The sequence below is a fragment of the Eptesicus fuscus genome, chromosome 14 (assembly GCF_027574615.1).
Source record: "Eptesicus fuscus isolate TK198812 chromosome 14, DD_ASM_mEF_20220401, whole genome shotgun sequence".
Classification (NCBI taxonomy): Eukaryota; Metazoa; Chordata; class Mammalia; order Chiroptera; family Vespertilionidae; genus Eptesicus; species Eptesicus fuscus.
The window spans coordinates 17,767,072-18,011,271 of NC_072486.1; the positions used below are offsets into that span (position 1 = coordinate 17,767,072).

The 244,200-nt window shown below is 39.7% G+C and overlaps 5 protein-coding genes and 1 long non-coding RNA gene across 13 annotated transcripts; 3 read left to right on the plus strand and 3 right to left on the minus strand.

Moving 5' to 3' along the window:
* Positions 1–19,606: 19,606 nt before the first annotated feature.
* AGR2 (anterior gradient 2, protein disulphide isomerase family member) lies at positions 19,607–31,261 on the plus strand. Its single transcript, XM_008148441.3, has 8 exons — positions 19,607–19,631; positions 22,587–22,741; positions 22,969–23,032; positions 23,150–23,202; positions 24,523–24,596; positions 27,018–27,081; positions 29,736–29,819; positions 30,992–31,261. The coding sequence occupies exons 2-8, from the start codon at positions 22,594–22,596 to the stop codon at positions 31,039–31,041; spliced, it is 537 nt and encodes a 178-aa protein (XP_008146663.2). The 5' UTR covers positions 19,607–19,631; positions 22,587–22,593; the 3' UTR covers positions 31,042–31,261.
* A 5,424-nt stretch (positions 31,262–36,685) lies between these two features.
* Positions 36,686–65,341, minus strand: TSPAN13 (tetraspanin 13). Its single transcript, XM_008148449.3, has 6 exons — positions 65,062–65,341; positions 44,971–45,138; positions 44,239–44,319; positions 43,005–43,118; positions 41,567–41,680; positions 36,686–37,809 (listed from the first exon to the last, which is right to left on the minus strand). Exons 1-6 carry the CDS (start codon positions 65,122–65,124, stop codon positions 37,735–37,737), a joined length of 615 nt encoding a protein of 204 aa, XP_008146671.2. The 5' UTR covers positions 65,125–65,341; the 3' UTR covers positions 36,686–37,734.
* A 26,329-nt stretch (positions 65,342–91,670) lies between these two features.
* BZW2 (basic leucine zipper and W2 domains 2) lies at positions 91,671–141,054 on the minus strand. Of its 3 annotated transcripts, none has more exons than XM_008148455.3 (12): positions 140,938–141,054; positions 125,505–125,569; positions 120,752–120,928; positions 116,679–116,782; positions 113,331–113,396; positions 109,534–109,669; positions 105,362–105,471; positions 101,759–101,929; positions 100,897–101,043; positions 99,478–99,616; positions 92,831–92,953; positions 91,671–92,132 (listed from the first exon to the last, which is right to left on the minus strand). In XM_008148455.3, exons 2-12 carry the CDS (start codon positions 125,560–125,562, stop codon positions 92,104–92,106), a joined length of 1,260 nt encoding a protein of 419 aa, XP_008146677.1. In that variant the 5' UTR covers positions 125,563–125,569; positions 140,938–141,054; the 3' UTR covers positions 91,671–92,103. The 3 variants fall into 3 exon arrangements, 1 of the variants encoding a protein (XP_008146677.1); XR_008558176.1 differs by lacking the exon at positions 91,671–92,132 and adding an exon at positions 93,082–93,392 and having other exon boundaries at positions 92,889–92,953; positions 140,938–141,013; XR_003620340.2 differs by lacking the exon at positions 91,671–92,132 and adding an exon at positions 93,093–93,392 and having other exon boundaries at positions 92,892–92,953; positions 140,938–141,013.
* Positions 141,055–141,484: 430 nt separating this feature from the next.
* ANKMY2 (ankyrin repeat and MYND domain containing 2) lies at positions 141,485–175,522 on the plus strand. 6 transcript variants are annotated; one of them, XM_054726627.1, is made up of 11 exons: positions 141,653–141,707; positions 148,314–148,391; positions 149,647–149,711; positions 153,070–153,208; positions 155,359–155,457; positions 160,269–160,429; positions 166,221–166,435; positions 167,213–167,348; positions 170,676–170,804; positions 172,528–172,657; positions 174,034–175,522. In XM_054726627.1, the coding sequence occupies exons 4-11, from the start codon at positions 153,076–153,078 to the stop codon at positions 174,219–174,221; spliced, it is 1,191 nt and encodes a 396-aa protein (XP_054582602.1). In that variant the 5' UTR covers positions 141,653–141,707; positions 148,314–148,391; positions 149,647–149,711; positions 153,070–153,075; the 3' UTR covers positions 174,222–175,522. The 6 variants fall into 6 exon arrangements, with proteins under 6 accessions (XP_028011971.1, XP_008146697.1, XP_054582602.1 ...); XM_054726630.1 differs by lacking the exon at positions 141,653–141,707 and adding an exon at positions 141,869–142,063 and having other exon boundaries at positions 148,314–148,402; XM_054726628.1 differs by lacking the exon at positions 141,653–141,707 and adding an exon at positions 141,869–142,063.
* A 4,361-nt stretch (positions 175,523–179,883) lies between these two features.
* On the minus strand, positions 179,884–210,021 carry LRRC72 (leucine rich repeat containing 72). The gene is made up of 9 exons (XM_028156206.2): positions 209,866–210,021; positions 205,057–205,130; positions 200,628–200,697; positions 193,662–193,743; positions 192,295–192,405; positions 185,398–185,487; positions 184,199–184,351; positions 180,990–181,017; positions 179,884–180,113 (listed from the first exon to the last, which is right to left on the minus strand). Exons 1-9 carry the CDS (start codon positions 209,956–209,958, stop codon positions 179,948–179,950), a joined length of 867 nt encoding a protein of 288 aa, XP_028012007.1. The 5' UTR covers positions 209,959–210,021; the 3' UTR covers positions 179,884–179,947.
* LOC129151473 (uncharacterized) lies at positions 208,753–227,458 on the plus strand. Its single transcript, XR_008558162.1, has 2 exons — positions 208,753–208,825; positions 227,199–227,458. It is a non-coding gene; the product is annotated as an uncharacterized LOC129151473 (long non-coding RNA).
* Positions 227,459–244,200: the final 16,742 nt, after the last annotated feature.

Genomic DNA, 244,200 nt, shown 5'->3' on the forward strand with positions numbered 1-244,200 from the left:
TCCTCTCTGAAATAATTTTTTTTTTTAATTTTTAAGGAAAAGTGAGACAGTTTGGGATTTTGTCCAGTGAGTGTGTGTTAGGCCCCTTAACTCCTCTGAGCCTATTTCGCCATTTCTAAAATAAGGAATCTGGAGGAATTTATCTCTAAAATTATTCTCAAAAGTAAAATCCCGTGATCCTATTGAAAATATTTTAGAGACCTATAGTCTTGATTGTTTGAAGAATGTGACATTTACAATTCCTGTTGGCTTTTGGGTTAGTACATAATGTCCAGTAATTTTTGTGACAGTTAACACAACTTCACAATGACCAATCTTGATAATGCTTTTAGTGTGTTAGCATTGTTTAGTTATTTTAACTATCTCGAACATACAGTAACACTACTGTTTTCTAAAGAAAATGTATTTTTCTACTTTTGGTTCCAAGGCCATAAACTTCTCTTTCCACAGCAGCCAGATGTTATAGAAGGTAACTTGCACCACAAAAGATGAGAAATCAATCAAATCCGCCACCACGATGAAAAATACAACTCAAAGTACAAGTATCCCCAATAGTGACTCGACAGTGACTGCATCAGTGCGCTCCGGATGTCTGAGGAGCGAGACACCACCCTTTTGAGCCACACTTTTCCTTGTGTCAGTGGGATAAGGAGAGCTTCCTACCTTCCCAAACAGTGGTTTTAAGGCAGATGACATGCTGCACACAAAAGCATATTGACGTGGAAGTGTATAAACAGCTCTATCTTTCTAGGATAGGTTGCACATTATCATAAGGATTTAGGCAGTGGTCTAATATGAAACATTTATTTTGATGAAAACATTTTTTACATTAATTCAAGATTTCCGGAAGTGTGTCCCATGGACTGTTCATAGATATTATGCAAATAACAACAATAAAACCACTTCCAATTTTTTTCTTATCAAATAGTCTGAAAAAAAATGCTTGGTGAGGTGAAGTTACACAGACTTCTTCGCTTCGGAACTTATTAAAGCCTTTAATATGCTAATGGGCAATGCTCCATGGGCACTGTGTAACACAGTGAGTTCTAAGCTTATTTGACTATAGAGCTGTTTTCCTAGGAGCATCTCTTGGTAATAATGCCCAGCGAGTATCATTAGGAAACAGAGTGCTAATAAAATGTTTTTCTCGTAGAACTTGCGTAATGAAGCAGAACCCATTCCGCTTATACCTCAGAGCCTGAAATCCAGACAGACCCATAGAGAGATGGCACAGTAGCTAACACTGACTCCAGCTGGGTTAATCACTCTTCTCGTAACATTAAAATAAATAGGGCTTCTGGGCAGCAGATATTTTAGAAACGACACATTTTGCTCCCCAAGTTTGAAAGTGAAACCACAAGTAAGCAGATGTCATCAGGCGCCAATTCACCCACCCATATCACCAGCAATGTTCTTTGTTCTCACCCCCCCCCACTCATATTGTAATATCCTATGTTCTATTTCCTTCTCTTCTCTATTTAAAACTTAAGACCCTAAACTTTCTGAAACATAATAGGAGGTCCATAATAACTAAGAAGTTGCTTGGCAGCCAGACTGCCTGATTCAAGTCCAAGGTACAGCATCTACAATTTTTAAAATATTTTTATTGATTTCAGAGAGGAAGGGAGAGGGAGAGGGAGATAGCAACATCAATGATGAGAGAATCATTGATCGGCTGTCTTCTGCACATCCCACTCTGGGGATTGAGCCCACAACCCGGACATGTGCCCTGACCAGGAATCAAACAGTGACCTCCTAGTTCATAGGTCGACGCTCAACCACTGAGCCACACCATCCATGCCAGCATCCACAATTTACCAGCTGGATGGCCGTGGCAAGTTACTTCACTTTCCTCCAGGGTTGAGTAAATATAACAACATAGGTATCCCCACTACTTAAATTTAAGAACTGAATAAATTGGAATAGGTCACTTACTATACAAACTCCCACTACTTACTGTCTGAAAGTCAGGCACCAAAGTGATGTGGACAGTATGATAGTCCTTGTTATCAAACTTTGAAACCCAAACTCAATAACTAAGTAGACCTGATAGTAAGCAATACTGGTGGTACCTATATCACAGAGTTGTGAGGAGTAAATTATTTAATATATATTAAGCACTTATGAGAGTGTCTAGCACCTAATATTTGCTATTTCTATTATTCCAGCTAATATGACATGATATTCCATAAGGAGTATTAATGATAGACCTCTTCTAGGCAATTTATTTTTATTTCACAGAGGCTCTAGTACTTTAATTTAAAATTATATTAAAGGTCTGACACTCATATGTTATTTATGTAATCATTATTTGTTCTTATCAGAGGATCTTTTTAGGAAGGAAAAAGAATATGGGGAGCCCTAGCCAGTTTTGCTCAGTGGATAGAGCGTCGGCCTGCAAACTGAAAGGTCCCGGGTTCGATTCCAGTCAAGGGCACATGCCTGGGTTGTGGGCTCAATCCCCAGTGGAGGACTTGCAGGAGGCAGCAGATCAATGATTCTCTCTCATCATTGATGTTTCTATCTCTCTCCCTCTTCCTTCCTCTCTGAAATCAATAAAAATGTGTGTTTTTTTAAAAAAGAATATGGGGCTATGAACCTCATTTCTAGTCCCAAATCTGCAAAGTACTAATCGTAACACATTAGGCAGGGACATAACCTCTGAAGTTTCCATTTCTTCTTTGGAAAAGTGGAACAAATACTACCCTTCTTACCTGGTGGGGTCGACAGAGAAAATGAATATGAAAGTGTTCTGCAAACAGTAACAAGTATCACTCAGGAAAGCAACTGCTCGTCATTCCATTAGACCACTGCGTATGTTATTTGTGGGCTATCACCTCAGAATTGCAGTCCTAATCCTAAAACGCAGAGTCACAAACACATATTTTGCTGCAGAGGAAATTAGAACACATTCCACACTAATCAGCAGACCGGGTGTTATATACAGTAAGGACATTTTCGAACAAAATTCACTCAAGCACCAAACATTTATTGAGCACCTACTAGGTGCCAGGAGCTCTTCTTGGTGCAACCCTGGCTGAATCGTGGAGTACGTGACTCATTACCCACACAAGCAGATGTTAATGCAAATTTTCCCTTGCACCTGCCATATTGCTGATCCTTATCAAGTCACCAAGCCTTTTCTCAAGCTTCCTTCTATGTAGAAAAAGACTTTCTGCTTCCTGAGACTAGGGCTATTCATAAGATCATGGTACTAAACTGTTTGCATTTCCTCAAAAGGGAAGTATAACTGAAAAACCAGTCTACTTATCAGCAAAGTGTGAGGGGACTGATTTCCAAATGCCATGCCTGCTTTGTTGTTCATTCATTTTCTTCCCTTGGAAGTCTAATAAACTTTATCTAAAAGGTCATGAGTCCTTCCTGAATAACAGTACCAAGGATATTTGTATAGCATTTAATGTTTAGCCAACTCTTTACCATCTCACTGTTTATTTTCCTCCTAGCAATTCAATGTAATTCATTGCTACCATACTCTTTTTAGAAACGGAGAAACTGGGGAACCAGTGCGTACACCATCTATCAAGTTAGTGACCACCCATATTATCCGTACTCTCCTGGTCAACGGAGAAGTCACCAAGTTGAGTAACATTTTTAGCTTCTTTTTTATTTTGTACCCAAGCATAATTTAAAAGATGTATTCCCGCCGAAACCGGTTTGGCTCAGTGGATAGAGCGTCGGCCTGCGGACTCAAGGGTCCCGGGTTCGATTCCGGTCAAGGCATGTACCTTGGTTGCGGGCACATCCCCAGTAGGGGGTGTGCAAGAGGCAGCTGATCGATGTTTCTCTCTCATCGATGTTTCGGGCTCTCTATCCCTCTCTGTAAAAAATCAATAAAATAAAAAAAATAAAATAAAATTAAAAGATGTATTCCCAGCAAGAAAAAAAAAAAGGCCCAGATAGAACACGAATCCAGTGACAAACAATAAAAATATTACTGTTATCTAATATGAAAGAAATTCTTCTTTCTCTTCAATATTCTTTCCCCTTATCCCAATTATTTGCTAAAATTACCCATAAAATATGCCATCACCTTATCTCATATGAATATAAAACTGTAAAAACAAAACAAAAGATAACTAAAAATCTTAGGTTAAAACCAAAGTGTCACTAAGAATGAATTGCAACTCCACAGCCTCTACCGTGTGAGTTCTTTGAATCAAAAGCAATTTGTTTTTCTGTGGGAAAAAACATCATGAACCCCAGCTATCTGAGGACCCTTCCAAGACATGCTCTCTGACCTCAGCTGGGCCCTTACTGTCTCATCTTTTCACAATTACTACTTTATTTTCTAATATATTGTTATTGATTTCAGAGAGGAAGGGAGAGGGAGAGAGAGAGAGAAACATCAATGATGAGAGAGAATCACTGATTGGCTGCTTCCTGCAGGACCCCCTGGGCATGTGCCCTGACTAGGAATTGAACCCTGATCTCCTGGTTCATAGGTGGACACTCAACCACTGAGCCAGGCAGGTCAGGTTACAAGTGCTGCTTTAAATCATCTCCTTTTCCACTTCCCAACTTCACACACACACAAAAATCTCCTTTTTGCAGAGCAGACAGAAACCAACCACACCGCTCTCCATCAGCTTCCCCCGCTTCAGATGTCTGCCTGCTGCTCAAGAAAAGATATTCCACTTCCTTGTCAAGCAAAACCCTCCACCAAAATCCCTCCACTGTTTCACCGTGCCTCCTTGTCTCCCCTCAATTCCTCCAGCCCTTTGGGATCCCTTTCCCATTATCTCTAACAAACTCAGTTATCTTGGAGTCTTAAAGGAACTTTCTCCTCGAGTATCCTGGAGAGGCAAAGTAGGTGACAACCTGAAACCAGTGCAGCCAGGACAGGGTCAGGGACAAGTTTATCAGGTGACTGGAGGCATCACTACAGAGCGCAGGATCCGGAGGCAATGCTACAGGGACGCGGAAGGGGCAGGAGGGATGGAGGTAGGAGGTGAGTCAGCCTTCAGAGTGAAGCTCCAAGGGCTTGGCCATTCCTAGGCTGCCCCGCCCACAATCCTGCTCTGCCCTTCAATCCACAGAACCAGTTCACTGACCATCACAGCACTTTCGCTCAGTGTTGCAGTTCCATGGACAATGGATGTCTGCATTCTGCTGCACCATGAAATGAACGTGGCCTCTTGCAGTCTCTGTGACTCCATCTCCTACCCCTCCCTCTCCATCACTGACTCCAGCCTCCTCCCCCTGGGGAGCCCTGCCGCTCCCCGGTTGCCACCTTTACCTCCATCTCTCCATCTCTGTGAGGCCTTCCCTCAGCAGCCTATTTAGAATTACAGACACCCACCATCAACACGCCATGTCCCCCTCACTTGCTTTATTTTCTTCAGTCCTACCTACCTCCATCTAATACACTATGTGTTTCATTAACGTATTTTGTTTATTGTGTGCCTTTCTGTACTAAAATGTCAATTCCATGAGGCCAGGAATTTTGCTTGCTTTTAGTCACTACTGAATCTCCTGTACCTGGAAATGGCAGCACGTGACAATTATTTCTTAATTGAATGAAGTCTCCTTCACCTTTAATAATGATCCATGACCACCAAAGACACTTAAGCAACTGGTATGTGCATAGGCATAGGTATAAATGAGATACAGATACAGACCCAGATGCAGACAGACATAGATAGATTTACACGTACCCATATACACTGAGTGGCCAGATTATTATGATCTCTGAACGCATAATAATCTGGCCACTCAGTGTATATCCTATATAATAAAAGGCTAATATGCAAATTGTCCCCTCGACCAGGAGTTCAACCAAGCAGGCAGGCCGGCCAACCGCCCATGTCCCCTACCCCTGGCCAGGCTGGCTGGACCCCACCCATGCACGAATTCATGCACCGGGCCTCTAATATATATATCCTACATAATAAAAGGGTAATATGTAAATTACCATCACTCCACTACACCCACGATTGGGCCAGCGGGAGGCGCAAGGGGCGGGACTCGGGGTGGCCGGGGTGGCCGATTGGGCGGGCGGGACGCTGAGCTCACGTCTGCGCCATGGCTGTGCTGCGGCACAGAAGGGGCCTCTGGGGCAGCGAGCCCAGGTCCTGCTGTGGACCATCAAAAGCGGGGAGTGAACGCGGGGGAGCTGGCTGTCTGTTCACTCCGGCACCAGCGGACAGCCAGCCAGCTCCCCCGCGATTGGGAGCTGTGTGTCCACTCCAGCACCAGTGGACCCCCTGCCATCAAAAGCGGGGAGCAGGCTGCTAGCAGTGTCCGCGGAGTGTGCTAGGCTTTGCGGGGCAGTGGATATGGCCTGGATGGCAGGTTAGACCTAGGGGACCCTACACGTGCATGATTTAATCATGCACTGGGCCTCTAGTGTGTGTGTGTGTGTGTGTGTGTGTGTGTGTGTGTGTGTGTGTGTGTATTTTTTGTTTTTCACACTGAGTGGCCAGATTATTATGCATTCAGAGATCATCATAATCTGGCCACTCAGTGTATTTATGCATATATATGTATACACATATACCCCCTGAATAGTATATTAGATTAAGAACATGGTTAATATTAAACACAGATTGTTCTTGTGCAGCCTGTGAAATTTCCTAATTCACCCTCTATTCAATCAGCTTACTTTCTTAAGATGTTTACACCAGGGCACACATATCCTGAATGTTATCACTTCTCATTGTGAGGATAAATGTATAAAAGCGGGAACTATCCATGATCCTTCTTCTACCTCTCCAGAGCTAGGTGGTATTGTCATTCTCCCCACCCCGCATCAGGCCTCTGTCTGGGCACCCATCTGCTGCCTCGTACACTTTAATCACCTCCTGACTCGCCCAGGCTTGCTGCCAAGCTCCCACCTCACCTACATCCCTTCCTTCGTCTCCTTCTCACCAATCGATATGCGTCAAGCCCAGGGATGGCTCCACCAGGACCTTAGACAGAGTCACTCCCACGTCACCATGGCAATAATCACTCCGTAATAATCATTCCTGAGACAAGTCTTGATGCTATCCCGCTGGACCCTCTTTTCCAGGGAGCAACTATGAGTGAAAAGTAATCATAGAGCGTGCATGAACACAAATCGATTCAGACCTGGATACTGCAGGAGCCTGGGCTGCTTTTATAACCCCCCTCTCACTCCCTCCTCCCCCAGCCCCCATATTCAAGGACAGTTCCAGGACCATTCAGATGTGCCAAATGGAAAAGGGATTTTGCTGCAAGGCAGAGAGCTAAAACTGAGAACTCTGCTGAAACTAGGGCCCTGGGGAAAGGGGCTAGAAAATTCCCCCCATGGCCAAGAAACAAGGGAAAGCAACTTGGGTTTTTTAGGTTTTGTTTTTGTTTTGCAAAGACCTGAGAGAAAAAATTAAAATAAAATAAGCATGATCTTGTGAAAAGGGAACTCTATGCCAGTCCTATGTGTGAGCATCGAGAGGAAGTTTACAGTATCCTCATTGTGCTGGAAATCTTCCAGAGGACATGGCCCTGAACCAGAGATCCCACTCAGGACCTGCCGGACACAAATTCAGAAATCCTCCATAGAAAGCTGTCTATCACCCAGCACACTGGGCTCCTGCAGAAAAATCCGCCCAAGGGATGATGAGTTCACAAATGAAAAGGATAGACCTTTGCAAAAATAAATTCCCCCAAGCAACAGTCAACAAGCAAAATAAATTGCTTTGCTTAGCACTGCCAATCCAAATAGTATGTTTAAAATTATTAAATAAACTAGCGTTCCCGTTGCAGGAAAAATCCTGCAATAGGATTTCCTGCTGCATTCTACCCCGCCTCCGCTCCGCCCTTGCCGCCCGCCCTGCCTTCTCCACCAGCCCGCCTGCTTTCCCCTTCGCCCCAGCCCTGACTTCGCTCCTCCCTTCTCCTCCCCCCAGCTTGCTTGCTTCTTCGAAGCTTTACTCCCTTCTGCAGCTCTTGGCTTCTTTTGACGCTGTCTTCATATGCAAATTAGCCGCCATCTTTGTCAGGGTAATTTGCATACTCGTCCTGATTGGCTGGTGGGCGTGGCTTGGCTGGTGGGCGTGGCTTAGGTGTATCGAAGGTGCGGTCAATTTGCACATTTGTCTATTAGATTAGATGTTTAACCTTTTGCACTCAGATGTCGAGATTAAAATTACTCTTTGAATGTATCAATAATTTGAAATATTAAAAAATCCAAATAAATAAGTTTGTATGAAAAGAAACTCCAGTTTTTTATTCTACTGCCACGCTTTGTAAAATCTGGGGCATTTAAAAATTAAATCCCCAGTAGAATAAAGGAATCAAGAAAAAAGCAAGCGAGTGCAAAGGGTTAAAAGGAAAAAAGAAAGGTCGGATGCTATCAAAATAAACAGGTGGATTAAGAAAGGCCACAATGAAACTTCTAAAAATAGCCCTAGCCGGTTTGGATCAGTGGATAGAGCATCGGCCTGGGGACTGAAGGGTCCCTAGGTTCGATTCTGGGTCAAGGTCTCACACCGGTTGTGGGGCACATGAGGGCGGCAACCAATCTATGTCTCTCTCTCACACACACTGATGTTTCTCTCTTTCTCTCCCTCCTTCCCACTCTCTCTCTAAAAATGGATCAATGGAACAATATCCTCGGGTGAGCATTAACAAAAATAAAAAAAAACTTCCAAAAATAAAAAGATAAACTATGTTTAAATGACCAGAGCATACCAGGCTCATGAACTGGAGCGGCCAAAGCGCAGCCATCACCCAGGTGTCCTTGGCAGGACTTCCCGTGGTTCCATTTGCACTCGATCAAAGGAAAACTTTCGCGGGACGTCAGGACGGCACTCTGCTCCAATTCTGGCGACGAGAAGGCAAGCTCCTTCCTTCAGCGCCCAGGGGCATCGTGCTAACAGAGGAAGGAAGGGCCCAGGCATCCTATCTCGGCGCTGGTTTATTCCACTTGACGTCAACATACACAGGCATCCTTGCAAGAGGGGCTTTGAGGAGGGCGGGCCTAGCTGTCGACCCCGATGCTGCGGCTATAAAGAGGGACAAGGAACCCTGGCTGGCTTGGCTCAGTGGATAGAGCGTCGCCCTGCTGACTGAAGGGTCCCAGGTTCGATTCCAGGCAAGAGCACATGCCCAGGTTGTGGGCTTGATCCCCAGTAGGGGGCGTGCAGGAGGCAGCCGGTCAATGATTCTCTCTTATCATTGATGCTTCTCTCTCTCTCTCTTCCTCTCTGAAATCAATAAAAATATATTTTAAAAAAAAAAAAAAAGAGGGACAAGGGGTCTTCAGGGACTCGTCAGATGAAGGAAGCACCGCCTTATTACTTCTTCTCGTGCCTTAAGCACTGAGTGCAGGTGTGACCCTGGGACCACTTGTTTCCTGGGCTTCAGATAACAAGACAGTGCGTATTGGTGGCCTATCTTTGATGCCGACCTGCGGTTAGAAATGAGATATAAAACTCTTTGAGCTTACCCAGTGTGTGGGAATCCTGGCAGGGAGCTAGCATAACTGGCCCCTGGGCACAACTTTTGCCTTGCAAGCTTCCTTTTTCCGAGCTTAGTAAACCTTTGTTGCGTTACTGCCTAACCTGGGTCCTGCAGAGCAGCTCAGCATGGTGGGCAAAGCTCCCTGGGAAAGCTGTCATTTTTTTAAATTGCGAGTGACTTCGATCTTGCGTTGCAATGAAGCCTGCAGTGCCTGTGAGTAACAAGATGTCCAGGGAAGTACTATTGTTTCTGGTATCATATGCTTTGGGGATCAGCGTGTGTGTTTTTTTAAGTTTAATCTTTCTTGGATCACATGTGCCAGAATAAATATTATTATACTTCGTACAGAGTCTCTGCTTCACTCCAGCTCAAACTATGTAGTTAGTCAACAGCGGGAGGCAGTTTTGCCAAAATTCATAAATGTTTACTGTTGGAAACAGTTACAAAAGTAACCCCCCCCCCAAAAAAAAAAAACAGAAATAAAAATTTTATTTTTACTTATGAAAGTAATTCTGTAGGGGGGAAAATCTTCATTAAAATTCATGTGTTAGTTTAGTAATTCCAAAGAAATTATTTTAGGTCCTTTTATTCAATTTTCCATAGTCCAGTTAGTACTAAACTAGCTAAATGACTCTAACAGGCAAAATTATGCAGAAAAGCTTGAGATAAATGTCAACAAATGGAGCTGCAGGGAAAGTGGCGTTACTATGGCAACCAATTCACTACAAAGAATAAGAATATGGAACATAAGATGAGGGGCCAATTATCTTTTGAGAATATCGTGCTTAATAAATTAGCACTGTAATAAAATTTCAAAAATCATAGCTATAACTAGTAATAGCAATTTAAGACATCCACCAAAATGGAGTCTTTTAGAAATTTTAATAACTTTATGGCTTTTTTGCTTACTTTCTTTTCCATCTTAAGGAAACCCATTAATCCCAGTTTTCTAAAATAATCTGAGCTGCAAATGATGCACACTTTTGGGGCATGTCACATAGAAGTCTTTTGAGAGCCCTTTGAGGAAATGAAGGTTTTCATTTAAGAGCAGTATAAAATGATCCTGAGTCGGGCTAGTGAAATGAATCCGATAAGATTAATCTTTAAGTCACAAATAAGATGTCCATGTAGTTATCTGAAATTTTAAAAAATTTCCCATCCATAGTTTGGTGCTTAAAAGAATAAAAAGCATCCTAGTCCCAATTCTAGTATTTTAAACAAAGTGATCTAATTGATTGCATATGGAAATCTCCTTATAAAATACCTATTTTTCATGCCCTGGAAAAAACTGAACATTCCTCACACCATCTTTACAGCCTCAGAAAATTCACCAAATGGCTTAATGTTTATAGTAATTAGTTGGTAGAATTTCTTGTACTGAGAGAGTTTTATTTGGCAACCCAATGTAAAATAGGAATAATAGAAAACAGGTTTAACTAATTAAGATGCACGTCTAAAATTACATCCTAAATAGTCTCTGAATTAGAACCCATTCATCCCTATCATGCAGTCTAAAAGCCTATAAATAATGAACAACGTGATATTTTCTTTTAGGCACAGATTGGGAAAAAATGCAATGTGGTGGATACAGCAAAGCTTAGTCTTGAAAGGATGACGAGGTCTTAAAGAAATCAGGAAGAAAGTAAATGGGGCAAGTTTATTTTCTGTTTGCTTTCAGGGCTGACCTATTGCTGAGGACTATGAGAATAAGGTTATTACAGAATGAGTCAGATGGAAAACACAGGCAAACAGAAGAATACTGAGAATGTAAGTACGTGTTATTCTTTCACTGGTAATTAACTTCAAGGATAAAATATAAAAATTGGATGGGGCAAAGTATCCCCAAAAGATAATTTTTGAAAGCAATAAGGTACTGTGAATAGCCATAGGACTTTCTCTGAAAGTCCTATGAATAGCCATAGGACTTTCTCTGAAAACACCCCAATTACCCAAACTCTGATTTTTAAAACTAATTTTTTCACTTGGAGAAATAATTTCACAGAATCAATTAGCATTAAAGACACATAGGAGAACACTCAAGGCATATTTGAAATCATAGATCAGACAGATTATCTTGATCTTCCAAGAAATATGTTCAATTGTATGCACACAAAAGTTGGAGTCTTAGAAAGTTACTTATTACTATTTGACAGAAGAAAATATTGTAAGCATAATAATATATGCTTTTGGGCCCATTTGCTTAATTTGTTTTCTGCTGTGGATCCAAACTATTAAAATGTATGTGGTTTTGCCTGTTACAAAAAACTTTACAAACTCTGAAATACTCTATTACATGAAATAGTACACCATTTGTTATGTTTACCAAGATAATATTGATGTGTAATGTATTTGTTATTTACATATTACGTTTGTACTGCTTTAATACTGTCTCTTATAAAACACCTGCCATTTCAGTATACAGACGGCAATAAGCAATACGCAATTGTCATGACCAGAGGACAATCGGCTTACATTGGATAATAAAATCATAATAGAATAGTTTTTCAAGAGTAAATGTGTAAAGAATTATTAGAAAAAAATGTCATAGGACTTAAGTCAAAGCAAAGCTATCTCCGAAGACGGGATTATGCTTCATAAAAACTCACTTGCATGCTTACTGAGGCTGACAGCTTCCGACAGCATCCTTGCTTGTTCAGGGCTCCACCCTAAGGAGTGTATTTGTCATGTAACAATATTGACTCTAGGGTCAGACTCCAACTCCTAAGGACACGTCTCCTTAATGTATAAGAAACCCTTCTTTCACATGCAGCTAAAGGAGTCACTCGATCCAGATGTATTTTTTTCAGTGACACCTATTTCCAGCCTATTCAGACTCCTTAATAGCATGTCATTTCAATGGGAAGTTCTAAGTACTAGTAGTTATGAGATTATTCACTTCAAATTCCAAAAGGATGTTAATGTGCCCTTTATAAATACCTATCTTCAAAAAGAAGAGAGTTCACAGAGAAATTACTTAACCAATCTGCATGCTGACACAGTTTAAATTACTTTTTATTTCTCCTTCCCTGTAAGGCCTACCTCCACCATGATTTAAAATGATTTCCAGTCCTGGCCAGTTTGGCTCAGTAGATAGAGCATCAGCCTGAGGACTGAAGGGTCCTGGATTCAATTCAGGTCAAGGGCACACACCTCAGTTGCAGGCTTGATCCCCAGCCCTGGTTGGGGCACATGTGGGAAGCAAGCAATGGAATGTGTCTCTCTCACATTGATGTTTTCTCTCTCTCTCTCTCCCCCTCTCTCTTTTTCTCTCTCTCTCTCTCTCTCTCTCTCTCCCCTCTCTCTTTTTCTCTCTGTCTGTCTCCAACACCCTCACCCCCCGCTTTGCCCCTCCCTTCCACTCCCTCTAAAAATCAATGGGAAGATATCCTTGGGTGAGATTTTAAAAAATAAAATGATTTCTAAATGTGGGCCTTTATTCAGGTAAAACAAGAGATTTGAATGGCTATGAGACTAGTATTCCTTCCAGATTAGTACAAGGTATAACATTTCTGATGGGCAGGAAGAAATATTAGAATGAGATATAAAACATGTACGGAGAGCTAAATGCCAAATTCTAAAGCTGGGGCTCCTCGAGATGAAGACCTGAACACTCAAGCAAGAGGTTTTTTAACCTGGGTCTACGGATGCCTCAAAGGGCTCCTTGGATTTAATTCAGTATATAAATGAGCCCTGTAAAATAATTGTAAAATGGTGTGTGTGTGTGCATTTTCCTGGAGAAAAGCATCGATACATAGGTCTCATCATCTAGACCATATAATTTATTGTTCAAATTATAATACTTTTAAAAGTGAAATGGAATGTTCTCAATTATGGCACTCAGCAACAGGCTTAAAATGAGACTTTTATGGGCAAAATGGGAAGTATAATCACTTTATCAATAACCCTACTGTACCAGAGAATTTAGCTCATTCATTATTTTAACTCAAGAGCCACTCATGTATTTTCACTTATGGCAGCTGACTTTGACACAATCAGATACACTCTGCAAGTGTCTGGAAACATATCAGACAGCTTTTGGAAACCATCCCAACGCTTTTAAGCCTATAGGTTCTCCTCTCCAATCTGACTCTCTCACCTGCACTTGACTCTGGTTGTTACTGTGTGCTTTACCCTTCCTACTACCAGTGAACTTGGATTCGGGACATGGCACTGGCCTGGATGTTCTCATACTTTGCCTCTGATTCTTTTTCTGCTTTACAAGTGCTTCTTTTCTTCATCCTTCTTAATGAATGTGCATTACCATGGTTGGGGCTGAGCCTTCTGCTCTACACTTTCCCTTGAGAAACAGATCTAATTATACAACTTTCAATAGCATATACCGGTGACTGATTCACAGCCGATGGTTCACGTCAGAGTCCCAAACTAGACCCAGGAACCTTCCTCCACCTGGGAATAAGCTGATGAAGTTACTCAAACTCATAGTATTGAGACTTCTATGTGAAGTTGAGGGGGAAAGTTTTTAAAATATTGGAATAACCTGTATGTGTTTGCAAGATAGAAGCTTAAATTTCAGAGAATCTGAATATTAGCCTGTGGCTCTAATAAAATAATGTAACTGGAATTAGGATTTTCACTTGAAAAGTATGTTATATTTCATGGTTGGTTTGTGAGCAATATTTACATGACTAATACAACTCAAATTACTTTTGTACAAAAAAGCCCCCTCAGACATTAAGATAAACTCCAATGGCAATCAACTCTTCCTAAACATCCAACACTAATACTATCAGTCTCTTTCTCCAAGCTAGAGCTTGAGGTGAGCTTATTTAACCAGCAACTTGGTTTGCAGTCAGATAAACAGTGAGGATCCCTTGGTATCTGCACGGTATTGGTTCCAGGACCCCCATGGACCCCAAAATCTGAGGATGTTCGAGTCCCTTACATAAAATGGCACAGTATTTGCATATAACCTATGTATACCCTCTCTTGTACTTGAATCATCTCTAGATTACATATAATACCTACTACAGTGTAAATGCTATGCAAATAGTTGTACTGTACAAGGCAAAAAGGTCTGTACATGGTTAGTACAGACACAACTATCATAGGTCTGACTACAAAGTACGTATCAGCAACAATGTAATATTATTTTTCAAATATTTTCCATCTGTGATTGGTTGAATTCATGGATGTAGAACCCGCAGATATCAAGGGCTGACTATATGTTTTTTAAAAGGTTCTTTCAGGGGGGCAAAGTCCTTGAGTACTTAGAAGCTATTCTCATTTTCCTCTTCATATGGCTAATCGATTATTCAGTTTTGTGAGGTTAACATTTACTTATAGGTTTATGTCCTTACTTCTTTTTTTATATTTTTTATTGATTTCAGAGAGGAAGGGAGAGAAAGAGAAATAGAAACATCAATGATGAGAGGGAATCATTGATTGGCTGCCTCCTGCACACCCGCTACTGGGGATAGAGCCTGCAACCCAGGCATGTGCCCTTGACCAGAATCGCACTGGCTGAAGCTCTATCCACTGAGCCAAACCATCTAGGGCCGTCCTTACTTCTTGACATCAGAGGGCAGCATGGTAGAATTGAATGAATATTGAATTATCAGAAATTATGGGGGATTTCAGGTCCTTTCTCTACTCTTTTTAAAAAAATATATTTTATTGATTTTTTACAGAGAGGAAGGGAGAGGGATAGGGAGTTAGAAACATCGATGAGAGAGAAGCATTGATCAGCTGCCTCCTGCACACCACCTACTGGGGATGTGCCTGCAACCAAGGTACATGCCCTTGACTGGAATCGAACCTGGGACCCTTCAGTCCCCAGGCCGACGCTCTATCCAGTGAGCCAAACCGGCTAGGGCCCTTTCTCTACTCTTAACAGTTTTGTGTCTCTGATCCAATTATGTTCACCCATTTGAGTTTATTTCCTTATTTTTAAAAGAAAATAATGATGTTGTTTGAGGTTGTTAAGATGACAAATCAATTTTTTTCAAGAATATGTAATGATAGTGTAAGCCTTATAATATACTCTACAAAGAGAAATCAATAATTCTGGGGTCATGGAGTTTACAGATTTAATATTAGTTAATAAATATACTGAGATCTAAATTATGATAATATTGAGAAGCAAATGAGACATTCTGTAATAATAATATTTTTGAGTGCTTATAATGTGCTATATACCATTCTAAGCACTTCACCTCTAATATTTTATGTAATCTTCCACAGATCCTATAAAATAAGTCTTTCTATCCCCACTTCATAGAGGGTAGTTAGCATAGGTTAGGAGAGTACGGAATAGTCATAAAGCTACATGTAAACTCAAACCAATCTGAATGTATACCTTGCCCTCTTAAACACCAGACAACACTTCTTGGAGAGTGAAGATTAAACTCCTTAGAATGGCATTAAAGACTCCAGGCATAAAGCCCCCAAAATGCCTTTCTGATCATATTTAAAAATTACCCAGATGGCTCTCACTGCAGCTAAGCTAATCCCATTTTTTCAAAATTCTGAATCACTGCCTCCATCTGGGAACCTTTCCTTCTCTTACCAATTTGAACATTCTAATGGACAGCTATTTCTATCTCCTCTGAAAAATAATAACAGCTGATATCCATACTACTTACCTGACTCTAATGGCATGTTCTCATTGGTTTGCAGTTAGATATATAGAAAGTCTCCCTTGGTATCTGCAGGGTATCGGTTCCAGGACCCCTGTGGACACCCAAATCTGAGGATGTTCAAGTCCCTTATATAAAATGGCATAGTATCTGCATATAACCTATGTATACCCTCTCTTGTACTTTAAATCATCTCTAGATTACATGTAATACCTAATACAATGTAAATGCTATGCAAATAGTTGTATTGTGTAGCGAATGGGTAATTTTGGGTGTGGTTCTATCTTAATTCTTCTGTCAGATTGCAAGTGCCCTCAGGCAGGAACAGTGTCTTCCATGCCACCCTGAATTTCAATTATCTCTGTGTGAATCTGGCTACCTCCGTAACTGACTGTGTCTTTTTCTTCTTTATATCTTTAATGCCCGGTGTAATATTTGCTACATAAATAGGTTCAATGGATATTTGATGAGGGGGATTGCAGGCTGGGTGAAAAAGGAAAAGGGATTCAGGAAACACACAGACACACACACACACACACTCAGACACAGACAACAGTATGGTGATTACCAGAGGGAAGAAGGGTTTGGGGGTGTTACAAGAGGGTGTGGGGGGATAAATGGTGATGGAAGAAGACTTGACTTGGGGTGGTGAATACACAATACAATATACAGATGATGTATTATAGAATTGTACATCTGAAACCTAGAGAATTTTATTTACCAATGTCACCCCAATAAATTCAATAAAAATTTTAAAACCTAAATTAAAATGATACTATTTAGTAATATTTGCTAGATATTATAACTATAAGTCTCCAAATTTTATTCAAAAATAAAAAATAACCTACTTTAAAATCTGCTTGAATAAAAGCCTCTAAAATTACAGTGACACAAATATAGAAAACACAAAGGTATAGCATCCATGTAATTAGGTTATTGTTAGGATCATTAGTACTAAGCTTAATTTCACTACCAAATATTATTTTATATATCAGATTTTCAAATGCTACTCAGCGAAAAAAAAAATTAATCAAAAATAGCAACCAGCTGGCATGGCTCAGGGGTTGAATATTGACCTATGAACCAGGAGGTCATGGTTTGATTCCTGGTCAGGGCATGTGCCGGATTTCAGGCTTGGTCCACAATGTGGGGTGTGATGGAGGCAGCAGATCAATGATTCTCTCTCATTACTGATGTTTCTATTTCTCTTTCCCTCTCCCTTCCTCTCTAGAAATCAATTAAAAAAAAAATAGTAACAACACATTTTTACAATAGCAGGCAAATCACAAAGACATCATATGACCTCAGTTAAAATGATGTTTAATAAAATATAAGAAAAACTTGTACCATCTACAAAACCCTAGTTGCTTCAAACCAAGACAGTTGTGGGTGCCAAGGATGCCAGTCACCATGGTGCATGTAGACTATATTCTAATAATTGCTATACCTTAGCCACTAAGACAAAATCCTGGGCTTTTACTGACATGAGAGTAGGCACAGGAATACAGTAGAAAATTATAACACCATCATAATTAATTATAATAAGCCGGAGAGATTTGTAATTATCAAGTGTTATAAGTTGAGTTGTGTCTCTCTAGAATTCACCTGTTGAAGTCCTAACCTTCAGTGTCACAGAATATGACTATACTGGGAGATAGTGTCTCTAAAGAGGTAAGTTAAAATAAATCATCAGGTTGGGCCCTAATCCAAGATCACAGGTATCCTTATAAGAAGAGGACATTAGGACTCAGAAGGAAGACCACATGAAGACAGAGGGAGGAGACAGCATCTAGAAGCGAAGGAGAGAGGCCTCAGAAGAAGTCAAACTTGCAGATACCTTCACCTCAAACTTCTAGCTTCCAGAATGGTGAGAAAATAAATACCTGCTGTCTGAGCTACCCAGTCTGTGGTACTTTGTCACAGCAGCCCTAGCACAGTAAGACACCAAGTACCTTCTCACTTCTTGATTCATTAAATCTAATTTATACTCAAAACATTCATGGATGGTAATATTTTCACATTTTTGTAGACAGGGAAACCGACATTCCAGAGATGTTAAATGACGTCTCTGAGATCATCCTGTGGTTGAGCACCAGGAGGCAGGACTAGACTAGAGTCTCTGTCCCCAGTCCTGCTGGCCTTCCACTCTCAGCAGGTGACGGATGACAGGACACCTGGGCTGTGGTCCCAGCAGTGCCCTAAACTCGTTGTGAGACCTTCAGTGTCATTAATTTCTTAACTTCTTTGTTTCTTTCATCTGCAAAATGAGGGGGTTGAATTAAATATTCTAAGATCTATATAAATGCCTTCCCCGGTTTAAGCATGTAGCTCAAGTCATTGTTTCCAAACTCCTAAAGAAATTGGCTCTGTAAACTCACTTAGAATCAAAAGAAGAGTCAATATTTTGGGAACTTACTATTTTGCCCACAGAAATTATCTCTCTCTCAAAAAAAAAAAATAGACACCTACAAATGTTCTGAAATATTATGAACTTAACTCATCTTTAAAAAGTAATTTTTAAAGGGCTTGCATCCCATTAGTTAATTTCTGTTTTTAAAGACTTCTGCAATCTGAGCTTTTAACCTTTTGCACTCAGATGTCGAGTGTGACTCGACATGGTTAGCATCGGTAGCAGCTCAAGAAAAAAGCAAGCGAGTGCAAAGGGTTAAGAATTGCACATAGCTTCACGAACAAAACGCTAGACTGAGGTGTGTTGTTTTTTTTTACAGAAAATCTGAATTCAGGCTTAAGATCTTTAGTGAACAATTGCATAATCTTGAGTGGGGGTTGGGGGAAGTAGTTGCAGACCTCAGTTTCTAAATCTGAGAAATGGTGTAAAGAGCTTCGGCATGCCTGGAGGGAAAGTTTGCCATTAAGTGAGTGAGAATATCTGAGAAATACCTTTGTACTCTGGAGGGAAGTTGCTGCAAGGTAATTCATAAAAACTCACAGTGTTAGGGCTTCTTTTTTTTTCAATAATCTCCTCAGTTTTGAAATATTGTGTGAGTGCCTGATCATACCTATGGTGAATGCATATTTTGTTTGCCAGGAAGAGGGGAGTATGCCATGGAAAGTAATGTGTACCATAATGGAGCATAGCAGGTTATCTGACTGTAGGGGTTAGAATTGTGAATCATCTCTTGTGTGCTTTTTTAACTAAGTAAAGGCAGTTTGCCCAAAGGGGAGGGGAAAACATCTACAAACCACACACTCCACATCCAATCACCGAGAGACAAATCAGCCTTCAGGCGAATCAAATGTCTTCATGTAAAGCTTACCTGGACTTGGCACTCTGCCCATCTTCTCCAAATCTCTTAACAACATGCTTTTTCACAGTTGAAAACATGCATACTGAAACAGTATACCATTTGCAACATGGTTTTTTAAGAAAAGGAACTCTTTGGCCTAGGAAAGGCATTTGCTTGGGAAAAGGAAAGTTCCTTTCTGGGTTTGCAACATGTAAATCAGAGGTCAGTGGGTGGGACTGAGGAGTGCTCGGTGCATAAATAAAGGCTGAGCTGAGCTGGCACACTAGGAAGCTTGGACGCATCAAGGCCACCTGGCTCGCACAGACAGGTGGGTGGGGAAAGCCAGGTAAGGCTCCTGACCACAGCGCGTGTTGGAAGGGCACTCGGTTCTGGCCTCTGGTCACTGTGTGAAAGAGAGTTTCAAGGGCAATGAAACGGGGTTTGGAGAGGGGATAAATGGACTTTTCACCAAAGGTTTACTGGGGCCTTTCTTGGGCCTGAGCTGGCAGCGTGCTCCCTTCCTGAGCCAGTTCAAGGTAATGCTTTCTCCCTTGGGAAGCAGGAGGTTGGAGTGGGTGAACTCTAGGTGATTCCAAGCATGGGACAGGGCCCTGGGTCCTCTGTCACTGTGCCCTGGTCACCATCTATGCTCTGCTTGCCTCCTGCTGCCTAAAGCAAAGGCCCGCAGCCCTGGGAAACCTCCGCTCAGATTGCCCGCAGGCGATTGCAATTTAGAATATGACTGAAAAGCAGAAAAAGAGTGCTCTTCCTCTGTCTGGTGTAGAGATTCTTGTTGCATCTTCAATCTTTAAATGCATGGGATAAACTATAAGAGAAATTGGGGTGCTTTCTTAAAGCATTTATGAATAGGGACACCGGAACCTCCTGCAAGTTTATTCCTTGCTAAAGATAAGAGGTCAGAGATAGAGTGACCAGTAAAAAGCGTTGGGGAGAGAGAGAGGAAGAGAGAGAGAGAGAGAGAGAGAGAGAGAGAGAGAGAGAGAGAGAGAGAGAGAGAGAGAGAGAGAGAGACCAAATGGTCAATGTGTCTCACAGTTAGCATTCTGTTTTGAGGTGGTTTATGCAGGAAGTTTGCAGGGCTGAGTCTATTCATATTAGGAAAAGTCGATAGAGTGAATCTCAGCAGGATGTTTGAACAGCAGGAGTTACATTCGACGAAATTCTGTCATCCTGCCATAAAACACGGGTAAGATAGCAGTAGTTCCAACCTGTAAGCGGTGGAGCTATTCCAAGGGTTCCTCATAGCCACTTGTACAACAAGAGTTGTCAATGGACTGAATAGGCAAAATGCTTCACCACCAGTTTATGATTTTTCAAATATACACAGATGCTGTTGCTCTAAATAAAATAGGAAATCTAATGAATGTTGACAAAACTCAAAGTAGCTATTTGCCATGATGTGTCTAAATTAATTAATATTCAAAAAGTACAAGTATTCTCACAGAAAAGTTCCTGGATTTTTTTAAACCCTAAACAAGTCTTTGTACTAAGAGGGCTGGGAAGTATTGACTTATAGTACACTTGAGTTGTTTCTGCAGACGAGTAGGATGCAAAATTTGTTACTGGCTTTTCCAGCGTAGAAAGTAAAGAAAATCTTCATCAGTGTAGAAAGCAAAGAAAATGCACCCTTGCTTTTTATGTCTTTTTGACTAAGACTTTTTGTGGCTACAAACTACTATTTGCATAAAATGGGCCAGTTTAATATAAGGTAGCCTCTGGATTTGATGATTGAGCAACACTTTTTTTTTTTTTCAGTCAGCAAAGGTTCCCACTCAAGCTATCAGAACATGAAAAACTTTCCCCTTAAAAAGACTAAGCATTGAAAGTCCATCCTGCTTCCTTTGCAGTTTATTTAATTTCAAACCTCCACCAATATTAGAGTTAGATTTTTCTTTTCAAGCAATTTGGCTTTGGCTTTACTAACACCCCAGGTCTCCTGCTTTGCGTGTTATATGTAGTCCCTGGATAACCATAGTCATTTGCTGGTGCAGTTCACTTTGCTAGCTTGCTTTCTCTCACTCACTTCGGGATCCTCTCTTGTCATTCACTCTCCTCTATTCATGGGAATCTCCTTCACAGCCTTGTGACCTTCCCTAAGAATTAACTGCAAAATACTAGAAAAGACAAAAAAAAAACCCACAAAACTAACAAAAAGACACCCATCAGGTTGCTTTCTCTGTGTCGTGAGTCCCATAGAATACTTCTGTGCACAAGTGTGTGCCCACAACATCAGCTACACCAGGCCCACTGCAAGAGGCAGAGTTGTTTCAGTAGAAGGAACTTGCATTGACATATTTCAGTCAATTCAGAACTAATATATAGAGTTTGAATAAATATTACTCGGGGGAGAGAGTTATGTGGGTGCAAGTTGTCAGTTAGATGGCAAAGTTGCCATGCGTTAAATTAAATAAGGAATCACTTTACTCAGATCTTATCCTTCGAGGGCAATGTTCCCATTTTAACAGAAGGCTAAAGAAGTATCTGTGTTCAGGGTAATTGTTTCAGGGTGGGAAAATGGGAGCCAGCGCTGCAAAAGGGCAAGATTCAGGAGCCTTGGTTCGCACCCATCTCATAAATCTTCATCTCTCTGAATGTCATATTCTTCATCTATAAATGAGGCATTGGGGAGGTGGGAAAAGAGGAGGTAATCAATAAGGTATCTTCCAGTACTAAATGCTTTAAATATAAAATCTAAGTGTCAGTTCCTTTAGCTATAAGAGTATATACATTTACTTATTTTCTTAAAATATATCTATATCTATATTGTAGATACCTATGGAGATCTACATCAGTATATTTATACTAGAGGCCCAGTGCATGAATTCGTGCATGGGTGGGGTCCCTCTGCCTGGCCAGCGATCAGGGCCTATTGGGGCCATCTCACTAGTCCTGGTCAGGGCCCTGGGGGCTGGCCGGCCGAGAAAGGACCACAGGGGAGGGGGGGAGGGGCTCCAGGGCATGTCCAACCTTCTTGCCCAGTCCCCATTGGCTGGACCTGAGCAGCAAGCTAACCTACCAGTCAGAGTATCTGCCCCCTGGTGGTCAATGCACATCATAGCGACTGGTCGAGCGGTCGACCAATCGGTCAGACATTTTGCATATTACACTTTTATTATATAGGATCTGTATGGAGACAGAAAGATAGATGATAGATAGATAGATGATAGATAGATAGATAGATAGATAGATAGATAGATAGATAGATAGATGCAGTCTGAAGATTTTGAAGACTGCTAATTCCCTTTTGTCTTACTGACTTTCTGCTTGTTTCCATTATCAGGTTTGCCATGGAGAAGATTTCAGTGTCAACATTCTTGCTCCTTGTGGCCCTCTCCTACACCCTGGCCAAAGACACCACAGTCAAACCGGGAGCTAAGAAGGACACCAAGGACACAAAGGTCTCTCAACCCAAACTGCCCCAGACCCTCTCCAGAGGTAGGAGTCAGTGTCTCGTCAGCTTTCAATGCTGCCTAATTGGGAAGCTGAGATTTGTGTGCTGAACATATTGTTTTGTATGTGTTCCTTCTAGATTTATCAAGTTTTAAAATTATTTCTACTTTCTCTAGAGGTTTTTCTTCTTTTGTATCAAATATCATTGCTTTTCAACAGCTTTGGGTCTGAAATTATAATAGCTTTAAATATGCTGGTTCACTTTGTCCTAGGCTGGGGTGATCAGCTCATCTGGACTCAGACATACGAGGAAGCTTTGTACAAATCCAAGACAAGGTAAAGATGAGGGTGACGCAGCTCTCTCAAAGCTCTCAAGAGCACCATCTAGTGATATTTAGCTGCACATGAAATCCTACTCAGTAAAAATGATCCAATCTCGCTTTTCTTTTCAAGCAACAAACCCTTGATGATTATTCATCACCTGGATGAATGCCCACACAGTCAAGGTAATTTATTCTTCTACATATAATTTCCTTTATAGGCTTTTAGCTCTGGGGCCAAGGTCTGATCACTCGTCTCGGTATCCTTAGCATCTAGCACACTTGAATACTAAATGATATTTCATGTAGTAAAAAAAGATATTTAAGGTAACTTCAAATATTCCCACGTTTTATGTTAACCATTGCTGCATATTTTGAAAAACAAGCTCTAAGACCCATCCTTGACATCTTTTTCTTCTATCCCATGTCCAACACATCAGCTAATACCATTGGCTGTGCCTCCAAAATATACCTCAAAGCCAGTGCGGGCTCCATGGGCATGCAACCTGTGCAGCCACATAGGGCCCAGTGCTTAAAAGTTCCCATGCTTGGTTTAACATTCTGTAGTCATTGTCTGAAAATTCTTAATAACTTTTGAACAAGGGGATCATGCTTTTATTTTGCATTGGGCGCCATATATTATATAGGTCCTGCCCAACTCCAACCACTTCCTGTTGTCTCACTGTTACTGTCATGATCCAAACCAAGAGCTAGATTCTATAACAGCCACCTACCTGGCTACCCTATAATCAGTTCTCCATACAAATTCCAAAGTAAATCTGTTAAACGTAAGTCAGATCCTATCAGTCATGTGTTCAAGTGGCTTCTACTCACATGTAAAATTAAACCCAGATTCCTGACCCTGGGCTACAAGGCGAGACACGATCCAGCCTCTGGCTCCTTCCTTTCTTACCGCGCTCCTCTTGTTTTCTCTCCACTCCATCTAGCCTGGCCTTTGTGCTTTGCCTCAAACATCTGAGTTCATTTTCACCTCAGGACTATTGCTCTTAGAGTCCCCTCCACTTAGTATGACATACCTCCAAAATCTTAGAATGGGTCACTCTCTCACCTCAATGTCAGTCCCTCAGGGAGATCTATCCTGGCCACTCTATAGCTCTTAAACCTCTTGCTTTGCTTCATTTTTCCTCAAAGTACATATCTCCACCTGAAATTATTAGATATTTGTTTGCTTATTTATGATGTCTCCTACACAGGCATTTGAGCCCCATGAAGAAAGCACATTACTTTTTTTTTTTTTCACTGCTCTATTTCCAGGGCATAAAATAGTGCCTACCATAGAGTAGCCACTCAATACATATAGGCTGAAAAAAATGGATGGATGGATGGCAAGAAGTAGAGGTAGTGAATAGCCTAAATATTACTACACTAATTACTTGCTGAAATGGCAAAGTTAAACACTGCACTAAAAATTACAGTTCAACTTAAAATATAACAGAGAACAATGGTGCTGAGATGGATGCTTAACGATTTTTCTTTATATTATAGCTTTAAAGAAAGTGTTTGCTGAAAATAAAGAAATCCAGAAATTGGCAGAGCAGTTCATCCTCCTCAATCTAGTTGTAAGTTTCCTTTTCATCATCACTGACATTTCTCATTATTCAAAATGGATGATTCATTTCTCCTGTACATCGTAATCATGTTTGGGATGAACTAGGATATGTCCCAAATACTCATCTGAGACTAGAGAGCAAAATGATACTTTATTTTATTAATAATCCACCTTTCATGTTAATGTTTTTATTTAGTAATTAATAACTTTAGGTTGTCTGAAAAGTACTCTCCTGTGATTAGGATTTTCTCTGTTGCTGTAATAATTGGAAGGTTTTTGTATTTTCAGATTACCTCCTGTGTCCCTTCCTGCAGTTCTGGCTGCTCCACACCATTCTTAACCCTTTGCACTCGCTTGCTTTTTTCTCGATTCCTTTATTCTAATGCTAACTGTGTCGAGTCACACTCAACATCCGAGTGCAAAAGGTTAATCCTTGTCTCCTCTCATCCTGGAAGAGAGAGCTCTCTGGTTGTCCAAATTTAGCCTCCTGCATTCTCACTGACTTCACCTTCACCACCCTTCCTGGTGTCCAAGCTTTCCTGCCTTACTCTATCATAACCCTCAACTGGAGTCAGAGCCTCTCTCTCTCTCTCTCTCATCCTCTTCACATACTGACAGGTTGGCTTCTTCAAAGAGCATCCACATCAGTAGTTCTTCCTCAACTCCCTCCCACAGGCTCCTCTTCCTCCCCCTAAATATTAAGTGATTTGGTGAATCTCTATTTGATCTACTCTTATTTTCATATTTTATATTCTCTATGGATAACATTATCTATATGTGTCTTTAATCAATGTTCACACACTGATGATGCCCACAAACATGCCACAACTTCCAACTGGTATATACAACTATGTTTCAGGCATCCCATAATTAGCTTAAACGCAATATGTTCCCCCCTGCATTTCTCAGCTTGGTCCAGGCTTCCAAATTGCTCTTCTTTCTCTAGTTCCTATTTCATCAGAAGTGTTATTCTAGACTGAACTCTCCTACTCACCTGTGGCAGTCAAGACTGTGGTTCATTCATATATATTCAATTGCTTACAGGAAATTTCTCCCTGGATGTTCAATGAGTATCTCATATTAAATATTTCCCACAGTGAACTCTTTTTAAAAAAATAAAATATATTTTTATTGATTTCAGAGAGGAAGGGAGAGGGCAAGAGAGATAGCAACATCAATGATGAGAGAGAATTATTGATCGGCTGCCTCCTGCAAGTCCCACACTGGGGATCGACCCCACAACCTGGTCATGTGCCCTGACCAGGAATCAAACCCATGACCTTCTGGTTCACAGGTTGACGCTCAACCACTGAGCCACATTGGCTGGGCAAGACCTGTGGTTCTAACTTTTAAATATTTTTGTTATTGGTCACTTCCCTAGAAACTAAGGACCACCATTCTAGTGTAAGAACTGTTCACTTTGCTTAGCTTACTGCGGCATTATTAAATGGCTCCCTGTTTATAAGATAAATCCCACCTAATCCCACATGCCATTAGGGTGATCCCTTTGAAGACCAAATTGGGATCACAGTACCTCTTCATAAATAGCTAAGAAGTCGTGGAACTTCTTAGCTATTTATGAACAAATGTAAACTCAGTGGCATGGTGTGCAAGAAACTACATGAGCTGGCCCCTGAAGCAGCTCTCCATCTTCTCTCACCACCACCCGCTGCATCCCCGCTAGTTTAGTCCCTTCCCAACACTTGGTCGTGTCAGAAAGTGCTACGCATTTCCTCCTCCCTGCACAATCTCTCCCCTCTGCCTGAATGACCTCCTTTTCCATGGAACTGACTTGTTTTCATTTTTAAAGATTCCTCCTTACCCACTTCATAAAGTCCGAATAGAACTTGCATCCTGGGTTAAATGTCCTGCCCGGGGCACCCCTGGCATCTGTCTTCCTCCGTCGTTAACATGTCAGACACTGGGTCCCCAGAATTCATTTTCCTACCTGCATCTCCCAAAAGAGTGTGCATCTATGAGAGATAAGTAATGTATATTGCTACATAAAAACTTCTAAATAAAAATTTGATAAATGGGTAGCTGAATGCTCAGATAATCCTGTTTTTTTTCTGTAATTTCTCCAAGAAATGACTTCTGGTTTTTTGTTTTTTGTTTTCATTAATCTACTTCCTCCTGCCTCATGAAAGATGTCTTCACCAAACACTGTAACTTCTTCCTAATTCTCCCTTCATTTTTGCTCTCTATCACATCCATTCAGCTCTTTACCTCCTGTTCTGTATCATTCTCCACTAACTTGTTTGCATGCATGTAAGTTATCTCTGCATCTGTTTTATTACTCCTTGTGGGAGAGATGTGCCTTCAGTGTCTTAAGATGCCTAGCCCCGTAACAGACACATTTTTGTATTCAATAGTTTGAAAACAACTAAAGAGTAAACAATCTAAAAAGCTGCTTTTTTTTTTTTAATCTTAGTATGAAACAACTGACAAGCACCTTTCTCCTGATGGCCAGTACGTCCCCAGGATCATGTTTATTGGTAAGAGACAATGACATGAAACACACTCGGACAATGACCCAAGTGCTTCCATATCTCCCCTTTGCCCTCCCCCACCCTCAGGTGCCACTCCACCATGGCCCCAGTGAGGTACAGGGGTGGGCAAAAGTAAGTTAGTAATAATAGTAATAAATAATACAATAGTTAATAATAATTCAAGAATAAACTATTTCATAGCCTCTCGGCTGTAAACCTACTTTTGCCCACCTCTGTACCTCAGGCCTGTAAATACATATTACTAATCAGGCAAACTTCCAATTTGTGTCTTGGATAGTTCTTTCTGATACTGTTGATCATTATTTCAGGAAAGTTAAGAATGTGAAGTTTTCTCCTAAAAATCAAAGTTACCATGCTCCTTCCTGCCACTGGGACATCTTATATGCTGCTCCGTCTGCCGGAAGCTTGCCTTGCCTCCCCCTCTGCCGCTACCTGTCACCTGTTACCTCCCCAGCCTCGCTGTCTTTCACTGACCTGCCAAAGCCCACGAACACATGCTCTTGTGGCTCCATGTTTCTTTCGACGGTCACACTGTCCTCAGTTATAATTTTATAATTATTGGTATTTGTTAAATAAATATTTCCCTCATGGGACTATGAACTCCATGTAGCAGGGACCATAGCTGCTTCTGCTCACCATTACTTTTTCAGCATGTCCCTGCGGTGGGCTCACAAAAAATATTCCTTAGATGACTGAACAAATTAATTGAGTTTGGGTCTGATCAGAATCATACTGATTTAAAGACAGTCCAAGACAACTGTATGGTGATTGCCAGAGGGAAAGGGGGTGGGGGAGGGTAAAGGGGGGATAAATGGTGATGGAAGGAGACTTGACTTGGGGTGGTGAACACACAATACCGTATACGGTTGATGTATTATAGAATTATACATCTGAAACCTAGAGAATTTTATTAACCATTGTCACCCCAGCACGTTCAATAAAAAAGAAAAATAAAGACAGTCCATGATTAAATCCAGCACATAAAAAAGAGCTCACTCTAATCAAGTGGCTCACCTATGTAATCCCCCCAAGTTCACACTAAATGTACAAAACGGGAGGGAAAAAGCGAAGGAAGAAAGGAGGGAGGCTGAACTAGTTTCATAGATTCAATTTTGTTAGGATTTAGAACATTTGGAATCCTTGAAATTGAGACTTTATAGGTCATCTGTCTTACCTTGTGCGCAAATCCTGTTCACAGCAGTCCCATCTCAGAGAGTTTTAACTCACGTTAGGTCCCTTGAGTCATGAGAACCAACTCCAACGCCGAGGCAGCTTTGCTCTCAGCCGCTTCCCCACGTGCCTGCCCGTGAGCATCACCTGGGCAATCTTTAAAAACAAGCTTCCAGGCCACACCTCAAACCAATTAAACAGAACGCCTGGGTGCCCGACAAAGGCATCGGGATGTTTTTAAAGCTCTCCAGGTGATCCCATGGTGCAGCCAGAGTTGTGAGCCAATAGCTGGGTATTTAGAAGCCTTTATGTTAATTTATTACCACGATCAGGTGTTTGCATCCTCTGCCCCAAGCAGTAGCAGGTTTTAGTCTTTGTTGAACAAAAGAACGTCTGCTTTTTGTAAATTACGTTGGTCCTAGTCCAGTATTCTGAAAGGACAGAGACTGTCCATCCAATATCAGTGACAGACATTGCAAACCCGCAGGTGCTCTCGCGTGGCCTCTTCACCCAGATTTCAGGGCATATAACTTAGGCTCCTCCGTCACCTCTAAGGGCGTAAGGTTTCTAGGCCTCTATACATCCATAACACCTCCCTTTTGGATGTGCCTTGTTTTATTTATTTTTTAAATACATTTTTATTGATTTCAGAGAGGGAGAGGGAGAGATAGAAACATCAATGATGAGAGAGAATCATTAATTGACCTCTGGCAAACCCCATAGAGGGGATCAAGCCCGCAACCTGGGCACGTGCCCTGACTGGGAATCGAACCATCACCTCCTGGTTCATAGGTTGACGCTCAGCCGGGCTGGATGTGTGCCTTATTCTAAAAATACCTTTCTGATCTCATTAATAACTTCAAGTTAATATAAAACATGAAAAAATAATTTATCATGTTTTATATTAACAACACATAAGGGATGACTCCTAAATCTGTACTTTTTTAAATAAGTAAAAAAAATAGAGAGGGGTACTACATGCTTATTTGACCTTTGATGCTCTTAGGACTCATCTTCTCTTATTCATTAAAAAATATATGTTGGTTTTGAACACCAGCATTAGATGTGGGTTTCTAATGATCCAGGTTGCTCTTGGTGACAACACATTTAAATGACAACATAATCATTTCAAAAGCTTTTAAAACAATTCCTTGGTAGCGAATGCTATTGTTCTCACCCAAAATGAAAACACCAGCCCAACAATATGTATCATCCTGTTTTCAGGTTGCTATAGATAGCACAGCCGGGTTCATAACCTTTCCCACGAATAGCCACACACAGCTGTTGGTGGCTCTCAGCCCGGCTTGGGGTCCCGCCTGCCCAAGGCTGCAGCAGGGCGGATGAGGTAGATCTGCCGGGACACACGCTGTACTCCTTTCATGGAATGTGGACAAATCCATGTGCTTCCTCCCGCAGCGGTGCAAACACAGCACTGCAGCCCATCACCCCCCTTTGCTTTTCCTTTGTAGACCCATCCCTGACAGTGAGAGCCGACATCACTGGAAGATACTCAAATCGTCTCTACGCTTATGAACCTTCGGACGCAGCTCTGCGTAAGTGTCGCCTCCCTTGACCATCTCAGTGTGGTCCTGCGGGAGGAGAGGCCACAGGACTATGACAAAGGCAGGGAAAGCTGCTCAGGGACCACGGGGAATCAGTTTGACCAACTAGTCCCATCACTTTAATCTCATTTTTTTTTTTAATTGTAATTGAAGATGAATAATTTAAATTAGGTATTGTTTTTCTCCAGGAGGATTCTAGGACATGTTACCTGCGTATCAGGTTTTTCTCTTGGGCACACTAACGTATCACAGAATTGAGTGCAGTAGTTGCAGTAACCTGCATGCTTTGTTAAATATAGCTTTTCCAAATAATGCAAGTGAAATGATGTAGTCTTTGTTAACACTAAATTCAAGTTCAACTCTAAAGATCAGTAGGAAAGATGGCTCCAAATAGTTGCCAAGAGACTCACTTCTGAGAGAGACTCTCAAGGAAGATGAGGTACCTCAGTAAGGGACTGTACCTACTTGTGACATCTAATTAGTCCTTCTGGGGGGAAAATTGGGTTTCGCCCTAGAAGCCAATGCTGCTCCATGACTAGTGGCTGCCTAGAACTGCACTGCCCAACACGTTAGCCTTTCACCACAGATAGCTGTTTAATAGCAAACTTAAATTACTCACAATGTAAGACTCAGTTCCTCTGTCACACTGATCACACTTCAAGTACTGAATGCAAAGGCACTGAATAGTTTTCATTATCACAGAAATTCTCATTGGGCGGCACATAAAGATTCTCATTATTTTGGAAAGGATTTTGAGGCTGTGTCTGGGCAGCCGGAAAATTATCGTGGTCCGTTAGCAACGCCTTCAGTGGGTATAAGAAGAACCAGGGAACGCACATTCAAAGTATTAGCCATTCTCAAAGTGATAGCAAATATCTTAATGAGACTTCGGATTCCTTAAAGGCAGGTATCCTGCACAGGTAATATCATAGCACCTTATAGAAAAGGCATTCAATAAATATTGGAAGAGAACTGAATTGCAATAAGAGCCATTTTACATAATTTTAGAAAAAAAATCACAGTAAGATTTCCAACATTTTACCCTATGATACAATAGCACCCCATTAAACAATCAATAAAATACCCAGGTTTGGGGGTTTGCTATATATATTAATATAATTTTTGGTCATGTCTTGACTTTCGTACCATTTTTTGCCCATTAGTTGTTGACAACATGAAGAAAGCACTCAAGTTGCTGAAGACTGAATTGTAGAGCAAAAACAAAATTCGCAAGCTCGTCCCTCTGTGTCTGGCCATGACCTGGAACCAGAGGGGATTTCAGAAGACCCTGCGGAAGGCAGGCGCGCGGTGGACATGCTCATCAGATTACGGTTTAATGTTACAACAGCTATTTTTTTAAAATTGGGTTTCAAGTATACATGTATGAAAACAATATTGTGTACTACCATAGCAAGCCATACTTTTTAAAAAAATAAATCCTTCGGGGGTGTGAAACTGTTCTTTATTTCCCCAACTTGGTCTTTCACAGAAAAGCTATTGGGTTCATTTACCAAATAGGACTTTTGGACACACATAATGTTTGAGGTGGGGGGGTGCAGAGACAAGAAAAAAAAAAGTTCAAGCAATGAAGACCAAAGACAGTTGAAGTTCTCACCTCAGCTCACTCGTTTTTCACTGGGTGACTAATGTACACATTAGCTTAATCAACAGCAGTATCAAACAGAACATGCATTCGTGTGAAAGAACATGTAGAAAGGCATCCCCAAGAAAATCAGGTACCTAAATAGAAGACACGCCCCCCCCCAACTGTAGCCAGAAACTTCTATGTACACACTTTAATTTAATAACTGAATTTTAGTTAGATTTTGCCCAACTCAAGGCTCTCCGAGAGAGCCTCTGGCAGGTGGCTTTCTCCTTCAGAAGATTGATTTTGTGAGACGGTCATTCAAAGAACACCTGTACCCATGAACACACGCTAACGAAATCCTGAGAATTGGCCTTATGAAACATTGGGTCTCTCAAGGCCTTCGAGTCCTGGCCTGGAACAAACTCAGTTGAATTGCTCCCATCTTGGTCACCAAAATGCGACTGCCGAGGAGAAGAGCAAAGGGAAGTGACATCCTGTCTGTGGGGGACACATCAGAGGTCACTATTTCTCTCTGGAGAAATAGCTGTTTTAACTCTGTCCTGCCAGACAAAGATTAGAACTGTGTTAATGTCTTCACTACCTATTGAATACTCTCACATTTATTATTATATGGAGTTCTCTTATTACCCAGTCCCCCCAGACTTCCTCAGCCCCTCAATGCCTGTGGTGGTCTGTGCAATGCTTTGCATATTGATTACCTATTGCTTGTCTTGAATAACTTTTTTTAGATAGGTCCTTTTCTGAATAGATTCTTTGGCATTATTAACTCTTCCAGGGCAGATAATATGTTTTAAATACTTTTCTCATTCACAGTACTCTGACAAAGCTATTCACTAATGAGTTCTGAGCATATATTGTTGATTTAATGGCATACAAATCCTCAGCAAATATGTCAACAGAGGGATTGGGCTCCCTTCACATAAGCAGGTAACCTACATGTGCATACAGAGGTAAAATATTCCATTTAGAAAGTTCTCTGAGGGTTAATGAGAAGAAAAAAAAGAGTTTTCACCATATAAACAAATATTTGAATGACAACTTCTGAGTTATTCAGGCTTTATTTGTAGTATAGCAAAATAATGTTTACTATTTTATTGGGCTGATGCTAAATAAGAGTAAGTCCTCAAAATTTATTGAATGACAAAATGCTATTTTAACAACACACATAATTTAAAAAATATAAGTCTTTGGGAAGTCAAATGTCAAGGTTGCAAGAAAAAATGAATATCCCTTAGAAAAGTATTAAACACAGAGCAATAGTCATTGGGGGAAAAAAACAAAACTAACTTTAACCCCATCTCCTCAACTTCTGAGAATTTGTCCTAAGAAAATAAATCATTCAAGAGAAATAGAGTTGTGAAGACGCTTATTGCAACACTATTTAAACATACCCTCCCCAAAAGGCAAATATAATGATTACATATTTACTAACACATAGTACAGTGTGTTGTCATCTATGAAAGTAATAAACATATGGAGAAACAAAAGGATAAGTGAGAAAGAATTTTAAGAGTTTTTATGGTTTATGGAACTATAGGAAATGTGTATATACACAAGTTAGAAAGAGAAGTGAAGATGCAAACATCAAAACTGTTGTCTTAAGCTCATGGAAATATTAGCAAGGTCTAGTCTAGCAAACCCTTTATAGGCATCTCACAATCTTTCCTTTGTGTTTAAATACATTTAAATGAAAGCATGTCTTGACTACTTCTCTGACTACAAAGAACGCTATAAGAGGAGAGAATATTATTTCAAACAGCTGACTAAAAATGTTGGCACCACAGTGAGAATGTAAAATGGGGTTGCCAATATAGCAAAAAATATGACTGTCCCTCAAAGCTTGCATACAGAATAACCATACATTTCAGTAATTCCACTTCTGAGAATGTACCCGAAGCAACTGAACGCAAGGAAAAGGTATGTGTATCCTCACAGCCAGCAGCATTATTCACAGTAGCCAGGAGGTGGAAGCACGCCACATAGCCATCGACAGGTGAATGGATAAATAAAATGTGCTACACACATACCGTGGAGTGTTACTTAGACTTTATAGGGAAGGAAATCCTGACATATGTTACAACATGGATGAACTTTGAGGACATTATGGTAAGTAAACCGGTCATAAAGGGACAAATACTATATGATTCCACTTATATGAGGTACCTACTATAGCCAAATTCATAGACTGATATTGCCGGGTCTGAAGGGAGTTGCTGTTGAACAGGTGCAGATTTTGAAAATGAAAAAGAAAAAGTCTGGAATTGGACGGTGGTGGTGGCTGTGGAACAGTGGGAATGTACTTAATGACACTGAGTTATACACTTAAAAATGGTTACAATGATAGGTTTTGTTATGTATGCTTTACCACATTAAACATTTTTTTTTACCAGATTTATCTGAGGCCCCACAACTTATAGAAAAGTTGGTTTAACATAAATCATCTGTAAAAGTCATTTACATGGATGATCAACATGTTTGGTTAAACCATTTTTACCTGTTTTAGAGCCATAGTCAACTTCAAAAGATTGTTTATGATCGTCTAGCTCTGCTTTGTTTGTGTGTGTGTGTGTGGTTGTTTGTTTTATGCATTCAGTAATCCTAAATAGCTCCTGGGGTCCTTATATTTAGCAACCACTGGTGAGAATGGGAGCTGGGGGAAGAACAGAAAAAGCTCAAAGGCAAAAACACATCTTTCTTCAGTGCCTTACCAATGAGGTGGACTTCAAACTCCAAGTCAAGGCAGCCTAACTTATTAAAAAGCCACTTGTCACGTTGTGACCTCAACTACCTGTGAAAAGCAAGATCTGAAAGTTAGTGAAAGTGTTTTCGCCCTCCAAGTGATATCAAAGTCCATTCTTTGACACAAATTTTTAATTCAAAGGCAACTCCCTCAGGCCCTCATTTGAAAATAAATTTCAAAAGCTGGTTTTCCTGAGGTGAGTAGTTGAGAGGCAGCCAGGCATAGGGTCTGATTTTCCCTTTTCCGCTGTCTCAAGAGGTGTTTCAATGAGAACAATTGCCAGGTTATGACCTGACATTCCAGAAACACTTCAATATGAAGAGCTTTGCCTCTCTCTGCCTCTCCCTCTCACTCCCACACTCTCCTCTCTCTCTCTCTCTCTCTCTCTCTCTCCCGATGCAGTTATTTGTTTGGAAAACATTCACCAACAACACATCATGTCATTGCACTTGGCATCGAGACCCAGGAGTAAAAATTAACTGCCCCAAACATACCAAGTGCAGAACAACTTTACACAAATCCCCTCCTTACCCAGAAACCGAGGAAGCTTGACCTCTAACCTTACTGTCATCTCTAATAAAACAATGGGCATGCGGGTGATCTTATTTGTACCATCGCAATACCTGAAAGTGTTTTTCTCCTGTGAAATATTATGTAAAAATGTGATTCTAACTTTTCCGTACCAGCTAAAACGTAAAGTAGTTTCATATATTTACTCAGTGCATTTTCAAAAGGGTGAATAAACTTTCATGGGGTTCAACAAATATTTATGAAAATGGTAGAAGGCGGTTTTTGGCCTGAGGACGTGAAAAGCTAAGCCACACTGGTTTCTTTTCTCTCTCTGAAGGGCTCCATTCAGCAGCATATTACTGAGGTTGACCACGCAGAACTGGCTTTCATACCAAACTCGCGGCTGCTTAGAAAACAGAGTATCTGGGATGAATTTATGTCACATGAGCTCAGGTTTTAGAAATTATAGCTTAACATTTTTCCTTCATATTAGCATTATACTATCTAATTAAAATCGCACCTGTAACTTCAAGGCTGACTGGGCACATGTTCTGAGAAACAGTCCTCTAAATGGAATATGTGAATGAGGCATAAAGAGAAATGTATAAGAGCATTATAGTTTCTTTTTTAAAATAATTCTATAGTTTACAGCCCTAAAGATGTATGCTTCCCAGACTCTGGTTTGTAGATAGGTTGACCCAAATAAAGGCCATAGAAATTAGAGCACAAACCAAGGCTATAGGTTTTTGTTTTTGTTTTTTTCTCTCTGAAATAGCCCTTTCCACATATAGTCATGTGTACCAAGAAAATTAATATGTGAGAAGATTCCAGAAACTCACGTGAGGTTCAAAATGTCACAAGGCAAACAGGGAAACACAGCAAAGATGTGGTTCCAAAGTTCCACTTAACTTCGTGCGTCACTTACAATCCCATCGGATGGTGTAAGAGGGAACGTGGTTAGGTGGCCAGTGCTTGACATGACATTGAAGGATAACAGAATAGGCTACCCCCCCCCCCCATATGCCTCTTAGGCATCAAGATCATTTTGAGCTGATTATGTCTGAGAAAGAGCAGACACAGGAGAAGCTCTGAAAACTGAGGAGTTTATCCTTCCGTGGGGGACATTGACATTTACAGTGGAAATCTCCTTTTGTAGGGTGTCCCGTCTCTGTACCAGGAAGGATGACTCTAAATTACAAGAAGCTCTTATCAATGTAGAAGTGGCTGACGTAGTTCTGCGTAACAAACGCCACCTGTCCTTTGTTTACTGTGCTGCTCCTGGCAGCCCCCATAACTGGCCTACACACACACACACACACACACACACACACACGCACGCACGCACACGCACACGCACACACCTTTCTTTTGCCTTTAACTAAAGATGGTATTTAAGATGGTGGCCTGAGCCATCTCAGGGAGTTACAGTCTTTCTGGGTATCCCTTATGTATGCAAGAGGTATACAATGTGAATACACTTCTGCTTTCCTCTTGTTAATCTGTCTTTTATTACATGGGTTCTCAGATAAGAGCTCAGAAAAGTACAGGGAAGTTATTTTCCTCCCCTACATTATGGGAACTGCATGACTCGGTTTTCTTGAAAGGTGAGCCAGTCTTCCGTCCTGGAAGTGATACACACACACTGTACTCTAAAATTCTATACATCAACCATTTACCCTCTTTCTTGGTCTAAAACCCATCAAGACAATTACCAATAAAACACCATAGATAGAATGCAAGAAATGAGTAATTTTCAGTAACAGGAGAGAACTTACATATTTTCCCATATAAATATGAATGACTTCCCTTTTAAACAAAACAATTCTCACCATGGAGAAGATATTAAACACTGAAACATTTTAAGAAAGGACTTGGAGATGACTACGGTAAATATTAGCGCTAGAATTTCATTTCCATGGCTGGATAATGCACTAAAATGGCAATACTCCAAATCGAAGAGAACCCAACGTAAAAAGGCAAAAAACCCATTTCACTTAATTCACGTGTTCAATTCTTCCATTACTTTATTTTAATTCAAGCACTCATACACGAAGAAAGGTTACCTTCCTTTAATTTTTTAACATAATATACAGAACCCACAATACTATTTCAATTTCAAATTATGGGAGGTCACATTGAAATATGCTTGGATTTGACAAGCTGATGTTACAATACTGAAAAATTTCATGAAAAATTTATTTAACAATTTGTAGATAATCAAATATCTTTTTGCTACGTGGGCCGAAGCATTAACAGTAACTTGTTTAAAAATGCAGTCTTTTGGACTTCAAATTACTATAAAAGAATATCAAGATTACACAGATATACTTTCTGAATTTCTCAAACGCATTCCATTTTGGAGGCTGAAGGCAAATGTTACACATTAGAGCATTCATGAGACCATTTCTCCTTCGCACTTACCTGTAAAACTCAAAAACTAAACCAAACTTTCCTAAAGACATAGCTACCTCTAGAATACATTAGTGTAATCATAAAAGACCACTAGAACTACATTATCACTTTTATGTTAATTTTCACCACAAAACATACTTTCTAAAAACACAAAAAAATTGGGAATTTGATTTCCCGTTCTGAACTTAACATAACAGAATCTCATACTTACTGGCTTTAATAAACTTGAACTCTTTTTTTTTCCAATAGGAACTATCTACACAGCACAGTGCTACATACAATGAGTTATTCCAGTCAGATGTGTATTTAGAATCACAATATGATTAACACAGTAGTGCCATACAAAGTGTTTCTGCAGATAAAAAAAGCCAAGAAAGGCCACAGTGGACAGTGCCGGACACTGTGAATACAGTAGGTTACAGGTACCACTGAGGTTCAGAGAGACCACAAGTTTCTTTTTGTTTTTCAGCAATGGAAAAAGAAAAACATTCAGAGTGACATAAGAGTAAAAATATACAAATCCACTGTCAATAATGAAATTTTTCAGATACTGTTTCCTTAAACAGGCAAATTAACGTAACTTAAAGTTAGCTGGGAACAAGATCAGAATGTGAGACGTTTTCCTGGCTTTCTCATCAAAGGAATGCACTAGGGTTAGCACGAGGATCTTTCTGGTTCCTGTATCTGTAGGTCAGCCAAACACCCAGAATCTGGAATAGAAGGGGAAAAAAAGGAGAAAGAGAAAGTAACAGTTGTGTATATTTATTTAAATATCTCTAAAGCACTTAGTATTATTTGTTCAAAATAGAAGAACCCCCCCCCCAAAAAAAAAAAAGAAATGTAGTCAGTAATCCAAAAGGGAGGCCCTAAGAAAGAGTAATATAAACACTGTGGTAGGATGGATATGGCCCTCCAAGGATGTCAAGATCATAATCCCCAGAACCTGCAAATGTCACCTTAGGTAGTAACATGGACTCTACAGAAGTGACGGAGTTCACGATCTTGAGATTGGGAGATTATCTGGGTGGGCTCAGTGATATAATCACAAGGCCCCTTTATTAGAGAGAGACAGGAAGGATAAAATCAGAGATATAGAGAAAAGGCGATGTGATGACATCTCGGAAGCAGCTGTACGCAGAGTCAGGGAGAGAAGATGCCACCCTGCTGGCTCTGAAGATGGAGAAAGGGGCCAGGAGCCAAGGAGTGTAGGCCACCCTTAGAAGCTGGAAAAGGCAAAGGAACAGGATCGCCCCTAGAGCCTCCAGAAGGAGTCTCTATTGTAAGCTTTCAACCTCCAGAAGTGTAAGGTAATAAATGTGTGCTGCTTTAAGCTACTACCTCTGTATTTATCAGTTAGAGCAGCAATAAAAAGCTAATACAAACACTAACTTGTCTGAATAGCTAAAATATCAAAGATTTGGATAATTCAGAAACAAACTGGGCTCAGCAACAATTAAACAATAACAAAAAACTATATAATATATAAATTTTCCTACACAGATCATAACTGACAAATCTCAGAGAGAATGGGGGGGGGGAGGGGGAATAGAAAGAGATTAACCAATGAACTTACATGCATATATGAATAACCCAGGGACATAAATGATAGTGCTGTGAAGGTGGGGGGGGGGGGGGGATGCGAGGTGGAGGTAGTCAATGGGGGGGGAGGGGCGGGAGGGAGACATCTGTAATACTTTCAACAATAAAGATAAATTTTTTTAATATGTTATAATTTCTACCTCTCCAAGGGGTGATGGGGGTGAAGGGAAGGGAAGGCTATAATTTTAGAAAATAAATTGTTATTGTGCCATGTCCCACACCAGTCTCACTAAAGACTTAACCAATATAACTTCATTTTTTAAATTAAGATATGTGTTAGTTCTGTTTCTGTTACCTTGAAGTTGATTTATTTAAAGTAATACAAATTTTTTGGAAAAAAACAACAAAATTTTAAGGCAACAAAATGAATTTCAAGTTATATTTCCCACTTTTGATCTGTGCCAACTTTTAATCTAAATCTTGTTTATTTGATTTCATAACTACTCACTAGTTCCTTAAACTACTTCTGGAGAATTATGTTAAGTCCCCAATTTTCTCCTTTTTCCATAATGATAATTGCTGAGTTGCTGTATAATTCACGACTGGCAATGTGTACAGCTACACCACGTGGGGGCTTATGGAACTATGCTTTATGAATTGAATCAAGAAAAAATAAGCCTAATTTAAGGAAGTGGAATGTCCGGTGTGACGTCTGCATGACTGGGGAATTTACTTAAACACAGAGAGTACTTTGTAACAGGCTCTGTTCTACACGCCTTACAAATTCATACCATCCTCCCCAACACCCCGACAAGGTAGGCACTATCATTCTCCTCATTTTACCAGTGGGGAACTGAGGCACAGAGAGGTTAACTAGTGGGTAAGAGTCACACAGGTCCTAAGTGGTAGAACCGGGTTCCAATCTGGAGTCCATGCTCTTAATCGAGTTTGTGGTTTTCTGTGAGAATCTGATGTGTTTACTGGCTGTTCTCCTGGTGACATTTCACCTACATTTCAGCTCTGCTGGTTGTTATAATACTGACAATACTTACACCCCCTGTTGTCAAACAGCTACTTCTCTGACACTCCCCAACCTGCCCCAGCATCACTTCCCTGACCCTGCCTGGGAACACTGGCACCCAGGGACCTTCCGGTTAGAATTTTGAGATTATTAAATATTCTTATTATCATCCCTGGACATATGCCGATTGTGTAAGCTCTGGTCCTTCGGGAAAACAAAGCCATTGAGTAAAAATACTCATAACCTGGAGTCATATTACTCCAATTCAGCTTTAAGTGAGGAAACAGGCCAATCCCTTCCTTTGCCCCAGGGCTGAACCAGTAGCTCCTCCCACAATCCCCAAGCAGAGAGCCTGGAAGGTAGGCTACACCCAAAATGCAAAAAGATCTACGTTAGAATCAACAGGGTTTTGAGCTTACAAACATGCTCATGACTAGTCCTGATGGTGAACTCGGTTGGCTCTGGAACCTACACCCCGTAACCGTGAGTTGCCAAAGGGCTGTTGATAACATAGAAATGTAGAGTATGCAGGAATAAGCCTATACTCATTTTACTAAGTATAAATATAGAAAGGCAGAAAGGAAATATGCCAAAATAGAAATATTCACTATTTTCTGAGTAGGTCATTTTAGTTAGTGGATATATTTAATCTTTCATCTTCATAATTTTCTGTATTTTCTAAAGTTTCTACAAAGAACATGTACTAATTGTCATACCTTTTTTTCAGATTCTTAATCAATGCTACTTTGGTAGGTTAAATTTATTTTCAGGTATTAATAGTTCAAATCAAATCATCGTTTCACCTATGATAGGAAATCATCAGTTATTTACTTAAATCTGTGATTCTGTGAAATACTGAATAAAATTTTTTAAACAAGTTTAAAGTGACAGAGCCTATAAAATATTCATTATCCAGAAGATATCAGGTTACATAAATTATTATTAAAATCTCTAGCTGGGTTTCAAAAGGACATGGTATATAAAATATTGAACAGGATTCCCTGAAAGAACACTTCAGAAATCTAAGACTCATGAGTTTATATTCTTAACAAATTTTAATTTTTAAAAACAGCAGGAGGAGAGACGCATAGGCAGAGCACAGAGGGTTTTTAGGGCAGTGGAAACTATAGCATGATACTATAATGATGGAAATGGGCCAGACATTTGTTCAAACCCACAGAAGGTATATCCAGAGTGAACCCCAATATAAACTATGGACTTTGGGTGATTATGACGTGTCACTGTAGGTTCATTCGCTGTAACAAATGTATCACTAATGGTGAGTCATAGTGATAATGGAGGAGGCTATGCATATATAGGGCAAGGGGTATGTGGGAAACCTCTGTACCTTTCTCTCAATTTTGCTATGACCCTAAAACTGTTCTTTAAAAAAAACCAGCCCAGTTTAAAGAAAATAGGCATAACTGAAGGTCGTGTGATCTGGTGAGAAGAAACGGAGCTGCTCAAAAGAAAAAAAATTCTCAAAATAATTTCCAGATATAAAGAAAAATACCATGCGGCAGCATTCTGATAACTTGAATCGAGCTAGTGGCGTACGTGGAGAGTGCTCATTCCAGTTTTTCTCTATCTGTATTAAGTTCTCATGACTAAAGTTTGTGTTTTCTTGTTTGTTTTTATTTTTTTTTAAATATGTTTTTATGGATTTTAAAGAGAAGGGAAAGGAGGAGAGAGAAACATGGATTGGCTGGCTCCTACTGGGGGTCAAGCCCACAACCCTGGGCATGTGCCCTGACCAGGAATCAAACCAGGGACCTTTGGATACATGGGACTATGTTCAACCAACTGCGCCACACTGGCCAGGTTAAGTGATGGGTTAAGGTAAAATGCCACATACAACAAGAAACCCTATGACGAAGAAGGGAAGCCATTGAGTTATTTGCACGTACCTCTGTAAAACTGAAGAACAGGCCAATGCCCCCGACAAATCTCAAAACCTCTCCCGCATATTTTCCGATTATCGGAGCACACGTGGAGCAGGGGTGGCCGCTTTTCATACAGCTCTGAATCAAGTAAAGAGAAGAACTTTTGTTTCAACGTCCATTTATACAGAGCGGATAAAAACCGCACCCCCCAAAACAAATTAACGCCTGGAGAATTCTATCCCATTTGGGCCCTTGGTTCTTCAGGAGCATCCAAAATTCAAAGACGGCTCTTAAGATGCCCCCTCCCAGTGCCCACGCCCTGAAGAATTGCCCTCTTGAGTGTGGATGGGATTTTTGAATACTATGGATAGTCAGGTTCGTGTTTATGTTGCATTACATAAGTAACTGTCTTCACAGAACGGAGAGATCGCCATGCCGACGCTGATGCCACCACATTATGAGATGGCGGCATAGTCAGACCTAAGAGTAGCCCCTGGGCGCGGAGAGACACCCAGCAAGAAAACAAGACTTCAGTCCTACGATCACCAGGAGCTGACTTCTGCCCACAACTCCTGAGCTTGGCAGAGGACCTCCCCCCCTCCCAACCCCCCCACCCGCCCCCCACCCCCCGCCTCAGATGAGACCGCAGCCCCAGCCAACACCTGCATTTCATCCTGGTGGGATACCGAGCAGAGGACCCAGCGACGTCATACCCAGATTCCTGACCGAGGGAAACTTGGGTAATAAATGGGTGTTGTTTCAAGCCACTACATTTGTGACAACATATTACCAGCAATAAGAAACTAATAATCCCCAAAAAAGAAACCTCATTGAGGGCATATCAAGCTCAGGGTTCAGAGGGGTGGTCATAGGAGTTTCCCCCCAAATATGAACACATGTGAATGTCCTAAGAGAGCCAAGCTCCAAGTCCATCCTCAGACAGGAGCAGTTGGCACCGGGGCTGGCCTGGACAAAAGGATGGCTCTCATTGGTCCATCACCAGCTCAGCTCCCAAAAAGAAAAAATCAGGAAGTTGTGCTGGGGAAGAAGGGAGGGAAAAAAAGTTACTTCCATGTGCCTTCCACCAGAGGATGTTTAGTAGTTAAAAAGTCCAATTTAGCATAGACCACCTACCACCCCGATATTTTTTCCAAACAAAGATATTTAGATGCCGCCTCTGACCTCTAAGGCGGGTCTGCTGTTATTTCTCTTTCACACCCTGTTCTAGGAAGAGGTGAATAAGAAGGAATTAGGGGCAAAGACCTAAAAGCATCTGTGTTTAGCAGGCCCCTGGAATATTCAGTAATCACAGAAGTAGATATTTGAGGACAAATGATACATGGCATATAATTTAGGCAAAGCATTTTTAAAATACAATTCAGCACGAGAAAGTTCATTTCTTCTATGTTCATCATTATTCACATGTATGTAGTATGTCTCCAAAAAAATGTTTTATACTTACAGCCAGACAGGTATCATTTGCGTTAAAACTTCGGAACCCACAGCAGTTCAAATTTCTCTGGATGTCATCACGAGCACTTGCTGTATTGTTCCAACCAACTTCCAGAAGCTGACCCTAGAACAGCCATTGAACATACACATTAAAATGTGTCATCCCGGAAAAAAATGTATAAATCTACAGCCTGCAATTTTTAATACCGCATGTGCCTAAAACAGGGGTTGGGAACCTCTGGCCTGTAGGCTGTATAAGGCCCATGAAATCATTTGGTCCGGCCCTGCCAAGGCATTAGGGGTGAGTTAATTAAATGTTTGACCACATAGAGCAGGCTAATTTTTAAGTTGATAATTTTGTACGGCCCACGAATGATGCTATAAATATCCAAATGGCCTTGGGCAGAAAAAGGTTCCCCACCCTTGACTTAAAATAAATATTCTTTTGAAGACCATTAAAATTTTTTGAAGGGTTATACTTCCATCTGCAACAAAAATTAAGGCCCTGTTTCTATCCCAAGAATAAAAACTCTTAAATTTTACATGCAATTTAAAAGAACCGGTTGGTTGAAAGGCATAATCCTCGGAGTATAACAAGAAAAATTTTCCATTGCCCCAAGACTGAGACCCATATGCTTCTACAAATTACTCTGAAAAGATTAATTGTAGAAAGGAACCATAAACATTCTGGAGTAAATGTTTCATTGCATAATGGTGAGGAAAGAATGGGTGAACATCTGTTAGCATTATTGCTTTTTTACCCAGTGGGGCAAACCTTTTCAAAGATGCAAAAATACAGCAACAGTTCTAGGATTCCAATCAGCCCCACTAATGCAGTGATTCTCAACTGGCATGTCGCAAGAATTTTCAAAACATGCAATACCTGACTAGTCAGCAACCATGACCTCTTTTCCCTTAAATTGTCAAATAAAAAAATAACAACAGCCAACACAACAATATCTATCTGGTGTGAGTGAATCAAAACTATACCTATTTTTTGTCTGATAGGCAAAAATTGTATTTTTCAGTGTGCCGCAGAATTTTAGTAATTAGTTTATGTGTGCCCTGAGATGAAAATGGTTGAAAAATCAATGGACTGATGCAATCAGGAACAAAATATTTTAGCTATATCGAGTGCAATGGCATTCTGTGCAAGAAGAGATTATTTTTCAATTATGCCTTCCCCTTTTTTCCTACACATACTATGCGGCAGAATAAAGTAGATGGGAAAAGTCTCTGCTTACCTGTTGCTCCTCGTTCAGGGCTAAACAAGCACACGATACAGAAAATTGAACAATAAATACAAGTAAGAGAATGATCATGTACTGAGAATTAAAGTTAAGGTTATTTCTCAACACTGTTAAAACAACATAAAACAGAGGTACTGACAGCTTTAGAATGTACCAGAAGGAATTCAGCCAGAAAGCAGAACAAATGGCACTTAGAGAAAGTTTAAATAGAATTCACATTATTATTATTTTGATAATACACTGTAGTTACAAGTTCACATAGAAAAATATTGACAGCAATGGTAATGATTTAACTAAAAGCCGACCGATAAGAATTTCACCGAGATTAAAATAAAATTCTTACATATATAAAATAGGAAATAGGAATAGGTAAACATATATATCACTGTAAAATTCTCAACCAAATATTCATATGTTGGAAAAGGCTAAGAAGTTACTGAATTAGTTCAGTATAACTGAACTTGCAATACATAAACAGAACTATAATGAACTTGCAAAATATATTCTTCATGATGTGCACAGCAGAGACTGGAAATATGCAAATACACAATAATTTCACCTTAAGAAATGCTCCTAATGTTGGCTGAACAAATGCATATTAGGCTTGCAAGGAGTTTCTGACAATTTCCTAGTGATAATTTTAAGTAGTCATAGTGATGAAAGACTAATCGATAAAAGTAAGAACAAACCCAGTTGGGGTAACAATCCCCCTTTAAGAAAGGATACAAAGAAGAGCAACACCTGGTGGTGTTTCACAGCGCCGATCAGCCCCACCAAGGCAATCAGGAACAAGAAGATGCCCACGGCAATGACCACGCCGACCACCCGGAGACTGGAAATCAGCCCGAAGCCAATGCCCCAGGCAGCAATTCCGATGAGCAGCAGACTCACCAACTGCAAGAGCAAACAAACAGGGAGGCAAGAGAGAGAGGGGACAGCATCAATTTGATATAATAATATCAAGAACATTTTTCAGGCACCTGCTTAGTATCTTATAAATGACTGTTAATACTCAACACTGGAATGCACACAAGATCTCAGTAGATAGCCTTGCGTTAGCCAATTACACCAACCCCCAGTCATGCTTTAAAAAAAAACTAACAATAACCTACAAAAATTATTATGGAGCCCCTCAGAGGTCCTCTGGTTTATACTAAGTCTAACTGATTTCTACTTAAGTTTTTGAAATAATAGCACATATAAAGCTCCTAGACTCCAATACATTTCATTCCAACATGCTGATTTCTTCACATTGAAATCATGTATCTTTCTGGTTGGACCGCACCCTTCTCTGTGATGCCTTCCTACTCCCCAACAAACTAAATTAATCTCACCCTTCTCTGGGCAACCTGAGAATAAGCTCCCCTCCCCACCATCTTTCCACCTTTTCATTTATCTCCCCAGAACCTATCACAGAACCTGGTCATGGGGGACAATCAAAAGTTTCTCACAGAGTTGTTGCTGAAAGAAAGTGCTTTAGGTGCCATTATCTATTCTACTAGAATTCATATACATTGATCCTTGAGCAACACAGGTTTGAACTGTGTGGGTCCACTTACACGCAGACTCTTCTCAACAAATATCTACAGCACTGTAAATGCATTCTCTTCCTTACTATTTTCTTGTTAACGTTTTTCTTTCCTCTAGCTTATTTTGTTGTAAGAATACAATATATAATACATATAACCTATTCAAAATATGTGTTAATCAACTGTTTATGTTATCAGTAAGGCTTCTGGTCAACAGCAGGCTGTCAGTGGTTTAGTTCTAGGGGAGTCAAAAGTTATACATATATTTTTAACTGTTTGGGGGTCAGTGCCCCAACCCCTGCATTACTCAAGGGCCCACTGTATGGAGAGAAACCGTTAGAACTTTCCGGATGAAAGGAATATTATGTATTCAGAGTAAAAATGGCATTCTGAGTATAAATTATTTTATATTCCAACTAGTGGCCCAGTGCATGAAATTCGTGCACATAAAAAGGGAATTAGAGGAAATATTTTAATATTGCGAGTATCCGGCTCCCTCCTCCCTTCTGTTATGAGTCTGGGCCGGTGTCTGCGGGGACGCAGGGTCAAGTCCCACTGGCACCACAAGACCCAGAGTCAAGTCCCCGCCCACCTGTGTGGGCCTCAAAATCGCGCGAGACCCAGACCCACCGGCGCCCATGGGGACACAGCATCAAGTCCCCACCCACCTGCGCACGCCTCGCTGCGCATGCAGCCTCCTGGTGAACAGTCGTTCGGCGTGAGGGCATCATGACCACAGGCATTTTATATATATATATAAAATTTTATTTATAAAAAAGTGGGCAAAAGTAGATTTGTAGTTGCATTGTGATATTCTTCTGAACTAATAAAGCTATTGTAGTCTTCATAACCTGCATGTTTTTTTCCATATGAATAACTGTAAGCCTACTTTTGCCCACTTTTGTATATTATAAAACTAAACCAAGTGAAGAGAGAGAACACATGCCTCAAAAATCTGTCATTACCTAAAAAACTCAAAGTTACAATTACTTCTTTAAAATAACATGTAAATCAATAGCGTGCATATGAAGATTATAATTAGCTGGTGAAAAATATAGCTTAGATCTGTGGGAAAAGTGGGGATGAGGGAACAGGAATGAGATAGGATCTTCAATTCAGTGGAAAGTCCACCATTTCCTGGAACAACTTGATAGACTAAAAACCAGTTGGGAGAAATCAAAATGAATAAAAATATAATATTTTTAGCACTATTTCAAGGCCTAATAAAAACTTTCAAAGTAAAAAATAAATCACCACTCATTCCAATGAGTCTTTTTATACTCAAATGTATAATTTTTGATACATGTGATCATAGTTTACTAGACACAAATTTCAAATGACTTGGCATATATAACTTCGCACACAGGTAGAGATACCAGTCAAACGCCTAAATATCGACAAACAGTACATATATTTGTATCTGTATCCATTTATTACAAAGAAGCAAAACTTGAGAATGAAAGTAACTCCCAGAAGCAGGACAGACACAGTGATGGGGGCACAGGGCTTCTCCTCCAGTGCAGTTAGTTCACACTGAAAGCTTTTCTTTTTAGAAGGAGAGGGGGAGGGAAAATATTCTCACAAATACTGCTACCCAGAAATGTGCATAGTCCCTCTCGTTTTCTCAACGGCTTCTTAGCAGCAGGTCCATTGGCTTCTGTCTCATTTTTATCATTTCACTCGCCATCTTCTCAGCACTTCGAACCACCTTGGGTGAGAAAAAGTCCTCTCTGCCCCATCACAAGTGAGCTTATTTCTGACTCGGTGGCATCCAAATATAGCACGTTTCCTTTCACAAGGTGCAAAAGGCAGAACCTGAAGGAGGTGTGAAGCAAGAAGGGCGAGACGATGCAGGGACAGGCCTCACCTCAGGGAGGAGAGAGGGCTATGCTTAGCATCTTGACTGCATCATCGAACCAAATAGAAGATGGTCCACGCATCCAAGTGCCTGGCGGTATCAGTCAGGGTCTCCAGAGCACCAGAACTAATAGGATATTTATTTAGAGAGAGATTTACTTTAAGGACTTGGTTCATGCAATTGTGGGGACTTGTAAGTCTGAAGTTTATAGGGCAGGGTGGCAGGTTGGAAATGCAGGTAGGATCTCTATGATAGTCTTTAGACAGGATTCCTTCTTCCTTAGGAAACCTGAGTCTTTGTTCTTAATGCTTTCATTTTTTTTTATATTGTAAATGAGGCCCACAATACGGAGGATAATTTGCTTTACTTGAAATCAATTGAATGTGAATGTTAATCACATCTAAAAAAATACCATCTCAGCAACATTTAGACTAGCGCTTACACAAACATCTGAGCCTCACAGCCTCGCCAAGTTGACATGTAAAATTAACCAGCACACATGCCAACTTCAAGTCCTGGATATGATCTCTAGGTCTTAATTCAATTAAATTCAGGGGCAGCACTATCACTCTATCTTTCTTTATTTGAGTCTTAGAGCCAAAAAGTTCTGAAGCATGAATAATATGATAGCTAAAAGTCTTCTCACCCCACAGTTTTAAAGAATCCTTTGGGACTCATACCAAATCCTTACTATATTAATGAAGTTCTGACCACAAGTTAAATATTCATGCACCAATGGTGGATGTCCACTGTGCCCTAAAGCCAGAGGTAAGACATCCCGACGAGAACCAAGGTCGGAAACTTTCTCTGTCAAGGGCCAGAGATTTACCATCTGGCTTTGTGGATCACTGTTCAGCTGTAACAGGAAAGCAGCAATAGAAAATGCCCACATAAATGAGCAGGGCAGGGTCCAATAACACTTCATTTAAAGACGTGAAATGTAAATTCATGTAATTTTCATGTGTAACGAAAATATTCTTCCTTTGATTTTTTTTCAACCATTTAAAACTGTAAAACCATTCTCAGCTGGCAGGCTAATTCCATCATAGGCAATGGAATGGATGTGGCCCGTGGGCTGTTCATTTGTGGACTCTTGTTCTAGAAATCAGTGTAGGAGGAAATGAAAACTTACAAGTCCCTACAAAGAATCGAGAAGTCAGAGATTATCTAAAGATGGGTCAGAGTTCAGAGAGTAATCCAAAACATTCAGATGACTAGAACAGGCCAAAGATACAGTAAAGGAGCAGGTAGTAGGCTGAAAAATGCCCATCCACGCTGTGACTATTACCTTACACAGCAACAGAACAGAGAGTATCGTATATGACAAAAGATGTGACCTAATTAGGATCTTATCCTGGATTATCAGGTGGGCCCCAAATTGTCATCACAGAATCCTTCCTGCTACAGATACTTTAAGATATTGAGAAAGACTGTAACATTTAATTTAAACACATAGCTGAGCACAGAGAAACCGTGAGAAACTCACACAGGCCAGAAAGGGAGAACTGAAAGTCAGAACTAGAAGCAAACAAGTGGGGCTGTGGGGGGGCCCAGGAGAGGGTGGGAAGGACTTCCAGTCCCTTAAAGGGGAAGGATTTGAGTTTTAAACCAGGCAGAACCAGGAAGTGAAACCAAGACCCTTACCCAGGAAGGACCTCCAGAAATCTGTATTTCCAGTGGAAGGGGTTGTAGAAAAACCACACCACTACACCCAGGAAGAGAGTCAAGATTTTCAGTCTCTGCAAAACACCTTCTGCAAGAGAGAAACACCAAGCCTACCATGCCCATGTCTAGAGTCTAAATGTACACGCCCCAGGCATGCAACAACCTTCAAGCCACGCAATTTAGATAAAAGGTGATCACAGACTGTAATGCAATTAGGAGAGAAAAACTCACAGAAACAAATCCAAAATGACTCAGGAGGGGCGCTTCTGAATCCCAGTCCTGATACCATTCCCAAAGAAAAAATAAAATAAAAACTTGGTCGATCAAAAAATCACAAAACACAAAGAAAAAAAATCTAACAGAGATGCAAAAGAAGAATTAGCATTCCCAAGACCTTGAGGTAATAGAACCAAATAAATGACACTAAAATTAAACTCACTAAAAAAGATAAAAGGAATAAAAACAACACGGGGGAAAAGCAGAACTATATTTAAAAATGCAGACCTGAAAAAGAGCCAAACAGAGCAAGTCCAATAAAAACAGAAAGAAGGGAAACATTTAACAGGAAAGATAAATAAAGCTTCATTAAAAAAGAAAGAAATTGATAAGCTTTCAGCAAAATCATTTTTCAAGAAAAAGAGGAGTAGACACATATCAGGATTTCCGCAGCCTTATTTGTAATAGTAATAAATTGAAAACCTCAACACCATGACAAGGGAATTCATAAACTGGTGTGATCACATAGTAGAATACAAATGATTTTGATCCATTTCTATTAAGTTGATAAATTTCAAACATAAAAGATCTGAAAAAATTGTATAAATATTGATAAAGCATGTATATATGTATAAATTTTCAAACACAAACAATACCATATCTATTCTTGGTGGTTGATTAACAGGTCAAATTGTCATAAACATATAAATATGTGTGGAAATGACAGATGTTGATTTCAGGATGGGAACTTCTTTTGAGAGGAGAAAAAATGGGAAATGGGATGGAGAGCGCATATTATTTTCCGTGCATATGAAATATTTCCTGATTAAAACTAGCTTCGAAAATTTAACAGAACCAATTTTACATTCTTCTGCTTTGCTTTCCTCTGAAAATTGGTCCAGCTTTCCTTATCCAGTTTGTCCTCACTATTTCCCAAACACAGCTACTTACATCACGATCACATCTGTCTCTCAGATATTTCTCATTAATTCCTATCTGTGCATCTCCAAGTACTATCCACATTCTCTCCTACAATTTGCTCCATTTAGGGAAAAGAAAGGCTTTTGAAAAGGTGGTATACATCTGAAGTCAGTAGGCAATACTTCATTGCATCTCCACTTGTTTATGACAGAAAGCAAAGCTGAGGGTCATACTTGGGTGCTCTTATGTATGGAACAAGATACCACCCTATCACCCCCTTCTCATATCCAGTTCCCAAGCACACGCACCCGCCTGCACACGTTACACACACACACACACACACACACACACACACACACACAAATACACATTCTCACTTGTAAGCTGGGAGAGAAGGTAGCTTTAACTGTTCAATGCACAACAAATTTTAAATTTATTACTACAATTATGAAACTGTCCAAACATAAACTTATTTGAGCTAATCATTTTCTGATAAACCTGCAAAGTATGTCAGTTTTTTTTTACTTAAAAAATTTGAAAACAACATAAATGTTTTCTTGTATGTGACCGGTATTTTCAACACATTATAACAAAAATCCCCCAAGTAGTCATAATTCACTTTTTAAATTAGAAGTAAAACCTGATGATTTATGATAGGCAACTAAATAGATTTGATTATTAGCCTCTTTAACTGTTACTATAAAGGAACTCTTTAAAGATAATAATTAAACTATTTCTGAGTAGTGGTAATTACGTTATGGTCGGTTTGTAATTTTTTAGAGAATGGGATTATAATGAAGTCTCCCAAACTAGCGATCTAACCATTGTTAACTTCCAATAAAATTAATTCTAACTGTATCATTTAGAAGCCTCTGTTTGTCACTGGAACTTGGTAGACACAGAAACTGCAGGAATCTTTTGTTCAACAACAACAGTTTCCTTAGGAGACCATTGTAATAGAAAGTAAATTTAGACCCATGACAAATAGTTTCCTTCCCTTGAGACAGATGCTGATAAAAACAGATTATGGACCTGTTAGCTCGTTGATAGCAATGCTTTTATGAGCAGGAAGCGCCAACCTTTCCTGTTTTCCCTTTAAAACAAAGGAAAGTGAATCGCTTTTCAAGGAGAGATTACAAGAACTATAATGATGCCGAAGCAAGATTATAAGTGTGTCTACAAGTGGCATTGCTTCCCCAAGCAAACCCTAAGAGGTGGAGGCAAAACCATTGTACGCGCACACGGATAGATGGTGACTGGGAAGAAACAGCGGGCACTAGTGGAAAGGGCACAGCAATTCTCAGTCAAGGCTCACGAGACGGCCCAGAACACCGAGGCACAAAGCTACGGCCCGTGATCTGAGTCAGTCCCTTCATGTTAGAGGTGATAAATCAAAGTAGTAGAAGGACTGCCCAGTGACACAGAGGCACGACGGTGGGAAAGTTTTTGCTCGGCGCATTTTTTCTCCCTGTAGGATTACGTATATCATAGTGCCCAACAATACAGCTAAGTAATTTTTAACATTGAGGTGTAATGCTAAAGACAATATTATATTACCTAAGAAACTGTAGTTGTTTGGTTTTTTTTCTTTTTTCTTTGCAGCCAGATTGAGATGCATTTGAATAGCATCTCTTGAACTTACTCCCTATTAGACCTGGCTGTATGGTCAGGGATAAAAGAACAATGAGGTCCTCTAACTCAAACCACCTTCCTATGAGTCAACTACCAGGTTCATTTTGTGCTTTTTCTTTTTCTTTTGCCTGACCTAGAAATGTTGGCACATGCACTACATTCACACAAGTACACGGTGCATTGCCTGGAGTAGGGGAGCCAGAAGTTCTATTCTGGATTAAAAGCCTTTATCTTTTCACTCACTCCAGCAAATAAAATTGTTTAAAACTAATAAACATGTATTTTTGCACCTTCTGGGTTGATATATGCAATGACACTGTAGAATAAAGAAAAAAGTATATGTGCATAATGTTCTCCATAATTCAGTTTCAGTGGGTGCTGCAGTATTAAACCACCACACTAACCCTTTCAAATAATGAAGGAGTTAGCCAAATGTTTTAGAATTAGGAATAGAAGAACCAGACAAATTGCTGCCCGGAGAAGTGAGCTCTGTAGTGGACATCTGTTGCTTTTACAACCCAGATCATACGTTTCTTGTAAAACTCTTAATCATAGTGTCTCACCGGCCCCCTCCTACCACCACCAACAGCAGAGACACAAGATTCCGGCCCATCAATCATAGTTGCTCATCCTCCTATCCATAGTGATTGATCCATTGAATGGGTCCATAAACTAATAGGGTCCATCAGGATGTCCCATCTATCTATATACACTGAGTGGCCAGATTGTTATGACCACCCCATCAGTACTTCGTTGGGCCACCTTTTGCCTTCAATACTGCGGCGATTCTTCTTGGCATTGACTCCACGAGATATTGAAAGGTGATGCGAGGAATCTGACACCATGCCTGATGACTAGCACTGTCCAGTTCTGTGAGATTTGATGGCTGTGGAACCAGCTGCCTGATGGCTCTTTTAACTTCGTCCCACAAATTCTCAATTGGATTGAGATCTGGTGATTGTGGGGGCCACCTAAGCAAGGTAAAATCTCCCTCATGTTCTTGAAACCACTGCTGCACAATACGAGCACCGTGGCATGGTGCATTGTCTTGTTGGAAGAAGCCATCTCCATTGGGATACGCCATCAACATGATAGGATGAACTTGATCAGCAACAATACTTAGGTATGTTGTGCTATTCAGACGTTGTTCCACACGAATTAAAGGGCCCAAGTCATGCCAGGAAAACATGCCCCAAACCATAACACTGCCCCCACCAGCTTGAAGGGTTGTACTCATGCATGTGGGGTGCATGCTTTCATGCTGTTTCCGCGAAATTCTCGGAATAGGAGGATGAACAACTATGATTGATGGGCCGGAATCTTGTGTCTCTACTGTTGGTAGTGGTAGGAGGGGGCCCGTGAGACACTATGATTAAGAGTTTTACAAGAAATGTATGAGCTGGGTTGTAAAAGCAATAGATGTCCACTACAGAGCTCACTTCTCCGGGCTCCCCTACTCCAGGCAATGCACCGTGTACTTGTGTGAATGTACTGTATGTGCCAACATTTCTAGGTCAGGCAAAAGAAAAAGAAAAAGCACAAAATGAACCTGGTAGTTGACTCATAGGAAGGTCGTTGGAGTTAGAGGACCTCATTGTTCTTTTATCCCTGACCATACAGCCAGGTCTAATAGGGAGTAAGTTAAAGAGATGCTATTCAAATGCATCTAAATGCAACTGAAAACATGATTCATCGGACCACATGACTTTTTTCCAATGCTTGACTGTCCAATCCTTGTGTGCCTGTGCGAATTGGAGATGTTTTATCTTGGTAACTGCAGACAGCAAAGGTGTTCAAACAGGCCTTTGGCTTCCATACCCCATACAATGCAGTGTACAGCTAATTTGCCTACAAATATCAGGTGGTCATAATAATCTGGCCACTTAGTGTATATAAAAGCCTAAGTGATCAAAAGACCAAACGACCAGTCAACTGGTCGCTATGACGTGTACTACTACCAGGGTACAGATGCTCAATGCACAGGATCAGGGTCCCACGGTGCTCGTATTGTGCAGGAGTGGATTGGGCCTGTGGGGATCGGGCTCCCTCCTGTCTGGATCGGGCCTATGGGGATTGGGCTGAAACCGGCCACCCAACATCCCCCGAGGGTTTCCCGGATTGCGAGAGGGTGCAGGCCAAGCTGAGGGACCCCTCCAGTGCACAAATCCATGCACCGGGCCTCTAGTATATATAAAAGCCTAAGTGGTCGGCTGACCGGCCAGTAGCTATGACATGCACTGACCACCAGGGGGCAGGTGCTCAATGCAGGAGCTGCTGAGCAACAGCAACTTTGCAGAGTGCCCGGACCCCTCGGGATGTTGGACTGCCGGTTTCAGCTCTATCCCCGCAGGCCAGGCTGAGGGACCCCACCGGTGCACGAATCCATGCACTGGGCCTCTAGTATGATAATAAAGGGATATAAAAAGATTTTTGAAAATGGGCTCCTCTGGCATAGCAAGCTATAAGGACAATTAAAATGGATTCTGCCATCTTGCACATGTAAAGATCTAGCCTCAAAAATAATCTAAGCAGAGACAAGGTGAGCTGAGAAACGATAGAAGGAGCAAGAGAATTCTGGCCTTTTCTGAGCTTCTTGATCCAGTCACACTTGATGATACAACTACTGGATGTCCAATTATATTTATTTTAAGAGTTTATGCTACCTTGCCAACACATTCTTTTAAGCTCATCTATAACCCATGAAGAATTCTGGTTAATATAGGCTCCATTTTGCAAGCACGTACCATAAATTTTTTTAATGCCTGCAAATTTGCTTTGACTCTGTCTACCTTCACCACTGTGACCACCTTCCCAAACAACAAGGAAATCAATGAGCCAGAGAAATGTCCTAGGCCCGTGGTCGGCAAACTGCGGCTCACAAGCCACATGCGGCTCTTTGGCCCCTTGAGTGTGGCTCTTCCACAAAATACCACTGCCTGGGTGAGTCTATTTTGAAGAAGTGGCATTAGAAGAAGTTTAAGTTTAAAAAATTTGGCTCTCAAAAGAAATTTCAATCGTTGTACTGTTGACATTTGGCTCTGTTGACTAATGAGTTTGCCGACCGCTCTCCTCGGCCATCTTCTGCAAACACCCTTCCTACACTGACCAAATTTAACTCCAGCCTAAATTTTACTGCTGAGCAGGTCAGTGGTTGCCTGCAGACTGGGAACAGGGGGAGGGATTACAAAGGAGGATAAGCCAACTTTGGGGGGCGATGGAAATCTTCAACGTCTTGAATGTGATGATGGGTTCACAGGTGTGTGTGTCAAAATTCATTACATTTATATCTTAATGGGCAGTTTATCATATGTCAATCATACCGCAATTAAACTGTCCCCCCACTGCTATTCCCCCAAAAATGACTCAACTTTACCAGGCAAGAGCATTTTACAGCATCATCCTTCTGGCATGGAACAAACCATGATGGCTAGCGTTACAGATGCAATTTGGTGCCAAGGAAGAAAGTCACATCCAAGGATGATGGAGCAGGAAAACAGATGAAGACTAGGACTAGACAACATGCTTGAATTGTGCACCTGCTTTGGACATGTTGCTTCATGAAAATCATAAAGCTTAGTATTGAGTAGCAATGACTGGGTTTCTATTACTTACATTTGAACTCTGTTCCTAATACGGTGTTATCTAATGGTCTTTTCCTTAAAGCCAGCCTAAGATCAGGCCATATCCACACTGGCTATCTTTTGTTTCTAATTTTAGCATAAAGTCCAAATCCCAGCTTGACAAGTCCAAGAATGCAAAGGGTCTGGATTACCTCTGAGGTGATTCATGAGTCACTTTCCCACCTCCAGCCATACCTTGAATTCTTCTACACTTTAAGTGCCATACATTCAAGGCTCATGTAGACTTGATGGTCTTAGCATATGACTAAGTGCCTGGCACGAAAAAGGTACTCAAAATATACTGCTGGAGAAAAGAACTCGTAACATCACTCATCATGTGGTAAGGACCAGCAAAAGCTTACCCCCTAACCTATACAACATTTGCAGAGAAGAAATCCAGCCTCCTGATGTTCCAGATTATTCTTTCTCTATGAAACCTATAAAAAGATTTTCCTTCTTTCATTGAATATCTACATTTCAAAAACACAATGCAAAGAAAGACTGGAATTCTTTCTACAACAGCTAGTATTTTTTTCTTCTGAGCACCCAAATTCTACCAGGGCACGTGAGTGACTCTGAGGATAAAAGGGGACGTGGAACATTTGAAAAACCCGGATTTGATGCTGTTGTTAAATGATTCAGAAATGCTTTGTCAGCACAAAAGCAAGAGAGACGTGGTGGTGGTAGTGGAGGGTAAGAAATATAAAACAGTAATAACATTTAGAAGGATTACACCACCAAAATGTAACAGCATCCACACATGTATAAGAAAACAAAGGCCCCAGCCCTGACTGGAAGGTCGTCCTGTGCAATGGAAGGTCATGGGCTTGATTCCCGGTCAGGGCACATACCAGGGTTGCGGGTTCAATCTCTCTCTCTCTCTCTCTCTCTCTTTCATTCTCCCTCCCCACTTTCCCTTTCTAAAAATCAATAGAAGACCTTAAAAAAAAAAAAGAAAACAAAGGCCTCAGACGATCTGCCTCTCTAAGGTTCAACATTCCCAATGAGGAATTATACTTGAATACTGACCTAACCCTCTGAACTTCTGCTTAATGTGGAAACTAAAGAAAAAGTCAGCAGTGATGAAGCACGTGTTTCTACAATGCCAAACATCTGGGTGGAAATTTGAAAATTCTATAAATAAATCTAGATATTGCTAAATATCCAGACATTTAGTGTTGATGCCAAGACCTCAGTTCTTCATTTAGTAATTTTCCTTCTTCAAATGACACCAGAAGTCTACGAGGCCTCTGTCACATATTTTTCTTCATCGTGCCAAGCAGATTATTGTATGCTTTTAGGCACAAAATATATAGTAAGGAATAACTGCTGAGAGGAAATTATACAAAGGGAATCAAAAGTAAGGGACCTTGACTTGTCATTTTCCAAGGATAACTAGTTTGAGATGGCACCCACAGCTGCCAACGAACTTCCAACACCATCCCTTACTTCTCTGCAGCAGTCTGGGCAACAGGAAGTGGAGTTGTGGGCAGAAGAGCCCTGCAGTGATGCCTTCGTTCAATTAACTAAATGCCAATCATATGCAAGCCATGTGCTGGGCACTCAGGAAAGCAGATCTTTATTGTGGAGGGGTATATATATATATAGTCTATAATCTGAAAAATAAAAGGACAATTGCCCTTTTTAATGACTACCTCATTGGTCAATTCAAGTATCATGTTTTCGTCCTCATCTAAATACTTAGCGGCATTTGACACAGATGTTCAGTTCTACCTCCTTAAAACAATTTGCACTTGGCTTCTAGAACATCAAACTCGACCAGGTTTTCCTCCTGCCTGACCGGCCATTCCTGCTCAGAGTCCTTTGCTGGCTCCTCCTTGTCTCCCAAAGCTTTCATTGTAAGAGCATCCTTGGTTCAATCCATGGACCACGGCCCTTCTCCATCTATCCTAACTTGTTAATTTCAGCTAGTCTCAACTCTTCTGTCATTCTTAATGCTAATGGCTTCATGAATTTAAACCTCCGGCTATTCCTCTCCCCTGAACTCCATTGTTGTTAGTCTAACTGCTACTTGAGGTCTCCACTTGGGTATCTGATTGGCATCCCATCTAATAGTGACCCCCTAATTTTCCTCCCAAAACCTGCTCCACCCTCAGTCTTGCCCATTCCCATTAACAGCAGATCTATCCTGCCAGTTGCTTAGGCCATAAATCATGGGTAATCTGTGACTTGTCTCTTTCTCTCATACCCCATTCCAATCCATCAGGAAATTATGTTGACGCCCGCCACCCCTTCAAAATATACCCCAAATCTGACTATTTCTCTTACTTCCATTGCTATCATACTGGTCCAAGCCACCGTAGTTGCCGCAATAGCCTTACATGTGATCTCACTGCTTCCATTTTTGCCATCTATAAGCTATTCTCAATTCACTAGTCAGACAATCTGTTAAATGAAAATCAGGTCCAAACGCACCAGTTTCACTTGTTGTAAAAGCACAAAGTCCTTATAGTGCTCGGAAGACGCTTCATACTCTCGGTCCCAGAACTTCTGACTCATTTCCTATGACTCTTCCCCCTGCTCACTCTGTCCCAGTTACACTCCTTTCTGCCCCTAGCATAAACCACGAATACTCCTCCAGGCTCCTTCCAAAGGCCAGACCCTCGACCTTAAATACTTGTCCATTTGTCCTTCCATTTCCTTCAAGTCTTTGATTCAAGCAGGCTAATCCTGACCACAATACATAAAACTATGTACTTATCCTCCCCTACTCACCCTACCACTCTTCATTCTTTTGACTCCATTTTAATTCATAGCAAGTTTTTACCTTCCACTATGATATATAATGTATTTACTCATTTGGTTATCATCCATCTCTCCCCATAAATATAAGATTCATGAAGGCAGGATGTTTGATTTTGGTTTTGTTCACTGATGATGGTGCCCAATCACTATTTATTATGAGAATGAATAAAAGAAAATTATTTGAATTCACCTGATAATACATTTATATTAGACTAATAATAAGACAATAAACTAATAATATTAAAAACCCTAGCCAACTATAATTATAGTACAATTTTATAGGAGGTTGGAAAAAGTTTCAGGAAAACCTCAGAAATATATAGAAGGTTGGCCAACAATAAAAGAAAAAAAAAAAAAGAGTAGTTCAAGAAACATATTAGATTCTATAAGTAGATAGATAAAGGTAATTCCTACATTTTACTATTTTCAACCCAATGATAACTTTCATGTTTTAAAATATTTGGCTGTCTTCCACATTTAATTTTGATCAAATTATCATTTTTTATACACCATTAGGTATGCTTGATCTCTGGTGAAAGGGGCAGCCAATTCTGCAAATTCAATTCAGGAAATAGAGAGTATAGGTTCTGTGTTTAAAAAAGCAAACATGTGCCCTGGCCAGTGTGGCTCAGCTGGTGAGTGTCCTCCCATGCATCGAAAGGTCACTGGTTCAATTCCCGGTCAGGGCACATGCCCAGGTTGCTGGCTCATCCACAATAGGGGAGCGTTCGAGAGAGAGCCAATCGATGTTTCTCTCTCACATTGATGTCTGTCTCTCTCTCTCTCTTTCCCTCTTCCTTCCTCTCTCTTCCTAAAAATCAGTAAGAACATATTTGTTAAAAAATGCTGCTCACTGAAAGATGCAACAAACAGGAAGCTATAATGTCCACCAACAAAAGGTTAGTGGTCTAGTTGGGAAAAAGCAAGCACACAGCTATCTACAATATGGAGCATTGGTAGGGTCAATGGCAAAGCCAAAGTAAGACAAAGTCTTACAATATGGGCTCTCTGCCTTCACTGAATGTATATAGCTAGAAAGATATATATAGAGAGGGAAAGACAGCTAGATAACTTCTTAAAAATCACATGCTCTTCCCCTCTGCCTGAATCCTGATTGAACTAGTTAGGGTGGCATTCAAGTATTAAGACTCTCAAGTGAAAATTTAACGAAACAATTCATCTGACTACAGAAAGAAAAGGCTCTATTTGAGTAACTTCACAAAGACAGAGCAAGGCATTACAGGTTGTCAGCAGAAGATCAGCAGAGACAGAAAGTCAAGAAAGGGCAAAATATTGGGGGACTTCTCTGTGGGTGAAATCTATAAAAGGATGCAGATGGGAGGAGCAGATGGTGACAGATCGTGCATGGCATGTTAAAGAATCTGGGGTTATTTTCCAAGGGTTTCATCCATTATTACAAGTAGGGTTGGGTTACTCATTTTAGTATGGTAAGACAGTCTGGAGGATGAATTCAGGTAATATGTGATTAAAAAAAAAAGTAAAAGAAACTCAACTTAGTCTATTCTTACCAATAATTCAAATGTATTTGAAGTGATGATGGCCCACTTTTAAACCACCTAAAACTGTATGTAAAATTAAGCCACTGAAATATTCAAATCTCACTTTTCAAAAATAGGCTGAAATACATTTTTTCCCAAAATTAACTGTTTCTTTGTAAATGCCTCTCAATTATGTAGTTAAATTTTGTGAAAGTCGATAATCTCATCTCAAGTGAGAAATGACATAAGTGGCACATTTTTGTTACTGTGTTTTAAAATCAAAAGCTGGGAAACTTGACAAACACAAATGGCACAAAGGCAGACTATAAATATCAGCACAACAGCATCATGTGAAAATTCCAGGTTCTGTAAATAATGAATCATTTTTAAATTCGAAATGCAAGTAAATATTCCGCAACCACTTAAGTATTTTTAATTCATCCAGTCGTTTGAACAAGGGCAGAGAGAAAAATAATATAAACCTAACCACACACTAAAATATCCAACAAGATTATTACTATTTTGAGCTATAAACTCTTGCTTGCTTAGTGCCTGCATCAGTTAACACCCCTAGTCTGTTAGTTTGAAAATTTCTTCATGATATATATGCAAGTTTATAATTCAGAAATTTAAGGTAATTCAATTTTTCCACTTATAACAATTTAATTTTTCTTTTCTGTAGTACATCCACATCTCTCATTTTATCCTCACTATAACCCCATAAGGAAGAGTAAAAAATATCACCCGTTCATAAATGAACAAAAAAACCTGAAGCTCAAGTAAACTGTTTGCCCAAGGTTACATTCCAAGCAAGTTGTAGAGTCAGTGTTCAAACTTGAGTTTTCTTCCTGAATCCAGTGCTTTTTCTTCCCATAAATTGCATAGATAGATATGTTTTTATCTGATAAAGATGGTATGTTGACCCATTTTACAATGGGTATCTTGGAAGAAAGAGAAATCAGTATAATTTTTGGTGCTGCATAGAAATGTTATTTTATTTGGGGGGGGAGGGGGAATTTTTATTAAAGCACTCGAAGTCATAGGGGAAAAATCGCAACAAAAAAATCAATAGAGCCGAAACCGGTTTGGCTCAGTGGATAGAGCGTCGGTCTGTGGACTGGAAGGTCCCAGGTTCGATTCCGGTCAAGGGCATATACATTGGTTGCGGGCACATCCCCCAGTGGGGGGTGTGCAGGAGGCAGCTGGTCGATGTCTCTCTCTCATCGATGTTTCTAGCTCTCTATCCCTCTCCCTTTCTCTCTGTGAAAAATCAATAAAATATATTTTTAAAAAAATCAATAGAAATAAACTTGGAAAATTTTTAGAAGAAAGAATGATTATGGAAAAAGACACAAAACTGAAACTTCTGAAGTTGCCTTTTCCGTGTTAAGACCACATTTTAACTTATTTTCTGTTGCTTACATTCTCAGTTAAAACTACATATATAATCTACATATAATCTCAACTATATATAATCTCAACAGTGCGATTTGTAAAAGTCTTTGCTTAAGAAGCACAAAGAGATATATTTTAAATCTTCAAAATGTTATACATATTGTAATACATCATTTATTTCATATTTCCTAAAATTCCCAAGTCACTAGTATAACTTTTTAAAAGTTATTTTTCACCATTTGCCAAAATACCTACAATCAAAATTATTTTTTAGACTATTAAAGATAAAATAAACCATTTTCCCAAAGTAATTTTAACTTGTATTTCTATCCAAAGCTCTGTAAAAAAGACGCATGCAATTTCTACATTTCCCCAATTCAATCATACCTTCACTCCCCTAATTTCTCTAACCCTCAAGATCTCCCCTGAATGTTACTTCACCTGAAGGCAGTTCTTCCCATCTACAGCATTTAATTTTCCCACTCCATGAATCTCAACTAGATCTGTCTTCACAGAATGGGTACGTATTTGCCTATGTATGTGTTTATCATTTCCCACAGTTTTCAGCACCCAGTAGGCAAATGTTTACTGACTGAATAAAACTCTTGAAATCATACGTAGGAAATATAGCAAATAAAAAAAAAGAGACTTAATAAAATCGTATTGCTTTTAAAGCCCAGTTGGGATCACTGTTGTGTTCCCAGACTGAGAACAGTGCTTAGCACATAGTAGGTACCCAAGAAGAAACTTTCAGTTTCTTTATTTTTTAAAAAAACTATTTTTTTAAAACTATTTTTATTGATTTCAGAGAGGAAGGGAGAAGGGGAGAGAGAGAGATAGAAACATCAATGATGAGAGAGAATCCTACATGCCCCCTACTGAGGATCGAGCCCATAACCCATGCATGGGCCCTTGACTGGAATCAAACCCAGGACCCTTCAGTCCATAGGTGGACACTCTATCCACTGAGCAAAACCGGCCAGGGCTCAGTTTCTTTAAATGTGAACATTCTGAAGCAAGTCCTTCTCTTTCTCATGAAGGAGCACAATGAGACTAGCTTCTTCCTTTCTTCCCGTACTTAAGAAGTGTTTATATTACTACATCTACAGTCGTTCAGTACTAAGGATCCTATTAATTAAAACAACCAAACCATAACAACAAGGACAACATGCTCCTTTGTCTAGTGATCAAATGTCCATGACAAGTTTGGGGAACGTCCCCTCGAACCTATTTTAGTGACATGCTTTCTGAACTGATCAAAATTTCTGCTCTAATCTCAGGCTTATTAGCAGGCCATCTGAGTACAGACAGTTTGGCTGGTAGAGTTCTAAGTTCCTCAAGAAAATCTTCAACACAAAAGAGATGACACAGCAAGCCGTGGCCTTTACCCCTGCCACTCCTTATGCAATTCTGATTTTATTAAACACTTTTAGAAATGACTTCAGGCCCAATCCTGCATTTTTGAGCATATGTTAGAGATGGTGACTCAGGTGGGATCGGAATCTACCTAAGGGTCCTCCTATTCTTGCCTATAAAAAAAAAAAAAGCATGTCTCTCAAGTCTTCATAAAACGTTGAGGGAGATACCAGGGAAAATCCAGAATACAAATAATAGCCCTGGTACACTTTCAGCATCTATTGAAGACCTGGTCCAACTTTTACTTTTCGTTCATCTCCAACGTAAACTGCTGAAGTTATTGTAGCTTGTTCACGGTGTATAAGAAATCGACACTAATTCATTTAAAGAAAGATCCTTTCGTCTACAAAGCCTAGGATTTAAAAGGGCTAACCGTTTTTACAGTCCTGTGAATTCCCAATTAATTGAGTTTTACTGCATAGCTATTAAAATCAACAGAATACACGTTAATGGTCAATAATTTAGAGTAGGCATAAAAGTCTTAATATGTTCCTTTAGAATTACCTTTCTCCCTGCTTTCCTGATACACAGTAAATACAAGTAGAAATGATATCATTTGAAAACAATAGGATTAGATTTAAAAATGTACATATTACACATTATATACAGACATCGCAGTCAAGTTATAGGCAAAGTAGACCTTCTTGCTATACACAGACACTATAAGGTTAAGTGTCTGGTGAACAGGTGACTAAATCATTGGGGGGGGGGGGGGGCGGCAGAGGTCAGGGCACAAAACGATGAACCTGAAGTTCTAAGCAGACCATTCATGCGAATGAAAGGAAATACCTGGAGTATTGGTCAGCATTTACTCAATAAATAATCAACGTGATAAGCATGCTTCAGGTAAGACAAAGGTGGATTTTAATCTGAAACCTGCCATGGCTCTCCAATTACACGGAGCTGTACCACGTGAGGTGCTGTAGAACTGTTTTCCCCAAGTCGACCATAAGGGACCATGTTGATCAGATTCCTAACTAACCAGAAAACAGCATATTTTATTCCAGCTTCTGTCCTGCCTCCAAAACTGTGCAGTCCTGTTCACATACACAGGGCCCGTAATGGTCAACGGACCCAGCCTCCCGCTCCCATTGGTGACCACGAGGCAGCCTCTTCATTCCCAAGACGTAACCTAAGCCTGCCCAGATGGCCCAGCTCACTGCCGCTGCAGGGGAGCTGGGTTTGTTTTCAGGGTGGGGGCCGCCACAGGCCAGGTGCGTTTATAGAAGGAAGCAAGCCTACGTGATGGAGGGATGGTGACAGCAGAGGAAGTATCTCCCCGCTGGTAGAGAAGCCTGGGGGACGATCCGGATTCCAAGGCCCGGGTTCTAGCTCCTGACTCGCCAGCATCCAGCCATGTAAACGCAGGAAGACCCTTTTGGTCTGTTACCTGATGGATTTAAACAATGCCCCTTGCCTGGCCTGGATGTCAGTACGGTGAACAAAAACCTCCTATGTCAAGCCTGGGACGTGGTGCGCAGTCCATAAGCGGAAACCTGCTCTCCCATCCTCCGGCTCACCCAGAACTGAGCTCCAAAACCACAAAGGGAGAGGCTGCAGCGTGAAAAACGAAAAGGCCCAAGCTGGTTGGCAGGGAGAGGGACGACTTGGGTGGAGGCTCACGTATTTTCCTGAAAGATGTCGTTTAAAATGGAGCTCGGATATTGATAAGAGGGGAGACATATGGAAAAAGCATCCAGTGGGAGCAAAACCCCCCAAAAAAGACATCCCTTTATGTAAACACAAAACAAACTTCGGAAGCTGCGGATATCCTGCGAACCTCCTCTGTGGCCTCGATGGAAACCACAGGAGCGCGTAGAGCTAACCCAGATGCGCAGGGTGCACAGGCCACCTTGTCAGTGGCAGATCACGCTGTTTTGCAAAAACGGTCCTCAAACCCGAGCCCACTCTCCGGCCTCCTCACCCGCCCCAAGAGGGCTTTGGGAAGCCGGAGGGAGTCTCCGAAGGGTCGGCGCGAGGGAAGGTCTGGTCAAATAACTGGAAGGCAAGGAGGTGGGTGAGGGGGGCGGGGTGGAGCAATGGGGCAGGGACCGGGCTGGCGAGCCACAAAGACCGCGGCTGCACCATCCGGGGAAAGAAGAGACTGCGACCAGCGTCGGCTCCCGGCCGCCTTCGGGGGGTGCAGGCGAGGCCCGGTGCGCGCAAAGCGTGGGAAGACGGGAAGGGGGCGTGGGATGCCGCGAGAGAGAGCCGCGGGCCAGGCAGGGAAGAGCTCGGGAGCACCGGGCCCAGCAGGTGCCAAGCCCCCAGGCCGGCGGGAAGGGGCCCGGGAGACTCACGGTGTAGAGCAGGTTGAGCGCGCAGAGGCAGTTCTTGGAACACGCGAAGCCTCCGCAAACCATCTTGGAGCCTGTGGTTCCCGGCAACTGCAGGTAAACGGGGCCCCCGCTCGCGCACAAGCCTCTTTGTCTGTGCCCTCGGGGCCTGGCCGAGCCGGGAGAGCCGCGCGGACACTGGTGGGAGGACCCGGCGCCGGGGGAGCTGTGCGCGGCGCGCCCAGGGCGGCTGCGACCCGCTCGGGAACCTGCGGCCGCAGCAGCTGGAGCCCGAACCCCGCCCAGCGCCCCCGCCTCGCCCCGCGCGCTGATTGGCCGCCAGCGGGGAACAAAGGTAGGGATATGCAAATGAGGGCGCTCAGCCAGTCGGGATCCGGGAGGGGCGGGGCGGCCCTGGGCGCCGGGGAGGAAGCCGCAGCTGGAGCCGGAGACTCGGCCTCGCTGTGGTTTCCTGGGGAGCAGGTGAGGCGGGGAGGGCGGGGCTGGATGGGGATCCGCGCTGGCCCGGAGGAACCCGACAGCTCCTCGCAGGTCTAGGCCCCGGCGGGTGACGTGGCACCATTTTGAATGAGGTCAGATTTATCCTAGAGATTGGCAAAAGATTAATAAACTTGTGAATACGTGCATGCAAAAGGAGATCAGGAGAGATTTTTCTTTTATGGTTTACCAATTCTGAATGTTAATAAGATTTTTTTTTCACAAATAACTGAAAAAAATGTTAATGACATTCTTCACCTGGGTCAATTAATTATCACTTTATTGTCTGCGGTAGAAATGCATCTAGTATCCTCAGATTCCTGACCTATACATTGGGATATGAACACTATGTCAAGCTTTTTGCAGTGTCTGGCACAGGGTAAGTGCTCAATAAGTAACATTTATATTAGTAAATCTAAAAGTTTTTAATACCTACAGTGTTAATAAACCAAAAAAAAAAAAAAAAGATTTGGTTATTTCATAGTACCTCCTACCAAAAAACGTTCTTATAAAGACATTTTCAGATACATACATGGAATCTAAGAATTCATGTTGAGTAAACTATATAATAGTAAATGCTCAGGATATGTTAAAATATATCAGCTGATTAAAATAATTTGTCTCCTTGGCATTCTCTGCTCCCCTTTCTACCCTTTCCTTACCTCTCCAAACCCCACCACATTAAGAAGGCCCCATTGATTCTTCAGCTTTTGTATTCCACGTTAACCTTCTGTATGCACCAAGAAAGATGCCAAAAATCCATCTGGAAAATGACTCTCTATCTCCAACAATACTTTGATGCTTTGACTTTCATTTTAAAAGCCAGGGGCGTACTAAAGAAGTATTAGCAGGGAGAATCTAGTCTTCCTCTTCCCATTTCTGGGTGTCACCAACACAACGTAGTCAACCAACTATGGCAACTCTCTCTGTTTTCTTCAATATACTTTCAACCCTCTCCCTCTGGGTTTAATCTCTTTATTTTTCTCAGAGAAATGCCACCTATCAGTCAGGGATCCAGCAGGAAGGAGATGGTTCATTCAAATAGCATCATTGAAAAGAGTTTTTAATAAAGCCACTCTTTTCAAAAGTGTGGGCAAGGTTAAAGGAAGCCAACAACGAATGGTGAAGCAGCTCTTGCCTAGCAAAAGCAAGAACTTGTGATTTCCCTTAAGTCTGAGGGGCAATTAAGGGAGCAGTTGCAGAAGCCAGGCAAGAGCTGTAGTTGATGGGAGTTGTGGCCTTTAAACGAGAAAACAGAGAAACTACTGCAAATTGGGAAAGGAAACCAATGATTTCTCCTTAGGATTGGGATGCAGAAGTTTACCAAAGACCATTTCGTCCATGTTAACAAGGAGCTAAATAAACTACAAAAGCATAGCTTAAAAAAAAAAAATCCTATCAGAGAACTGAGGCCCCAGAGATATCGAACTAAAGTAGGGGTGAGGAATGGCCTGCCCTTGGGGCATATACTAGTAAGGCCCTCAAAACCATTTGGTCTGGCACTAGGGGTGAGTTAGTTAAAGGTTTGACCAAAGGCCAGCTGGCGTGGCTCAGTGGTTGAGTGTCGACCTATGAGCCGGGAGGTCATGGTGATCAGGGCACATGTCCTGGTTGCAGGCTCGATCCCCAGTGTGGGGCATGCAGGAGGCAGCCAATCAATAATTCTCTCTCATCATTGATGTTTCTATCTCTCTCTCCCTCTCCCTTCATCTCTAAAACCAATAAAAAAACATATTTTAAAAAAGAAAGCAACTAATTGATCTTTTAATGCCCAAATGTGGACTAGTGTGACAGTTTCTAATCCAGTGTTACCAGCCCAATGCTTCGAAAGGACAAAACTCAAAATGTCAAGAGTTTGGAGTAAGGAAAGTTTTATTGATCAAGAAGAAGGCCCCAACTGAGAAGATGGGCACCCTAGTGAAACTCCAAATCTATCTAAAGAAAGTAAAGATTTCAGGCTTATTTTATGTCAAAGGAAGGGGAAAGGGGAGGGAAGAGAGGTGATTGACCATCGCAGACATGTGGGGACCAGCAAGGGTCCAAGGAAGATTGTGCTAGTTGGTGTGAGTCTGGCCTGAAGGTTCTTGCAAATCTTTGATAAACAATACATATTTCCCTTATCTCCTCAAGCTGCAAGCAAAATTCCTCTAATGATAAGCAACTCTATATGGAAGACTAAAAAGAAGCTATTAGTCTGAAGGCCATGAGAACAAAGCAAGCTTGAACAAGATGGAGTCAGGAGACCAAGAATTTTGTTACACAAGGAGCCCCAGCCATAATGTGAGTCTACGATTACTTACCAGCTCTCACTCATGGGTGTTCACTTAGTGCAAGGGTTATAACGCCCCAAAGGCTGTGGTCAGACAAGAGTGCTCCCTCCCCAACTATATCAAGGCATACAGGCCTTCTCCAAGTATATGACAGTAACTAAAAGCTGGAGTCAGGACAGGAAAGATGAGAAAACTCCCTACAAAGAAATCTGTGTCTTTATCTAATTGTGTCTTCACCTAAGGTAGTGGCTGCCACAGGCTAAGGAAGTAGCAAAAAGCGAAGAGCCCTTCAAGGCTGTGGTAAAACAGCAGAAGGAAGGGATCTCATAGGATGTGACTAGAGCCAAGGACATAACTAGAGATCAAAGAACGTCCCACAGCAAACAAAAAGGTAACAACCGGGTTGTAAAGCACAGAAATCTTCCAGGGCTCAGAGAGTTCCATGAAGACTAAGCTAAGAGACGGTGTATCTTATTAAGTGGAAGAGGACGTTTTATGTTTATTAGAAATTTGCCCATAAAATCAATAGAATAAATAATTGAATTTTTTTGAAGTGGGTCTTTAAGCAAACTGGTTTTTAAATAGTTTTAAGGTAGTTTTAAGACAAAGACAAACTAAATCTAATCAGTTTTACCTATGTTTCTTACATTTAATTTACATAGCACAATTTAGGAGATTGTTACACTAATTTCTCCTTCTTTTCCTTTGTTTTATATATATTTTTTGAGCCAAGACAAATAGAATTTTTGTGCATTAGTCCAGATGCTCTGAGAAGCAACAAGACTGATCAGATGTGCAAGAGATTTATTGGGAGAAACGTCTGTGAGGGAAACTAGGAAAGGAGCTGCAGGGAGGCTGGGAGAGCTAAAAGAACACAATTCGGGTCTGACCTCTGGGAAGGAAGAAAGGAGAGAGGGAGGAAGACAGGGAGTGAGGGATGGTAAACGCTCTTAGACTGCAGTGCAGTTTTAAGAAAATATGGCAAGGCCAGCAGGGAGTCTGAGCCAAAGTCTGATATCAGAGACATCCAACACACCTCCCTGTAATGAGCCTGCTTTAGTAACCCATCCACGTTCAGTCATTGGCTTTCAAATACAAAAAAATAATGCACTTGCCCTCCTCCATATGGTGCCAATGGGACTAAAACATATGCATATATATATATATATATGGACATTGTCACATTATTAAGTAAAGTAAATGCCAATTTAAAAAGTGTTTGTCAGTACTTTTAACTAAAATTGATCCAGTTAAATTATTTCTAATGATAAATGGATTTTTTTTTTATTACAGATTTTTCTTGTCCATTATTCCTCATGATTTGCAATCTTTTGGATTCAGTGAATCGTGAGAAGGGAGTTTCTTAGCCAAGAATAAAACAAAGAAGCTGATCAATAGCCACCTCTCTCCTTCCATGTCTATTTTCTCTATTATTCTTTCTGACGTTTTGCCAAACGTTAGCAATTAAATGCAACACATTCTTCCCTCCTACAATAATAGTCAGTCTCCCTTTTGCTATGCAGGATGTTTCACTATTCATGCCAAAAGACTTCAAATCATCATTCAATTTCAGAAAATGCTTTTCTTTCCATCACAAATGAAACTGGAAGTTTTTTTCTCTTGCTTTTACCAAGGTTTTTGCCCTCCTCCATGTGATGCCAATGGGACTAAAACATATCCATATATATGGACCTTGTTGTATAATATGAGACTAAAATCTCAATTCTGAATCTGTGTCTATTTTTAGTGGCCTAGTCATCTCTTACAGCATTTTATACAACTAGAGGCCTGATGCACGAAATTCGTGCAAGAGTAGGCTTTCCTTCCCCTGGCTGCCAGCACCAGCTTCCCTCTGGCACCCGAGACCCAGGCTTCATCCAGAAGGTCATCCTGAAGGACATCCGGTCTAATTAGCATATTACACTTTTATTATTATAGATTCCAAGGCCTAACGGGCAAATCCAGCTTCATGGCCATATAAATCCAACTTGACCACTGATCAGCTGACTCTAATGAGGGAGATGATAGCTTTAATGATGTGATCATCCACTTACTCTTTGCCTCTTTTTTCCCCCACATCCTCTCTTCCTGTTTTTCCTTATTCATTATGTACGAATGAGATTACAATTTAAAGAGAATTGACCATAGTTTTAATGTTACATTATACCTAAAAACATTTTCTGGAAACCTACCCTATTTTGATTCTGAGTCCCAAATCTCTTCTTTTTGAGTATTGTGGACCAATATGAGTTGTAGTTATTTAATCCAATAACTTCAGTAAGTACATTATTTCTTATATCTGGAAGCTAATAATACTGTCTTAATTAATCCAAATATATCAGAATAAACAGGAAGAGGAGCAATTAGGGTGGCCAACTAAGTTTATTTAAATAAACTTTCATTATGTTTGAGGAAATGGAAGAAAACCTGACGTTTATCTGGATGACTAAGTATTCTTAAATTTTATAAAACTGCTCGAGTTCTAAAAGTGAGATTGATGTAGCCTAATGCAGGTCCCAGTGCACTGGAAATCACCCAAGCTGGAAACACCCCAGACATCCATCAGTACTGAAATGGATAACTAAATCATGGTGCATTTCACATAATGGAAACCTACCCAAGACCAAAAATGAACAAAATACAGTACCTCCATAAGAATGTGTCTCACAAACATAGAACCGAGTAAAAGAAACCAGAAATACAAGGATGTGTTTTGCATGATTCCATTTACATAAAACTCAAAAACGTAAGTTTTTGTTTTTTGTTTTTTTAAAAACATATTTTATTGATTTTTTACAGAGAGGAAGGGAGAGGAATAGAGAGTCAGAAACATCGATCAGCTGCCTCCTGCACACCCCCTACTGGGGATGTGCCCGCAACCAAGGCACATGCCCTTGACAGGAATCGAACCTGGGACCCCTCAGTCCGCAGGCCGACGCTCTATCCACTAAGCCAAACCGGTTTCGGCAAAAACATAAGTTTTAATGACAGTATTTAGGCTGAATGCTAAAGAGTAAAAATATAAATGAAAGTGAGGGATTGATAACATAAAGGTCCAGTAGTCATGCATTTGGGGGTGTGTGTGGACAGGCTGAGAGAAGGACTCTTGGGTGTTGAATGTTCCTGGATGATCACTTTCTGATTAAACTGTAGAGTTGGGTGGAGGTAGATACTTACACCCTAATCTGTGGTTTTATATTATTAAACAATGTTATTATAGAAAAAATAATAAAACCATCTACGAATTTTTCAATTTATTTTTGCACATGTTTTTCTTTAGAACAGTAACTGTTTATGAAGAAACGTGGCTGATAAGGTGATCTTTGTCATTTCATTTTAGAGGACGTTTGTATATTGGCTGGTACTGCCATAAAGTGCCAATTGTGTCTTCATGATTTTTTTTGGCAAAGTCTACCAGGTACAATTTAGGGCAAAAAGACAGTTTTGGAAAGAAAAGTGTGTCAGAGCTAAAGCATATCCTGTTTACACAAGTTCAAATATACTAGAACACACTGTTTAGCATTTTCCTGAAATAAGGGGCATGGTAAATATTTTGACTTTATACATTGGTCAGAAAATATTCTTATGTTTCTGCCTCATTTTATTGCGGGTCTCCCACTGAACTGAATTCTAGGTTGGAACTGATCTTTCCCTCGAAGTTTGAAGGACTTTATTAAATTTTTATCTTGCAGTGCTGTTAAAAAGCCCAAAGCCATTCTGATTCCAGATATTTTCTTTATGAAAATTTGTACTTTCTTCATTTTGAAAGCTTGTATAATCTTCCATTTGATCTGAGCAGTGGCCTTTTTTCTGGCTCTGCTGAAGAGGGGATGGGACTTCCCATGGGAAATGGACAGAGAAGGGACCTTGGAGGAGAATCCCCTTAATTTCACATCATCAGTAAAGCTTTCCACAAAACCCCATCTTCCCGTGGGGGCCTCAGGAAATTATGTTCCCCGAGGCACCCCAAGAACTCCATTTCCACCGGTAACATCACCCGTCTAGCTACTTCCATCTGCCACCTTCTAGGAACCCCGTCGTCATCATCTTTACCACACCTTTGCCCAGGTCTATTCACGTATCTCTCTATTCTCTGTGAGAGGAAGAACTATGTTAGTATAGTTTAAAATTTTTTTCCTTCCCGGTACCCAGCAAATTCTAGGCATCCAATGAATGTTTATTAAGTGAATGAATAAACGCACAAACATTGAAGCTTATCAAAAGTTGATTACAAGGCTTCTAACCCCAACATGAACTCCTTCCCTTGTTTTTATTATTTGCCAATAAGATCATCATGCTTCTTTAAGTTATTAACTCTATTTTAAAGATCATGAGGTGTAGGGAATTTGCTACTGGTGCAAGGGATTTGTTACTGGTCATACTGAAGCATCCATCTTATATAAAAACTGCTGTTTGAAATTTTAACCCTGCTATTTTGGCTTCTGTAAATGCTTGCTTGCTTAAATAATAAGGAAAATAAGACTACTCCCATTCCAGAAAGGCCATGGACAGAGTTGTCAGTGCTGACACCAGGCCAGGCCTTGAGATATGGTCTCATGGCCCTTTCCCAGCACCTAGGCCTTCTTTCCCAGAAGGCCCGGAAGTCTCATTCCAAGTTTGGGAGACAAAAGAGCTAGGAAAAGTATAAATAGAAAAGGTTTCCTCCATGTGGGGGGGCCCAGAATTTGAAAGGCACATTTTTCTCTGGCCCTGCCCTTAATAAAATGTAGCTCCCTTTCTCTAAGCATGGCTTGGTTTTTTTCCGGTCTTCTGTAACAATACAGCTACGTTGCTTTCTTTTAATTCCAGGTCCCATTATATACTAGGCACAGAAAGGCTCCCTCAGCAGGTTTGAGTTTCTCAAACCCTGCGCATTCCACAGAAAGGCCAGTCTTCAGAGCTGTTCTTGTCCAGTTCCTGGGAAATGACCTGAGCCACTGGGATATTTTACCTGGTAAGTGTTTTGGTATGATGAGGCCTTGGGCCATGCTGTGAGTCTCTAGTGAATGCTTGTTTTGCTCTGGCACAGGCTGGAGGAGGGGCAGTGGGGAAATGGAGTCTGGGTTGTGGTCACTCACCCTGCGTTCCATGCCTGCACGACTGACCCCCAGTACAAACCCTGGGTATCAAGGCTAAGGTGAGCTTCCATGGTTGGCAACGATTTGCACGTATTGTCACACATCATTGCTGGGAGAATGAGGCGTGTCCCTGTGCAACCCCACGGGGAAGGAACACCTGGACACTGGCACTTGATCCCTCCTGGGACTCTCCCCATGCACCTTTTCTCTTTGCTTATTTTTAATCTATATCCTTGCATTGTAATGAACAGTTACTGTGCATTCTAATGATTCATGGAGCCTGAGAGTGGACCAGGTGACTCCCAGGATATCTCACCATGCTACCCGGCCTAGCTAAGTTCTAGAATATGTTGTAAACTTAGGCTTTAACTTGGGAAATAAATGCTTTTTATCATTGACTTCTTTACAATAAAACATACCTGTGCTGTTTCCAGAGACACCTCGTTTTAGATTTGGAGGTTGCTTAAAAAAACAACAAATTCAATAGCACAAATAAGGGAGTTTTAAAACCATCTTTTGTGTTTCTTAGAAATCATAAATATCCTGCTCTAACCAATTATCTTAAGGCACAATGCTATACGTTAGTTTATGCTATTAAAAGTAAGGCTGATTATTGTCTCATCTTTTTTAGGAAGTCACGGGAAAATACGATTAATGTAAGTATTCACAGAAGTGGTTTTGACATGTTGCATGATGCAAATACCACTGATCTGGGAGTCAGTAAATTTTGTCATAGCCATGGGTTAGGCTTTAGGTACACCTGATCCTCAGTTTACGCATCTAGGACCTGCAATGATAATCCCTCTTTCGATACCTCCTTAAATCAGGGTGAGGAGGAAAAGAGATCAAGCATATGAAAAACATCTGGAAGCACTGAAGCAGTATGTGAATGCAAGACATTATGTATTCTCAACTTAGTGGCAACAAAGTTATATTTTCAGGGTAGCTCGTTTATGCTCTTACGAAGCTCTGCGGTTAAGCGTACCCTTTCATGGTAGGTCCTTGAACTTACCCAGGAGATTTGTACTTAAAATCTTAACTTGTTGCCGAAACCGGTTTGGCTCAGTGGATAGAGGGTTGGCCTGCGGACTGAAGGGTCCCAGGTTCGATTCAGGTCAAGGGCATGTGCCTTGGTTGCGGGCACATCCCCAGTGGGGGGTGTGCAGGAGGCGGCTGATCGATGTTTCTCTCTCATCGATGTTTCTGGCTCTCTGTCCCTCTCTCTTCCTCTCTGTAAAAAATCAATAAAATATATTTAAAAAAAAAAAAAAAAGCTTAACTTGTAAACGAAGAGGTCTGATGAAGGGGAGCCTCCGGAGTCTTGCCTGAAGTATTGGGGCAAAAGTTTCCCCCTTGTAGTAGGTAGATGCAAAACAGGGAACATAGGGTGTAAGGGAGAGCAGCCTGAGGGTAAGGGGCACACGGAGAAGGCACAGACCATGGAATACAAGAGAAATGGGGTCTGAGCCACTGGGTTTGGCTATGCATGAAGCTTTTGCTGTTGACTGTAGAATATATCCTTCTTATCATTTCTTCTTTCAAATTCATCAAATACTGCTCCTCACAGCAGTCTCTGTCGTATGCAGCAATATGTAAGGAGTACACATATTGCTTTACAAGCGACACCTGCCAACTGCCCACACTTTATGCTTTGTGCAGAGTTACTAATTTAACATGAACTGAAACTTATCATTAACAAACAAAAATCATACTAGGAAGGAGTTTAAAGTTGGCTGAGCATTCCACCTTATAGCCAGTGAATGGAGTTTAAAGAAGTAGAAAGAAAAAGTATACATACTGAAGGAAAGAGAAAATATATACATATGAGGAGAGGGGGAAAAAATCCCAGTTGTTTTATTTTTGGTTAAATATCTAGATTTTAGCACATAGCCTGATACAAAGTAAAAGCTCAGTAAATATTTGGGTAATGAGAGGAACAGGAGGAAGGACAGCTGGACAAGCACAGAAAATAAACACACACACACACACACACTTAAGGAATATCCCCCAAGGGAAAAGGAAGAAACAGCATATTCCTCAAACTGGAGGAGAGAGATAGAGACGGAGATAGAGAGAAGGAGAGAGAGAGAGAGAGAGAGAGAGCTGCAGTGAGCACACAAACCACAGAACAGACTGAAAGAGGAAGACAGGAAAGAGAGAGGCCAGGAGACTTTGAACCTCAGTCTGGTGACAGCTCAGTAAAGCTGGGAGATGTCAGAGGTCTCTTTATTATCTTTGATATTTGAAATGCTAATTCAGTGATTAAAGGCTTCCCACCACTTGTTATTGAAACTTAAATTTTCAGGCCACCACTGCCCGCCAGGTGGGAAAGGGTTCTTTTGGCTGCCCTGACAGTGAGGAGGAGCCAGGGTGATGGGGTGAAGTCCTGCCAAGATCTGAGGCTGCCGGCCCTTTTTTAGAAGAAGGAGAAGATGCCCCAGCATCTGATGTTTGCATTTTAAAAGATACAGTTTTGCAATAACATCGTCGTTTCCCACATGACTCTTTTTGTTTGGTAATGCCATCCGCGGGCATTCATTCTCTAAGGAGACCTCTGAATATTACATCACTCCGAGGATCCCTTAGCCTTTAAAATGTTCCTTTGAAGTTGTCTCTTTTGATTGACCCAAGCCAGTGGTCGGCAAACTCATTAGTCAACAGAGCCAAATGTCAACAGGACAACGATTGAAATTTCTTTTGAGAGCCAAATTTTTTAAACTTAAACTTCTTCTAACGCCACTTCTTCAAAATAGACTCGCCCAGGCCATGGTATTTTGTGGAAAAGCCACACTCAAGGGGCCAAAGAGCCGCATGTGGCTCTCGAGCCGCAGTTTGCCGACCACGGATCTAGGCAATAGTGAAGAGCAGGTATAAGGATGATACAGTCAAAAACGAATGATCTGTCAGTTAAATAATGTTAAGATTCATAAGAACAAGAGAAAATTTGAAGATTGGGTAAAAAGCAACAATTTAATTTTAGCTTATTTCTCATCGTAACCAGTGGTTCTTTTATAACATTTTTAAAATATATATATACACATATTTTTATTGATTTCATAAAGAGGCAGAGAGAGGGAGAGATAGAAGTATCAATGAAAAGAATCATCAATCCCTGCCTCCTGGTTCATGGGTCGATGCTCAGACTCTGAGCCACACCAGCCGGGCAGTAATTCTTTTTTAAATTATTTGTTTTCAGTTACAGTTCACATTCAATATTATTCTGTATTAGTTTCAGATGTACAGATTAGTGGTTAAAGTCATTTCAGATGTACAGCACAGTGGTTAGAAAATCGTGTACTTTGCAGAGTGGTTCCCCTGTTGTTTTAAGTACCCACCTGGCCCCAGACATAGTTATTACAATATTATTGACTCTATTCCTATGCTGTACTTTACATCCCCATGACTATTCTGTAACAACCAACTTGTACTTCTTAATCCCTTCACTATTTTCACCCAGCCCCCAGCCCCTCTGTAACTATGAGTCTGTTTTTGTTGCTTGTTTTATTCTTTAGATTCTGCATAAAAGTGAAATGTAAACCGGACACAAAATGGGTCCAGGTTGCCTGGCACTTCTTGAGCCAAATTAAGCAGAGACAAGGTTGAATCATATATGAGCATCTACTCCCATTCTGCCGGCAGTATGGAGAGAGCAGCAGGTCATCCTATAAATCTCTCCTAACCTGCCCTACTGGCCCGCTGATTACATATGGATAAGGAAGAAAGGCTACGTGCAAGGGGGAAGGGCGAGCAGGATAATGGCTGCAGGGTCCGTGGTCCGTGTGTCCTCAAGGATCTTGAAGTCCGATAATAAGGTAGTTAATTTTCAATGGTGTTAAAACCCAGCTCCTCCAGTTCCTGGACCTGAGAATGGTCAGCATTCCTGAGGCAAATTCCCAGAGTGGGTCAGGATCCAGGCACAGCAACCAAATCAGAGCATGTCTTGTCCTTTGTTCTCAAAATGAATTTTCTTTTCTGAGCAATGGGCCCATCAGCCCCAAGGCATCTCTTATCTTTTTACAGCCCTGTTTTTCTTTCTTTTTTTTAAAAAAAAATATATTTTTTTAATGATTTCACAGAGGAAGGGAGAAGGAGATAGAAAATCAAAGATGAGAGAGAATCATTGATTGGCTGGCTGCCTTCTGCACACCCCACACTGGGGATGGAGCCTGCAACCCAGGCATATGCCCTAACCTGGAATCAAACCATGACCTCCTAGTTCATAGATCGATGCTCAACCACTGAGCCACACCGGCTGGGCTTCCAGCCCTGTTTTCTTCTTGCAACGCATCCTCCAGTTTCCCAGGGTCTGGAAGGAAACCTCTTATCTGAGGTTAGTAAGGTGAATCATCATTAAACCACTGTGGCCCTGTTCTTGTTGCGTGTCCTTCCCCCTATCGAAATCACACGGCATTTGTCTTTCTCTGTCTGACTTGTTTCACTAGCATAATTACCTGCTAGGTCCATCCATGCTGTCGCAAAAGGTTAGGCAGTAATTCTTATTCTTGGTGGCTCATTGGAATCACTGAGAAAGTGTTTTAAAAATACTGATTTCTTGGCCTCAACTTCCACACATTTTGATTCAATTGCTTCAGAGCGGGGTCCCGGACATCCATATTAAACACACACAAACCTCTTTCCAGGTGATTTTAATGAAAATCCAGAATTGAGTGCCTCTGCTCAAGGTGATGTGCTAGTCTCCTGTTGCATGAAATACCATATGCACAACCACAGTGCTTTTCTGATTTACACACTGACAACTTCCTATGTTATTTTCTTTCAACGTAACCCTTGATTTGCACACCCACCTCCCCCAAATCCAACTTCGTTCTTCAGAGTTCTCCTCCCACCAAAGTCCTCCATCACTGCGAATAAAACACCATCAGGACTGACTATGGGGAAAACCTGACCCCTCAGGTACCCACACCACCCTCACATTCCGCCCTCCCCTCCTGCTGAGTTTACTGTTAGGGGATCCGTCCACTTCTCCGGATCCCCACTCCCTTCACATCCTCCCTCGTAGTACATCTGAGTTACCAGAAATGGTCTCTGACCCAGTTTCCTTCTTCCACTCTCCTTCTCCTGCAGTTCATGCTCCATATACAAGTGTTGGCGCCATTTTGCTGAAGAGCATTCAAGATCTTGCTTAGAGTGCTGTTCCCAGGGGCTGGGTGGGGAAATGGCGACATATTGGTCCAAGGGCACAAACTTCCAGTTGTAAGAGTAACACATTCCTGTGGATTAAACGGACAGCATGGTGATTAGAGCTAATAATACTGCATTATGTCCTGGGAGGTTGTTAAGAGAATAGATCTTAAATGTTCTCACCACAAGAACAACATGGGAATTATGTGACGGGATGGAGGTGTTAGCTCATGCTGTGGGGATAATCCTCTTGCAATATATAAAGGTATCAGATCAACATGCTGCACAACTTAAACTTACATAATGTTATATCCCAGTTATAGCTCCATGAAGCTGAAGAGAAAAAAAGATCTTTCTTTCGCTCTAAGGGTAAAATCCAAATTGTTTAATTTGATCTACTACAGTCTTATTTCCCACTCCCCTCCCCTCACACACCTTTGTTCTTTTTTTGTTTCTAGGTCACCTCGAATCTCTTCTCCCAGGGGGCCTCACGCAGCATCATTGTTCTTTCTAACTGAACTGTCCATCTTCACAGCTTTCTGAACCCCACCCCAGATCCCCACACCATTCCCTGCCATTTTGGCCTGACTAAATTCTATTCACTCTTTAATTCTCAAGCTACATATTTTCCTTATTCTAAATCAGGTCCACTTACTGAATGCTCCAAATACACTGTATTGTTCCATCAAAGCATTTCCAATAATTCCAATGAAACATTTATTTGTCTACTTATGTATTTTTCCTTCCCAGTAGCATGCACGTTCCACAAAGTCATGGACCAGGTCTGTCTTGTTAGTGCAAAATGCACACAACGTATCACAATGTCCCTCAAACACTGAATATTTAATGACCAAATGATTAACATGGGAACGTCCTCTTTCCACGCATTTTTCTTACCTCTGGGAGATGGATGAGCACGCATGAGTCCCAGTGTGGTTCTCACAGAGAGGAGCTGAGGGTGAGACGCTCGGGATTATAAGAAACTTTCTATTGGATCCTATTGGAGTAGCATTTGGGTTTCCTAATAATCCGTGCCCTCTTACCCTGTCTGTGTTTGATATATTGTCTTCCTCGATGAAAGCAGGCTCTTGTTTGCCCAATGGGTCCTGGTGGATTGCTGTTGGAGTGTTTGTTGTTTTTTCTTAAATATGTTTTTATGATTGTTTTTTGAGAGAGAGAGAGAGGAAGAGGGAGAGAAACATCAATTGGCCACCTCCTGCATGCCTCCTGTCGGGGATCAAACCTGCCACCCGGGCATGTGTCCTGACTGGGAACCGAACCAGAGACCTTTTGATGCACAGGAGGACGCTCAAGCACCTCAGCCACACCAGACAGGGCTGCTGCAGAGTTATTTTAAAGCAGTGTTAGTCTGGCCTGCAGGACGTGATGTAGATCGTGGGACACGAGCAGTGGGGGGCACAGGACAGCCCCGAATACCACCTGGGTCTCCCACTGACACCTGTTGAACCAGAGATTTCCAATCGTAACACACCTCAGTTATTTCATCCCTTGGTCCAGCAACTGAATCATTTCTGTTCCTAAGGCTACTCACAGAAATATGAAATGCTTCTCCACTCTTGTTCTGGCCCAAGTATATGTGTGGGATTTACTATAGATGATATTAAGGTAATCAAAAAGCGATCTAGCCCTGGCCAGTTTGGCTCAGGGGATAGAGAGTTGGCCTGTGGACTGAAGGGTCCCAGGTTCAATTCCAGTGAAGGGCACATGCCTGGGTTGTGGGCTTGATCCTCAGTAGGGGGGCGTGCAGGAGGCAGCCAATCAATGATTCTCTCTCATCATTGATGTTTCTATCTCTCTCTCTCCCTTCCTCTCTAAAAATAGAGAGATAGAAACATCAATGATGAGAGAGAATCATTGATTTGCTGCCTCCTGCACGCCTCCTACTGAGGATCAAGCCCAGTATATATATATATAAAGCAATCTACTCTCTTTTTAAAAAACAAAAACCATCTACTTTTTTATGGCAATTGGTCAAAAACAAAGTGTGACCATAGTACTTAGAACTATGCAGGAAGATAGCACCACGTAATTTCCTATAGCTAATTACTTCTCAAAGTCCTATATCCAAGTACCATCACATTGGGGTAGGGGCTTCCACATATGAATCTGGGGGGATGCAAACATTCCATCCCTAATATTTGGCTAGAGCTACCACGGCAAAGCACCACACACTGGGTGGCTTCAGTAAGAGACATGGATTGTCTCAGTTATGGAGGCTGGGTGTCAGTGGGGTGGGTTCCTGCTGAGAGCTGTGCAGGAGAATCTGTTCCGGGTCACTCAGTCTCAGCATCTGGCAGTTTGCTGGTGACCACTGGTGTTCCCCAGCTTCTGCTGCATCCCCCTGACCTCGGCCCTCATCGTCACGTTTCCTGTCTCTCTGTGTCTGCGTGTCCGAGTTTCCCCTTTTAATAGGGGCAGCGGTCGCATTGAAGTTGAGCCCATCCTACTCCAGAATGACCCTGTCTTCACTGATTACATCTGCATTGATCCTATTTCCAAATAAGGTCACATTCTAAGGTATTGGGGTTTAGGACATCAGTTATAGAGATTTGGGGTGGGGGATGCAATGCAGTACATAATGCCCTTAATGTCTATAAAGCTTAGATAAGGATATGAAACATTACTTAGCTCCCAAGTTTTCAGAAGCTACATTATTTTTTCACATTAATATAAAACATTATTTAATATATGGTGTGTATGTGTTTTCTCACTTGATATATTCTCTTCTGTGAAAAGTATTGGCAAATATTGAAATACAATTCCAAGCTTTGTGAACAAAAAGGAACATTCATTTACAAAAAAAAAAAAAAAAAAAAAAAAAAGCCAAAAATAAATAAAAACAAACAAATGAAAAAACAAATCCTAAGTATCATCTGAGAACACTTTGCCAAATCAAATTAGACACTTACTCAGTTTCTTGGTACGGTACTTGTAGTGTTTAAAAGTGGTTTCTAAATTAGCTATTAAAAAGCATTTAATTTTGCATAAAGCAGCTTTCACTACAGAGCCTTATTTAAAAGTCACTATTCAATTATTTATGTCCCACACAGTGTATTCAAATGATTTAGAAAGAACTAGCAAGTAACATTCTACAGGTTTGGGCCTATTGGTACACAACTCTTAGGGTAAATTCAAAATACTAATTTGACTTTACTTTTTTGTATCTATTGGTCTTTAGAAAAAGCTGGCAGCTTATCAGGTCACTGATGAGATAAAAACGCCGAGAAGATACTGGAAGCATTCTGAATATTCACTTAAAACTTGAGAGGCTAGGCCCGGCTGGCACGGCTCAGTGGTTGAACGTCAACCCAGGAACCAAGAGGTCACCGGTTTGATTCCCAGTCAGGGCACATGCCTGGGTTGCAGGCTTGATCCCAGTATGGGGAGTGTGGAAGGCAGCAGATCAGTGATTCTCTCTCATCACTGATGTTTCTATCTCTCTCTCCCTCTCCCTTCCTCTCTGAAATCAATAAAAATATATAATAGTAAAAAAAAAAAAAAAAGTCGAGAGGCTAGTATCACCCTAAACATTCCAACCAAGTTTTAAAACTTAGATCTTTAGCACCATGTGTTTTACTTTTAGCATTTCTTCTTCAGTGTTTATAAAGCAAATGTGGAAAACAAATTCTTTCAAAGCGGACACTAATATGTGCAGCGTTGGTAGCAGAGTACTGGGCGTAGCTGCCTCCAAAACAGATACTAACAGACCATTCATTTCTGAGCCTGCTGTTGTGTGTTCAAGTTAGTACCCGAGGTTTAAAAAAACAGAATGTACAGCGAGTTATCTAAACTGATCCATATTTCCTGGAAAATAGGCTATTACTTAAAAAAAAAACACAAAAAAAACACAAAACACTACCATGTAGTGTTCAGAGACCAACTCCTAAGAGAGATGAACAAGAAGTAAGTGGGTCATTGGAGCAGGCACTTCATTAAATCAGCCCCAATTCTTCCTTTTCCTGTCCCTTCAATTCTCCATACCCTGACTTCCCTTTCCTCTTCATTTTTCCATTGTGAGAATATGCTGAGGAAGGAAGAATGGCCCCCAGGACAAAAATGAGATGTTAGTCGGGGACTCTGATAATGATAATGGCATAGTCATCTCACATGGGAGTTGGGCTGTAGGACTGTAACTACCCGACCTGAGTTACCTTCACACAATGATTTGTCAAGTCCTTCTCATCTGGCTGCTATTTTTTTTTAAGAAGCAGAATATTCTTTCATGAGTTCTATGTCATTTTCCTGAAAGCACACATTTCTAATCTATTTTGCAGTGTAATCTTCAGAGGCATCCACTGTATTCATATAGTTCCTTGCAAATTTCTCACTATTAGAATCACTATTTTGAGTATGCTCTTAAGAACAAAAATATTTCCACCACATCTGAATGCACAAATCATAAAAAACTCTGGGGAGTTTAATTGCTTGCTGGAAACGTGGTTGGTCATTGTATATAGAAATAACTTTTTATATATATATACACAGGGGAAAAATAAACAAACCTTTGGACTCCATCTGAGCAAAATGACTTTAGAAATTAACATTTGACTTAAATGATTATCTTTAACCACAGGATGGTGAAGAAACTTAGCAGTGACCTTTATGAATTTTCTTGAGCATTAACAAACTGTGATTTTATTAGCAAATCTTTAAATCTTTCTATGATAAGCAAAATTTTTAGGGCTTTCTGAGAGGATATGAATAGGGCCATAGAGGTCAGAGGGCAGTTTTGGAGCATCCCAAAGTCTTAGGTCCTATGTATAGAATTATGGAATCATCCGATGCTTACAAGGTGATGTGCTCTTTCAGGGCATCCTGTCTAACCCTGTGATTTTGCAAGAGAAGAAACCCAAGTCAAGAGAAGATAAGAATGAAGAATAGAGAGACTATGGTCTATCCTATATAATAAAAGCCTTATAGGTTAAGTGTCTGGTCGTCTGTTCATCCATTCAACCAATCAAAGCATAATATGCTAATGATATGCTAAGGCCACTCAACTGCTCACTATGACGTGCACTGACCACCAGGAGGCAGACGCTCTGACCAGTAGGTTAGCTTCCTGCTGGGGTCTGGCCAATCGGGACTGAGCGAGATGGGCTGGACATGCCCTGGAGCCCTCCCATGATCCCTCTCTGGCTGGCCAACCTCCCGTGTCCCTCCCCAGCCTCGATCATGTACCAGTGGGGTCCCTCGGCCTGGCCTACACCCTCTCACAATCCAGGACCCCTCGGGGGATGTCAGAGAGCCAGTTTCAGCCCAATCCCGCAGGCCAGACCGAGGGACCCCACTGGTGCACAAATTCATGCACTGGGTCTCTAGTCTTTTATAAAATTAAAAAAAAAAAAATAGGAGACTTTGGTCTCTTGAATCCTAATCTGATGCACTTGTCCCCAAAACTGTTACTTCAGATGTTAAACACAAATAAATGCAGTTCACCAAAAATTAGTAAAAGAATGAAAATATGCACTTTAGAGATTTTCCTTGACAGTTTGAGGGGTATTATTTCGTTCCGAAGAGAAATTGAATCGATAGTTACAGCACTTTAAAATGAGATTAAATAATACACTTTTTTATTTTATGTAGCTCCCATACGAAAGTGTATATCTGTGTGTGTTTGTGTGTGAGTGTGCATGTCTATATATCTTACTGGTTCTTTGCTTGAACTCTGACCAATTCAGATTTACCTTATATCTGAGGTCATCTTCCATATATATAAAAGGCTAATATGCAAAGTGTCCCCTTGGGAGTTCAACTGGGAGATTGGGAGTTCAATCGCTCGCTATGATGTGCGCTGACCATCAGGGGGTGGCGCAGAATGAAGGAAGGCCCTGGCCAGCAGCCCCAGCCAGCAGCTGGAAAGCCCTGATCGGCCCTGATTGCTGGCCAGGCCTAGGGACCCTACCTGTGCACAAATTTCGTGCACCAGGCCTCTAGTACTATAATAAAAAACACTGAATAAGTTATGGAATATAATGAAGCCCACAATCTACTTCTAAAGTGGTTTATCAACATTATCTTTTAAGTGCTTGAACAAGCTGCCAGTAGAGGTGATACTAAAACTACCATGAATATGCCAATATTTGTATTTGTGTTTTTCTGATCAACTAAAACATAACAAGGCATGCCAGGTTTTAAAGGTGCCTATAAATACAAAGCAATCAGAGGCTCATTTTTTCCCCTTTTTTGTTCCTTGAATATGTATTTGCTTACTTTCTGGTTCTTAGTATATTTTTAAATAAAAAGTAACTAATTACTGGCTAGTTTAGCTATAACTTTAATTTGCACATTATTTTTTCACATTAAATGTGTAAATAAGATGCTTATTTAAAAGAAAATGATAACCATTATTTTATACTAGAAGCCCGGTGCACGAAAATTCGTGTACTCCAGGGGGTCCCTCAGCCCAGCCTGCGCCCTCTCACAGTCCAGGACACCTTGGGAGATGTCCACCTGCCAGCTTAGGCCCGCTCCCTGGGGGATCAGGCCTAAGCTGGCAGTCAGACATCCCTCTGGCAGCCTGGGAGCCCTTGGGGGATGTCCTACTGCAGATTAGGCCCGCTTCCCCGGAGTCAGACATTCTTAGTGCTGTCGAGGAGGTGGGAGAGGCTCCCACCACCGTCGCTGCACTCGCAGCTGTCAGCTGGCTTGTGGCTGAGCAGAGCTCCCCCTGTGGTAGTGCACTGACCACCAAGGGACAGCTCCTGCATTGAGCATCTGCCCCCTGGTGGTCAGTGTACGTCATAGTGACCGGTCATTCCAGGTTGTTCAGCCATTAGGGTCAATTTGCATATTAAGCTTTTATTATATAGGATTCATGCTTCTCTGATCTCTTCCAATTCTTAGCAATGTGTAAACAAAGATTTTATATACAGAATTGTAATCAAAGTGTATACAATCCATACTTGTTTTTTTTATATGTACAGATGATTTACCAACAACTAAAATTTTCATGTTCATCACTTTTACTGATTGGATGAAATAACATAGAATTAATATGCCATAAATAATTTAATAATCATTTCCCTATTACTAAATATGTATGTTGTTTTGGGGGTTTCTACAGTGTTTCGGTTGTGCAACAAAATACCTTTCTACTTACACTTTTTTGGTTTTGTTTCCTTCCTTTTATGTTTTTCTTCTTTGGTATTAATTTTTTTCTTTTTTGGTATTAATTTCCATGAAGCAGATTATTTTATCAAAAAAGATCAATAGTTATGTGGCCCTCCACATGTGTTGATAGTTTGATTTTATAATTAGCATGAGTATTCCTATCTTTTTCCAAAGCATCAACAATGTTGCCTTCAGTACTTTGATCTATACATTTTCATTTTCTTATTGATTATACTTAGCTCTTTAACTGAAATATATTAGATAAAAAATGAGTTTTCTCAATGTTGATATCCAAGCTTCCAAGAAGCAGTCATTTAATAATAACAATAATGACATTTCCCCACTGTTTTTATGCCTATAGATAAGAATTATATTTTGAAATCTCATCTGATATATTTTTTCTTCTTGATATTTTTTTTTAATTTTGCATCCATTCCACCATTAAAACTGGATAGAGAGGATAATGTTTATTGCATAATTTAAGGGAGGACAGAATCATCTTTTGGCTTCTTAGTTCCTGAGTAGATTTTTTTTTTGAAAAATTTTTTTCAATTGCAGTTTACATTGAATATAATTTTGTATTAGTTTCCAGAGTACAGCATAGTGGTTAGAAAATGATATGCTTTCCTAAGTAGATTTTTGAGATATGATTATTCTTGAAGGCCACGTTTTCAAGAGCCCTGACTAGGAATAGAATCGTGACCTCTTGAGTCATAGGTCAATGCTCAACCACTGAGCCACGATGTCTGGGCTTTTATGAACTTTTGAAAAGCTGTTTACTTTTGTCATATGTCCTCTACTCTTTTGTTCACGTCAAAACATGTTTTTCAGCTTTCCAATTTATTTTCTTTGTGGTCAGAGAACATACACAGCATGATTTCAAAGCTTTTAAGTTTATTGAGACTTGTTTTATAGCCTAACAGATGGTCTATCTTGGTGAATGTACCATGCGCACTTGAAAATAGAATGAATGTATTCTGCATTTGTTGAGTGGAGTGTCCTATAAATATCGATGAGGTCATGGTGGATAGCAGTCACAATGTCAGAACAATTCAAGTATCTGGAAATTAAAAATTGTACTTATCCATGGGTTACTGTCATTGTTCATAATAGTATTTCAGAAACCATTTAGCATAAGCCTGGGTTGATCCCCGGTGTGGGGCATGCAGGAGGCAACCGATCAATGATTCTCTCTCATCATTGATATTTTTCTCTCTCTCTCCCTCTCCCTCCTCTCTAAAATTAAAAACATTAAATAATAAATAAAAAAATATATGAAATTCATGGAAAAGCTTTTAGGTTTGACCCCAAAGGATAAATGATCAGATATTTCACCTGCTGTTGTATCCCCAGCATTCATGCTGTGTCAGAATTTAAAATCTTTGTTACAAGCTAGTTAGCCTAAAGGGAAACCCTCCTACCTAGACTCCTACATGCATGGACACATAAAACTCATTTTCACTACTCTGTTGCCTCTATGCTTCTATTATCCAGAAGGCTATTCCGAGATATGCTGAGAACACTCACATTCCAGATTCCATTGTATTTAGAAAAGCTGCTGCTCATTACCACAAGACCTGCTGTTGTGCTTGTTAATGAGCATACTGGAAAGAAGAAATAAAAACCCCAGTACATTTTCCTTTCACTACTCCATGAGAATGAAAAAAAACCCTGAGAAAAACCAGCTTTCAGAACCTTTCAGAAGGCGTTCCCACGCACTTGGGAAAAAGTTCATATAATCTGCCAGCTGCCTCCATAGCTTGAGCTGAGTCATATAGCTAACGGGCGTTGACATCTATTCCCTTATGTTAGGTAAAAACCATGGCAGGCTGCCACATTATCGTGCCCCAGAGATACTGTCTTCTCTGATCAGCCTTCAACAAAACTGAAATCTACCATCTCACTCACCCCACAGCCAGTCCCCCCTCTATTCTAATTATCCTCCCACCTTGCCATTTCATGGATGTGGTTCTAAGATGGTCTGACAGCTGAAGTTTAGGTTAGGCCAGTGCCGTGGTCGGCAAACTGCGGCTCGCGAGCCACATGCGGCTCTTTGGCCCCTTGAGTGTGGCTCTTCCACAATATACCACGTGCGGGCGCGCTGTTGAAACTTCGTGGCCCATGCGCAGAAGTCGGTTTTTGGCTCTCAAAAGAAATTTCGATCGTTGTACTGTTGATATTTGGCTCTGTTGACTAATGAGTTTGCCGACCACTGCTTTAGGGTTTCAGAGGAAACAGGAGTTTGAGAGCTGGTGAAGAAAGTCAGCCATTTTCCTTTTCTATTTTTTAGGTACCCCATTCCTAACAAATGCATCCATAGCCTTCAAGCTAGTCTAAATCAAGGTGCCGTCCTATGAGCTGGGTTGCTTCAATGTACCTGTTCTTAAGGGATTAGGAGCCATCTATCCCAGAGGCTCTCAGTGTGGAGTTACTAGACCAGCAGCAGCGCATGCCCTGGGAACTTGTTAGAAATGCAAATCCTCCTGTCCCATACCAGACAGGCTGTCAGGAACTCTGGTCAGCAATTTGTAATAAGCCCTCCAGGGGATTCCAATCACACTCCAGTTTGAGAACCAGTAAACTAGCCCAAAGCTATTTTACCTTTTTTAGAGACCTGATCAGAGTTGCTCACCATTCTGTGGTCAACACCCACAATTTGCTGTTACAGAGCCTGGCTAGGCAATCTTCATAAAATACTTTTATGAGAAAAGTATTTTTGCTTCTTTTTACAAACAAACAAGGACCATTTTGTAAAGTGTGGGCCCACCTTCTATTGGCTGTTTCAGAGAAGGACACAATCAATTATGATGCATTTCTACTTGGTGCATTAATCCAAATTCTTACTAAGTAGCAGTCAGGCTGTGATCCCAATGCTGAACTTTTAAAGAAGGCATAGGCATATGTGAGATGAATTTATAATCAACCCTTTAAAAGGAATTCTTAATGCATAATCCGTCCCATTTACTGAACACCATTTCTTGCCAAGCTATGCATTGTGAGGAATGGCAATCAAAGATAGATATGAGAAAAATAAAACCCACCTCCTTTATTGAAGACATAATGGCCCGGAAACTAGTCCTCAGTCCTTGCCCCACACCTACTGAGTCAGAAACTCAGTGGGGAGGTCTGGCCAGCAATCAATTTTAAGTCCTTTGGGTGATCCTGATGCATGCTGGGATTTGAGAACCTGCAATTTAGCCTAATTATTTTACCTTTCTTAGGTCACAAGCAACTCCGAGAATCTGATGAAAATAGTCGTGCATTTGTTGAACTTTGGGTGATGTTAACTGTGAAGTCCCAGTTTACCGACTGATCTTGTCCAGGCCCTTATTTTACAATTCAGCATAGTAAATACTGAGTTAAGTGACAGGCTGATTCGTGAAGGGGCTGGTTAATGACAGAATGGTGCCTCCAAGCTCAGGCCAAACAAGTACATCTCTCCACTCCGCTGCTTGCACAGCAGATAAAGCAAAACATGTTAGTTGTACAAACAATTGAAGCCACAGTAACTATTTTTATTTTTGTTAATCCTCACCTGAGGATATATATTTTTCTTTTTTTAGTTAATCGTCACCTGAGGATATTTTCCCATTGATTTTTAGTGAAAGGGAGGGGGAGAGACAGAGCAGAAACATCAGTGTGAGAGATACACATTGATTGTTTGGGAACCAAGCCTGCAGCTGAGGCGTGTGCCCTTGACTGGAACTGAACCTGGGACCCTTCAGTCCACAGCCCAACGCTCTATCCACTGAGCCAAAATGGCTAGGGCTCCCAGTAACTTATGATCTAATAATAATAAAAAAAACACCCCCCCAAAAAAAACAAAAACACAAACAAAAAAAAAACTGTGTTGTCCATACAAAAGAGAAGGCAGGGAATGATTTTCTTTTTTGTAATGAATGCCATGAGGAAATGCTTGTGTTCCAGAACCATCTCTGAAAAAGAGATGTGCCTAGTAATCATTCTCTCTTCCAAAAGAGAACAGTGCAACATTTCGGCTAATTAAAAAATAACATTCTTAGGTCTCTTATGTTCTTGCTGAAAGAGCTGGTTATTACTGTTGGCAGATTGACTGTATCTACTTAATCTCTTACCAGAAAGGAACGAAACACAAAGAACAACAAAAGGAGGTGAAGCAAAGTTGAGTAAAAGGCATGAACACTTTATGCTGCATCCATTTTAAGCACAGGCAAGTGAATTGACGCTGTCAGAACTCAGGATAATGCTTTACTGGAAGGGGGCTTCTGAGACTGCTAATGTTCACGGCCATTTGTTGCTGGTTAGACAAGTGTGTTGTTTCTATTCAATATGTAAGCACAGACTAGGTATTTTCCTCTGCTTCATATCAAGTTCACACACACACACACACACACACACACACACACACACACACACACACACACGAAGGCAAGGTATAGAGATTTAAATATGCAAAGTCTAGCCTAAAAAGGTCCCACCTATTCCCCAAGTGGAGGGCCATGGCAGTTTAGGGGCATCTCTCAGGGTGGACCTTAAAATCTACCATTTTCTAAAGTACAGAAAGCGGAGAGAGGTAACTGCCATTAGCTCGGAGCTGAGGTCAGAGATGCTGAATCAGCGGAGCCAGGACCACATTGGCTCACCCCAGGTGATTCTAAAGCCGTGCAGGACCCGACCTGTTTCCAGACTGCTGGTTTTCTTGGCTTGAAAATCCCCTACAGTTTTACAATGGGATCTGCTGAATTCCAGAAGTTTTACTCTCACATTTTTAGAGGTTAGCAGATACATTTTTGATTTATCGAAATAATATTGCCTTGGACTATGCCCCAAATAGGTATAAAATGCATTCAAAGGTATACATGCACATTCAGTAAATAAAATATTGTGTCTAAAATAGTCAAATCCTTTGACCCACATTACATTTCTTTTTTTTTTCTAAATAATTACAGGTGAACTAAGATTTAGGTAGTATTTTAAGTGGTTATTTTTAAAAGGAAAAATTATAAAATACCTTCTATTGAACAATAAAGTAATAAAGATTATGCCTCATCCATACCAAGAACAAAATGTACTTTAAAAACATGCTTTTGAAGAATATTGATATAGTAAAATGTTAAAAAGAATATTATTTAATAAAGAGCAGGATATAAAACATATAGAATGGACTTAATTTTTAAAGAATTAAGCAAATTATATTTGTAAAAATTTATCAAGATATTTCTGACATTGTCTTTTACTGCTTTCATTGTTTTAACATTAGGTGAAGATTTAAAAACTCTCCAGGAACTATTTTAGTATGTACTACACTCTGGTAGCCAGCCTCTGAAATGGCTAGCAGTATGATCGATTATCCCACCTCCTGGTATTCATACCTCCTGGAGTCCCTATCTGTGTTGTACCAGGGTTGATCAATGAGGAATAGAATATGGCAGAGATGTTCTATCATTTCCAATATAAGGTTACTAATGATGGCTTCCTTTCCTCAGACCATTCGCTGGGGGGAAGCCACCTGCTAAGACATGAAGACACCCAGGCAGCCTAAGTAGAGGACCCTGTGTTAGAGACTGAACCCTCAGGCTAGAAGTTAGCAAGGAAGGAAGGCCCATGAATCACCACTGTCAGCCCGGAGGCAGCTCCTAGAGCCTCCAGATGACAGCAGTCCCAGCCCATAGCTTGACTGCAACCAAGGGGGAGGCCCTGAGCTACAAATTACCCAGCTAAGCCACTCCTGGATTCCTGGCCCACAGAAACTATGACATAGTAAGTTTGTTGTTAAGCTGCTAAATTTGGGGATAATTTGTTACACAGCAATAGATAACTAATGTAACTACTTTTATAGCAGAAACAGTTTCTTTAAAAAAAAAAAAAGAAAACAGAGACACTGGTCTTTCAGAGAAAAGAAAGCGCTTTGGGTTTGAGGATTTACTAAGTCCTTGCTGTTTGAGTAATCGTCCCCCTCTTGGCTGCTTTCTTAAGGTCACTATCTCAAGGTCCGTTTGGAAAAATACTCTGTGCTAGAAAATGTTAAATATTTAGTATTCTATAATTGCTAAGTTTATAGATTAGAAGTAGATTTTCCAGATGTTTATTCAACAGCAGTGCCGGTTTTAAAAACTTTTGCTTAAACTGTAGAAATTTATATTGTCATCAAAAATAATTTGACAACAGAATATAGGAAAAAAAGTAGATATGGACGCTAAAGATGGGAAATTTAGTTCCGTCTCAGTCACCAACTCTATGACCTTGGTCACTTTAGAAATTATGGGGCAAAGTCAAATATCTTCCAATGCAGTAGCCTTCTTACTTTTTACTCATAACCTCCTAAAATAAAGGAAAACCCTCGTTGGCATATAAAGTTAAATATAAATACTAAAAAATATAAAACATAAAAGTTGACATACAATTGTTATAATAAATTGAATGTAATTTTCAACATTTTATCTTTAAATATATTTTTGTCAAAATATTAGCTGAAATGTCATCTGTGTAGGAGGTTATGTTAGGTAAAGAAATAAAATTTCTGAGAATATAGGCCCAGATTTTTATAAAGCCATTTATTTAAAAAAAACTGGTTTGTCAAATCACATACACAAGCAGATACACAACTACCAAAGTGGCCCTGTAATAGACACCAGTGGGGCGTTCACCACACAGTACCTGAAAAATACAGCTAAAAAAGAGGAGTCTGCTGAGTAATTCAGATTCCTACTGGACTCCTGGTTGAATGGCTTTAAGTTAGCATATAGTGAGTGAGAGGTAGAGTCCCAAGTATAATAGCTGATGCCTCAGGGCTCCATTTAAAAACAAAACAAAAACAAAAACCATTTGCCCCCTCTGCACAAGGGAAACCTATCCTATTTTTTTTTTTTTCCTTTGTGAAAACAAGCCACGTTTCTCTTCTCCAATGGTTCAGCATTCCCAATCCAAGTGTTGTGTGATGACCTAGGCATTTGTGCTTCTCCGGCCATCTAATTGTCCTCACCTTCCGATTCAGATTCTAGGAGAGAAGAAAGGAAAGTCACGATTGTTGTTGATTTCTTTCTTTTAAATAAGGCCAGGAGAGTCTCTACTTCACTTCTCTCCCCTCCCCGCTCCTCACTCCCAAGACATTGTTGTCCCCGTATCCATTTTCTAAGTAAGATAGTTAGATATTGAGGGCAGGTAGCAAACTTTTGTTCCCTTTGCTTTGAAATGAACTTGGCCTTTCTAAAAATGCAATATCCTTCCTTATCAATACTTTTAGAGAATATAACTACTTTTATTTTTTAAAAATCACCTAAAATAAACTTTTCATTCTTCGTTGCATTTAATCTCATACATTATCCTTACAATTTGTGTTCCCATTTCAAATATCAGTCAACTGGTAAAGGTGCTTATAAAAGTCTATATAATCCCATAATGTGTGATTAAAACAAATGTATAGTTTTCCCTTTCTGATCTAATTATTTCTTCCTCTTTGTTCTCCATTAGAGTGGATAATTTAAGAGGGCCGTTTCGTTTTTTGCCGTGTAGAAATTTTCATTGCCTTGATTCAGAAACAAAGGCTAAGATGTAGGCTGAGTGTTTGATATGGAAGACACTTCAAGAACTTTAGTTTTAGGAAAGCAAGAACAATCTGTGGAAGACCAGCTGTCTTGAATTATAAGGAGAAAGCATTTGCTAAATGGCCACCGAAGTTGTTAAATGGAATCATACCTTCTTCTGCGTTTTGCAACCACTCAACAAATTTCTTCATCTGGTCAAGAAAAACACTTTTGCCTTTGGCCACGTGTGCTTCTTTGTACCATTTCAATATCGCTTCTTCACTCAGCACATCAGCTGCGATTTCAAATCAAAGATTTCAGTTACTACACAAATGTCATGTTTTAAAGCAACTTCCTGTCATATACTTTAATAGAAAGCAATCACTTTAACATTGAACGCTCTGTTATAAAAAAAATCCATACCTGAAACTTACTAGAAGACTGGAACCAAGCTCATTTCCATATAGAACATATTTTGGCATTTTAGCTTAGTAAGTAGTGATGATGATGATACCTCTCATCAGTCATGATTAATGCAGGCCTATATGCAAGTCACACTGGGACTTGGAAACCTCTTAAAGTCCAAATTTGCTGGTAGGAAACAGTGTAGATATTTTGTGATTTTGCAAATGACTCAGCAATGTCAGCATCTCAGAACACTCTGTGTCCTGCCAACTTCAAACAGATCTTGATTAAGCAGCAACCTCAATGACTGGACTTTTAAGGGGGATTTACTATTTTAGGAGAAAAGAAGGGCAAATAAAAAAATGTAGACAGGATGCAATAATGATATTAATAATTAGATATAAAGATGAGCTTCCTAGGTGTATCATGGGACCAATACACACATAACCCAAAGTTCTACACTCACCCTATCGCTAAATTACTAATTGATTTTCCTACAGCATCATATTCTACACTGCAATAGTAATGTTTTCCTTGTACTCTATTAAGAGAAAAACAGAGACATATTAGACCAACTTTCTACAGGTTTCTAACAAAAAGTATCATCTATTACCTATCAATTACCTAAAACTCTAAATTACACAAATATGCCTTGATACCATCAAGTTATGGTTAATTTAGAAAAATGTAATGTTAAGAATGGGAAGGGGAATATCAAAATAATAGCATATATACATTACCAATGATCTAATGAGATGGTTTTGGGGATTTGAGTGGGAAATGAGATGTAAAGCCAATAAATAGGATTTATTATTGTCCCCGATACCTATCCAATCCATTACAATACTGATAAATCACTCTAATAATGTATTTGCAGTCAAAATATGATTTTAGCTTATGAAAACAAGAGAAATGATTTGATAATTTTTATTTAAAATATCACTGACCTTTTTATAACATAACCTTATTTTTCTAAATTAATAATTGGCTTTTGTATTTAACTGAGGAAATCAAATTGGCTAAAAATGCACACAATTGGTCTTAAGACAATATAAGGTTTTTATTTATTTTAATAATTAAATATACTACATTTTGGGAAGGAAAGAGGAAGTCTGGATATAAAAACTGGATATAAAAGATTGAATCAGGAATCCTGTAGAATTACTCTTAGCTTCTACTCTTTTAGCTTCTTCTGTTCCCAGCTCCACATCCTCCACTCACAATGATGAGAAAACTTCCCCACCCACTTTCCATCAAAACCTAGTTTTTCTAGAGGCAAGGAAAAGGTAGTTTACAGCCTGTGGAAGTGACTTGTTACTGTGCAAGAATGCTTTACAGAGATTTTCCAACTACTTAGCTTAAACATGGATTTAAAGTCTCTTATATAATCTATCTCTCTGACATCTTTAAGATGCTGGATTTAGAACAGCCATCTCCCAATTGTTTGGATCATGCTCCCCTATGAGACAGTTTTGAGCATGTACACCCAACATACGTATATTTTTCAGTTTGTAAACTGTATGTATGTCCTATAGAACTATTATTAATGTCATAAAACAAAAAATAGAATAAAAAATGTGGCAAACATGTAAAGGGACATTCTATTTTTTCTCCTCACTTTAACGCATCTGATACAATGTATATGTTGGAAAGCTGGTTAAGACTGTAGTTTAGTGATAGTATTTGGGGATTTCCTTCTGAAGTTCAGAGCTCATTCCTGTGTTTTACTGCCCCCCAGAGGCTGAAAGAGGCCATGCATCTACTAAAACTTGTCAAGGACAATTGTGAAAAGGACACTCAATGGTAAGTAAAACTTACCAGATGTATTTATTGTCCATTAAAAATCAGACAGACTGTGTGAAGTTGAGTTTGTAGAAGAACCTAAGTTAGTAATAAATACTTGCTGCTAGACTAAATTTCTAGTATCTGGGAATAAATAATAAACACGGGACAGAAGCAATCACACAGGGCAACTTATGAGGCAAAGCATGAACTTCATTTAAGAAGAAATTCAACTTTTGTTTAGTGAAAAGTCTAATCAAAAAGGAAGGAAACTCCTTGAGAATGAAAAAAAAAATGCAGATTTTTTTTTCCCTCTAAGGAAGAGTGGAGAAGATTCAATTAAAATTGGAGACTAGAGGATTATGCTAAGTGAAATAAGCCAGTTAGAGAAAGACAAGTATCACATTATCTCACTCATATGTGGAATCTAATGAACAAAATAAACTGATGGACAAAATAGATCCAGAAACACAGAAGCATGGAACAGACTGATGAATCTCAGAGGGAGAGGGAAGGCAGGGGTAGTGGGAAGAGATCAACCAAAGAACTTCTATACATATATGTGTAACCCAGGGACACAGACAATAGGGTGGTGGAGGCCTGGGGTGGGGGCAGGCTAAAGGGGCCAATGGGGAAAAAGGGGGGCATATGTAATACCTTCAACAATAAAGATTTAAAAAATAAAATAAAATTGGGATACTATAAAGTCTTTATTAGGATCTCCCAGAAATGCCTACTAAGAATATGTATCAATAGAAGTACTAAGAAAGACATTATCCAACTGCAGAGTTCCCTGAGATTAAAATACATTTCTCTCCTATCCAGACAGCTTCTTCATCATCTGTGGGAATATAGCTAACCGTCCCCCTCACCCCCCTGCCCTCTCCCAGCCCTTTCCTTTCCCTCCAAATTAGCTTCACCTGTGAGCTGGGTGCCCTTTTCGAGGGCATCCCACCACTCCTCAGCATCCTTATTTCAGCAACTGACATGCTGACTCTAGATCCTGGCTTTCTTCTACACTGAAATTCAGGAAGTCAGGGACTATTTAATTTCCAGCATTTGACATAACAACTGTCAAACTGTCATCTAGGATTACATTCAATCCATGTGTAATGGACAAATTCATTCACTTCAGAAAAACTAAGTAATTCTCAATCTACAGTTATAATTTAAATTTTAGGTTTTCATTAGGATCAAAGAGACAACATTGTAAAAGTGGTTTGAGATTTGCAAAGCTTTAGGCAACATTAGTTATTTAGATATTAAAGTTGAATACTACATCATTTAGAACTCAGGAAATACAGGAATTTTATTAGAGATGCCACACTGGGACAAAGTAAAAAATAATTTATTTTAAGAATGCTGGAAATATATGCTGAGAAGGCCACTCACCTTTCTTTAGAACAAGAACAAGAAACATTTTAGGAAAATTTGCTTGAAGGACAGAATTTAACCTAAGAAATTTCTGCACATAATAAAACCCACAATAGAAATAACAGTCCTTGGGAAGTTGGTATTCTACTTTTCAGACCTCCATGCTGAGACTAGGGTACTTAGCTTCAAAAAGGAAGAGAAATTATTATTTAAAGTGAATAATGTGATGTTTGAAAATTAATGATAAATTTACTATTTTTCCTTAGTGTCTCAGAAATATAAAAATCCAGGTTTTAATACAGAAAGTGAATTTTTCACTAAATGGCCAATTACCATTTTTTTCTTTCATTGCTGAAAAGCATTATTGTAGTTTTTTACACTTTTATTACACTGTTATTTATATAAAATATTTAAAAATATTTCAATAATGACATTCATTAAAATAACTAGGTTTGTCAAAGGGGACATGAGTAACCACATCCTCAACTATCTGTTGTCCTCTTGCTCTGGATTTATGGGGAAGGTGAGAGAGAGGGGGCGGGGTTTGGAGTGTGTATTTATGCGTACATTAGACTGCATGCATAAATCTGAAAATTATGCAATTAGCTAAAAAAATAGAAAAGAAGAAAGAATTTTCATAATTTTAAAACTTGCATTGAAGCAAAGATGTTCCTTATAATAAATAAAAGGAATCCATATCACTAGAGCAAACAGACACAGTTTGGTAATTGTAAAGTGTACATGTGTGCATGGAATTAGTGGTAAGTATGATCTTAAATGTGTTACCATTAGTTCATGGGAATTTATTCCTTTGGCATCAAACACCTTTTAGGTGGTGGTCCAAGACCAATGTGACAGTACCACCAGGCAATCGAGTAAAATGCGAATTCTCAAACCTAACCCAGGACTTAGGGGATCAGAACTCCTGAAGGTCTGGGCTTTTAGCAAGCTCCCCATGTGATTCATTTGCAAATCAGAGCTGGGAAAGGAGTGTTTAATGCATCATCAAGCATTTCTAGACTTACAAAACACATACAAAAAGCATCCAAATCCTTATAAAAGCAAATAGAAATATATGTCTCTTGGTGCCTAAGTGTTCGTGGGATGAAATAAGGTCAGAGTAAAAACCGCCACTCAAATAAGGTAAGAAGGTAAACACAGTAGCTTTCTTAGCAGTGGTATGGAACAATCACTCCTGGGGCTCCTGCTCTCAGGAGAAAACGTGTAAACATTTCATGCAGACAGCAGACTGCATAAATCTCAAAATTATGCAATTACCTAAAAAAAATGACATTCAGTTTAAACACCTCAGTGAGATACTTAAGTTTCCTGATTTCATTTCCAAAAGTAACTAGGCAAAAATAAAATGATGTTAACACTTACCTTCCTGTGTTCCCTTGGGCCTGCTCATACTTGTCACAGACCTTACTAACTTTAGATTACTTAAAAGGAGTACAATGGGGAAGGATGTTGGCATTAACGGTTAAAATGAGAAATCTGAAGACGAACTGTAGAAGCTCATATGGGTGGAGGATAGACTATTCCATGAGGCCACTGTCTGTCCTGTGAGATGGACCCAGGCCAGAACTGAGACTGCTTACGACAACCCCCCCACCTTAGAGACGGTTGGATCATACTCAATGTTCATTCTGCCAACAACTCAGTCCCCTCCACCACTTCCTGCAATGTGCTGGTCCCTGGAACGGGCCCATGCCCAATTCCCTGACCTGGTCAAGCAGGTAATTACCTGTACCTGGTAGCACTCAGTACTAGTACCCAAGACCATCCTCCCCTTTCCCTATATGATTCTTTGGTAGCATTCACGTATTAATACTATTCCCCGCCCCCCCGGAATCCTATATAATTCCTTGATGCCTGCCAAGTGGCAGGGAGGAAACCCACTTCACTTGCAGCTGCCCAGGACTCACCTCCTAGGGAAGTTTCCCCTAATAAACTCTGTTAATTACCAGCCTGGAGTGGCCTGCCTCTTTCTCCAGTCTTCCCCTGCCCTCTGCTTATGAAGGGAGATTCTCAGTCTTGGGGCTTTTTCCCTGGGTCTGTGTGTACTAACAATATGCAACCTAGAGGTCTTACTGATAAAAAGTAGTTTGTTTATTCTGTTGTAAATTAAATACAACAATAAAATTAGGTGTTTCTATAGATGAGGCTCAACAACTATGTCTAAGTTTAAAAAATTTTGGTTAGAGAAACTGGTTGGTGGGGTTAGCAATTAAACAGCAAGAAAGAAAAATGTGTGCTTAGGCTACTAGTTTATAAACAGTTTGATTTTTTTCTATAGCGGGAAATACTGACCATCCATAAAGCCAACGTAGAACCCATCTCTACCAGTTTGGAAAAGGAGCCAGCAGTGACAGTGGGGACAGAATGCCCACTGGGTGGGGGGGCCCTGCTTCTCTTTCTTGGCTGCGGGTACCATAGGTGGGCTGGTAACATGAGCTGCAGGTTTGGTTCTCATGGGTCACCCTGGGTAACATTTAAGCCTTCATTTCAAGACATTGTTATCTCATGACAACATCCCAGAGGACCTAATTCAGATCTGGCCAGAGAAAAACATCAACTCCTGAACTTCAAATGGGACTTGCCAGTTATCACATTCTTCTCCTGATAAAACTACATAAACACAGACCAAAGGATAGTCCAGGATCATTTTTATATGCTGTTGGTAACTGAAATTGGTTAAAACCCTAGTATAATAGCATTCATTTATTAAAGGCAGTGCCAGTTGTCATGGCAACCTAATCCTTAAAAATACAATGAAAAGAACAGTAAATGTGAATATCTAAAAATAGCCATTTCCTTGGAAAATAGGAGAATAGCTGGGACAAATAAGTAAAATAGAAAGTAAAAGGGCTAATTATTTCAGTAATTTTAAAGTCAGCTTTATGGTATCTGAAATGGTCTGAATATAACTTAACATTTTGATAATCACTGTTATTAGAGTTAATCCTTGTAATTAAAAAACAGACCTAATTACTTTATGTAATTAATTCCCCCTGCCCCCATAATAACCAGTTCATCGCCAGTTCCACCAATGAGAATAGGGCCTGACTGGGCTGGTTCCTAAGGGCAGCATATATAGCATTTGCATCTTCTCTCTACACACAATGTGGCTGCCTCACTAAAACTTGCCAAGATTAGTGTAATCCCCATGCTGCCCTCTGCCTGACCCCCTGCTCCACAGCGCAAAGAACTGCAACAGAACTGGGCACACAGCGGTGGACCCACGTGGACGGATACCTTTATAAAAGAGAACCACGATCTTCTGAAACGCCTTCATGAAGTGGATGTTGTCGTAACAGTACTCCTGGACCTTCTGCAGGAGGATCAGCTCGGACTGGCCTTGGGAGCTGAACACGGCCAGCAGGGGAGCGTATTGCTGCAGGAGGAGTGGGAGTGAAGACATTAACTTTCCTGGGAGGTACAGGCTGGACACACTTGAATCACAACAGTAACCTGGAGAGTTGCTTAGAAAACATTCAGTTTTTGGATTATCTTCTTATTACATTGTGTCGGATCAAAATGAATTTTTTATCCCGGCATCTTATCAGCTTTCTCTCAGTGTACCTACCAAAGGGAGACAAATGTGAACTTCTGATGATAAATGCTGTGCTACTATGTCTGTCTATTGAATATTGTGAAAATGAGACAAGGAATGAGGCTCTCCTTCCCGACGTTCAGACCCCCTCCCAGGTCATCTTTATGGTTTTGTTCATATTGCTCCCTCTGCCTCAGCTTCCTTGGCTTGAGTCGCTGACGGACAGCCATTGTGTCCTCTAAGACCCACTCAGTTCAACAGTCACCTCCTCCCAGGAGCCGTCCCCGGTCAATGGAACCTGCAGTTTCCTCACTGCTCTGCTCTCACACACTGGGAGCTATCTCTAATTTCTATCCCAACCTAGATACTCGGTAGTCTTTCACTTCCCAACTCAAGTATCAACTCTGAAGGCAGATCTAAGTCTCCCACTTTTCTTAACCTTTTGCACTTGGATGTTGAGTGTGACTCGACACGGTTAGCATCGGTAGCAGCTCTTTTTATACTCTTTGACTGTATCAATAATTTGAAATATAAAAAAATCTAAATAAATAAGTTTGTATGAAAAGAAACTCCAGTTTTTTATTCTACTGCTGCGCTTTGTAAAATCTGGGGTATTTAAAAAATTAAATCCCGAGAATAAAGGAATCGAGAAAAAAGCAAGCGAGTGCAAAGGGTTAATAGTTTTATAGTGAGAAGACAATTCACAGAAGTAAAAACATAGGTATCCATGCACAAAAGATATATACTAGTAATTTACAGAGTCAGCTGATTTCTTCCACCAGATACTTTTCAAATTCTAACGTTAATTTGTAGTTTACTTAAATAAAAAGATTCACTAAGAATTTCCCTTGTGTAGAACAGAAAGAAAACCAATAGACAGTATTCCTCTTTAACTTGAAATACTGAATGACTATTCTGTGGATTTTCGAACATTGTTTCTAGTAAAAACTTACCCTTAGGTATTTCATAGGCTCATACCTGAAACATTTTAGGTAGTGGAGAATTTGAGAAGAAAAAAATTAGGAGCTGTATGTTTGGCCTGAGTCTGGGTGAATGAGGCTGGAACCTCACACGCTACACTTGGCCCAGAGCAGAGACTGCCCCTTATGCAGACCCCGTACCTTCAGGTGCTTGAGGGCCTGCTCCGCAACGAGTTCTTCCTTCTTGTTCCACTCCACAGCATTCATGATGCAGGTCCACAGCAGGCCTATCACGGCTGTTTCCGGGAGGTCATTCCTCTTCATTTCTTCTTTCACATAGAGCACCACCTACACGTCACAGAAAAGGGAGGCGTCAGAATAACAGGCAGATGGGGAGTTCCCGCTCACCGTCCTGGTGAGGGAAAGTTTGGGCAAACATTCTACTCAGTCCCTCCCTTCCTGGTACTTATTGTCAGATTATAACAGGGACAGAAAACACGATGTTTTGTTTTCAGAGCAGATTTATTTTTAGTCCAAAAATTAATAGGCCTGGCTCTGGCCAGGAGCTGCTGGACAGCGGAGAACAAGAGAGCATCTCTGCTTCCAGGAGGGACGCTTTTCCATGCAGGGGTCTCCAGGGGCCCAGCAGAGCAGGGCTCACCTGAGCCAGTCTGACTTCCTGGAGATTTGACCCTCACCTTTAAACTCTTAACGGATAATATCTTGGGTTTAAATAAGGCTGTTGTCCACAATTATTCTTTAGTTATTACTTTTGATGATCTCATGCCCCATCTCAGTGAAATGTTAATTTGTAAATAAGTTATACAGCGCAAAGGCTATTTTTATACGATACGTATCAATGCAGCACCACTCGGCACATTATTTTCCCCTAAGAATTAAGTTTAAATTGTGTACATTTATCCTCAAGTCCCACAGTATGAAATATGGGTCTGCCTAACTTAATTGCATAAAGGTCCCGTTAAGGAAGGTGAAGCTTGTGCCACGCGGTCTGCGTTACCCCTCGGCTCAGGGTGTTAGGAGTGACGGCGGCCGGGTTTCTCACCTCCTTGATCGGGCATTCCTGAGACAGGCGCTCCTGCAGCTCCTTCTGCAGCTCCTTCCTGGTGCCCAGGGACTGCTGCACTCGCAGGAAGTCGGAGAGCTCCTTCAGTCCCGCGTCGGTGAAGTACTTAGCAAAGTGATCCACACTCTGTCTGTTAACGGGAAAGAGTTCCTGAAGGAGAAGAGAGGCTGTTATGCAACAAGCTATTCAAATTTCAGCAAACACAGAGGACAACATTCTAATATGAAAACAGCACTTATCTCCTATTTTGGAGGAAAGGACAAAGACTGATTTTAAAAAGAATAAATGTCAGGTATATTTTTCTTCAGTACTTGCTAAGCACGTTCTAAAATTAGGTAGTTTTTCAAAGAAAGAGAAAAATAGCTAAGCAACTTAGATAAACTAGCTTCACTCATTTTGACCATTATTTATTTTTCTTTTACTTTAATCAAAGTATAGCATTTGTAAATACAGAACTAAACTTGCTAACTAAAATGAACATCAGAAAACTTTGAATATTTGGATTGTTTTAAAGTAACAAGAAAAAGATTGAAATCATTAGGTAGCCAGCCACAAGGTGTCCTTAACTATGGATAGACAGGTCAGTTTTAATAATGCTGAGATGATTTGAGATAACATTAGAAAATGACATTGACTATTGCCATCTCAAGGACCTCTATTCACATTCTGAGAAAATGCTATTGTTCTAAAACTAGAGGCCCGATGCATGAAATTCATGCAAGGGCGTTGGCCCTGGCCCCCGCCCGCCGCCACTGTGGCCAGAGGCCTCGGCCTCGGCCCCCGCCTGCTGCAACTTTGTCTGGAAGGAAGGACATCCAGAAGGACATTCGGTCTAATTAGCATATTATACTTTTATTATTATATCTACTAGCTTGGGGACTAAAGAGAATTTTGTTAAATCTGTTAATGACAGTGGCTCTCATATTCATGGCAAATCTAATCTAAACCCACTCTAGCAACTTTTCAGTTCATTACATAATTTTGTTGGAAATTTTAAAAAGAGCAATGATACCATTGCCACTCTTATTTTTACCTCATTTCCATTTTACCTTACACAGCTTGGCAGTCTCAGTAACACTTAGTCATGTTCTAATCCTGTGTGACTTTAACACCCAACTAAGAAATTCAGGCAATTTTCAAAGTTCTCACATTTTTCAGACTGATGCAGTCTAAAAATTAGATCTAAACCTTTATGTTGGTTTGATTTGCATATATATGGTCAATGGCTATATGGCTCCAATAAACATCTCAGTAGAAAGATCTGGACTGTCTCCATGTATAGGGACACAAACAGATGGCTTCTAAGTTATGGCTCAAGTTTCAATATTTTAATATCATCATTCCATAGTTTCCCTTGTTGAGTCATGAGTTTCAAAATGTTAGGACAGAGTTGGTGGGAACAATTATCAAGCACGCATTCATGTTAAAGCAAACATTTCATACCAGACTGAAATTTTGTCACTGACATCTGTGCTAACATTAAAAAAGTCTTCCAAATTTGGGGGCAGGGGACTAATTTGTTTTGAATTTCTGCTATGAATCAAGATGGGGTGGGTCTGTTGCTCATAACTGTGTAAAGTTGAAATTTTTATAGATGACAAATTGAGCCAACAAGATTAAGCAGTTTGACTCAGATTATGCAGCCAGAAATATTTAAGGACAGAGCTGTGTGACCTTAAAAATCAATACTTATTCCATTATTCTGCGCTGGAACTTAATATTGCATTTAGAAAGAATGCAACTGAGAAATCTGATCTAAAATTATGTTCAGAACAATATGTCACCAAACATATTACTCATGGTTTATATATGAACTATACCCAAAGTCCTCATGAATGTTACATAATACATTGAAAATTATCATTCAGATTAAACTGAGGCAAAATCTGTCTAAATCGTATCATGACATTTACTGTAGCCTGGTCTACTGTAGCCTTGCTCTTGAGTCTATTCTCAGTGCAACAGTCAGAATCACCCTGTTAGTACCCTAAATTGGTGGTCGCCAACCTTTCGGACCTCACGGACCACCAGCGGTCCATGGACCATCGGTTGGCGACCGCTGCCCTACATCACACCATGCACAAATCTACAGAGAATTCTTCAAAGGATTCCTATTTTTTCAGAATAAAAGCCAAAGTCCCTGGATGACATGGGCTCTGATACTCCTCTGAGCTGATCTCCTATGCTCTAGCCCTTACCAAATGCTCTTGCAGTCTCCAGCATGCCATGCCTCAAAGACTCCTATTTACAGAGATTTACCCCAAGTCTCTCAAGTAGGTCCCACGAGGGCAAGGAACTTTCTATCCTGTTCTCTGCTGGCTGCATTGGCCCAGAGCAGGCACTCATGCTGAATAAAATCTGTCAGTGGCAGAAATTAACTGGAAATTAACTAGAAACTTAAATGTTCTTTTCTATCATATTTTAAAGACACAAGTAGGGCTATTTTAAGGCAGATTTCAAGAGACAAGGGAATTTTTTAGTCATTAGAAATGCAATGAGACAGTTTTAGAATTATTCCATGAATTGGTACCTTTGCATGCTAGAATACATTGGAAGAGAAAACCAGCTAAGAGACTAGGTAAGGAGAAGATGGCTGGGGTGTCTTTTAATTTTAGACTTTGTCCTAAAATTGTAAAAGCAATTTCACTTGTAGAAATCTGTCATTTGCACAGCTGTTGCTTCTAGCAGAAAGATTATAAATAATAGGGAGCAGATAGAAATTAGGAGGACAAAATATTGTTCTTGACTTTTTTTGGAGGAAAAATATAAAGACAGAGAAATCTATAATAAAAAAAGCATAATATGCTAATTAGACCAGACATCCTTCTGGATAACCTTCCAGACGAAGCCAGGGCTGCGAGGGCCAAGGCAAGCCGCCATGGCTGCAACGGGCTGCGACTGATGGGTGGCTGTGGCGGGTGGGCGGGGCCTCCCTCTTCGAGGGAAGCCTGGGTCCAGCCTGCCTGAGGCTCGAGGGAAGCCAGTGCCAGCAGCTGGGGAAGGAAGGCCTACTCTTGCACGAATTTTGTGCATCAGGCCTCTAGTGAAAGTATAATCAACTAATTATGATAATGGGAGCTTTGAATGAACTACAGTGAACTTGTTTGCTTGCTTAAACAGCTTAGTATTTCCAACGGCTCTTGGTATAAACAAGGACCGTTGTTTAAATTTTTATTTTGTCAACACAACGACATCCATTTCAGATAGGTGTTATTCAACTCTAACCCAACATATCACAAATGTGTACATAGGTGGGCTCAATGGGACTGTACTATAGGAAAAATTCAAATTTCTATAGTTACTAGTTAAAAAAGAAAGTGTTAGTTCTGATAAATGTTAACACTATGTCAACACAATTCCAAATTTGAAAGTTTGTTTTCTTTGAGTCTTTAATTTAATCATTTCCTTCATAAAAGAAAGATTAAATTGGAATTAGTTTCCATCTACCATAACACAGAAATGAGAGGAACCATGCTCCCACTCAGCACAGACCAGGCCTCTCGGTCATGCACTATACTGCAGATGCTGCCAGGCCGTGCTGGGGGAGGAAGCAGGCAACACCTTTGTCCAGATAAGACTTACAAGCAGCCTCTTGTCTAAGTTGGCTTTTCTCAAAGAAGAGGTAACAGAGTTGGCATCTTTTTCTGCCATCCAGGCTTTAAAAAGCTTGACAGCAAATGAGGCCGCAATGCCTGTTTAAAAAAAGAGAGAGTTTAGTTGCTTTTATAAGTAAAACCCCTTGTGATGATGGTCAAGGCAACATTTCTCATCAGGATTCTGGAAATGAATAAATAACTCCAAGACTTGACTTGGTACAAAGGAAACATGGATACATTTCTAGGCACAGTGCCATTCAGTGCTAAAAAGGGAACTTTTTCATTTTTGAATACTTTAAAAAAGTTACAATATTTTTCGAAGTTGGACTTCCTAATTCCAATCTAGTATAACTATAAATTATTTATTTTTGGTCAAAACCAGACTTAAAACCAAGTACTTCCTAAGTGTTTTTGTCTGTATATATCACCCTGTGGTTCACCAATATTTCATGTTTATAACAGTGATCCTGAGGTACAACAAATAAATCATGAGACATAAAATTAAAATGTCAACATATCAACTAATCTGCTGATGACACCAGTAAAAGAGAATTAGCAGCAGCAGATACAAATAGAGCTATAAACATGCATCATTTACAATTGTACTTTTTGTAAAAAGCATTTAAAAATATTCATGAATTTTCACAGCCAGTGTTGCTCAGTGGTGAGTGTTGCCCCATGAACCAAGAGGTCCCGGTTAATTTCCAGTCAGGGAACATGCCTAGGTTTTGGGCTCAGTCCCCAGTGAGGGTGTGCAGGAAGCAGCAGATCAATGTCTCTTTCACTGATGTTTCTATCTTTCTATCCCTCTCCCTTCTCTCTCTAAAATCAATTTAAAAATATTCATGAATTAAGCTATAAAAATATTAATGCTGTTATAAGTTGAATTCTCAATATTTTAAGATATTTCTAAAATAGCTATGTTAATCAGGAAACCAAATCTATATCCATATTTAAATTGGGATTTATTTCCTAATATAAACTATCAGAGATAATTAGGAGATAGCTCTTCTGTGAAAACTTCAAATTTCTAAATCAATGTTCCTTTTTTATAATGAAGAAATAAGGTGCAGTTGAAATATTAAGCTGATTTTTCTGAATTGCAGTCTTTATTATTGCTGTTGGCCTAAGCAGCCTCAATGCCCATTTGCTTAAGAGAATTCCCATTTGCTCAGGCCAGGTGACTTCTACTAATCTAAGTCCTGGCACCACCTCCTTCTGCAATGATTAGCGTAGTGACCTCAGCTTAAGCTCATCTGCCCAAGGCATCCTCCTGGCAACTACTACTGGGCTGAAACTGATCATGTGGCCAATTTCAGCCAATCAGCTGAAGGCAAGGTAACTTATTTTTTTATCCTATATCCACTGAACCTCACTGGGAAGCATGTGCCACACGTAACTGCACCAGCAGACTTCTTTTAATGACCAGGAAACCTTCCTTGGGGTGAAACTGATGCTACGGAGAGTAATGAGGAAAAATGAAGGAAAATACCCCAGTCCTAAGTGATACTGCTGTTCACCCTGAAGTCTGCTATACTTTTTTGTTGTTGTCAATCCTCATCTGAGGATATCTTTTCCATTAATTTTTTTAGAAAGAGTGGAAGGGAGGTAGGGTGGGGAGAGAAACCTTGACATGAGAGAGACGCATTGATAGGTTACCTCCCCCATGTGCCCCAACTGTGGGATCCAACCCAAAACTCTGGTATGCGGCAGACACTCTAACTACTGAGCAGCACCAGCCAGGCAAAGTCTGCCATATGTTTATGCTGATTGTTACATAAGAATTATATACTTATATACAAATTCGGGTCCTGTCTTCCAGTTACTTGCAGGTAAATACATTCAATTGCTCTATCATTTATGCAGACACTAACTTTACCAGATTTTCTTCATTTGAATAGCAGAGCAATGGAGCACCCTCCCACCCCATCCCAATTATGGCTATGACTATAATACATATCTTATAAATGGAGAATTTTATGTTCTAAACTTGTTGACATGGATTTTCAATACTTTGATTAGTTCATCAAGTCAATATAAAATTTAATATAAATGTATGCAATTAAATTGTTTAAAATGGCAGATGATGTAATCTGTGTTCTCAGTAAGAAAATAAAGTATGCTTGAAACCAGGAGTCCAACATCTAGGCTTGAACCTACAGTATAACACTGCATTAAAAGTGGCTCTTGGAAGGAAAGTTGGAGAATTATCTTTGTATTAGAGACGCTCTTGGGTGGGATGACCTGATCCCCCTTAGCCATTTGTTGGGTGAGAGACTGGCAAAAAGGTATGATTTCTTAATCCTTTCCTATTTAGTAAGCGAGTTTAATCCTTTAATTTCTAAAGATGGTGGAGTATAAAGAAAAACCATATCACTTCCATAGCAAAAGTATTTTTCTTCTCCTTCCCTACCCCCCTAACATTTTAATATAAAAAATTTCAAATATACAGAAAAGCTGAACAAATTCAACAATAAAACTCATACTCACCATCTAGATTCTAAGCTGTTAACATTTTGCCAATTTTGGTTTATCCCAGTGGTTCTCAACCTTTCTAATGCCTCAACCCTTTAATACAGTTCCTCATGTTGTGGTGACCCCCAACCATAAAATTATTTTCATTGCTACTTCATAACTGTAATTTTGCTATTGTTAATGAATTGTAATGTAAATATCTGTGTTTTCCAACGGTCTTAGGCTCTACAGCAGACCCACAGGTTGAGAACCGCTAGCAGGGTCACCTAAGACCGTCGGAAAACACAGATATTTACATTATGATTCATAACAGTAGCAAAATTACAGTTATGAAGTAGCAACAAAAATAATTTTATGGTTGGGGGTCACCACAACATGAGGAACTGTATTAAAAGGTCGCGGCATTAGAAAGGTTGAGAACCACTGGTTTATCCCATGTCTGTCCATCTATCCATGTAATAATTTACTTTTTTGATATGTTTCAAAAGAAGTTAGGTTTTTAATACAACCAGAAAGGCAATCATTTTCTGCTATAAGGGCTAAAATAATCTGATTTAATTATATTTACTGTTTACATTTTGTAGTGTTTTTCTAGTAAATTCTCTCCAGGGAACTACTTTAAAATGTTATACTATCAACAATAAAATAATCTGATTTAATTATATTTACTGTTTACATTTTGTAGTGTTTTTCTAGTAAATTCTCTCCAGGGAACTACTTTAAAATGTTATACTATCAACAATACAATTAGAGTCTGAACTGTTATAAATCTGAACTGCTTTAAGCTGAAAAATACAGAGAATCTATTCTTTCCTTGGAAACTATAAACCTTTTCACTGCAGGCATGAATGAGGCTGGATTTCACATTTATAAGAGAAAAACTTTAAGCTCTAAGAAGAAACAGATGTTTTCATAGAAACTCTTTTATTTTTAAATAACCCTTTGTTTTGTGTTCTATTATAACTTGAAAATCATTATCCTCCTACAAAAAAAAAAAAAAGAGCCCACTTTTGTTTTATTCTATAACCAAGTAATTGTATGTCTGTCTGTCAAACTCTTAATGCCTTAACAGGAAAGCTAAGTTCTGATGCAGCCATCTGGACTTTCAAAACAAACACAATCAACGTCTTAAAAATGTGCTCAAAGTGAACATCTCAGCACAAGCTCTTGAGGTAACGGCTGAGAAGCAAGGTCCTCACCAGGGAGAGGGCAGCCTGGGGGCATTTGGGAAAGTGAAGGGGCATTTTTGGTTGTTATAATAAAGGAGGCGGGTGCTACAGGCTGGCATTTTGTGCCTGAGGGCAAAAAGGTTAAATGTCCAAGAAAGCACAAATGAGTCCTGCACAATGAAGCATTGTCCCAACAAAATATGCCAGTAGCGTGTAAGTTGAGAAAAGTGGTTTGGACCAAATTAATTTCAGGGTATTTGACGAAGACATTGAGTGTTACACCAAAAATCCTGGTTTATTACTAGTCTTTATTTGTCTTTGTTTAGATGTGCACATTTTTCATCTAATTTTCTACAATAAACATGTACAATTCTCTTATTTTTTTAAGACACGGAACATGCACATTCTCTTACACGGGGGAGGGGAGGACACTAAGAAGAGGTACTGATATTTTTCTAAATATCTGTGGCTTTCCTTCTTCATCTGACAGGTAAGAAAACATGAGGGTACTTACCTTCTTTGACTAAGTTGTCAGTGAAGAGACTGGTGAGGATGGTGGGAGGAAGGGTGCCGTTGCCTAGCAGGATCCCCGACAGCATTGCCAACTTTGTCTGCTCTGTTTCAGTAAAGGCTTTAAGGAAGAGGAGAAGCTGTGGGTCAAACAAAAGAAACCATGTCTATAAAGCAAAGGACTAATAGGCAAAGAGCACACAGAATGCACATCCACGGTACACAACTAGCAGGTCCTGTGTAAGGCATAGTCCTCACGCATTGGAAACACATGGGTATGTTTGGTTACTAATTGGATACTATGAAGAGTGACTTTATCAGGCATAGTTCCTTTCTTGCAAGTTCACTTACATATAACTATAGATAACATTCACGGGAAGGAAGAGAGACATTTGGAGAACAGTGTGAATAGTTACATAAGTAATTCACATATGACTTTTTTTTGTATGTTACATAATGAGAGTAATGTTTTCTGAAATACATTGCTGTCTTTCACATTTTCCCCCCACTTCTTTGGGTATCCCCCCCCCGCCCCCATCTACCTACTTTCTTTGGGTTCGTTAAAGCAAAACAAATAAATAAAAACTAGGAAAGAGCTTTGAAATCCAGCATATACTTTTTCTGAGTTCACAGCATACATACTCTTCAATAGAAGACTGTTGAGTGATAAGGTTCTTGCTGCTCTATTAAAAAATAACAAGATTCAAACTTGGTATTTCTTGGATCCTGCAGGTATACCACCAGCCCTGGTGATGAGCTAATGGAGGACATGCAGTCAAGAAAAGTTCCTGACAGCTAAAGAGGCTTCTGATGTGAGGTGGAAAGAGTAATTTTGGAGAGGTAATTGAAAAAGTTAACAATCCCAGAAAGGCTGCAGGGAAGCCAAGGCCCTCCTCATTCTGAACTGCAAGAATACTGAGTCTCTGGACCGCTCTCCCCTTGCTCCTGACCCCCCTCCACCTAGAGCTTTGACTGTATCCCCGGGCTATTTCCTCCGTTTCATCAGTCCTTAGGCATGCGACTCAGCTCCCCAGGGCTCAATATCACTATCCAGCCCTGCTGACTTGTTCATTACTTGGCTCCAATGAAAAGTTACTGGCACCAATATAGGCTTAAGTGCCAATGAAGTTCCATTAGTTCTGTGTGGTGGGTATGGCAATATTAATTTACTATCCCTAACAGTTAAAGGATTATTACATTACAGAGAGGTTATGTGACTCTCCAAATATTTATACCAGTATTGTGAGTAAGTGGCAGAAATGGAATCAAACCAGTCCATTTCACCTCAATTTATGCCTGTTCAAGTGTTGATGAATTAAAATGAAGTCAGCTTCTAAGTTCATAAAAAACAGGAGTGAGGGACGAGAGCATGAATGGTTAAAGCTCCAGGGAGCACCAGAAATGGGCAAGGTAAACACTGACAAAATCACAGACACTTTAGATCAATCTTGAGTAGGATTCAAGTGAATAATGTGAAATGGCTTCCAAAATAAAAATGTTAACATTACTTGTTTAAAGACATTAATATACCTACACTCATTAAAAATATTCCATTACAACAAAATGGTGCAAAAGTTAGATCATTCTTTTAAAATTAATATTCACATTGCTCAATTCTATTAATCAACATTAAATTTATATGCTGCATGTATTGCAGTAGCATTTTTATTAAAAAATAGAATACTGTGAAATATAAATCATTCTTGAAAGCATATTCATTACATGAATGAAATAATTAAGGAAGTTTTCACAGCTGAAATGAGCTAAGATAAGTAAAAACATGAGTGATGTTATTAGACAAAGCAGTAAGACGTTTAATTTATCTGAATGCTTTACATCATTTTTTCATCATATTCATTTCTCTACTTAAGCACTCATTTTTCTAAGCATCTAGCAATATAATGGATCACATGCCTTTCCATTTAAATTTTTCATATTAAAACAGTAATACTGCCAGAATAAAATCTAATAAAGAATAACATAAAAATGTAAAAAACCTCCTCTCTATTCATACTCCTTTAGAATTCACATTAACTTTGATGCATGTCCTTCCGATTTTTAAATGTATTGATATGTGTCTGCATATTACAAATAACTATATGTATAATACAAGTTGCTTTTACTGAGCTGTACATTGATAATAACTAAAACTAGTAGAGTGGACCAGATATTTTTCTGAACAGTTTATGTGTATTAATATCTACAACAGCCTTGATCTTTACAGAAAGGGAAACCGAGGCACAAAAAAAATTAAAGAGATTTGCCAAGGTTAAACCAGTACCAAATGGTTGCTCTGCACCTTGCTATTTCATTTAACAATCTATCATGGACATTTTCTCCAATCAATTCATGTGGCTAAGCCTCATTCTTTTTTTTTTTTTTTTTAAATATATTTTTATTGAGTTTTTACAGAGAGGAAGGGAGAGGGATAGAGAGTTAGAAACATTGATGAGAGAGAAACATCAATTCAGCTGCCTCCTGCACACTCCCTCCTGGGGATGTGCCTACAACCAAGGTACATGTCCTTTACTGGAATCGAACCTGGGACCCTTCAGTCCACAGGCCGAGGCTCTATCCACTGAGCCAAATCAGTTAGGGCTCATTCTTTAGAATACTGCATAGTATGCCTCTGTATAGAGTTACCATAATTTAATTAATGAGATGCCCACCAATGCACATTTAGGTAATTTCTCAATACTGTGATGAACACCTTTAAGCTTATAGTTTTAAGTATCCTTGCTTAAGACACATTAATAGAAAGTTTGGTCACTGAGAATATTAATTAAAAAAAAATGATTTTACTGCCAAAATGTTTTTCATGATATATAGAACCACTTTGAACAGGAGGAAGCAGTTAATAGCAAAATAGATGTTATGGTTCCTTTATAATTTAGGCAGATGTCTAAAACTGGAAACAATGACAAAGAAACATACAAATTTATAACAAGTTAATATAGTGACTGCTACATATAAACACAGAGGAACTACAAATTGGAAGAGGAACATGTTGCAATAACTGAAAAAGAGGTCTTTTTAATAAGGTACTACTATTTATTTCACTACTTACTGGAGGCCAGTCACTATGCTAAGCTCTTTATATGTTACTAGAGGCCTGGTGCACGGATTCATGCAGCAGTGGGGTCCCTCGGCCTGGCCTGCGGGGATCGGGCCAAAGCCGGCAGTCTGACATCCCCCGAGGGGTCCCGGAGTGTGAGAGGGTGCTCTGCAAAGTTGCTGTTGCTCGGCAGCTCTTGCGTTGAGTGTCTGCCCCGTGGTGGCCAGTGCATGTCATAGCTACCTGGTCGCTTAGGCTTTTATATATATAGATATCATTTTTTCCCACAATTACCATAAGGTTTGCAATCTTGTTACAGCTATTTTGCAGATGAGAAAAATCACTGAGATTTACACCTACATTATCTCCAAAGATGTGTTTTATCCCTTTTGCTAAACTGTATTTTTTAAATTTAAGAAATTTACTGAGTATTAGCTGCTGTGCAGTGCTATTTCACATACTTCAACTAATTATATCACCTTATCTTGATTCTTCCCTGGATATATTTCTTTTTCTTGCATATTTCTGTTTTTTATTTTAAGCTCTGTAAGGTCAGAGATCATATTCTATAAAACTGTTCCTATTGAACAACGCATGCTGTTTTATATTAAATATGCATGAAAATCTAGGTTAATCATGTATTTCTTCCTAAGGTATTAGCTAATGATTTGTTATACTCATTCATTCATTCAACAAACATTTAATAAAAAAAGTCAACAAATAAGACATTACATTTGAATTTTTACCTTTTTCATTGCGTCCTCAAAAGCCTTTTCCAAATACTTATATCTCCTGATGAGTTTATTGAAGACCTAAACATAAAAGAGAACCATTCAATATTTTGTAAACAATTTTAAAAGGCAATAGAAGGAGGTATAGAAACTCACTCAAACCACAACATAGATCTACAATAAAAAAATGTGTATTTAAACATTCTCATGCTGTGATATGAGAACTATAAGCATTTCAAAGGAGTTATTCTGGCCTAGGGGGAAAAACAACATCAAAATGCACATGTTGAATAAAATAAATTCATTGAAGAATATAACAGGTGAGCAACCGAAAATAACTTTGATGAAAAAGAAAATAATTTAAAAACTGTGAGGTGCAGAGATTGAAATAACTGAAATGTGCAGTCCATGTGGGATTAACATGTGATCACCTGCCATCTCTTTAGTACAAATTAAGCTATAAAAACAAATAAAAGTATTTCCCTGAAATTCTGTAAGTCATAGACAATAAGGTACAATCTCAAGAATGTGTTTAAAAATATCCTGTAGGAATTTGTTATGAAATCCAGTATTTGAACAAATTGGGAAATATAAATACAACTATTTTTAAGTAAAATATCAACCCTGAATGAAGGGGGTTACATATATAATCACACAGATGGTAGATATGCTGGCAAGGAGATCAGAGTTCAGGGAGCTTCTACTCTATGTAGTCACAAGCATGTTTTTAGCAGATGAGCAAAAATTGTTTTTACTTAATGGCAAAAAAGGATTACTGAACACCACAATCCAGTTAGAACTCTTTGGCAGGGTATGCAACTGTGTCAGTGGAATTCTGGACTGTTTTTTAAGTGGAGTGATGTTTGTTATGGACTGAATGTTTGTGTTCTCCTCAAACTCATATGTTGAAGCTCTAACTCTTAGTTGTGACTGCATTTGGACATAGGGACTTTAGGAGGTGGTTAAATGAAGTCCTAAGGGCTTGACCCTAATCTGATAGGACTTATAAGAGCCAGGAAGAGCACCCCACTAGAAAGCTAATCAGCTAGCACCTTGAACATGGACTTCCCAGCCTTCCAAACTGAGCAGTAAAATTCTGTTCTTTAAGCCACCCAATCTTATTTTGCTATAACAGCTCAATAAGACTATACAATGCTCTTATTTAAGTAGGGATTTTATAAATACTACTAGAGGCCCAGTGCACAAATTCGTGCATGGGTGGGGTCCAGCCGGCTTGTCCTGGGCCGGCCGGGGGAAGGGGCTGTGGGAGGTTGAGGGCCAGCCAGGAGGAGGGGCTGCAGGTGGTTGGCCAGCGGCCCTGCCCCTGATTGAACTTCCAGTCATGGGGACAATTTGCATATTAGCCTTTTATTATATAGGATTTTGATAACTGTGATAATGATTCCTGCATCTAATTCCTTTCTCTTACATCCACATGATATATTCTCATCTAAAACTTCGTGTTTATTCCATAATACAGCCAAGACGGAGTCCAAGAGTAAATATTACAGTGCTGCCCTTTATGGGGAAAGAATAATGGCCCAGGCACGGGATTGAGGAGTATGGTTTTTCTCCAGGCCTTATCTTTCTTTCCCAGTGGAACTCAACTAGCAAGTAATACACCTTGTGACTTGTGTGAATTTAATTCTAACAAAAGTTCTGTGAGGAAGATAAGGTGGGCATTAATGTGGTATTTGGCAGATCCAGGAACTGCTATTAAGTATGAGAGCAGGAACAGAATTCAGAAATCCTGGTCCTTAGTGAACTGTACTTATTTGATATACCAAAGGCTGAGCGGGAAATATAAAAGTCCAGCTTTTGAAATGAATACATTTGCTGCAGTACAAACCTGCTCAAGGCTCTGTGGGCCATTTACATACAGAGGAGAAGCAAAGATTTCCTTTTTATCCTCACTCAAGGACATTTTACTTTTTCCATTGCTTTTTTTTAGAAAGAGTGGAAGGAAGGGAGGAAGGGGGCAGGGGGTACAGAGAGATAAACATTGATGCAAGAGAGACACTTCAATTGGTTGCTTCCCGTTGGCATCCAGACCTGGACTGGGGATCGAGTCTGCAACCCAGTTATATGCCATTGATAAGGAATCAAATCCAAAACCCTTTGGTCCAAGGGCTGATGCGCTAACCACTTAACCAAACTGGCCAGGGCCCACTCAATCCTTAGAAACTATTTTTAAGTTTTTATCTGTTACATGTTTCTTATAGATAAAAAGGAAAGAAATACCTTTACTAAAATGCCATGTAATTGGAATAATCTTTTGAAGTTAAAATTCTTAATGGCCACATATCTCATATTAGTCGGCTTAGCATGCCTTTCACATTTTAATAACCAAAGTAAAGACAGTTTCTAGCATCTGAAATCCAGTCACTTAGTTGTTAGTAAGTCCTATGGCCTTTTTCATGAATATATTGAAAGTGTATAACAAGACTTGGTGATCTTGGACTCAACCACAAAGTTTAGTTGGGAATAAGAACTGACTTTTAAGAAGGGTCCAAGATAGAATCAGAATAGGAACACACCAATTCTAAGTGGCTAGTCATGCTGCCTTCAGCTTTAGAAGATAATGCTGTTCCTTACATTCCTGCCACTCCCTGACCCTCACTAGGGCCTAAAGACTTAACTTTTTCACCAATCTAATGAATGCAAAAGGATATTTCATGATTTCAATTGAAATTTCAATGAGTTTGAATATGTCCTCATCTGCTTTTTTGGGGAATTGTATTTCCTCTTCTTTGAAAGGCCTACGTGTCTTTTCTTAATAGTTTGCTTGTCTTTTTCTTACTGACTTGCAGTTCCTTATTTAATCTGGATATGAATCCTTAATAGGTTTTATGTATCACAAATATCTTCTTACTTTTCCTTTTTAAACAGCTACATGATAGTGTCTTAATATGAATTACCAAACTTTACTTTATTATACTCTATTGGTCCACTATTACACTGTTTTTAATCCCTTGAGATTGTTATAAGCAACACTATGATAATTAACACTGTATGCATACTAGAAGTGGAATTCCTGGGTCAAGAAAATATATAGTTTTAGTTTTGAAAAATACTACCAAATTGCTCTCCTTAAATATTGATCCAATTTATACACTCACCAGAAAATATATGAGTATTCAATTCCCCACTTCCCTTACGGGTGAGAGGTAAACATTTTGATCTTCATAATGTTTTGATGCCCATTGTCTTATTATGAATGTAACTGAGTATCTCTCAATGTTATGAGCTATAAACTATTGCTATTCAAAAAGTGGTCCGTAGAATCCCTGAACCTAATATTTCCCTGAATCCTGTTCAAATGTTTCCCTTCTAACAAAACAACTTCTCCATGATAGGCTCTACCTGAGCATGGTTTCGGATGGTTTCATGATCTTCTTTTGCTGAAAACACACAGTGGTTGGTCATCTTGGTCTTGTCACCATCATCTATGCGTGTCCCTCCAGGGGCTAAAAAAGAGAAAGGTAATGATGGGGAAAACAGATCAACCCTGCACCACAAGGGAAACAATAAAAGTAGATGTCAAATCTAAGAGTAACATAACATTTCAATCTATTTGTTTATGTTTCTCTAATACAATGCAAATTGATTGCTCCATTTTAAACTCCCACCACTGTATATGAGATTACTGTTCTACATTCTTGCCTTCACTAGATCCTATCACTATAAGTCTGGTCTTTCCCAACTATATCCTTAACTATGACAGCTAAGCAATAACATTTATTCACTGAACTTAGTTGTTCTCAATGCAATTCCTGATGTTTCCCATATCAGGACACGGTTCACTTTTGTCTTGATAATATTTTGTCGGATTCCAGTTCACCAACACTGGCATTGACCAAACCTGGCTTTTATAGTATAGGTCTTGTTGGTCTGGAGGAGGTAATAAAACTGCTCCCTCCTCCAATCCAGTTTTCCATGCAGGGTTGGGCAGTGCATACTCTGACTGCTTGCCATTTGTGTTTGGTCACTCTGTAGCTGCATTGGCTAGGAAAGAGTGTGCTATATTTTCTCTCATCTTCTTTTTCCCATGGCTGATATAGTATCATAAAATAAATGGACTAGAACAGAAGAATGCCATTTTTCTACGACTCAACTTTCCACAGTCCAAGTCTCCTCCTGTAAGTTTTAATGGTGGCCATTAAAACATGGGTTGATTAGAAGAACAGAAGGGGAACAGCAGGTATTTCTGTTTCCTGATTCTACTTCACTTTAATTAGAGTAGAATGTTTGAGTAAGCCAAGTTAGATTTCTATCTTTTATACACGCAACAAATATTTATAGGTTATGTACTTGTACTGCCACTTTGTTTAAGTGTATAAATGCCTTGATTTAATTTGTGATTTTAAATCTTTGGATGAAAAGGTCTACACATAGCCAAAGCCAACTTTTTCTTGACCTCAGCATATAGTTTTATAAGTAAATTAGTTTTTAGAAAAGTCAGCTCCTTCAAGCGTCTATTTTCATTCAAATAATTATGCATAAGATTTAATTAGCTCTCTGTAATGAATTCAACCACCTGGACCAACATTTTATTAAGATGATAATCTCCTAACAATCCTGCACTAATAATTTCAACCTGGTGGAAGTTACATAACTGAAATGCCTGATTTTGAAACTACAATCTTTTTTTTTTAAGTGGCAATTTTTTAAAATTGCATTCTTTTACAAAGCATTTGTTACACATTAATATTGCAACATTAAATTTTTTCCCCCTGATATTGGGACCAAGTATTAATTGCTATTTCTAAAAATTTTGGTAAGCTTGCTGTTTTTCTCAAAGTAGAAGTAAAACCAGTGAACTATTTCCTGTATCTATTATTCAAAGGGTAGAATTGAAATACCAAGGAAATGTTGCTTCAAGAACAATGGGAGAAGGTAAATATTTTTGTGGGTGGGAAAAAAATTCTCACATAGTTGATAGTAAACATCATATATAAAAAGAATGCACCTGACTGGCTTCAGTCATTACATCATAGGTCTGGCCTCAGTAGACATCCAGCCATGTATGGCCTGTGCTCACATTGTACCAAACATTGTGCTCTACCCTCTTCTTGGATGTATGGATGAGGCATGAAGGAGTGAACCCTGGCCTGCAGATGTAAATGTGCTGATTATCAGTATACAGATGGTAAATGCAGCATTGAGATAATCAATGCAAAGCACACAGATAATTTAATACATATGTGGGGAGAGTAAGTATAGAAACCCAGGAGTCATGTAAGAAGTGACATCCAGATGTTGGAGAAAGTCTAAATGGTTCATGTAAGGGAAAAACATAAGACATTTCAAGCACAACAGAAGGGTCACCGGTGCTGCCAGGAGGCACAGAGACTGGAAAAGGGTCCACATCATTGACTAATGAAGTCACTTTGGCAAGAACCAAATTTTGCTGAAGACTATTTTTGCATGGTATTTACCAGTGTGTCAATAAAAGTATATCACAATGAATGAAACACACACAAAAAAATAATCACATCAGAAAATATTCAGCTTCATAATTAATTTAAAAGTTTTAAATAAAAATATGTATCACTTACCTGACAAAAATCTAAGACCCTGACAAAATTGAGAGTACCTAACATTGCTAAAGGTGTAGGTAAATATGAACACAGGATTTTTTTATTTATTGATTTGTTGTTCCACCTATTTATGCATTCATTGGTTGATTCTTGTAGGTGCCCTGACGGGGGATTGAAACTGCAACCTTGGCACATCAAGACGATGCTCCAACCAACTGAGCTACCTGGCCAGGGCCAGGAACATATGATTTTTGATAAAATGTTGACATTCCTTTTTTGGGCTGATTTTCTCTCTCTCAGAGAGATTGATAAGACATAGACATAGATATTTCCATCCGTCAATTCATTAATCCCTTGCTAAATACATAAAGATATAACCAAATAAAAGCACAAATATGTGTATACAGATACTGATTACATTGTTGTTTATAATAATGAAAATTGGAAAAGAGTTGAATATTCTTAAAAATCAGTATGGTTTTAATTCTCTTTAGAATCATCCAAGGTAACACTCATGGACATAAAAGGCAATAACATATTGCAGAGTAAATACAAAATAACATACAGTGTATCATATTTGTATACTAACCCATTCTCAAAAGTATGTGTATTTAGGTAGAGAAGGGAATTTACCAAAATATTAAAAATTGTCACCTCTGGGTTTGAACACACTACCTATAGCAGCTTTTATGTGTGGACTTGAATTACTTACAGTGATGATATGAGATAATTTATAAATAATAAAAACAAAATTAATTTGTTATGTAGTGAAAACCATCAGTACAGATAAAAAAAGGGGCCTGTAGCAAGTGGGGCCAAATACTGTAATAAATACAAGAGCTCTTAGGGAGAAATTGAAGGGTAAGTCTACTTCAGAATGGAGAAACACACATACCTGTCGTACAGTAGGCCGGCTTAAGCAGTGTTTCTCAATGAAAGGCACTACAGTGGGCTGGGCAGGGCAATTTCTCATTGTATTGACTGTCCTTCATATGGTAAAGCAGGTAGCATAGATGACCTCCACTCCTATGTCTACATAGCAACCAAATCACTTCCAAACATCTGCAAATGTTCCCATGGCAGTTGAAAATCGCTGGCCTAGGGAATTTGACCACTCTAGTGATTTATGGCTACTACAGAAACCAATGATCAAAACTAAGTTCTTACTAAGAATAACTATGAAAGAAACAATGGGTGGTTATGATACCTAGTAAACATTTAGATCAAGATACTATGTCACTAAAATAGTATTCTGCAGCCTTCTTCCCTGATGCCTCTGCTCTATTAGACAAGTTTTTATTTTCCTTTTCTACCTATCTTTAATAATTTTGAGATATCTCTTTAATCCTTTTAGCTATAAATTCAGTTACAAAGATGTTTTAAAAACTAGTTTTAAACTATATTTCTTAGATTATTTTACTTATGGATGAAATGGCATTTAGAGAAACACTAGCAATTATTTTTTAAATTTGTTGACAGTTATATTTTACAGCACCAAAAAAAAAAAAGTGAGCTCAAAGGAAAAGTTGGCATGGTAATGGGGGTTAAATAAACATACTGGAATGATCCAGATGACATATACAAAGTTATATTATACTGCAGAAATTATTCTTTCTGTGTTAAATGCTCCAGAAACTTTTAAGGATTAGGAACACATGGGAAAGTTGGCTTCTAGCTAAAGCTATTTTTCATGTCAACAATAAAACCTCAATTCCATGTCTTTTTTTAATTAGTAATCATTTCATAGCCACATTAATACTATTCCAAATTGTAATCTAGATAAAAATTGGTGAGACTCCCACAAATGTAAACTTATAAAAATTCTATCTTGTAAGGAACTATTTCAATAGAATAAAAGTAGATACACTACAAGAAGATGCTGTAATGCAGGCTTACCAAGCATACTGCCAGCTACCAGGATATCGAAGAGTGTGTCTGCATAGCGACGATAATCTAGTCTTGAGCCTGTAGAGTCCAGAAACTTGGCTACAGCTTCAAGGTCATCACCAGCTTCATTAAGCCCCTGGACAAGTGTATCCCTGAAGACTGTGGGTTCGAATTTCTCTTTTTCATCTAAAATAAAATAAAAATTGTAAAATTATTCCTTTTTTTACACATTACATCCCCAAATGCAACCATACTATGCTTGACATTGTAATTATTTAAGAGTTGAAGTGCAATTAAGTTTTTCTACTAGATTTCTACATTCTAAAACCCCTTGTTCAAACATTTATTCAAGAAATTTATTTCTGTTTAAAGAGGGCACAAAAATTTGTTAACTCTAATACATAAAAAAATGATGATTGATCATTTGTGTCATTCATAGAATGGGCCAATGTAATTCACTAACCCTAACTATCTGAGAAAAAATAGAGTATAACATTCAACACTTAAAATTTTGTTTCATCTGAGACAGAAAAAAAAAAAAAAAAATCCAGGGAAAAGCACCTAAAAATAAAAAAGACTATATATAAAAACAAAATAAAGAATTCTGGGAGAGCGTTTTTCAGTATCATAATGTAAAATGCCTTCAATATAATAATGTTAGAATTTCTAGTGTTTGTATTAAGAGATTTACTGGTTTCAAAAGGGGTTAACACCACAGCCTCAGAACCAGAGAAGAATGGCATTCCCAGTACCAGTCAGCTTCAAGCAGCATATCATAAAGTCAGATGTAAATGAACTTGAATAATATCCGTCATGAACAAGAGATAGAGGTCCTTTTGATGCTATAAGCAAAACATTATGCAAATACTGACTACAGAAAAAAATGTAATTTTTTAGATGGGAAGGAAGAGAATGGGAACTCTAGAGGCAGATTATGAGAAGCTGGAGTAGTGGGTGGATAACTGACTGACTTTGAGCAGGAGGAATTCACGGGCAGGGAAAGGAAACTGCATCCCCTACTCAGGGTCCAGCTAAAGGGTAATTTTCCTCTCCCCAGGGAGAAAAGGTCCCTTTTCCTGGAATATGAGAACATGAGCAGTAAAGACCACAAGAAATAAAGAAGCCCAAAGACCATGGGCTGTTGATTAAGTCTTATGACTAGCCTCCAAAATCAACTGAGGCCATCCCTACAGTGACACACTACCTGCTGGGATGTTGACTCTGGTGGCAGAATAGGCTTTGATGATCAAAAATTAGAAATTGAAGGCATTGGAAAATATAAGTTGGTTAATAAGGTAAAACCCAGACAATGCTACAAATTCATGCTGAGGACTTTGTTTTAAATCTGAGAGACAACTGAAAAGCTTTTTGTAAGAAGCTTTCATCCTCCAGTTATATTTTCCAAAAGATTTGCTAAGGAAGCAGAAAAGCAAAAGGAGGAAGACAGCATATCATGGCCAGAGATTCTCAACAGCAAGCAATCAGGTCAAAATGATCACTTACAGCTTGGGAATCTTGAAAAGTTATGAGGCATGATGGGATTAATAATTCCTTTGGCAGACTGGAAAACAAATTCCCACCTGCTAAGGTAAGTGTCCATGTAGAGGAATATAAACTTCTTGTACAGGAGCATGGCAAGAACATGGATAGAAGTTTGAGGAAACAAGACATTTTACCAAAAGGTTCTTATTCATCTGAGATAATAGTATATGTAATTTCATATTTAATTTGAGGACAGGCTAACAAATCCTAACAAAAATATGCCATTGCTTCCTTGAGTTTCCACTTGGCAGGTCAAATCTCCCTCCAACTGGGCACATATAATTAGGGCCTCCATTTATACTATGTTGGTGAATCACAAGTGAGACACGGAGGAGTTAGCCAGAATAACACTTAAGGTGACATGGAGAAACGAGCCTATTTCTGACACTCAAATATGCCTGTAAGTTATCTAGATGCATTGCTTTCTCTGGGAATTATAGTAACTGGTTAATATAGCATTTTTCCAACCTGTTGATAATTAAGTGATAAACAACATAACCTACATTCCTCCCTAAAAGTCACTGAGGTATATAGTAAGCAAGTAACTGTCATGAATTTCTAACCACACACACACATATATATTTGCACATTTAAAGCTTTACTTGATTAGTTGCTCCCACTACTTATTGTAAAGCTGAGTAATTTAAAACCACTAGCACAGGTGTAAAGTCTCAGGGAGAAACCCAAGACTTGTGGTCACTCTGGATGCCTGCAACTGGGTCATTTATTTCCTCTCCTATTTTCATTAATTTTAATCCAATTTCTCTACAAAATTTTCAGGAAGGTCAATTCAGTTATTAAATATTTCATTTAGCTAAGCATAGCCGTGGTTCAGGGGAGAAACTTTCATCTTTTTAGATTCCCACAAACCACAATGGAAAATATAACTCCTTTGAAGAAAATATAATAAATAAGTTATGCATATTTCATAAAGGAAAAGACAGTCTGAAAGGAGTTCTATATGATGCGTCCTGCCATAATATTGAATTTCGATGTTCAGTAAAAAGAAATACATTTTTTTTTGTATCAACTTGTACACGGAAGAGGATTAGCTTTGCCAGGAAATAATTTCAAATGGAAGACAGATTTTCAGAAGACAGCCTATCAAAATGACCTTGAAACAGCCTCAGTAGATTTTTCCTCAGCTTAACAAAACTGCCAACCATTTATCTGAAGTCGGCCCCGTCATAATAGCAAAAGAAAAGCCAGAGCACTATAAATCGTCAGGAGGCAATTCAATATTACAAAGAATATAAAATGAGGTTGACTCTATTTTTCTCCTGTCAGCAGTCTGGCACGAAATAGCTCAAGTGCTGCTTAAATCTCCGACAGACCTGAGCCTATAAATCCAGATCAACTGAGCAACGCTATGCAATAGACTGCGGGCTCTGAGTGCTCCCGCAGCAATAAGACTCAGGCACGATCTCGCCCACCGGATGAGTCAGAGGCAAACCAGATCAGAATGAGAGGACCTTTCCGGTTTAAAAGACTGCAAGACCAGCTTGCTTGTGGAATCATGTCTGCTGTTGTGCAACACATTCTTGGGCCGGCTCTTGGCTTTGGGGCTGTTGCCGTGTGTGAATCAGCGTCACTAGTAAAGCTGCTAGAGCTGGAGATCCAGTCTGAGATTAACACAGTTCCTCAGCGGGCAGGACATGGCAAACCTTTCTGCACCTCACAGTTGGGCATATATTAAATATTATCACATTACCAGGCCCAACAACACCTTAACTGTAATTAGGTTTCTGGACTATATTGTTCCTTAATTATGAAGCCCTTTGGAAATCAACTATGATGATTTTTTATAGTCTTCCCCCACCCAAGACTGCTTTAGACAATAAAACAACAAAGGCATGTTGGTTGTAGTGCCTTGTATTGGTACCAGTTTCCAGATTTTAATGGGGAAATCACTTTGTTAGAGGACTAAGTAGAGGGCAGTGGCTTAGGCCATGCTTTTACTTAGACAGCTTATGGGGATGAGCCAGGGACTAGAAAAATGGCAACAAAACACATCGGAAGGAGAGTGCAAACAGAAATACTGTACAAAATAAGCATTTGGTTATTTTAACATTATTTAGTGGGAGCGTGAAGCTTCCCAGTGGGCAGCATGTACAGTTCAATTCCGCCTCAGAGCTACCTAGTGACTCTCGGGAACACTTCTCATCCGATTGACCAAGTGTACTGAGACTTCTTTTCTTTCTAAATGACTAGATTTATACTACGTAACCCAGACACAGCACTGCAAGGGAACATCGGCAGCAGGTGCTGCGGCAACCCCTCCATTGAACACGCCAAAGGCACACACTGTGGGTAATCAATTCAACAGTGTAGCACCTGACAAGCACTCAATGGCATGATGCTTCATAATCAGCGATGAGGCCTTCAGGAAGATTTCAGCCATCATTTATCTTTGTACAGGATACTTCCTTAAATATTGTCAGTCACTTTCCTCAGGGTTAGTCCACACAATAATTTCATTTGTTTTGTATTTTAAAAAGTCTCCCTATCAAGTATTGGCTCAATTATTCTTAAACCCAAGAGGATCTCTACATAACAATGCAAAACTGATTAAATATAAACATTTAAAATAATCTTTACACAGAAAGGATGTTAAGATGAACATAACATAAAAAGGAGCAGTGACGCATGTAAGTAAAAATTTCACCAGTCATCCTTAATACTCTTCCCACAAGAAAAGTCCCTTGAAAATATCCTGAGTTTTAAAGATATTTAGGGCAGGAAGTTTAATTTGACTCCCTAAATTCTGAAAAGGTAAAAACTCTTTCCCTAACTTACTTTTCTTTTAGTTGTAGCATCCTTGCTATTTATACTTTTAAAAAAACAACAAAGCAAGCAAAAAAACAAATACAACTGCTGATGTCAAAACACTAGTTAATCATCTTCATTTGAGAGTGAGGCAACCTGATCGGATATAATTATCCTCATTTTGTAGATAACGACACAAAGCTCAGACAAGTTAGATGACTTGTCCAAAATCAAACACCTAAGTGACTGGCAATTTTGAGGCTGGATCTCAGACCTTCAGATTCTCCATCCAGAGTTCACAAGACTGGAATTAGTGAGGTTAGCTGGAGACAAGGATATAACTCTAAATCTTCTCCACTTTTATATTTTGATTGGAACTTTAAGCACACCTACACATAGACATGCTCCCCCCCACCCCCCCCCCACCCACACACAAACCCACAACACAACCTACCCCTTTTCCGAGTTTTGAACCGCTGGCCTGTTAGCACTGGCTTCTGATGCTTATTCATAAAATTTCTGAAAACAAAGGAAATAAAGATTATGTAATTCAATTAAGCAGTTCATTATAAAAATGTATAATAAGCATAATCTCACCCATACTGAATATACTTTAAAAAAATGAGCTAATTTTAACTACTGAACTAGCAAGTTTTAAAGTTTAATAAGATCTAGTGTTGACAAAAGACGTAAGGGAAACAACCTCAGGCATAAACTTTGGCATAAGGGAGAAACTCCATGCAATACTACTGGGAAACATTGGTTGAATACCTATAAATATTTCCATGTGCACAACCTGTGTTCCAGCAATTTCTCTACTAGGAATGTATACCCACACAAATATGTAAATATATTCTGTGAGCGTGTGTGTAGAAAGAATTCAGTTCAGCATTGTTAGATGCATAAAAAAAATGGAAACTTAAATGCTCATAAACATGAGGCTGGTTAAACTAGTTATAATAAGCCATCAAATGGAATTTCATGAAGCTTTACAAATGAAGGAATTAGCCCTGGTACCTCACCGATTATGTTTCCTACATCTACCTCTCTTCCCGTCACTCACTGCGCTCCAACCACACTGCCCTTTCTTCTGCCAATGTGCCAGAGTAGTCACCCCTCTTCCGGGAAGGATGCTATCCCGGTCAGTCCCCTGGTTTTCTCTCTACACCCAATCAAATGCCTCCTTTGCAGAGAGGCCTTCTTCTCTCCATGGCGCTACGCAGTCCCTGCCATTTGATCATGTCTGTTTGCCTCTGGTCTATTTCTCCCTTGAGGGTGTAACCTCCATGCAGGTAGGGACTGCATAGGTTTTACTCTATAGTGTGTCTTTAGCACCTAAAATAATGCTGAGTAAAGAGTAAGCATTTAATAAATAAAGCTCAAATAAGCTGTGACACTGACATTGTCAAATGAGCTGTGCCAAGGCATTGCTAATGAAAAAAAACACAACAAGTGGAATAAGAGTGTAAACCATATCTTTTTGGTTAAAATGGTGATACACACACACACACACACACACACACGCCATATTTTCCTGTGTATAAGACGACTTTTTAACCCAGGAAAATCTTCTATACGCCCAGTCGTCTTATACGCCGGAAAATACGGTGTGTGTGTGTGTGTGTGTATTCCACTTTTCTATGCAAGCAAAACTTCAGAAAGATATAAAGTCTTATATTTGTTTACCTCACAGGGCAGAGATTTGGGTATTCTATATTCTCCTATTTGATTTAATAGACAACTAAAAAATATAATAAATTAGCTTTGAAAAATTAAAAAGAAAAGACATTTTATAAATTAAGAATAAGTTTGCTGCCATAAATATTACAATCTGAAAACATGTCTAGATCACCTAAATTATGAGAACTAAACAATTCAGATGTCAAGCAAATTAATTATCTTTCAAAGTGTTTAAAAATTGTGACTTGAAAATGTCCAGATTTTCTCCAATACTTACACCTTTAAACAATCAAGAAAATTTGTAGTATTCAAGTAAATTATTTATGTCTCAAAGTTTTAAAAAAATTCTTAAGCATGCAAAAATTATTATTCAATGTATTACGAAAACTTTCTTCACACCCACTAAAGAGGAGAAACTTTTATTTTCACATAGAAAGCAATCTGTTTATCATTAAAAACTTTAATCATAACTTAAAAAATAAAACTAATTAGAAGTAAGGTGACAAACGAAACAGTAATATGGCTTAAATAAAGACGATTTTTATCAATCCTATAAAGTGAACTTAATCCATCATGCTTTGCAAAATAAAGGTGACTGAGGCAGATTCCATGCCCTCAAAAAAGCACAGAGCCTCCTCTGGAGATAAAATCTCAACATTTACAATGCAATGAGATAGGTGGGAAAATAGTAGTACAGTCCCAGAACAAGGGCCAAAAAAGTGACTGATTGCTGTATGTGTATGCGGCAGCAACTACGCTTTAAATAGTCATAAATGTAACTGATGAAATCTCATTTTATTTGATAGATGTTGGAAATAGAGCTTCTAATGCATTATTTATACTCACTGCAAAACTCTTTCATTCAGAAATTTCCCTCTTACATTTTCCATGGATTTACTCTGAATCAGCAAACACCTCATCGAGGAAGGAACAAGTAATGCATATAAACACATGTGTGTACACAGACATGTGTGTGTGCATGTATTCTTGTATCCACATCTCCCTTCAAACAACACATTTTTATATAAAATGTCTTCTTGTGTTAGTAAAGAAAAATATCTGTTCAGAGCTAGGGTCTCACACCAGAGATGCAAAAACAAAAATAGAAAAAATAAAGAACAACTAGCCTGAAACTCCTCAAGTAGGTAAACATGCAAGGAAGACGTTACACTTTGCCAAGGATGTTTATATTTTGGAATAAAAAATATTCTAAAAGTGTGAGCCCTCTCTAAAAGTTGTATTTTAGGATTCAAAATATAAACAGTTGGGATCCCCCAATTAACTCTACCTTTGTACTTTGTTTCTAGTTTGCTGACAATGGAGAATTACCCCTACACACAGCCTACCTATGAGGAAATTACTCCATTTTAAAAATTGTTAGCTCCGTTTATACTGTCTTTAATTCTAAACACAAACCTTTGTTTCTTCGTAGCCTAATTATATGGCATTGTTTCACACCCTCAATATATTCTATGTGCAAAATAACACAGTAACTTGTAAACATAAAACAGATGGAAAGATTTTGATGTACACACCAAAAATGGAAACAACACAGAGACTCACCTACTGGTATTGAAAGACTAAATGAAGATATTCTGTTCACCACAAGTCTCTATCGTTGAGCTGTTACTATTTGGAGCAGAGGCTTGCTTTCCCTCTAAATTTAGCTCTCCCTGCCACATTATAATCTGCTCTAGTGAAGGTCAGCCTTTATAAGGCACTCACCGAAGAGAAGCCCTGGCCACAGAGGCAAGGGCACTTTGACTGAGAAACTGCTAGCTTTAACCTGGGAAAGCAACAAAGAAAGAGTCGCAAAGCCAGTTCTATCAGGCCAATGTCAAAAGCTTACTTTCATTAGATTGCATTATAATTTACAACTTAAAATCAACTAACTAAAAATACATTTAAAAAAATCAGCATTTAACAGAATCTTCAAAGACAAATTTGTCTGGGGTACAATTTATACATCATGATTTGGCATCCATTAAAAAAAAACTATCAGCCCAAGACACAGACAAAATAAGCTCATGTCCCATCAAAATGGAAAAACTCCATGGTATAAAACATTATTTAAAAAAGTTATGTGTAAAATGTTAAAAACAAAACAAATTTAAGTATTTTACTTGTTATCTAAGAGACTAAATTTCTTAGATATTCCACAAGATAAAAGACCATAAAAATACTAAATGAGCCAATCAATCAAAAATTAGAAAGTTACTCTATTAATGAAATAAACATTTTTTAATAAATTCCTATGTAAGTCCAAACTGAAAGCCTTAATTGAAAGGTTTTTAGGTCTAACAGATAAACGTCCTCCTATTTCACTCTGAGTTTTCTGACTGTCCTCATTCCTTTGTCGATTCCATCGCATACTCCCAGCCAGACTGTGGCCCAGGAGTGCCAATGGGCCAGCAGCACAGATGGGCCTCGTGGCAACTGTGGACTAATTCTGCCCGTTGTCCAGCCCACCCTGAGTAGATTGACTGTTTGCGTGTCGTCTTGCCTGATAGTCTTCCATTCTCTCATTTTTGGAAAGAATCTGCTCTCCCAGAGAGGGACATGCATTCTAGTTGCCCTTACAAAGGTACAACTGTTCTCTGCTAGTAATCCAGAGGTTTGGCCTGATAACTATTCTCGATGTTCTTCTGACCCCGCTCATCTTTGAATGTTGATAACCTGCCTCATATAACCTGTTACACTACTAACATATGCTCACACGTAACAACTATGCTATCCAAACAACCTCAACTTTATGAACAGGTATACTCTAAAGTGCGGTCACAATCTTTCTCTACAAAGGGCTGGAAAGAAAAGATTTTAGGCTCTGTGAGTCATATGGACTCTATGGAAACTACTCAATTCTGCTGTTACAGCCTGAAAACAACCATAGACAACATGGAGACATTTGGCTGTATTTCAAGAAAATTTTATTTACAAAACAAGTGTGTGTGTGTGTGTGTGGGGGGTTTAGAGTGAGTCCTAGGTCATGGTTTGCCAACCCCGTTCTAGAGCCACTGTAAGCAGCAGAACTGCCTGTGAGGGTGGAAATGTCCTGACTACACTGTCTCCTTGTAGCTACTAGACACGTGGCTATGGAGCTCTTGAAATGTGACTAGGGTGACTGAAAAACTAAATGTTTTATTACATTTAATTTTTGTTCCGTAAAATTAAAATGGAAATTGCCAATGTGGCTAGTGGCTATCATGTTAGGCAACCCAATTCTGAAGTAATCCTTATTGCCCAAAACTCATAACTTTGATTTTAAAAAAAGATAAAAATACATCCAAAACCAGGAATTTTTAATTAATATATTTTTTAAATAAAGTAGCCCTGAGGAGCATTTTGCCCCAATTTCAAAACCACATGGCTACAGCAGCAAAAGAAAAGAAGGACCAAACTTCAAAGGGAAACTCTCCGTGTGGAGTCAGTATTACTTAACACAATGCGCAGGGCAGCCCCGACAACAAAGGGTTATCTACTCCAAAACTTCCATAGTCCCAAGGCTGGAAAACCCTGCACTAAAGAGGAAACAATGCTGAGCAAAGCCAAACATGGTGCTTGCTCTCAAGAGTTAAAAACTGCATGCACTGGTCTGAACATACCAGAGTAGTAAGCAGGCAGATATTTCCTTGACTGACTTTTTTCTGTTTGCCAAACACTGACGTCAATGTTAAAGAACACAAATTTATCACTGAGTAGCTTGTCACAGCTAAAATCAAAAGTATATTTAGAATACAAAAAAAGTACTTCCCACAGTCTTTGATACTGATTTATGTACTTCCATGTGATTTTAGATACTCTGATATTTAGATGGAGGGTGGAAGAGGCAACAATCTGGGATTTAAAGAGGGAGGTAGAAAAAAAGGAAACTGAACACCAGTATGTTTATTTTAAAAGTCCTATGTTCCAATGCATCACTTTAGGAAAACAAGAAACCTTTTTTGGAGAGGGAAATGTCCTTGAAATTTATTAATCATATTAGTCTTAAGCTTATAAAAAACAAAATGGTCTCTCTGTATTATTTTAATTTGCTCATGTAAACTATAAGTACTAATAGGCTGTTGGCAAAAAACAAACAAACCAATAACACAAACAAACAACAAAAAAACTAACATAGTGTTCCTAATCTCATGTTCATGGAGTGAGTCCTACTCCATGGAAGTAATAATATGTTTAACCCTTTAACACTGTCTTATGTTTCCTTTAAGAACATGGTTATGCATAAATGACAATAAGAATGTGTGTATATGTACAGAAAACAAGTTGAATACTTATATCAGCCACCCACTATGTACCAACCACATGCTATCAAGCAGTCCATAAATCCATCAACTGTAACAACTGTACCACTCTAGTAGGGGGTGTTGATAATGGGGGAAGTTATGTTTGCATGGGCCAGAGGAAATACGGGAAGTCTCTGTATCTTCCTCTTAATTTTGCTGTGAATCTAAAACAGTCCTAAAAAAACAGTCTTTAAGCAGGTCAATTTATTAAGGCTAATTTTGTGTCAGACACAAAACTGATGGGGGTGTCCATGACTACTCGTTCAAATGGGAAGTTAGGAGATAAGTTATTATGTTAAGGATGATGGAAGTGCGTTCCTCTCTTCTTAGCATTTTAGTCAAGCAGGAGAGGAAAACAGAATCTTTGGGGGGGGGGGGGGGCAAGGGGAATAACACCCTAGACTGGTAACTGGTGAGATAATTTGCTTTGGAGCAACTATAAAACATGGCAATGGACCTTCGGGATGCTCAAAGGTGGTGGTAGGCAGGCGTCCAAACATTTCCTCACTTGTGAGTCCTCTGAACCAAGCCTCTCTTCCCATCTTCCCAGGAGGGGACCTGCTGAAGCCTGTCTAAGTTTTATTTGAGGGTTGTACACACCAAAAAGTTACTTACACAAGACTCTTCACAAGTTCATAAGGAGGAGAACGTGAACTGGACAGAAATACGACACCCCAGCCTAGGACTCAATGGCACACAGCACACTGCTAGTATGGAGCTGTACTCCCTGACACAATTTTATAGGAATGGACAGCACAAACTTCAATTAAAAGAGAAAAAACAAACAAACAAAACAAACAAAAAACCCCAAACAGCAAAGCACTACAAACTCTCTCATGTATACTTTTGGAAATAAGTTCAAACATATAGAGAATTAGTCATTTGTATTCGTTTACCAAGCCTACATCTGGTACTAGTCAACAGGGATGCAGCAGGGACCAATGAGACAAGGTGCATGGTGCTCACTTTCTAGCAGGTGGAGGTTTGATCCAAGTACTGCACGGAAAATCTGGCAGCGTGAGTTAACAAGAATCAGTAGTCTCCAGTATGTTCAAGTACATCACATGGTGTCTTGAGGTGCAGTTGTTTATGTTTTCCATGACTGGAAACCATGGACCCTAAACCCTGACCCTCATCCCACACTCCAGTAAGGCTCTGAGATGTCGCACCACTAGCTTGAAGCCATGCATTGCATTCCAACATTGGTGACACAGCAGAGATCAAAGCCAAGAAAGCCGCCCTCCTCCTCAGGGGCTCAGGTACCTGGGAGAGTCAGGGCCAGACTCTGATCACCCCAGCCTCCACTCAGCGCACTTCCCCCAAAAGCCACCCAATGTTGTTGCAGTGTCTTAGGTAATTATTTATATGATTCTTCAAGGCAGCTTTTTCATTAGCCCCTAGATTTTATGGTTTAGAGTTAGAGTAAAGCACAAATATTAATTTTAAAGTCTACCCAGCACCTGGATAAACTGGGTCAGCTTGTATTACTTCCCAAATGCCAAGTAGTTCTACATGACTGTTAAGAAAAAGGAAAAAAAAAGTCTTTAATGAAGTATTGAACAAAAGTCCTGCCCCTTAGGGACATGTAAATAGTAGGAAACCTGTGGCACCACGGCTTCTAGTACTACAGGAGCCAGTTATCACACTGCTTCCTCCGGCAGCCCAGCTTGAACAAAAACACAATCTTCACACTCCTGGGCACCAGTGCTGCATCCCTTTCCTTCAGCCAGCAGCTTCCTCTGCACCATCACCTTGGGGTTCTCCTTCCTGTTTATAATAACCTCATTCTATTACCATGCATACTGAGAAAAACATATGTCAGGTTTCTTTCCCCCCTTAGAAATAATCACAAATCCAGGAAGCCATCGAGGTTAGTTTGGAAAGTATTAAAGTCCTTTGTGTGAATATACAAAGAGAAGAGGATGAGAGAATATCGTAAAATGGCACAGCCCATAGTGGCTCATGATACAGTCTCTATAGAGCAGAGAGTTAGTATTCCTCACTGGTATCACCTCTGCCCAGTGGTTTTCTTGAGATTTAGTAAGAAGTCCTCCAAAATAACAGTGCACCTAACAATTGTTGTTAAAATAAGTTGACATATAAAAAGACATAATTTTACATCTTTCACAGACTTAAGTAATTATTGTTTTCCTACTGAAATATTGTTTCCATAAAAGAATTAAAGATAGCCAAAGGATTAGTCATTAATATTAGTATGAGTGTATTATTCTTCCTTATATGGAACCATTACATGTTTCCTTTCTTTTTTGACACAAATTAAAAAAGAAGATACACCTGATATTAAAAATCAAGAAAGAATAATGGGAGCACTGTCTCCTTGGCATTTGCCAAAAGAATGGTTCATTCAGTGAGTTACCTAAACCTTCATTTTCAAAGTTAGATACTTAACAAATATGACTATCAGAACATTTTTTGGCGTTCTTCACTTAACACATGCCAAACTTAGAACAGGCAAAATCACCCCACTTGGCATTTCACTGCCCAAAAGATACTTGTTAAAGAGACCCTTGGCCCTCAATATAGACATTGGAGTGAGCTAACAATGAAACTATTGTTGTGTAGACTCTGCTAATCTTGGTAGATTTCATATTTTAAAAAGTTAGAAATTCTTCGAAATCATCATGTGTTTTTTCCCCTAGTAGGTACAAAGAAAAAAATGCTGTGGAAACTCCTAATGACAACCACAATTCTGCGTCAAAAAGATTCACGTTAATCCAATTATTGAATCCCTGAGTTATATCTCTCAGGTTTAACTGCTTCAGCAATGACTTTATTACACTTACCACAAAAGTAAAAGAGGGGGCAGGGGGAAGGAAGTCCAATTGGATAAAAATCAAATTAAGAGAATAATGAGTCCAGAAATTCCTTTAAGATGTAGTAGATCAGGTTCCACGTCTGAATATTTACTCAGACATTTCACTTGCAAAATAAACATCACAAAGAATTTCCTCCTCATTTTCTTTTCTAGCTGTTTTGGCTATTTATATAGCAGCTATTTTTGGATAATTTCAAATCATTTTGTACAAAATATTCTAGTAAGTATATGTTTTTCTCTTCCATTGTTTCTTTTTATGTCCATTACCAACTTTCCTACTTCCACCAATTCTGAAGGTACCGGTTTATAATATCCAATTTAGCCTTAAGCTTGTAATGTCACATTTTATACATTACTTGAGAACAAGAACATACTATCACAGTGTTCTTTAAAATATACTCTATCACATTTATGATTTTTAAAGTTGACATATTAAGGAAAGCATACCTTTGAATGAAATCATTTCTAGTTCCAGTGTGGTTCGCCATAAAATTATCGCCAATATTTACTTTTAAAATTTATATTATTTGATAGTTTTCTTGGCGGGGGGGGGGGGTGTTCTCCCTTTATTTTATTATTATTAGAATTTTTAAAAAATTCTTTATTGTTTAAAGTATTACTGTTCTCCCTTTAATGCTCTCCATTTTCTGGCTTGCCTGTCCTAATTAACCAATCCTTCCAGATTCCCTTCAAAATTTCACTTTCTCCAGGAATCAGCCCTTCTACTGAGCTCTCCATCCTGGTTTCTGCAGTGCTTTGGTTGGGGACTGGAGAAGGCTCTGTGGAGGAGGGGCCATTTGAGCTGAGAAGGATTTGAGTAAAATTTGATATGCAGAAATGGGTGGAGGAGGGCATTCCAGGAGCAAGAAGCAGGGTGGGTGGGTAGAAGAGTAGCAACATTGTTGAAATTAGAGCTGAAAGATAGGCAGGAGCCAGACAGCCACTTAAACATGCCAAGGTAAGTCCTGAAAGGTGCCTAAGCTCTGGGCTGACCTAACAGGGCAGAGCTGTAGGATGATTACCTTAGTCCCTATGGTTTCAGGGGCTGGCCTGTCTCCCGGAGGATAGTCTAAGCCTCTCTAGAGGACAAAGACCAGTGAAATCCTTTGTGACTCACTGAATATAACAGAGGCATAAGTTTCTTACTAATGTAAAAAATGTCAATCCTGAGACATAATTACTAGAATTACCATATGTGCTCATGAGAGTCTCTCTTTACTTTTGAAGATAAATTTTATCTTCCAAAATGTAGCAAGACAGTCTTATGGCAAATACTAATGTCTATTCAATTTTACTCTGAATTGATTTATCAGCTAGGCCCATAATTATGTTATTCATATATTTTCCAACTGCAAAAATAGAATTGGCCCTAAAAATAACAATTCCTTTTTATATAACACTAGAGACCTGGTGCACGAAATTTGTGCACGGGTAGGGCCCCTAGGCCTGACTGGCGATCAGGGCTGATTGGGGCATTCTGGCTGCCAGCTGGGGCCTCCCTTCGTTCCGCGCCACTCCCTGGTGGTCAGTGCACGTCATAGCAAGCGATTGAACTCCTGGTCTCCCGGTCGAACTCCAAGGGAACACTTTGCATGTTAGTCTTTTATATATATAGATTTATAGTCCACAGGTATCCTCAAGGATTCTCAAAGTCACCCTGTAAATTTGGTTAACACAGTTTTATATATGAAGAAACTGAAAGCAAGAGAGATTGCCTTGGAAAATAAATCTCACCCTGGAGGTTGGAGCCTTGATCCTCCCAATTCCCTGGTGTGCTTGACTGCCTCCCAGGGACCAGCCATAACCATTTCCCACTTGGTCAGAAGAGGCTACTTAATGGGACTGCTTTACTCTACCAATCAACACACCAGGGAGAGATTTTACTCAGAGGCTGATGAATGTAGGTTTTAGGGCTGCTTTGTCTGCAGACTCTAACATAATCCCACCATAGATAACCAACTGACAAGAGCCATAAACTCCAGTTTTCTAGGGTAAATGTATTCATTGGGAAGTGAATGCTACCTTTTCCCTTCTGTTGCAGACATAGCTTTCTATTTTTAATTATTAGAACAGTTTTATTATACTCAGAGACAAGAGGCACCCGCCTAGAGTTTTAAATTCCACGGTGACATAGCTAATATAAACATGAGTCTAAACTGGATTCATACTAATGTACGCTTCAACCTCACCTGGCAGTGTGGCTGGATTGGCTACATTGCCCTTAGACATCATGAAGACTTGACTTGGAAGCTTAATTAAATAGTCTTTAAAAACCCTTGAAACAAAGCCTAGGAAGGCACGTTATAAACGATACACGAATTTTACATGTTGGCATTTGGAAACATTGACATTCTGTAAGTCTGAAACCTAATAAAAGAAACTTAAATATCATGAAGTGTATGCTATGAAGCTGTAAAAATCCAGAAAGTGGGTGACAAAGTAAGCATTTAGTCAAGCAAGCCCCGAGTAAGAATCTAAGGGGCACACTCTGCTGTGAATCTGGCCCTGATGTTCCTATATTCATACACGAGTACTTATCCTAAGAATGCTGATATTGCTCACAACCGTTGTGGTGCACCCTTGGTTTTTTTGGAAATGCCTTCTGACTTGGCTTATGAAACACAGAAGAAAATCAGTATCTCCACTTCATTCACATCTTGATTTTTCTCAGTTCAACGAAATATAGTTGCAACCCTTGTTCAAACTTGTCTGAAAATTACTTTGTCAGTTTCCAAAAAAGATTAGCTGCCAGTAAGATATTTATCAGCCAGTCACCAAGCAATGAGTAATGCCACCGACTTTTGTTTTGTGGAGAAGTTAAAATGTAATGTGAACAGTTTATAGAAATGCATTGTTCACAAGACAGTAGTCTCTGGTAGATTTAGGTGTAACTGTTTTCACATTTAAATGAATAATTGCATAAGCTAAACTCCAAGTATAGAGAAAGAGCATTTGCATTCAAATTACTTTCTTATGCTTTGTTAAAAAACCACAACAACAATTTTTCAGAGGCTGTAATACTTCCAAATTTTACTTTAAAAACTTCATTATGGAAAATTTCAGCCATATCCGAAAGTAGAGAGAGCAATAGAATGAATTCAATGTATTAATTGCCCAGCTTCCATCACAGTCAATGGTGTCTCATTTATACCCTTACTCAGTCCCTGTCCCCCATTGTCACAGAATTATATTGAAGCAAATCTCAGATGTCATATCCTTCCCTCCTTAAGTAATCCAGTACATATTTTAAGAGATAGGGAATCTTTTAAAAATGTAACCATGATATTATTTTCACACCTAAAAGAAAGTAAAATTCTTTAATATCACCAAATATCCAATCTACCCAAATCTAAGGAAGTCAAATGTCAAGGAAAAACTTTACTTCAAAAGATATAACACTCAAAAATGAGCGAGCTATTCCCATTCAAGAAAAAGGAAACAGCATCCTCTTCTAGCAGAGAGCTGGAGGTCAGGGGCTGTAGGGGGAAATCCAATAATGGTATATACGATTTGTGACATATGCATATGAAAATTTTTTTCCTTGGTTGATAGCATTCATCAGAATGTCAAACAGCTTGAGACTGAAAACATTTAAAGAACTTCTGCCCTTGGTTATGATGGTGTGATTGTGCCAAGCACTTCACTGTGCCTGTAAGAATGAGTCAAGCAGGGAAACAAATCCATCTAAAATAACTTCGAGATCAAACTGAATTCAACTCAGCATTTACTGAGCATACAGTAGATGCAAGACAATGGGTTACATTCTTGATAAACAAAGGTAAGTGAGTTCTAGTGAATTTATAGTCTAGAAGGAGAGGGGATCCAACAGATGAATGTAGCCACAATAGAATGTCATGGAGAAGGTGCCTGCTCTAGGTATATTCGTGGGGATCCAAACGAAAAAGCAATGATGTTACTTGGAGGAGAGGGGAGGGGCACCAGGGATCATAAGATAAAGAGAGTTGTAGAAGATGTCAAGAACTGTACCATCAACTCCTGTCTGAAGATCTTCCTTATGCCCCTAGCTGAGAGACATGAATAAATGTGTTCGGTACCCCCCTCACTGGGTAGGGTGGGAGAGGTGATTATGAAAATGGGGAGAAGAGGTTAAATGTAAGTAGTATTTAGAAATTGAACAATTCTTTAGATCTGGAGAGGAGAGGCTCTGTGAAGAGGGAAGGGAAGTCATTCCAGGAAGAGAAAAGCAGGAACAAATGAGTGGAAATTACTGGCATGTTAGGGAACCAGCAGTGTGGTGACCTTCCAGCAGAGTGTGTGGGTGGGGCTGGCTGACTGGAAATGCCTGGTGGGACCAGAAGTTGGAGTCTTCCAGGCCAGAACTGAGCCTATATTCTGTGCCCAGAGAAAAGCCATTAACATGTTTTAACTGAACTAGTTCTATCTTTACAGAGTATGTCTCACTCTTAGGCGGATGGGTGCCCAAAGTTAATTGCACTGGTGGTGCCTTGAATTAGCTGGATGGGGAGAGGTGAGAGAGAAGCAGGCTATTCAGGAATCAATTGCAATAAGCCAGGAGAGGTCCAAAGTGACAGTTGGAGAAAAGAGATGAGGGGACATTTCAGAAATTTTAGAAACCATTATTTTTTAAAAGTGAAAACAGAAACAGAAGCAAGACCAATGCATCATAAAAATTTTATTCCATAGTGTAGAACAGTGTTAGTATGGTCCCATTTCTGGAAAGAAAAAAAAAAAAGCTATAAACACAAACTATCACAGGAAGTATATGAAAGAAATAGATACCACTGGTTGTAGGGCATGGAAAAAGGATTGGGGAGAGGTGGGAGAGAGATTTTTGTCTCTTTGGCAGGCTGAACCACATGATTATCTATTGGCTAGTTAAAAGAATATATAATTTCTTCCTTACTGTCAACCACATATAGGCAGAAAACTGGAAAAAGAGAAAAGGTTTTAGAGACAAGATAGAGGTTCCATTCTAGCTCTGACTCTTCCTAACTGTGGGGCGTGTGGACAAACGAATTTTAGTTTCTGTCCTCTTATTTGCAGAAATAGAGATAATACTGGCTAATTCCTGGGTCACTGTAACAATAATTAAAAAAATCCTACACAAAGCATCTGGTACAATACCTGGCATAGACTAAATACTCAATAAGTAGTAGCTATTTTATTATCAATAAAATTTCCTTGATATGAGTATGTTCTTAGTATAATAAAAGTTCCTCGATCTAGTTTAAGGTGTGCTCATTAGCTAATCTCATTCCTACATTAAAAATTTACATTGTACAAAACGACTAATGTAATCCATCTGATGAGCACTATCCATTACATATCTGTTTCTAGAAATTTAAACTTAACATTATTTATCTGCATTCCTACGTAGAGGTTCGTTTTTGTCTTTAAACGCTATTGACTCTATATTTACTGAAGTCATGTATGCACAGAGGACTACTAAATACAAACTAGACGCCACAAGGCACCAAGAAAGAATAGTAAGTCGCTACCCTCTAAGAACTGACAACCTCAGTGAGGCAAACAGGTGTGACCTTCAAGTAACCATGTCCCAGATCTGGCAGAAGAGATGGAAATACTGGCAATGAAGCACCCAATTCTGGCCATGCATTTGCTGTAAGATGTCAAGTCACATGTTAGGAGTTCACTCTGCAAACATTTTTCTAGGTGGGTTTCTTCTGTATGATTCTATGGTTAAAATCAATTGAGACTGTGGCAGTAACAGCATCCTAAGTGTTGCAAAATAGTGGTCACTCTCAAGCATCTTACTACACATTGTTTGAACAGTCACATCATTATTAAAGTATCATCAAACAAAAGTTTCTTTGTTATATATTGAGATGAATAATTGCAAACCATTTTCACGTGAGATGTTCTGGCTCCGATTTGCCCCAGCCTGTAAAATGAAGAAGCCTTTGAAAAGAAAATAGCTGGGGTTTAAGAAATATTTTTGTTAAAGGCAGGAAATAATGATAAACATCTTCCGGGATTTCGGACGTGTTGGTGAATGCTTCAAAAAATAAAATAAAATAAAGGCGTAAGGCCAGAGGAAAATGCATTTCACTTCATACACAGCACTGTGGGGAGAAAGAATGGTGGGATGTATAACAAAAGCCATTCAGATAATTATTCAAATATTTCTCTTCGAAGCAGATGGGTCTTGAGAGAAACATCAACACGAGGCTGTAGGGGAAACAACGGCCTAACATACACTCTCATTTCTAAAGCTTTTACTGATGCTGTAAATGTCATGGATGTGCGCCTTGGAAGGATGACTGACTCCACACGAGCGAGCAGGTCTTGCTTCTGAGCCACCAGACGGTCCACACTGGTATTTACCCCCTGGCTACCCTATGCTCGAAGCTCCAGGCTACACATGACAGTAGAAGGCTGGATTAGGAGACTAATCTGAAGCTATACCTAGGCAGCAACGCCAATTTCACATCCGTCCTCTTCCTTTCCCCTCCCTAATTCCATGAATCTCAAGATCAGAGTTACAAAGAGACCGACTGGGAACTCTAGCAGAGCGGTGAGGCCCGTCCTCCCCCTCCCACTCGGCCCTCTCTCCTCAACGAAGCATTAGTGCCGGTGCAAACTGCTCCCAAACATCCCTAGCAGGCACCGCTGGGCGAACCAGAGCCGGTTTTCTCCTGCAGCTCCCTCCGAGGCCAGGGGAGATGACAAGCGGCGTGCGTGTGCACGGTGGTGGTGAGGGGGAGGCTCGCCCAAAGAGAACCACCTCCTCCCTCCCCAGCCCACCCCTGGCTCCCAGCCTCAGCCCCGGCCTCCGGAATCCGGAATCCGCATCTGGCGGCGCCACGCACCAGGCGATGCGCACCCGCCACTTCCACCGCGTGGCGGGCCCCCACCCATTCGCGGTGCCAGGGTCTCCCCGGGCGGCGGGTCTTGACTCCGAGGCACGAATACACGGGAAGCGAGGTTAATGGGGGCGAGGGGATGCTTCCCCGCACCGAGCAGCAGGAAGCCGCCCCAGCAGGCACATGCTTCCTCCCCGGCCCGAGGGGAAGCCCCCGGGGGGCGACGACCGCGGTTCCCGCAGCCTCTCCCGCTCCCCCCGCCCCACCTGGGGTGCTGCTCACCTGTCCAAGAAGGTAGCGGCGACGCGCGAGGCTGGGAGCTGCGGCGATTCCGGCAGCGGCAGTGGCAGCAGCAGCACTGGCGGCGGCAGACAATGGAGGAGTGAAGGACGGACACATTGACATCGACACACAGAGCCCGGCGCAGCCCCGCCTCCCGCCCCGCCCCGCCACGCCTCCCAGCCCGCCCCTGGCTGGGGCCGCACCACTTCTCAGGTAATGGAGGGAGGGTAGCGAGAGCCAGACACCTCTAAACGGCCCATGCAGCCACTGCCGGACACAGAACTTACAGATGGATAATTTAAATATTTCGTGTTCCTAAAGATATGAAGCAGACCGGTTGGAGGGTGGGAAACGTGTGAGAAGAATGTAACTCCCCCCTCTGGTTTTTGCCATTTGGTTTTGCCTCCCCAGGCTCCTCCAATGGGAGTCTTTGGCTGCCGCCTCCGGCAGCTCCTCCCACTGGCTGGGCCAATAACGCGCGCGGGAGGGCGGTGCCTGCGCTGGGCCTGCGGAACCGCCCCCCCCCCCCTCCTCCGGCTCGCCAGAGCTCGCCGGCTGCTCGCCTGCCCGCGGGAGAGGGGGGAGAATTCGAACGCTCCCCGGTGTCCCGGTCTCGCGCTGCCCCTCTGCGGCTGGCGCCCCTCACGCAGACACCGCGTTTCACTTGCAGAGAAACCGAATAGCCTCCAAGCTGGCGGGAGCCATGGTTCACATAAAGAAAGGCGAGCTGACCCAGGAGGAAAAGGCGCTGCTGGAAGTCATCGGAAAAGGTACGGGTGCTGGGCTGCGACGGAGGCGCTGCCTGCCCGGGCCCGCAGGCGTGGCGGAGCCCGGGCCCCGCTGACCCCGGGCTGCGGTTTCTGCGAGGACCGGGAGACAGCGTCCCTCCCTTGGAAGTGTGGCGGGTTGTGGGCGCGGAGAGGCGGGGCGGGACCAGTCCAGCTGGGACGGTAGCGGAGGTGGCGGAGGTTCGTCCCCTCCCTCAGCTTTGGGAAAGGTGCACATGTCGTCCAGGCCCCAGCCCGGAGGACAACGGGCCGCCCCGGGGAGGGGGGCCCCGGGGTGCTCACTCTCCAACTCGCCGAAAGCGGTTGTGACCGCGGTCCATCGTGGCGACCGCGGCCTGGTAAGTCGCAGGTTCTCCGGCTGGAGCCCAGAGGGCCGTTTCGACTTCCGGAGGCCGAAAGATCTGGATTCCCGGGCCGTCCCCGCCCCCGCCCCCGCCGGCGGGTGGAGGGCGCTCCTGAGGGGAAGGGTTCTGGATTCGGGGCGCCAAACTAGTTTTGCAAGTGGCCCCCTTGGAGGCGTCGGCGCGCAGGGCCGCCCCGGCTCCCTTCTGGAAGCCCCCGCCGCTGCGGGAGCCCCTAGGGAAGCGGGGCGGGGCGGGGCCGGGCCTCCCCACCTCTGAGCGCACTCGGCGCGGCCGCGGCCTTCCAGGCGCTCTGCCGCGCCTTCCCTTCCCTTCCCCTCTCGCGACCTGTGTCCCGCTTCCGCCGCCCGGCGCCGCGGGGAGGGAGACGCAGGCCCCGGAACGAGCGAGAAGCCGTGTCTTCCCCCCTCGTTCCCCAGGGGATGTCCCGGAGGAGTTCCCTGCTAAGTCCCGTTACCGGGCAGGTGACATCGGCGTGACTGCGTGGCTTCTGCACGGCCACCGCGCGGGGATGGGGGTGCGGGAGGCTGCGGGCACAGTGCCTGTGGTTTTCAGCTCCTGGAGGAGCCAGCCGCCCGTGTCCCCTGGCAGGGAGACCAGGCATTGAAGCATGAAGGCTTCCCAGGTTCCATTCTTCTGTCTTTCTAAGTGGCCAGGTTCAAATCTGGTTCCCCAGAGAGTAGGGCAGATTATTCTTCCTACTGACAAAAAAACGCTTAAAGAGAGAGAGAGAGAGGAGAGAGAGAGAGAGGGATTTGAACTTAGCAGGTGCTGGTGAGATGAGCCCACCCCATTCAATCTCATGTTTAAGTCGGTCACCGCTGTGTTTATAGTAAGTGCTCTTTGCCTGGGGTTGTGGGACGTGGAGCTGGTGTTTGTGGTTGGGGTTCTGCACGGTTCTCACTGACCTACCTGGCATGGCGGCCTTTCTGTTCCGCCTGTCCCTGGGTACTGTCTCCTCGCCTTTGGTGCTCTGGGACTCAGTTCAGCCAACATGTGAGTGCCAGCTGTGTGCCAGGCCCAGTGCTGGGCAGGAAGGAGATCAAGGATCCACTCACGATCCACCAGGGATGCCAATTACGTTTTCAAACAACCCAGAGCTATCCCTTCTCGTAGAAGTCTAAACAACTGAGCAGTTTTATAAAGTGGGTCTCTGAAAGGGGCGGGTGGTGGTGGTGGGGATCCTTGGATATATTCTTAGGTGTCTACCAGTTTTTATTTTATTTTAAAGATCCTCCTATCTAATAATAGACAAATATGCAAATTGACCATACCTCTGACACACCCACAAGCCACGCCCACCATCCAATCAGAGCGAGCATGCAAATTAACCCAAACCAAGATTGCTACAGCCACAGAGAGCAAGGTTTCCTAGGTAACAGAGGAAGCCAAGCTTTCCGCCTGCCCTTGCCAGGCCTAAGCCTCCACTCAAGCTACAAAGTTTCAATTATAGAAGGTAAACAAATTCAAACAGATGGCGGCAGAATGGAGCTTGAGAGAGCAGGCCAGGGTTGCCGCCGGCAACAGGGGAAGCAAAGCTTTCCACACACCCTGGCCGGGCCCACCCGCTTAAGACAACAGAGTTTCAATTATAACCCCAACACAAAGGGAGCCCCAGGCTTGGCTCCGCTCCAGGCTACAAAGTTTCAATTGTAGAAGGAAAATAAATTCCAGATACCAGGGCCTCCGCTTGGGTTGCCAGGGGGCGTGGCCAGCCTGCAAACCACCACAGGCCCCTCGCTCAGGCCACCCCACGCCCCAAGGGAACCCCCACCTGATCCGGGATGCCCTTCAGGGCAAACCAGCTGGCCCCCACTCCTGTACCAGGCCTCTATCTTATCTAATAAAAGAGTAATATACAGATTGATCATCAGTGCAACACACAATATAACTGCCCCCATGTGGTCAAAGATCCTGCCCCCATGTGGACACAAGATGGCCACCACAAGATGGCCAGCAGGAGAGGGCAGTTGGGAGGCACCTGGCCTGCAAGGGAGGGCAGTTGGAGGTGATCAACCCTGCAGGAGAGGGCAGTTAGGGGTGACCAGGCCGGGAGAGGAGGGAAGTTGGGGGCAAACAGGCTGGCAGCAGAGTGGTTAGGGGGTGATCAGGCTGGCAGGCAGAAGCGGTTAGGGGCAATCAGGAAGGCAGGCAGGCAAGCAATTGGGAGCCAGCAGTCCTGGATTGTGAGAGGGATGTCCGACTGCCTGTTTAGGGATCCGACTGCCCACCGGGATCGGGCCTAAACGGGCAGTCGGATATCCCTCGAGGGGTCCCATATTGGAGAGGGTACAGGCTGGGCTGAGGGACAACCCCCCTCCGTGCACGAATTTCGTGCACCGGGCCTCTAGTTAAATAAAAGAGAATAAATGTGACTGTAATGGGGTGAGCACTGTGCTATTTTCACACGCGCCTCCAGTTGCACCCGTGCACAGACGCTACGTTTCACTGATTCCATTGGCCCCAGCCGCTGAGAAAAGAACGGAGATGGATTTAGTATGTGATGCATTCTTCATGGGGACGATAAGAAAATAACAACGATTGAATGTTAGTATGAGTCAGGCATAATTATTAACACTTTACACGTATTAATGCTTTCAGTCATCATGAGCTAGGAATTATTTCAAAACTACAAAATTATAAGAGGCAGCATGGGAAGGTGGTTAACTATGAATCTTATCTCAATCCTTGGCTGGTCATGTGGCCTCGGGCAAGTTACTGATTTTGAGCTTCAGGTTCTCCAACCTGTGAAAAATGGTACTCAAAGATGAAATGAGTTAGTATATGTAAAGCAGTTAAAATACTATTTGTGTTGGGAGTTATTATGGTAATATGATAATCTGCACTTTCTAGACAAGGAAACCAGGAACTGAGAAATTAGATAGCTTGCCCCATGTCACATAGGTAATAAGTGGCCAAACAGAAATATCATATGGCCCTTAGTCCTAGAAATATGTTGGACTTGAAAACAAACTAAATAGAAAATGAAACCAGCACCATAGCAAACCATGCTACATTCATTTTGAGAGACAATTTAATTTAAGCAAAATATAATCTGTCAAGTTAATTTTAAATGATACTGATTTTATAGTTTTAAGTGCATTTAATTTATAAAATTAATTTTTTGGTTTACAGTTGAATAAAGGTCATAAGTAAAATTTATATTTGTACACATTAAAAACATTTTTAAAGGAGGTGTTTTTAATTTTTTCCCCCTTCACTACATTTCTCAACTTTGAGAAGCACTAGATTAGTCAGTACTAGCACTTGGAACTAACAATACATTTTTAGCCAAGTGTGACCTATCATCTTGGTCATTGTGAAATAAACTCCGAAAATTTTTGAGTGTCTTCCTTCTGTCAATCACTGCCTGCAGAAGTTAAGCAGACTGTATGTGGGACTTACAGTTGGAGAATACCATGCAGTGCCTCTGGACACTTTTAGAACAACTTCTTCTGAGTGAATTCACATGCAAGGTTTTCTGCAGACTGTTAAAATGCCTGGAAGTTCCAGTGAAATGAGAAGCTGTTTCCTACGCACCCATTTAAATCATAGTTAGTGACAGCATCCATTTTGCAACATTTAAGAAGAGAAAATTAAAATCACCGAAGAGCCCTGAACTGGCTTATAACTTGTAGATTGACCCATTCTTCTAACTTCTGATAGTCTTTTCCTTAAGCACTGAGGAAGCACTGTTTTTTCATTACTTGTGTAAAAGTAGCTATGAAACAAGTTTGGATAATAAGGTTTATTATACCAATTTTATTGAGGTATGATAAATGCTGCACATTTAAAGTGTACACATTTTAAAATCAGTTTTTGACTTAAGTATACATCCATGAAACCATCATTACAGTCCAGATAATGAACAGTTCTATCACCCCACAAGGTTCTTTAAGCCTTTTTATAATCTCGCTTCCTCTACCACTGTCTCCATGCTAACACTGATAGGTTTCTATCTCTACTGATTAAACTTTTCTATTCTAGAATTTTATATACATGGAACCATACAGTAAATTATTCCCTTTTTTTTTTCATGACTTCTTTCACTTAACATCATGATTTTGAGGTTCATCTATGCTGTACCAATAGTCTCTTTCTTATTTTCTTCTTTTATTTTCATTGTATGGATATACCGCTACTTGCTTATCCGTTCACTTTGGTGGACATTTCAGTTCCCAGCTTTGGACTATTAAAGGAAGATCCTGCTCTAAGTTCCTGTGTAGTGAATAATATTATTTCTAGTATCTTTATGGTTTAGAAAGATTCAGGTCTTCTAATAATTATAGTATAGAGTTCAAAGAAAACATTAACAAATATATAGTTACCATTAACTCAATGACTGAACAGGTTATGAAACCTCTGTGGGCTTTATTGTCTTCAATTACAAAACAACAGCTCTTTAGATATTTTGATTTTAGGCAATGATTCATAATCCCAATTTAAGGCCATTTTGTTACAAAGTCTAAAAATAGATACTAGTATGAAAAGTTTTAGAAAAGGCACACTTAAATAAATTTACTATTTCAAAAGTATGTTATAATTAGAAGTCTACTTTTTAAATACATTTATAGCTATATATCTATAATTAAATCTAAATACATGTATTATTTTTAAAATTTAGACACTTTAAATATTTTATACATGATTTTACTTATATAAACACATTATAGCAACTAGCAAGACAAATAGTATTTTAAATACTTAACTTGAATCGTAGATTCCTTAAAACATCCCTTTTGGGGATTCCACTAAATGACTGAAAACCATACATACCCAAATCTCATGGTTATCTGATGGATTGCTGGCAACAGAAATGTCCAAAGTTTGTCTTTGTTTCTCCTTTTTTTTTTTTTTTTTTTTACTACATATGCTTACCTTCAGTAAGAGATGAATTTTTCCAATCTAGCTATTAGAAATGTTGCAATGAATTATATTGTGCTGCTCTGCATATAAAATAACAAGAGCATCTAGATCAAGCATGTCAAACTCAAAGGCTAACATGGGCCAAATAAATGAGGCATGCGACCCGTGGGCGGCGATTTTGACAGGCTTGATCTAGATGTTATGCACTGAGAATGTATCTGGGCCAGGCATTAGGACAAGACCTTAATCCTCCTCTGAACCCTTTGGGATGCTACTATCTACTTCACAGAGGAAGAAACTGAGGGCTTCACAAGACTTGTTCAATTTCACTGTAGTCCTGTGATGTGGTAGAAAAGAGGGCAATAACAGCGAAAACATCTCTATTAGCTCCATCTCTTCTCTGCTAAAATACTGGTCTATCTAGATAAGTTGATCAGTCTCGCCCTAATGAGGCAGGTTGGGTTGTGTTTTCTTCTTTGGTTGAGCAACTTGGAAAATTTCTCAAAAGGAAAACAAATCATTAAATATTACTTTCATCAATTATAAGTCTGTTAATTTTTGTCTCCATTGAAGATAATTGTTGGCTCATTTCATATCTCCCTTTTAGTAATGTATCTCCCCATCTTAAAAGTTTGTTAAATCAGATTTAATATATTTCTTTCCCAGAGTAAAGCAATTAATCTTTTAAACTTAATTGCAAAATACTGTTTGAGAATCTACTGTGGAATGAAAAAAGTAAAAATCATTCTGCCTGAGCCCTGTGTTTCACATTTCTGTGCTATTCTAGACTATCACTAGTTTCCTACTAATGCCATTAAATTAGGAACACCAAATTAGAAATCATCACGTTTTTCCTCTTTGAATATTTTGCACATCTATTTTCCAAGATATGTTTTTATTCTCTATACTAGAGGCTGGATGCACGAAATTCGTGCATGGGGCTCGGCCCTTGCCGCTGCCTCTTCCTCAGCCCCCGCCCACTGCCTCGGCCCCTGCCGCCTCATCTTTGTCCCGAAGGCCGTCCGGTCTAATTAGCATATTACGCTTTCATTATTATAGAAAAGCCAAAACCATTTCAGAAAAAAAATTCTCATCCTGGTCCCTGCATTTCAGAAGGCTCACTGGTATGCAGTGGTGTGTGTGTGTGCATGCCTCACCTTTTATTGATTTATTTTTAATTGCTCCCTAAACAGGACAGATTTAACTTAGATTGTTGGCCATTGGGCTAAACAGTTTATGAAACCATTGGTCTGTTCTTTAATGTGAGCCAAATGTTTACAACTGTAATCTTTATCCTCCCCTAAAACGAGGCAGGCCTTGACATGCTCACAGTCCCAATAGTCTTCTTCATTTACTGCAGAATCATCTCCTGATCAGATGGAAAATAGCCTGTTATTCCTTGGAGGCCAGTAGGATTCAGCTGGAGCATCTTCCTCAAGTAACATTGGGGTGTGGGAGTTTTTGTTGTTTTAATTCCACTCTATAGATATTTGTGAGAAAGTCTCTGATAGGAAGTCACATGGATGGGTAAGGTTCCATGTGCTTATATGCTGGAAGGTTTCCCCTCTCATTTTGTAGCACTGCAGATGGGGTATGGCGTCAGACAATGTACTATTGACAAAATAGCTACTGTCACAATCCAGGGACTTGGGGATGATTCACTTGACATTTCGCCAGCAGATCTGTTTCTCTTGTCAGCCCAGGAGACAGTTCTCCATCTATTCCAAGTTGGTGAACAGCAACCAGATGACTTGCCGTAGAAACAGGCCAGGGAGAGAGAAGCATGCTTGTCTTTATTCTGCAGTCCATCTTTAACTAGAAGACTAGCATAATTTAGCACATTCTTGAACTGTAATTCTAAAGTTAAAGAGAAAAAATAACTCCTAGTGGGTGCTGTTCCTATTTTATGTCCTTTTGGAAGAGAGGCTTATCTCATCCTTCCTCCCTGAGAACATTCAGTTTCATTGTTCTCTTCCCAGTCAAACCAGAATTGTTTTGGCAGAATATGTGGCTGACTCTCATTTATGATGATGATAATAGCAACATTCTCTCCTGCAGCTACTTGCTTCTATCAGTATGCCTCACAGAAGACTGGAAAAACCTGACAGTTGTGGCCCAATTACAGCTGCTTTTCAAATGTATAGAGGACTGACCTTCAGGATTACATCAGAGGACTTTCAGTATGAGGGCACTTTTATATAGTACCAGGCTTTAAAGATATGTTTACCTAAGCCTTTCCAAACCAAGAGTTCTATTAAAAGCATGCCATCAGTTCGCAGGGCCTATGGTGACAAAGTACATAAATAGTGGTTATATGTTGAACTCCAATTATTACATTGACTGGTATTTAAGTGATGGGTTGGACTAGATGCCCTTTAAGATTTGTTTCAGTATGAAGAATCTTATGCTTTGTGGTTATTGTATTACTGCCAAAAAGAAAATATGGCCGATTTAATGTACTCTAAGATCAGTGGAAATAAAAACAAGATGGGGCTATTTTAGTTTCTATAAATCTTTTATTCTGGATAATGACTTTGTGGAATAAATAGTATGTGATAGATACTTTATTTCCTAACAACCTAACCTGACTAATCTTAGTTTTACAGATAAGCCTTTATTTCCTCGATGTTAGATTTTTTCTATTCTAGTGATAAATAACCTTTCGTTTATTTATTTATTTATTTATTTTATAGGTACTGTTCAAGAAGCTGGAACATTATTAGCCAGTAAGAATGTTCATGTCAACTGTTTGGATGAGGTAAAATTTTTTAAAAGTTGAATAAAGTGTTTTACTACCTGTGAGAATGGACAATATATAAAATCTAATAAGAGTTGTTTTTCTAGAATTTATTCTCAAGTTATGCTTATATCTAAACCAAATGTAAGCAGACAATCCACAGAAGACAAAGAAGCATGTAAAAACATGTTTATTTGTATTAGTAATCAAATAAGTGCAAATTAAACCAAAATTATATCATTTCTAGTGAAATGTGGAAACTGGACTTTTATATGCTAATGAATCCTATATAATACAAGCTTAATATGCAAATCGACTGAATAGTGGAACGACTGGTTGGTGGGGGGCAGGACCGGCGAGTGGGCGGCACCAGGCCAGCCAAGGTGGGTGCCAGCGGGCAGAGGGAGGGGACGGTGATCAGGGGGCAGCAGTGGAGGGGCAATCGTGGGGGGCACTGCCCGCTCACTGGCTGGCACTGTCCCCCCATCACCCCGCCATTCACCTCCGGCAGAGGGAGGCCACCAGCGGTGGCAGGGTGATTGGGGGTGGAGCCAGCCTCTCGCTCGCCGGCGCAGTCCCTTATCACCCGCGGGTTGCCTCCCTTAGAGGGAGGCCAGACTGCGGCTTAGGGGAGCGGGCCTAAGCCATCAGTCGGACATCCCCCAAGGGCTCCTGGTCTGCGAGAGGGTGCAGGCCGGGCTGAAAGACCCTCCTGAGTGCACAAATTTTCATGCACTGGGCCTCTAGTTAGATATAAATTGGCATCACATTCTGGAGAAAATTGTAGAATTTGTGTAATTTTTAAATGTACGTACCTTTGAATCAGCAACGCTACTTCTAGGGAAAGGTAACTAAACCTACACTGAGCTTTCTAGAACACTTGCTGTCCAAAACAACTCTGAGATGATGGTAAGGTCTATTCTGAGCTGTCCAATCTCTGCCATTATCTGTGTGTGGTTATTCTGTTACACAGCACAGTTCTAGTGCGAGAAAGTTAACTCAGCGGTTTCTCATGCAGAAGGGAAGGGGTTTTGCTAACCCTTTACCCACACATGTCTAGCAAACTTAATATCAGACAAAATAAAGTTTAAAGCAAAAAAATACTTAATAGGTCAAAAATCTTTCTTATATATTAAATTAATAATCCACCAAGAACATATCAGTCTTCAGCCTTCACTTATGAACTTTAAAGCTTTTATATTCATAAAAAAATAAAATTGAAAGGAGAAATTTATAAGACCACAATAGCACCTTTCAGAAACCAACAGATTAAGTAGAAAAAAGGTAATTCAGAGACAGAAAATGTGGATAACCTAAATGTCTGCTATGTATAAGATAGAAAAAAATAGTAATTTTCTTTTTACATGGAACATTGCTAATTAGTCTATGTATTATACTATTTTTAAAGGAAATTTTAGCTAATTTCGGACAAATTCACCAAATGCAATAGAATACATTGAAAATGAACAAAAATATGATCCAGATAATAAAACATATAACCTGAAATTAAAAAAAAAAATTTCGAAGTAATTCTTGTGTAATAGAAGAAATAGATGTAAAAATTGCCTACTATTTAGAACTGAAAACACTACATCCATCAAAAATTTGATATGGGAAAAAATACATTGTGTTATGACACAAACAGGTTCAGAGACTGCATAGCAAATGGCATGACTGGAATAGCTCACTGCCTCTTTGGAAAGATGTTCTCTCATTGGTTGACTCTGAAAAACAATCATTGCTAAGAAGACAGCTGGTAAACAAGTAACACCAAAGAGAAAAGCAAATGATAGAACAAAACATTTTTGTTTTTTTAATGAGAAGAAGTGGAGTATCTGGAAGCAGGGAGACAAACAGATGAATGGGCTGATGTGGTTAACAGAGATGACAGTTTAAAACACAAGCATACATAAAAAAATGAGGTCAGTTTGTAATATAAGATTCAAAAGCTTTGCACATCTCTTTTGCTCGTAAGCATATTATCACATTGTGTTGAAAGCTAATTTTTAAAAAAAATTTTTTTTAAATTATAGGGCAGTTCTGTAGTCTTGGGGTCATTCACTCAGCCTGAGAACCTGTCATTGTAGGTTGGATTGCTGAGTGACTGAATGTCCATCTGTACTGTGTCCTTTCTTCCTCCCCAGGCTATATACCAGCTTCTTATTTAGAGGTTATATCATCCATTAGGGGTTACCACCCTAATGCTCTGAATACATTTTTGCCTCCTCCAAAAGGTAATGAGTATATAGTCCATTCCCACTCCCTTAAAGGTGCCTCTGTACATTGAGATTCTGATTACCCACACCCACCCAAACCAGTCCCAACATTTAAATACCACATCCTTATAGACACACCCAACTAGGGGACTCTTAAAGTTAGAATCTTATCATTTTTCCATTACTACTGTCAAGAAACTTAGACTACTCCCATTAAGTTGCCTCTTGTACAGCCACCTGAAAGGTCCCACCTTCCCTATAATTCTCACATCAACTGCCCTCTGAGAATATTGATGGCTGTGTTCAAAATAATAATCTGCAATCACCAGGAACAATTCAAATTATGTTAGCATTCTAAGATTTACAAAAGTAAGAGATTATATGTTTTAGAGCGGTTTTCATCCAAAACAACTTTGAAATTCCAGCACTTGTAGAATTTACAGAGTTTTCTTGGTTACTGAGAAAATTAACTTACAGGAAACAGCTTGCTCATTTATCTACCAAATAGTACTAGGTACCCAGAACCCAGGACCCAGTTTGGCTGTTTTATTGAATATGCAAAAACATGTGGAGACTAACAGGGTAGTCTAGTGTAAATACTACCAACCATTTCTCCATATTCATACATATGAACAAATCATGTATATGATCAAAATATAAATGTAGTTTGAGAGAGCATTGTTTTAAAAATGATACCACTGTAATGTACATTTCCTGCATCTTGTTTTTCTCATACTTTATTCAATTTTCCCTTGGTAGGCATTCTATTTATTTTGAGTTTTTTTTCTTCTTATTATTTTTAATGCATTTGTATCTGCTTGTTCATTTTGTTTCCCCAGGAACTAAGAATGTGTGGTAGAGGTGAGAGCCCTGGGTTCTGGTTCCTGCCCTGGCCATTTGAGTAGTTATGTGAGGATGAGCAAATCTTCTCTGAGTCTACTTGCTAATCTGTAAAAAAATAAAAATAATCAAGTAATAACACCATCTTTATTTCCTCAGCAGTTCATGGAAGATCCAAGTGTGGAAGTGAATGTACAAATACTTTATAGATTGTAAAGATGATTTATTAATTTATGTTTGTTTTTAATTTAATTACAGGAATTGCGCATAGGTAACTTAAGACAAATAAGTAAAATTAATACATTTTCTCCTTTCTATTACAGAATGGAATGACTCCTTTAATGCATGCTGCATATAAAGGAAAACTTGATATGTGCAAATTACTTTTGCGACATGGAGCTGATGTAAATTGTCATCAACATGAACACGGATACACAGCCCTCATGTTTGCTGCACTTTCTGGTGAAGTTTTAGTATTTATTCTAATACTAGAGGCCTGGCGCACAAAATTCAGGCATGGGTACAGTCCCTAGGCCTGGTCTGTGATCAGGGCCATCTTACCCAGCTGCTGGCTGCCGGCCCCGCCCCCTGCTGCCACCCACCCCCGGTTCCCCGTTCACCATCGGGTGGTCAGTGCCTGCTGGCCAGGGGAGGGACCGAGAGGTTAGCCATTTCCACCTGCTCGCCGGCCCTGTCCCCACCGTGGGTCGCCGTCTGTGTGTGGGGTGACTGACGGGGCGGGGGCCTTGGCCTGGTGCCACCCGCATCCCCTGCCACCCACCCCCAGCTCCCTGTTTTCCATCGCGTGATGGGAGCCCGCTAGCCCGGGAAAGGGACTGAGAGGTGGTCAGTATGCCTCATAATGACTGGTCAAGAGTTGTCCTGGTCATTCTGCCGTTAGGGTCAATTTGCATAGTACCCTTTTATTATATAGGATATTATTAGTTACCTACACAAATTTATTGTAAGTACATATATACTTTCAAATGAAATGCATTTTTATTATAGTAATTTTAAGGTCAATTCTAATGGAAAATAATGGTGGGAATTGGTTTTTGAAAAATTATATCTGAAATGTTTATAGTTACTTTGGTGATTTCTTTTTAATTTAAATCAATTGATTCTTTGTATCGATAACATAGATAACATACCGTGTGGGACAAGAGAAGATTTGCAGTTGTGAATACACAAAATAGAGTTTATTCTTGTATTGTTATTTGTTAGTTATTGTGCTATTTTCCATATGAACAACTGTAAACCTACTCTTGCCCACCCCGTATAACCCGTATTTTGTGTAGAGTTGAGAAGGTGGATCAGTTATTTCTTTCAAGTTGGTTCTTTTGATGTTGTCTGTCTTGTTCTCTTGAGAAAAGAGCTGCCCTGCTGGAGCTGTATGTTTGTTTCACTGGCATTTATATACTAAATAGGACGATCTATTTAGAAATTGACTCATGTTGCCTATGATTTGCTAAAGAAAGACAGTTGGTAAATACTACCTAAAATTAAGTGGAGTTATGTGAAATTGTTGCCATTTTTTAAGGAACTGAAGATGGACTATAATATTGTATTTTAAAAGCAGTAATCTGTATCTTATAATTCTAGAATTGAAAAGCATTTCTAAGCATGGCATAAAATATAGAATTCAAAAGGACAACCATTTGATTACATATAATTTTAAAATTTCTAGTTATATATAGTTAAAATATAAATGAAAAACTAAGGAAAATACTACACATCTTAAAGGGTCACATTATTATATATGAAAAGTTCTTATAAATCCATTAGAAATGGCAAATACTGCAGTAGAAAATGAAACAGAAAATTGAAAAGAATAAAGAAGTACAACTGGCTAACAAACATAGATTATTTCTCACTTACCACATTGGCAGAGGTTAAGGAAGAGTGACAATGCCCAGCATTGGCATAGGAACTTCTTTGCACTGTTTTCGGGCATGCACATCAGCCCAGCCTTGCTGGAAGGCAGCCTGAAAAAATGCATTTAAAATATGTGTAACCTTTGCTCCCACAGTATTTTTCCAGGAACTGTTCCTAAGGAAATTGTAGTTCAAACTGCAAAAATTAATGGAAAATGCTGTTCACTGAGTACAGTTTATAATAGCTAAATATCTGTAATGATTCCATGAGTGATAGAATGAAAATAGAATAAATGGAAATGATGGTTATCGAGAAAAAATTATAGAAAAGTAGACCCCCAACTGTTAATAGTTGTCCCAGGGCCTGAAGGTGTGAAGGATGGGATGGGTTAGTAGATATTAAGTAAAGACTTCTATTCATTTATGTTTGACTTTGTACTAAACATTATCATTAGGAAAAATAAATATATTTTGTTCGGTTAAAAAAAAGTTACATTTCTACTCAGTTTTTGTATTGCCTGATGTTTTTTCTAGAAAAAAAGTTTAATTTCTAATGGGTTCTTCTAGCATTTTACTCTTTACTGTAGTTATGATTTATATTTTAGAAAAAGGTGAAAATATCCAAATAAATGAAAATCTAAAAGTTTGTGGCGCAAAAGGTTACAGATAATTTGATAGGGAGTATTTGAATTGCATATTCCTTAATATTAACAAATATGTTCCCTTTAAAAACCCTAGGTAATAAAGACATCACGTGGGCAATGTTGGAAGCTGGTGCCGAGACAGATGTTGTCAACTCGGTGGGAAGGACAGCAGCTCAGATGGCAGCCTTTGTGGGTGAGTTATTTTATGGCAGTTTTACATAAGGTTATACCCCAAATTTTCTCCATGGAAAGAATACTACTTTACTTCTCAGAGAACAAATACTGTCATGTTTATTTTAAAAAAATGTTTTTAGCCCACTAGGTTTTGTCTAACTTAATGAAATACCCATGATACTTTGGAGAAAATGAACCAGCTCTGTTGAATGTCCACTTTGTAAGATACAAAGAATGGTGTAGCTATTTTAGTTGTAGTCAAATGCTTTGAATATTTTATTTCTCTAAAGGAAGTAGTTCAGTGTATAAGATCATGAACTGTGAAGCCAACAGTCTTCCGTTTAAACTAGAGGCCCAGCGCGCATGAAATCGTGTGCGGTTAGGGTCCCTAGGCCATCTTCTGCCCACTTGCCAGTCCCTGCTGCCACCCCCTGGTTCGCCGTGGTTCCCCGATCGCAGCATGGCTCCAGTTCCCCAGAGCTTGTGGGCCAGGGGGAGGGACCAAGAGATTGTCATTCCGCCTGCTCATCAGTCCCGCCCCACTGCTCCATTTCCATGGTTCCCCATTCGCCATGCTGCAATGGGAGACTGGGCCGGAGGGGAGGGACCAAGAGGTGCTCAATGCACCTCATGGTGACCAGTTGTTTGGTCGTCCTGGTCGTCATGGACACTGACTTTTTATATGTATAGATTCTGGCTGTGTCACTCAAGAGCATGTTACTTAATGATTGTGACCTTCAGTTTCCTCATTGTAACATGTTTACCTTAGTACATGGTTACAGAAAGAATCAAATGAGATAATAGAGCTTTACAAGTAAGTAAATAAATGCCATAGTTACTGTTGTTAATAATAATTATAACAATGTAATTCTTTTGTAGGAAGAAGCATTAATAATATAATATATAGCTGCTTCATTATCATTATCAACAACAAATATTTATTGTGTGTGGCCAATATTTCTTGATGTGTTAATCCTGTTACTGGACATAATGTAGACGGTTTACTAGTAGAAGAGAGTGGGAGTAAATATTGGATCATTGGTAGTTTGGCCACACTAAATTGGCAGTTAGGAGAGTCCATTAATAGAAAAGCTATAAATATCTGATATATAGGGAGTGCAGTAAATGGCTTTGTGAGGACTAATAATTCATTAAACAAATACGTAATGTTCACAATCTATATACCAAGCATCACTCTAGGTGCTTTGGTCACATTGGTGAACAAGATAGAGGCTGTTCATATGTTCATGGCACTTGAGGCCAATAGTGGTAATGGGCATTGTGAAATAGCTTACACTAAGGGACTACTTAAGAGTTCCATAGAAACACATCAAAAAGAGGGATCTACTATCCTTATTTTAAGGGGGTTTTGAGAGAAATAACATTTAAGATAGAATGGAAAGTAGTCAGATGTGGGGTATCATAACTGTATATTTTGTTAAATTTTACTGTCAATTTATAAAACTACTAGTAGTAGCTACCATTGATCAAGTTGGACAGTCATGGAGTCACTTTATGATAGCTCCGTGAGAACAAGTATTATTTTAATTCAATTTCAGGAAGATTGGAGAAAGGTATGGCCTTGTTGTGCAAGTTTCAGAGAAATACTTATCTCCCATAGCTATTGATTTTTTTTTCTTGTAATTTTTATAAGTCTCCTGGGTTTTATAGCTATTCAGTTTTGTTTTAGTTTATATTTGAATTAGCTTCCGGCTTCAAAGTAACAAGAAATAATAATAGTGATAATTGGCATGTATTGTTTTTTTAATGGAAATATTTTCAGCTTTTCACTTTTTATGATTTGCTTTTGGTTTTATCATTACATAATGCCACTCTGTCTTAAATTTTAGTTCTAATTTTTCTGATAATATAGCCATTTTCGATTTCTTTTTTGTTTTTAATATATTGTCAATATCTCTTTTCCCATCTTTTTTTCAATCTTCATTATTTCATAACTAGTATTACACCTATATTATTTATAAACATACTAGAGGCCCAGTGCACGGATTCGTGCAACCGGTGGGGTCCCTCGGCCTGGCCTGCGGGGATCAGGCAAAAACCAACTCTCCAACATCCTCTGAGGGGTACTGGATTGTGAGAGGGCACAGGCCAGGCTGAGGGACCCCACCAGTACACGAATCATGCACGAGCCTCTAGTATGCATATAAGATCTTTGATTAATCTCTTTCTACCCTCCCCCCTCCCCCCTTCCCTTTAAGATTCATCAGTCTGTTCCATGTTTCCATGCCTGTGGTTTCTGCTCCTGCATTGAGTATCTGCCCCCTGGTGGTCAGTGCACGTCATAGCTACCAGTCGGATGGTCTAACGGTCAGCCAGTCACTTAGGCTTTTATATATAGAGATAGGTGGATTCTGTTTTATAACCCAAAAGATATTTTCTCTCTTTTAAAAGGTATTCATTCAGCTTATGCATATTTCACATAATTACTGATAAACTTAATTGCCTCCTCTCTTATACTCTTTTACTTCAGTTTTTTACTCTGCATTTTACTTGGTAGTTTTGTGTGTGTTTGTGTGTGTGTATTTCTCAATGTGATTGTCTGTACATTTTATTTCTTCTTTTATTGACTTGAATGATCAGAGTGGAGGAAGAACTTATATGCATATATGCATAATCCATTGACACTGACAATAGTTCAGTTAAGGCCTGGGGTGTGGCAGGGTGAGGAGATCAGTGGGGAAAAAGAATGGGAAATCTTAATACTTTCAACAATAAAGATACATTTTTTTAAAAGAATATTTCCCATCCCACTAGTGCTTACTTTCCTATTCACAACACTCCTGATTAAACCCATAGTTCTCAGTTATCTAAAAATAACTGAGAACAAAACAAAACTATGCTCTGTGCCCCACCCAAAGGCCTGTATTTACCCATTTAGCCGCCCCAACAAGAGGAAAACCTTAAAACTAAATTATTTCTTCACATCCTCTGTTTTGGTTTTATAGGCAACAGGACTTTTCTTTTCTCTGCCATCACCACCACTAGGTATGGACTTTGCTGAGAGTCTAACATTTTTAGTACCAACATGTTAGTAGAGTGTACCTCCTAGTGTATTACTTCTTTCAGTAATTCCCATGGTCAGCAGTATATACTAACTAGTAGCCCTGCACACGAATCCGTGCGCCAGTAAATCGCTGCCGCCCTCCTGTAGCTCTCTGCCTGCTGCCCTGCTCTCTTGTAGCCCGCCCCCGCCACCCCTCTTAGCTTGCTGCCCTGCACCCTCCTGTATCTCTCCCCGCCTGCTTGTAGTTTACTGCCCCACCATCCTGCAGATCCATGATCCGGTGGTTATGAGGTTGGTCGTTATGCCTCAAAGCGTAACAGATAATTAGCATATTCCTCTCTTATTATATAGGATTCCTCAGTTATACTCTCCACCCATTCCGATGATCGCTGCTGCCAAGGCTGTTGTTCTCCACTGTTTCCTCTTTCTTCTTGCTCCACTTAGGTTTTAGTGACAGACCTTCTCAGATGGTATGTAGGTTGTATTTTGTTTGAAACTCATCATAACCAAAACTTTCTTTCTCTCTGGAGAATGTGAGTCATATCTTGTCTAGTTTCATGATTGATGTACTGTCGTTCTTTTCTCGCAATCACATGTAGAAGTTACTCCACAGTTTTCCTGATCCTGATTTTGCAAATGGGAATTTGATTTATTTTCCTTTATAAATTGTTCATTTTGCAATGTGGAAGCTTCCCCCATCTCCCAGCATTTGTTTTGTATATTAATATTACTGCTTCATTAGTATGCATTCAAAACTCATAAATTAAAAACCAGTAAAACTAATACTTTTGACTATAAAAATGTAAATATAATTTAAGTGAAAATTTATATTTATAATGATAAACTTTAAATATATATCATTCTAATATAAATTATTAGCAGATTAAACTTAAATGTCAAAATAATCTCAACACTACCTGAAATGAAAGAGATTAATCTTTTAAAAAGTAACATAATATTTGTTCCTTCTACCAAAGATGTAATCTTAAGAAGCCCCCAGTCCTGTGACAGTGTGATTATTATATAGCCAGTATTTTTATATTTTCAACTGCCAACAGGGCTGTTTCTGACTATCCTATTGGGGGACTGATGGGAAGATATAGTTACATGCTAATTCTTCATTTTCTTCTCACCCCTATATCTTCAAATCTTCTTATGTCTATTTTTATATATTTTAGGAGCTGTTTCACAACATTTTTTCTTTTAGAACTATTTTTACCACTAGGCATGGCTTAGAGAAGTAGCTCAGGGATCTGTGAGAACCATGTGAGGATTCCAGGCTGATGGAAGCAAAAGCTTTTTCTCTAGTTTATTTCACAAAGGCCAGCTTTTCTCCAATTCCAGGGGAGGGGAGATTAGGTTACTAATATGAATACTAATTATGATAAGAAAAGCTCTATCAATTTAAATTTCTGTATAATGAACGCCAGATGTGATTAGGGAATAATGACCATCATTTGTGTAGGGGTGGAAGAAGAGACATTTAAATTATAAGCAATCTTTGTAAACTATTTAGGGTAAAAAATTTTAAGTTGAACACTGCCTTTTTTGTAATCCTCATAATCTTTATACATAGTAGGGATTCTGTGTCTTTAAAAGGAAATTTTTTCTTGACTTCACAAAGCATGCTTTAAATGTTCCCCCAACCTTTTACCTCTCCTCCTCTTCTCTCCTTTCCTGAAAATTAAAGATGTATGTGCATTTTACCACACAAGAAAACAGAGTAGCATTCATTAATTTAAAAATTGGAAAATGTCTTACTGTGAATAATAAAGTAACAAAATTTCCTATTTTTCTGTTAAAAGGTCAACATGATTGTGTAACTGTAATCAACAATTTCTTTCCTCGAGAGAGACTGGATTATTACACTAAACCCCAGGGACTGGATAAAGAGCCGAAACTGCCCCCAAAGTTGGCAGGCCCACTGCACAAAGTTATCACTACAACAAATCTTCATCCTGTCAAGGTAGTGTAGTGTTTATTGTATTTGCTTTTTATTTAAATACTAGAGGCCCAATGCATGGATTCCTGCTCTGGTTGTGGTCCCTCAGCCTGGACTACGCCCTCTTGCAATCCAGGACCCCTCGGGGGATGTTGGACTGCCTGTTTTGGCCTGATCCCCGCCTGGCCCGAGGGATGTAGCAGTGTGGGAAGCAGCAGGCAGCCAGGGAGGAGCCCGAGCCGGGCTCAGCGCTTGGCGCTCAGTGCTAACTGCTTGCCGCTCACTCCTAATTGCTTGCTGCTCACTTCTTACTGCTCACTCCTTAGCTCCTTAGCACTGCCATGGAGGCTGGAAAGGCTCCCGCCACCGCTCCTGCGCTTGCCAGCTGTGAGCCCAGCTTCTAGCTGAGTGGTGCTCCTGCTGTGGGAGTGCACTGACCACCAGGGGGCAGCTCCTGGTTAAGCGTCTGTCCCCTGGTGGTCACTGTGCATCATAATGACTGGTTGTGCCATTGTAACAGTCACTTAGGCTTTTATATATATAGACTAGAGGCCCAGTGCATGAAAATTCATGCACTGGAGGGGGGCCCTTCAGCCCGGCCTGCCCCCTCTCACAGTCCAGGAGCCCTCAGGGGCAGGAAGTGACCCGGTGGTCAGGGGAAGGTGATGCCCCATCACACCTCTGCTGCTGCCACTGCTGGCAGCGCAAGCCTCGGCCAGCCCTGGTTACCTGAGCCTCAGGCGGTCCTGGGTGGCTGGGCAGCCACCATCTGAGGCTTGCCTGCACCTCGGCCCAGCCCTGGGGGGCTGAGGGGACTGGGCGCCGCCATCTTGTGGCTGTGGGTGCCGCCATTTTAGAGGGCGTGGCAGTCAATTAGCATATTCCCTCCTTCTTGGCTATGGGCACCACCATCTTTGTGAGGACATGATGGCCAATTAGCATATCCCCTCTTTATTAGATAGGATTGCTTCTAAGCTGCTCTTATATCTATCTATATAAAACCCTAATATGCAAATCGACTGAACAGTGGAACTACTGGTTGTCGGGTGGTGGGGCCAGCCAAGGCAGGTGCCAGCGGGCAGAGGGAGGTGACCTGCGATGGCAGTGGCAGGATGATTGGGGGGTGGGGCTGGTGAGTGGGTGGCTCCAGGCCACCAGCCAAGGCAGGTTCCAGTGTGGGTCCCCTGATTGATCTGCTGGTTGCCCCACAGATCGGCCCTGATTGCTGGCCAGGCCTAGGGACCCTACCCTATATATTGGGGACAATCTCTTAGATTTAAAAATTAAAACCTGGCAAGGCTACTCTAACACTGAAAAAACAGGATGATGCAGTGATGACATGCATGGACTCTGGCTTGCACATTTTGTGGTTAGCCCTGATTCTGACACATAACTGTGTGACAAAGCCACTTACTTAATTTCTCTCTGCTTCAGTTTTTCCACCCATAAGATGGGGAAAATGGTACTACTGCCTCAGAAGGATCATGTTATGTACTACTTTTTATAACCAGGGCAAAAAAAACCGTAGCTGCCCATACAACAGCAAGATGCCTTTCACCTGTATGAAAATATGGTCACTGGTGCATGCAGTGTCACGGATGTGAGAGGGATGTCTGATTGCTGGTTAAGGCCTGTAAGCCAGCAGTCAGACATCCCCTGAGGGGTCCCGGATTGCGAGAGGACGCAGGCAAGGACTAGGGATCCCCTCCTCCCTCTGTGCATGAATTTCGTGCACCGGGCCTCTAGTAGGATCATATTGTCTTGGGTTGGGTTTTGTAGATGTAGAGCTTGCAATGGGCTCTTGTTCAGTTGATACAGTGAAGGAGTGCTCTCATTTGAAACCTGGAGCAGAGTGAAGACAAGAGGAAGAAAAGCTAGGCAAAGAGGTGGATTCAGCTGAAGCCTAGCCTCCGCTTCATCTCACAGGGAGCTCTGCACTGTTAATGGCTCCGGAGAGGCAGGGAGCCAGGCTTTCTCATCAGTCATTGGCTGAGGCCTGTGCCCGGAGGGAAAGGAAGGCCTCCCAGATAGTGCCAAGTCAGGTGGCTCCCTTTGGATGAAGGTCCCTGGGGAAGGAGGCAGCTCTGAGCCCAAAGCAGCCAATACTCCCAGCAGCAGGGACCTGGTGCACAGGCCTGGTAGACAGGATCTGGGTGGGGCACCAGCAGCATCCACTATAACTGGCCTTCTATGAAATGTTCTGACATGTAATCATGAGCACATTTTTTAATGCAAGTACCTATTTGATGACTTTATGTAATACAGTTCTTAGGTTAAATCACACAGATTTTTAAACTTTGTCGACCAACCCAGAAGTTCAAATGGCTTAGCTGGGGAAACTTCAAGAGCTGTTCTGAACTATTTTCACTGCTGTTTTCTTCATATTCTATATACAGCCTTTCTGTTTGTTTAGAAAATAATGTTTAATCAAGCCAAATGAGTATCATTTCTTTAACGAGTCATTACAGAAAACTCCATGTGTGCTACAGTAAGGCTGTCCTTTATCAAATTTCAGTGTCTGTTGTAGTTTTCATTCATAATGTATAGATTTGATAGTAATTCAGAGCTGTTTGGTGAGCAGGACAGTACGTTGGGTCAAAAATTGAGGTTTTCCCTTAATACAAGGTGTTGCTATACTGTAGTGAAATAGATTTCCTTAGAAGCCTATTACAAAAGAGGAATCTGTGGAGTAAACGGAACACCATTAATATAAGTGAACAATTCTCATAAGCCTTTTTGATGGTGCACACTCATTTGAAGATATAAGTTCCAAATTGTATATAATCTTATTACTTTAGTGATGCATCCCTTTACTTATAGACTTTGAAGCTCAAGAAACAAATGAATGAACAAAATATACCTGTTATTTGGCCCTTCACCCCAATTAATTTTCTGGGCCATCAGTAGAGATGATAAACTAGCAGATCTTTCCTATAAGACTGACAAGTAGAGTCTATGCTCTTTTTATTTTCCAAAACTTAAATGTTTTCTGTAACATTCTGAAAAAAATACTAGAGGCAAACTTGTGATCCTATGTAGGCAAAAAAGAAATTCAGCTGTGAATCACATGTTTGCATTTCTACTGGAGAGTATGTGGGCCTTAGAATTTAATCTTTAACAAATATTTAGCCTCTTCTGATTCAGTAGTTCTTGTCCACCCAGCACACAGGTGGCAGCAACTACACCACCATGGCATTCTTTCTTTTGGCGGGGAGGGGGCAGGCTGGGATGAGAAGTGGGGTTTTTCCTAGGGATACAGTATTTCTCAATGTAGAGAATGTGTTGTTTTACAGAGCCTGTTGTCTCCCCTCTAGCCTGAGCATTATTGGACATTCTGGTTTAGATTGATTTGAAGAAGTTCCTGCATTTTTATGTTTGTTTCCACCCTCTTGAGACTGCAGTAATTTCAGTTGTACAATAATGGAATCTGTGGAATAATTTTTGATGTTTACATGGAAACTAGTCTCTCAGAATTAAATGTCCTAAGAATTATGGCACCTCCAATTATTTTGAGTAAATCAGATTAAGAGCATATTTATACAGGTAATAAATTATAAAAGTATATAAACTGAAATAGCCTTCATTATATTTTTTAGAGCATTTGGTTTTATAAGAGCTACTATTCTATGATTATAGTACCTTCCTTCAGAGCAGACCTAGCTTTTTATATGGATAAATGCTCTATTCACTTGAAAACCTTTCTTTTATCCACACTTCGGATAATAGCTACCCAGTTGCTTTTGTGGTGGCCCATTTTCATTGCTTTACCCCTTTTCAAACTGGCATTGGTCTTCAAAGGGAGTCTTATAAAAATGTAATTAACAGCCACTCTATAAAGCTAAAGACATTTGAAAATACACACAGAAATCCTCAATACACAATTCATCCTTTTGCTACAGTACACCCGACACAGCTACACAGCATTGAGGTTAAGTGCCTGCTACAGTAATAAGGATGTTTGTTTTCAACAGGGACTTGGGGAATTGTGCTGCTGCCCAGAATACAGAGGTTAGGAAGGAGAAAATCAGGTTCACAGGAAAAATGACAAGAGTTGAACAGGGCCTCTCAGTGGTTAGAAGGCAGATATGCACAAGTGAGCCCATTTTTTATTGTTAAATGATTTTTAAGCCCAGAATTGTTCAAAATGAAAAAAAAAAAAATTTCAAAATGCTGCTATCTAAACATATTCTAAGGTAGCCATTCTCTGGGAGATGAGCTATATCTGGTTTTTATACCTGTAAGAATATATTTATTTCTTCATAATAATTAATAATAAGGATTTTCTTTATAATATATTAATTTATAACATCACAGAGATTAAAGGGAGCAAACTAGTTCCAGTATTATCATTTTGTGTGCAGCTATGTAAATGTTTCTGTAAGCTCATGGTAGAGCTGTGGTGATGTAACATTTTTTGTATATATTGCTGTATATTACGAAATAAATGAAGCCTAATACCTTAACAAAAAAATTCTGTTTGAGGTTTTTTTGAAGATCTTGGTTTAAGATCCTATGCTTTCATTATAAATGCTATATACAAAAGTATTGAATAAACATCTCCAAATGATTGTCGTTGACTGCAGAAATATAAATAACTAATTCATGCGTCTTCACTACCACAGTTAAATTTTGATATGTGTTATGGTAGGGGAAGTTGTCAGCAAATTTACCAATGGGGATTCTGATTATACTTGTTTCATGAACTCTAATAATTGATTATTGAGTGCTATATTTTAAGTAAAATACAAGATTATATATTAATGTAGTAGTGTAAAAATAGTTTTAATTTTACAAGAACACTTAATCTACGTATATAAAACTTCCAAGTAGGAGGCTAGGCCCATGTTTTACTTAAGTTAACAAATTATCTTTCTTCATGTCTGCCTGTATTTTACTTAAGTTAACAAATTATCTTTCTTCATGTCTAAAGAAAAAGATCTAATTCATGAAATCTACTGCCTGTTCTTCCCTAACATTTACATTATCTGGGATAGGTATTTAGCTGTAACATGTTGGTTAACAAATACTGACTTTCTGCTCAGTGTATGCAATTGTGCCCATGTTACATACATGTTTACATTACTGTTATGACAGTGGATTTTTACAGCTGTTTTCTGCAGAACTACAGCATGTTATCTACCCTATAACAAAGACGGTAAAAAAAATACTCCTCACTACACTAAGTTTAAGCTTAATTTGGGCATATATGGGAAGTTTGGGACTCATAAAGCATCAGATTTAATTACTCTAATATTCCTCCTTTTAAAGCTATTTTTGCTTTCCTTTATTTTCATTATTGTGGATGCTAGAAGATATAGGGAAAATCTCCACAGAGAAATGTAGTTAATCAGAAAATAATACATCTTTCATTTGTAGGCTAATTTCTATAAAAATGTCATTTCCTTAAAATTAGTAAGAATTAATGAGAGTTGTAATTCTTTTAGCCATGATATTCTAAAGCCCTCAGTGATGTTAACTAAAAGAAGTGGTCACCTATATATAAAGGGTGTGCAAATATACCATTTTTATCTTTAGTAAAAGTACTTTTAACAGATACTGAAACCATGACTCTGAGTAGCCAGCTAACACTGTAGATGGCAGCTCACGTAACTTTGACATAAAGAGTTCAAAAGGTTCCAAAACATCAGAGTCCTTCTGTATTAGTTTTGTAACTTTGATCAAGGCCACTTGCATTCTAATTTGAATTAATGTAGTAAGTCTGTAGCTGTAAAAAAGACTTTCCTTGGTAATCTTTGGAAATCAACTAAAAGTGACTAATTTTTATACAGAAAAGTCTCACTAGAATTTCTTCTAGATCGTGATGCTTATAAATGAGAACCCTCTGCTGGCAGAAGAAGCAGCTCTGAACAAGTGCTACAAGGTGATGGATTTGATTTGTGAGAAATGTATGAAGCAAAGTGACATGAATGAAGTACTGGCTATGAAAATGCATTACATCAGCTGCATCTTTCAAAAATGTATTAACTTCTTAAAAGATGGAGAGAATAAATTGGATACTCTGATCAAAAGGTACTGTTTTTACAATGCCAGGTATAAAATACACTCACATAGAATGTTTTATTATATGAAGTCTCGTTATAGATTTAAAGTTTAAGTATTTTAGTAGCAGTTTGTTACTTTTGGGATCACCTTCAGTCTGCAAGAAACAGGGACAATTTTATACTTAGACTGTAGAATGATTATTCTGCTCTGTGCTCTCTATAGTGCTTTGTTATCCCCCATTAAAGTGAGGAATCTGAGGTGTGGAGAGGTGAAATAGCATGCATAAGGTCAGACAGCTACAAAGCAGCCCCAGTGCAAATGTGAGGACAGGTGTGCTGTGCATAGGTGGTACTCTGGATTCGTCACGCACGGCACTCCGTGTGTCTCCATTACTGTACCTGGGACAGCTGTATGTTACCTTTGTTCTCTAACCACCAGGGATCAAGTTCTCCTAGTTTTCCCGAGAAAAAGTGAACTCAGTCAGAAGGGTGTGACTTGCTGAGAGTTTTCATTCTTTGTACAAATAACTGACATGGTAATAAGTAACTAGCGAGTCTGATAGCGGTGTTCCCTGTGCTTTATGGCAGGGGTCACTTGCATAAATACCTCTCCAGGCACCTATTGCTGACAAGGCCTCTCCTGACTGGGAGGCAGAACAGCAGTTTGAATCAAGCCTAACCATGATTTAAAGAGACGATGACAAACTTAAATAGCCAAGAAGAAGCTATTAAAAGTTCATGGGTTAAACTGGGAGGAAATGCTGAGTGATCCAACTCCAATTACTGTTTGAAAACTATCTTTCAGCTTATTAAAAGGCCGACCTTCGGATGGCTTTCCGATATATCAAGAAAAGATCATTAGAGAAAGTATCAGAAAATTTCCTTACTGTGAAGCCACACTCCTCCAGCAGCTGGTGCGAAGCATCGCTCCCGTTGAAATTGTAAGGCTCTTATCACTAAGTTCGCTCCAGCAGGAAGACCTAATCAGCATATTTTGTACAATGAGAGGCAGGTTCTCTTTAGCATTAATTAAATATTTAGTAAGAGGAATTGTTATTTTAGAAAAATTTCAAGAACAAATGTGGAGATAGGTTTTCCGGTTAACCCTGTTTGTTTATCCATTTCCCTCCTCTGATCCTTTTCTTCCATTTATATCTTGTGGTTTAATAAATAGTAATTCCCTATGTCAGAGTCTAGGTGGTTATAGTGATCTTCATTTTAAATACCTCTGTGAACCTGGAAAGGTGGATACACATCTGCTACATCATACAGAAACACAGATGTTCACGGTAGTTTGTGAAAAACTAGGACAAGGTCCTGCACTAGATGAAAGTAGGAATTGATTGTCCAGGTTGATGGTTTTGGATGGAATGGTGAAGGGATGAGGCCTGGCTCATTGTATGTCCTGATAAACTATCTTACAGTATGTTCCAGCTTCTTATAGTCTACCTTACTGCCTCTGACTTTATAAATTTTCCATTCTAAAAAAAGAAATCTATTTATACTTTGCAGCTATGGGAAGTAAATTTTAACTTTATCTGCTCTTTAAAGTACTTATTGCCCTTTTGTCCTATATTTATTTAAGCAGTATTTCATAGGACACTTCCTGCCTTCACTGTTTTGAATAGGTTTCTGTTCACCTTTTCTATACAAGTCATGCTTTTATACATTTCAGTCAAATCCTTTATCAGCCTTAGTCTATTAGGTAAGAAATTGATCCTGACACTCGTCCCATCCATGGCTTCCTCCCTTCCAGTGGCAATGTCGCTTCTTCTCTGCATCCGTAGGGTGTTGTATCGTTTTCAGTGAGAAACATCAGGACTAGAAATGGGTTCCAGGTGCTCCTTTTACATTAAGACTTCACCTATTCTGAATCACGAAATAAGAGAGACCTGCACAGACAAGATGATTTCATGAACCTCATGCGCTGATTAATGCATGAGAGCTTGCCGTGATTTCCCATAGAGATGCTTTATCCTGTTTTATATACTTGACTATTTAATGCTTAAGCTTTTGGGAGATTAAAGTTAGCTAGTTATAAGGGTGGTTTATTAATCATGAATGTGTTCGGCTGTGCATATCAAAACTCGAGCTAACCATAATTAAATAAATAAGGACTTATTTATTTATTTACTTAGAAGCCCCAAAGTAGGCAGACCAGATCTGGCCCAGTGGCTCAAAAATAAATAGATTGGGGACCCAAACATTTTCCCATGCAATATTCTTTTGTGTAGATTTTCATACTCATGCTTATGGCCTCATGGTTGCAAGGCATCTGATGCTCTTTACCCAAGCTCACATTCCTATCCCAGGCAGGCAAGAAAGGAACGGGGCCTATAGCTGGGAAGCCGGCTGTCCCAGAACCCCGCTGCCTGTGCTGCATGACCACTCTTGGCTGCACAGGAGTCTGGGAAAGAAGTACTTTTGGCTGGTCTAAATACTGCTGCTGCAAACAAAATTATGCTTCCATTAGTAAGGAAGTTGGGAAGATGATTAGCAGATAAACAACTAGCAATGGCTGCTATGGGGTATTTCCAGCACTAACAAGTGGTAGTTGACATTCTGCCTTCAAGGAGGAAAACAGAAAAACTAAAAATAGCCATCCAGAGTACTTTAAAACAAAGTCAAAGCAGGTCAGTGTAGGGGTCAACAATTCATCTTAGCCCTGTATCATAGAATATCGTAGTTAGAGTTGATGGAGTATACTGATTGTTTATCCTAGTGATCTGAGTCATTGAGAGGAGGTTTATTAATAAAGTAGGATTTAGTGCATTTTAGAAAATTTTCTCTTCAAATTTTTTTGTTCTTTAAGTTATATATTCTGCTCTCTGGAAAACTACTTATCTGGAATGCCTGTGGTTGTGAGTGTCCCAGATAGCCACTGTTCACTTCCTGATGGGTTTTGTGATATTGCAAGTTTATAAGCATTGAAGCAATGCTAACCTTTGTTCATAACATGGTGGTTCTTTGGCTGGCTCCCATGGGGGTCACCTCTGGCCCCTCTGACAGTGCTCATGCCAGGGCCCTGCTGCAGAGGTTTTGATTCCCTCTGCCTAGTGTGGAGTTCTGGCTCTGTCACAAAGTTCAGCAGGAAGTGTGACGCGTGGATACACTTGAGAAATGTTGCTCCAGCCTTGTAACAGATTATACTGTTAAAGCTATTTGCTTTATCAATTCATAGCGTATGTCTTAACTTCTGGAAGGCTAGCCAAGGTCTCTGATTTTATAGGGTACTCTGGATACAGTATCCTGTTTGTTTTTAGTCTGACTGTCTTCCATGGGTGGAGCTTTGGAACCTAAACAGATTCTTATTTAACAAGTAGATGACTAGATTTTATATAGCAAGCAAGAGTTCTTGTCATCCAGTAATGACAAGAAAGATTCCATGTGGTTACTCAGCTGTGTCATCAATTTTTTTCTGAAGCAATAGTTCAGATTAACAGCTACTTTTGAGGCAAAAAAATCACATGGACTAATAAGTATTTAGTATAACATTAAGTACCAGTAATTCTCAAACTTTTAGAGTATTTCAGAATTATCTGTAATAAAGCAGGTACATGGACCACCATATCTTTAGAGATTGTAATTTAGAAGGTATGGAATGGCGGAGTGATCTGAATTTTAAGCAAGTTCTCTGATGCACACCATCATTTGAGCATAACTTCCATAGACCTTTATTCCTGGTAAAATATATTAACTTAAATATCTAGTATCTGAGGTTTCATTTCACCTATTTTTTCTCGCCATTTACACTCTTTATTCCAAAAGAGAATTCTTAGCACTTTAATATAAAAGAGAACCCAGTCATTATTATTTGTTTTCTGAAGGACCACAACAATTTCAAAATGAGTGCTACTTTAAAATACTTCTTAAATCTTTTGAATATTTCATTTGACTACCTTGAGTATACAGAACAGTGTAAAACAATGTTCTAAGAAAATCCCACTGAGTTCATTGTCCTATATCTGAAATCTTTGTGGGCTTATTGGATAATCATAATTGAAAAAACTTTTATTCTAGAAGAGGGCCAACTTTTTCTCTGTGAATATTTGGAGCCATGACTTACCTCCCATATACTTTATATAGAAAATGGTATAATCAAAAGGGCATTTATCATTTTGCCACGATGAAGTCGATGTAGTCGCTAACCTTAATGACTTTGTCTCTTGTGTGTCTGCTTCTAGATAACGTTGTTCATGAAGTGTCATTTCAGTAATCTATCCATGGTCATTTTAGAGAGTTTTTTCTCTTCTTTATACCCATTCTAGGGTTCTGATCCCACTGCGTTCTCTGTACTTACTCAAGCCATCACTGGTCAGGTGGGTTTTGTGGATGTTGAATTTTGTACCACCTGTGGAGAAAAGGGAGCGAGTAAAAGATGCTCAGTATGCAAAATGGTAAGAATGAAGTTTTTTGAAGTTCATTGACATCTGATTTAGATTTCATCCAAGTTGATAATTGATTTTTAGTATTCTGTAAATATAATGATTGATATTAATTTTCTAATAAATTCTAATACATTAGATATAAAATATTTCATCTAATACTGAAAAGTAATTTGGAAGAGAGCTAAGGATAAGTGTAGTTCTGTGCCCTATCTTCTGCCAAATGCCCAGACTGCCCCGACTTCTGGGCTGACCACCCCAAAGAAGAAAAGGATGTGAATAAATGAATGGATATGAGCAAATAAGAGAAAAGTCATACAGAGCGGACCGAGGCTGTGCAGAGAGTCTAGAATAAGACAATTCATAAGTGAACAATCTTAAATATTCTGATATTGACTTGAACTATAATCTCTTTATCAGCTCTTCCTTATAAAACTATGACTTCCTTTTGACTGTTACCAATCTTTAAGCTTTCTGGACTATACTACCTACTTCTGCCAAAATTATCTTTGTAAAGATAATTCTTTACAGTAATATCTGCTTGATGTGTTTTTCTTCCATTCAGATATTACACACATGCATGTGTCTGTACATTCACTTTACCCTGTAGATAATGTTAATTTCTTGTTGTTTTAAGGTTGACATTCTTCTGTACCCCATTATATTCTGTTGTAACCTACTTCTCCTGCCTCATCTCCTTTAATTTCTTACTTCTCTGAGTCTCAGTTTCCTTATGTGTGAAATGGGCTAGAGTTGTGAAAATTAAATGAGACCATCTATATAGGCTAACTATTGTTGCATATAAAAACACTCCAAAATTCCGTATTTAAAATAACAATCATTATTTCTCCCATGTTTGTGGTTGGCTGAGCTCAGCCAGGAACATTCTGTTTCATGTAGCTCATCCTCCTTGGACTAGCAGGCCTGGCCGAGCATGTTCTCGTGGTGATGGCAGAAGTATAAGTCCGCAAATAGAAACACATATGAGGCTCTTGAGGTCTAGCCTTGAAACTGCCATGCTATCTCATTCCTTGGGCCCAAACAAGTCACATGGCCAAATTTTAAGTCTGTTTTCCTCTCCTTCAGTAAAAAGAGCTTTGCAGTCACATGGGAAAGCGTATGGATGCAGAACTAGGGCCAGTAATACAACCTACAACGCCATTTATGTTTAAGGGGCTACTGAAATGCTTGGCATATTATCTTGCCAAAGTCTAAGCTTCATTTACTCAAAACTCTTGTTGTCCTTGAACATGTCATTTACTTCCCCTTTCCTGCATTTTTGTACAAGATAGCCCCTACACTTGGAATGCTTTTCCCATTTCTTTGTCTACTGACTCCTCCAGCTAGAGTGAGTCATTGCTTCCTCTGTGTTCCCCTTGCTGTTACATCCTGTACTAGGCCGAGTTTCTGACTCCCTACATGCAGCCTCATCCTGCTCTTTTTTGACTGTAGCTTCCTCTTGGACAACAATTGCACTGTACCAATTCAGGCACATAGTAGGTTCTCAGATAAATCATTTGTTAAAGAGTCTTTCATAGACCATTTGTTATATATCCATTATTATAAAGTGTAAGCTAAAAATTACAAATATCAATACACATGCACACATCATGGTTTCAAAACAAAGTGTAGAAAACTTAATATTTTCACAGCGAGGTTCTTGGTTTAATGTCATAATGGAAAAATCCTGTAGTCATAGCTCTTAAATGCAAATAAACCTACAATTGCTTTTCAGGTAATATACTGTGACCAAACCTGCCAGAAAACACACTGGTTTGCACATAAGAAAATCTGTAAGAATCTCAAGGACATTTATGAGAAACAGCAATTGGAGGCTGCCAAAGAAAAGAGTGACGAGGAGAACAGTGCGTATATAAAAGCCGACCTGGCACTGCTGCTTAGTGGGGAGGGAGTGATGGATGATATGAACAGGGCCCCCAGGAACTGAGTTTTCTCTAGGGCCTAATGAAGCTTGGGTGACCAGTATAAGGATCAAACTTCTGTGTGGTCTCAAATGTGTTCCTGTTTTGAATCCCTGCTTTTGGGCAATAATTTATAGGATATAGTCAGCCTAGGTGTCACTGGAAAACAAAGGACATGAAATTCTGATTTTATTCCACATTCTGCTTTCTGACTGCCCTAGCACTCTTAATGAGTATTTACTTACATTCTGCTCACAAAGCATTTTAAGGTCTTTGAATAAGGGAATAATTAAATCTCCCCTAATGGCTAACCAAGTATTTCAAGATTAGAAGCCTTTAAATTTCTTAATTTAAAAACTGCAGATGAAATTAGAGCAGATTTATGAATTCCAATGGAATTGCAGATCTAATAATGCACAGGTTATATTTCTCTAAGTGTCAGAACAGTGAGTTCCATAGTATTTTTCCTCTCCCTCCCTCAAAAATGTATGACTTACCTTGGACAGAAACAGTGAATTGTTTCAGCAACATAGGGGAGAACTGCCCCCACTCCTGTGCCAAACCCCAGAGTATATATCATGCATTTTACGGAGTGCTTGTAGTTTTAAAAGGTTGCCCAAGTGACTTTGATACTAAACACTTACTCCTTTCACCCCTCAAGGGACCATGTCCCCTTGACCACTTAGTTGAGAAACACTATTAGTGGGATTGCATAATCTGTAAAAAATTAAATCTAATTTGTATAAGTAAACTGTAAAGAAAATAGTCAGGCTTTCTGATGGCCATGCTTTTGCCTGTTTTCTGATGAAACCTGGATCCTATGTGGCGAGGACAGCGACTAACAACTGGTCATGTTCTATACAAGTTGTGAGAGACAGATTGTCGCCAATGTGGGAACTCCCAGTTGCTAAACATCAGCACAGCCACACACGATTCTAAGTGTTACAAACACCATTATTTGCCACAAATGTGGGATAGGTTTTACTATCCCTGACTTTGTAGGTAAGGAAACAACTTTGTACAGACAGTAACCCACAGACATCAAGTTAATTCATGGCAAAGCTCTATTCCAAAGCAGACTTTGTCAGATCCCAAACAACAGTCCTGATTTCAAGGCCTGGCTTTGGAGCCAGAGTCCTGAGTTCAAATGCCAGTTTTGTTGCTTTTCTAGCTGTGGAACTTTGAGCAAGTTAGCGAACCCTCTCTTCTCAGTTTCCCCACCTGTAAAATAATGATAATAGAGATAATGTCCCTCATGTGGTTGTAATGAAGATGAAATAATACACGGAAAGTGAAAGGAAAATGACTTTTCTTTTTAGCAGATGGCAAACTCGATGTCGATTCGAATGGTGTTAACGAAGAGCAGCCAGAGGCGGGACCGGCAGTGCCCCAGGAGGACAGCGATGCTAAGGGTTCTGAGGAAGGGGAGAAGGCCTCTCTGCAGTGTGATGCTGGCTTGGAGTGCTCCCAGGAGGCTACTGCAGGTCCACTGGCATCTGAGGAGTAAAAGCCAGAGCACGTGCCAGCACGGACGGCCCTCACCCTGCAGGGGCAGGAGAACTCGTGGGATTGTCCCCATTGCCTGTGACAGCGCAAGGCACCGTGGCAGGATTTCCTAGAATAGATGCTTGCCAGCAAAGCTGTGTTTACCATGCCCTAATTCCCCCTGATTTCTGTTCTATAATTTGACAGATATTCCTATGGGAAAAAAATAATTTTCAAAATACAGGAGAAACATTTCTACTTCCTTTTGGAGCTCAGCTTTCCAGCAGTTGTTCTCAAAGGGGAGAAAGTCCCCTTAAAGAAGAAATAGAGGCTCCAGGAAACAAAGGGTGAAGTCAGACAGGTGTAGGAGAGAGGAGATTTTTGAGAAAGAAAAAGTTATAGCAACAAAGATGGGTAGTTAAAAAAATAACTTTTGTGTGAATAAAATGCATATAAATAGCATTTACAATAGTGAAGTTCTATGTAGTAGGATATAAGGAATAAAGAAAGGCTGTGTGTTTAAAGATCTCTGCCAGAGTCCAGCTAATTATAGTTTTCTATAGAATTATCCTGAGCAGTCTGAACTGTATGTACTTCCTGCAGTGGCGTCTTATGTACATACAGTGTCTGTACCTTCAGAAATACCAGGTTCCCAGGAGGCACTAAGGCATCGCCAGAGCTATCTCAGCTTATGTAGTAAAAGGTATTTTTTACTAAATAATGACTAAACATAGTTTCCACAATTGTAAAACTAATTCATGTGCCATATTCCACTTGAAAGGTTGACTTTTATCTTCCTGCTTTTCATGTGGCCCTTCCTGTCCAGAAACTGATTTATAATTGTCCTTTATAAAATGTTCCGGCATCAGTTTTTAGAGTGCAGTATTTAAACATAGTTAAGAGTGTGATGGCTAAAGACAGCGCCGTGTTACATAGTTTCTTGTGTTAATTGTAAAATAAATTGTGCCTATTAATATAACCAACTCACATCTTGTTTCATAGTTTATTGTTCAGGTGGCACATATTAGAAAACAGCAAATATTAGAAAACTTAGCAAATATTGGAGACCAAAGTAGTAATTGCTTTTTGTTTGTTTGTTTTTAACTTATTGATTTGAGAGAAGAAAAAAAACAAACACATCGATTTGCTGTTCCACTTGTTTATGCATTCATTGGTTGATTCTTTTATGTGCCTTGACCAGGAATCAAACCAGCCACCTTGGCATATCAGGATGTTGCTCTCACCAACTGAGCTACCTGGCCAGGGCCAATAATTGTTTTAATATGTACAATTGCAAATAAAACAACTAGAATTCTCACTTCACTTCACTGATCAAATTATTCTATCTTGCTGGTTCTCTCTTTCCTTAAAACACATACATCTTTGGAGCATCCTATACCATGCTGCATGTGAGTAAACTTGTTAAGTGGTTAGGGATGCAGCAGGCAGAGTTTGTCTGAACTTGTCAGTCATGACAAGCCTCCCTTCATCAAGGTCCCTCATCTGCACACGGGAAACCTTGGATAGTAAAATGTCCTCCCAGGCTGCCCTGGCCCACAAATGTGTTTCTTACCCGAGGTCCCCGATTTTTAATTGTTGTTTTGGATTTGTGTTGACATCATTCTGTATTACTATCATGGCCCCTGTCTTTGGATACCATGGAGAGTTACTAAAAAAAGCAGAAGGAAATAGGAAAATCCAGAAATGTGGCAATGCAGAGATAAATTTCTTCTTCATTGAAATGAAGGTTGATATAAATTGGAAATCTAACACAGCTATAACTGACATAAATAGGAACTTGGACAAAGAGGACCTCACATATAAACTGTATCAGTATCAAAATTTTTCATGAATGTATTTCAGGAAAGGGGTGGTCAGAAAATGGGGTTTAAGAGAAAATGAGATTGGTTCTGGTTATAATCCTTTGTCACAAATAACCAAAAATAGATGTTTCCATTATAATACCATCAAAACAGGTGGTTAGTCCAGTAATTTTTTTAACCATGTATATTATTTTCAATACTAGAGGCCCGATGCACCAAATTTGTGCACTGGTGGGGAGGGGTCCCTCAGCCCGGCCTGCGCCCTCTTGCAGTCCTGGACCCCTCGCTCCTTACTGCCTGCCTGCTAGCTGCTCCTTAGCGCTACCGCTGCTGCTGTGCTTCCCAGCAGTGAGCCCGGCTTCTGGCTGAGTGGCACTCCCCCTGTGCATTGACCACCAGGGGACAGCTCCTGCATTGAGCATCTGCCCCCTGGTGGTCAGTGCACATCATAGTGACCAGTCGTTCTGGTCATTCTTCCGTAACGGTCACTTAGGCTTTTATTATATAGATGCTATTAAGAAACATCTCAAAAATAGAACCTGTAGGATTAAGCATAGTCTTATTATTCTAATATATCTTAATTAAAAGCACCCTCTCAGTTGCATCTTCCATTTTGTAGAGTTTTAGGTTATATAACTAAGGATCATGTCTTTTCTATTTTGTGATTCTCCCCAAATACTGTGTTTTTCAATTTCAGACACTTAGTAGCCCTTCATTATTGAATAAAATGTTCAGTATTGAGTGTATTTTAAAGCAAGTCTTTTCATTCAAATGAAATATTTAAAAGGAGATTAAGTAAAAATTCCTAACCATATTTTTGTAATTGAAATACATTTTTCATCCTTTTCAGTGATTATAAACTTAAAAATACCACACTACACATTCTTTGATTACTATTTTAGTGGTTAATCTGGAAATTACAATATCCCATCCTTAAGCTTATTACAAATCTAATTAAAAATTAATACTTATGCAACTCATGGACCAGCTTAAACCTGATCCTGTTTAAATATGCATTTCCATCATGAAATGGATTGTTGCTATACCCAGCCAATGTTACTGCTTGGTGAGTCTGATACACTCAGCTCCCAAGGAGTAGCTTTGATCAAACTGTTACTTGATGGCTAATGGCCTGGCTCTCAGTTCTAGAAGGGATGCAGTAGCATGTCAAGAACTAACTCAACAGTGACTAGTTCTCTGCCGCTGATAAGGGACCTTATTCAGGAACCCTTGAAGACTGGACTGTGACTCTCAGAGCTTGCCAGACACCTCACAAGGCATCCTTACCTCCAGTAATATTTCTAGCACCATGGATTATGCGGGGTTATTACTGTATTGCTTATCTATTACTGTGTAACCGGTTACCCCAAAAACTTATTAATTTGAAGCCTCAATAAGCATTATCTTACACAGTTTCAGCCAGCCAGAAATACAGGAGCCACTTAACTGGGAGGTTCTGGCTTGGGGTTTCTCAGGAGGGTGCAGAGCAGCTTCCGGCCAGGGCTGCAGCCATCTGAGGCTTTAACTGGGTCGGGAGGGTGACTTGCAGCTCACGTGGCTGTTGGTGGAAGGCCTTAGGTGCTCCCTGGCTTTGGGAAGGAGGCCTCAGGCAGTTCCTCAGAGGACTGCCTTAGTGTCGGCACACATGGCCGCTGGCTTCCTGCAGTTACATTATCTAGGAGAGAGAACAAGAGAACATTTTGATTCTTTCTATGACCTAATTTGGAAGCCACACCATCATGTGTGCCTTGATATCAGCCACACACCCACATCAATGCCAAACACCGTTTCTCTCAGCTGTCACCTTCTGCCAGGGAGCACATCGGAATTGCAGACTTTGGCTGTGCACAGGCTCTGAGGGGCCTGCAGGTAAAAGTTGGTTACAGGTTCTCATGGACAGCTCACTGCTCCCGCCAGGGCTCTTGTCTCCTGCCCAGGCTGATTTCAGCCCCCTTCTACAGTCAGGGTGAGGCACAAGTAGGTTTTCAGCTGTGAGTATGCAAAAACAGTTTAATCTTGTATTACTACTTACTAAGTATTGTATTGTTTTCCATATGAACAACTGTAAACCGAATGTTGCCGCACCCTCTAAATCTATGTAACAGAATGTGATGGTTCTAAGCACCAGCAAAGGGGGAGATGTTACCCTGCTTTTTATAAGCTTTTGATCATTGCTCTTTGTCTTAGCTAGAGACAACCAGTGATGTGTGTGAGTTACCTTAACCATCGGTTTTGTGTGTCAGTCCCACGCAACTGCTGAAAGCTTTTCTAGTTTCTCCTTCCACTGGTAGCATTCTTGTGGCTAGGCTAAGCTCAGACGATTAGCCCACATACAAATGACCAATGCCTCCAAAACAGCACACTGGATTAGTGAATTGTGGTACAATCACACCATGCAATACTGTACAGCAATGAGAACAATAGAGTTACTGCTATTAGCAACAACATGGGTGAATTTTATAATGCTGAGTAAAAGAAGCCAGACAAAAAATAATGCCACTTCTGTGATCTCATTTATATGCCTTTCAAAAACAGACACAATTCATGTACACTTTAGAAATCAGGACAGGAATTACTTTTGAAGTACGGGTAGTAATGAGTAATAGTGCTGGTGACAAGAACAAGGAGGCTTTTAGAGTGCTAGTAATGTTCTAGTTCTTGGTCCAGTTACATGGACGTGTTCATTGTTTGAAAATTTGCTGAGTCGAGCTCTTATAATTTGTATACATTTCTATATACACACTTCAATAAAAACATGACATCAAATGTGGGAATTTTTCATTATTAGCATTTATGTTTATATTTAAACTAGAGGCCCAGTGCACGAAATTCGTGCACCCTCTCCAATCTGGGACCCCTCGAGGAATGTTCGACTGCCCGTTACAGGGATGGGGCCATGGGGGTATGGCCAGCCTGGGTGAGGGGCTGAGGGCTGTTTTCAGGCTAGCCACACCCCCTTCAGGGTGGGGATCCCTGCTGGGGATCCTGGCCAGCTTGGGTGAGGAGCTGAGGGCTGTTTTCAGGCTGGCCATCCCCCCCACCCCCCCCCCCCCCCGGTGATCCAGGCTCCCAGCCCCTCTTTTTTTTTTTTTTTTTTTTCAGCACCTCCTTGAGCGGAGGCCAGGGCCAGCTGGAAGCAGGTATCTGGGATTTATTTATCTTCTATAATTGAAACTTTGTAGCCTTGAGTGGAGGCCAGGGCCAGCCAGGGCGGGCGGGAAGCTTGGCTTCCTCCATCACCAGGGGCAACCCAAGCCTCCTGCTCGCTCCAGCTCCATGGCTGCCACCATCTTTGTTGGGTTAATTTGCATACTTGCTCCTGATTGGCTGGTGGGTGTAGCGGAGTGATGGTCAATTTGCACGTTTCTCTTTTATTAGTGTAGACTAGAGGCATGAAAATTCATGCACTGGAGGGGCGGTCCCTTAGCCCAGCCTGCCCCCTCTCACAGTCTGGAAGCCCTCAGGGGTGGGAGGCGACCCAGCGATCAGGGGAAGGCAACGCCCCATCACACCTCTGCTGCTGCCACTGCCAGCAGCGCAAGCCTCGGCCTACCCTGGTTACCTGAGCCTCGGGTGGCCCTGGACGGCTGGGCAGCTGCCATCCGAGGTTTGCCTGCACCTCAGGCCGGCCCTGGGTGGCTGGGGGGCTGAGGGGACTGGGGTACTCCGGAGGCAGGCACGCAGAGCATCCAGGTCTGCCTGGGGGCGGGCCTGGCCTTGCTGCACGCCTGCTGCCCCAGCGGGGCTGAGGGGACTGGGCACTGCCATCTTGTGACTGTGGGTGCCGCCATCTTTGCGACGGTCAATTAGCATATTCTCTCTTTATTAGATAGGATGTTTCAAATAACGTCATACTAATAATGCTAATCACAGAGAAGTTTAATACACAACTGAAAACCACCAGGATTCCGAGAAATAACAGGGGTTATCTCAGTGTAATTGTGAGCATTTGAGCAGGTTTTGTGCCTTTGTCTTCAAGGTATTTTTCCTCCCGTTTGGGAACTGTGTTCCAGTTCAGAGAGGTAAAAGTCATCACTGATCTCTTCAAGGACCTGACAAAAACAGCATCTTCTGGATCATCAAATACAATTCTGAAAAAATGGCAATTATGTTAGAAAATGTCAATTAGATCAAAATGAATTTTTAGTTTAAACATATCAATGCCACATTTTCTATGGTGCCACTAACAAATACATTTTGGGCTCTACTGACAAATGACTTTCAGGAGAAGTAATGCTATTTTTAATATGTATATTGTTTATTTTAATAATAGAGGTTGTTTTTTTTTTTTTACCATATTTGGAATTAGCTATTACAGTTTAAGTCTCAAAAATGTATACATTCATGTTTTAAACAAGTGTTAAATGAAATGATTAAAATATTTCTAGATCTTGTATGTATATTAGTACTTTATATACATTTTATTGGAATATTTCCTGTATTATGCTATATTTTATAAATGTGCTTGGGGATAATATTTTTCAACACTGAATCAAAACAAAATTCCCAAGTTAAAATTAAAAGAGTAATGGTTTTTAAATTCATCAATATTCATGAATTTGAAATATTTTTCATAGTTTAATGAAGTATTTGCTTTTGAAAATGTAAATTCCAGTGAATATAAAATATTAGTAATTGCTGTCATTGGGAATATTTAGGGGAACAGTAAACAAGAAAGATAAAGGCTCTCATCTGTAATAGCTAATAATTATTAAGTTTTATTTTTTACAAATCCAATCACATTTTCATTTATTTTAGGTTATAAAAATAATATTAAAGTGTAAATATGTCAAATATGAATACATAGGTTGAACTCATCACAGAAAGATAGCATTTTTTTTCTATTGAAGAGATAGTCATTTTTATTAACGCATTAAAATCTATTTTGGGAAGTGGGAGTAATTTAGGGGGTAACAGAATTATGAAATAAATAATCCAATAATGAAGTTAAAGTTAAAATCACTTACTTGTCTACATTATTCCCAAGTACAAAACCTAAAAAAATAATTTCTAAATTAGTATCTTTCAAATGTTTACTTAGCATTTTAAAACAATTGAGCAATGCTGTAAAGAAAAAGTCAAGAGCTTAGGTCTCTAGTTTTCAAGCAAGCATTTCAATGAATAATCCAATCCATCAAAAAAACCTTCATACCAAACCCTACAATGAAACTTTCTCTTAGATATAGTGCCTTAGGTTTGTCTTAGGTTTTGAGGCAGATTTTTAAATGCAATATACATCTCAAAACTCTGAGGACAGAATGCTTAATCAATTTAATTAACAATAAGAATCCAAGTGGGAATTTTTATAATTGAGATACTGAGTCTTATGTACAGAAACTGATCCTTTTTTTTCTTTTTTTAGATAGTCACATGCATTTACAAGTGGAATAATAGACCAAATGAGGAGAAATATTTAGGGCAGTTTAAACCATTTGGATTCTTGGCATTAACTTCAAAGAAATGGAATAAACAAATCCTAGATCACAAGACTCTCCATCTTCCCTAGCTCTGGCGCTCAAAGGCTAGTCCTCAAAGCTTGGCCTTCTTCTGGTATCTTGCAGAGACTGTCATTGCGTTGTTTATTCCTCTTCAGAAGACCTAGCGCCAGGCTAGAGATGGAATGTAGCAGCACCTGTTAGGCCACCAAAGCCCACAGTGCGAGCTCTTGCCAGTCCATAAGCAGCAGGGAGTACGCCGCCTCGGCCTTCAGAGCGGAGCTGATGGCATCCTTCCCTTCACAAGTGCTGACTCAAGTCTCCCACAGATCAGAAAGCTGAAGCAAATTATTGTCCAAAATACAGCTTTGACTAGCAGCGATGGTGCTCGAACCTAGGCGAATCTGACCTCAAAACTCGTGCTCTTGCCTCTACACTTGTTGTTCTCTAACTGGAGAATGCACAGATCACGTGAAAGGCTAAAGCACAGCTTCCTGGGTCCCACCCTTGAGTAATTTCTAATGTAGTAGCTCTCATTTGGGGCAAGAATTAGCATTTGTAACCAATAGTTGTTAAGTGCGGCCGCTGCTGCTGGTGGTGGTGGTGGTGGTGGTTTGGGGACCACACTTGGAGAACCACTGCTCTACACTATATTCTTCTGCATCCAGAACATATCCTCCAGGCATTCCTTCTATTCTATGGGACATGCAGGGATGAAGCAACAAGTTAAATGAAACTTGGGGGAAACAATCATGCAAATTCTACATTGTTATAACTGGCCCGGTCTCTTAGAAAAGTCGTGGAAACAATTTTGGAATCAATTCTAAATTAAAAGAGATTAAAGGGCCATAACAGCCAACTGTAATGATGAATCTTGACTGAATTCTGGTTTGAAAAAGCAGCTATGGAAGCCATCTTGGAACTAGGAAGATTTGAATATGGATTACATATTCAATAATATAAATGTCACTTTTCTTAGGTGTGATAATGGCATTGTGGCACTATAGGAGAATGTTATTTTAAAATTTATAGGCCAAATTAGGAGTGAAATGTCATAATGTCTGCGACTGAAGTATTTAAATGATTCAACGATACTTTTATTTTTCCAGTTTACATAAGGCAAAGTATAAATGGAGGGTGGTGAATATGGCAGAATATTACTATTGAATATACATGGGCATATACAGGTGTTTAACATTCTTTCAATTTTGTCTATATTAGAAAAATATCACAATAGTTAAGGGAAAAGTCCCAATTTTGCCCTTATTTTTCTTCTTATTTTCTTGCTCTGTTTTAAATAATAATTTAGCTGGTTGTAAAATTCTTGGCTGACTATTACTTTTTCTTAGCATTTTAAAGGTATTAGATCACTATTTTCTGACTTCCATAATTGCAGTTGGGAAGCTTGTTGTGAATCTACAAATTATTCTTTTGTAGGTAAATTTACATTTCCTCTCTATTTTAAGATAATTTTGCCTTTGATGTGGATTTTTGTTATTAGTCGTTTATGTCTTTGGAATAATTTTGTCTGATGAATCTAAGGATTTATAGCATTTATCAAATTTGGAAAATTCTCAGCCATTATTACTTCAAACATTATCTTCTGCCCAATTTCTCTATTTTTTTGTCCCTTCAGGATTATTAAACTTATATTGAACCTTATCTTTCTAATATTTGCTTATCTCAACAGCTAATTTTCTATATCTTTCTCTCAGCTGCGTTCTGGGTAATTTCTTCAAAACTCTTTTCCAATTTCATATTTTCCCCTTTGTTTTTAGAAACTCTGTTCTAGAATGTATTTTCATTTTCAAATGTATGCTTGCAAAGTGTCATGAGGAAAAGGCTTTTGTCTTTGTATCTTTTTAAATCCCTCTTATGGTGCAGCAGCCACCTTATAACCATAAAGCACACTACACTTTTTTTTTTTTTTTTTTAATATATTTTATTGATTTTTTTACAGAGAGGAAGGGAGAGGGATAGAGAGCTAGAAACGTGATGATAGAGAAACATCGACCAGCTGCCTCCTGCACAACCCCCACCGGGGATGTGCCCGCAACCGATGTACATGCCCTTGACCGGAATCAACCTGGGACCTTTCAGTCCGCAGGCGACGCTCTATCCACTGAGCCAAACCGGTTTCGGCGATAGTTACATTCTTGAACACTAATGACGTCAATGAACTTTACACTAACCTAGAACCCTACCTTTGTACTTCTTTACTATGTGAGAAACATAAACCTCTATTTGTGTAAATCACTGTAGTTGAATTTCTGTTACATACAAGAAATTAATTCCAATTAATAAAACATCAGAATATATTCAACTTATACTTGCATATAATAACCAAAATATTAACTGCTTATTTCTGGATGGAGAAATTATGGATGATCTTTATTTCTCCTGAATATATTTTCTATATTATCAAAAACTTATAGCCTTAATTGGTGAAACTGTCTAGTGATAGTGGTATAACAACCGTAGTTTACTAACTGATCCCTTTATACTGTGCTAGATACTGGGGTAAGGAATTCAGTGTAATATCTCATTATTATTATATCATCTCATTTAATATAATATATATAAATGAAGATAAGAATTGCATATCCCTTTAATTTGACTAAATTAAAAATATTTGTTTCACTGTGTTGGTACTTAACTTATTATAAATTACAGTTATTATTATTATCAAATTACCCAAAAGTTGGAGAAATTATAATTTCTTTTTTTTTTTTGCAAAATACCTTTAGGTACCGTGTTGGCTTGTTTTCGCTTAAAAGGTGACCTAGGATTCCATGAGGCATCTGCTTTTCCTCTGAATGCGATTGATTGAACAATATGAGCCTTTTTATGGTTAAAAATGGTAATCATTGATCTTCTTTCTTTTTCTGTAACTTCTGATAAATGCAAAAGGTAATGTTATTGCATAGCATTAAAAATAGTTATGCAGAGTAATTCAAAACATATTTGAACACCTTAAAAAAGATAGGGTGTCTCCCAAAAATCGTATACACACATTTTGAATAATTATAAAGGCAGTGTTTATTAAAACACATTTCATTTTCAAAATTGAGCTAACAACTGTTAAAGTATACATTTTTTGGGGGACACCCTGTGTTTTTATCTGAATTATTATAAGTGAACATCCTGTCAAAACTAATTTGTGAAGGGCTATCAGTCATCGCCATAATCTTACAAGTGCCCAATATATGCCCCTCAGGTCACAGGCATGACCAACCCTAATGTCTCCCAGGCCCTTTCTAACACATCACCATGGATGACTGACATCACAACTCTGATACATCCCTCCTTTCCTCCGGGCTGTGGGAAGAGAAGGCATAAACATAAGGTTTTGATAAATCCTCATTAAGAAGGTGCTCAGTAATGAAGAATGTTCAAACCTAGAGACAGAAAGGTGAGTACACAGATTGATAAAGCAGGCCTCTAAGAATGTATAACTTAATGCACTGACCATTTTTGTAGCTTATATGAATCAGACATACTGGTTTATCTCCAATGCCTAAAGCTATATTCATAAAGAAGTTATCATTGATAATATGCATTTTAATATATATGTTTACAGAATTTCAAAGTACATGATTTTCAGAACTTAAATAGACCTTAAGAGATTTAGTCCAGTTCTCTCATTTTTGAAATAAGAAATTAAGGTACCAGTGGGTAAGTGATTTGGCATTCAACACACTAGTGTCCAACGCAGAATTCAGACACCTGTCCTCACACTCAATGAGATGACCTTTCCAAGACAGTGGTCAAGAGGCATACATTCCTGAAGTAGGGCAGGTTTCATAGAGCAAACCTTTCAATAAAAATCTTAAAACTTTCATTCACACAGAAATTTATTTTCAAACATATTCAACATTTTTAAACCACTGAATTATGACTGCCTCTCAAATATTTCTCTGCAAGAAAAAGGCGTCCTTACGATTTCGGTCAAGCAACTCTACTCCTGGAAGGTGGTAGATGATATATAAACGATACAGGTTATATTGGCAAAAAGGGTTCTGGTAGAGACCTGCAAAGATGTCAGATTTCAAAATTAGTTTCATTCATCACTTGATGAAATATGGACAGTCACAGGATGCATAGAAAACATAAGGATATGTTGAGCTCTGCTTCAGAGACCAAACCAACATCCTCAGCAAAACCTTCCTTATTCAGAGGAGCACTTACTTTTCCTACCTGTTCAATTCATTCATTCAACAAATATTTTGAGTGCTTACTGTCTGTGAGAAACTGTGCTAAATGCAGGGGACATATCGTTGACCGAAATCTACCACACGTGAGAACACTTTTAACACATCCTTAAGCTAATTAGTCAGGAAGAACTGGCTATCAGGGGTCTTAATGCTGCTCTTTATCCAAGTATTTGTTCACTTGATTCTCTTCTTCCAGCCTCAAAAGTCACAGGGATGCCTGTGTAGAGATGGGCAGAGATGCTGGGCACTGTTCTAACAGTTTCTAACAGTTTCATAACCATTGCACATAGTTCAGAATATGAAATGCCAGTAGCAGCTTCAGATCTCAGCAGGAGCAGAGATGAGCAGGTGTGGGTGTTGCATCGTGTCTACCCCTGGCCAGGTGCGGGGGGCTCAGATGCCCTGTGCACAGATGCTGGGACACCTCATGCGCCATGCCGGCTAGTATAGTGGCAGGGCGTGGGAGGCATGTGGGTGTAGAAGAGTTCCTGGCACTTCGGACGTCACATTCCTTAGGCATCAGCATTTGGAACATTTAAAAAAAAACTTCAACTAGGAAGTTGTGAAGGTTTTATTTTCATGGGAAAGGTAAAGTATTTTCCCTATTCTTATTTAGATAGTATTAAACAGGGTTTTCAATACAATGTAAAATAAAACTTTTATGACTTCCAGTTGGATATCTAGAGCTATTGGATTCTGCCTACAAGCAATTTCAAAAAAATAAAATAAAATACTGTACTTCTGGAAAATACATCTAGGGAGGACCACTAGATGGCAGCAGCAGAAAGAGCTCCAGTTAGTGTACAACTATACTCCCAACAATGAGGCTCTTTCAATGTACATATTAAATTAAGCAGTACTGCTGTAGCATTTGACTATCTATAAAATACAAGCAGGCTTGATAAAAATCATGAAAATATTAAGCATTAGAAATCCACAAAAACTGACTAACACTTATAAAGAACATTTTGCAACCTAAAGATGGGAGGGCATGCTTAAAACACAATAAACTATTTAGATAAAAACGGAAAAAGTAAATCATCTGGACATTGTCTCGGTAGTTAATCAAATGTTCTAATATTTGTTGTACAAATACAAACTTTTATGGCTAATAAAATCATTACATTTAGCTATTCCCTGGGGAAAACATGAGTTTTAGAAGGATTTAAAGTGGGCAATGAAAGACACCTGGTGCATCATAAACAAAGGTTTTAAGTCTGAGGAAAGGCATAAAAGACAATGTAGAATGACAAAAACATTTCAAAGAAAGGAAATATGTATGTATTGGGAGTTAATGAGAGGAAAAAATGAAATGGATATTTTTCAAGATTTCTTAAGTGAGGGCAAAACTGGCTTGAATTTTAACCTTAAAAGAGAAGGAATTTAAAGTAGTAACAAATAATTATAACTACAGGACAGAGAATAGAATGTGTGTATATTACACAAGTAATAAGGACAGATTTAAAAAGATCCCCTGGGATCATGTATTGTACTTTGAGCCAGAAAGAGAATAGAAAAGGACACCCTTTAAAGATATAAAAGCAAAACACAATTGTTTTTAATGAGGGTTTAGGAGGGAGAAAAAGTCACATATTTTTTAGTGCAAAAGTCTGCTCTGGTTCCTATCTTGGAGAATCACATCTGACACCTTGTAACCCTCTCATTCATTATAGCAGCTGAGAGCAGAATTGGCCTTTGCATATGATGTTAATGGAAGATGTACCAACATCTTCCAGTGACATTACTTCCGTATACCTTGCATATATTCTTTTCCCTCTGAGCACATTACTCTATCATCTTTTTTATTTTATTTTAAAAATATATTTTGTTATTGATTTCAGAGAAGAAGGGAGAAGGAGAGAGAGAAACATCAATGATGACAGAGATTCATTGATCAGCTGACTCCTGCATGCCCCCTACTGGGGATCCAGGTGGCAACCTGGGCATGTTCTCCAACCATTGAGCCACAGTGGCTTGACTACCATTTCATTTCTTTTCTTGGCTTTGTCTCCTAGTGCTTAGTTAAGTAACATCTTTATGTAAACATGAAGAAAAAAACCCCCACTTCTGGCTTCAGATTTGGATTTACTGCCATTACATTAGTTTAAGAAAATGTCTTCAATACTCAAAATTCGATGTGCTTATTGTGGTTCAACATTCATCTCATCATAAAATAAAAGCTAAGTGACAGTAAGTCTGAAAACTCTGCTACTAAGCCCAAGCTCTGCTTGAATTAACTTTAAAAAATAAATAAAATTAAATAATTTGAAAGGCATTTCATCTTTATTCTTCTTCACTTTTTCCCTAGCTCTTCAATTTTAGAAGGAAGCAATCTTATTTTTAAGTCTTTTTTTTTTCTCCTTCTACACTTTTAAGCATTTCACATTTTGGATTTATGAGTTTTGGATTGATGTTACTAAAATTACCATAGATTAAGTTTCTAAGATATGAAACTGGTTTCCTGTGTCTGAAAGTTCCGAAAGCCTTCCGTGATGTATGGGGTACATTCTTTTAGAAAGTATGAAGCAAAATTGCTTACACTTTCACTTTCAATAGGTTAATACTAGTTAATCCGCCTTCCCTCTAGGCTACGTATAGAGTACACCTCAGTGGCGCCAGCACTGTCTTGCTTATCTTAATTTGGGATTCTGAGTCTAAGCAATTTACATTCACACAATATATCAAAATGTCTCTACTACCTTACTGCACACACTTGAGTTACTTGAGTCACATGTGTGAATCTACTTATTATTGAAACAGAAGAGAAAAAAAAATAGTTGTCTAATTAATTGGCTTCAGTTAATGTGTTTAAACTTTTAAAGCAAAATTTAAAATCATAATTTAAATGAACCCAAATGTTTTTAAGACCACCTTTGAAGGAAGTTGATGTAATTAATAATGTACCAACATATCCGTTTTGACACATGGGGAGAATGATAGAGAGAAGCTTAAAGCAGTTGTATTGTGTGCCTGTACAGAACAGCCGTGGAGTAAGTTCAGATGCCAGTGATCAGACACCAAGATTTTAAGGTTCTGGCTCAAGGTTACTTAGCCAGAACCTTAAAGGTCATCAGCTCCATGATTATCACCATCGTATTTTAACTCAACGCTGTGGCCACTGAATACCGCTAAAGCAGGATCTGAACAGAGTGGAGGGGTCAGGATATTCTCTTCTTCAGGACATACAGCAGTGGAAAACCCAGCTGGCTCTTATTGTTGGGGGACTGTCCTGTTTGGTTATTGGAGGGGTGGGCCTACCTTGAAGGACATTTCAGGTAAAGAGGTCTAAATGAAGAGACCTCTGAGATCGCAGTCCCACCCTGATCTCTGAGTACCCCTCCTCATGCCCTGGGTGTATGCCATCACCAGTGGACCGGGGCCCAATGAGGGGAGGTAGAAAACGTTCAAGAACAGAACCTGTGGAAAATGAAGACCCTCCGTTGAAAAGGGCACTCTCTGTTTTCAATGGTGAATCCTTAGAGCTCTGCTAAGAAGCAAGTCTTAAATATTATGCAATGTTGGCTTCTAAGTGTCCTCTCCAGTAGTGAAGCTAATGAAACAGAGACATTGGAGAGAAATGCGGAGACTGAAAGTTTAAGAGCACAAAAGTGTAAGGACTTTGTTGCTGTTGGTGTTTTGTTCCGTCTGTGCTGGGAGGAAGGCAGGGGCCTGAAAGTTAGTGAGTGTCATCGGCCAGGAAGTGTGTCCTTGACACAGGCAGAGCCTGCTGGAGAAGGAGCGTGGAGGTGGGGAGGGAAGAGGAAAATGGAGCTGGGGAAGGAGGGCGGGGAAAGGTAGACCGCCTGGAGAGAAGAGGTGGGGCCCTCCTGACTTAGCTAGGAAGTCAGGAATCCAGTTTCCAGGACCTCACACTCTGCTGCTGGTTTCAGGCCTCCCTGAAGCTCCCAGGCGCGGGTCTCCTGGGCCATCTCTTGGCAATTCTCCTCAGAAATGCCAGTGGAGGGTGCATGCTGAAATGGATTAGAGGTTTACCTCCAGGCAATCTTCTCACCCTCTGAGGAACTTGCACTTGAAGTGGAATAATAACAACACTTTAGCATTTTATATGGTTTTACAACTTGAAAAGACAAAAATTTTAAACATTTCAAAATACATGAACTTCTCATAGTTAATGAGCTGAATCTAATCTGTGATCGCAAATGAGGTTCATAGAAACTTAATCTGAGGACATTACTGCACAAATATAATTAGCAGTTTAGTAAATGCAAACATTTTTTCCCCATATAATTTCTTGAATGAAAATGGGGCAAATGTTCAAAATGTGCATACTTGTTACCAAGAGTTTTTAAAAAATGCTTTTTATTTGTTAATTGGGCACAGCATTTTCTCCATTTTAAAATATGATTCCACTATAAAATTCTCAGTTGGAATGATTATAGCTCTAGAACTTGAATTCCATCGCTATGATTTTGAGTAGAGGTCTCTTAAACTGTTGTGATAGGTAATGATATGGACGTTATATTACCAGGTTGAGAAAAAGCCCTCCTTCACCACACTCAGGGCCGACACAGTTCAGTGTTCAAACAGACAAGCGGGCCCGGGGCTGGTGGAGGCCCCTCATTCCTGGGGCCGGCACACCATCCTGTTGACTATGACCAGGGAAACCTTGATTGCTAACCTCCAAATTTTGTATTGTAAAATAAATTTGCTTAAACTGAGTTCTTACCTTGAGCAAATTATCCAATTAGTTTTGAATCAAGCCCTTTCAACTCCAAGAAATACTTAGCCTGAGAGTTATAAAACTGCAAGTTCCATAAAGGTCCAGACAAGGTCTTTCCTGTTCACTTTTGTGTCCCCATCTAGCAGAGTGCCACATTGTGATACATGATAAATATTTGTTGAATTATCACTTAACAAATGAATAAGTGATAAATATTTATTGAATGAATGAATGAATGAATAATAATGGGGAAAAACGAGGCATAATTATAAGTTGCAGCATTTCTTGGTAGTTTGTTTAAAGCTACTAAAGTGGTAAAAATACAAGGCTCAGAGCTTTAAACAAACTACTAAGGATTTCTGTGAAGATTTCAATCAGAATATTCTAAGAAAGCATTTTCTCAACAGGAAAGACTTTCAATATGTTATTATAATTATTATTATTTAAAATGTCAGTTATATTTTTAATTTATTTACTATTCAGCAGAATTTCTAGATTGGGCATCTTAACTCATTATCTAATTAACAAATCCACAATAAAGCAATTTTTGTTTTTGTTGCTACTTCAAAATAACATTAATGTCAAAAAAATGCTTTTAAAAAAAGTAGCTTTTACAGAAATAGCTGAGTAGTTGAAGCAATCCTGAGAAGTAGCTATTAGCCCATTTTACAGAAAAGTGAAGGTAAGTGAGAATTCAGGGTCTAGCATAACCAGTCTTTTAAATACAAAAGCATTTGTTCAGCACCGAAGGGCCAGATAATTCAAACATGCAAGCAAATTCTGAGTCTTTCCCAGACCTTCTCACATCACAAAAGCAAGCATGAAATTGCCATGAACTTGGTGTAATATTAACATTTGGGTTTAAAGAATTCACTTATAAGCACATGAATCATTTCTCCTAAATACAGTACATGTAACTGATTAACACTGAAAATATATGAAAACTTGAATCACTATTAATGTATTGATCTGATTAGAACCTCTACCATCAATATCAGTTTATACGTATTCAAAATACTATCTCAGACAATTTTGAGACATGAATACAAAATAAATAGGAGAAAAACAACATTCATTTCATGGCATTATTTTCAAAAGTTTCCAAACTCTAAAGTTTGAAAACTCATTAATTGTTCTGAGCGTCTTTTTCCTTAGTACATCTAGAACCATTTGGCCTGTATTGTGATTGTGTATGGGTTTATTTACCGTCCAATACTATAAGCTTATTGAGAGTAGGAACCGTGCATTATTTATTTTTCTAATCTATTTCAATACTTATGCTTCCTTCCAATACTGAGGCCATTTTCTTGCTGGGTGTGATTCAGTTTTCATGAATGAAGTTTGCTGTTCACCCAGTTAAAGCTTAAATAAAAATTTACTTTCGGGGTGTGTGTGCCAGCTTTATGAATATAATTCATCCACTTTAAGTATACATAATTTATGTTTTTTAGTATACTCACAGAGGTAGGCAACCATTACCACAGTCAACTTTAGAACATGTTCATCATCACAAAAAGAAACCCCACACCCCTAGTTCTTTAGCTGTCACTCCCCAGTCCCCTCATCCCCCTGCCCTGGAAAAACACTGATCTATTTTAAAATAGTTCCCTGTCAGTATTGCTTTCTTGATAGATGGGCATGTCATATGAATGGGATCATATAATATGTGCTGAAACTTACTTCTGAGCTAAAACCCAAACCACTGATTTAAATGTGTAAATCATCTTTTGTCACTTTCATTTGGCATGCCATATAACTCCACAAAAATTTTTTTTCTATCTATTGTTCTTTCCAAAACACACTTTTAAAAGGAAGAGATCTAGTCTTGTTTTCAGGAATATCTAAGTATTTTAGTTATTGATCTAATTTAAATAAGAAAATTAAAAAATGTCCTGTGGCTTACTATTTTAACTTATAGCCATATAAAAGTGCAAATTAATACTTAGGGTCTTCAGATTTAGCATTCCCTTTAATTCCTTCACTGTTGCATCGATGTTTGTTAACTCATTGTGGTGCAGCAGGAGTATATGCAACGAAGGCAAATAGTGCAGGCCTAAAAATAATTTTTACAAGATTTTAAATACTTTTAATGCCAATTAAACACAATAAAAGAATACATTACAGCTGGTAAAAGAAATAATTATTATCAATAATATTGTGAATTACCATTAAGAATAGAACAAAGAATTAGAATTCAATTAATTGAGTGTAATGTGGGAATGTAGAATCCATTTATTTTCAGTGTTATTGTTTTATAGCTTTTTTTTCTATAGTAATGATTTTTTTTTTGTTTTATTTTAGAAGGGTTATTTTTTTTAATTTACTTTTTTGTTTTGTTCTTTTTTGCCAATGTTACTTAGATTTATAATGCCAATCAAGGGAATACTCATTCAATTCAATATCTCTCCCCAAAGGTAAAGGGATTAGTCAAAGAACATATATGCATAACCCATGGACACAGACAACCTTGTGGTGATGGTCAGAGGGAAGCGGGGGAGTTGGGGCTGGATGGAGGGGGAACATGGGGGGAATGGGAACATCTATAATAGAGCCAACAACAAAAATAGAAAATTTGCATAACCCCCCCCCAAATATTTTCTTTACACCATACAGAACCAAATATTCATATCATTTTTGTTGATTCTAAATTTTAAAAATTTCCCACATTTTAACATAAGTAAAAGTGGGTTGTATCTTTGTGATAACCACGTCATACCTTAATTGGCAGACTTTTCTTTCTTCATGGGACATGGTAGATATTAAAATTTGACATTTTGATTCTATTATATATAATATTAAAGAAAAATGTTTTGTGTTGTACCTCTTCATATTTCATGAACATAGTACATCATTTACTCTTATACCTGGTTTGAAATTGTCAGTTTAGAGATTGTTGCACATATAAAGTTAATTCATAATGAAAGAATTTGACTGGTGAAAATTATAGCCAATAAAAACATTAAGACTATTTATAAAGTTGTTATATTTATAAATGCCCCCAAATATTGTTAAAATGTGTTTTCATGGTATCTAGTTTGTGTCTAACTGTGCAATAGAATGGCATAATTTCTGTTAAAAATATTCATTTACCTTTTGAATATCAAGACACAAGACAAGATTGCATTAAAACTGTAGTTAAAAGAACATTTCTTAAAATGAAATGTACATAATGTTAAAAAATAATAGATTCCATCATATATTTTCAACAGAATGTTAAAACAGATTTTTGCATGCCATTAGCAATGGCAAAGTTAAAAGTTATTACTTAATTGAAAATTCATTCAATCAATAGAGAAAATTTAGACATACCTTCAATTTCAATAATTGCATTGTTGTTTAGATACAATTCTGTCAGACAATAGTTTCTAGTTAGAAATGTTATTTCATGGAGCTGAAAATGAGAGTTAGAGAACAATTTACTTTCTACAATAATTTTATATACATATACATATAAAATTATAGTAAGACTAAAGGCCCAGTGCCTGGCTAGTGATCAGGGCCGATCGGAGCCTTCTGGCTGCCTTCCTTCATTCCACGCCGCCCCCTGGTGGTCAGCACATGTCATAGTGAGCAAATGAACTCCCATGAGGACACTTTGCATATTAGGCTTTTACCTATATAGATCATAGAAATTAGATGTTTGCTGTTATTTTTAATTATTTGTGACCTTTGGTCTGGGCTATGAATTTACATCTGGATTGTCTTTGAGGACAGTGTGGTAAAAAGGATGTTTTTAGAGAACTTAATATAAACCCCTCTTACCATATCTCAACCAAACTCCCTTGCATGGTTTCCAAAGCTTCTGTAAAAGGGCCTACCTAGACATTTTGCTCTAAAAACATTTTGCACACTTTCTGCCCCATACAGACTCCTTGGATCTGGAAAGTATAGATATTTGGAGTGCTGGTATTAAGGTAGTGCTATATTTTAAATGGGTTGGTAAGAGGAGACCTCAAAGAGGAAGTAATATTTGAACAAACTCTTTTTTAAAATATGTTTTTATTGATTTCAGAGAGAGGAGGGGAGAGGGAGAGAGGGATAGAAACATCAATGAGAGAGAATCATTGATTGGCTGCCTCCTGCTGGGATGGAGTCTGCTACCAGGCATATGCCCTGACTAGGAATTGAACCGTGACCTCAGTGCTCAACCACTGAGCCACACTGGCCGGGCTTGAACAAATTCTTGATGAAGGGGCATGTAAGAGGAGCACCTGGGGTCTAGCCAGTGCATAGGCCAGGGTGCCTGGTGTGGCTGGATCAGAGTGAGCCAGGAAGTGAAGTGAGGAATGAGGTCAGATGTCATCAGGGGTCTACTTGTGTGGGGCCTTGAGGGTTAGTGTAAGCAGTTGGCTGAAACTAACAGGAAATCATTGGAGGTTTGGAGCAGAGGAATGACATGTTTTGACTTAGGTTTCTATAGATCACTTTGTCTACTGAATTGGCTGATTCTCAGGGGCGGGCAATCTCTCCCTGAGGGGTATTTGTCAATGTCTAGAAATATTTAAAGTTGTCACTTCTGGGGGGAAGCCTTCTCGCATGTAGCAGGTAGAGGCCAGTGATGCTACTAAATATTAAAAAATGCACAGAACAGCCCCCACAATCAAGAATCATCCAGTTCAAAAAGTCAGTGGCACCAAGGTTAAAACCTAGGAGCAAAGAACTATAGATCAGTGATTAAACAACATGATAAAATTCTGAAAAATTCTATAATCATGTGGTATTTAAAAGGGTCTATTACTGTATATTTGAAAAATGAAATTACATTATTTCCTAAATTTACATAAAACTAACTATTAGTCGGGGAGAACTTTAACAATATACACAATTACATAGGAGGGAAAAAAATTGCAATACATTTCCAAGATTCCTAAAATTATTTTCATGGTTTTCCTATCCAGTTAATTAAAAAAAGTTCATGTGTAGCTTGGTTTTAAGTATGTACAATACTTAAAAATACAATCTATACTTTAAAAATATATTACAACTATTTAATTCAGTATAAACAGACTTTTATTCTCATGTTTTCCCCTCTTTATTCCATGTTACTAAAATTTTTGTATAAGCTCTTTTCCAAAAATAGGTTACATTCCTGATAAATCATTTTTAAGAATAACCAAATATATAGTGCACATATCTATGAATTTCACAACCGTGCATTGAGATCTTATTTAGGTTATTTACCTTGACTTACTTTTTTTGAGGAGGTTTTAAATATTTGGCAAAATATGATTCTTTTAACAAAGTTGACATGAGGGATATAATTAATGTTGCCCCGAGGTAACAGAAACACACAAGAACCCAAATTATATGGAATGCACGCTACTTTGTTTTATTTTTTTACAGGTCTTACACTCTACCATGGGATTCGTTGCTGCTCTAAATTGTTTTTTTGAAAAGGGAGGGTATGTACAAATAAATAATTAAAATATGTATACCCAAACCTGATTAAAGGAACCAACTAAAATTCACGATACAAAGCTCAGAAAGCTATCTGAAAATGAGTACTGCTATTGAAAGAATTCTTTGAAAATATTTAAAACAGCACATTAAAAATTAGTATTTCAATTTTAAAATTGTGGTTTACTAGTATTGAACACCAATAATCCTTCCTAAAACACATAAATTTCTTCTCACTAGCAAATTTTCAATATGTACTAAATGTCTGGGAGATGAGAAATGGCATATCATAAGCTCAGGATCTTTTTTAAGGCAATTTTGTTTACTTCAGTCTAGTCATTCTCTAGTCAGCTTGCGTGAAAAATGTTATTATAAATAAGTGTTTCAATTATTTTTCAGATAATGAAGTTTATAAACAATGAATTTGCTAGAAGACTCATCTTCATTTAAATTTAGTTTGTAAACTTTGTCAACTGGTTTTTGCTACCGGGAAGAAACTCAGATTCCATTTTGGACAGCTGCATGGTAAGGCATCATGCAGGTTTTTTTGTTTGCTTGCTTTTTTAATCAAAAGCTTATTCTAATCTGAGCCAAATGAAACTACCAAAGTACTGCTGGTTCTTCCAGAAATAGAAAAATACTAGCATTGTGCTAGCAATATTACAGGATTATTATTAAATAGCTGAAAAAATTTTTGAGGTAATGAGCCAGAACACAACTTAATTGCAGTATAAAAGACAAATAAATCACTTAGATCAATTGTCTGAGCAGACTCATATTCTTATAAAAAGTTGGAAGGGATAAACTGTGGACCGAAAATTGCCTCACTCAGGCCCGCTCGAAGATGGGCCATGGAAGGGCGTCTTGAGAAGGCCTGAGTGCAGCTGTCTCCCACTTATCAAACCAGGCGAGGTTAGAAAAATGTGACCCTTAAAGGGAGGAGGAGCAGAACTAGTGAATACCTGTGCGGTGTGAGGGGAAAACCAGCCCTCAGAGAGCATAATGAAGGAACCAGAGTTGCCTGAGCAAACCTAGGAAAGCTGGGGCATTGGAGGTCCTTAGGAACAACCTGTACCTATTTAGTTTGCTAGTCCAGGGTCAGACCTGAAGTGTTTATCATCCACTAGATACTAGGGGAGAAGTATTCACCCTTCTAGTATGCAGGGCTCCAAACAGAGCAGGCTACAGTCATTGCCTCCCAAGACACTGCTTTCTCTCATTCCACTCCACGCAGTTTGCGAATGCAGTGTCCTCACCAGCCACTCCCTCTGCACTTCCTGTTTTTATCACTAAAGCAGGTACCATCACATTTATTGTTATACTAGACCCGTGGTCGGCAAACTGCGGCTCGCGAGCCACATGCGGCTCTTTGGCCCCTTGAGTGTGGCTCTTCCACAAAATACCACGGCCTGGGCGAGTCTATTTTGAAGAAGTGGCGTTAGAAGAAGTTCAAGTTTAAAAAATTTGGCTCTCAAAAGAAATTTCAATCAATTGTACTGTTGATATTTGGCTCTGTTGACTAATGAGTTTGCCGACCACTGTACTAGAGGACCGGTGCATGAAATCGTGCACAGTATGGTCCCTAGGCCTAGCCTTTGATCAGGACCATCTTCCCCAGCTGCCAGCAGCCAGCCTCACCCCCCGCCACCACCCACCCAGGTTCCCAGTTTGCCATTGGGTGATGGGAGCCTGACAGCCAGGGGGAGGGACCAAGAGGTCGGCTGGTCCCACCTGCTCATGGCCCCACTCCTGCCGCAGGTCGGCCTCTGTGTGTGGGCTGACCAGCGGTGTGGGGGCCTTGGCCTGGCACCTCCCACATCCCCCGCCACCCACCCTGGATCCCCATTCACCATCCGGCGATTGGAGCCTGCTGGCTGGGGTGGGGGTGTGGTAGGGGGGGAGGGACCAAGAGGTGGTCAGTGCACCTCATAGTGACTGGTTGAGCGGTCGTTCTGGTTGTTCTGCCGTTATGGTCGCTGGGCTTTTATTATGTAGGATTCTATCAATGGCCTAATGCAAGTACAGAATAAGCTGTACCAGATAGGATGCTACTGGCTCCAAGTAACTCCTAAACACAACTCATAATGGTATGTAAATTAGAACATATATTTATGTCACACACCAAGAAGTCTAGAGCTTGTGAGAGCCTCAGTCTTAGTCTCTCAATGATTCTCTGGGCTCTGCTTTTGTCTCAATGTTGGATCCATTCTCAAGTTAGTAGGATGATTCCTGGCTTCATATCCAGGCAAGAAAATATCCAGAGGAAACAAAGGCCCTCTGAGGAAGTACTATCATAGCTAATATGCCCATTAGAGTTTTGGATCTTGAAAAAAATTTTAATTTTTCATGAAGTGTGGTAACTTAGCAACCAGTAAGTTATTGATCAATAAAACTCACAACAGCTTATTCACTTACCCACAACCAATTAAAACTTATTTTGCGTATTCTCTCCTTTCAAAGTGTTATGTGGGCTAAATAAGTATTTTTAAAAAAACATTTTCAATTGATTTTAGAGAGAGAGGAAGGGAGAGGGAGAGAGAGGTAGAAACATCAATGAGAGAGAAACATCAATCAGTTGCCTCCTGCACGCCCCCTGCTGGGGATGGAGTCTGTAACCTAGGCATGTCCCCTGACTGGGAGTTGAACCTGTGACCTCCTGGTGCACGAGTTAACTGATGGCAATTTTGGAAATAATATAGCTAGTTTGTTGAACATAAAAAATCAAGTACAAGAAATGAATACTGCCTATTGTTACATCCCTTCCCTGCAAATCCCCCTTTAAAAAACCAAAGAAAGTAAATTAGTTGACAGTATACACAGTCCCTTCCTATGTACATAACGTATCTGCCAGTCAACTGTCTGAACATTCAATGACTGGTTGGAAGTGGGATGGTGTCCACTATCAGAACGCAAAAAATAATATTACAAAACCCCTAATCACCTCTCTCTTTAGACCTATTGCCAACATCTGTACATGTTCTTTCCTTTAAAACTGAACACCACAAGGAGCACACATGAGAAACAAAGATTAGTCACTTTTGCCATGCCTTGTGATTTCCATCTTTTTCTCATCAGAGGTCGCCCACTGTGACCCAGGATAGTTTTTGGCAGAGTGCTATAAAGCGTTTTGAACTTGTATGTCCTTAAGTGCAAGTACTTTCCATTTCAGTCGTTAGCTGGCTGGGTCTCAAAGCTATTTGTGTTTGTTCTTCTAGAAATCATTTCAAGCTTATGAGACTTGTGCTTACACTTAATACTAGAAGCTCTTTCATTTTCCATTTAGTTGATTTTTAAAAAAGACTGGAAATGCAATGTGATATTGAAATACTTTCATAAACATGGCTGCTTCAAGCTTCAATGTGAGTCTGGACTACTGCTTGACAAGCACACTATTGCTGAAAACTTAAGAAACCTTTTTTTCTTCAGCTGGCATTTGAAAGTCTACATTCAAAATGCTAAGATGGTATAATGGATTTACAATGAGTAAAATAAAAGCTGCTGGGAACTCAAATTTTTGAAAGTTGAGAATAACCAACTTACTGACCAGGTAACTGTAATGATTGGGTCTGCATTTTGGTTCAGTTTTGCTTTTTGGCTTGGAAATGGCTTACAGCCCCCCAGGCTCCCACTGTGGGGAAGGTGGTGGCCTCCTAAATGCTAGCCTCTAAGAGAAGATATAGGGGCCACACCCAGTGACCTTGAAGGGTGTCCCTGCAGTTGGGGACACGATAGCTTAGTGCTTAGCACTTACTGAGGAGGCTAGATCAGCATGGGTAGCAACCGGGAGGTAACCCACCCCTTAGCCTCTGATAGCAGGACAAAGGTGTGTGAGCCCTGGGGATGGCATGGGAGAGGGTGGTAGGAATATTGATCTGGGGCACTTTACAAGAGATCCTGCCCAAGAGGGTGCTTTGTCGAGGCCAGGAAACATTCAGTTGTAAGTACCACTGGGATAGAGGCGAGGGGCGGTCAGAAGTGGCCGCAGAGAGGAATTACAGTTGGAGTAACCTAGTAGGGAAGCTCCTGAATAACCCATCAAGAGAAAAAGCTCACTTTTTTTTTTTTTTTTTTTAGTACCAGAGGGTGCAAATCAAATAACTTTCTCCCTTGCCTTTCCTCTACCTCCACATCTCCCCATTCCTAGAGATTCCATACCCAGCCTAGAGAAGATCGGGGTGAAGGTGAGAAGGAATGAAAACCCACCACACCTCCTTAGCTGATAAAGAAGGCCGGTGGCACTCTGCAATCAGGCTTAGCTGGATATGGGAGGGAAGGTGAGGGGATATCTCATTTATGAGTGAAGATCAAAAGTTGATTAATATATTCTCCTAGACATTCTTATTTCCAAACTGTGACTATAATTCAAATGAACTGTAAGATTTCTGCCCTAGCTGGTTTGGCTCAGTGGATAGAGCATCGGCCTGAGTATTGAAGGGTCCTAGGTTCGATTCTGGTCAAGGGCACATGCCTGGGTTGTGGGCTTGATCCCCATTGGGGGACGTGCGGGAGGCAGCCAATCGATGGTCTTCTCTCATCATTGATGTTTCTGTCTCTCTTTCCCTCTCCCTTCCTCTCTGAAATCAATAGAAATATATTTTAAAAAAAAGATTTCTGATGACATAGGAGAGGTGAGACAAGCCCTGGGACTGGAAGGAAGAGCCTCCTCTGAGCAGCTTTGACAGGACATGGAGACACAAGGAGTTGTGGTGTAAGATCAACTCGCAAACTGTGCTATTCATTATGCATACCTACATGCATATAAACTGTCTCACCTAAGTTTAAGTTAGGTATAGAAAATAATACTTTTAAAAATTAGCTCTATGAAAACATGATAGCAACTTAATTATAGAGACATTTAAAGATAAAATATAATGTTACCTTGTTATGATGTAGCCATAAATATTTTAATTTTCTAAACCTAGAAAGATCAATAACATCTGTCAGCTCCCTGAAAAAGAAAATAAAAGGTAAATATTAGCAATGATTAGTTCAGTTGTAGGTAAGGCAGGATATATAGTATGACTTTGGAGTAACTGAATAAACTTCTTTCTTTGTCCTTTCAAAATTGTTGGCACTTTGATGTTAATGTCCAAACTTTCATTTTTAATACTTCGTTCATTTGGATTAAGATTTTGTTAGTCAGTTAAAACAAATACTTAAAGGGGAGCATTTTATCACATTAGTAGAAATTTATACCTCATTACAATTTAACTTATTTGAATCTCAATTTAAAAAAAAAAAGATTTTACTGGGGAGAAGGGAGAGGGATAAGAGGGCAGAAGACACTGAACTCACAGGTAAATGTGGGAAATGCCATTAGCTCCTGCTTCAACAGTGTCTGCAGGCTTCTTGCTTTCGGTTTGTCCAGATCTTGGCCAGACTGGGTTTAAGATATGGAGATGGCAGTGCACCAAGAGACTGAGGCGGAGTAAAGCATTTTATTCTCCCTTTGTTGTTTATTGAATACTAGAGGCCCGATGCACGAAATGCGTGCAAGGGGCTCGGCACTTGCAGCCCCAGCTGCCTTGGTTGGCCCTCGCAGTCCCGGCTTTGTCTGGAAGGTTGTCCAGAAGGATGTCCGGAAGGTCGTTTGGCTGTTCAGTCTAATTAGCATATTAGCTCTTTATAATATAGGATGAGGTCATTGCCCATCCTTCTTGAACTGGGCCTTGTTGCTGGTGCAGCTCACTCAGCTAAGGGACAGCCATGGGTGTGGATGGGGAGCTGTCAGCAAAGAGGGCAAAGCCTCTGAGTGATGGCTGTGGGCTGGGGTATTCGGATGTCTTCTGTTTCTCAGGGCAGAAATTGTGGGCCCAGGCTGAGTATGCATACACACATGTCTCTATTTATCACACATGTATGGAGCACACCCTGTGTGCCAGGCACTTTTCTAAGCAATTTAAAAATATTAACGTTAACTAATATTACCTACATTAACTCATGTGGCAACATACTTTCACATTTATATTTTTTTAACCTTGTGACACTGAGCGACTAATTATTTTCCTAATTTTTTAAGCAAATATATTTCTTAAATCATGCAAACATTTCTAAACAAGAGAAGCCCCTCTCATCAAATTTTTATATTGAAAACTTTCAAATATAAGAAAAGGGGAAGGAATAACATAATGAATGCTTTTATAGCACTTACAGTTTTTAATGTTTTGCCACTCATTCTCTCTTTCCTATATAATATATCTACTTATTGGTTGATTATTTTCTGGGGGAATCACTTGAAAATAAATTGCAGACTTATTATTGCAGGGCTCTCACTCCTAAATTCTTCATGCACATCCCTTAAATAGGGACATTCTCCTGTATAACCACAACACCATTATCACACCTAAGAAAATGAAATTGAATTCATTAATATCATCTAATATACTGTTCATATTCAAACTGTCCCTGTTGCCTCCTATATTTTATAGTTTGTTTAAATCCATAATCCTATCAACAGTCATGCATGACTTTTTCAGTTGGTATAATCCCTTAGCCTTAAATTTAGAACAGCCACTTTCCTTTTTTTCCCCTTGACATTGACTTTTTGAAGAGTCCAGAACAGCTGTATGATAGAATGTCTCACATTATTGATTTGCCTGATTACTTCCTCATGATTAAATCTAAGGTAGACCATTTTTCAGTAACAAAGGTGGTAATTACTGCATCACACTGGGAGACAAATGCTGCTGCTGGTCCCACTGTTGGTGAAGCTAAAAGGTCGGTCGCTGGGTTAAGCCTGTATCTGCCAGGTCTCTCCACTGTAAAAAGTACACATTTTATCATTGAAAAGTAATATGTGGGGCAAAACTCAGAGACTATGTGTATGTCTCATTACTTAATAACTATTTATTCAATGGGTTTAGCTTCTCTGGGTAACTTTTGCCTGAATCAGTAGATTTGGTATTATAAAATGCTGCCTTGTCATGCTCTCCTTTTTATATTTAGTAGCTGGTATTCTCTAAAGAACATCTGCCATAATATGTGTTCTCAGTGATTACTCCAGGAGTCATTGGTAAGATGCTTTCCAAGCGCAACAGAGACAGGCAAATAACCCAGTTTACTGGCGTCTGGACTGTGCAAGATTTTATTTTATTTTTGTACCCAGATGGGTTAAGTGGCAACCTAGTATTCTTAGGATAAAAAATGTGTTGTCCTTTAATTGAGAAGACCACTAATTACCCACTGTCAGAAGATAAATATTTCTAATTTTTTTCCTAATGCTTTAAATCTTTTCTTTTTGTTATCTACTTACCCGTTAGGTCAATAGTGTACAGTTGTTAAAATCATGAAAGGTCGAGGTGCCATCATTTGATCACATAAAATATTGATTGCTGTTGTGAAAGTAGCTAATCTATATAGAAAGGTTCAAAGCATGACCCTAAGTGTGTCAGAATTATCTACCATAACTGTCCCATAATAAAATATATATATTTAAAAATCTTAAATTGGCCAGTTATTTATTCCCTTGCTTCCAAGAGATTCAGGGCCACAGCAAAGATAAATATGTTTTCTCTGCACTAATAAATTAAAAATTATTTATATATAACAAAAGAAACATGTTTATTAATAAAGGATTTCCTTCTATTACCAGAGACAAAGTAATTAACTTCATTGATAAAGTAGAACATTTAAAAACAATTCTCACCCAAGGATATGTTTTTATTGATTTTAGAGAGAGAAGAAGGGAGAGAAAGAAAGAGAGAGAGGGGGGAGAGAGAAACATCGATTGATTGCCTCCTCTCTGTGCCCTGACCAGAAATTTAACCCACAACCTTTTTGGTGCACTGAACAATGCTCCAACCAACTGAGCCCCCCAGCCAGGGCAAAGTAGAACATTTTCTTTAAAGAGTAACTGAGTTCTACAAATTACATGTGAGTAGAAATATATTAAGCTTATTTTTTAAAAATACATACAAAGATTAAACAGCTTGAAGGGAAGAATAGGGACATCGTTATTAAAATGCAAACTGTGACTGCATAGGTGTCACTTGGCTAGTACACACTGTACTGTCAGAGTCCAATCCAATCCAGAACTTCTCCTTCCCCCTCCTCCTGGCTTCTATCTCAGGCATGGTGACTGCTCTGCAGAGCACAGTGACTTTTGCCATGTGCCACCTTGGGGAGTTGGAGTGGAATCAAAGAAGGTTATTATAAAAAGGAGAGGTTTTCCCACTTACCAATAAATTAGTATAGGGATTGTTAGGTAGGGGTTATTTTTATAGTATAGGGGTATAATGAGTTGTTGTTCTCTAGTAGTAGTAATAATATTAACTGTACTAATGCTCATTGAATGCTTACTAAGGCCCTCCCCACCTACTCATCCACCTAATCCTCACAACAACCCTGTGAAGCAGGTAGTATTGTTATAAGTATGCAGGTGATCAGGTAAAATATAGGATACCCAGTTTGTGAATTTCAGAGTAACAGCAAGTGCAGTTTGGGACATACTTATCCTAAAAATATATATTTATCTGTTTCTCTGAAATCTATATATATAAAAGCCTAAGTGACCGAACGACCAAACGACCGGTCTACTGGTCATTATGATGCACACTGACCACCAGGGGGCAGACGCTCAACACAGGAGTCAGTGCGCTCCCATAGCAGGAGCACTGCTCAGCTGACCCACCGGTCCCTGCGGCCCATCAGCCAGGTGGTAGCCACTCATTCCCTCAGTCGTCCTGCAGGTCCAATCTCCAGAGAATGTGCCAGGCATTGACGGAGCAGTGCTGCCACCCTGACACAGACAGCTCCGCTGGCCTCCTAGAAGTCGGCCTTGGGCACTGCTTCTCCTCCCTAGATGCTCTGCAAGGAAGAACTAATATAACGGCGGCCACCAGGTGGCTCCTGACAACCGGCACAAATGTCAGGGAATGTCAGCGGGATGGATCCCGGGCCGGCAAGGGTGTCCCACCATTTGCCCAGAGGGCTGATTGCATCTCGGACCTCCCCCTCCCTGGACCCCACCCGAGCATGAATTTGTGCACCGGGCCTCTAGTTCATATATAATTGTATATTCCATAGTTTTATTTGCTAAACCTGACAAAGATCACCCAGATGGAAGAGGCAGAACTGGGGTTTAAACTTAGTTTGGCTCCATAATCTTTGTTCTCAACCATTCCAATGTGCTGCCTCTCCAATAGATATTGTGACTCCAATAAGTGGTGAAGTAATTAGAGTGTGGTACTTTCCCAACCAGTCTTTGGCATGGGGGTGAGTTGGGGTGAGGGAGGACTGGAAAAGAACATTTGAATCTGTGAAACATTATAATCGATGCTTTTCTATTTTTTACCTAAAGTACACTTACTTTTGAGAAAGGAACAGCTCAAAGACATCAACATCCCTCTTGTGGCCACATATCTTTAGTTGATCTTCAATTGCCTGATAACATATAATTACTCTGTCAAGGCACATTCCACTGAGCAAAAATACGGAGACATTTGAAGTCAATAACAATAAGGTCTATAAGAAGATCAAAGGAAAGGTGAATATGGAGGCAACCACTCTAAACTGATAAATTCCAACGCTACAATTATATATTATTTAATCATTTTTGTGGTTGAATTTCATTATCCTTAATCCTGGGCACAGATGTGTTAAATAATTTTTAATCAAAGAGAAAAAATGTGTATGTGTACATATACTCCAAAAACAAGTTTTCATTTCTCTATGAGATAGAGTGATTTAGTCTTTAAATATTCTTAAATGTTCCTTCAAACACAAAGAATTTATATTTGGTAGATTTTCCATATTTACAGAAGACACTCAATATCAAGGTTGGAGGTGAAGGGAGTAGACTATAATGTACATTATCATACGGGTGCTTGGCACTCTGTAAATGCTCAATAAGTGTCACACAAATGAATGAACGAGTGAATAAATGTCATTGCCCTTTCTTTGCAAAGAAATCATGTCTTTAATTTTCATGAATTACTAACATCTTGCACCGTGGGAATTTTTGGTGAAGAAGAAGCAATTTTTATTCCCATAGACTTTGTTTTGAAAATACAAATCCAACAACAACTAGTTAGGTACTTTGCTTTTTCTTTTGTGGTCCTTTGCTAAATTATAAAATAACATTTATAGGCCACATGGCCTAAGATGATATGGAAAAATTAAAGCCTGTCTATAATTTTCCATGAAGGAATAAACCGAACAAGACACAACAAGAGTGGAAAGTATAGTCATTGCACTTCTGGACTCTGACAAACATTGTAATTATCAGAGTCAAAACAATCACCAAATTTCAGCTGGGATTTGTTGTGGGTGGTGAGGTTGTAATGTCAGTAAGTGATTTATGAGGTTTTGACAATGGTTTTGTTATTTAGTAGAGGACTTTAAGAGGAGTTAGATTTAATGGGATGAGCACATATCCAGAGAAGTGATGAAGGTAGATATCCTAGGGATGGGGGACAGCTGCTAATTTATCAGCCCAAACTTTCTTAGTTCCCCTGTTATGCGAGCTGGATCTTGAGGCTTAGAGAATGCATTGGCTCAGGTATAGGCATTTCCATCAAGGTATTTTGTTACTCTAACAAGCAAGCTGAATCTGGGGATTGGAAAAACCGAATGCATCAGGCTTGCACATCTTCATCTGGGTACTTTAACTGAAATATCTAAACCTTCAGGTTATATATGGTCAATTGCAACTGTGCCAAAGTATTTGGGATGTTAAAGGCCAGCCAAGGTAGAATTAAAATTTAGCAGCTACCTATTAAAATTATAAATGTGCTTTTAACTTCATCCCGTCATTCCACGTGTAGCACTCAGAAACACAGTGGTACACAAACACACACACACACAAAATTAAATATCATTGCTCACCTCAGCATATATTATCAGAGTTATGATAATCTGCCCCATTAATTGGAATATAGTTTAAATTAAGATGGAGCTTCACAATAGAATACTGCACAGTAGCTTAAAAATATAAAGAGATGGATATCTGATCATATAATAATATCAGAAACATAATTTTTAAGTAACAATGCCATTGACAGGATATGTGAAAGAGTAACAATATTTTCATTATTAATGACATTTATATGCACATAAAATACACACACTCCCAAATTGTAAACAATAGATCACTTGAGATCATGGGGAACTTTCACTTTCTAAACAATATATGTTTTAATAATGTTTGAATATTTTATAATAAGCACATATTAATTTAGTAATCAGAGATTAATACACATTTTGAAAAGTTTAGCCATAGAATGATTATTTAAGGATTTAAATTAAGTTTTGAAAATCAAGAGATGAAAAGGGAAATTGAAACTATCAGCATAATTCAGAAACCACTGGCGTAATCAATTATTTATTTACACAGATTTTGATCATGATATGTTTCTTTCCAACCAAAAATTTCCTATGAGTCTGGAATCCTGTATTAATGCCAAAGTGCCAAAGAACACAAAGATGGGCCAAGAGGTTTCAAGTTTCAGTGACTCCGAGGTGGAACAGCTCCAATTCCCAATCAACACACAACTTCATTAGCAGGATATTCCTTTCATCTAAAGAAGCACAACAAGCATTCTTCCCCTGAGATAGGGTTTTTTTTTTTTTTATTGTGGTAAAATATACATAATATAGAACTTACTATTTTAACCCTACAGTTCAGCACATTCACATTGCTGTGCAACCATCTCCACCATCCATTTCCATTCATCTTCTCAAATGAAACTCTGCACCCAATAAACACTAACTCCGCATTTCTACCCTCCCCATCGCCTGGCAACCACCCTCTACTTTCCATGCCTATGAATTTGACTACGCTGGGTACCCCATGTCAGTGGAACCACAAGTTTTTCTCCTTTTGTGACTGGCTTATTTCACTTAGCACAATGTCTTCAAGAATCATCTATGTTGTAGTGTGTGTCAGACTTCCTTCCTTTTTAAGGCTGAATGATATTCCATTGCATGCATGAACTACACCTTATCTGCCCGTTTATCCATCAAATGCTGCAAAGGAAGGTTGTCAGTGTGAAGGGCTCTGACAAAAAGAAAATATGCTCTGGTGAATTTAGCCTGGGAGCGCTGAGATTTCAGTTGGGGTGGGCTTGAAGGGGTGAGGAGAAATGAGAACTAGAATATTGATGGGCGGATGTTTTAGTCAGAGGGAAGTAATTACACAAAAGAGAAGATGTGGGGAAGAGAATTTGAAGAGTGCAGGGCTGTGCAGCCTTTGGCTACAATGAAAGGCACATGGAAGACAACTGTGAGAAATAAATTAAGAAAGATGATTTGGGGTCATATTATTTGTGCTAACTTTGAAATTTAAGCTCAAAGAGTATACTTAGCGTGCAAGCAAAACTTTATAGGCCTAAGAACTCTAACTTACAATCACATAGTTGATGTAATTTATCATTTAAAATTAATTTCATTTTATGATATACGTATACATACATATATATGCACATATATATGAAATATTTATACTAATTGCATGGTTAAATCAGTGTAAGTCCAACAAGATTCTGATTTTTACCAAGACAACTACATCAATGCTTTTAACAATATCCATTATCAAGTTATTTTAAAATCACTGGACTCAATTCTGGGGTTATAGGGAAACAGACGGGATTTTTAAACTTGAGAAAAGATGTGAAAAGGAAAAAAAACCAACTAGGCCCCAGGAAGATGATTTGCAGTGACATGTATGATGGCCTCGGGTGCAGAGAAGTGCAGACAGGAAGCAAGGCCGCCTCTGGAAAATCAAAGCAAGAGCGATGAGCCTGCCCTAGGACAGTGGCAAGTGGGAATCGCTGTGAACAGCTCTGGCGTGGGGTGTACAGAGGGAGCGGAGGAGAACTGCAAGTAGCTGGAGGTGGAGAATAAGGCCAGGGGAGTCGCAGGTGATGATGGTAATGTGATAACATGACGATGATAAAGGTGACTATTTGTTAGAGAGGACAAATTCAGCCTGGAAATGCTGGGACCGAGGCGCTGGTGGAACAAACAGGCTAAGGTGTCCAGCAGAGAGCTGCAAGTGGGCAAGGGGATCTCACCAGAGATCTCACGAGTGGGTACAGCCTGGCGAGTCAGGTCAGCCCCGAGGAGAGAGTGGGGCCCAGGTAAGATTATTGTCAAGTATCTGCCTTTAGAAAGAGGAGGGAGGTAGGTTTGGTAAGGGGACAGAAGAGGGACGCTTGTAGAGTTAGTAGGAGAAACAAAAAGGCAGTAGGAGCTGAGACAGTGAATTTCAAGAAGGCAGAATTTGAACCTGTAGTCGCACAGGGTGTAGGAGGATATTACCCAGAAAAGGTATTGCATTTGTGAAGCAATTTCAGTAACCTGATGAGGGGGGAAAGTCAGATTTCAAATTAACTGGTTAATAGGCCAGTGAAAAAACAACAACAAACCAACACAGAATTGGGGTGTGGGCAGTTCTAGAACAGGGAGGATGGCAGCAGCTTCCTCCACTGCCTGACACCTTAGGATCGAGAAAACAGAAAAAAGTTTGAAAATTGTGGGCTTTTTAATCTGTGGGTATTTCAGCCCATAGAAGGAACTGTCCTCCCTTTGACGATTTATGTACTGCAATAATAGATAAAGTCCTATACCTTCATGCACCACAGGATAGCTAGGGCTTAGCCTTCAGCTCATTACAGAACTCTGGGCTTCGTACTCATCGGAGTCCCCAGCCCTTGCAGACAAGTCCCAGAACTCTAGAACGCTTTGCTAGCTCCCATGTTGCATATTTTTGACATTTTTCCTCACTCGAGTTTATTCTTTAAGACATTATCTTAACCACCTTCAACTCTTGTTGTATGATTCCTCAGAGAACCTTCCCTCCTCAGTTTACACTTTAGGGGACAACATTTTAGGGGGGAAGATATATATATATAATTTTGGTGAGTCAAGGCCCAAATTTATGGCTCTGTTACCTAGTTTCTAAACTGCCATAATTATATATGCAGCAGGTGTAAGTAGGGAGAGGCCAGTATAAGTCTGTTAGTGTGTATCAGGGGCAGCCTCCAATCCTTAGTGGAAGTGTGGGGTCCCCAATGCTCCACCCCCTCCGCCACAGACCCCTGGGGCAGCCTCAGGCTGGCTGGGGCCTTCGGGCAAGGACCCGAGGGGCTCTTGGTCTGGGGAAAGGGCTGCCCCTTACCCTGTGGCTCATCTCCAGGGCACGTCCTGGAGCCCTTGCTAGGCTCGAGGAGAGTGGGGAGGAGCGGGCCCGATGGTTCGGGTCCCAGGTCATCAGGACGCCCGGGCGGCCAGCGGCACCTGTGGTTGACCCAGTCTGGCCCGCGGCTCATTGTTCCCACTGTTACCAACAGTTACCACCATCTCGCGGACTAAAAGCCAATCCAAACAAGGGAAGATTTGAAGCCAAATCCTGACCTCTGTGACGTTTGCACGTGGGGTCCTTTGCAGCCCCCACCACGCGGTAGTTTCCCCTGCGCGGGGTGCTTCTGTGGGTGCCGCAGAGCGAGTGATCAGCTGTGCCAGAGTGGGTCAGAGGACCCCAAAGGCAGCCCCCCAATACTAACAGTTTTATGGATTTGAGAGCAGAATATCAGAAAATTTAGGTTCTTAACGTTAGATGGGCCTGGTGACCACTAGTCACGTGCGGAGGGTAGGGGTGGTGGAATCCTGTTGGAACTTGAGACAAAAGGGGAAAAAAAAAAAAACAGTTGTTGATCCTGTCTTTACTTAAAGTTTTTAAGTTCTTTCACCATGGATGTTTTTCAAAAATATTGCATTAAGATTTATTTTCCTAATTTTTGTGTGGGCTACCTTACATTTTTGTAAGGCCAGTGCCTCACCCTACACCCAGGCCTGGGATGGAGATAGGGGTGGCAGTATCCAGGCACCCCTAGGCTCCAGGTGCCCAGGAGAAAAAGAACACTTTGCTGACTTGATTGACCAACAGTAGCACATGTTGGTTCAGTAGCTGAGGAGTCCTTCCTCTGGCAGGAAATGGGTTCGGTTCTATTGGTACCTCTAGCACAAGCTATCTTATGATCTTATTTATATGAACTTGGTTCCCCTCTCGCTTGGGAAACTTTGGAGGCAGGATTCTGTCTGTGCCATTGCTATCTTCTGTCAGGGACTAACACACTGCATTCCATAAATGTTGATTCAATGGAACCAGTTGGTTTCTTGGTTCCCAATTTGAACTTGAAACCTAAGAATTAAATACAGCTTTTTAAAATAAATCAGGCTACCTGCATATAAAAATTCTGATGTTAGAATAGAGCATCAAAAATATGTCACTGGAGAAATCAAACACACACTATTTTAGTACTTCCAAAAATATTTCGGCATGGTGGGGCTGGGAGGGTAAAAGTCCAACATGTCACTGTGGAGAGAGTAATAATCTGAGAACTACTATTTAATTGGTTTTTATCTCATAAATAAAAATCGAATGCGAGGAATGGTCCACTAAGAAAAATGTATAAGATAGTTTACTGGTCTTTTATCTCCCATTTTTGCTGTTAATATATGTTACAACATTTCAGATATCATTCATAAATATGCTACATGGAAACATGGAAATGTATAGTACTTGATCAATTTCATTCATACACAAATGTGAGTTTTAGAATCATATGCAAAAATACTTTTAGAGAGCCTTTACAGAAGTAAACTACTAACCAGCTGATTTCTACTAAAATCATATTAAAATTTTTAGCCTTGACTTTTTGTTTAAATCTTTAAAATTTACACTGATTAAGAAGAGAAAAAAAAAAACAAATAAATAAACAAATCCAGCTCTGTTTTTAAGAAAATAACTCATTTCTTATAAGGTCTTAATGTGTCCCATCTCCCCCCAAAATTACAATTTAACTGATCATGAGGACTAAAATAATGCAAATTTAATTATGGGATGTGAAAAATGGAGTTAGGGAAGGTACTTTTTGGATGAAAGATCCTTCCTAGACATCCTCACAGTGATGGTACACAATTTTTACAAAAGAAGCTTCCTAGGTAGAGTGAGCAGAGAGAACGTTTACCTCCATGCGGTGGGATTACGGCCTGAGGAATCCAGCCTGAAATTTTAAAAATTCATGTAAAAGGTACATTCTCCTTTACAATCAATCTTGTTTTAATATAAAAATAAAGTGGCCCCCTCCCCTAACTCCCCTCCAAACTTTGAGCAATATTTACACTGAAGCAAGACACCCTGTGTTTATCCTGTGGCTTTGCCGCTCTGGCACGCCGCCACTGCCTGCAGGGGTATGCATACCCCAGTTTGAAAGCTCTAGCGTATCATGGATGTGGATTTGGAAAAGAAGAAAGAGCTTGTGCTCCAAGTCAGGGCATGTGGGGTTTAGTCTCAGCTATGACATTAACTAGTTGTTGGCCACCTTTGAGTCACTTATTGTCTCTGGTCCTCAGTTTCTTCAGTAGTAAAATTGAGAAGTTGGAAGTTTAGCTAAAAAAAAAAAATCTATTATTTAATTATAGTTTCCTAGAAAGGTGGTATGTATTGTTCACAGAATAGAAGATTCTTGCTGAGATGTTGACATGCAATTGTTTTTAAAAATAATTTCCCAGTGAAAAATGTATGAGGAAAAAAATGTGCATATGATAGCTATCATTAAAACTACATATATTTTTTAAAACTCTCTTTCTAATTTTGTTAACAATTCCAGTCATCAGTCTGGATGTTATTTTTCTAAGTGATTAAAAAATATTTATTAGATAAAGTAATAATTATCAGCCATTGTCTACCATGTAAGAAGGAGCATAGAATGAGCAATATCTCAGCCACCATAAAATCTTCTTACATGCAAAGAAAGGTATATCTTTTTATGTCATTTGATGACCACAGCACCAAAATTTTCATTGTTTTAAGTTTAAACAAAATATTTTAATTACAGCTATTGTTTCTTGTCTGTTTACACAAAATGAAAATGACAATGGAATGTTGGGAATTCATGGAATTCTCTACGAGTCTTTCATGTTACTGCACATTTTAGGAGCAGAGGCAGTGACTGCCTTTTTCAGGACTATATTTTAGGATATTTGTGTAGTGAACATTCTTGGAAGGTAGAGACGGTATCTTGTAAGGGCGGATACTTTTTGTGCTTTGTTTTTGATTGTGCAGCATAATAAAGATAATGTCTCTCTCCTTTATCATAAAGATAAGGTGAGGCAGGCTTACTGACAGCTTAGGATAAACTTCTATCAATAACTCACCAAGCCTAAACTAAGCAAAGTGCGAGAAAGGTTAGTAATTTCAATGACATCATGCAATGAAATCTTACAATAAAAATAATTTTTATGACTTATATGACTTTCCCACCCAGTACCATCTCTAATTTCAGGTAATGGACCTTCTTTCTTGGGCTCCATGATTTAGAGAGTCCTGTTAAGGTCGTCCTTTGGACTCAACCCCCATCACTACCACCATCCCTTGAACAAGCGGATGGACCCACCTGGAGTTCTTGCCCTCCTCATCTTTTTCACACTCTATAACTAGGGGAGCACGGCTGGGCATGTGCTCCCCTCAGCCCAAGGGATAGTCAAAGAGTGGCTGTTTGGGGTGATAGACAGAGCTTAGACATGGGGGCTCATTGTACTTGAGAGAAAATGTAAAATCACAGTAAAGGACACACAGATTTGGAATTCAAAATTATATTATTTGGTTAAGCTGGGGTTCTGTCTTGAGATTTCTAGCTATTCCAGACAGTAAAAGAATGTTTCCAAACATGAAGCACTTCCTGTTCCAATACAGGTAGGAGTTTGGAGGATGGTGTGTGAATTTTGAGAGAAAACAAGGTATGCAAGGAGGAAGTGGAAATGGCTGCTTTCCTGAGAGAGTTTAAGAAATACTACATGTGGACAGTATTCCTTAGAACCCTGATAATGAAGGGTACCATGGGGTTGTGGAGAGACTAACGCTTCCCCTATTACCTCCGAATGCACCACCGTGCCAATAACTCAAAAAAAGGCACGACTTAGAGCATTGGGTGATCGCGTCTTGGGCCTGAACCTGAGAGATCCATGAAAGGGTACTTTGGCGATAGAGAAATGAAGTTTATTTTAACAGTGTGAAGGGCAACAGGCATTAGCCAGGGAGAGGAGAGCAAAGGAAGACAGCTTTGCAAGATTCTATAAAAAGTCTTGTTATGCTAGCAGGAATGCTTCATTTATCACACATCGGATATAACAACCAGGTATTTGAAGCATAAATTATTTCTCTCTATAAATGTGTGGGTTTATTTAGGTGTGTGCATGTATGTGTATATTCACATGTATATACACACATGTACACACACATTAGGCTAATTCTACAAGGACCCAGTAATCCCTCCCTCCTGGTTTTCTCATACTTGTGTAACTAATCCCCTCTCCTTGCATGTGGGCTGGATTTATGAACTCATTTCTAATGAATACAATATGGCAGAAGGATGGGATATCACTTCTGAGAGTAGGTTACAGAAAACACTGTGGCTTCTGTCTTAGACACCTTTTCTCTTGTTCTCTGGTCCACTCTGAGCTAAACCAGTTACCATGTTGAGGGAGGCCCATATCCAAGGTGTTGATGTGTCTGGCCCACAGCCAGAGAGGACCTGGAGCTTGACAGTAGCCAGGTGAGTCAGTTTGGAAGCAGATCCTCCCAAGTGGAGCCTTGAGAAGACAATAGGCCTGGCCTGGATTGCAGCCTCTGGCAGACTCTGAGCCAGAGGCACTCAGCTGAGCCGAACCTGGATTCCAGAAATGGACAAAATAGAGTTTGTTGTCTTAAGCTGCTAAATTTTGAGGTAATTTGCCATGCAGCAATAGATATCTAATTATACATATATGTATATTATTATGTATTATATAATAGACATGAGGTGTGTGTGTGTGTGTGTGTGTGTGTATACACACACACATATATATTTAAATTAAAAATATATAGAAAACCAAAAAGGTGGTCCTCTGTAGTCAAGTCCCATCCTTCTCAAAAGAATTCCTGTCCTTTTCACCATACATAGTAAAAATTTGACAAAATTCCCATCCTGGAAATTTTCAGATTAATATTTAAATATGAAAAGACAAATTTATTCTTGGAATGTTATCTACATGCAACCATAAGTTTATATGTAACATTTTTATATGTTTATATGTAAAAATAAATTAAACTCTTTTATCATAATAGATAATATTTTAGTTAGAGGATAATTTAAAAGAGATTTTTATAAGCTACAACTTAATCTAAGCTGAGAATTTATTAAAAAAAATCATTTGCCAGAATGAATACTATTACCAAGTCAATTTATATTTTTCTCATCTGCTTATGAAATCTTTTCAAATGTGCTATGTATTTTTTAAAATGGGACAGTATGAAGCACTATTATTTTGTGAAATTTGAGGTGTTATCTTGTGGTCCGGCTTCACCTCTATCATTATATGGGTTCCTCTGAGACTCTAACCCAAGGATCTGAAACTGCTGAGATTTTCTTCTTCCATTCTTATGATTTTTTAGGTAAATTTTAGATGATGACTAAGTTTGGAAGTAATTTTTCTTTTGAGCCTCGATTAGTTTTGCAGACAATCACTGTTGGAGGTGGCATCCAGGATTCTTGGGGACAGAGTCCTTTTGGCTCTTATCTGCATAGTACAGTGGCAGGGAGGGAGAGACTCCCAAACACGCTCCAGGAAGCCTGGGTTCAATGTGTGGCCGCCTTGGGCCATCAGGCCATTAAAGTGCTCTTCTCAATGCATGATGAAGCTACTTTAGATGACTTCTTCATTTATTCATTCATTCAGGCAGGCAGGCACTGAAATTCACTGAGTCCCTACTATAAACCACACACTAGGCCAGGGCCTGGGGGATATGAACAAGACATCCTGCAAGGAAAGAGAACTAGGAAGCAAATAGTACAGGTGCCCATTGCTTTAAGCATACTTTAATTTTATTTAGTTCTGCTTGATATTGGCTGTCATTCAAATGGTTCATTGAGGATGTTACTATTATTTTCTTAGAACTTGAACTGTTTCCATTACCTCAGCACATAATTCCAAGCTATCTTATTGACCATGTTAACTGTGTGCTCTTTACGGCCTTTATTCAGCTAGTAGGTTTTTATTATTGATGTTTTCATTACCACCTTTTCACACAAAGCGAATAGGAGAGAAAGGTTCAGTAATCATTTCAATTAGAGGTGCTACATGTTGAAAAAGTAATTCAGAAGAAATTGTTCTCAGGAAAAGTACAAAGGCATTGAGAGGTTTTTGCATTGCAAGTTTAATACTTCTAAAGTTTTAAAAAACAATTTTTGTTTTATAAATCTACTTTAGATTATAACAAAGAAAGAAATTTTGTTTTCACAGTTAGAGTACACTTTCTAATAAGCTTGGAAATTTTCCATAAACTTGGGGAGAAAAGATAGGCCAATGGCTAATTTGGGCTCTGCCCAATTCTTTACCCTTTACCCTTGATCTGGGTAATAATGCAGGTAAGAAGCAGAAATCAAGTTGAAGACCACTAGATCCTACCACTTGAGTAAGTGATGGCTGTGGGTGGCGTTTGCAGGCATGGACTGTTTAAAAACGGGTGGGGGATAAGGGAGAGTGAGGGAGAATAGAAGAAAAGTAGAAGGAGAAAGAGACAGGGGAACAAAAAGAGAAGGGTGGAGAGAAGAGGAGAGGAGACAGAGGTTATAGAGAAGAAAATAGAGAAATGTAGAGAAACAGGTGAGAGAGAAAGGAGGAGAAAAGCAAAGGAAAGGAACACATTGAGTAGAAATTATGATGCCTTTTGATCACAGCCATCTTGTGAAAACAGATGTGATTCTTTGGGGACGTTGCTTTATTCCCAATCCTGTGGCTCAGTGACACTAATAATCACTGATAATCACTCTCTAAACTCCTGGCATTAAGGGTAGGCATATGATCCATGCCAGAGTAAGGGGAATAAGCTCTCCTGGATGTTTCAAAGCTGAACTAAGGGGAAAGGAAGAGTCTATTCCTTGTGGTGAAGCTGTGTGGTTTGAGGCCTTAAATTCTGGTTATGTGCTGCCTTATTATCTGAAAGTGGGAGGGCCTCACACAATCTAACTGCAAGCTCCCTTCCTACTGCTCCCACAGAGTCCCCTAGACAAGCATCCCTCTTATCAAACAGACCAAATGTAATTGATGCTTATCCCTGAGTAGCAGGTTTAAGTTCCTTGCCAGCCAGCAGAATTATTTAAGCAACCCAATCACATCCTTGTGTGGGAACTACGGCACCCCACCCTCTGATTACCACAAAGCCTGCCTCCCACAGCTGCTGACTGTTCCCTCCAAAGCCGCTGGTTGTTCACTTTGCTTGAGAGTGCAACTCCTGTGTGGTCCTGCATGGTAGGTACCCAGCGTCCTCCTTGCCTGGGCTGTGACTACAGGTGACGGATACACTGCTACCAATCTCATCTCCCCAGCGTCAGGTGCCGTGCATTTGGTCATCCCCACAAGCCTATGGTGGGAATTCCTCCCTAACCAAAGAGGTGAAGAGGGGGTAATTAGAACAAACTGTGATATATCCTGAGTGCTGCCAGGCATGTTCCCAGCCTTGTAAAGGAGCTGGGCTGAGGGTACGAAGCCAGGACACGGAGTCACAGAATTAGGAGCTGAAGACAGAGGGAGGCCTGAGCACTTGGAGTTCCTGGCTCCCATCACCACTGAGGCCTGCCTTTCCTTCAGATTTCACTCAGATTGCCCTTTTTCCTTCTACTAGTTTAATTAGAGTTTCCACCACTAACTATCACCTCTGTATTATTTAGTGAAGCCAATGATATTTGCTTGTTTTTATTTGAATTTAAAATAATAGCCTTTTTTTTTTTTTTTAGTAAGTATACAATTATGTGACTTACATATTCCTTTCAGGATGAGAGAGGCTAGGACAGGTAGAGAAGTCTAGTGATAGTCCAATATCATGAACAAGAAAAAAACCTGAGGCTCTCCCTCTTGGGGAGAGTGCTTTTCTCTTCCCCACTTCTTACCCCCAAGGCCTTTCCCTCTCCTAAGCTCCAAGGGCCCTTCTTTAGCTTCTGTAACTTGTTTCCTGAGCCTACACAGCCCAGCTGGCTCATTTCGACTACCTCCGTAACTTTCTAAATAAGCTTTGTCTTATAATTTGAAAAAAAAAAAAAATTCCAGATACAAAAGGCACATCTGTAGTGGGATAAGAAGACATCACCGTCCTAAGAATCACCCCTATGAAGAAAATCAAGTATTAAGAAATTAGAATATTACCTTAAATTCTAATTTAAGCTAATAATTCTAAATTACCTCAAGTAGTATTTATATTTTAAAGCACTAAAATTCTTTTTGAAGACCTACAGTTTTTCTGTCTAGAAAATGAGAGGGGCTTAAAGATTATATGCTGATGATCTTAAAATTTTTTTTTTATTGAGGTGAAATTCACAAAACATAGAAATGAACCATTTTTAGTTGCACAATTCAGTGGCATTTAGTGCACTGTCGATGTTGTGCAACCATTGTATGAACATTTTGTTTATCCAATCACCCATTGATGAACACTTTGGTTCTTTCTACCTTTTGGCTATTGAGAATAGTGCCGCTACATTCATTTATTTACAAATCCTGGTTTGAACACATGCTTTCAATACTTTTAGGTATGTGCCTAAGAGTTGAATTACTGTCATATGGTTATTCTTTGTTTAACTTGTTGAAGAGCCACCAAACTGTTTACTACAGTGGCCACACCATTTTACTTGCGCTAGTAATGTATGAGGGTTTGAAATTCTCTACTCCTTGCCCACACATTATGATTTCAGTTTTCATTTACTTAATGACTAATGATTGTGTATCTTTTTCATGTGTTTGTTGGCTATTTGTATATGTTCTTTGGAGAAATACCTATTTCAGACCTTTGCCCATTTAAAAATTATTTTGTTTAATTTTTGGTAGTTGAGTTTTAAGACTTTTCTATATCTGAATACCAGCTGGTTGTCAGATACATGGTTTGCAAATATTTTCTCCCATTTTATAGGTTGTCTTTATAACCTGATGATTTTCTACAGATTGTTTTTATCCCTTCTCTAGTTAATGCTAATTATTATTTATCCTACAGGTATTATTATTTCAGTATTCTTTTCTACCTTATCCATATAATGAGAGCTTTGGTTAAAGAGGCAGTGATTTAGAATAGGGTGTGCATGACCCACCTTCCTGGCCATAGTTTTTGGTCTAAAGGTGGGTATCTAAACCTAAGTAGACCTCACAACCCTAGCCACAACTATTGGTCAATCACACAAGCCAGGCCAATCGGAATATTTCCCTAGAACCTTTTCATTATCTTATCAATAAGCTGTTAGTGTGTGATCTTGGAAGCTGCCATCAGCCGTGTTTCTATCTATATAGAAAGCGGATCTAACAATAGAAGATAAAACTAACACACAAAGCAAGAGACCAATTCTAATGGTGTTTGAGTCTTGGTTCTAGCTCCCCGCTCCCCTTGCCTTCACTGCAGTTTGACTATGCAAGTCAATGTACTACCTTTTGTTATAAGCTGGTTTACATTAGGTTCCTCTACTTTAAATCAAGTCTGACCAAGTCAGTGAATATGGGAATATTTCCTTAAGGGTGTACCTCATAATATCATGGCATTTTCGAATACACATATAATTTCTTTGGTCTACATTTTGCCCACAATGGCCCTAGTTTTTACTGTAACACTTATCTAGGGTTTGTGTCTATTGATTTCCCTGCCTGATCCCCAACTCCCAAACTAAGAACTAATAGGAAAAATTTGAAATTATTTCTGGTAGAATTGGTTTCTATTTTCTTTTCTCTCTAAAAATTTGCATTAAAATGATTGGACAGCTGCCAAGAACTTAAAAAATTAACTTAAAAATTAATTTAAACATCGTAACCCCGTTTGCATTTTCTATCTGTAACTGGAATGAAATGTTTAAAAAGCACATTTACTGCCCTAGCCAGTTTGGCTCAGTGGATAGAGCATCGGCCTGCAGGCTGAAGGGTACAAGGTTCAATTCCAGTCAAGGGCACATGCCCCGGTTGCAGGCTTGATCCCCAGTGGGGGGCGTGCAAGAGGCAGCCAATTGATGATTTTCTCTCATCATTGATGTTTCTATCTCTCTATCCCTCTCCCTTCCTCTCTGAAATCAATAATAAAAAAAAAGAGCATTTACTTAAAGGAATGTTTTGTGTAATTTAATGTGTGATAAATGTAGGTGGTCTAAAGCTATTTTTACTGCATTCCTACTTTTGCTCATAAACTTTTAAAATACTTTCACTAAAGTGAGAGTATCATTTGACAAAAGGAAGTCAACTAAGCCCTTTATATGACATTACTTTAAATAATCTTTTCAATATTTTCTAAGTCGGTTTGTATAGTTAGTTAATCCATTCACCTATTGTAATATTAGGTGATGAAAAATGTCATGCATCCTGTCTTTGGTGAAATTACATACATTCCTTTTCAATTTTCTTTTGTTGACTTTTAATATATTTTGTATCATAGCTTTAGTAACTAGGATGTCTTTTGGTGAAGAAAATCCCTATTTCCGATCATTGTCCTTTACAAATTAATGACTCAAGGTATTACATGTGCAGTCCCGTAGTTGTTTATCTTGGTGTGGCCCAAGCTGAAAATGATTTCTACTATCAAAATGATTCTGTTCTTTGAGATGATCTCTTGGTATTTTTTTGGTTCCGGTTTCTCTAAAAGTTCAGGAATTGCCTGTCGGAAATTCCTTGACAAGAAAATTTACCAAGAACAGTCTTAGACTGGTACACTTGACAGTTTCTTTACTAAGAAATGATGGCTTCCATAGCCTAACTTCTTCTTACCTAATAGCTATTTTTCCTCTCACCTCATTCCCCCCGCCCCATATACTATTCTGCTTTGAATAAACTATTTTTTATTAACTTCATTTTGTTACTTAGATATGGATCACACCTAAACTGTATAGCTATGGTAACATAACAAGTTCATATTTTATATTAATTAAGAACATTTAAGAAACTTCATTTAACTGGTGGAATGACCCTGAGGCTCTTGACTGAAGTTTTGCATGAGAGAGACCCACTGGGAAATCACAAAGTCTGTTTCTTCCCAGGGCAGCTTCTAAGCCCTGCATCATATATTGTTTATCTGTAAATGGTTCCAGTTGTTGCTTCCAATAACTCAGAACATAAGTCCCTCTGATTCATCAGGCACAGAACCACCAGCAGACTGACTCATTGGCAATGATAGGTGCTAACTTTGGAGTAAAATTACTTTGATCAATTAGGGTGTCTTTCATTATAATATCAGGACACTAAGATCTACTTATTTGAATAGTTAAAGAAATGTCTTGCCTCCATTAATACATCCAAAGAGAAAGCAGTTCTAGGCTCCATGTGGTCAGGGCTAGAGCTCCAGATCTCCGCTGGTTTGAATCCCACACTCCTCTAAGTTGGCTTTCTTTTCAGGCTGCCTTCCCTCATCACAAGGCCGCGGTGGCAGTTCCAGGTTCATGCTCTGACATGTCACTGTTGAGAGGAAGAAGGGGGCCTGTTTTCCACGGTCACCTTCCTACTAGAGGGGAAGCCATTCTTGAGACTTTTCCCTGAATGCTTCTCTTCATGTATGCTAGGCCCCAACAAAGTCACATGCCCATGTACTGGCGAGGGAGTGGAATTCCTGAGGTTGGTAGATAATCAAGATCCACTCTGAAGGGCTACACCAGGTTGCCCTGTCGGGTGGATGCTTTCTCACTCAGCTAGGAGGCTGCCAGTCCACACCCGTCTGTCTGCCTTACTCCCATGTGGGTGCCGTCCTGCCCCTGCTAAAGCTCCTTCACCACCCCCTGGGCTGCTCTTCTTCCACCTTCCACAAATCTGACACTGCACCCAGGTGTCCTCCCACCCCAACCCCCTTGGAATGCTCTGGCAATGTGCTGGGCCCACCCATGGACGCCTTCTTTACCAACCTGGGTCCTGCTACCCATGCCTTCTTTTAGCCACTGAGCCTGACACTTACCTAGCAACAGTCTGTTCCATCAAGAGTTAAAACCTTGCTCAGATGCAACATGTATAGCAGTCTATATAAAGAAGCTGATATGCAAATAGCTATGTACAAAAATTTTTTAAACGAGTTATGAGATTTTTCCCCCCATTCACATAAAAAACGGAGTTGTCTGAATAGAAAGCTGTGACTATACATGCACACTGTTGCTATGGTACATACAACTAGTAAGTGTGGTTTTCATAAATTAAAAAATTCTATATGTAACTATTTCCCCAGCCTATCAGCAGTATCTTGAGTTACAGATAAAGAAAATAGCATCCGATTTTCACTCCCACATTCTCTTTTTGCTCATTTCCCCCTTGTTTTCTTCAGATCACCTGCCTGCCACAACCATGGCCACTTCCACCATCAGATCAGCACTGGGCAGTTCTGGTCTTCGCCCCTGCTCATTTATCATCAATACCACCCTTTCTTACCATTTGTGTCTGTTCTCTGATCTTGAATTCTTACCTCTGTCAGGAGGCTTTCCCTAAACTGTGTGACCTCATTTCTCTGTTGCCTCCACCAGACCCCCTGCGAAGCCAGCAGCTGCTGCCAAATCTCTCCAGGACTCCTCACAGTAACTTACCCAGCGAAGCTTTGTTTAGGGTTCCCAAGAAATGAGTCAGTTGAGCTCTCTGTTTAGGGAAAACTTCTACTTGCCTAAGGAGACTAACAGAGTGGCTGAACGCTCCCCGAATCAAAGTTTGTAAACCCCAACTGAGAGTTTCATTGTTTCCTCTCCTTGATCCTCTTGCTTTGGATCCAATAGACCATCTCCTTGTTCTATCTGTTCCAGCTGAAGGCAGACTCTGCCAGAAATCTGTCTGGGCACAATTCCCTTGATGCTGTGTTTCCATTATCTGGTAGGGGGGAAATGGCAAGGTTTTGGGTAGTGGCTCCCATGTTTATTCTGTTTCTTACTCTTTGATGCCCTGGGACCTCTTGCTTCTCTGCCCTCTGTCTGATATTTTCTTTCCCCTCCCACCCCCCTATGGAATGGAGACTCTCAAGTTAATGCTGGGGATGGGGTGGGAGGGAGTAAAGAATATCTCAGCATCTCTGGAGGTGGGAAATAGTTTAAAAACCCCTTTTCACTATTATAAGAGCGTTGTATATTTTTAAGGTTAACAACTAAAATTTTGCTCTTTTTAAAAGTTATGTTCAAATGACTTCATATTGGTTAACTGCAAAATTATTTAAAGATAACTGTTTTTTCTCAAAACAAGGCTGTTTATGCTATTGTTCAGTGTAAAATTTCTTATAAGATTTACATTGATTGCAAAATAGATTATTAAATCCTTAATGTACTATTAAATGGCACCCCAATATGACTTCAACATAATTTAAACATATTTCTATATACTGACTTAATTTTTTAAGTGTCACATATTTTAAAGCTAATGAACTGTTGCTTACTCGTTTCTTCCTCTCTGTGTGCTTTCCTTTATTGTCATCACTTCCAACAACATATTCTTTTCTCTTCTTTCTTTGATTTCTTTTAATAAAAAATTCAAATATATATGTATGTGTGTATATATATATATATATATATATATATATAGAGAGAGAGAGAGAGAGAGAGAGAGAGAGAGAATATCTTGCTAATCTTATTTTATCTATTTCTCCATTAAAAAAAATATTTGTATTGATTTCAGAGAAGGTAGAGGGAGAGAGAGACATCAATGATGATAGAGACTCATTGATTGGCTGCCTCCTGCACTCTCCCTACTGGGGACCGAGCCAGCAACCTGGGTATGTGCCCTGACAGGGAATCTAACCGTGATCTCCTGGTTCATAGGTCAACCACTGAGCCTGAAGTTTGCTAAGTTTAAAATTTTTTACAATGAATAAAATAACCTAGATTTTAAAGACTCGCTTAAATAAATGAGTAGGACTCTGTTATACTGAAAAACTTCTGCACAGCAATGGAAACCATGAACAAAATAAAAAGGCAATCTACCGCATAGTAGGAAATATTTGCAAATCATGTATACAATATGGGGTCAATACCCAAAATATATGAGGAATTCACATAACTCAAGAGCAAAAAATAAATACCCCAAATAATCCAATTAAAACGTGGGCAGAGGAACTGAACAGACACCTTTCCAAAGAAGAGAGATACAGGACAACATGAAAAGATGCTCAACATTACTAATCACCAGGGAAATGGAAACCAAAACCACAATGAGCTCCTTATAGCTGTTGGAATGGCTATCATAAAAAAAGCAAGCGATAACAAATGCTGGTAAGGATGTGATATATATATATATATATATATATATATATATATATACACACACACTAGAGGCCCAGTGTGTATATATATATATATATATATATATATATATATACACACATATATGTGTATATATATATATATATATATATATATATATATATATATACACACACACACACACACACACACACACACACTAGAGGCCCAGTGCACGAAATTCATGCACTGGTAGTGTCCCTATTGGCTGGCAGTGGCTGGACAGGTACTCCCTCCCTTCCCCCGGCCAGCCCCACCCCCTGGTCCAACACCTGGAAGAACTCCCAGTTGAGGAGACAATTTACATACTATGCTTTTATTATATCGGATATATATCCACACATACATACCACACACAGAGACAATGAAATATTATTCAACCATGAGAAAGAAGGAAATTTTGCTATTTGTGACAACATGGATGGATCACGAGGGATTATGCTAAGTAAAATAAGCCAGACAGAGAAAGACAAATACTGCATGGTATCACTTATATGTGGAATCTATAAAAAGGAGTTAGGCTCATGGAAACAGAGAATAGAAAAATAGTTACCATGAGGTGGTGGTGGGGGTGGTTCACTTAAGGAAATAGGAAGAGGTTGATAGAAGGGTACAAATTTTTAACTAAAAGATAAATAAGATCTGAGAATCTAATGCATAACATGATGACTTTAGTTGATAACACTGTATTATATCATTGAAATTTGCTGAGAGTACAACTTAAATATTCTCACCATGAGGGAAAAAAAGGTAAGCATGTGAGGTAATGTATATGTTAATTAACTTGGTGGGGAGAATCCTTTCAAAATGTATAGTTATATCAAATCATCGCAGTGTATACTTAAAATATCTATTTGTAAATTATAGCACAATAAAGCTGAAAGAAAAGACTCACTGAGTGCACACATTAAAAGTTATAGCATCACACAGGGAAAAAGGAGCTAAGGAGTTTCTAGATGTGCAGTCTAAAAGGTGATGTGTATTATATCATTCCATTAGTGCAGTAACGTTTTCAACAGTGGCACTCAGACAGCTACAGTTTCTGTTGACCTCTGATATGTGACATTTTTCTCAAATTTAATCAAGATTATTTAGTTATGTAGGGATAAAAGAAACTTGATTTGTTTGAGAAACACATTTGAAAAAGTTATGATGAACTTTAATGGGAAACACACTTGTATAGAAGCCTGGGCATAAGGTTGAAATTGATCATCACATTGTTTGTTTAGAAAAGAAAACATAACATTCAAAGAATATGTTGGAAGCATTGGATTTCCTCACATAAGAACACACACATAGAAAATGATGAGGCTTGGATAAAGCCTATATTACAGACTATTTTTCTTTACTTAAGAGAGTTGACCTTACAATGCACATATTATTGAATATACTAAAAATCCGAATATTTTTGCACGTAGACACGTTTTGGAAAAAAAGATAGAAAATAAAAAAGAAACTCTTTTTATTGATAATACTAATGACTAGACTTTGAAAATAATTCTATAAGTGGAAGAATGAAACAACAGACAGTTTACAGGCAGCCAAATATGTAGATTTTAGGCAGCAGCCTATCACTGCTCGCCTGGGTGGTCTCCCATTTCCCAGAAGAGGGACTTGCTGAGCTTCGTGATAGAGTCAAGAGTACTCAGCACCTAAGGGGCCTTTGTGTGTGGGGAGGGTGGAGGGAGAGGAAATAGCTTTCTAAAAAGTCATAGAAGGGGGTCAAAAAATCATAGAAGAAACTTTGTGAGTTATACAAACCAACCCAGTTACCCCCAAGAAAAACCACACCTAAATTCTTCCAGACAGATTAGAATCTTTCCTATTTCTGCAGACCTCCTGAGAAGGAGTTTCCATTTCCTTACTTTAGTATTTAACAGACTTCCTTCTCAAGAACACTGCTCTCTTGACTACGTTAAATCTTTGATAATACTGCCAAGACTTTTATTTGTTCTTATAATATCCTGTACAGGGAAGGAGGACAGCTGAGTGAGCTTGCTTCAGGAACTCTCTGTCCCTCATTCCCCCATGGCCTTCTTTTCTCCACACTTATAATTTCCATTCCTTTAAGGTAGGGATTGCATGGGCTTTTCAGGGTCAAACAAATAATATGTAGGTTGAGGCAAAAGTAGGTTTACAGTTGTGAGTAAGCAAAACACAGAGTTCATTCTTGTATTAGTATTTACTAATTACCGTATTATTTTCCAGATGAGCAACTGTAAACCTACTTTTGTCCAACCCTATAAAACTTGTAGGATTTAAGATTGTCAGGAGTGGTGGCAAAGTGGAGAACCACTGCTACTCTACAGGCATTTGATTATATTTTCATTATATGCGCTGAGTAGGTCAAGCCAGATATGATTTAGGGGTGAATTCTGCTTGAGAGCTGCCCATTTACATCCTTGCTTCAGGCCCTTCCTAAAAAGGTAGGACATGATAGTCAGGTTGCATTTGCCTATGGCTACAAATGAAAAACCAAGGCTTAGGTTAGCTGTGATGAAAGATGCTTCTTGTCTGCATTCTCTAATACAAAAGCACTCTCATCTCTATAAGAAAAGCCTAAGCGACTGTTAAGTCACAACGACCAGAATGACCGGTCGTTATGATGTGCACTGACCACCAGGGGACAGACACTCAATGCAGGAGCTGTCCCCTGGTGGTCAGTGCACTCCCTCAGGGGGAACGCCACTCACCCAGAAGCTGGGCTCACGGCTAGTGAGCGCAGCGGCAGTGGTGGGAGCCTCTCCCACCTCCGTGGCAGTGCTAAGGAGCAGGGAGCAGGAGGGCAGTAAGGAGCAAGGGGTCCCTGACTGCGAGAGGGATGTCTGCCCTTTGGCTTAGGCCTTATCCCCCAGGGAGTGAGCCTAAGCCAGCAGGTGGACATCCCCCAAGGGGTCCCATACTGCGAGAGGGTGCAGGCCGGGCTGAGGGACAACCCCCCCCCTCCAGTGCATGAATTTTGTGCACGGGGCCTCTTGTTATAATATAATTTCTTTTGGACACATATATTCTGCAGGAGGTTTTAATGTATGCATTACCTCCAAGAAGGCACCTAATGTTTCTTGTTTCCTGGCATTCTTATCCTTGTATGTTAGCCCTGTGTGAGCAGCAGTGTGGAAGTGATTATGTGTGACTTCCAAGGTTAGGTCATGTTCATGAACATCGTTGCAGCTTTCATCTTTGTCTCTTATGTCCCTTGCTCCAGAGGAAGTCAGTGCCATGCTGTGAGGACACTCAAACAATCCTGTGCAGAGCCCTGCAACCAACAGCCAGCACCTATTTGCTAGTCTAATGAGTGAGCCACCTGGGAAATGGATTCTCCAGACCCAATCAGGCCTTCAGATGCCTCAAGACCAGCCAGTATCTGACTACAACTAAATGAGAGATTCTAAGTGAGAACTGCCCACAAGTTTTTGACCAACAGAAACTTGAACTGTAATAAATACTTCTTATTGTTTTAAGACACTACGTTTTAGAGGTCATTTGTTTGGCAGCAATGATGACAGGACGAATCGAGTAGGTGGGTTTAGAGTCATGCATCCATAACCGCAGGCTTCTGTCATTTAGCATGAGTAGAATGATGGATCCTGGTGACCCATTCCTCTGTTTCTTCTTAAAAATTTCCCCAGCTTTATTGGGATATAGTTAACATATAACATGGTGTAATATTAAAGTGTACAACATGATGATTTGATATACAGGTGTACATTGTGAGATAATTACCACAGTAATGTTAGTTGACATATCCGTCACCTCCCATATCCTCTGTTTCTTTGGAAACAGGAAGGGAGATGTTGTGTTTTTCCCCTCAGGAATGTGGAGTGAGGACTAATGTAGAAAGCAGGGTGATTTTACATGGACACATGCCATATTTTTTCCATGCCATATTAGCTTTCAATGATCATTCGACAATAGCTGATATTAATTGAACTTTTACTATGTAGCAGCACTACATTAAGAGCTCCACCCAAGTTGTCCTCATATAATCCTCACAAGAACCCTAAGAAGTAGCTATTATTATTTATATTTTGCCTGCTCACTGCAAGACAGCTCTTAAGGAGCTGATGAAATAAGCTATTATCCAAGTAGCTGGGATTTAAAAAAAAAAAATACCACAAAATTTCCATTCCCAATATCTCTACAAGTCAGATATCACGGTTACTTCAATTTTATGAATATGCACTTGCATATATGTAAGTCATCTCTAAGCAGGATGCTCAGTCAGTTAATGAGTCCATGTATAGCAGACATGTTTTGCACCCAACTCTGTGAGAGCTACTGTGTAGCAACTGGCCAAGAAGCTGGGTCTCCACCACTGCAAGGAGCCCAGCTGCTGCCATCTAACGTCCACACCCGTCTGCACCACAACGTCCGTCCCTGAGATGCTCCTGGCCAGGGACTGAGAGCGGCAGGCTCACGGATGCAGGATGATGACTCCCTGAGGCCCTGCTGACATTCCTTAGAACTGCACTGCCACCTGAGACTCTTCTACCATCCTTCTTCCCGGCCTCTCTTATTTACTTGTGGTCTGACCCACATCGTGGTCTAACCAGCACCCGCTTCTGCCTGTCCCTTCCCATGTCCCCCTCACAGGTGTTGTTACCCTGATAAATGTCTTACATAGTGAGCCCTGTGTTGGCCTCTGCTTCTCAGGAGGCCGGGACTAATATTTACGCATCTATGGTCACAGTGTGATGAGAAAGTGGCACGAGCAAGCGAAAGAGGACCTGAGAGGATTCAAAAGATAAGGAGTCTACTGTATAATTTTGCTTAAGCAAAGCTGGTGCTATACAGAATCAAGTAGCAGATTATTTGCAGGGAGGTTAAGTGGAGACCTATTCAAAGCAAAAAAAAAAAAAAAGTGTTGATCAATAAAATAAGACGAACCCAGTCAGCTTGGCTCGGTGGTTGAGCATCAACCTATGAACTGGAGGTCAGGGTTTGGTTCCCGGTCAGGGCACATGCCTGGGTTTCGGGCTTGATCTCTAGTGTGGGGCATGCAGGAGGCAGCCGATCAATGATTCTCTCTCATCATTGATATTTCTCTCTCTCTCTCTCTCTCTCTCTCTCTCTCTCTCTCTCTCTCTCCCTTCCTCTCTGAAGTCAATAAAAAAAATTTTTTTTAAATGAAATAAAGATGAGTAAGGATGGTGTATGTGGTGTTCTGTCTGGGGAAGTGAGGCGGATGTATTCCTTATTAAGAAAAAGAATCCTGACATGTAGCAGACACTTTTCATGCCCTGCTTCACCACCCTGAGCCCACCCCTGATTTTAGTTGCAATAAGGGGGACAGTCTGAGTGAGCTCAGACTCATGCCAATAGTATTCCATCTCAAGCATGTGCCAGGAGTAGGATTGTCAGATTTAGAAGAAAAAAGAAAAAGAATACAGGATGGGCATTTCAGATATATAAGTAATTTTTAGTGTAAGAATGTCTGATGAATATTTATAATAAAAAGTATTAGCTATTTATCTGAAATCTAATTTAACAGGGCATCTTGTATTTTATTGTCATGCCCAGCAAGGAGGTCTCTACTTTCTTATCTTGGACTTTTCTCTGAAACCAAAGCAGTGTCCTCAGCCAGCAGTAAGAGTGAGTTCATGTATCCTCAGGACTAACCCGCAATCAGTGGAGGACTGTAGTTGGGTATCAGCACCCAGCACGTGTCTGTCCTTCCAATGGAGAGTGTGGGCATTCTGTTTCTCAGAGGTCCCTGCAGTACAGAGTCTATTCTCTGCAGCAGCAACCTCATCGATGCACGCCTCTTCTTCTCTTCTCTGTCTCCCTGCTCCTTCACTCCTGCTTCCTGTGATTGCCCTGCAAATAATAAATCTAGCTCTGAGTCTTAGTATCTATATTTGGGGAAATCTAAATTAAGACAACATTTTTGTGGATAGAGACAACTCATAGCAATCCTTTCCTCCAAAATAATTTCAAAGAGCCAGGAATTTTAAAAATTAGTTTTAAGTAATACATGGGTCCTTAATCACATGAAGATATAATTTTAGATTCTAAGCAAATAAAAAATAGGTAATATACATTCCAGGAAGGGACATTTGTTTATTTGACCATAAATAAAATAAACCACTTGCTCATATCTATATCTATATCTATATCTATCTATATCTATATCTATATCTATATCTATATCTATATCTATATCTATATCTATATCTATATCTAAGGCTAAGTGACCCCTGTCTGTCCCTCCGACCGTCTGACCCACCAACTGGCCAGGACATATGACGTGTACTGGCAATTTAAAAATAAACGTTGACTCATGCATGCGTGATACATATAAAGCTCTCGCTGTTGCCAATTGCACGCGTGTGTTTCGATCTGTCATTGTTGACTGTCAATTTGGTTGACACTTCTATTATACAGAAAGGGTGAATAGCAATATTAAAATATTTCTTCTAATTAATTTCCTTTCAATGTGCACAAATCTGTGTACTGGGCCACTAGTTAAATTATGGTTAAAAAGGGGTTTTTTGGTTATGAAATAATGACCCTCCAGTATGTATGGTGTGACTAACCAAAGCCAATCAAATCTGTTTTCTAGTATATGTGATTTAAAGGCAATAAGAGTTTTGTCGAAAGAAGTAATAAAAGAAGTAATAGTGTGAGTAAGGATATCTGCAGCGGATTTGGAAGTTTGGGATTATTAGTTCTCAAGCACTCGGGCCATCAGTATAAATATTTGATGCTATTTAAGAATTACATTCGTTTTTGGCAGTGTTTTGCATTTCGTCAACCACAGCTTTCAAGTACCTTTAGTCTGTGAGAGGTTCTGCATAAAGCAATCAATCAGCCCCTTTTGGCTGTTTGGCAGAGACAGCCAATGACTTGTTCTGTCATGAACTGAATTCATATATATTCATGAGGCGCAGAGAAACACTTCATTGTTTCAGATTGTTTTGTTATTTCAGAATAAATCATAAAGACACCATCCCACCCATAGTTGGTAAAGAAATATTTGTCCTATGATCCTCACCTTTGTGGTTTGAAGTGTTTCAACTTGCACAGTTCAGCCCACATTTCATGTTACTTTTTTTTTTACAGTAAGTAGCAACTTTTTTTTTTAAAAGCACCAAGTCTCTGTTACCTTGTATCAGCAAAAATTGGAAGCATCTAAAAACTGAAATGACATGTGTCCTAAGATAAAGTGACTGAATTTTCACAGACTCAGGGACTTCTGGCAGAATGATAAATTTCAGACAAATAGGTATTGTCTAAGCTCCCAGATTCCAACAATCTTAACCTTTTTTAGTCCCTTATTTGTGCAGAATCTTCCAAGAATCAGTCATATTTGGCAAATTTTGTATTCTGCCAGGATGTCTGTGAACTTCCATAAGAACAACAATAATACAAGCAGCATGAAAACATCTTGCTGAGAAAGCAATTTTAACACCTCTGGAAAAAAGGTGAATATTTATATTCAAAGCCACCTAAATTTCTCACTTTGTCGGCCTTTCCTAATCAGTGTAATCATATGCTGGTAAATCTTACAAAACCAGGGGGAATAAAATCCAGAGACAACAAATCCCATAGACATAAAAGCCATTGAACATTCTTGATCACCACCGACATGGATTCTCAGAAAAGCCAGTTTACTGGATCTTCCTTAAGAATAATGTTTTCAGCAACAAGACTCCATTCAAACATTTACTGTCTTGGATTCTAACAATGGCTATTTGTTTAGGTGGCACAATGTCTATTTAGAACTCAGTCAAATTCTTGCCATAGGGATCAACAATATTAAAAAGGACAAACAGTAATATAAATGTGGCTTCACAAAGGGTTGGAATAGACTATTTGGGTTTGGCTCCTGGTCCTTGGGCATATTAGCTGGTGAAACTCAGCCAATTTATTTAATTTTTAACCCTAGATTTTCTCATCTATATACTAAAGATAATAGTATTTTTCTCATTATTTAAAAAACATGTGCTATGCATAAAGTAAGAATCTATGAATATTAGTGTTTTGTTTTTTTTTCAGCCTCACCCAAGGATATGTTTTCATTGATTTTTAGAGAGAGTGGAAGAGAGAGAGGGAAAGACAGAGAGAAATATCAATGTGAGAGTAACACATCGATTGGTTGCCTCCTACATGAGCCCCAACCAGGGCCCAGGCCAGGGAGGAGCCTGGAACCAAGGTACATGTCCTTGACCAGAATTGAACCTGGGTCTGCAGGGCAATGCTCTACCCACTGAGCAAAACCAGCTAGGGCTATCAATATTACTACTATTATTACTAGTTGGTGTGCTTAGTTGTAAAGAATAGAATCCACCCATCTGTTTAAGCTGGATTAAACAGAAAAGAAATTTGTGAAAGGAGACCAGGTGGCTCATAGATTCTGGAGGTAAAAGGGAAAGAGAATCACATTTGAAAGTGACAAAAATGAGAATGCCTAAATCATATTGTAGAGGTGGCTGAGGCACACAGAAACTGGAGCTATAAAAGTTGTGGAGCCCAGTGCAAAATGAAAATAGGAGCCACTTGTTCAAAAAATAGGAAAATTTCCACTAATGAATTAAAATATAGAGCTCTTTCCTTTTATCTGCAGTCTCTCTCACAAGTTGGCATGGTGTTTTTATTGGTTATTTCATGTTCTTCTAACTAAACAACTGAAATTAAATCATTTAATATGACTTTTTCATTCACCTTTTATGTTGTACAATGTCAGTCTAAAATGCAAATATAAGACCACTTCACTTACATGCAGAATTACCAAAATTACACAATTCATTTGTCACAGTTTGTCCATGCATCATGTATTTCATTCTTACCAGAAGAGTAGAAGTTATACAAAAATGAACTCAACTGTTTTAATTCCACTCCTTGATACATGGGCATTCTACCAACACTCTCTGCCTTTGGCACACTGATGGGCAGGGGGAATCTGAAAGGAAAAGTAGATATGGGTTGCCCTAACTTTCTCTTTCCTTCTATGTCATCATTTTCAGTGTAAGAGATGGTCTCCTACAGAGGAGTCACAGGAGGAAGGAAGCGATGATAAGGTTCCTGGTAGTCTGTGTTTGTTAGAATGGCATTCCCTGTGCTTTCGGTGTAGGAAACAAGTTCTGGTTTAAATGGGGAAGTGTGACCTCTTGGGGCTGTCAGTGCCCCCCACCACACCCCTATTACTTCACAGTAGACATTACCATGTTTACTTTGTGCTCCCTTTGAGTCTTACTGAACTTCCACACACCGCGGGTCTACTGGAATGCCGTGTTCCTGGGTCAGTAACTGCTATGTGCAAATGGGCGGTAAGAAAATGGGGCAGACACCCATATGTGCAAATTATTACATTTAGCATCGTCTGCTTTGGGTATGCATTGGAAGATTTTATTTTTAACTCAGAAAGGCATATACTTTACTGTCTGGATATTCTTTTCCAAGAGAGTAAATGCTAGTGTCAGCAAATGCATCTGCACCAAGAAACACACACACAGTCTGAATGAGACCAAGCAGAAAAACCTGTATATAAATTGAGCATTGTCCTGTGAGGTGCAAATTGCCTAAGGACAAAAGTCATCTGACATAGTATGTTGCATAATGATGATCCAGAACAACAATAAAAATCTCTGTTAGAAAAATTTTCAGGAGCCTAAACTGTGTTATTCTATAAACTCAACTTGATAGAGAGATGTACTTTACTACTCTGTTCCCAAGGACAATCTCTGGGACCTCTCATCAATATACACCCTCAATATACATGAGCTGAACTAGGATCAAGAATATGCTCCCTCAGTCCTGGCCAGTGTTGCTCAATGGTTGGAGTGTTGGCCTGCACACCAAAGGGTTGCAGGTTTGATGCCCGGCCCCTGTATGGGCACGTGCAGGAGACAACCAATCCATATGTCTCTCTCAGATCTCTCTCTCTCTCTCTCTCTCTCTCTCTCTCTCTCTCTCTCTCTCTCTTTCTCTCTTTCTCTCCTCCAACTCCTCCTTCTCTTCCGCTTTCTCTGAAAATCAATGGAAAAATATCCTTGGGTGAGGATTAACAACAAAAGAATATACCCTCTCAAATAGTCAGGGTTGAATGTATAAATTCATCATGATAACAGGGAGTCCCGTATTCTTGAATTCATTTCCAAACTCATTGCTCATTCTATTTTAACCTCAAATTATTCTTTCAAGTAAAATTTGCTCTTTAACTTTTAAGACAGCTTAATTTTGATGTGCAACATATTTCCACCAGATGTGTTACTCAAATAAATTATGTGAAGAATTTCTTGGCTACAGGATTGTTGGAATATTATTATTTTTGTTTCATTTCACTATTGTAAAAGTAAAAACCTTATATTCTGAATCCTATAACAAAATGTTAGATTAAGCCAGAAATACACAATTCTTCAGGATAGAAGTGAAATTGGTAAACTGGCTTCTATGTCTTCATTAATATTTATCAGTTCAGATGATTTGGATGAAATCATATGATGAATATAAACACTATTGGGAGTTGACTTTGTTACTTTATTTTTGGAGTATTTTTCAGAACTGATGTAAGAATTTATTGCTCAATAAATATTTGGTAGGGTGAATGACTTTTTGAGTAAGTTACTGTGACCGTTATAATGAAGTTGTTGACCCAGCTCATAATGGCCAATAGATTTAGGTAAAGAAACTTCACAAAACTAGATTTCCTGTTTTGCATTACTAGCACTTTTAAATCAATTAAAAAAAATTTTTTAAGGGATTAGATCAAGTATTTAAAGACAAAGGTAGCTTCCCTGGAAAAGTAACTGGATGCTTTTCTAAACTAAGTTGTGAGGTTACTGAGCATAGCCTGTCACAATCCACTAGTTCTCCCTTCATCCTCAGAAAAAAAAATCCAGATGGGCTCATGCTGGCCCAGATTAAACTTCCTAACCTTGAAGCTAGATGTGGCCATGTGACTAGATTTTTAGAACAATGAGGTATGAGCAGAAGTGATGTGTACAATTCATATTGTGTTTTTAAAGTTAGAAGAATAAAAATCAATTTTATACAAGTCTCTGTAATTTTGGATTATAGTACATAGAGCCAAATCTTTATTCTAATATAATAATGGACAAGATATAATGCTTTTGGAGACAAAAATATGGTAAGAACCCATTAATTTTCCAGTGAACTAAATTAATGCAAGAAGGAAATATTTAGCAGTTACTTCTGGGGAAGGGCAAGCATTTGGAAGGGAGTAAGGTGAAGGTGAAATTTAACTTTTTAGTGTATACATTTCTTTTTGTTCAAATGCTATATAAAGAATTTGCATTTGGAAATTACTCATGAAGTTTTATATATACTGATTCTTCTGGGCTTATGTTCCAATAAACCCATCGTAAGTTGAAAATACTGTAAGTCAAAAATGCATTTAGTACATCTAAACTATTGAACATCATAGCTTAGCCTGCCCTACCTTAAATATGCTCAGAACACATACATTAGCCTATAATTGGGCAATATCATCTAACACAAAGCCTATTTTATAACAAAGTGTTAAATATTTCGTGCAATTTATTATGTACACTAGAGGCCTGGTGCATGAATTCATGCACCAGTGGGGTCCCTCAGCCTGGCCTGTTGGATTGGGCCAAAACCAGCTCTCTGACATCCCTCGAGGGGTCCTGGATTGCAAGAGGGTGCAGGCCACGCCAAGGGACCCCACCGGTGCATGATCGGGGCCAGGAGGGACATGGGAGGTTGCCAGCTGGGGAGGGACCACAGGAGGGCTCCAGGGTGTGTCCAGCCCTTCTCCCTCAATCCTGATCGGCCAGACCACAGCAGCAAGATAACCTACTGGTTGGGGCATCTGACCCCTGGTGGTCATTGCACATCATAGCGAGCAGTTGAGCAGCCTTAGCATACATTAGCATATTACTCTTTGATTGGTTGAACAGACAACTGGCCAACCCGACACTTAGCATATTAGGCTTTTATTATATAGGATGTATCACTTTCACACCATCATAAAGTTGAAAATCATAAGTTAGGAACCCTCTGTGTATATATGTGGTGCATATGTGTGTTGAAATTTAAATATACATATATTATTGAAATTGAAATATATATTTAGCAAATATTTAACCCTTTGCACTCGCTTGCTTTTTTCTCGATTCCTTTATTCTACTCGGGATTTAATTTTTTAAATACCCCAGATTTTACAAAGTGCGGCAGTAGAATAAAAAACTGGAGTTTCTTTTCATACAAACTTATTTATTTGGATTTTTTTATATATCAAATTATTGATGCATTCAAAGAGTAATTTTAATCTCTATAATTTTTCATGGTGTGATATTTTTTGAAACATTCACCCACATGAAGACCTGGTTTACATTCACATGTTTCGCAAATATAAATAGTCTCTCTTCTTCCTCCTTTGATTTTTCTGTTAGAACAAACAACACAATCTTTGTTTTTAGTTAGGGTGAGGTGTGATTATATGGAGCTTTCCATCTAAACGTTGCTCTAAGTTAGTGGATAATAATCTACCCCTGGAAGTTAGTGTACCATCTCTGAATTCTCCAACAAGATCATGTACTAGTTTCCTAATAAATTTCACATGCGTTATCGGTTTTTCATTTTTTCTTTTTTGGCATCAGTTGAGACGGCATTTATATTTTACTTGTCCTTTCATGCTAATGAAAACAAGAAAAGATACTGGAAAAATAGACAAAAATCCCCCTTCCCCCCGTGGAGAAACTACGTGTCGAGTGTGGCTCGACATATGAGCTGCTACCGATGCTAACCGTGTCGAGTCACACTCGACATCCAAGTGCAAAAGGTTAACTATCTATCTATCATCTATCTATCTATCTATCTATCTATCTATCTATCTATCTATCTATCATCTATCTATTTATCTATATAAAAGCCTAAGTGACCGAATGACCATTTGACCAGTCGCTATGATGCGCACTGACTATCATGGGGCAGACACTCAATACAAGAGCTTCCCCCTGGTGGTCAGTGCGCTCCCACGGCAGGAGCACCGCTCAGCTGACTGACGTGTGCCAGCCATGGCAGCGCGCTACCTAGGGGCGGCAGCAGGTGCAGTGGGGCCAGGAGGAGCAGGAGCAGCGTGATGCCCAGCCCGGGCTCAGGCTCCTCCCCGGCCACCTGCCCCTTTGTGCACTACTACATCCCTCGGGGGATGTCGGACTGCCGGTTTTGGCCTGGTTTCTGCAGACCAGGCAGGCAGAAACCAGCAGTCTGACATCCCTCAAGGGGGTTCCGGATTGCGAGAGGGCACAGGCCAGGCTGAGACTGGGCCTCTAGTTTGTATATGACAAAGGTAAAAGCAAACCCAGGAAGGCTTGATTTGGTTATGTTGCCTTGGGAAAAAGTCTTTAGATTGTTTTACTTTAGAGTTAAGTCACCCTAGGTTTGACTTCTGGTTCAATAACTTGCTAGCAGCAGCTAATGAGTAAGTTACATGCATTCTTTTAGAAGCATAGCAAAGAACTTATATGTATATATGCATAACCTATGGACACAGACAATAGTGCAGTAGGCCTGGGGTGGGGGATAGGTGTAGATTGGAGGGGGTCATTGGGGTAAAAAGGGACATCTGTAATACTTTCAACAATAAAGATACATTTTTAAAAAGCATAACTTATAATGTAACCTTATATGGTGGCTGTGAAGACTGTAGGTCCATTTAACTACCATTGCCAGATACATTAGAGGCACTCAATAGATGCTATTACTTTGAAATCACTCTTAAAATGTGGAAAACTGGAATGAAATCTTTTTGATATATGCTTATAATTGCATTAAGCCAGATAAAAATTATAATAGATGAATAGAGGAAGCATGCCAGGAAAAATATACACAATGTTTTAAATAAGCATACCTCATAAGTGAATTTAGTAAAGTTACAATTAAAAATGTTTTATAACATTTATAATATTATTTATAAATTAATTTATAGTCATGGGTAACATAGAAAATATAATAAAGGGCTCTCTATTCGTAATGTAGAAAGAAATAATAACAATAAATATGAGAACCAGGAAAAACCTTAAAATGAAACCTGTAAACCCCATATGAAGAGAGGTTTGTAAAACATATATAAGGAGACTTGAATAAATTTGGAGACATCTCATGTTTCCAAGTGGAAAACTGAGTATTAAAGGAGACTCAGTTTTCACCAGTTAATCGACAGGCTTGGCACTATATTGCAATTAAATTTGTTGTAGGTTGAGTGCTTCAGAGAAAGAGGTTGAGATGGAATTCAGAGTATCAAACATTTGTTAAGGATTGATGTCTGAGGAAAGAAGAGGAAAGCAGCAGGACCGAGAACAAAAGAATTGAGATGTGACTGCAGCAAAGCCTCAGCCAACCATCTGGGAGCTGGTTGCCCCCTGGAGTCATCCCGGGCCAGCTGAGATGACTGATTTTTCATCACCACCTCCCCCAGTTGCCCAATGGAAATGGCCTCTGGAAGAGTGAGACTCCAGAGGACCTGACAGCTGGAATGTGTCTATGCAGTCCTCGCAGCTGAGCAACACGCCATGCCTCGCAAGGGCATCCTGGTGATGTATTTCTGTGTCTGCCACATTTTTGGAAGAACTTAACAAAGTGATTTTTAAAGTTCAACTGGAAGAATAAGCAAACAAGAAGAGCCAACAATTTTTTGAAAAAGAAGAATAATGAGGAGGGATTTGCTCTGCCAGGTATGAAAACATTTTAAAAGCCTCATTAATGCCTGGTGGTATTGTCATAGGCATAGACTGAAAACTCAGCGACAAAGATCTGAACACCAGAAACAACCTCTGTATACATAAATATTTAGTGCATGATTGTGTGGCAACAGTTTTTTTTTTTCTTTTAAATACTCAGAAGATTAAGGCAATACTAGGGTGCTGTCTATTCTTACAGCTCACTCTCATAGGGCTGTGGCCTTGCTGATAATTAGGTTTGTTTAAAAAACAACAACCTGGATAATTTCATGTTAATAAAACTGTCCATAAGTGGAAGCAGATTGTTGATATAAATTATTGCAAAATGAGGATACAAACCCCAAATATTTAAGAGTTAGGGTAAGGCTACAATTGGGCTGTTTACTCTCTGTGGACTGTCACCAGTATCTGAGTCCAGTTAGAAAGCCTACAAGAAGCACCTACAATAACGCATCTACTCCTGTCCATGGACATCATTCTAGTACTAGAGGCCCAGTGCATGAAAATTCATGCACTGGGGTGAGGGGGTGTCCAGGAGCCCTCAGGGGCGGGAGGCCACCTGGCGATCAGGGGAAGGCGACACCGCATCACGCCTCTGCTGTGGCCACTGCCAGCAGCGCAAGCCTCAGCCGGCCCTGGTTACCTGCGCCTCAGGCCAGCCCTGGGTGGCTGGGGGGCTGAGGGGAATGGGGGACTCTGGAGGCAGGTGCATGGCAAGGCGGGCCCGGCCTTGCCACATGCCTGCCGCCCCGGCGGGGCTGAGAGGACTGGGCACCGCCATCTTGTGGCTGTGGGTGCCGCCATCTTTGAGGGCGGGGCAGTCAATTAGCATATTCCCTCTTAATTAGATAGAATGTGTGAAAAGATAAGAGTAAGAGGCTTACTCTCTTATATAACCTATAATTCTCCTGAAACTCTGAAATGTTGAGAAAAAATCAGTGAGAAAAGACTACATATTCAGTGGAGTTTATTTAAAAGTTTACTTTAAATTATTTGGGAAAAATTAAAAATATTACTAATTTGTACCCTATCCCAAATAAACTTTATATTAAAGAAAATGAGAAAAAGACTCAAAAGAACATATACGTTTGTCTGACTCTGGTGATAGGGGAAGCCTTTATAAGCATGAAGATATAGTCAGCAACCATAAAATAAATTAGGTATGTGATAATACATACCCATGCCCACACACAGACATAGACAATCTTTACATATAAAAAGCATGTATGACTTAGTCTCAAAGAGGAGCCTAAGAGAAAGATCCATATGTGTGTTGTTTATTTGAAAATGTGATCCCAGACAATAGGAGTGAGTAACAGAAGGATGAAATAAATCAGCAGGAAAAGTAAATAGAGATACATTATCCAGTTGGCCACCCTTGGTTCATTGGGCTCCTCTATACCTTGGGATGTTCTGAGAAGACTTAGAATATCCGCTTGAAAGAATAAGGAAGAAGCTCCATTGCTCCCAGACCTCATGGCTACAATCAGAGGTGAGGCCAGAGGACGAGGTGGAGCACAAGAGATGCTCAGTACAACAAAGTCATCAGCATAGTGAAATGGCAAATCAAATTGAAAAAAATACCTCCTATTTAGGATAAAGCATTAATAACATTATAGGTAAAGACCTCTTACAAATACATAGAATAATGTAAATGTAATTTAAAAATGAAGAGGCAACTAATAAAAAAAGAAAAAAATCTGATGATAAAAATGAAAAATGCTCTCATTAACTATCTTAGAAATGAAAACAAATATTTGCTATATAAAATTTTCACCTATTGAATTGGAAATTCAATAAACATTATATTTGGGGTGGGTAGAAAGAAATGGGCACTTTCACATATTGCTGAAGATTATAAAATACAATATTTTTGAAGAGCAACTGACATTCACAAATGTGCTAAAATGAGTACAAACAATAATAAAAAAATCATTATCTGTATTATATTTTCAGAACTCACTACTAAATAAAAATATAGAACAACTTACAGAACAAATCTAATCACCAATTAGTAAATAAAAAAAGAAAGAAATGCAATAATGAGCGAAGAAATTAAAATAGAGTATGTCCCAAAAATGTATACACAAAAAAGTTGAATAATTATAAAGGCAGTGTTTCATTTTTAGAATTAAGCTATCAGCTGTTAAAGTGTGTATACATTTTTAGCACACCCTGTATATAGTGTTTCTTACCTGTTAAATCTCAAAATATTCTTTATCAATTAAATTTCTGGGATCTTAAAATTTGGCAATACTAAATACTGATAAGAGTGAGACTTCTCACTGCAGGTTTAAGTTTATACAGGAAACTCTGTAAACAAATTGGCATCATGTATCAAACATCACGGGATTCTTTTTAAGGAAATAAAAATACAAGTATTTATACACAAAGATGTTTGCTTCAGTGTATTTAAATTATCACAGAATTAGAGACAATTAAAAAGTGTCTATCTGATATACAACTACAGACATCAAAGTTAAAAAGGAAGTACTAGACTCACTTCAGGTTAAGTCAGGAACAATACAAGACGGCCCATCATCGCTGCTATAAACTAACATTGGTGCACAGTTTAAGCCAGAAAAATAAATTTATATATATAAAAGGCTAAGCGACTGTCCAACTGGTAGCTATGACATGCACTGACCACCAGGGGGGCAGGCGCTCAAAGCAGGAGCTGCCGAGCTGTGGTGACTTGGCAGTGGCAGTTCTTGGGTGACGACCCTGAAACCAGAGAGGAGGGAGCCCGATTTCGGGGTGTGTCACCAGAGAACCTCCCTCTCACAGCCCAGGACCCCTCGAGGGATGTTGGAGAGCTGGTTTCGGCCCGATCCCCACAGGCCAGGCCAAGGGATCCCACCTGCTGGAGGGATCTCCCTCACTCCACGAATGCCCTTCGAGCTGCAATGCAGCCCCAGGTATGGCCGGCCGGGGAGGGACTGCGGAAAGTTGGCTCCAGAGCGTGTCCAGCCTGTTTCACCCAGTCCCGCCTTGCCGGCCACCTTCTAATTAATTTCCTTTCAATGTGCACAAATCCGTGCACTGGGCCACTAGTAACAATATAAGATGGAAACAAAATATTAAACATTGAAAAGGCGGGAAGAAATTGTCATTTCTGGCAGAGATTTTAGAATAAAATTCAAACTCCTTAGGAGGGTAAGATATGGTCATTCAGATTCTCACAGTGCTATTTCTCCCACCTCTTTTCTAGCTACACCATGAGAGCCATTTCAAGGCTAGCAGAACATCTTCTAACACGTGCCATGCTTTCTCTCACTGCCAGACCTTAGTGCACATACCATTTCTTCTGTCTAGAATATCCCAACCCTCTTGCTTTTATCATCTGCCTCTTTCTAGTTATCCTTAATGCTCTGCTCAGAATTCACCTCCACAGGGAATCTTTCTGGCCTCCACCAGTGGCTTTGAGCCCTACTTCTTTCCTCCTGCCCTGCCCTACAACACTATATTGTAATTATCTTTTTAACTGTCTCCACTTTATGTGGTGAATTTAGGGGAGATAGTTTACTTCTATCACTGCAGGACAAGCCACAATCTCTAGTACATAATAAGCACTCAATATGTGTTAGTTAGAAATGGTGAATAAATGAAGGGGAACAAAGGAAGCATAATATAAACCCCACAGGGAAAATAAATATTCCTTTGGCATTGATAAGGAAAAATCAGTTCTTAGGTAGAGCATGGGGAGGTTGGGCGACTAAGAAGATGAGGATTTAAAGATGTGAATTCTTGAAAGGCTGTAGGCCTTGTTTTGAATCATATGATGATTTCACTGGATCAAAGAGTGGTTTGGCAAGCAGTTGTTAAGGAACCCTGACACTGTGCCAACATTTCTGAGCTGATCTGCTTGAGAGTGAATAAATTTTAAGGAACTATAATTACCATGTGCATTAGCCACCTATATAATTGGGAAGGTAAAACAGCGCCGAAACAGTGCTGTAAATGACAACATTATGCGCTTAAGGGTTGTCTTTAAAGGCTCAATCTTATAAAGATTTGATCAGCAGGGATACAAGCCTTTCAAGTGCTTCAGCCTTGGACTTGTATGGTATTTGGAGACAGTCACTCTAGGGCGTGGCCGTGCACAGTTGTATTTTGTTTTGCTCAACTTCTTAGGCTAGCCAGATTACCGGGACTACCAAGTATGGCAACAAAACTAGCAGAACATTTAGATGGTCACTAAACAGCTAGCAATGTCCTGGCAGGAGTGAACCGTCCCCAGCCTGTTTTAAGTTCCTCTTTGGCTGTTTGTCCGTGGACTCGTGCCTCCCCAAGCACTCGTCGGGCCAACAACCCCCAACTGCTATATAAACATGCTGGAGAATTAGGCCTGAAGACAATCTAAACTGTTAGTTGACATAAAATTCTAAGCCATAAGACATTTTAAGGATCCACTCTGTCTTCCTTTGTTGAAAGCAATTTTAATCAATGCTTCTTAATCAGAGAATAGTGGTTAAATTGTCTGCCTGAGATTTTTAATTGACTTAATCTTTTGCCAACCTTAAAACAGGCTAAAGCCTTCAATAAAAATTGCAAAAGTACCAATTAAAGGTAAAAGCAATGCAAAATAAAAAGTAATGGTCTTAATGCAGGCATTGCTTCTCTTATTTTTTTTTCTCTTCAAAATAAACTATTAAATCTTGACTCTTCATATTACGTTTCAAACTATGTTTGATGTCAGTATAAAATCAAAGTGGTATAATAAATCTTTAACAACTTAAGACTGTAGTAAAAGCATGATTAATTTTTGTTGGAATTGTATTTAAAAAGAACCAATGGATATCACAAAATTGCACATATAACTACGTCAAGATAAAAGAATACTATTTTAAATGGAAATTTTCTCTTTAATCATTGAAAAAAACCTATTCTCCTATGTATAAAAAAAGCTCTAAAAGTAAAGTACAACTTTATATCGGGATATAAAATATCTTGGTATCTTAGAAACTGCAAATGTTTATGAATATGGTATGAATTCTAGTCTAGAAGCTTAGGTGGGCACAAAATATACATTGCGCTCCTTTATATTTTTAAATCAATTTAATTTACAACCCTGGCCCTCATTTTCTTTCCTCTCCTTCCCTTGCCTCTCATCAAGGACATTGTAAAGTTTCTTGCATAGGTCCAAGGGACTGATCATCCTCTGGGCACTAAACATCAGCAATCATTCCTCACTGATTACTCCTGAGCTATCCATTTCTGATCTACACAGTCCCTTCAGGTCCAAAGGCTCTGGAATTACCTATCTTATCAGAATCTCTAAAGAATGTGGTTATCATGCCTTTCTGAAGTCTGGCCACCTGTCTAAGAGACTATCAGGGAATAGGGCTTGGCTTCTGATCTTTCATGAAGCACACATGCTTCATTTCAATTTTATTCCCTCCTTAACTACTTGGATGAAGGAAAAGGGGAAATCAGAGGGCTATAAACATAATTTCTCAAAACAAATATCATGAAACATTTATAAAGGAGAGAATCTACTTTATAATCCATCAATAGAGAACTGCATGAATAGTTTATGTC

Bases quoted from the DNA above. Each gene is read 5' to 3' on its own strand.
- AGR2 (XM_008148441.3), top strand. From the start codon at position 22,594: ATGGAGAAGATTTCAGTGTCAACATTCTTGCTCCTTGTGGCCCTCTCC. The intron at 22,742-22,968 runs GTAGGAGTCAGT...ACTTTGTCCTAG, and splicing joins GCCCCAGACCCTCTCCAGAG to GCTGGGGTGATCAGCTCATC. The intron at 23,203-24,522 runs GTAATTTATTCT...TTTATATTATAG, and splicing joins TGAATGCCCACACAGTCAAG to CTTTAAAGAAAGTGTTTGCT.
- TSPAN13 (XM_008148449.3), bottom strand. From the start codon at position 65,124: ATGGTTTGCGGAGGCTTCGCGTGTTCCAAGAACTGCCTCTGCGCGCTC. The intron at 45,139-65,061 runs GTGAGTCTCCCG...TTGCTCTTGCAG, and splicing joins CGCTCAACCTGCTCTACACC to TTGGTGAGTCTGCTGCTCAT. The intron at 43,119-44,238 runs GTAAGCAGAGAC...TGGCTGTTCTAG, and splicing joins CCCTGAACGAGGAGCAACAG to GGTCAGCTTCTGGAAGTTGG.
- BZW2 (XM_008148455.3), bottom strand. From the start codon at position 125,562: ATGAATAAGCATCAGAAGCCAGTGCTAACAGGCCAGCGGTTCAAAACT. The intron at 113,397-116,678 runs GTAGAGCCTATC...TTTTATGTTTAG, and splicing joins CCATCCGAAACCATGCTCAG to GTCTTCAATAAACTCATCAG. The intron at 99,617-100,896 runs GTACGGGGTCTG...CTCCTCCTGCAG, and splicing joins AGGCCCTCAAGCACCTGAAG to CAATACGCTCCCCTGCTGGC.
- ANKMY2 (XM_028156170.2), top strand. From the start codon at position 141,641: ATGGTTCACATAAAGAAAGGCGAGCTGACCCAGGAGGAAAAGGCGCTG. The intron at 155,458-160,268 runs GTGAGTTATTTT...TTCTGTTAAAAG, and splicing joins TCAGATGGCAGCCTTTGTGG to GTCAACATGATTGTGTAACT. The intron at 166,436-167,212 runs GTACTGTTTTTA...ACTATCTTTCAG, and splicing joins TTGGATACTCTGATCAAAAG to CTTATTAAAAGGCCGACCTT.
- LRRC72 (XM_028156206.2), bottom strand. From the start codon at position 209,958: ATGACCTGGGACCCGAACCATCGGGCCCGCTCCTCCCCACTCTCCTCG. The intron at 205,131-209,865 runs GTAAGGGGCAGC...ATATGTTATCAG, and splicing joins CCCTGGAGATGAGCCACAGG to GCAATTGAAGATCAACTAAA. The intron at 184,352-185,397 runs GTAAGGACGCCT...TGCATTTATCAG, and splicing joins AGAGTTGCTTGACCGAAATC to AAGTTACAGAAAAAGAAAGA.